This window comes from Balaenoptera musculus, chromosome 16 (assembly GCF_009873245.2).
Source record: "Balaenoptera musculus isolate JJ_BM4_2016_0621 chromosome 16, mBalMus1.pri.v3, whole genome shotgun sequence".
NCBI classification, from domain to species: domain Eukaryota; kingdom Metazoa; phylum Chordata; class Mammalia; order Artiodactyla; family Balaenopteridae; genus Balaenoptera; species Balaenoptera musculus.
This window is the reverse complement of record NC_045800.1, coordinates 26,582,059-26,849,057: the sequence shown is the minus strand read 5'-3', so window position 1 is coordinate 26,849,057 and position 266,999 is coordinate 26,582,059. Positions and strand designations below refer to the sequence as shown.

The window sequence follows — 266,999 nt, the reverse complement described above, 5'->3', positions numbered from 1 at the left end:
TGGAAAACAGTAGGGAGGTTCCTTAAAAAACTAAAAATAGAGTTACCATGTGATCCAGCAATCCCATTCCTGGGCATATATGCAGAGAAAATTCTAATTCAAAAACAGGACTTCCCTGGGGGCACAGTGGTTAAGACTCCGTGCTTCCATTGCAGGGGACATGGGTTCGATCCCTGGTCGGGGAACTAAGATCCCACATGCCATGTGCGTGTGGCAAAAAAAAAAAAAAGATACAATGTACCCCAATGTTCATAGCACTATTTACAATAGCCAAGACATGGAAGCAACCTAAGTGTCCATCAATAGATGAATGGATAAAGAAGATGTGGTGTATATATACAGTGGAATACTACTCAGCCATAAAAAAGAATGAAATAATGCTATTTTCAGCAACATGGGTGGACCTAGAGATGATCATACTAAGCGAAGTAAGTCAGAAAGAGAAAGACAAATACCATATGATATCACTTATATGTGGAATCTAAAACACAACACGAACATATCTATGAAACAGAAACAGACTCACAGACATAGAGAACAGACTTGTGGTTGCCAAGGGGGAGAGGGGGTAGGGGAGGGAAGGATTGGGAGCTTGGGATTAGCAGATGCAAACTAGTATATTACAGGATGGATAAACAACAAGTTTGTACTGTATAGCACAGGGAACTATATTCAATAGCCTGTGATAAACCAGAATGAAAAAGAATATATATATGTATAACTGAGTCACTTTGCTGAACAGCATAAATTAAACACAGCATTGTAAATCACCTATTCTTCAATTTTAAAAAATGTTGGAACTGTAAAAGTACTGGCTAAGATGTCAAGATGCTTAAGAAGATCAAATTGGTGATTAGGTCTCTATTGCCAAGAGATTGACACTTTCCTAGCACTTGATGATTTGCTTCACTCAAGGATAAGAAATTGATGACCTTTTTTTTTTTTGTATTTAAAAACTATAGTCAAATGCTGTACCAGAACATAAAAAAACAATCTTCCAATTATTCATTTGTTTCTCATCTCCCAAACAAATATTCAACCTTAGAATTTAGGATATGCTCATCAACATACTAAGGAACTCAAAGTAGTCTTTCCTTTTTTTTTTTTTTATAAATTTATTTATTTATTTATTTATCTTTGGCTGTGTTGGGTCTTCGTTGCTGTGTGCTGGCTTTCTCTAGTTGCGGCGAGCAGAGGCTACTCTTCATTGCGGTGCGCGGACTTCTCACAGTGGCTTCTCTTGTTGCGGAGCACGGGATCTAGGCGCGCAGGCTTCAGTAGTTGTGGCACATGGGCTCAGTAGTTGTGGCTCGCGGACTCTAGAGCATAGGTTCAGTAGTTGTGGCGCATGGGCTTAGTTGCTCCATAGCATGTGGTATCTTCCCGGACCAGGGCTCGAACCCATGTCTCCTGTATTGGCAGGCGGATTCTTAACCACTGAGCCACCAGGGAAGTCCCAAAGTAGTCTTTCATCATTGATAAATTAGTCTATAATTTCTGAGTCTAATTTAACCAGAGAGAATCATCTGACAGCCACTCAACACTTGCTGTCTTTCCAGATGCCTTATTCTTGTGAGTTAGAATTTTTGTGATTAGGAAGAAATAAAGTGTTTTTAAAAAAACCTAACTTAAACTGGAGCTCAAATTCTGTTTTCAAGCTAGATCTCAACTTGACGAACGAGTACAAAGCACATAACTTCCTCACTAACATGATGCAATTAATAATATTCTTAAATTTTAAACTGTCTTGGGAGTTCCCTGGTGGCCTATTGGTTAGAATTCTGGGTTTTCACTGCCATGGCCCAGGTTCAATCCCTGGTCCGGGAAATGAGATCCTACAAGCCGTGCAAAGCGTCTTATTTTTACTACTATAAACTGTGACATATATTTTAAGTGAAATTAAAATGTATTAGTTAATATTTAAGAAATGCAAAAAGGTATAAAGAATAATTTATTGAAAAATTGCATACCCATCTCTCAGCCTAAGAAGCAGAATGTTGCCAGCACAGTTAAATTCCCTTTCTGTATGTATGTTAAGGCTGAATGTTAAGCCAGTATTAACAGTAATAAGTACCGATTGTTAAAATATTGAAATATCTTAATACTGGTTGGGAAATAGTTGCTGGCCTGTACCCTCTGAATATCTCCTCTCATTTCCAAATCCTTGACCTCTTCCTAAGACACACGCACCACCTCCCTTGAACTGTTCCATAATCCTACAAATAAAGGGTTAATGCCTGGCACAGAGGGGCCCTTAATATATATATATATATATATATATATATATATATCCCTAAGGAATATATAGTCTTGTTTTTAAACTTTATGTAAATTGTACCACACTGTATCTGTTCTCCTGTGACTTGCTTATTTCTCTGATATGTTGTAGTCCACTGTATACCTCCATTTTTTTACTAATTCACTTATTAACAGGCATTCAAGTTGTGATGCTGCTGTGAACACTCTTGTATCTATTGGTGTACCTGTGCAAGAGTTCCCTGAATTTAAACCTAGAAGGGAAAGTGCTCATCATAGGGTAAGTGCATCTTCAATCTTCCATATAATGCCAATTTTCCAAAGGTATTTACTAATTTACATTCCCACCAGCAGCTCAAGAGAGTTCCCTTTGTTCCATAGTCTCCCCAACACTAGGTAAGTCACGTCAAATCAAAATTTTCTCCAGTCTTCTGGGTGTGGAATGAATGATATCTTATTGTGGTTTTAATTTGAATTTCCCTGACTACTAATGAGGTTGAACACCTTTTCATATATTTAGTGACTGTTTGGAGTTCCTTTTCTGAAGGTGTCTACTTAAGTCTTTCATCCGTTTTTCTACTGGGTTTTCTGTTTTTCTCTTATTGATTTGTGGGAATTTTTTATATATTTTGGATACAGTTCCTTTGTTGGTTTTATGCTGTATAGATATTTTCTCCAGTTCTGTGTCTTGCCTTACTTTCTTTATTGTGTCTTTTTTTTTTTTTTGATGAAAGAGAGCTTACTTTTTATTTAGTCAGATATGCCAGATATCTTGCATTTGTCTCTCCATATACACTATCCACCTTTCTCCACTGGCTCTTTGCCTAGGGAGGTTGACCTCTAGGAATTGCATCATTGGACTCTCTGCTCTTTGGCTCCTGACTGGGTTTTGGCCAATGGGGTGCCCCTGCAGGAAATCATAAGAAGGTGGAGAATTAGAGTAGGTATTTATTTTTCCCAGCCCCAAACTGCCGTGTTCTCAAATCAAAAGTCACTGCTCCCCTCAAGACAGTCTCCTCGGGACTTCCCTGGCAATCCAGTGGTTAAGACTCCATGCTCCCACTGCAGGGGGCACGGGTTCTATTCCTGGTTGGGGTAAGTTCCCACATGCCACGCAGCACGGCAAAAAAAAAAAAAAAAAAAAGACACAGTCTCCTCTATAAACTTTCCCTTGGGGATTCTGAACCTGCTTCTTACTCTCATTGCTTTTGTCCAAGTGATGGTAACATCCTTATAGATTGTTTCAGACCATTTTATTTTATTTTATTTTTTAATAAATTTATTTATTTATTTATTTATTTATTTGTGGCTGTGTTGGGTCTTCGTTGCTGTGCGAGGGCCCCCTCAAGTTGCAGCGAGCGGGGGCCACTATTCGTTGTGGTACGCGGGCCTCTCATTGTGGTGGCTTCTCCCGTTGAGGAGCACCTGCTCCAGGTGCACAGGCCTCAGCAGCTGTGGTGCACCGGTTTAGTTGCTCCATGGCATGTGGGATCCTCCTGGACCAGGGCTCGAACCCGTGTCCCCTGCACTGGCAGGCAGACTCTCAACCACTGTGCCACCAGGGAAATCCCTCTCAGACCATTTTAATTTGAGTGTGTCACCTGTTTCCTATTGGATTTCTGACTCATATAACATATTTATTAATATTTCCTTTCAAAATTAGTACTTCTGTGTGTTAAGAAAATTTTCCTTGTCCTGAGATAATAAAGATATTCTATATTATATTCTAAAGGCTTTATTATTTGTTTTCCTTGTTTAGGTCTATAGTTGACCTGATATTGATTTTTCAATCCTTCTTTATTTATAGAGATTGTTTCATGGCCCAGCAAATGGTCTCTCTTGGTGACTCTTCCACATGCTTTTGAAAAGAATATGTATTTTGCTGTTGCTGGTGGAATGTTCTATAAATGTCAGCTAGGGCAAATTGATTGATAGTGTTGTTCAAATCTTCTACATTTTTGTTGATTTTTCTATTTGTTCAATTACTGAGAGAGGAAAATGGAAACAACTATGATGGTGGGCTTGTCTATTTTTCCTTTATGTTCTGTTAGCTTTTTCTTCATGTATTTTGAAGCTATGTTATTGGGTACCTACACATTTAAGATGGTTATTTCTTTTTTTTACTTTCACATCTTTATTGGAGTGTAATTGCTTTACAATGTTGTGTTAGTTTCTGCTGTACAACAAAGTGAATCAGCTATATGTATACATATATCTCCATATTCCCTCCCTCTTGCATCTCCCTCCCACCCTCCCTATCCCACCCCTCTAGGTCATAACAAAGCATCGAGTTGATCTCACTCTGTATTACAGACTCTAGGTCCATCCACCTCACTACAAATAACTCAGTGTACTATAGAGCTTTTTAAAGGGTCCTGTGATGTTGGTAGGCACTGAAACATGAGATATGCAGAGGCCTAGGAATCATGTAAGGTGAGAACTGGAACCTGGCCCATATTTAGAATTCAAATGTGAGCTGCCAGATAGCCTGAGGGTTTCTGAAAAAGTCAGAATCACTGGAAACCTTGAAAGATACATTGTCTGCTGGAATCTGCTGGAGTGGGCTGGACAGTAGAGCGGAACTGGATTTAGTTCGGGATAGTGGTCCTAGTCTGTATACAGGATGTCCACAAAGTCTGGAAACATAGATGATAGTATTTATTATTTTCCAGTGGAAGAATTCCTGATGGTATAATGTCTCTTTGCTGGTGTTTCTAGACTTCATGGACTTGTGGTGGTCAGGAAACCTGACCACTTTCTGACAGCCTCTCAGAGAGCCTGTGTGTTCTGGTGAAGGGGGGATCTGTAGTGTCAAGGAACATCCTGAGTCTTTTTTTTTTTTAATAAATTTATTTATTTATGTACTTTTGGCTGCGTTGGGTCTTCGTTGCTGTGCACGGGCTTTCCCTAGTTGCGGCGAGCGGGGGCTACTCTTTGTTGCAGTGTGCGGACTTCTTATTGCGGTGGCTTCTCTTGTTGCAGAGCACGGGCTTTAGGCCCACGGGCTTCAGTAGTTGTGGCACGTGGACTCTAGAGCGCAGGCTCAGTAGTTGTGGCGCATGCGCTTCGTTGTTCCATGGCATGTGGGATCTTGCCGGACCAGGGCTCGAACCCGTGTCCCCTGCATTGGCAGGCAGATTCTCAACCACTGTGCCACCAGGGAAGTCCCTGAGTCTTTTTTTTAAATTAATTTTTTATTGAAGTGTAGTTGACATCCTGAGTCTTTAGGATCTCAAATCTTTGCTTTGGGAATCCCCTCTGGTTGTAATAGAGAAATTATGCCTTTGTCCAGAGGGTTTTGAGAATTAAAGATTGGCAGTTCAGAGGCAGCCATGACACTGAAGAAAAGAAGAGGTGGACACCAAGGGGGGAAAGTGGCGGGGGGCGGGGTGGTGGTGGTGTGATGAATTGGGAGATTGGGATTGACATGTATACACTGATGTGTATGAAATAGATAACTAATAAGAACCTGCTGTATAAAAAATAAATAAAATTCAAAAAAAAAAAAAAAAGAAGAGGCCAGCAGCAGCCTGAGCCCCACTAAGATTAATTGGCAGTGATGTGGGCATTGGCCTGTGGGCAGCAGGGTGACAGCAGCCAGCAGAGCAATAGCCAGCAGACCAGCAATACCAGCTGAAACAAAAGCTGATAGCTTGCAGAGCTGTGGCAGCTGTTCTGAGTCTATGAATAATAAATATCTCCACTACCATCTCAGAGCTTAGAAATTTGGGCGTGACTATAAATGTGACCCATTACAGGATGATGGGTGAAGCCTATGAATATATCAGTCTCTGATGAGGGAAATCTGCCAGTCCCCTAATCAAAAGAACTCTAAGTCACATATTCAACATGTTAAACATTCAGACTGTAACACTAGGACTCCCTTTCTTTTCAAATAAATATTCAATTAAAAAACTCCTTTCAGATGCATACTTTACCTCATTTACTGTGACTCCACTTTGTTTTCAGAATGTATATATTTTTTTTTTTTTAAATTTTTTTTTTTTTTAATTTTTATTTATTTATTTTTATTTTTGGCTGTGTTGGGTCTTCGTTTCTGTGCGAGGGCTTTCTCTAGTTGCGGCGAGCGGGGGCCACTCTTCATCGCGGTGCGCGGGCCTCTCACTATCGCGGCCTCTCTTGTTGGGAGCACAGGCTCCAGACGCGCAGGCTCAGTAGTTGTGGCTCACGGGCCTAGTTGCTCCACGGCATGTGGGATCTTCCCAGACCAGGGCTCGAACCCGTGTCCCCTGCATTAGCAGGCAGATTCTCAACCACTGCGCCACCAGGGAAGCCCAGAATGTATATTTAGAGCATTTTTCAAATGTAAGGCGAGAACTGGAACCTGGCTTATATTTAGAGCATTTTATTTTAATTACTCTTAATATCCCTTGCCACTTTCAAAAAATATACCTCTATTTCTTTTCTTCTTTTCAATACTTTCTTTTTTTTTTTTTGCTTTACCACACAGCTTGCGGGCCACAGCAACTATACTCCAATAAAAATTAAAAAAAAAAAAATTAGAATCTAAGCACTCCAATAAAAAACAATGTCAGTCTGTATATAAAAAACAAAAAACAGGGACTTCCCTGGCAATCCAGTGGTTTGGACTCGGAGCTTCCACTGCAGGGGGTGTGGGTTCAATCCCTAGTTGGGGAACTAAGATCCCACATGCTGAGTGGCGTGGCCAAAAAAAGAAAAAAAAGAAACACTTACATGCTGCTTATAAGAGACACAAGTTGGTTTAACATTCAAAATCCATTTGATACAATCACCAATTAACAAAATAAAGGAGAAAACCATGATTTAGACCTTTGTTTTTTTAATCAATAGACTTTAGGGAAATTTTAGGTTCACAGTAAAACTGAGCAGAAAGTACAGAGAGTACCTATACACCCCCTGATCCCACGTACACACAGCCTCCCCAACTCTTTGCTCACATCAGAGTGGTATATGTGTTACAATCAATGGATCTACATTAACACATGATTATCACTCAGAGTCCATAGTTTACATTAGGGTTCATGCTTGATGTATATTCTGTGGGTTTTGACCATTGTATAATGACATATATCCACCGTTGTTGTATCATACAGTAGTTTAACTGCCCTAAAAATCCCCTGTGCTCTGTCTATTCTTCCCTCTTTCCTACCAACCCCTGGCAACACTGATCTTTGTACTGTCTCTGTAGTCTTACCTTTTCCAGAATGTCAAATAGTTTGAATCATACAGTATGTAGCCTTTTGAGTAGGCTTCTTTTCACTTAGTAAAATACATTCAAGTTTCTTCCATGTCTTGTCATGGCTTGATAGCCCATTTCTTTTATCGCTGAATGATATGCCATTGTATGGATGTACCACTGTTTATTTATCTATTCACTTATTGAAGGACATCTTGGTTGTTTCCAAGTTTTGGTAATTATGACTACAGCTCTATAAACATATATGTGCAGTCACTTCTTGGCCTTTTGGCTAAGTTCAAGTGTGTAAACATTTGTGTGCAGGTTTTTGTGTGGACATAAATTATCAACTCATTTGGGTAAATACCAAGGAGCATGAGTGCTGAATTGTATGGTTAAGAGGTTTTGTTTTGTAATAAACTGCCAAACTGTCTTCCAAAGTGGCTGTACACTTTGCATTCCTGCTGGCTGTGAATGAGAGCTCCTGTTGCTTCACATTCCTGTCAACATTTGGTGTTGTCAGTATTTTGGATTTTAGCCATTCTAATAGGTGCCTTTCTTTTTCTTTTTTTAAAAATTTATTTATTTTATTTATTTATTTTTGGCTGCACTGGGTCTTAGTTGCTATGTGTGGGCTTTCTCTAGTTGCGGCGAGCAGGGGCAACTGTTCATTGTGGTATGTGGGCTTCTCATTGCGGTGGCTTCTCTTGTTGCAGAGCACTGGCTCTAGGTGTGTGGGCTTCAGTAGTTGTGGCACGCAGGCTCAGTAGTTGTGGCTCACGGGGTCTAGAGTACAGGCACAGGGGCTTAGTTGCTCTGTGGCATGTGGATCTTCCCAGACCAGGGCTTGAACCTGTGTCCCCTGCATTGGAAGGTGGATTCTTAACCACTGCGCCACCAGGGAAGCCCCCTCTTCTTTTTTTAATGTAAACATTCAATACTATAAATTTCCCTCTAGGAATACCTTAGCTGCATCCCACATATTTTAATATGTTATATTATCATTGTCACTTGGGTGCAAAATTTTTTTTTTTTTTTTAGAACATCAAAAGACGAGAGGTCTTTTCTTTTTTTTTTTTTAATCAATCATCAATTTTATACACATCACTGTATACATGTCAATCCCAATCGCCCAATTCAGCACACCCCATCCACGCCCCACCACAGTTTTCCCCCCTTGGTGTCCATACGTTTGTTCTCTACATCTGTGTCTCAACTTCTGCCCTGCAACCCGGTTCATCTGTACCATTTTTCTAGGTTCCACATACATGCGTTAATATACGATATTTGTTTTTCTCTTTCTGACTTACTTCACTCTGTATGACAGTCTCTAGATCCATCCACGTCTCAACAAATGACTCAATTTCGTTCCTTTTTATGGCTGAGTAATATTCCATTGTATATATGTACCACAACTTTTTTATCCATTCATCTGTCGATGGGCATTTAGGTTGCTTCCATGACCTGGCTATTGTAAATAGTGCTGCAATGAACATTGGGGTGCATGTGTCTTTTTGAATTACGGTTTTCTCTGGGTATATGCCCAGCAGTGGGATTGCTGGGTCATATGGTAATTCTATTTTTAGTTATTTAAGGAACCTCCATATTGTTCTCCATAGTGGCTGTATCAATTTACATTCCCACCAACAGTGCAAGAGGGTTCCCTTTTCTCCACACCCTCTCCAGCATTTGTTGTTTGTAGATTTTCTGATGATGCCCATTCTAACTGGTGTGAGGTGATACCTCATTGTAGTTTTGATTTGCATTTCTCTAATAGTTAGTGATGTTGAGCATCTTTTCATGTGCTTCGTGGCCGTCTGTATGTCTTCTTTGGAGAAATGTCTATTTAGGTCTTCTGCCCATTTTTGCATTGGGTTGTTTGTTTCTTTAATATTGAGCTGAATGAGCTGTTTATATATTTTGGAGATTAATCCTTTGTTCGTTGACTCGTTTGCAAATATTTTCTCCCATTCTGAGGGTTGTCTTTTCGTCTTGTTTATGGTTTCCTTTGCTGTGCAAAAGCTTTTAAGTTTCATTAGGTCCCATTTGTTTATTTTTGTTTTTATTTCCATTACTCTAGGAGGTGGCTCAAAAAAGATCTTGCTGTGATTTATGTCAAAGAGTGTTCTTCCTATGTTTTCCTCTAAGAGTTTTATAGTGTCCAGTCTTACATTTAGGTTTCTAATCCATTTTGAGTTTACTTTTGTGTATGGTGTTAGGGAGTATTCTAATTTCACTCTTTTACATGTAGCTGTCCAGTTTTCCCAGCACCACTTATTGAAGAGACTGTCTTTTCTCCATTGTATATCTTTGCCTCCTTTGTCATAGATTAGTTGACCATAGGTGCGTGGGTTTATCTCTGGGCTTTCTATCCTGTTCCATTGATCTGTATTTCTGTTTTTGTGCCAGTACCATATTGTCTTGATTACTGTAGCTTTGTAGTATAGTCTGAAGTCAGGGAGTCTGATTCCTCCAGCTCCGTTTTTTCCCTCAAGACTGCTTTGGCTATTCGGGGTCTTTTGTGTCTCCATACAAATTTTAAGATGATTTGTTCTAGTTCCATAAAAAATGCCATTGGTAATTTGATAGGGATTGCATTGAATGTGTAGATTGCTTTGGGTAGTATAGTCATTTTCACAATATTGATTCTTCCAATCCAAGAACATGGTATATCTCTCCATCTGTTGGTATCATCTTTAATTTCTTTCATCAGTGTCTTATAGTTTTCTGCATACAGGTCTTTTGTCTCCCAAGGTAGGTTTATTCCTAGGTATTTTATTCTTTTTGTTGCAATGGTAAATGGGAGTGTTTCCATGATTTTTCTTTCAGATCTTTCATCATTAGTGTATAGGAATGCAAGAGATTTCTGTGCATTAATTTTGTATCCTGCAACTTTACCAAATTCATTAATTAGCTCTAGTAGTTTTCTGGTGGCAGTTTTAGGTTTCTCTATGTATAGTATCATGTCATCTGCAAACAGTGACAGTTTTACTTCTTCTTTTCCAATTTGTATTCCTTTTATTTCTTTTTCTTCTCTGATTGCCGTGGCTAGGACTTCCAAAACTATGTTGAATAATAGTGGTGAGAGTGGACATCGTTGTCTCATTCCTGATCTTAGAGGAAATGCTTTCAGTTTTTCACTGTTGAGGATGTTGTTTGCTGTGGGTTTGTCGTATATGGCCTTTATTATGTTGAGGTAGGTTCCCTCTATGCCCACTTTCTGGAGAGTTTTTATCATAAGTGGGTGTTGAATTTTGTCAAAAGCTTTTTCTGCATCTATTGAGATGATCATATGGTTTTTATTCTTCGATTTGTTAATATGGTGTATCACATTGATTGATTTGTGTATATTGAAGAATCCTTGCATCCCTGGGATAAATCCCACTTGATCGTGGTGTATGATCCTTTTAATGTGTTGTTGGATTCTGTTTGCTAGTATTTTGTTGAGGATTTTTGCATCTATATTCATCAGTGATATTGGTCTGTAATTTTCTTTTTTTGTAGTATCTTTGTCTGGTTTTGATATCAGGGTGATGGTGGCCTCATAGAATGAGTTTGGGAGTGTTCCTTTCTCTGCAATTTTTTGGAAGAGTTTGAGAAGGATGGGTGTTAGCTCTTCTCTAAATGTTTGATAGAAGTCACCTGTGAAGCCATCTGGTCCTGAACTTCTGTTTGTTGGAAGATTTTTAATCACAGTTTCAATTTCATTACTTGTGATTGCTCTGTTCATATTTTCTGTTTCTTCCTGGTTCAGTCTTGGAAGGTTATACCTTTCTAAGAATTTGTCAATTTCTTCCAGGTTGTCCATTTTATTGGCACAGAGTTGCTTGTAGTAGTCTCTTAGGATGCTTTGTATTTCTGCGGTGCCTGTTGTAACTTCTCCTTTTTCATTTCTAATTTTATTGATTTGAGTCCTCTCCCTCTTTTTCTTGATGAGTTTGGCTAATGGTTTATCAATTTTGTTTATCTTCTCAAAGAACCAGCTTTTAGTTTTATTGATCTTTGCTATTGTTTTCTTTGTTTCTATTTCATTTATTTCCGCTCTGATCTTTATGATTCCTTTCCTTCTGCTAACTTTGGGTTTTGTTTGTTCTTCTTTCTCTAGTTTCTTTAGGTGTAAGGTTAGATTGTTTACTTGAGATTTTTCTTGTTTCTTTACGTAGGCTTGTATAGCTATAAACTTCCCTCTTAGAACTGCTTTTGATGCATCCCATAGGTTTTGGGTCGTCGTGTTTTCATTGTCATTTGTCTCTAGGTATTTTTTGATTTCCTCTTTGATTTCTTCAGTGATCTCTTGGTTATTTAGTAACGTATTGTTTAGCCTCCATGTGTTTGTGTTTTTTACGTTTTTTTCACTGTAATTCATTTCTAATCTCATAGCGTTGTGGTCAGAAAAGATGCTTGATATGATTTCAATTTTCTTAAATTTACTGAGGCTTGATTTGTGACCCAAGATGTGATCTATCCTGGAGAATGTTCCGTGCACACTTGAGAAGAAAGTGTAATCTGCTGTTTTTGGATGGAATGTCCTATAAATATCAATTAAATCTGTCTGGTCTATTGTGTCATTTAAAGCTTCTGTTTCCTTATTTATTTTCATTTTGGATGATCTGTCCATTGGTGTAAGTGAGGTGTTAAAGTCCCCCACTATTATTGTGTTACTTTCGATTTCCTCTTTTATAGCTGTTAGCAGTTGCCTTATGTATTGAGGTACTCCTATGTTGGGTGCATATATATTTATAATTGTTATATCTTCTTCTTGGATTGATCCCTTGATCACTATGTAGTGTCCTTCCTTGTCTCTTGTAACATTCTTTATTTTAAAGTCTATTTTATCTGGTTTGAGTATAGCTACTCCAGCTTTCTTTTGATTTCCATTTGCATGGAATATCTTTTTCCGTCCCCTCACTTTCAGTCTGTGTGTGTCGGTAGGTCTAAAGTGGGTCTCTTGTAGACGGCATATATATGGGTCTTGTTTTTGTATCCATTCAGCAAGCCTGTGTCTTTTGGTTGGAGCATTTAATCCATTCACGTTTAAGGTAATTATTGATATGTATGTTCCTATGACCATTTTCTTAATTGTTTTGGGTTTGTTTTTGTAGGTCCTTTTCTTCTCTTGTATCTCCCACTTAGAGAAGTTCCTTTAGCATTTGTTGTAGAGCTGGTTTGGTGGTGCTGAATTCTCTTAGCTTTTGCTTGTCTGTAAAGCTTTTGATTTCTCCATCAAATCTGAATGAGATCCTTGCCGAGTAGAGTAATCTTGGTTGTAGGTTCTTACCTTTCATTGCTTTAAATATATCATGCCACTCCCTTCTGGCTTGTAGAGTTTCTGCTGACAAATCAGCTGTTAACTTTATGTGAGTTCCCTTGTATGTTATTGGTCGTTTTTCCCTTCTTGCTTTCATAATTTTTCCTTGTCTTTAATTTTTGTCAGTTTGATTACTACGTGTCTCGGCGTGTTTCTCCTTGGGTTTATCCTGTATGGGACTCTCTGCGCTTCCTGGACTTGGGTGGCTATTTCCTTTCCCATGTTAGGGACATTTTTGACTATAATCTCTTCAAATATTTTCTCGGGTCCTTTCTCTCTCTCTTCTCCTTCTGGGACCTCTATAATGCAAATGTTGTTGTGTTTAATGTTGTCCCAAAGGTCTGTTAGGCTGTCTTCATTTCTTTTCATTCTTTTTTCTTTATTCTCTTCCACAGCAGTGAATTCCACCATTCTGTCTTCCAGGTCACTTATCCGTTCTTCTGCCTCAGTTATTCTGGTATTGATTCCTTCTAGTGTAGTTTTCATTTCAGTTATTGTATTGGTCATCTATGTTTGTTTGTTCTTTAATTCTTCTAGGTCTTTGTTAATCATTTCTTGCATCTTCTCCATTTTTGCCTCCATTCTTATTACGAGGTCCTGGATCATCTTCACTCTCATTATTCTGAATTCTTTTTCTGGAAGGTTGCCTATCTCCACTTCATTTAGTTGTTTTCCTGGGGTTTTTTCTTGTTCCTTCATCTGGTATATAGCCCTCTGCCTTTTCATCTTGTCTATCTTTCTGTGAATGTGGTTTTTGTTCCACAGGTTTTTGTTCCACAGGCTTTGTTTGTAGTTTTTCTTGCTTCTGCTGTCTGCCCTCTGGTGGTTGAGGCTATCTAAGAGGCTTCATGGGAGGCTCTGGTTGTGGGTAGAGCTGACTGTTGCTGTGGAGGTCAGAGCTCAGTAAAACTTTAATCCACTTGACTGTTCATGGGTGGGGCTGGGTTCCCTCCCTGTTGGTTGTTTTGCCTGAGGCAACCCAACACTGGAGCCTACCCAGGCTCTTTGGTGGGGCTAATGACAGACTCTGGGAGGGCTCACGCCAAGGAGAACTTCCCAGAACTTCTGCTGCCAGTGTCCTTGTCCCCACGGTGAAACAGAGCCACCCCCTGCCTCTGCAGGAGACCTTCCAACACTAGCAGGTACGTCTGGTTCAGTCTCCCCCAGGGTCACTGCTCCTTCCCCTGGGTCCCGATGCACACACTATTTTGTGTGCACCCTCCAAGAGTGGAGTCTCTGTTTCCCCCAGTCCTGTCGAAGTCCTGCAATCAATTCCCACTAGGCTTCAAAGTCTGATTCTGTATGAATTCCTCCTCCCGTTGCCAGACCCCCAGGTTGGGAAGCCTGACGTGGGGCTCAGAAGCTTCACTCCAGTGGGTGGACTTCTGTGGTATAAGTGTTCGCCAGTCTGTGAGTCACCCACCCACCAGTTATGGGATTTGATTTTACTCTGATTGCGCCCCTTCTGCCGTCTCATTGTGGCTTCTCCTTTGTCTTTGGATGTGGGGTATCTTTTTTGGTGAGTTCCAGTGTCTTCCTGTTGATGCTTGTCCAGCAGCTAGTTGTGATTCTGGTGTTCTCACAAGAGGGCGTGAGAGCACGTCCTTCTACTCCGCCATCTTGGTTCCTCTCTCCTGCTTCTCCTTCATTTTGATTAATCACTCGAGACTTCATTTTTAACAAGCTGGAGATACAGTATAAATGATCCATGGACCCCACTTTGAAAAGCCCTGCTTCGCCTTCACTCCATGGCCAATTTCATTCAAAACCGGGAGTTCAGTGATACCCTCTACCTTGAACCTCTACTGACAGCCTGATTTCTGGACAACTCGTTATTGGATCCTCTGACCTGGAAGTTCCACTGGCACCTTGCATTCATAGGACCCAAAATGAACTCATCTCCCTTCTCACCTCACTATTCAAATGTATTCGTCTCCCATTATTTCCCATCTTTGTGAGTGAATGCATTATCTACCCTTCCCTCATGGTCCAGGACTCTATGCTTCCACTGCAGGGGCCACAGGTTTGATCCCTGGTTAGGGAATTAAGATCTTGGAAGCTGTGTGGCATGGCCAAAAAAAGCAAAAACAAAAACCAAAAAAAAAAACTTCATTAAAATAAAGGAGATTGGTTGAAGATGGCGGAGTAGAAAGACATGTGCTCACTCCCTCTTGCGAGAGCACCGGAATCACAACTAACTGTTGAATAATCATTGACAGGAAGACACTGGAACTCACCAAAAAAGATACCCCACATCCAAAGACAAAGGAGAAGCTGCAATGAGACGGTAGGAGGGGCGCAATCACAATAAAATCAAATCCCATAACTGCTGGGTGGGTGACTCACAAACTGGAGAACAATTATACCACAGAAGTCCGCCCACTGGAGTGAAGGTTCTGAGCCCCACGTCAGGCTTCCCAACCTGGGGGTCCAGCAATGGGAGGAGGAATTTCTAGAGAATCCGTCTTTGAAGGCTAGTGGGATTTGATTGCATGACTTTGACAGGACTGGGGGAAACAGAGACTCCACTCTTGGAGGGCACACACAAAGTAGTGTGCGCATCAGGACTCGGGAAGGAGCAGTGACCCCATAGGAGACTGAACTAGACCTACCTGCTAGTGTTGGAGGGTCTCCTGCAGAGGCGGGGGATGACTGTGGCTCACCGTGGGGACAAGGACATTGGCAGCAGAAGTTCTGGGAAGTTCTCCTTGGTGTGAGCTCTCCCAGAGTCTGCCATTAGCCCAACCAAAGAGCCTGGGTAGGCTCCAGTGCTGGGTCGCCTCAGGCCAAACAACCAACAGGGAGGGAACCCAGCCCCACCCATCAGCAGACGAGTGGATTAAAGTTTTACTGAGCTCTGCCCACCAGAGCAACACCCAGCTCTACCCACCACCAGTCCCTCCCATCAGGAAACTTGCACAAGCCTCTTAGATAGCCTCATCCACCAGAGGGCAGACAGCAGAAGCAAGAAGAACAGTGCTGCAGCCTGTGGAATGAAAACCACATTCACAGAAAGACAGACAAAATGAAAAGGCAGAGGACTATGTACCAGATGAAGGAACAAGAAAAAACCCCAGAAAAACAACTAAATGAAGTGGAGATAGGCAACCTTCCAGAAAAAGAATTCAGAATAATGAGAGTGAAGATGATCCAGGACCTCAGAAAAAGAATGGAGGCAAAGATTGAGAAGATGCAAGAAATGTTTAACAAAGACCTAGAAGAATTAAAGAACAAGCACCTAGAAGAATTAAAAAACAAACAGGGGTGAACAATACAATAGCTGAAATGAAAAATACACTAGAAGGAGTCAATAGCAGAATAACTGAGGCAGAAGAATGAATAAGTGACCTGGAAGACAAAATGGTGGAATTCACTGCTGCGGAAGAGAATAAAGAAAAAAGAATGAAAGGAAATGAAGACAGCCTAACAGACTTTTGGGACAACATTAAACACAACAACATTTGCATTATAGAGGTCCCAGAAGGAGAAGAGAGAGAGAAAGGACCCGAGAAAATATTTGAAGAGATTATAGTCGAAAATGTCCCTAACATGGGAAAGGAAATAGCCACCCAAGTCCAGGAAGCGCAGAGAGTCCCATACAGGATAAACCCAAGGAGAAACACGCCGAGACACATAGTAATCAAACTGACAAAAATTAAAGACAAGGAAAAATTATGAAAGCAAGAAGGGAAAAACGACCAATAACATACAAGGGAACTCACATAAAGTTAACAGCTGATTTGTCAGCAGAAACTCTACAAGCCAGAAGGGAGTGGCACGATATATTTAAAGCAATGAAAGGTAAGAACCTACAACCAAGATTACTCTACTCAGCAAGGATCTCATTTAGATTTGATGGAGAAATCAAAAGCTTTACAGACAAGCAAAAGCTAAGAGAATTCAGCACCACCAAACCAGCTCTACAATAAATGCTAAAGGAACTTCTCTAAGTGGGAAACACAAGAGAAGAAAAGGACCTACAAAAACAAACCCAAAACAATTAAGAAAATGGTCATAGGAACATACATATCGATAATTACCTTAAACATGAATGGATTAACTGCTCCAACCAAAAGACACAGGCTCGCTGAATGGATACAAAAACAAGACCCATATATGTGCTGTCTACAAGAGACCCACTTTAGACCTACGGACACATACAGACTGAAAGTGAGGGGATGGAAAAAGATATTCCATGCAAATGGAAATCAAAAGAAAGCTGGAGTAGCTATACTCATATCAGATAAAATAGACTTTAAAATAAAGAATGTTACAAGAGACAAGGAAGGACACTACATAATGATCAAGGGATCAATCCAAGAAGAAGATATAACAATTATAAATATATATGCACCCAACATAGGAGCACCTCAATACATAAGGTAACTGCTAACAGCTATAAAAGAGGAAATCGACAGTAACACAATAATAGTGGGGAACTTTAACACCTCACTTACACCAATGGACAGATCATCCAGAGGGAAAATTAATAAGGAAACACAAGCTTTAAATCACACAATAGTCCAGATAGATTTAATAGATACTTATAGGACATTCCATCCAAAAACTGCAGATTACACTTTCTTCTCAAGTGCACACAGAACATTCTCCAGGATAGATCACATCTTGGGTCACAAATCAAGCCTCAGTAAATTTAAGAAAATTGAAATCATATCAAGCATCTTTTCCGACCACAATGCTATGAGATTAGAAATCAATTACAGTGAAAAAAACGTAAAAAACACAAACACATGGAGGCTAAACAATACGTTACTAAATAACCAAGAGATCACTGAAGAAATCAAAGAGGAAATCAAAAAATACCTAGAGACAAATGACAATGAAAACACGACGACCCAAAACCTATGGGATGCATCAAAAGCAGTTCTAAGAGGGAAGTTTATAGCTATACAAGCCTACCTCAAGAAACAAGAAAAATCTCAAATAAACAATCTAACCTTACATCTAAGGGAACTAGAGAAAGAAGAACAAAAAAACCCAAAGTTAGCAGAAGGAAAGAAATCATAAAGATCAGAGCGGAAATAAATGAAATAGAAACAAAGAAAACAATAGCAAAGATCAATAAAACTAAAAGCTGGTTCTTTGAGAAGTTAAACAAAATTGATAAACCATTAGCCAGACTCATTAAGAAAAAGAGGGAGAGGACTCAAATCAATAAAATTAGAAATGAAAAAGTTGAAGTTACAACAGACACCGAAGAAATACAAAGCATCCTAAGCGACTACAACAAGCAACTCTGTGCCAATAAAATGGACAACCTGGAAGAAATTGACAAATTCTTAGAAAGGTATAACCTTCCAAGACTGAACCAGGAAGAAACAGAAAATATGAACAGAGCAATCACAAGTAATGAAATTGAAACTGTGATTAAAAATCTTCCAACAAACAGAAGTCCAGGACCAGATGGCTTCACAGGTGAATTCTATCAAACATTTAGAGAAGAGCTAACACCCATCCTTCTCAAACTCTTCCAAAAAATTGCAGAGAAAGGAACACTCCCAAACTCATTCTATGAGGCCACCATCACCCTGATATCAAAACCAGACAAAGATACTACAAAAAAAGAAAATTACAGACCAATATCACTGATGAATATAGATGCAAAAATCCTCAACAAAATACTAGCAAACAGAATCCAACAACACATTAAAAGGATCATACACCATGATCAAGAGGGACTTATCCCAGGGATGCAAGGATTCTTCAATATACGCAAATCAATCAATGTGATACACCATATTAACAAATCGAAGAATAAAAACCATATGATCATCTCAATAGATGCAGAAAAAGCTTTTGACAAAATTCAACACCCACTTATGATAAAAACTCTCCAGAAAGTGGGCATAGAGGGAACCTACCTCAACATAATAAAGGCCATATACGACAAACCCACAGCAAACATCATTCTCAACGGTGAAAAACTGAAAGCATTTCCTCTAAGATCAGGAACGAGACAACGATGTCCACTCTCACCGCTGTAATTCAACATAGTTTTGGAAGTCCTAGCCACGGCAATCAGAGAAGAAAAAGAAATAAAAGGAATACAAATTGGAAAAGAAGAAGTAAAACTGTCACTGTTTGCAGATGACATGATACTATACAAAGAGAATCCTAAAGATGCCACCAGAAAACTACTAGAGCTAATCAATGAATTTGGTAAAGTTGCAGGATACAAAATTAATGCACAGAAATCTCTTGCATTCCTATACACTAATGATGAAAAATCTGAAAGAGAAATTAAGGAAACACTCTCATTTAACATTGCAACAAAAAGAATAAAATACCTAGGAATAAACCCACCTAGGGAGACAAAAGACCTGTGTGCAGAAAACTATAAGACACTGATGAAAGAAATTAAAGATGATACAAACAGATGGAGAGATATACCATGTTCTTGGATTGGAAGAATCAATATTGTGAAAATGACTATACTACCCAAAGCAATCTACAGATTCAATGCATTCCCTATCAAATTACCAATGGCATTTTTTACGGAACTAGAACAAAAAATCTTAAAATTTATATGGAGACACAAAAGACCCCGAATAGCCAAAGCAGTCTTGAGGGAAAAAAACGGAGCTGGAGGAATCAGACTCCCTGACTTCAGACTATACTACAAAGCTATAGTAATCAAGACAATATGGTACTGGCACAAAAACAGAAACATAGATCAATGGAACAGGATAGAAAGCCCAGAGGTAAACCCACGCACCTATGGTCAACTAATCTGTAAGAAAGGAGTCAAGGATATACAGTGGAGAAAAGACAGGCTCTTCAATAAGTGGTGCTGGGAAAACTGGACAGCTACATGTAAAAGAATGAAATTAGAATACTCCCTAACACCATACACAAAAATAAACTTAAAATGGATTACAGACCTAAATGTAAGACCGGACACTATAAAACTCTTAGAGGAAAACATAGGAAGAACACTCTTTGACATAAATCACAGCAAGATCTTTTTTGATCCACCTCCTAGAGTAATGGAAATAAAAACAAAAATAAACAAATGGGACTTAATGAAACTTCAAAGCTTTTGCATAGCAAAGGAAACCATAAACAAGACGAAAAGACAACCCTCAGAATGGGAGAAAATATTTGCAAACAAATCAACGGACAAAGGATTAATCTCCAAAATATATAAACAGCTCATGCAGCTCAATAGTAAAAAAACAAACAACCCAATCCAAAAATGGGCAGAAGACCTAAATAGACATTTCTCCAAAGAAGACATACAGACAGCCACGAAGCACATGAAAAGATGCTCAACATCACTAATTATTAGAGAAATGCAAATCAAAACTGCAATGAGGTATCACCTCACACCAGTTAGAATGGGCATCATCAGAAAATCTACAAACAACAAATGCTGGAGAGGGTGTGGAGAAAAGGGAACCCTCTTGCACTGTTGGTGGGAATGTAAATTGATACAGCCACTATGGAGAACAATATGGAGGTTCCTTAAATAACTAAAAATAGAATTACCATATGACCCAGCAATCCCACTGCTGGGCATATACCCTGAGAAAACCATAATTCAAAAAGAGTCATGTACCCCAATGTTCATTGCAGCTCTATTTACAATAGCCAGGATATGGAAGCAACCTAAGTGTCCATTGACAGATGAATGGATAAAGATGTGGCACATATATACAATGGAATATTACTCAACCATAAAAAGAAACGAAATTGAGCTATTTGTACTGAGGTGGATGGACCTAGAGTCTGTCATACAGAGTGAAGTAAGTCAGAAAAAGAAAAACAAATACCGTATGCTAACACATATATATGGCATCTAAAAAAAAAAAAAAGTTTCTGAAGAACCTAGGGGCAGGACAGGAATAAAGACGCAGATGTAGAGAATGGACTTGAGGACACGGGGAGGGAGAAGGGTAAGCTGGGACGAAGTGAGAGAGTTGCATGGACATATGTACACTACCAAATGTAAAATAGATAGCTAGTGGGAAGCAGCCACATAGCACAGGGAGATCAGCTCAGTGCTTTGTGACCACTTAGAGGGGTGGGATAGAGAGGGAGGGAGGGAGATGCAAGAGGGAGGAGATATGGGGATATATGTATATGTATAGCTGATTCACTTTGTTATAAAGCAGAAACTAACACACCATTGTAAAGCAATTATACTCCAATAAAGATGTTAAAAAAAAAAAGACACATGCACCCCAAAGTTCATTGCAGCACTATTTACAATGTCCAGGTCACAGAAGCAACCTAAATGCCCATTGACAGATGAATGGATAAAGAAGATGTGGTACATATATAAAATGCAGTATTACTCAGCCATAAAAAGGAATGAAATTGGGTCATTCGTAGCGACGTGGATGGATCTAGAGAGTGTCATACAGAGTGAAGTAAGTCAGAAAGAGAAAAACAAATATCATATATTAATGTATATATGTGGAACCTAGAAAAATGGTACAGATGAACCGGTTTGCAGGGCAGAAATAGAGACACAGATGTAGAGAACAAACGTATGGACACCAAGGGGGGAAAGTGGCTGGGGGTGGGGGTGGGGGGGGTGGTGAGATGAATTGGGAGATTGGGATTGACATATATACGCTAGTATGTATAAAATAGATAAGTAATAAGAACCTGCTCTATAAACAAATAAATAAATTTTAAATGATAAAAAAATTAAAAATAAAAATAGAGGAGAGAGAGGAGTCCAAGATGACCCCTAGATTTAAGCCTAGGTGTGCAACCTGTGCAGCCACACAGGGCCCTGCACTTAGAAGCGCCCTGCATTTGGTTGAGGTTCTGCTGCCGCCATCTTGACATTCTTAATAATTTTTGAACAAGGGGCTTGACATTTTTATTTTGCACCGAGCCCTGTAAATTATGTAGCCAATCCTGCCTAGGAACCTAGAGCCCGGTGGTGATTTTAATGGAAATAAGTCAGCAAAATGAACAGGCAGGTCTGGGAAAAAGATGAGCTGGGTTTCTACACCTGAGTGTGAGCTGTCTGTAACTCAAGTCACCAAGTGGAGAAGTCCAATGGGCAGCTGCAAATGTGAGCAAGAATAGAGAAGACAGGTCAATATAGAAGGTAAGTAACGTGGGGTCATCCAAATAGAAGTAACAGGTAAAGCCCTAAGAGGGAATTAGATAGCCAGGAAGGAGAGTATAGAGTGAGAGAGAAAGAGATGGGACAGGACTTTAAGAAACAACAGCATTGGGACTTCCCTGGTGGTCTAGTGGTTAAGACTCCGTGCTCCCAATGCAGGGGGCATGGGTTTGATCCCTGGTCAGGGACCTAGATCTTGCATACCGCCACTAAAAGATCCCGCATGCCACAACTAAAAGATCCCGCATACCGCAACGAAGAACCTGCATGCTGCAACTAAGACCCAGCACAGCCAAATAAATAAATAAATATTTTTAAAAAAAGAAAGAAAGAAACAACATCATTAAAGAGGTGGGAAGTATGAGAAGAAGCAGCAGTAAAGGCACAGCAGAAATCTAGAAGCCAAACCAAGTCAGTAAAAATACTGGGGAAAGGAGATGAATCTGATAGGGACATGCAGGACCTTAGGGTAGGGAAGGTAGAAGCAGAGAAGCCAATTAGTGACAGAACACATGGCAAGGACTGAAATCCAAGGAATTTCAATACATTCATTTTAGTTTTGAACATTTACTGATTATAAAAATAATATAAAAGTCACCCATTATTTCACTATTCAGACAAACTCTATTAGCATTTTGGTATGTTTCCTTCCAATACTGGTTCTCAACATAGTTTTCTTCAATATTTTTTCTCTACAAAAAGTTTGCAAATATTCTTTCCATCTACATTTCTTCTACAAATTTGAGACCATATTACACGTACATTCTATATAATACATTTTTTTTACTTAACATTATATCTGATCACTTCCTATATTAAAAGCATAATTCCCTGGGTGCATAGCATTAAAAAATGTTATGAGATCAATTTTTAAATATCATGAAAAAAAACCTTAAATGCTTCTAATTCTTTCCTATAATCTCACCCATCCCATCAAATGATTTCATATTTTAGTGTTTCTTTTTGACTTCAATCTTTAAGGACATCATCATTTTTATTTATTTATTTTTTAATTTTTTAATTTATTATTTTATTTATTATTTTTATTTTTGGCTGTGTTGGGTCTTCGTTTCTGTGTGAGGGCTTTCTCCAGTTGCGGCGAGTGGGGGCCACTCTTCATCGCGGTGCGCGGGCCTCTCACTATCGCGGCCTCTCTTGTTGCGGAGCAGAGGCTCCAGACGCTCAGGCTCAGTAGTTGTGGCTCACGGGCCCAGTTGCTCCGCGGCATGTGGGATCTTCCCAGACCAGGGCTGGAACCCGTGTCCCTTGCATTGGCAGGCAGATTCTCAACCACTGCGCCACCAGGGAAGCCCACATCATCATTTTTAGATAACTGAAGTAATAGGATAGATAGTTCTTTTTTAAAATTTTTTTTTCTTATTTAGTAGATACCAGTTTATTTGACATAGTGCATGATCCAAAGCATCTGATACTCCACAGCCAATAAGATTTCCTGCTTCCCTATTACAAAACATTGGGTACCTTGAAAACAGTTAATTCAAGGTTCTTGTTACTTTTCTCCTACATCTGGAATTAAACAGGTTTCTCCGTGTAGCACACGTTTCACATTCACCAAAGGCTTTGGGGATGGGGGAAATGGGGCTTGTAACTGCCCCCCTGAACCACAGGCATTTAATGTTAAAGGATAAAGCACAGTAGAGTCACCCCGCAGACATTCCTGTGTGTTCAGATTGCTGAACTTGAGCATACCATCACTGACCCAAGTGGGAATCATCATAACAATGTAAAAGACACTGATTTCCTTGACAAAAAGAAATGCAGTATGAATATAAAGACTCATCACCACCACCACCCCCATCCTTTTCTGAAAATAATACATAAGAGAACAGTTATTGTACATGGTTAGTATCACCCAAGGTTCACACATGGAAAAAAATAGGTAAAAAATAATCAGTCATAAATTCTCACTATGAAATCACAACAGAATCTGATATATTCAGAGAATCTGTGAGTGGGAGAGAGCCTCAGAAATCATGTTGTGTATCCCCTCACTGGACAGATGAGGTCACTGAGGCCCAGGACGGCCAAGTGTGGGACTCTGGGGTCTAACCGCAGGGGGAGAAGGCAGGCCTCCTGAAGCCTAGCTCAGGGTGCCCTCCACTTCCTTCCTCTTTTAAAGCCTCTCAAAGGTAAAACATGAAATACACCACACGATAAGTCACACATGCTGACGCAAGTCAGCGATTTGGTCTGGCAATGGCGTTCCTTTGGCCATTGGGCAGGCATGTAACCCACCTTGGGCGGGAATTCTTCACGCGAGATTGTTCAGCGTTCTGATGGAAGCCGTGTGCAGGTTACACACGACTTCTCGGATTCGGGAAGGCTCTTCTTGGCTCTTAGCCGGTGGTGGGCAGGCGGTCGGCTGCACAGCGGAATCTCGGATTCCGAGCGGAGCTGTCGGGTGTGTTCTGGCTTCGAGCAGCACAGCGACACCTATAGGCAGTAGGATTTATGGCGCACGTAGGATCCACCTTTCTTCAACCGGTCTTTCCCAGAAGGGGAAAAAGCCTTTTGGGTTAATCGTTTCTTCAACAGAATGGTGAACGGTCCACCAGTCTGAAGTCCACTCTCAGGCGTCCCTACTATATTGCATAAGCCATAACCATTGGGAGGAAAGGCGTCAACAGGCGCGGTTCCTCGGAAAGCCGTCCGCTCCGGTGTTGGTCACAGGAAACTCACCCTGCCAAAAACTGGTATAATGTTGGCTTTTCGGCTGCAGTTTGTTGCCTCAGGGGAAAAGTCTATTTTTCAGGCCTCGTCGACAGCTGTATTCTCACTCAGCTTCCATGGGCAACCGCTTCCCCATCCACGTGCAGTAGGAGACGTGATGATCTGGCCCGTGTAGAGCAGTAGAGTCGGGCCCTTCTGGGTGTCTCCAGTTAGTGCCTTTAACAGGTAACCACTAGGGAGCAGCTGCAGCTGCCTGCTGGATATCAGACTTCACTTGCTCACTCAACATTTCTTCAAAGACAAAGGAGTCACCAAACTTCTCAGCCTCTGTCAGATAGCCAGTTGAGTTCACAAATTCTCAAATTCAGCATTACTGACTTCATAGGCATCCATGTAAAAGACATCAATAGCAACTCTCCTAGCAAGTGCTTCCCCATCCTACTTTATCTGAGGATCATTGGTGCCCACTGTAAATACTCCGGCAGGGATGGGGATCACCTTGGTGGGTAGGAACGGCGGCTCTCCGGGGACCGAGCCCCGGGGCATTCGCCTCCCGGTGCGCGGCCGCTGAGCTGCCATGGGCCCCGGGCCGCTGGGGAGTGCCAGAACCCCAGGAGCCTGCGAGGAAAGCCGCGCCTGCAGCCTCTCCCCGGCCTCTTCGCCCTCCTCCCCCACGCGCCGCCCGGCCCAAGAGCAGCGGCAGGAGGACGAGCTAGATACAGTTTTAAATATTGTTTTTCTTTCACGTTATTTTCCAAACATGGTTTCACGTTTCTCCATGTTCTGGTAGCTGCAAGCTGTTTTGTAATCTTAGTATGTAATGTAGTATTTAATAATTTAAGCATTCATTAGTGGATTGTTTGCAGCTCTTTTAAGTCCCAATGACGTAAGTATTTTAGTACACATAGATATTTTTTTCTTTTGTTCTATTTCACCAGGTTTTAAATTCCTAGGTGAGAGACTGGGTCAAAGCAAACTAGTTGGCTCTTGCTAAGTGTTACCTAAGTGTGCCTCTAGAAGGATTATGGCAGTTTACCTCACCACTAGCCAGGTGTGAATGTATCTGTTACCCAAAGCTTGGACCAGCGCTGGGTATTTAATTTTTACTCGGTTTAATGGCTGTTAATTGGAACTATACTATGCTTACAGTCTTTAATTTGCATTTCCCTAATTACTAAGGAGGTTGAGTCTTTTTTTAAATACACGTGTTTATTGTTTGTTTTTCCTCTTAGGTGCCTACTCAATTCAAAGCAACAGACATATTTTGAGTTGCCCACTCTGTGCCAAGAGCTGTGTGCATTCCTCAGAGGGGGAGTGACCTAACAAAAACGACCCTTTGAGATAGGGTGTGGGAGCCAGGATAGTATAGGAAATATATGGTTAACTGTACTCCCTCGGTAGAAGCACAATCCTGGCAGGCTGTTTGGGCAAAGTCCTGTGGGTGGAAGACAAAGAAGAGAAGGGTTGACCCTGTCTGAAAAAGATTAGGCTTTTGCAGGGTAAGTGACTTCAGAGCTAGGGTGGAACAATAAGATTTGTCCAGGTGAGAAAATGATGTGTGGGGAGAGGGAACAATATGGAGAGAGGTAAAGGAGCTGAAAAGTCTGAAAATATGGTGCTGTGTTATGGGGTTGCAACTCTTCCATTATAGCTAAAATGTGGAACGCTTGGGCTGAAGGATGGTGGGACATTGGCTAGAAAGGAAGAGTCAGGGCTAACCTCAGGAATCTGACTTTGTCCTGAAGATTTTTTTGTTCTTAAAGAAGAATGACATGATCTAATGTATGTTTTAGAAAGACCTTTCTGGTAGCTAATGAGAGGTAGCCATATTCCTTGCATTTATGGAGCTCAAGGACTAGTAGGGGAAACAAGTATTAATCAAGAAATCATAATTATAAACTCTCATTGAACGAAAGAAATGCCATGCTATGAGAGCAATTTATATATAACAGGGGTAGCAGACCAAGTCCAAATGTCAGGGAAGGTTTCCCCTAGGAAATAATTTCTGGAGGTTTTTCTTCTTCTTCCCTTCTTACACACACCCCTCCCTCAAGCCTCACCATTCAACTTCACAGGGAAAGGCAATGTAAAATATCTTTATTTGAGAGAAACCCAGGACTGTGTATACATACTCATGCATTTGTAAACCTCCCCAAATGATTCACCCTGACATTTCCATGTGTCTAGTCCATAATGTCCTTTCATTGATATTATCTGACTTGTATACTGACCCCAACCTTGTGAGGTAGGCAGGCAAGTATGACTGTCTACATTTTATTGAAGAATCTGAGTCTCAGAGAGGTTAGGTAATTTGCCTAAAATCGCATGACTAATGGTAGAGCTGACATTTGAATCCCGGTCTTGTAACACCTAGGTGGAATTATTTTTTTTTAAGCTGTTTTGTTTTGTTTTTCTTTTTTCAATTAGTAAAGATCCCAACAGGTGGCCACACCTATGTTTTTAATTTTTTTAATTTAATTTTTTTGGCTGTACTGTGCAGCATGCAGGATCTTAGTTCCCCAGCCAGGGATCAAACCTGTGCCCCTTGCATTACGAGCATGGAGTCTTAACCACTGGATTGCCAGGGAAGTCCCTAGGTGGTATTATTCTTGCAATGTTCATTCTTTCATTTGTTCATTGATCCATCAAACATGTGCTGATCATCTTCTGAGTGTCAGGCTATGTGTGAAGCAATCGAGAGCCAGTAAGTTTTCAAGCAGGAAAGCAGCTTGATCCAATTTACGTTTGAGAACCCTCTTTTGGCTGAGAGGACAGAAAGTGGTGGTTTTCAAAGTATGGTCCGAGACCACGTACTGGGTCAGAGGCTCTGGGGTTGGGGCTCAGGAATGCTATGATCAGCCAGGTTTGGGTATTCTTTTTCGATTCTAATGCAATAGAAAGCGCTATATTAGAGAAGGCGGTGGTACAACCAGTTATCGTGACTAAGGTAGTGGCTGTAGTAACCAGGTGAGAAATGATGAGGAACAGAGACAAAGGGATGCACTTGAGAGTCATTTGGATAGCATGGGCAGGACTTCTCGCTCCATCCTCAGCTCAGACAGTAGCTGAGAAGTGGAGCTGAAATTCCTACCTGGGTCCTCTGGCTACAGAGCCTGTGGGCTTTACTGCACATAGCCATTTATAGATGCTTCATGGTTTTAAATATTTTATATTTAATTATCTTAGCATTTGTTTTGCAAATCTCCATCTTATCTCAAACTGCCTTCAAGCCTTGTATTTCCCCCTCACTTTCATAAAGACTAGGAGAGAAATAAGTAAGGCCTTAAAAGTTTTAAAATATTTATTTGCTTGGGGCTGAGTATACAGGCAAGGAAAAAGTAGATTTGATTAGATAAGCACAGACTAGGGGAGAACCGCAGGACACTGGGAGATGCACTGCATCTCCTCTTCTATAAATCCCAGGAGGTCTCCAGGAAACCTGAAGACAATAATCCTAGAAGCCCAGAGGGTGACCCCATTCCCTCCCCAGGTTATTACTGGGTGTCAGGCTGGAGCAGTTCAGGAATTCAGGAAACTGTAAAGAAACCACAACAGCCTCAACAAACATCAACTACCTCCACAATAAAACTCATTATAATTCATCTCCCTCCCACCCACGACTACAGACCTGAGGGAGGCAGGTGGGACTACGGGAGGGGCTCTTTGCTGCTCCTTCCCCAGCCTGACCCAGCCTCATCCCAGGCCTGGTTTTCCCAGCGTCTTGGGGAGGTGGGAAACTGACACCCCTATGTCTGGCACCAGAGACTGAGGACACGTCCATTCTCTGCTCACTGCCAGGTAGGTCAGGATTAAAGCAAACTGAGGCCAAAGTTATAGTCGGCAGTGCCAGGTGAAGCCTGGCCTGTCTTGGTAACTAGCAAGGCCACAATGGCTAAGCCAAGCAGGTGGGAGTGGAAGTGTCGGCGGGGGTGGGGGGTGGGGGGTGGGGGGGGGAGAAAAAGATGGGAAGGTGGGCGTGGCGAAGGCCAACTGTAGTGCGAGGCTTCTGGGGGAGCCTCATCCATTGAATGACCAATCAGAGAGCGGGCTGCAGCCCAGGGGTGGGACAGGGGCGTATCTTAGTCGAGATTGGATAGTGGCCGGGCACAGGGAGGGGGCCGCGAGCCTCCGAGGCCTGCCGCTTGGCAATTCCGCGTTATATATCGCAGTGGCGGCGGTCGTGGAAGCCGGCTGGACTGCAGCGCACGTGCCTGGATATGACGCTCTTCGGCTTGCCGCGTAGTTCCTTGGGTTCTGGGTCTGGTCAGTCCTGCCCCAAGGTTCGCTCCATCCTCGGTCCCCTAACTCTCGTCCAGCTCCCTAAGCTCCCGACCTCAGCATCTGCAGAACGAAATGGTCACAGCCATGAATGTCTCAGATGAAGTAGAGCAGATGTTCCAGCCCTACAACTTCGAGCTGTTCCAGGACATAAGGCCCGTTTTGGAGGAGTACTGGTGAGACCTGGAGAAGGGGAAGAACCGTGTCAGGGGCCCAACTCTGATGACTGCTATTTGGGGGGATTGGCGGAGGAGGGGGAGGGCGATACACAGAATACCCACAGTGATTTTGCTAAAGAGCAAAGGTATCGGGCTCCCCAGTACTGGCTTCATGTACCCGTTGTCCAAGGTGCAGGTAGTGTGGCACCTCAAAGAGGTTAGGTCTGGAAGAAAGGAAGGCAGAAATAAGAGGATGGGGTGAGGAATGTGGGAGGAGACAGAAACCAAGAGGAAAGAGTGTAGTGAGAACTGGTCTCTGAAGAATGGAGTTGATCTGAACTCCTACTCCCACCCACCTTATAAATGACTCTCCATCCTTTGTGGCCGCATGTATGTGTGCGTATGCGTGCATAGTGCTGGTACCCGGGGACAGCCTGCCCTTTACAGTTATCATCTTGTTCCTCAAATGCTCCATCATCCCTGCTGTGGAGAAGGAGACAAAATCTAGATACTCTTCCAAAATTTCCTCGGGCTTTGCCCTAGAGCTCCTTAGAGGTGTTTGTGGGTTGACTTTGTGCTCCAGCCAATTTGCCATGACCAACCAGGCAGAAGCTGTTGCCACATTCTTCTTACACCACAGTCCTGGGTTGCTTCTAGGCATGGGTCAGCAGCTGTCACCCACTCCCAACCCCATTGAGAGAGCAGTAATCACAGAAACCTTGGACATAGCCCCTGCCCTGTGCTAGGTACTTTATATATATTAACACTGTCAGGAGAGGAGTGGTATTCCCCTCTTACAAAATAAGGGGAATACTAATGCTCAGAAAACTAAGTAGTTTTTCCAATGTCACACAGCTAGTAAGTGGCAGAAGTAGGACTCCAACCCAGAGCACTCACCTGGAGATATGAGTGGGCATTCCTCTAACCAGCACCTACCCATAAGCCCGTCCCCTCTCCCTTCTGCCTGCCAGGGCAACCTCATTCACCATAGCTCTGATCTACCTGCTGCTCATCTTTGTGGGACAGAACTACTTGAAGGCACGGAAGGGCTTCAACCTGCAGGGACCTCTCATCCTTTGGTCCTTCTGCCTTGCAATCTTCAGGTAAGACACCCCCCCCCCATCTTATAGACCCTAGACCCACATTCTATCCCTAAAAACTTTCTAGAAGCCTCAATTGTATCAACTCCCCAAGTTGCCCCCTAACTCTCTCCCTATCCCATTCTCTCAGCTCTAACTTCTCTCCTCAGGTTCCACCCTCCTCCCATATTCCCCTGTTTTCCTTCTCCAGTCCCCAAACTGGCCGTCTCTGCTCTCTCTCATGAGTCCTCTTGTGCTCCTGGAGTCTTGGTACTTCCAACAGTTTCCCCAGCCTCTAATACTCTCTGCATCTAATACCCTCTCCCAAGACCTTCCAATAACTTCCCCAGCCCCTTCTTCCCATATTCTGCCCCCCCAAACTCCTTTGATCACCCCCCATCCTGCCACCCATCTCCTCCCATCCCATGAGCCCTATTCCCTAACTCAACTTTCAGTCCCAACCTCCAGCACTCCCTGGTCCTTCCCTAGCCTTCATGTCTTCTAGATTACTGGTTGGCTCTACCAGGTTGGCCACAGGATCTCAGAAGCTGTGACCCATCCCCTATGGAGGGTGGGGAGGTGGTGGAAGTTGACCAGGTGAAGCATGGATTGATGCCTGGGAATGACCCTTATACCCTTTTCCTCTGTCCCATTTCAGTATCCTTGGGGCAGTGAGGACATGGGACTATATGGGGACTGTGCTAGTTAGGGGGAGCCTAAAGAAAACTGTATGCTTCTTCATCTTCACTGATAATCCCATAATCAAATTCTGATCCTGCTTCTTTGTCCTCAGCAAGATCATTGAACTTGGCGAGTGGCAAGGCTTTGTCTCTCTGGTGTCCAGTCAGCTGCACCCCTCCTCAGGGCACCCCCCTTACCCATCACATGGAAAGTCCCTTCCCCACCCCTGGGTCCTAACAACACTTCTCACCCAAGCCCCTCCTTAGATTCTCTGCCACAAAGACCCCTCTCCCTGCCCTGACAATTACCCATATGCCCCCACGTCCAGTGCGGAGGGTGGTCCCAACACTGGGTGGTATGCCAGCTATGACTCCCCATCTCCCAGGAGACATGGCCTTCATCATCCTGTGTAAGCGGCCGCTCATCTTTGTGCACTGGTACCACCACAGCACAGTGCTAGTGTACACGAGCTTTGGATACAAGAACAAGGTGGCTGCAGGTGGCTGGTTCATGACCATGAACTACGGTGTACATGCCATCATGTACACCTACTATACTCTGAAGGCTGCCAAAGTAAAGCCCCCCAGGTGGTTTCCCATGCTCATCACCAGCCTGCAGATCCTGCAGATGTTTATGGGAGCCACTGTCGGTATCCTGACTTACATCTGGAGACAGGAACAGGGATGCCATACCACAAAGGAACACCTCTTCTGGTCCTTCATCTTGTATACAACCTATTTCCTCCTCTTTGTCCAGTTCTTCCACCAAAACTATGTAATTACCAAGGTCAAGGCCAAGACCAAGAGCCAGTGAAGGGTTGGAGAAAAGAAGGATCCCCGAGCTCTCTCCTCCCCAGGGCATTTAGGGGCTGAGCTTAGGTTTGGGAGAATAATTAGGATGCCTTTTCTGCATGGTTTCCCTACGGGATGTGTACCCCAAGGTGGCAGGAGGTTATGACAGTCAAGAAGTGTCACCCCTGGGGTGGGGGTGTGATCCAGTACTTTGATGTTTCTGTTTTTAATGTGAAGGCCAAACAGTCCCTGGGATGGAATGGGACTGAGGAGGCTCCCCAGGGCTGAGTGATCTATATTTCCAGAAATCTTTCTTCTTCTTGCTCTATTTTTTAAATTAAAGATTTCAACAAGGTTTTGGGGGTTTGGGGATTTGGAGGAAGAAGGGGACTGCTGTGATGGAGGAGGGCTGCTGGCAGTGGGTGAGAAGCTTAAGAGGGTGTGTGGAAGGATGAGAGTCACACACAGACACTCAATAAGAATACTAGGCCTGGTAGGCACTTAATAAATGTCTGTTACAGACCAGAAGTTTATTGCTGTTAGAGGCCCAAGCCCCTCATAGGAACAGTGAGAAACAGGTGCAGAAAGGTGGAGTAACTTTTTCTAAAGTCATAGGCTTCCTAAGCTGCAGAATTGACACCTTCAAGTAAGCATTCGAGATCAGACCTTCCAGTTATCCTCCATGAGACCACGAGGTGGCGCTGCAGTACCAGCTTTGTCCAAGCCATACACGCACGCACGCATGCGTGCGCCGCTCAGCTCCAGGAATCCCCAGGCTTCCCCATCTTGGTGATGGGGGCCTGGGGAGGATTGAAGCCCTAGAAGCCTGGACCCCTATCTCTTTCCTGTACACCCAGCTCTCCTTTAGACATGGGGAAGGATGAGGGGAGAAGGCTCAACCGCAACTCTGAATCATCAGGCCTTTGACAGTCCGCGCACGTTTATTTCTTTTATCTTTGAAAACCGGGGAAGGGGAGTCTGGAGAAGGCGGGGTGGACCAAGGGTGAGTTGGCCCCCCGGGGAACTGGTCCCTGTTCCTGGCCTCAGTTCCAGGGGCGCGGACTAAGGGCCCAGTCCACCCCTCAGGCCTGGGAGGGGGAAGGCTCTCTCCTGAGCCGGCCACCTCCCCAACCCCGACTGCCCCAGCACCCCTCTCAGACCCCGGGGCGGGGGCAAGCCAGGCAAGACGACCCCAGTCCGTAGAGGCTGTAAATTATCGCCCCCGCCCTCAGGGATGATCGGCGGGCGGGGCCATTCACACAGGCCGTTCCACTGCGTACTGGCACGGACTGAGGTTGGCGGCCGGGGGCGGCCCGGGCACGGCGGGGTAGCTGAAAGTGGCGTGCTGTTTGGCCTTGAGCCTCAGGCTGGCCAGACTCGAGTTACACGGGTCCCGATATACGTAGGGGGAGGAGGCGGCTGCTGCTGCGGCTGCTGCGGCCGAGGCGTAAGGGCAGGATACTGCCCCGGAGGACACTGCGGCCGGAGCCAGCCCGGGGGGCCCCCCACCTAGGCCCTGCAGGGCCCCGGGCCCTGGCACAGTGCCCGGGGCAGTCGCGGCCGAGGGGACCATGGAGGCGGCGATGGAGCTGGGTGGCGAGAAGACTGGCTGCGAAGCCAGAGGCCCCACGTTGACCGAGTTGAAGGCGAACGGGAAGGTCTTGGCGGCGAGCGGCGGGCCCAGCGCCTTGGGTGGCCAATTGCCGTACGAGTAGCCGGGGTACACCTCCTCGTAGGGCGGCACCAGCCCCCCGAGCGGCGCCGCGAAGCCGCCCTTGCACAGCTCCGCCTGCTGGCTGCGCTCGCGCTTTCGCCACTTGGCGCGCCGGTTCTTGAACCACACCTGTGGGCGTGGGAGAAAGGCTGTCAGGGCCCGGCCCCCGCAGGCGGCTGGTGGGTGGGTCGCCCAGACAGGGGACCAAGCGGGGTCCAGGGCCGGGCGGAGCATAAGCGAGAGGAGGTGGTGGAGCATAACCACCGCAGAAACGGGAATGGGGTGATGGAGCAGCCGGTCGGGGTGAGGGAAGAGCTCACGGAGTCAGCGGGCTGAGAAAGAAGCAGTCTGCCGCAGAACTGAGTCGGGGGCGACAGGGCTGCGGGGGTGGGCAGCAGGATCGGGTCTAGGAGAGGTGAAGAGGAGAACCAGAGACAGTGCCAGGGGAGAAGGAGCGCGCCGTCTGGAGTGAAAGGGTGCAGGAAGAGCAGAGATTGGAGGCTGGTGGAAAGAAGGCCGTGCGGGCAGGGGCCGGGGCCGGGGGACGTCGGTTGTTGGGTCCGAGGATGGGGCAGGCAGGGCAGAACTGCAGGATGCTGGTTCCGAAGCTACTTGCTGAGCGGCCCGCGAGAGGGAGGCCCGGGATGGAGTGAGGGTGGCGGCTCTGGGGGTGGGGGGCGGCGTACCCGCACGCGGGCCTCGGTGAGGTTGGTCCACACGGCGATCTCTTCCCGCGTGCTCATGTCGGGGTAGCGGTTCCTCTGGAAGGTCGCCTCCAGCTCCTGCAGCTGCTGGCTGGTGAAGTGCGTGCGCTGCCGCCTCTGCTTCTTCTTCAGCGAGCTGTCTTCGGGGGAGCCGCCGGGCAGCGAAACCGAGGCCTTCTCCGAGTCTGGGGGCCGGGGTGGGGTCGTCACAGCGCGTCCTTGCCTGTGCGGATTCCCGGGCTCGGGGACTTCCTCGGCGGGGCCCCTCACTCCCACCTGGGCTTACACTCCCGGGTCCCACCCTCGTTAGGGATGGAGCTGTTATTTCCCCCACCCCCAGAAGGGGGCGCGCTCACCGCTGTGCTCTTGGCCCTTGCAGCCGTGTTCCGGGATTGGGGGGTGGGGGGTGCCCGCATCTGACAGCGAGAGGGCGGGGCTCCGGGCCTCTGCCTCGCTGAGCAGGCCGAACTCCATGTGGGGAGCACTCTGGAGGGAAGCGAAGACACAGACCTGGTTAATGGGAAGAAAATCTCCGGGTTATCCGGTTCCCAGTAGTGTTTCCCCACTAGTTCTCTGCCACCGACATAGAGCTACCCCTGTGTAGGGTGCCCTAGGATAGAATGGGGAAACAGTAGCCTAAGGGGGGGGGGAGGTGTATACTCAAGAGATTTTATACAGTTATACACACTAGACTTTGATTTCTTCAGTGTTGGGCACCTAGAACCCTGCCTGGTGCACTGTTGGTGTTCAACAGATATTTATTGAATTAATGAAAACCACACTGTTGCACACCGCATACCATACACCACATACTCAAAAATTAAATTCCCTCTCACACGAGTGCCCAATATCCCCTTAAACTCAAACATGCCTCTCAGCCAGTCACACTTGAGACGCAGTCTGAACCTGTGTTATTCACTCTCCAGTGGGACAGATTTGATTTTGAACCAGGCCTAATATGTCTCCCATAAGGAGAATGACTGCTATCATTTATGAGTACTTACTATGTGTCTTCACCTCATTATCTCTCCCCTCACAAGAATGCATCAATATTAGGTATGATCACCCTTTTTCAGGTGAGGACACTGAGACTTAAAGAGCTTGTAAGCAGTGGAGCTGGGATCTGAACCAGGTCTGGGAGATTCCTCAACTATGCTTTTCTTTGTTTGCTTTTTCAGACTGTGTTCTTTGGGGCCCTCCTCACAAACCCCCTCAGGGACTGGAACTTAGGGCTAACCTCAGGGATAGAAATCTAGCCTGATCTTACTCGGGTCTACTTCAACTAGGGCAGCCCTGCTTTTGTCTGTTTTGTTTATGCTTTCTGGAGAGATTTCATTTGAAGAAAGTCTTCCAGGATCAAAAACAAGTTTGAAAATCACTCTCTGCTTCTATACCTGCCCAGACACACACTGCATCCTACGAGTCACCACTGTCACGCGCGGCTTCTTGCTGGCCCACCCCAGGCTGTGGATGTGGGCTTCTTAAAACCCCCTTCCTACCCTTACTCCCTATGCCAAACCTTACCTGACATTGCCCAGGAGCCTGCCTGGGTCCCCCTCCAAGTCTCCCCTGCAGAGTCCCGTTTCCTTCTGGCTCTCCCAGGCCCCCTCTGGTGGGGGGAAGGGAAAGGGGCACTAGTGGGGCTCAAGACTCCAGATGCCTCTTGGTCAGAGGAGAACCAAAGGAGGCTGGGGACAGAGAAACAGGGATGAAAAGCTGGGTAGGAGGGGTCCATCTGCCTCCCCATTAACAGGGACTTAATTTAGGCTGTGCAAGGTGGCATTAATGTGGAGGATTAGCCTAGATTGAGACGTGTGTCACTTGGCTGCTCTGAATTTATTAGGAGCCTTTCTCAGGGAGGCGCAGATGGGCAGCAGCCTGTATTTGCACATGGTAATGCCCCCTTCAAGCAGCTCAGAGGTGACAGCTGTCCCCCCACCTCTCCACCTCTCAAGCTAGATTGGGGATGGGACAGAGGTCAAGGCAGGAGGTTGAGAAACAGTCCCTGTTCTTTCCACAGGCAGAGAGGACTAGACCTTGGACCCTCTCCTAGGGTTGGAGAAGCAGGGCTGAATGGAACCCCGGGAAGGAAGGCGAGAAGTCAGGCCAGGGGTGGGGCTGCTCTGCTTCCCTCCCCTTCCAGATCTGAAGACAGGAGTCAGAGGCTTAGGGCTTGCCCAATGATGCTCCAATAGAAGAGAGAGGCCATTGGGAGGGACCTGGAGCAGCCTTGACTAGTAGCTCTTCCCAAGTAGCTGGGGAGGCTTAGAACTGAGAGCTGGAAAAAGGGGTGCTCTGAAGTCTCCTCTTCATACCTAAGATGCCCTCAAAATTGCAAACCATGCCCCTGACCTCTCCAGAGGCCCACAGGAGCAAGGCAGAACTGGGAAAAGAGGGACAGTTGGGTTTCCCTGTAGGGAACGCTGAATCCCACCATTGCCGTTCATCCTTCCAGTCTGCTTTGCCTCCAGACTTCCCATTTTCCAAACTCCCGTTCCCCCAGCATTCCATACCTGTGTCTTGGTTTCACCCTTTATTTCAGCAGAGGGAGGCAGGGTGAGGAGAGATAAGGGCCAGAATAAAAGACGAGGCTGAGAAAGCGGAGTTCAGGCTGTGTGTTCCCAGAGACAGACAGACACACATGCAGACACACACGGGCCCCCACTCAGACAAAATAAGCACTAGGACTTGGAGCTAGAGGCATACAAACACACACTCTCCCACACATGCGCTCCCACATTCAGGCAGACAGACACACCGTCACACAGTCTCCTCTCTCTGTGACAGGGACAGCTGCCTCGGCTGTTTTGGAGCTAGCCATTATCCTCCCCCTTCCCCTTCCTGGCCCCTTTGAACCTCAGCTCTCAGTCCCAGGAACTAAGGACTCTGTGGGGGAGGAGGAAGCCAAAGGAGCCACGGGAGGGAGTGGTCTACACTCAGTGGCTGCTGGAGAGAGCCTGTTTGGCTGAGTGGGGAGAAGGTATGAGAATGCTGGAAAAAGAGGATGGGGTAGTGGTGGGGGGCAGAAACTGACGAGGCTCCTTCTGGGAAAGTAATCTGGTATACCCCAAAGAGACTAGGTTTGGAGTCAAAAGATCTGGGTTCACGTCCTGGCTCCCCAACTTACTAGCTGTGTTTCCTTGGCAAATTACCTATCTAGGCATATTTTTTCATCTGTAAAAGTGAGATTATATCCCTATCTACCTTCAGTACTGTTACAAGGTTAAAATAAAACATAACATTTAAAATGGGTAGGGGATTCCCTGGTGGCGCAGTGGTTAAGAATCCACCTGCCAATGCAGGGGACACGGGTTCGAGCCCTGGTCCGGGAAGATCCCACGTGCCGGGGAGCAACTAAGCCCGTGTGCCACAACTACTGAGGCCACGTGCCACAACTACTGAAGCCTGTGCGCCTCGAGCCCGTGCTCCGCAACAAGACAAGCCACTGCAATGAGAAGCCCGCGCGCCGCAACGAAGAACCAACGCAGCCATAAATAAAGTTATTTTTAAAAATGGGTAGGGGTCAAACTCTATACAAGTTGTTATTGTTGTTGTTGTTTTCCCCCTCATTCATTGAAATGATGTTTGTTTGGCACCTTCTGTGAGCTGGGCGTTGAGTAAGGCACTCAGGATAGAGTGGTAAATAAGATCTCATTCTTGTCTCTGCCATTGCTTGAGTGGTTCACCTCCCTAGATCTTGTGTCTCCCAGTGAAAAGTTGCTCTGAATAAAGGGAAGCATGCTGCATTTTAGAGAGGGATGCAAGTGTGTGTTGTGAGCACTCTGTCCTAAACATAAAGGAGGGTCCAGTCAATAAGGAAACAGCCAAATGGGCAGAGTAGCCCAAGCTGGGAGCCACTTTGGGCACCAGGGACTGGTGGTAGAGGAAAGAATGAAGGCTTCAGGCTCTTGGCTGGGTTAGTCATAGCAGAAAGAGGGGATGTGGCTGAGAAGGGCCCTGTCTGTGGAGCTGAAAAAGCAGGAACACTAATACCAGGCAGGCAACAGAGAGAGCGGGTGGGGGCAGAGGCCTCTAGCAGACTCGTGTCCGGTGGGCTAGTCAGGCAGAGGCTGGGGGCGCCAAGCTGTTGTCTGAGCTGGAGACAGGCTGGCTGAGGATTAAGCTCCCCCAAACTGCTGGAGGTCGGGAAGTTGGGGAGTTGGGACTGCGGCCAGGGACTTCGCCTCACTCAGTGGACAGGGACAGGCAGTAGGTCTGGAAGCCACAGGTTTGGTTGATGCTGGTAGGAAATACCAGGAGGGGCCAAAGAGAGTTGAGATAACAGTGGTGCTGAGTCCAGCTCTTGGGGAGGACTTGGGGGACCCCACCCTAGCCTTTCCGACACACCCTGCAGGGGGTGCATGGCCCAGGCCCCACTGGTGTCAGGGTGGCAATCCCAGCCCTAGGGAGAATAGAGGGCCTGCAGGTGACCTCTGACTCTGAAGTACAGCATGGAATTACAGGAGGCTGTCATGGACTGCAGCAAGAACAAAATATCCAAGATAATTAAGGTGGAGAGCAGAGACTGTCACAGACCAGAGAGGCCATAGTGGGGAGGCCATGGTTTCCAAGGGACACAACTCATGGCAAGAAGGCAACAGCCATGTGCACCCACTTTTGTCCTGAAGCCAAAGGGGTAGACCAGGGTCACAGCCAAAGAGCCCCCAAGTAGTTGCAATAATAATACCCAAGGCAGGAGGCACACCCTGGAACTGAAATGGGAGAAAACCTTTTCTTGCATGGGCTGAATGAAAAAGAAGATAAGAGGGGATGGAGTTGTGATGCTGTGGCTCAGCTCAGCAAGCAGCAAGTTGGCGAACAGGTGTAAACCAGTGCCCTAAACTAGGACGGAACCATCCTATAAACCTAAAACTAAAGTGAGGCCCTTAAGTGCACACAGCCTCATGTTTATTAGGGATGCCGAGCACCCACACTGTCTGGTCTGCTGAGCTGCAGTGAGCAAATGAGGGCAAATAAAGACAGCTGCAGACAAGGCTCACAGCCCCAAGAGGAAACCCTAAGACTCAGGTAGAGGCAACAATGATTTGATGCACTTGATTTATCAAGGGGTAAATCAGGGATCAGAGAAATGGGCCTCCACACCCTTTCCCCCCTTCCCTTCTTCTTTCCTTCAACAAGCATTAGATGCTAAGACAGATACCCAAGAATGGTAAGGCACAGACCCTAACTTCTAGGAGCCTACAGTCTAGGGAGGCAAACAGAGCACAGGATGGAATGGTGGTCTGCATGGGCCTGATTCTCAGATTGTGGAAGATCAGAAAGACGGTAGCCCATGTAAGGTGGTATCAAGTTTTGGGGCTCAGAGAATGTAGCACCTGGCTGATCTGGAAATTAGGGAGGCAGAGGCTTCTAAATAACAGAGCAGTAGGTTCAGAGGGTAGCAGGGAGTCTAGCTTGGCCAGGGTCTCAGTGTGGGCAATGGGAGATCATCAGAGAAAAATGGTCAGGCTGAGAGGGTGTCCAATGAGGGGCAAGAGGTGGGGGTCCAGGCTTGATAACAGTGTAGGCTAGAGCATCTCCAGCTTTTCCACCAAAACACCCCTGAGACTAAGTAAGAGAGAAGATAGTACAGGACACTAGGGGCACAACCTGAAACAGCGGCCGCCAGTATGAAATTTCTTTGAGATCTTCAGCCTTATATTAAAAATTGAAGCAAATTTTGCATTCCATTCCATACTTATGTTTGTTTTAATATAAAAAATAATGGTTTCTCTCCAAATCTCCAAGAGACATCTTCAAGTGACATCACCACACCAGGAAGATGGGCTTGGTTTAGCCTGCAGTGTCATGCCACTCCCACTCCTATACTGCCCTCTCCCACCTCACCCCCTCTGAGAAGCATTGCTCCCAGCAGTGGGAGTCACTGGAGGCTTGCAAGCGAGGGAGTGACATAAAAGCAGTGTCTTTGGGATCTTTATTTGGCAGTGGTGAGCAGAATGGATTGGGTAGGGGAGAGATAAGAAAGGGGAAACTATGAGAGGTGAAAAGAAGGCCCCAGGGAAGGAAGAGGAGTGGAGAGAGTTCTGAAAGCAGCTTTCTCACCCCACTGCCTTTTCTTTTATTTCCCTATCACTCTTATCATGGGTCCCTGCCAGTGACCAGGGACTAGACACTCTAGATAGACACTCTAGATAGTCCCAAAGCTCAGGACCTAGTGGACCCTTCAGGTTAGCTGCCATCTCCCTCCCTCACACTCTAGGAAGCATCATTTAGGGTGAATGGAGAAGAAAAGATTTGGGTGGTGTCTTTCTCTTGTGCTCATCCCCAACTCAGCTCCAGCTTGCCTCCTCGGCCCTCCCTTCCTGGACCTGGGTTCTGGGTCCATATTCACATCCTTGAGCAGGAGGCAGGCAGGGATCAGATCAGGATATTTGGTCTGGTAGAGGAGCTAAGCATTTGGGGAGCTCCCTAGAACTCTTCTTGGGGAGGGATAGTGGCTGGCATCTGAAGCCTAGGATAGGGTGTCTCATCTGTCATTGAGAATCTTCCCATGACTGGATCACAGATGCTAGCAGGCTGATCTAAGGCTTGAGATGCCACCCTTCCAAACAAAGATTCTGTGCTTACAGGAGACCTACAGTTTGGGCATAATCATAGCAATAATGTTTCTTATTTCTGTAGTGCTTCTCCATTTGCAAAGGGCTTTCAAATATATCATTTAACTCTTAAAACCACTTTGAATGGCAGGAATGACCATCCCTATTTCACCTCTAAGAAGACAAATTTGTCCACGGTTACACAGATTGAAGAGATTCTAATCCAGTTCTCCTAAGACCAGGGACTGAGCTCTTTCCACTCCTCGCCCCCTCCACTCCAGCAACCATTTGTAGCTCTGACATGCATTGATCCTTCCAAGCCCTTAAGGATTCCTTTTCTACTTCCTGCCTCTACCACCTCTCTGGAAAAGAGCTCTGGAAGTTTGCTGCCCACTGTGTGCCAAGGAACATTTTCCTATTCATCCTGTGCTTGCATCATTCCAGTTCTAAGAGGCCCCCTCATCTCTGGTTTCAGGATTTGGGGAGCAAACAAATCTGCTTATCTAGGCCTTTCCTTATTTTGTGAATTTCCATCCTATCTCACTTTCCAGAGGCCTAAACCTTCAAGTTTGCTCTCTCCAGCAGCCCCTGGCTCCCCCTTCTGCCACCATTCTCTGACCCTTTGCTGGGTCCATGACATTCTCCCTAAGAGCCAGTGACCAGGCATGCACTCAGCTATATGGCTTTATGCAGGGGCAGGAGGTCTGCCTTTTGTTTCTAGTCATCTTTATTATAATGCCATTGCTTTTTGGCCTTTTTGGCAAAAGTAGAACTTAGGGCTACAGTCTTCAGGTAATGCCTTCCCTATTCCTTTCCTGACTCGGCCTTTCATTTCACCCATAATTTCAGTGGTTTTCAAAGGCAATGGGAGCACAAGCCCCTTGAAAAGGGTATCAGAATGTGATGGGGGTAACTGGGATATGACTCTATATTTATCAAAAAGGGGAGAGGGACAAAAGAGTTTGGAAAACAATGTCCTAGCTGGTGATAAGTGAATTTAAAATTAAGGGGTGGAGGTGGGAGTGTGGGGAGGACGTATTATATGTCGTTCATGGTCGGAGGGTGAGAAAGGTTGAAACCCACTTGTTTAGATTACTCATTGCTAGACATATTACCCTGCACTTGTCCCCATGAAACTCAGTCACCAAATGGGCTGTTTTGCTTACTTACATAGACTGGGAGAGTTCTCTCTACTCTGTTCCCTTCAGCTTAACTGGGCTCTGGTTAAAGAGTTGGAGTCAGGATGGGCAGTCATTGTACGGGTCCAAAGAAATCAGGGCCCTCTCCCAGCTGTAGGAAAAGCAAACAGGGTAGTTGGGTAGGGCTGAGACATCCTTCCCAACCAGAGATGGAGAGCAATAAAGTCCCATGTTGGATCCCAGCGTCTGGATTCTGTGTCTCCTTCCTACCTCCTCTCAGCCACCAGAGTGGTGTGGGGATTGGTGGGACTGAGGAAGCAAAAAGGGAAACAAGACCACAGGGTTTGCTTTGCTAAAGGGCTGCAGTTTTCTCTTTGGGCCTGGGCTTCTGCCCACTGTGGGGAAGGAGACTTTAGCCTGCTGAAACCCAGGCAGAGTCTGGGGGGTGCCTGGTCAGCTGTATTGGAATTAGGGGTTGACTCTGAGTTTGTGAGGGAACTAAAGCTGTCAGGGGCTTGTGCTAGGCTCTTCTTTGCCCTCCCATTGCCCTTTGTGGTTCATTCCTTCCTTTCCTGGTCTTGGTTCCCACGAGCAGTCCCACCATTGGCTCTCTCTCCACAAATTTGGATTCTGGAAGTCCGGGGTGATGCTCAGATCGCATCTAGTCTGGGTTAGAGAGGGAATGTCTCCCGGGCCACTCCAACCCAAGGCCAGGCTTCAGCCTTTACTCTCACTCCCTGCTCCCTGTCCCGCAGCCCCTAGGAGCAGAGACAAGTTTGAAAAGTGTGAGCTGCGATTCCAGGCAACCCACCACAGCAAACACCACCGTACACGCAGCAGCTGGGCAGGCGCTGCGGGGTAAATGGACATGCCACTCGGCCAGGGACATTCTGTCCACCACTGCCCGACACAGCGCCTGCTCCGGAGAGACCAACCTCGCTGCGCCGGACATTCTGTCAGCCCTGAGCCCCGCGCGCCGCGAACATTCCGTCCAATTCCGTGGCTGCCCCAGGTCGGGACCCATCAGGGCCCTGACACCCCAAGCAGGCACACCAGACCCGCCGCCTGGTCACTCGGACTACCCAGCCTCGGCCTTGCAGCCCACACAGCGGCCATCTGACCCGGTCGCTGTCGGGTTCTCACAACACCGTTCCTATCCCAACTGCAAAGCAGCTGGGAAGAGAGAAGCTTGTGCGACTAACGCACCCCTGCTCCCGGTCCCTGGAGTCTGAGACCCAGCCGAGGGGTGTTGGGCATTGCCAACTGCCGCCTTGCTGGGCGCCCGCCGCCAGCTGCCCCCGCTGGCCAGGGCCTCGCCAACCCCTTTGGCTCCTTGGCTGTCGGCCCCGCGCCCCCGGATTCCAGGGCGCTTTCTGGTAATGGTTTCCCGACTCGACTCCCTGCTTCGCGAAGCCCCTGTCCTGACCTCATGTCTCCGACTTCTCTTCGGATCCCTCGAGTCTTCGCCTTCTCTGTCCCCCGAGTCCTGGCGCTAAGTTTCCCTTTTTCTAAGTCCTGGCCCCAGGTCTGCAGTTCGCCCTCCCTGTCTCGACCCGTTCCCCAGGAACCGTTCTCCAGTTCAGCAGCCCTAGGTCCCGTTTTAGGGATCCCGAAGTCCGGCCATGGCCCCTCGGCCCCGTGAGCCCCTGTCCCCCGCATGGTCAAGCACTCACAGTGAGTCCCGCAGCAGGCAGACTCCCGGCAGCGGCGGCGGCGGCCGCAGTCTGGAGGGCAAGCAGGGGCCAGAGGCCGGGCACCCGGCCGGGGTGGGGGCCGCCCCCCTGCGCCCGGGCCGCCGCTCCGCTCCGGCGCTCCCGGACTCGCTGGGAGAGAGTAAGCCTCGCCGCGGACTGCCACCCCCCGCTGGCGCCCATTCACTTTATGGCAGCCCAGGGCGCCCCCAGCCCGCCGCTGCGAGCCTCGCGCGTCGGGCCCCGCCCCCTTCCAGCTGCGCTACCGGGGCTCCACCCTTTCCAGCTGTGAATTTTCTGGCCCCGCCTTCAGGGGGGTGGTCCGGCCGGCGCACCGCCAGGAACCCCGCCCCCTAGCCAATCGGAGGTGCTCCTCAGCAACTGGGCCACGCCCCTCCCCACGTGGCTGAAACGGCGCTGCCGAAGAATATTTTGGCAGAACCGAGCGGGCGAGCGTAGAGTGGACCGGGTATCCCCGCGGAGCCGGGGCCGGTCGGCAGTGAGGTGGGACCAGGCCGCCACCCCGAGCGAATTGGAACGGTGCTGGGGGAATAGGACCAGGTGGGAGGGCGCACGGGCCGGGAGAGGCCGTGGGGTTTCAGCGCTCAGACTTCGTTGCCGCTCAAGTTTCGGCGCTTTTCTACACTTGTCGCTGTCTGTCTCTCTGCCCTTTTGTCTCTACTCCAATCCTCCCACGTCTCGCCTTTCTTTCCTCTTTTATTTTCTCCGCCACCACTCTGCTTCTGCTGTTTGTCTCACTCCTCCCTCCCCTGCCACTTCGAAAGACTAATTTCTCTTTCTGATCCTCTTTTTCCTTTTTTCCTTGCATTTTTCTCTCTTCCTCTTCTCGGCTACGCCCCCACCCCCCCATCCCCACCCCCACCCCAGCCCTTTTTTCCTCTCCTCCAAGGAAGGTGGCTTCGTGGAGAAAGCAGTTTGGAGTGAGACAAACTAAAACAGCATTCTAACCCTGCCACCAGCTGCAACATCACTGAGTGACCTTGGACAAGTAACTATCACTCCCCCCGCAAAATTAAAAGAGGTTCTAGCTGGTTCTCAGGGCTTGGGCTGGGCACTCCTCAGAGGCCTGGGCAAGTTCCCTGTCAGTCTGCACTCTTGTCTCACACAGGCTATGTTCTCCCAGCCTTACCAGGGCTACCTGCTCCTTGGTGATACCAAGTTCAGTTCTGTGGGCAAGGTGTGGCCTTGGTGTTTGCAGGTTAGGGAGTTGCAAGGGATAGAACAGATGTCCCAAGCAACATGTGGAGTCAGGCTGGGTTTCTAGGGTGTCCCTGAGGGCCCTAAGCCCTATTATATAATATACTCCTAAGGTGAATCTGACCAGTCATGTCTCTGCTTAAAACCCTTCAGTGGCTCCTGTTTGCCCTCAGGATAAAGGCTAAGCTCCCTTTCGTGGCACAGCAGACTTTCAGGACCTGACCCTGTCTTAATCTCCAGTCTCCTAGTGGTTTTCTGCACACCTCTGACAGTAACATATTTCTAACCAGTCTTCATTTTGTCAACTCCTACTCATCCCCCTAAGCTCCACTCAGGCCTCATTCTCTCTGGGAAGCCTTTCCTGAATTCCCACGTTAGCCAGATGTGTAGTCTCTTGCTCCCACAGCCCTGCTGTGTGTACCTCTATTACCCCACCCATGATATGGAAGAGATCAGCTTACGTGTTGTCCCCTATGATGCTAAGATTTAGGAGGGCAAGGACCATGTCTTCCTCATCTTTCTATTCCTAGGCATGATGTAGACACTCAGTACTAAAATCTGAGAGGGAGATGTTTTGTCTGGTAAGATGATGGAGGTTAGAAGGGGCTGGGACATTGTCATCTCTCTCCTCCTTATCTCTAACACACAATTCCATTCATACTTTTAGGTTGATTGATTTCTGGAGGTATGTAGGAGTGGAGATAGGGTAGTAGGGAGTTTTGGCCCACTTAGATTTTTCAGTTGGTTATGCAGGACCTCTCAATCTGAGATAAGCCCAGGAGACCAAATCCCAGTTTTCAAATGAAGGTGGAAAATGGCTCAGAGGTGGGCTGGAAAGATGTGCTATGGTGGTTGTATCCTCTGCCCCTGACTCTCGTTGGGTGAAAGAGGCAAGATCCTCAGCTGGACCCAGAGATCAGGAGCCCAACATGCAGGTACAGGAAGCTGTTAAGGAGTTCTTCAATTCTGATGTCAGGCCTGATGGTTTCTTGGTATTAGAGGATTCTAACACAAGGATGGTCTTTGGATGTCTGGTTTTGAGACCACAGTCCTATGGGGTTAGGAATGGAGCTTCCCTGGACTTGAGTCATCCATAAATGGGAGAAAATGGGGAGAGAGTTGGTATCTTTTTTCATTGTCTCCTAGCAGTCTCTTCAGGTCTGCAGGGACACTGGGATTTATTCCAGCAAATGGGCTGGGAATTCCACCATTCAATCTGCAAGGGGAAAACTTAGCCTTCTGTCCTCTTTCTACACACTCTCACTTCTAGGTAATTCTAAATATCCTAGCAACCTCTATCATCTCTTGCCAGGGGAGAGGCAGCTGGGGGCAGGAGAGTGAAGACTGTGGTGGGCATCTTGCCCTCAGGCCTCTCAGCATTTCTAAGGCTTCAGGAAAGGCTTCAGTTTCCTGTCACTGGTGATGTGGACTAACCTGTGTGATTAGCTTTTTTCTAGATAGGTAAAGAGTGTCCAAAGCTTAGGATGAGGGTCAGAGCTGGGAGTCACAGTCTGATAAACTAAAGCATAAGAGGTATCGATGGACAGTGAAAAAGAGAGCTGGACTTGGGGTGGGGACACCTAGGTTTGTTTCTCTGCTCTGTCATTAACTAGCTATACAAACGTGGGGGCCATCTTTCCATTCTGGGATTCAATTTCCTGCTCTGTAAAATGAAAGGACCTGGATTAGATATCCAAGCTTTCTGTCAACTCCCATTGTCTCTATTTCAGGATGATAGGAATGGGGCACAAGACACAGAAACAAAGTTGGGATGGGACAGACTCATTTATGAGAAGCCAAACAGGGCAAGCAGACGCGACGGTGGGGGAAGGGAGGTTGGAATAGATTGCTCCCTCCATCCTGGAAGGAGCTCAGAACTGCCTAGAAAGGAAATGATCCCTCAAGGGTCACGGTATTGGCCCAGGTGACTTTAATAGGGAGTGGCGGCGGGCTTGCGCGTAGGGGTAGTAGGGTCGTCCACTCAGGCTCTCAAAAAGGACTCCGCCCCCTTTCCAGCAAGTCGTAGCTTTCTTCCCCATAATGCCCAGCAGCCACCGCCAAGCCGTGCACTGCAACCGAACTCTACCTAACTCCACCTCTCCAACTGCCCAGCGCACTTTCTCCTTTTTTATTGGTTTCTCGGTACTGTCACTCAGAGAGTCCTCATATCCGTTGGTTATCCCCTGCCTACCCTTTTCTTTCTCTTGTAATCTCGCCTCTTTAGGCACTACCCGCCTCCCGAAGCCAATTTCCTTCCTTCGATTGGGTTGCTGGAATGCCACTTTTCACGATGCAAACCTATGATTGGCTGTGCGCGGCAGGGCTCGCGCAGTGACCAGGCAGCGGGCTAGACTGAGGCTAGTTACCACGTCAGTGAGCTGACAGGGAAGGTAGCCGGCTCCACCGCCCGTTCCGGCCGAGTCTTCCTGACCGACTCTGCGGGCTTTGACTTCGGCCTCAACTCCCAGAAACGGGCTTCTTCCCTGCTCCCATCTGCCACCAGAGCCGGGAGAGCCACTCGGAGACGCCTTCGGGGCCCGGGCTGGACATGAACAGCGGCTGCCGGTCCTGGGACTAGGCCCCGCCATTTTGGATCCGCTGACAGGTCAGCGAAGTCTCTTCTTAGAGTTCCAGTGTCGTGAAGGCCGCCCTGACATCGCGAGAGGGAATAAGAGGAGGAGGGCCCTTAAACTGAATGAGCCGGGGTGGGTTAAGGACGCAGGGGCAGGAACGAGACGAGGGAGAGATTGCTGTGGGAGGGAACTGGGAGAGGTGCAGGGGGCAAAGGTCAGGCTCCTGCCGCCGGAGGGACGACTTCAACTCTGGCTTTTCAACCCTTGCGGGTACCGGAATCCTCCCTGTGTTCCCAGGCTTAACCTAGCTGTCAGTTCCTCTCTTCTGGAGCTTTTTGCATTCTAAAGACTCCAGTCCTCAGAAGCTGAAAGCAAATCTGAAGAGTATTGCATCTACTTTTCAGGGTTGATTTTTAGACCTTAGATATGAGAGTTTCTCCAGATTTTGTGCAGCGCCCACTTCTGTGTGACTGCCTCATTAATTCACCTGAACTGCTTCATTAATGATGATGAACTAATGCAACCTAGACCAGGTAGTGAGAAAGGGTGTGGAAGGACTGAGGCTGGCCCCAGTCCTCCAGGGACCTGGGCTAAGAGAAGGCTTTCCTTTTATGGGGCTGCTCACCTGCCAGTCTGGGACTGTATGTAAACACTGGACTTATCTTCTGAGCCTGTTTTTTCTTTTACACAATCTTTTATACTGTGTAATATTCTCTTCTGGTGTATGTTTTTGGTTGGCATTTCCTCCCCAGGTCTTCACTTGGCCTAAGGAGATGAAGTTCAGTCACAAGGAAGCCACTCTATTATGACATATTTGGACGAGAGCAGAGAGGGATTTGAATATCTGTGAAGTTGGTACTTTGGCCTATTATTTTTAGTGGGTAAGAAGAGTCATGAGAGGTGTTCAGTCAAATAAAAAGCGGTAGGGTCAGGGCTGCAGAGTGAATGATGGAACATAACCCCAAAGAGTATAGTTTATGGCACTGTGATGATCTTTGATAAACTGCTGTATTGTAAAGCTATAAAAGTCCCTCAAGGGTAAAGAATGCCTTTAAAAATGAGGAAGAGTGTAGGTACAGTGTCTTTTAATACACGACATAGAAATTTGTATGCCTTTAAATTAGGTACACAAGGCAGTCCTCTGAGCCCTGTGGAGGACGCAAATGGAAAGGTCCATTTGGGGATTGCTCTGCTCAGTTTATGCGTTTCTTAAAAGCAGTAGCAATGTGTATGTGCACCAGTCTAGCTAGAGCATGTCAACCTAAATGCCTTTCAGCATGTAGTAGACACTCAATAAGTGTTATCTGTGCCTATTTATTTTATTTTTGGCTGCGCTGGGTCTTTGTTGCTGCACGTGGGCTTTTCTCTAGTTGTGGCGAGCGGGGGCTACTCTTCGTTGCAGTGCGCGGGCTTCTCATTGCGGTGGCTTCTCTTGCTGTGGAGCACAGGCTCTAAGCTCACAGGCTTCAGTAGTTGCGGCACGTGGGCTCAGTAGTTGTGGCTCGCAGGCTCTGGAGCGCAGCCTCAGTAGTTGTGACACACGGGCTTAGTTGCTCTGCAGCATGTGGGATCTTCCTGGACCAGAGCTTGAACCCGTGTCCCCTGCATTGGCAGGCAGACTCTTAACCACTGCACCACCAGGGAAGCCCCCCCTAAGATTAGTTTTAGTATGTGATTCTGACTTGTGGCCTGATTCTAGCCCTGGCAGTCAGGACTTTTGCATGGTGAGGTAGTAATAAGGAGGATCAAAACCTCATTGTGTTAGAAGGGAAAACTATCTAGGTTCTAGAGTGATAAACTCTGCTCTCCTGAAATTGTGTGTGTGTGTGTGTGTGTGTGTGTGTGTGCGCGTGCGCGCACGTTGGTAGGGGAGATAGCATTGTTTATTTTTTTAATTAGGGTATAGTTGCTCTACAATGTTGTGTTTCTGCTGTACAAGGAAGTGAATCAGCTATATGTATACATTATGTATACATATATCCCCTCCCTCTTGGGCCTCCCTCCCACTCCCCCCATCCCACCCATCTAGGTCAAGACAGAGCACCCAGCTGAGCTCCCTGTGCTGTACAGCAGGTTCCCACTAGCTATCTCTTTTACACATGGTAGTGCATATATGTCAATCCCAATCTCCCAATTCACCCCACCCCCCCTTCCCCCACCCCGTGTCCACACATTCGTTCTCTACATCTGTGTCTCTATTCCTGCCTTGCAAATAGGTTCATCTGTACCATTTTTCTAGATTCCACATATATACATTAATATACGATATTTGTTTTTCTCTTTCTGACTTACTTTACACTGTATGATAGTCTCTAGGTCCATCCACGTCTCTGCAAATGACCCAATTTCGTTCCTTTTTATGGCTGAGTAATATTCCATTGTATATACATACCACATCTTCTTTATCCATTCATATGTTTATGGACATTTAGGTTGCTGTATTGATACTTATTGATTTAAAATAAGTGGGGTGGCACTTCCCTGGTGGTGCAGTGGTTGAGAATCCGCCTGCCAGTGCAGGGGACACAGGTTTGATCCCTAGTCCAGGAAGATCCCACATGCTGTGGAGCGGCTAAGCCCGTGGGCCACAATTGCTGAGCCTGCGCTGTAGAGCACGCAAGCCACAGTTGCTGAGCCCACGCGCTGCAACTACTGAAGCCTGCACAGTCTAGGGCCTGCGTGCCGCAACTACTCAGCCTGAGTGCTGCAACTAATGAAGCCCGCGTGCCTAGAGCCTGTGCTCCGTAACAAGAGAGGCCACACAACGAGAGGCCTGCGCACTGCAACGAAGAGTAGCCTCTGCTCGCCGCAACTAGAGAGAGCCCGTGTGCAGCATCGAAGACCCAACACAGCCATAAATAAATAAGTAAGTAAGTAAGTAAATAAATAAAATAAGTGAGGTGGAAATGGTATAGGAAACTGTTTGCATTTCAACTTGCTGATCTATATTGTAGAATTTCCAAAAAAGTAATTTAAAATGGCTAATGAAATGACATAGTCACCTCAGGAAGTATCCAGGTTTGATGGGTCTGCCTTTCTCATCTGGGTTGGTATGCCCTGTTGAGCCCTGTTGAGTTGATAATGCTTTGCATAATAGGCAGTCTAGTCTTTGGGTAGATAGTGCGACCAGTTCAGCATCTTTTCAGTTGGGCCTGGCGGTTAAGTCAGGCAACAAGATTTTACCTTTTCTTACTTTAAAAAGTCATTTTCTGGATAGGAATAGTTCTTTACTCCCAGCCCCCATCCCAGATCAGAAAATTTGTTTTTCCTTCAAGACTTGTATTTGAGCTTCTTTTTTTTTTTTTTTTCCAGCTTCTTTTTAAAGGTGGCAGTAGACAGTATGTTCTAACCTTGACATTGATGCTCATTGGCACAGTTGGAACTCAGGTTGTAGGCACATCTCCTCATGAGTAGCTGGGCACCAATCCCAGTTGAACTCGAAGTTCTCAGAGTTACACTACTAGTTCACTTCCCCGTGTTCCAGAAGGCAGAATGACTGCTACTTTTAGATAATAACTTCATTGATAGGGTACTTAGACTGGCTAGTGTGAGCAGCTGGAGAGGAAAAAGGCACAGCTCCTGCTTTCGAGGAGACCCATTGTATTTATACAGTACTCACTGGAAGGATCAGCCTAGTCTTTTTACACCACTTCTATTGATTGATCACAGTCTGTCCCAGTGGTTCAAGGTGACTAATTAGAGTGATTCTGCTGTTGGGGTAATTGTGGAGTTGAGTTGAAGGGAGAAAGGGAGGTTCATTTTATCTCTGGCTGGAAGAGCTTTGTAAATGTAATTGGCAGGTGTTTAGCTTTTATTGTTCCTCTTTTTCTGTATTTCAGTATGTTCCACAGCAGTTGTTTAATTAAATGAAAATGTAATAGGGCACTGTGGTGATTTGGAGCCCCAATTGCAGTGGATATGATCATGGAAGTAATGATTTGTTGCCATCATGTAAATAAAGCAGGGATTACAAGCTCAAATGCCTGAGTATCAGGCAGGTAATGTAAATGAAGGAAGTGAGCCAGGAAGGAATGTATTAGTAGTGACTGTAGTGTACTGGAATGTGGGCACAGTATGACCATTCTTCCTGTTATTCAAGAGAAACTGGGAATTCAGATCATTGTGTTTTAAACTGTTGGCAACTAGTTAAATTATTTAAAAAACCTTTTACAGGAGGAAAAATGTATGTCTGTGGACTAGATTCTGCCTGATGACAGTGGAGGATGACCCCTGATATACAAAATGGGCAGGCCTTATGAGACTTAATCACTGCAATTCTCTACGTATAATCATACAGACTCACTTTTTTTTTTTCTTTTTATTTATTTATTTATTTATTTTTGGCTGCGTTGGGTCTTTGTTGCTGCATGCAGGCTTTCTCTAGTTGCGGCGAGCGGGGGGGCTACTCTTTGTTGCAGCGTGCGGGCTTCTCATTGCAGTGGCTTCTCGTTGTGGAGCATGGGCTCTAGGCGCACGGGCTTCAGTAGTTGTGGCATGCAGACTCAGTAGTTGTGGCTTGCGGACTCTAGAGCGCAGGCTCAGTAGTTGTGGTGCACGGGCTTAGTTGCTCCATGGCATGTGGGATCTTCCTGGACCAGGGCTAGAACTTGTGTCCCCTGCAATGGCAGGCGGATTCTTAACCACTGCACCACCAGGGAAGCCCGCAGGCGGATTCTTAACCACTGCGCCACCAGGGAAGTCCTCCAGACTCACTTTTTTTTTTAAAGAACGATATGGGGGGCTTCCCTGGTGGCTCAGTGGTTGAGAATCTGTCTGCTAATGCAGGGGACACGGGTTCGAGCCCTGGTCTGGGAAGATCCCACATGCCGCAGAGCAACGAGGCCCGTGAGCCACAACTACTGAGCCTGTGCGTCTGGAGCCTGTGCTCCGCAACAAGAGAGGCCGTGATAGTGAGAGGCCTGCACATCGCGATGAAGAGTGGCCCCCGTTTGCCACAACTAGAGAAAGCCCTCGCACAGAAACGAAGACCCAACACAGCCAAAAATAAATAAATTAATTAATTAATTAAAAAAAAAAAAGAACGATATAGGGGGTTCTTTTTTAAAAAAAAATATTTATTTATTTATTTGGCTGTGTTGGGTCTTAGTTGCAGCACGCAGGATCTTTCGTTGTGGCATGCGGGCTCTTTGTTGTGTGCAGGCTTCTCTCTAGTTTTGGCGTGTAGGCTGCAGAGTGTGCAGGCTCAGTAGTTGCAGTGCACGGGCTCTCTAATTGTGGCTCACGGGCTCTCCAGTTGTGGCACGCAGGCTCTAGAGCACACGGGTTTAGTTGCCCCGCGGCATGTGGGATCTTAGTTTCCCGACCAGGAATCGAACCCATGTTCCCTGCATTGGAAGGCGGATTCTTAACCACTGGACCATGAGGGAAGTCCCCAGGCTCACTTATTTTTTTTAAATAGATTTATTTATTTATTTATTTATGGCTGCGTTGGGTCTTCGTTGCTGCCTGTGGGCTTTCTCTAGTTGCAGTGAGCGGGGGCTGCTCTTCTTTGCAGTGCGCGGGCTTCTCATTGCGGTGGCCTCTTGTTGCGGAGCGTGGGCTCTAGGCGTGCGGGCTTCAATAGTTGCAGTGCGTGGGCTCAGTAGTTGTGGCTCGTGGGCTCTAGAGCATAGGCTAAGTAGTTGTGGCACGCGGGCTTAGTTGCTCCGCGGCATGTGGGATCTTCCGGACCAGGGCTCGAACCCGTGTCCCCTGCATTGGCAGGTGGATTCTTAACCACTGCGCCACCAGGGAAGCCCACCAGGCTCACTTTTTAATCTTTGTCCTACTCTGCCAACTTTCACCATTAGTTGTCATGTTGGGTGCCCTGAGTGGTAAAAGATGAGTGGGGGAAAGAAATCTTGTTTCATTTTTCATCTCCAAGCTGGCAGAAAGGGCATCTTTGGACAACTTTGAGCTTATCTCAGTAGCTCACCTTGCATATAATTCTTGGGATAACCTCAGAATCTCCATAGAGGGAGGAGGGGGAATGGCAGAGCTGAGGTACACTGGTCACCTGATTATCCGGTTGGGAGGATTTTCCATTTGTATCCTGTCAGGGCACTAGCTTTTTTCTTGGTTTGATTTTCTCTTACCTCCACCCTTTGAGTAAATTTCTTGAGTCCAGCAAGTTGTTTACTAGTTCAGTAATTTTGGGTCACTCTCAACAAAACACAGAACTATGGTGCGTTCCTTGGCTAGCTCTGGAAACCTTAAAAACTCTGCGTCTTTGGTGCTTCTCTGGGATGTTTGAGAGATCGAGTGAAAATAAACCTCAGAAGGGCCAGTTGATGGTTGTTCAGCTCCCTGGTACCTTCTGCCCTCTCAGAAAGCCCATCAGGGTTTTCGTGGTTTACATAGCTCTGTATTAGACATCAAAGCGCCATGAAAAAGAAGAAAAACCTGAGTCTTTGCCTTTGGAGAATCTAATTTCTAACTGAATAAGAACAACTTTTAAGCAATGAAGAAAAAAAAGTAACTTAATGGTCTACTAATAATCTATTTAGAACCAAAGAAAATAAGACACATATATACATATGTGAAGAATGGACAATTACATAAAGAATTGTACATTTCACAGAAGAAATGTGAACATGCAAATAGCATATGAGGAGACTTCAGGAAGATACATGTGAAAATAGAAGCATTATGATTTGACTGGTGGATAAATGTGGGTTCTTTTTGTCCATAGAGTGGCTAATATGGAAGATTTGTAACTTCTAGTACAGAAACAAACATGGGATACAGAAAGAAGGTTTGCCTGCCTGGCTTAGAGTCCTTGTCTTCTATGAAGTAATTGTTCTCACAAGAGGTGGATGTGAGCTGCACCAATACTGAAGAGTCAATCTTAATATTCTTTCAGTTATTCATTTGTTCATTCAGTATTTATCATTTTTCTTACTATATGTTAGGCATTGGGGATAAAAAGGTGATAAATTATGGTCTCTTTCTGAGATGCTCATAGACTCATGGGAGAGACAGACTAAATAAATAATTATAAATGAGTATAAGATATGTTTAAATAGAGGTATGTACTGTGCCATAGGGTGACGAAAAAGGAGTACTAATACTCTCCGGGAGAGTGGGTTAGCTAGGGAAGATTTAACAGAGCAGGCATTATCATAATAACAGCCAACCTTTTTTTGGGTTTTAATATTCCTAATAGCATGCCAGGCCTTACAACAAATGGGTGAGGAGGTACTATCTCCATTATGCAATGCAGAACTGTAAACTGGGAATCAGAGAGGCTAAGAAACTTGGCTAAGATCATATAGGTAATAACAGTCAGGAATACCACTGTGGTATTCTGATTCTCTCATTGACTTTTGGATGGAATGAGTAAGGGTTAGGGTTTATACAGCATATAAGGGACATCAGTGTCCCCAACTCAGCTTAAAAACAGAACATTACCAAAACTGGGGCAGCGGGTATGCCCTTCCCTATTAGTCACGTCTCCCCTCCCCTTAGCCAATTGTTGTAAATGTTTTGTGCATTTCCCTGGGGTATAATCTTAGCAGTGGAATTGCTGAGGTATAGAATATGAAGTTCTTCAACTTTGCAAGATAATGCCAAATTGTTATCCACATGAGTTGTATCAATTTACAGACTCAACAGCCACTTGGTCTGTATTTTTACCAACTTCTGGTATTGTCAAATTAAAATTTTGTGCTATTTTGGAGGTGTAAAATGGTTTCTCATTATCTTATTTTGTAATTTTATTGACTATTAAGCTAATAATGTTTTCATATATATATTTACTGTTTGTATTTTCCTTATTCTGTGAAATGCCTGTTCATGTCTGTTGCCAGTTTTGGGGAGGATTTATATGTCTATCCTTATAGTTTTGTAGCAGTTATATTATGGATATTGCTCTTTTTAAAAAAATTTTTTTTGGATTATAGTTGCTTTACAATATTGTGTTAGTTTCTACTGTGCAGCAAAGTGAATTAACTATACGTATACATATATCCCCTCTTTTTTGGATTTCCTTCCCATTTAGGTCACCACAGAGCATTGAGTAGAGTTCTCTGTGCTATACAGTAGGTTCTCAGAAGTTATCTATTTGATACATAGTATCAACAGTGTATATATGTCAATCCCAATCTCCCAGCTCATCCCCCCACCCCCCCCAGCCCCTTTCCCCCTTGGTATCCATACGTTTTTTTCTCTATGTCTGTGTCTCTATTTATGCTTTGTAAATAAGATCGTCTATACCATTTTTTTTCAGATTCCACATGTATGTGTTAATATACGATACTTCTTTTTCTCTTTCTGACTTCGCTCTGTATGACAGTCTCTAGGTCCATCCATGTCTCTACAAATGACCCAATTTCGTTCCTTTTTATGGCTGAGTAATATTCCGTTGTATATATGTACCACATTTTCTTTATCCATTCTTCTTTGCTTCTTTATTATATATGTTACATATATTTTCTCCCAGTTTGTGATTTATCTTTTCCTCTTTTTTATGGTGTCTTTTGAATAAATGTCTTTAATTTTAACATGGTTTAATTTACCAGTTTTTTTTATGGGTTCTGCTTTTTGTTTCCTATTTAGGTACATCTCCCCTATGCTGAGATTATAAAAATATTCTCATATATTTTTTTGGCCACGCCATGTGGCTTGCGGGATCTCAGTTCCCCAACCAGGGATTAAACCCGAGCCACGGCAGTGAAAGTGCTAAATCCTAACCACTAGACCACCAGGGAACTCCCTCTTATATTCTAAAAGTTTTCAGGTTTTGCTTTTTTACATTTAAGTCTTTAACTCATTCTAAAGAGAATTTTTGGTATTCCATGAAGGATCCAATTTATTGTTTGTTTCGCCTGCTTTTGTTTAGATCTAGAGGGAGTTGCCAGTTGCGGTATGCCGCAAAGCACCATTGTAATCCTATAGGCCCAGCTTTAAACAGATCGTGCTTTCAATGAATATATGTTGCTCACAGTCTCTGAGCAGATAAGCCACTAGCTTATTTGGCTGGGGGATATTCGTTGGTGTGTATTTGGTCATTCCTTCTCATATTATTTCTGATAAAAGGTAAACCTTAAGTTCTTTGCTACCATATTCGTGAGGTCTCTGCCGGCCTTTGTGACCTTATGACAAGGGGTTCTAGGCCTTTGGCTACCAGACAGCAAGTGGTTCATCGGAGCGTCCCATTTGAACATCAAGGACAAATTCCCTTGGGAGATTCTTGGGTGAGGAGACATGCTCAGAGGCTTGGAGGGAGATTAGGCAACTCTGCATAGTCCTTGAAAATAATTCCTCTTTATTCCCGAGATGTTTCTTTTTTACTAAGAAACTTAAGACAATGATTTTTTGCTTAGATCTTTGCTATCTTAGAAAATTGTTAGCTTTTGATGCCTAATGAATTTTGATTGAGTGTTAGGTTGATTATTTCAGTTGGTATCCCAGTTCAAAATTTATTTCCTCCAGAAAGCCTTCCAAATAGCATGTAGATCCTATTAGATCTCAGTTAAGTCCTGTTGACACTTCTGTTTGCTATTTGTAGTGTGGTGGTGTTGTTATTTACTTGTTGCTTGTTGTTCTCAGTATAGGTGTTTTCTCTCATTCTCTTAGTTCTTTAAAAGAGAAATTAAACAGACTTCCCTGGTGGTCCAGTGGTTAAGACTCTGCACTTCCACTGCAGGGTGCGCGGGTTCAATTCCTGGTTGGGAAACTAAGATCCCACATGCCGCGCAGCGTGGCCAAAAAAAAGAAAAAGAGAAATTAAATATTCTTATTTTATAGTGGCCCCCTCCAGGCCCCCCAAAATATTTTTTACAATGATAGGTAGTCTGTATATGTACTATATATATTGAAAGCCGTCCATGATATGCTTCCCCTGCAACTTGCTTTTCTAGCTTTACATGCTATTATTCTCCTAGGAATAATGTTCCAACAAGTCTGGAATAATCATGACCCCCTAAATACATAGTGCATTTTCCTACCAATAAGCTTTTACTCTTGCCATTCTCTCCTTTTGTTTGTTTGTTTGTTTTTTTAAATTAATTTATTAATTTATTTATTTTTGGCTGTGTTGGGTCTTCGTTTCTGTGTGAGGGCCTTCTCTAGTCGCAGCGAGTGGGGGCCACTCTTCATTGCGGTGCGTGGGCCTCTCACTGTCGCGGCCTCTTGTTGCAGAGCACAGGCTCCAGATGCGCAGGCTCAGTAGTTGTGGCTCACGGGCCCAGTTGCTCCGCGGCATGTGAGATCTTCCCAGACCAGGGCTCGAACCTGTGTTCCCTGCATTGGCAGGCAGATTCTCAACCACTGCGCCACCAGGGAAGCCCTCTCCTTGTGTTTTTGACTGTTTGAACCCTGTCTTTCACTTGCCTTTCCAGGGCCCTCTGCCAGAAATAATTTTCTTTGCTTCACTACTGTGACACTGTGTATCACTTATGTATTAGAGATATGTATGGGTTTGTGTGTAGATGTATGTGTTTAATCTACTAGATTATAAATTTCTTGTGGGTGGGTAGGGACAATTCTGTATGACTCTGTCTAGCATTTTGCGTAGCATGTGCTAAGTAATATCTGGTTGACTGAAATAAATGTTTGTTAGTTAACTTTGATTGCTGCTCTTAATCATTTATACATGGAATAATACAACTAATTTTCTGTAGCGCCTACTCATTAAAAAAAATCCGTTAATTAAAATTTAAAAATATGTGATATATGTATGTGACACAAAATTCAAAAAGTACAAAAGAATAGGCAGAGAAAAGTAAGTCTTCCTCTCACCACTGTTCCCCAGTTCCTTTCTCTGGAGGCAACCTCTGTTAGGAGTTTCTTTTTTTTTTTTTTTTTTAATTAATTAATTAATTAATTAATTTTTGGCTGTGTTGGGTCTTCGTTGCTGCACGGGCTTTCTCTAGTTGCAGCGAGTGGGGGCTACTCTTCGTTGTGGTGTGCGGGCTTCTCATTGCAGTGGCTTCTCTTGCTACGGAACACAGGCTCTAGGCGTGCGGGCTTCAGTAGTTGTGGCACGTGGCTCAGTAGTTGCGGCGCACGGGCTTAGTTGCTCCGTGGCATGTGGGATCTTCCCAGACCAGGGCTCGAACCCGCCCTGCAATGTGTCCCCTGCAATGGTAGGCGGACTCCCAACCTCTGCGCCACCAGGGAAGTCCCTTAACATCTTTATTGGAGTATAATTGCTTTACAATGGTGTGTTAGTTTCTGCTTTATAACAAAGTGAATCAGCTATACATATATATATATCCCCATATTTCCTCCCTCTTGCGTCTCCCTCCCACCCTCCCTATCCCACCCCTCTAGGTGGTTACAAAGCACCGAACTGATCTCCCTGTGCTATGTGGCTGCTTCCCACTAGCTACCTATTTTACATTTGGTAGTATATATAAGTCCATGCCACTCTCTCACTTTGTCCCAGCTTACCCTTCTCCCTCCCCATGTTGTTAGGAGTTTCTTAAAAAAACCTTCCAGGAACTTCCCTGGTGGTGCAGTGATTAAGAATCTGCCTTCCAATGCAGGGGACATGGGTTTGATCCCCGGTTGGGGAACTAGGATCCCACACGCCGCCGGGCAGCTAAGCCTGCGTGCCTTAACTACTGAGCCTGCACGCCTCAACTAGAGAGCCTGCGTGCCGCAAACTACAGAGCCCACGTGCTCTAGAGCCTGCGTGCCACAACTAGAGAGAAGCCTGCACGCCATAACAAAAGATCATGCATGCTGCAACGAAGATCCTGTGTGCTGCAACTAAGACCCGACGCAGCCAAAATAAATATATAAAAATAAATAAATAAAATAAAATGTAACATGTATTTAAAAAAAAAAATCCAGAGATCTAGAGCATATTCATCTTGCCTAAATAATTTAAGGAAGGAGAGATGCTAGAGATTTTATCTTTTCTGATACTTTATTTTTGAATTTGTTTATCTTTCTTCTACTTCTTGGTTCTCCTCCTCTTCATCGTGGTATGTTCTCATCATTGAATCTTATCTGTTCATTGAAGAGAACATTGTTGTGTGTCTAGAGCGTTTAGTCTTCTGAGAGTAACCTAGTTGTTTCTTTAAATTGTCTTTAAAATAAGTGTTGTCTTTTGTTGGGTTCCCTTGTGGATTGGGAGAGGTGTTATGGGCCTGGACAAAATTTGTACCGGTTCTTTTTTCCTTTATCATAGTGGTTTTCATTCTTCTCACTTTCTTGTGTAAAAAATATGCAAATAGAGCTACTTGCAGGGTGCTTTTTTTTTTTTTTTTTGTGTGTGTGTTATTTTTTTTTTTTTAATTAATTATTTATTTATTTATTTTTGGCTGTGTTGGGTCTTCGTTTCTGTGCGAGGGCTTTGTCCAGTTGCGGCAAGCGGGGGCCACTCTTCATCGCGGTGCGCGGGCCTCTCACTATCGCGGCCTCTCTTGTTGCGGAGCACAGGCTCCAGACGCGCAGGCTCAGTAGCTGTGGCTCACGGGCCCAGCTGCTCTGCGGCATGTGGGATCTTCCCAGACCAGGGCTCGAACCCGTGTCCCCTGCATTGGCAGGCAGACTCTCAACCACTGCGCCACCAGGGAAGCCCTGCAGGGTGCTTTTTTTCCCTCCATATCTCTGGCTCAGTTTTCTTTTAGATCCTGCCGAACTCTATAAATGCCTCAAGGGCAGAGATTGTATCTCATTTCTTTCATAATTATTAATTTTTAATTATATTGATGGTACAGTAATATGTTCTCCTTGTAAAAAATTAAAACATGGATAAGGCTAAGTATCCTCTGATTACACCCTGATTTCATAGTACCTTCTCTAGAGATAACTATGGTTGTTGAGTTTGGGGTACATCTGCCCAGACCTTTTATTCTGTGTTTATGTATCTCTCTATATGCCTGTACAAAATACATTAAGTATACTTAACAGCATAGATGACTCACAAACATAATGTTTCAAGGGAAAAGGGCAAATTGCAGAAGAATACATACAAAATGATATTAATTATACAAAATATAAAAATATGCAGAATGATACATATTGTCTAGAGATACATATCAATGAAGTAAAAGTGTAAAGCAACATAAAAGTTTAGTAAACATCAGATTAAGAGTCGTGGGACCAGGGCTTCTCTGGTGGCGCAGTGGTTAAGAATCCGCCTGCCAATGCAGGGGACACAGGTTCAAGCCCTGGTCCAGGAAGATCCCACATGCTGCAGAGCAACTAAGCCCGTGCACCACAACTATTGAGCCTGTGCTCTAGAGCCTGCGAGCCACAACTACTGAGCCCGAGTGCCACAACTACTGAAGCCCTTGTGCCTAGAGTCCATGCTCTGCAACAAGAGAAGCCACCCAATGAGAAGCCCGCACACCACAACGAAGAGTAGCCCCCACTCACCGCAACTAGAGAAAAGCCCGTGTGCAGCGACAAAGACCCAACGCAGCCAAAAATAATAAATAAATAAATAAGTAAATAATTTATGAAAAAAAAGAATAGTGGGCCCTATAGATGAAAGAGAGAAGGATGTAATTAGGGAGGACACACAGAGACTTCAGTTGTACTGTTCTTAATCTGGATACTGGTTGTTATATTCTCTTTATATCTTACTGTATGTTAAATACTGTATATTTTTGAAAACAAAAATCTAGTATTTTATGTAAGGTGGGTTGGTTGGTTGGTTTTTACATAGTTGGCAACATACAGTCATGCATTACAATTTTTTTTTTCATTCCACAGTATGCCTAAAGCTCTTTCCATGTCTTATTTGCTTTGTATCCTTAGCACTCTGAAAGATGCCTTATGCATAGTAGGTGCTTATTAAGTAAATATTTTTGGAATTCCTTTCCTTACTCTGTTAGCCTTACTGTTTTAATTTTCCTTGAGCCTGATCTAAATGTTTGTCTAACTGTACGTCTCCCCTACCCTGCTTTCTATTCCTTTCGTTTTTTAAAATTTTGTCTTTTCTGAGGAGGATTTCTAAACAATGGGAAGTGATTAGGTTGATTTTACATGCTCCTAGGGTTTTCTCTATGCCAAGAAGAGTCTACCTTTCAGTCTGCTTATTAGAGATTTCCTGCTATAAGCAAGTGAACTTGACTTTTCAGAACTTTTCAAAGGTTGCATCACTGCCACTGTCCAATTTTCTGGAGCTGACTTGGCAGAATGGATGCAGTCTATAAATTGACATTGTAACTGTGGTTCCAAACCAGGGCTATTTTTCTAACAGCCTTCATTCTTTTCTTTTAACTTAAACCTTCATTATTTATTGAGTTGATAAAAAAGGAAGAACAAAAGGAAGATCTGAAATACTTCTTTAACAAACTAGCAACACGGATGTATCTGCATATCTATATGATTCGTAGGAGAGATTTGGGGGACAATTGACTTTGAAGAATTTGACATGCTTGTTAGAGATTGTTGAGGTGCCTTTGAAAAGTTTCTGGTGTGATGCTTTTTGAGTTGTATCTTGAACTTGCGGAGACCTCTAGAAGAGCCAGGTAGTTGGATTCATAACATAAGAAGGGCTTCATCCCATCTTAGGATTACAGGTGGGAAATCTTGGTACGGAAAAGTTAAATCATAGTTCTAACCTTATCAGGTACTGATTTAAGCATGGCTATGGTCTTGGGTAACCAAATATTAACTAACTTTTCTCTTCACTGTTTCAGTAGGTTTGCCAGGATGGTGGATAAAAATATTTACATCATTCAAGGGGAAATTAGCATTGTGGTTGGGGCCATCAAACGAAATGCGCGATGGAGCACCCATACTCCACTGGTAAGTGGGCAGTGGGCAGAGAACCTGGTCACTGAGTTGCTGTAGGGGATCTGGTGCGTGGTTAAAACAGTAATCAATTTCCTGGTAATGATGATAATAGTAGGAATTCAGCGTTTTTCAGAGGACCCTTTTGTTTTATTTCAACTAGAGTCAAATTTATAAGCTGCGTTTTTTTCTCTGGAAGCCAAAAGATGATACCATTTTTCTTCTAGCTGTTTTCATAAACAACTTAAGCTAACACTTGGGATCTCTTTAATATGCCTAAAAATGTCAGAAAGATTCCTTATCTTCTAATTCCCAAGAACTATAATTAGCTATCAAATTCATTTCAGTTAGTTTAGTTATTGATACATGGAGTATGGCTTGGTAATGGTACTCCTTGGGAATTCAGCAAGTTTTCTTATATAGAGCAGACCGTATCTTGCCAATCAGATGAGTAAGATTACCTGTTGTAAAGCTGACTTTCTTTATTGCATTTGTATGTTCAAGGATATTTTTTGTACAGTCGTGTAAGACAGTTTTTGGTACAATTGTAAAATCAAGTTTAGACATTTCCAACTTGGTGAAAATGTATATGTGTGTTTAGAAATTTCTTATGTTCATTTATAAAAGTGGATTGTATTAGAAGTACGAGTGGAGTCAGGAATGTCTTAGAAATGAATATGTGAGATTATGATGACTATGAAGAAAGAGAAAAGATAGAATAATACATACATCTTACTCTGTATGTCTCAGTCTGTTTGGGTTGCTCTAACCAAATACCAAAGACTGGGTAGCTTATAAAGAACAGATTTTTTTTTTTTTTCTTTAAACAACAGATATTTATTTCTGGGGGCTGGAAGTTCAAGATCAGGATGTCAGCATGCTCGGGTGAGGGACTTCTTCTGGGTCTCAGACTTCTCATCGTATCCTCACATGGTAGAAGGGCAAGGGAGCACTCTTGGGCCTCTTGTATAAAGGGCATTAATTCCATTCATGAGGAATCTGCCCTCATGACCTAATCACCCACCTTAGGATTTCAACATAGAAGTTCTTTTTTTTTTTTGTGGCCGCGCCACGTGGCATGTGGGATCTTAGTTCCCCAACCAGGGATCAAACCCGCGCCCCCTGAAGTGGAAGCACAGAGTCTTAACCACTGGGAAGTCGCCAGGGAAGTCCCAACTTAGAAGTTTCGAGGGGACACAAACATTCAGACCAGAGCACATATAAAGGACCTAGCAATCTATGGTAGCTTGAGTGCTATGGTCATGGTGTAGATTAAGCTTAGTATTTCAGGATGTACTGTTTTAGGTAAGCCCAGAGTACTTCTATGAGATAAGAGATTAGGGAACTGGAAAAATGAAGTATAGCTAACTTTCTTCTCTTCAGAAGGAAAACTGAATTTTCTGGTTGGCTTCAGAGAAAGAGCCCTTGATCTGTCCTTTATTTCCTCTTTCCTCTTGGCCTGATAATGAATTTTTTTTTTTTTTTAATTTATGTGTTACAGGATGAAGAACGGGATCCTCTGCTGCATAGTTTCAGTCATCTAAAGGAGGTTTTAAACAATGTAACAGGTAAGTGTGTTTGATTTATTGCAGAGGTGGACAGACTTTTTCTGCAAAAGACTATATAATAAATATTTTAGGCTTTGCAGGCTGTAGCAACTGTGCAACTACTCAATTCTGCCATTGTAGCTCAAATGCAGACTCAGATAATACTTAAATGAATGAATGATAAATAAAATTTTCTTTTAAAAAACAGGCTGCAAGCCAGGTTTGGCCCACGGGTGTAGTTTGCTCTGGTTTACTTTATTGCTGATCCTTCCTAGAGTTCCCAGTAGAGTGTCCCATTTTAGTGGGGAATCAGCGTTCATACAATTATAAACTTCCTTCATTGCTTGAGTTATAAATAAGTTATTTTTGGCTATTTTTTGGTTTTGTTTTGTTTTGCTTTAACTACTTTCTTTCTCTGACTTACGTATTCCATAAGATAGGAAGTTGGTGGCACAAATGAAGTTTTTAATACTTGCAGCAAAACCCTTTTCTTACAGAAAATCATTGTTGGTTTTAGGGCCTTAGCTGTCTGTAATGCAAATCTTTTAGTCTTCTGTTGTTGCCAGAATCTTTTGTGTCACACACTCTGCCCCTGTTTTCCTAATCATAATTATGTTACATAATATTCATGTGTTTAGAATTTTCAAAGCCACTTTCACATTTATTACTGTATTGAACTTTTTTCACTTTTTTATTTATTTATTTTTTGGATGGGGAACTTCATTTTTTCTTCTAGTTTCATTGAGATGTAATTGACATACAGCACTGTGTAAGTTTAAGGTGTACATATGCTTTGACTTACATACATTATGAAATGATTACCACAGTAAGTTTAGTGAACATCTATCATCTCATATAGTTTCAAAATTAAAGAAATAGAAAAAAAATTTTTTTTTCCTTGTGATGTAAAACTCTTAGGATTTACTCTCTTAACTTTCGTATATAACATACAGCTGTGTTAATTATATTTATAATGTTGTACATTACATTCCTAGTACTTATTTATCTTATAACTGGAAGTTTGTACTTTTTGGCTGCTTTCATCCAATTCCACCTTGCCCCACCCCCTGCCTCTGGTAATCACAAACCTGATCTCTTTTTCTGTGAGTTGTTTGTTTTTGAAATAGAATTGACCTACAATACTATATTAGTTCCTGTTCTACAACATTGTGATTTGATATTTCTGTACATTTCAAAATGATCACCATGGTAAGTCTAGTTACCTTATTGAACTTTTACACAACCCTGTTGGGGAGGCATGTTAGATATTGTCCCCTTTTTATGAATGAAGTTGAAGCCCAGAGATATTTTAAGTGATTTAGCTGAGGTCACACTGATCCTAAGAAGCGGAGTCAAAACTCCATCAGAGTTTCCATCAGAATTCAGGCCCCTGATGCCTGGTTTATTGCCCTGTTCTGCATTGCTTCTGTTCTTACAATTAGAGGAGAAGGTACACAGGAAGTGCCTTATATTATGTAGAAAAACATGTCAAGGGAGGAGGCAAGTCTCAACACTTCAGGTTTTTCAAGGGGGTATATATAGACCTAAAGGGAAAGCCTCCGAGGCGTGTTCCTCTGTTGACTATAAAGGGCTTTTGCAGTGTATAACCCTGGAATGGTTTTAGCTAGTAACATATCTAAGACCACAAATGAAATAGTTTTTAAGGCTTTTGCAAATTAAATAAATAATAAACAAACAAATAAATTTTTCCTTTCGTGAGAAATGTATCAATAGGAGAATATCTGGAGAAAAATTCCTTTTTACTTTCCTAAACGTGGGCAGAAGTTATCTAAGGATTCCCTACATGTTTCTTTAAAGGAGCAAATTCTCCTCAGTTAAAAAGTGTTGGCAGTATTAGCCAAGAACGATCAAGTAGTATAGAGGTGGTTGTTGTTAGCTAGATAGCAGGGCTAATGCAACTAGGTGGCATGTTCCCATTTTATGTCCTGTACTGTAAGTGATTTGGCTGCTTTAGAAAGTTGGTGGCTTGCACAGATTTTTTTTTTTAATCGAAGTATGGTTGATTTACAATGTTGTGTTAATTTCTGCTGTACAGCAAAGTGACTCAGTTATACATGTATACATTCTTTTTTATATTCTTTTCCATTATGGTTTATCCCAGGATACTGAATATAGTTCCCTGTACTATACAGTAGGACCTTGTTCATCCATTCTGTATGTAATAGTTTGCATCTATTAACTCCAAACTCCCACTCCATCTCTCCCCTCCCCCCACACCCGGAAACCACAAGTCTGTTCTGTGAGTCTGTTTCTGCTTCTTAGGTAGGTTAATTTGTGTCATATTAGACTCCATATACAAGTGATATCATATGGTATTTGTCTTTCTCTTTCTGACTTAACTTCACTTAGTATGATAATCTCTAGTTGCATCCATGCTGCTGCCAGATCTTTTCAACTTTTCCGATAAAGCGTACACATCCCAATTAAAAAGAAAACGTAGTGAGTAGATATTTACAACTCTTTTTGGTGGGTCAGAGTTCAGAGTATTGTCTTTCTAAGAGAGTTAAGGGGATTAAACAAGTTAATACATTTGGAAACTTTTGGCAAGCATTTTTTTTTTTTTTTTAAAGAGTGGGAATTTACATTTTCTTTTTTTTTTTAATTTTATTTATTTATTTATTTATTTATTTATTTATGGCTGTGTTGGGTCTTCATTTCTGTGCGAGGGCTTTCTCCAGTTGCGGCAAGCGGGGGCCACTCTTCATCGCGGTGCGCGGGCCTCTCACTATCGCGGCCTCTCTTGTTGCGGAGCACAGGCTCCAGACGCGCAGGCTCAGTAATTGTGGCTCACAGGCCTAGTTGCTCCGCGGCATGTGGGATCTTCCCAGACCAGGGCTCGAACCTGTGTCCCCTGCATTGGCAGGCAGATTCTCAACCACTGCGCCACCAGGGAAGCCCATTGGCAAGCATTTTATAGACAGCTAGGAATTGTTGTTATAAGTGGCTGGGGACACCCTAAAATGGCTGAGGTCAGACTGGAGTAGCCTTGTAGGCTTTTTGGGCATGCTGCAGACCTTGAGGAGCTGAGGTGGTGCTGCTATCCTGACAGAGCCACATTTCCTACTTGCCATCCAATCCATATCCCATACTTGTTTTCTCCATTCTGACATATCCCAAGACTTCAGTTCAGAGACTGTATCTGTGGTGAATAGTGCAGTCCAGGATTTGGAGTCTAGACCATCTAAGAGGTACCAAAGTTGAGTCTGCTGCCTAATTTTCTTACATCTTTGGGTTAGGAATCCAGATTATCTTCTGCTTGAAACTATTAAAACCAGAATACGCTGAGGAGCCAGTTCTGTCAGTGGTACTAGGAACATAGCTGGGTGTTGCCAAGCTTTCCCTCAGAGGAAGGAAGAAGGTTGTAGTATTTTCCAGGAGCCAACAGCTGTGGCAGATGTTGAAATGGTGCCTGCCAAGGTTGCCCTATTGTTCTTGGGTTTTAGCATATTACCTGCCTGAGAAAATAACAGAGTGGACCCAAAATAGAGCATTTCATGGTCTTCTGATTGGTTCTGACCCCCCACATAGTGCTGGCTTCCAGGAACAGGTTTATGGGTCAACTGACCCTGTGGTCCTGGACTCTGCAATCCATGACCAATTTCTTGTTTCTTTTACCAAAACAAACAGATTTTTCTGATTGGCAGTGTCAGGAGGACTGCTTTCTTGGAAGCCTGTTAACGGTTGAAGGCTGGGAAAGGGTTTTGAACTTGGAGAGAGAGACTGAAGGGACTGCCTGTGCTATGTGACTGGGAATGTTGTACCACTTAGTTTGGAGGAAGTATGGCAGGAATTCTAAGACTCTATTCAGTTTAACTCATGAAAATGACTTGGACTTGGTCTCTTTTTACAAAGGCTTTCTATTTACACTTTTCTAGGTTATTTGCTGGCTGGGTTGGTTAAGAATATTACTAATGGAAATAGGTGGTTCATTGGACATTGTCAGTCAACCTAAATGATTTTGTCTCTTTTCTTGTAAGCAGTCAGAGAATCTTTTACGGACATAAGCGCTACCTACTCCTCCAGGAACATTATCTGAGCATTGTGAAGGAAATAAGTCCACTGTCTCTAGTAAGTTTAGTAAGTCCATATCAGTTATTCTCACAGATAAGTCTCTGGACTACATTTGCAGTCAGTATTTGCCTAAAATGCATGACAACTGGATGCTCTGTAACATCTAGAGTAATAGAATATTCTAATACCAAATCTAAAGAGAGGGTTGCACTTGGAAGGTATGGAGTGCCTAATAAGAGCAAAGTTTGCATATTGGTACTTTGGATAATGCCATAGCTCACCACCAGTGAGACTTGACTGCTGCCTCTCATTTGGTCTTTCGATTCTCTTAGGAATCCTTAGGAGGTTATTCTGAAGGAGTTAAAGCAGATGTGTGGTTGCCAGGAGCTGGGAGTGGGCATGGGGAGTAACTGCTAATGGTTATAGGGTTTCCTTTTGGGGTGATGAAAATGTTCTGGAATTAGATAATGATGATGGTTGTACAGCTTTGTGAATATACTAAAAACCATTGAAGTGTATACTTTAGAAGGGTGAATTTTATGGCATATGAATTATATCTTAATTTTTAAAAATAGCAAATGTACACTGGAAAAGTAATGGGATTTGCCAGTTCTTTCTCAAGGCTCAGAGCCATGAAGGGAAGCCTCTGACTATAGTTGCTGCTGTGCTTTGAACCCATTGCCCAGCAAAGGCAGCATAAGGCTCTGTTCAGCCTCCTAGCCCAGTTTGTCCTTTTATGTCTCTCTCATTAACTCAAGAAGCACATGGCTTTTATATTTAAATTTATTCAAGCTGTAATCTTTGACATTTGAGTTAGCTTTTAGTACAGTTTTGCATTTATAGTAATATATATTATGTATTTTCTCTATCCCCAAAGAATCCATTTTAATCTTTTCCGGATGCAAATTTCAGGCTCTCTTGTCCCATCTCCCCTCTCTTGCTCTCTTTCCCCTCCCCCAACGGAGTGTGTTTGATCAGGTGTGGCAGGAATATCCACTGTCAAGCTGCGCCCTTTATATTAGTCAATATTATCCTTCTCCCCCCTTCCCTGTCTGTCTGCCCCTTTGGGCTTTCCCAGTTGATTTATAATTTTGGAATTCTCATCGGAGTCTGTAATACAGTTTGTTCATTATTTAACCAAAACCTGTTTAATGAGCAGAGAGAGGCAATGTAAATGTTAGGCATGTTGCAGTGATGTACCTTTGTGCTTCTCAAAGCGGGTGGGTAGTTAACTCTGTGCTGCCTGCAGGGCTGGGTTGTCCTGGCCGTAGGGGCAGAAGGACCAGTGCCTCTCCCTTGCATCTGCCCAAGCCCTACCATGGGCTTAGATTCCAAAGACACATTTCCTTTTATCCTTCTAGAGATCTTGTTGGGGCTCTTGCTTATTGGAGTTATCTCCAATCTCACAGTTAGACTGGGTGGTAAGATCTGTGGCATGGGATAGGGGGATGAAAGGGAAAGTGAAATATTAGGATACTTGATACTGCTCTTGGTTTTAGGTCTGTGGAGAGTAGACAGTTTATTTTTATTTTTTTAGCCGCGCAGCACGGGATGTGAGATCTTAGTTCCCCAACCAGGGATCACACCCGTGTCCCCTGCCATGGAAGCACGGAGTCTTAAACGTTGGACCGCCAGGGAAGTCCCCCCAGAGTAGACAGTTTAGAAGAATACTTCTAGCCAGCATTGTCTCTGGTCTTTGATCTCTTTGTTCCCAGATTAGGCATGTCCTTGCAAGCCTTAGTACCCTTCATTCAGTATAACTTCATGGACAAGGCTCTAGTCAGTTGTGATTTGTGGTGTTTGGCTGTGATCATTTGCCTCCAGATTGAGGCTGCCTTTGTCCTTGGTCTTTAAACTTAGATCATTACAAAGAGATTCTTTTCCAGAAAATTTTTGATTTAAAGCACAGAGAGAAGAACAGTCTAAAAGTATCACAACCAGAATCTTCTCTTAAGGAATCACCTGTTAATGACTTTAAAGCCTTCAGGGCCAGGACTTGAGGAAGACCTCTTAGTGGTGTGTGTCAGGGGTGGTGGTGGTGGGGAGGGTAGTGAGTTTGCCTTTGGAGATATAACCCCTGGCTGGCCTTTTAAATTCTGAGGACCTATGGGGTTTGGGGGTATTTAGCATAAGACTAATATGGTCTTGAAGCTCAGTATAAGCACCTGTATTAACTATGGAACTGTTGTAGCTGCTTGGACCTTTTCTTTCTGAGATTCACTAAGTTTTGGATTTCTTCTGGGTCTAGCTTGTTGAATTGCTTCTAACCAATATTTATTGAATATCTGCTATGTGCTAGACATTTTGCTTAGGCACTTAGGCACTGGATCTATAATGGTAAACAAACTTCCTGCCCTCGTAACCACTGGTTTTTAAGACTAGTGGCTCTAGCTGACCGTTCCAAGGCTAACCTTTGTAGCCTCTACTCTGTGCCATATGGTTCTCTATCAGGTATGGAATAGGTGAGAGTGAATGAGAAAAATCTATTGCCAAAAAAAAAAAAAAAAATCTATTGCCATCTTTTCTTACTCCCACTCTTTTCCTTGCTAACACATAAGCCAAAGAAATGAACAAAAATTTAGCTCATATATTTGCTTATTTGGCTTTCCTCATGTAAAGCTGTTCTGGCCAGAGTTTATGTATTCCCAAAGACATTGGTGGGTTTGCGTATTGTAACTCTGAGGGATAAGATATTTGAGGGATAGGATATTTCTTTACTGTGCTTACCTGGACAGCAAGATATGGTGTGCTTGAGTTTAAGAGGGAGAAGCAGGTGCCTGGAGAGAGTGGATGTATCAGGAGTTTATTTAAATATAGTTTATCCTGGACAAACACACCTGTAGGGTACTGTCTGTCTCAAGCTTTGTGAATTCAGAATCTGAGCTAGGAGGTTTGAATCCATGTAACCTCCAGAGGTTTACAGAGAACATTTAAACAGAGTCTGAAAGCCAACCTGGGAGGAACTATGACTTAACACCTGTCTGGCTTAGGCCTCATAGAAATAGCCTTCTAAGTTGAAGCAAAACTCTTCCAGAATGCCTCATACCTCAAGTTAATCTGTTTCAGTTGGAACATGGGAAAGTGTAGTGAAGAGATTTTTGTAGTCACTGTCAGGAAAAAGATTGAGTAAGGGTAATATTTGAAAAAAAAAAATTTGCTGTTAGAGCTACCATCTCCCTAGCGTAAGCAGTATATCATTATTAATCAGCATGAGAAGCCATGAGAAGAAGGTTGAATGAGTCACTAACTTTTTTTTTATTTTGGCCGTGTTGCGGCTTGTGGGATCTTAGTTCCCCAACCAGGGATTGAACCCGGGCCCCTGGCAGTGGAGTCCTAACCACTGGACCACCAGGAAATTCCCCGAGTCATTAGCTTTGACCCACTTGGAAATGAGCTGGTGAATTGTTCAAGGCCTAAGTGGAGGCTGAAAGAACCAAGTATGACAAACTTTGGCAGACAAATTTATGTAATGGGCTAAGTATTAGAAGAGGCAAGGTTGGGCCCACTTATATAAGTATCTCTTTCCTGTGCCTTTTTTTTTTTTTTTTTTTTTGGCCACGCCATGCAGCACGCGGGATCTTAGTTCCTGACCAGGGATCGAACTGTGCCCCCTGCAGTGTAAGTGTGGAGTCTTAACCACTGGACTGCCAGGGAAGTCCCTCCTGTGCCCTTTTTGTCTTTCTTGTTGTATAATAAAATACATGACTATATTAGTTTGGAGATTGTTGAGTAGCACATTAGGGTGTGACTTGAATTTGAATCAGGCTGACTTTGGCAATTTGGAATCTTGGTAGCTTGAGTAGCCTCAGTCTTGCGGGCATTTGAGCACAGTTAGGGAAAATAAAGGTACTGTGATTCTTTTTCCCCTAGAGAATATTCATATCAATAAGATGGCTTCCAGAGGCCTATATTTTGATGACTTAACTTTTTCATTTCTTTTTACTGGGCTTTCCCCAAATGATCTGAACCGTCTTCATTTGACACTTCTAAACCAAGAAGTTCTTCTAAACATTTATTTGTCCTCAGGATTATAAAATGAAGACTTTCTTGAGAAGAAGCAGTTCTGTGTAGTCTGGCTTCTTATTGGTCCAGCTCTCCCTTTTTCTCTCCCTAGTGCTCAAACACGCTTAGCCATTAGAACTAGTCTCCTGGCACATTTTCCACTACTTGTATCTGAAAGGAAGTTGTGAAAAAAAGGGCTTGTTTTGGCTGTGCTGCGCAGCTTGTGGGATCTTAGTTCCCCGATCAGGGATTGAACCTGCACCCTTGGCAGTGAAAGCGCGGAGTCCTAACCAGTGGACCGCCAGGGAAGTCCCAAAAAGGGCACTCTTAATAGCTCGGCTCTCAAAATCAGAAGCAAAGAACCTAATTTCTAGTAGAGTTTGGCGGACAGGGTAACAGTGAGGTGTGTGGTGGGTGTTGGTGTTACCGGTATTGCTCTCATTGACATTGTCCTCTTTAGCACAGCCACCTCTCGAGGCCTGAAATTTCTCTCTGGGTATGTGCTCAACTTGCCATGACAGCAGTCAGATGAGTTAAAAGAGGGAAAGCCAGCTGCTGCTTTGTTTTTAACAAGGAGGCAGGCAGCGTCCCTTTCTTCTTTTCCACCCACTCAAACTCAGGGCAAGTGCCAAGAGGGTTTCAGAAGAAGCCAGGTGTTTGAAATTCAGTGTGCAGTTTTGATTAGGAGAGATAGTATAGAGTTATTTGTCTCAGCTTTACCTTCTCTAACCACCTCTCTATGCTCATAGATGCTCAGTTGGTCACCCCAGTTTCTAAAATGATATTGGATATGTTTATGGAAAGGGTGAGTGCATTTGTCTTTGTTTCTTTACTTTGGTCTTTGGAAGTCTGAAGGACTTAGATGGACAAGCACTCCTGGCTGCCTGTTGGCTGGCTTCTCAGTGCATGCCTCTTCTGTAACACCAGCCTTCTGTTACCACTGTTACCACTGTAGTTTGAGATGTGAAGGGCTGCCACATGTGCACATATCACAACTGACCTTTCCTTGTTCCACGCTTGTTGAGCAATTACTTGCCCGTTTGTAGAACTCACATTATTGCTTTGGGTTTCTGGCCCAATGTGAAGTGGGGCCGTCCAGGAAGTGGGCTGATAGACTGTACATCAGAGGGCAATAAATTGGCATTTGATTTGGTGGAAAGGCAGGGCCAAATGTAGTGTGGGAGCAAGGGTTTTTCTGCAGTCAGCCATGTAGCTTGCTTCCAGGTGTCCTGGAAAGCAGCTTGGGAACTGGAGGCTAAGGGTAGTTGGGGACATTAATTGGTGAGGAAGAGGATCAAAAGGACTTTAATGTTATCTGTGATGGACCCTGAATTGGGAAAAATCATCTAAAAGTAGAGGGACAAAATGAAATTTTCCTGACACTAGTAGGAATTTTTCAACTGATTATTCTTCCTTTTCAAGTAAAGCGAGTTATTAATTGGCAGAAAAATATAAAACTTGGGAGACTCTTGACAAAGGGTTGTAGAATAAGAAAGCCTCATTCCATGTGAACTTTTTCATGAAGGTTCATTCTTCTCTTTGGGCCACAGGTTTAAGAAAACTGCCTCCATACTGGTAATAAAGTGAGAGCTAAGATAATACTATTTTTAAAATATTTATTTATTTATTTAGGCTGCTCCTGGTCTTAGTTGCAGCATGCAACTCTTAGTTGTGGCATGAGGACTTCTTAGTTGCGACATGCGAACTCTTAGTTGTGGCATGCATTCAGGATCTAGTTCCCCAACCAGGGATCGAATGCCAGCCCCCTGCACTGGGAGCACGGCGTCTTACCCCCTGGACCACCAGGGAAGTCCCAGAGAGCTAAGATAATATGATGACTACCCTACTGTGGGCTAGAGTGGTATCTTCAGACTACAGGTTGCATTCTATTAATGAATTGTGATATCATTTTAAAGGGTTGCACAGCATTTTTTCCTCAAATTTTAGTATGAAAAATTTTAAACATAGCAAAACTGAAATAATACAACAGTGACCGCCTACATCCCACACTTGAGTCAAAATTATTAATATTTAGCCATAATTTGCTTTATCAATATATATGTGTGTATATTTTTCATACACCATTTGAAAATAAGTTGCAGATGTGTTGATATTTCAGCATGCATCCTAAATAAGGACATTCTCCTACATAATCATAGTACCATTGTCACACCTAAGAAACTTAACAGTAATTTACCAATATTAGCTAATATCCAGTCCATGTATTAAAATTTCCTTTTTGTTCCCAAACTGCCTTTTATAGCTATAGCTGGTTTTACAAACCAAAATCCAAGCAGAATTCTCATTTCATTAGGTAGTTATATCTCTTTAGACTTCAAAAATCTAATACAGTTTTCTCCACCCTATTGTTTTTCTTCTTGGCATTGACTTTTTGAAGAGACCAGGCCATTTATCTTTAAAATGTTCTATATTCTGGGTTTGTCTGTGTCCTTGTGGTGTCATTTAACTTGTGACTCTATCTCATATATTTCCATTCTAGAAGTTAGGATTAAAAGCTTAATTTGATTCAGGTTAAACATTTTTGACAAGAGTACTTCATAGATGATACTGTGTACTTCATATTCTATCACCACAGGAGGCACATACTGTCAAGTTGTCCCACTGTTGGTGGTGTTAAATTTGATTACGTGCTTCTAGTGGTGACTGCCATATCTCCTCACTGTAAAATAAATTTATTTTTCTCTTTGCAGTTGGTAGATAATCTGTGAAGTAGTAATTTGGCACCTTTTGAATATCCTGTCTCTAATATCCTTTTACCTAATGATCACCCACTGGTGAATTTTTGCCAGAATCACTTATTTCACTGGGGGGAGGGGGTTTGCAGAATGATGATTTTCTAATTCTGTCATTCTTTCTACATTATTAGCTGGCAGTCTCTAGAATAGCTTTCCTTCACAAACTGGAGGATGAACCACAGTTTCTCCTGAAAAGGCAAGGAAAATGCTTAATTCTTTCCCTTAAATTGCCAATTTTCAGGTAAGGAGTTTGTGTAATAATGACCACTGACGGTGGCAAGTAAGTTTTCCCCCTTTTGGGGGGCTTGTTAATTTTTATTTATTCAGTGTTTACAGTTAATTTCATTTATGATTATTTTTGGTGCTCAAGTAATTCCAAATTTGATCAGTGAGAGCCCCTTCAAACTAGTTCCTTTGATATGACCCCTTTGAGCACTTCCTTGCTTTCTGGTACAAGCTGTGGGCATTAAAAGGATTAGAATAGAAAGTATCAGTGCATCACACATAATAAGGATAAATATTGTTTGGGGAAACTTTTGTTTTCCGTTAGAGACGTGTATGTTCTGGGTTACAGTGCAAACTGTATTTCTTTCTGTAGGTCATAGTAAAAAAAAAAACTTTGAAAGCCCTGGTAAAGAGAGCCCTATCTTATCTATCTGTTCATTCCTTTATTTACTTAAAGATCTCTTTTCTCCCCCCAGCTTTATTGAGATATAATTGACATATAACATTATGTAAGTTTAAGGTGTACAGTGTGATGATTTGAATCACATATATTTTGCAAAATGATTACCACAATAATGTTAGTTAACACATCCATCACCTCACATAATTACAGTTTCTGTGTGTGTGTGTGTGTGTGTGTGTAAGAACATTTAAGATCTATTCTCTTAGCAACTTTCAAGTATATAATACATTATTGTTAACTATAGTCACCATGCTGTATATTAGATCCTCAGAACTTTTATTCATCTTATAACTAGAAGTTTATACCCTTTGACCAACATTTCCCCATTCCCTACAACACCCAGCCCCTTGGCAACCACAATTCTACTTTCTGTTTATATGAATTTGTTTTTTTTAGATTTCACATGTAAATGAGATTATACATTATTTATCTTCCTCTGTCTGATGTATTCAATTAGCATAATGTCCTCAAGGTTCATCTGTGTTGTTACAAATGACAGGATTTCCTTTTTTTTGTTTATGGCTGAAGCAGTTCTATTTATATGGTCGTTTCTCTCTGGATGAATCAGCTTTTGCAAGGCAGAGGTTAATTTGAGACCATTTGAATCATAACAGTCCTGGAGAATGTTATGATTTCCCCCAAGGAAATAATGATTGTGGATGTAATCGTGACTAACTAGTCACTTTGCACCTTGTACCTTATCTGTTTTATGTGATGTTAAGCTGATTGTTCAGGAAAGGGGGATAGCACATCGTGTTAGACAGGGCCTGGCCTGGCCATCCTTTTAGTTCTTTTGGTGGGTCAAGGAGGGAGTAATTTGTGCTGGAAAGACTCCAGAACAGCATCTTTTCCAGGAACTTTGCTCTTGGCAGAAATTCATTTATCTACTAAGTCAACAAGTATTTCTCAAGCACATAATGTGTGCCAGACACTGAATTAGGTATTAAGAACCTAGTTTTCGAGGAGACCAACACAGTTCCTGTCCTCATAAAGTATATGGTCTAGTGGGCTGTTGATTTGAGAAGCTCTGGAATTTGAGTGGACAGCTGGGCACTGGTTTGAAGTCTTCCCAGCTTCCACATGTGACCTCAGTAAATTGTTGTATGCCCTGGTGTGCTGAAAGAGGTTCCAGGGTGGTCAGAAGAACAGCACTTGTGTTTGTCTGCATTATCTATCCCACCCCCACTCTCTCCCCTAGCCTTGGCTACTTGGCAGTAACCATGTGCATGGCAGCTTCATTAGCTGCTTTAGGGCTTTGAATGTCTTAGGGCTCGATTAGTCCATTTATATTCATCTTTGATTAATCAGTCTGTGCATCTCAGAGCTGAACTGACTAAAATTGTACCACAGGATAAGATATCAATGGCTGGGGACTTCCCTGGTGGCACAGTGGTTAAGAATCTGCCTGCCAATGCAGGGGACATGGGTTCGAGCCCTGGTCTGGGAAGATCCCACATGCTGCGGAACAACTAAGCCCATGAGCCACAACTACTGAGCCTGAGTGCCCGCATGCCATAACTACTGAAGCCCGAGTGACTAGATAGAGCCCATGCTCCGCAACAAGAGAACCACCACAATGAGAAGCCCGCGCACTGCAACAAAGAGTAACCCCAGCTCACCACAACTAGAGAAAGCTCGCGTGTAGCAATGAACCCAACACAGCCAAAAATAAATAATAAATAAATAAATTGATTTTAAAAAAAAGATATCAATGGCTGATTGTCTTTTCTAATAAAAATCAGCTTCTAATAAAATTTAGCTCTCAGGCTTAGGGCTTTTAACACAATTGTTAGGATTCTACGGTCTAGGGGCACAAAACGAAGATATTAATAGCTATTTAGCTAAGGTGCCGAAAGAATGAGGGGAATTCCCTTGCGGTCCAGTGGTTAGGACTCTGTGCTTTCACTGCTGAGGGCCCAGGTCGGGGAACCAAGATCCCTCAAACTGCGTGGCGTGGCCAAAAAAATAAAATAAAAATTCATAACTTAATCGGGCCAACACTGTAAAAAAATAAAAGAATGAGGGGCTTCCCTGGTGGCGCAGTGGTGAAGAATCCGCCTGCCAATGCAAGGGCACACGGGTTTGAGCCCTGGTCCGGGAAGATCCCACATGCCACAGAGCAACTAAGCCCGTGCGCCACAACTACTGAGCCCACGAGCTTAGAGCTCATTCTCCGCAACAAGAGAAGCCACCGCAATGAGAAGCTCGCGTGCCGCAACGAAGAGCAGACCCCACTCACCGCAACTAGAGAAAGCCCGGGCGCAGCAACAAAGACCCAGCACGGCCAAAAATAATAAATAAAGAATGAGGAAAGTCCTTTTCTATAGCTCGAATTGGACAATCCCATTTCAAAAATAACATGAGCATTTTTTAGTAGCAACCCATTGTCTTTAGACCAGCGGCCTCATATGAGGAAAAAAGTATCAAAACCCATGTGACTTTGGATAGGATTTGGCTTCAAATTAATAGAACATACCATCATATATTTGTCTTGTGAATCCCAGAGCAAAGCACCCTTATTTAGAAGTAGCCCTCAAGAAACATGGGTCCTTAGAGAGAATGCCGTTTAGAAATGTCCTTTTTCCTTAGGAAAAAAAAATGTATTCCTAGGATTTTCAAGGGTGGAAAGAGATAGTAAGGCAGTGAAGCAATTAAACAGTGGTTAAGGGCTTCTCTGGTGGCACAGTGGTTAAGAATCCTCCTGCCAATTCAAGGGGACATGGGTTTGAGCCCTGGTCCAGGAAGATCCCACGTGCTGCGGAGCAACTAAGCACATGCGCCACAACTACTGAGCCCGCACACCTAGAGCCCGTGCTCCACAACAAGAGAAGCCACTGCAATGAGAAGCCTGCGCACCGCAACGAAGAGTAGCCCCCGCTCGCCACAGCTAGAGAAAGCCTGCGCACAGCAACGAAGACCCAATGCAGCCAAAAAAAAAACCCCAAAAAACAGTGGTTAAGATCTTTCTAAAAGAGAAAGTTGGAGGGACTTTGATGATGGCACAGTGGTTAAGAATCCGCCTGCCAGTGCAGGGGACACAGATTTGAGCCCTGGTCTGGGATGATCCCACATGCTGCGGAGCACCTAAGCCTGTGTGTCACAACTACTGAGTCTGCACTCTAGAGCCCATGAGCCACAACTACTGAGCCCTCATGCCGCACCTGCTGAGGCCTGCGCCCTCTAGAACCCGTGCTCTGCAGCAAGAGAAGCCACCGCAATGAGAAGCCCGTGCACCACAATGAAGAGTAGCCCCCGCTCGCTGCAGCTAGAGAAAGCCCATGTGCAGCAACAAAGATGCAACACAGCCAAAAAAGAAAAAAAGTTGGAGTGGATGTTGGAGTATAAATGTATTCCACAAAAAGACGTGTGACCTATCATTTGCTTGATAGCTTATTATGTTTTTTTAAAATTTATTTTATTTATTTATTTTTGGCTGCATTAGTTCTTCGTTGCTCTGCGCGGGCTTTCTCTAGCTGCGGTGAGTGGAGGCTACTCTTCGTTGCGGTGCACGGGCTTCTCATTGCGGTGTCTTCTCTTATTGTGGAGAACGGGCTCTAGGCTCATGGGCTGAGTAGTTGTGGCTCACAGGCTCTAGAGCACAGGGTCAGTAGTTGTGGTGCACGGGCTTAGTTGCTCCGCGGCATGTGGGATCTTCCCGGACCAGGGCTCGAACCCGTGTCCCCTGCATTGGCAGGCGGATTCTTAACCACTGCGCCACCAGGGAAACCCGCTTATTATGTTTAAAGTGCAGTTATTTCTCCTTTGCCTTTTTTCTGAGATGAGTGTACATCCAGGGTACATCGTTAATACCTACTATAGCCAAATACTTTTTGTGACCAGAGCCCAGTGACTCTGGCAGAGGATCCTGGTTCCCTCTGGCCCAGGAAGAGAAGTTTTCTTTTGGTTCAGCCCACCTGGAAAGAAGCGTTGTGGGGAAAGTAGTCAAGGGAAGTGGATTTCTGTTGCCAGAATCTAAATATGGCTCATTAATCCTCCCAAGTGAGCCCAAGATTAGCATCTTAATTAGTCTCATTTCAGAGGTTTTAAAGACTTATTCTGTTCTCTAGGTTCTTTATAAAGAAGGAAATGAGCAGTGGCTGCATTTGGTAGAACAATTCCGTATTTAGAGAATGGGAGCTGTTGCCAGGATCCTAAGTGGTCCTAGGTAGGCTACAGCCTCGAGAGTCAGCAAAACTGGGTTGTGTACATGCAGTAACAGAAGGCAGAGAGCGGGAAATATTTGTGTTGGTAATAGTTTTCCTCTAAAAGCTCCAAAGGGAAGGAAAAAGTTGGCTTGCTCCCCTACCATAGATGGTTTTATTGTTATCTAGAATGTGAGTCCAACCCCATTTCCTCCTTACCGAATTGGTGTCAGGACATTTAATCAGGTCAACTGATGGTGAATTCTTTTGAATTTTTATTTTGAAATAATTTCAAACTTACAGAAATGTTGCAAGGATAATACAGAGGTCTCCTATATACCCTTCTGCTACTTGTTTTATTATTCTCTTTCTGTACACACACACATACATATGTATATAAACTTTATTCTAAACCATTTGAGAGTAGATTATATATATCACGACCTTTTATCCCTTAATACTTCAATGTATATTTCCTAAGAACAAGGATATTCTCTTACATAATCTTTAGTACAGTTACCAAATTCAAGAAATTTAGCATTGATACAGTACTATTCATATTCCAATTCTGTCATTTGTCCCAATAATAAACTTTTTAGTTTTTTCCCCTTCAGTCAAGGATCACATATTGCATTTAGTTGTCATGTTTCTTTAGTCTCCTTTAATCTGAAACAGTTCTTCAGCCTTTCTTGGTCTTTTATGACATTGAAATTTTTTATGAATACCAGCCAGTTTTTTTTCTTTCTTTCTTTTCCTTTCTTTCTTTCTCTCTTTCTTTCTCTCTCTCTCCCTCCCTCCCTCCCTCGCTTTTTCTCTTTCTCTCTTTCTCTTTCTTTCTTTCTTTCTTTCTTTCTTTCTTTCTTTCTTTCTTTCTTTCTTTCTTTCTTTCTTCTTTCTTTCTTTCTTTCTTTCTTTTCTTTCTTTCTAGAATGCTCCTCATTTGGGTTAGTCTGGTGTTTTCATCATGATGATTCAGGTTATATGTATCTGGCATGAATCTATACATCACTACTGATAATAGTGTCCTTCTCAGGATATCATATGTGGAGGTGCCCCTCATTGGTGATATTAATTTTGATCACTTCATCAAGGTGTTACTTTGTTTCTCCACTGGATAGATACTATTATCCCCTTGGAACTCATAAGGAGTCTGTGTGGGGAGACACATTAAGACCTTGTTTTGCTCCTCATTAAACTTTTCCCCCCATGATTTATCATACATTGATGATTCTTGCCTGAACCATTTTCAGATTGCAGTGACAGAAAATTTTGAGTGGTTGCTTAAAATACCTGTTCTTAAAGGACTTGTTCTTAGGTATGGAAAGAAAATGTGAATTTTCTTCTTAGCTTGCTTGTGTTTGTTTCTTTCTAAGAAATACAGTCACATGTCCTGAAGGTCTGTATTTCTTTATGGCTTAGGTGATGCTGTTTTTTAAAAATATCCAGTAACGGGCTTCCCTGGTGGCGCAGTGGTTGAGAATCTGCCTGCTAATGCAGGGGACACGGGTTCGAGCCCTGGTCTGGGAGGATCCCACATGCCGCGGAGCAACTGGGCCCGTGAGCCACAACTACTGAGCCTGCGCGTCTGGAGCCTGTGCTCCGCAACAAGAGAGGCCGCAACAGTCAGAGGCCCGCGCACCGCGATGAAGAGTGGCCCCCACTCGCCGCAACTGGAGAAAGCCCTCGCACAGAAACGAAGACCCAACACAGCCAAAAATAAATAATAAATTAATTAATTAATTAAAAAAAAAATATATCCAGTAACTTGAGGAATTCCCTGGCAGTCCAGTGGTTAGGACTCTGCGCTCTCATGGCCAAGGGCCCGGGTTAGATTCCTGGTCAGGGAGCTAAAATCCCATAAGCTGTGTGGCACAGCCAAAAAAAAAAAAAAAAAAAAAAAATCCAGTAACTTAAAAGAGTTTTGAAAATTGGGAAAAGATTTATCTCAATGAGGCTTGACTGAGGGTTTGGTGATTTCCTAGAATATGGCAACATAACCCAGTGGAATTTGTTCTCCACTCAACCAACAGCATAAATGTTTCTCCTCTAAGCCAGACTGGAAACAGCCATGTGAAGCTGATTCCCTTCTCTTTTTTTCTTTCCCCCTTCTTTTAATAAGTGGGATAGCAATATGAATGCATCATATTTCAACTTTTCTCAAATCTGTTTTAAAAGCCTGGTTGGGCTCATTAAGAACTTCTACTTAAGCTTTTTAAAATGAATAAAGTTTTGAAATGCCCATCAGGAGCTTTAAGAGAGAAAAATGGTTTGAGAAAAGTACTCCCCATTCTTATTTACTATCTATCACCCTTTTCTCTCCTTCCCTCTTTTTTCTCTACATTTTTCCTGTTGCTTCTACTTTCCTTTTATTCCTTTGAAGGATCTGATCAATATGCGTGAATGAGCTTCCCTAAGAAAAGAAAAGTCAGAGAGAGAAAGAGGTATTGCTCTTGAGTCTCAGGTCCTTTGCTGTTACTACGGTGAAGAGTAGGCTGATGATACATTACTACTGAAAGCCTTACTAGCTATCAGTTATGTTTGTGGAGGAAACCTTTCCCATGATAAATTTAAAAAGAGAGAGAAAAGTAGGGAAAGAAAATAAATGGAACTAGAGAGGCAGAAAGTAAGGAAGAATGAACAGAAAGGAGGAGAAGAAAAGGACTTGGAGGGAAGGACCAAGAATACAGAGCTGCTAAATAGGAAAATGGGAATTAGCTCTAACATTTACCTTTACCCAGTCTACTGTTTGGGCTTTCCCCTTTCAGTAGAGTGGGTTGCAAGGTAGGATGAGGTTGGGTTGAATGAAATGGTCCCATCTTTGACTCCTTGGATCCATCCACTCAGAACTGAAGGGCTTACCCTGTAATAGGGTGACTTGATAGCCTGATCCTAGTAGGTTGGGGTGGAAGAGTCTATTAAGTGATGCCTTTTGGAGAGCTAGCATTAACAGTTATTTTTAACCTTCCGTTTCAATCCCTTCATTCTTTAGGCTCCTCCACTGGCTACTGTGAGAGCAGTCAAAATTAGCAACTATACAAAATGAAGTACGTCTTGTCTCCCCAGTCACTTCCAAAATAAACAGGGAGTAATACTGTCCGTATTTTGTCTCACTTTACTCTGAAGGCTACCAATAGAGGAAGCATGGATTAGTGTGTAGTGATTTCTAGGCTCTGCCCTCTGGACAGATTCCCCTCTGAGTGTTGTGGCTGAGTGACAGGACCATGTGGCAGGAGTGCAGCTGGAAGTATATCATCGGCAGATTTGGGTTGGGTAAATATAGCAGGAGCAGGATGTCAGTGTGGGAGATGGATTGTTCTGGGAAAGGAAGTGTTGTCTTTCGTCTGAGAAACAATTTCCTGCACTTCTGGGACTCTTGCTTTCTTCTTTTTTTTTTTTTTTTCAGGGCAGAACAGGAGTTGGCAGGAGTTGGGTACACTTGCTGTATTCTATCTCTGGGTGTCTGTCTGTTCCTATATTTGAAGTTGGGAATAGAAATCAGATCTGTTTGAGCAGTTAGGAAATGGACCCAATAAATAGCCATACCCTTGCCTTACAGTTCACTTTTTGTAGTCTTAAATTAAAGCACATACCTGGATAGAGCCTCTTTTTAAAAAGTAACTGTTTTTTTTAGTAAAACAGACAAGTTGAAAGACAAATATAATTAATACAATGAAAATCAACTCTATCGAAAGTCAGACATGAGGCACCAGCTGGCAGGAAACAGCTGGGATGTTTCTGGGGGCTAGACTCTTCCACACCGGAACTTAACTCTTTAAGCTATCTCCGTTATCTGAGCTACTTAAGATGGCTGCCCACCCACCTACCAACAATCTCTATGAAAGACTAAATCTACTAAATTATGTGATATTTTACAATTGACTAGAACTTTACAGTTTGTAAAGTGCTTTTGCATATTTTTAAAACTTTTTTTTTTTGGCTGCATTGGGTCTTCATTGCTGCGTGTGGGCTTTCTCTAGTTGCAGCAAGCGGGAGCTACTGTTCGTCGCGGTGCACAGGCTTCCCATTGTGGTGGCTTCTCTTATTGCGGAGCATGGGCTCTAGGTGCGTGGGCTTCAGTAGTTGCAGCACGCAGGCTCAGTAGTTGTGGCATGTGGGCTCTAGGGCACAAGCGCTCAGTAGTTGTGGCTCACAGGCTCTAGAGCGCAGGCTCAGTACTTGTGACTCGCGGGCTCTAGAGCGCAGGCTCAGTAGTTGTGGCAAACGGGCTTAGTTGACCCGCGGCATGTGGGATCTTCCCAGACCAGGGATCGAACCTGTGTCCCCTGCATTGGCAGGCGGATTCTTAACCACTGCGCCACCAGGGAAGTACCTAAAACTTTTTTAAAAGCCTTTTTATTTTAGAATAGATTCAGATATATGGAAAAGTTGTAAAGAAGTTCCCATATACCCTACACCAAATTTCCCCTGTTATTAACCTCTCACATTAGTATGGTACATTTGTCACAATTAATGAACCAATACTAATATATTATATTAACTGAAGTCCGTACTTCATTCAAATTTTCTTGGTTTTAACCTAATGGTCTTTTTGTGTTCCAGGATCCCATCCAGGATGCCACATTACACTTAGTTGTCATGTCTCCTTAGGCTCCTCTTGACTGTGATAGTCTGCATATATTTTTTTTCATTTACATTTCATAACAACCCACAAAATAGACTGAGCCTTTATTAGTATCCTCCTTTTACAGGTAAAATTCAGGCTCCAGAAAGGTTAAGTAACATGTTCAAGGTTACACAATTAGTAGAAGCTTCCATTAAAATGTGATTATGATTTGGAAAAAGACAATGACCTAACTATTTATTTGCTTTTTATGTGGAAGAGGGCAGAACTATAGCTAACTTTCAGGTGGGCCATTTGTAAAAGAGGATCAAGAGACAGAGGTGAATAAGTATTACTTGTTTCTGGACCTTTCTGTCTTACCTGGATGCAAATTAACATTATTATTTTAATCACAACTCCATGGGAAATGCCCTTTTTCTTTGTGATTCTGCTATGTCTATCAAAGGAGCTGATTCCAGAGAATCCTGGACTGCCTGATGAGTCGACCTTGTTCTCTAGCAGCAGGCTTGCTGCTCGCTGGTCCCTGTTGTTAAGACATCCAAGTTCAAGAGGAAGGTTCACTGAAAGCATGGCATACACACTAACAGAACCAGGCGGTTTCTGGTATTGTGTGGAAGTAACTTTCTGGGAAGAAAGCACATGAATTTTTTAGTTCCAGGGTCTAATTGAGCAGGCTGAAGTTCTGGCTTGGGGTTAGGAGAGTCACAGAACCGTAGTGCTGAGAGGTGGTAGAAAAATTAAAAATTCACCAGGACATGGCAATTACTGGCTCTGAATGCTTTACTCAGCGGGATAAGGTTGGAGGGGCAGGGAGAGGCAGTAAAGTGTAATACATTACCAATGATACTAGATACTATTAAAAGATCATATGGTGATAGAAACTATGGGGGTACAAACCATTAGCTCTTAAGGGAGGAAATAGCACCCCTTGCCTAGGGAAGTAGTCATAGGATTGTACCTGTGTATTAAAGGGCAAATTTTTGTTTCTTTGTTTTACCACATTTTCTTCATTAAAAAAATTTTTTTTTACATCTTTATTGGATTATAATTGCGTTATAATGTTGTATTAGTTTCTGCTGTACAACAAAGTGAATCAGCTATATGCATACATCTGTCCCCTCCCTCTTGAGCCTCCCTCCCACCCTCCCCATCTCACCCCTCTAGGTTGTCACAAAGCACCGAGCTGATCTCCCTGTGCTATACAGCAGCTTCCCACTAGCTATCTATTTTACACATGGTAGTGTATATCTGTCAGTGCTACTGTCTCAATTCGTCCTAGCTTCCCCTTACCCGCCGTGTCCACAAGTCCGTTCTCTACATCTGCGTCTCTATTCCTGCCCTGCCACTAGGTTCCTCAGTACCATTTTTCTAGATTCCATATATATGCGTTAATATACGGTATTTGTTTTTCTCTTTCTGACTTACTTCACTCTGTATGACAGACTCTGGGTCCATCCACCTCACTACAAATGACTCAGTTTCATTTCTTTTTATGGCCGAGTAATATTACATTGTATATATGTACCACATCTTCTTTATCCATTCATCTGTCAGTGGACACTTAGGTTGCTTCTGTGTCCTGGCTATTGTAAATAGTGCTGCAATGAACATTGTGATACATGTATCTTTTTGAATTATGGTTTTCTCAGGGTATATGCCCAGTAGTGGGATTGCTGGGTCATATGGTAGTTCTATTTTTAGTTTTTTAAGGAACCTCCATACTGTTCTACATAGTGGCTGTACCAATTTACATTCCCACCAACAGTGCAGGAGGGTTCCCTTTTCTCCACACTCTCTCCAGCACTTATTGTTAGCTTTTTTGATGATGGCCATTCTGACTGGTGTGAGGTGATACCTCATTTTGTTTTTGATTTGCATTTCTCTAATGATAGTGGTGTTGAGCATCTTTTCATGTGTTTGTTGGCCACCTGTATGTCTTCTTTGGAGAAATGTCTCCTTAGGTCTTCTGCCCATTTTTGGATTGGGTTGTTTGTTTTTTGATATTGAGCTGCATGAGCTGCTTGTATATTTTGGAGATGAAGGTCAACTTTTAAAGTTCTCCAAATTAAGCTGACAGGGTAAGCAGTTTATTGATGCCATTAACAACCACTTTCATTTTTTTATTTTATTTTTTAAAATTTTATTTACTTACTTACTGGCTGCGCTGGGTCTTTGTTGCTACACATGGGCTTTCTCCAGTTGCGGCAAGCTGGGGCCACTCTGCGTTGCAGTGCGTGGGCTTCTCATTGCAGTGGCTTCTCTTGTTGCGGAGCACGGGTTCTAGGCGCGCGGGCTTTAGAGCACAGGCTCAGTAGTTGTGGCACACAGGCTTAGTTGCTCCACGGCATGTGGGATCTTCCCGGACCAGGGCTCCAACCTGTGTCCCCTGCATTGGCAGGCGGATTCTTAACCACTGCGCCACCAGGGAAGCCCAACAACCACTTTTATTAAAGCAGTTTTTGTTGTTGTTGTTGTTGTTTTGGGCCATGCCGCACAGCTTGTGGGATCTTAGTTCCCCAACCAGGGATTGAACCCGGGCCCTGGCAGTGAGAGCGCTGAGTCCTAACTGCTGTACCGCCAGGGAATTCCAAAAGCAGTTTGTTTGTTTTTTTTTTTAATTAATGAGAAATGGGATACTTCTCAGTTTATGCTTTTATGATGTATAGCTGTGAGCCTGGACGCTGGTTTAGCACCCCTTTGTAGTGACTATTGCTCTTTGGTTATTAGCTCCAATTTTTTTTCTCCAAAAGGAAGGTGTGGAAATAGCAATGAATAAAACAATGAGGAAGAACTTCAGGAAGTTTGTGTATATTGTGTGTCTTCATGGCATCATGGAGTAGGTTGGGGACAAAGTAGATGTTATAAACCACCAATTTTAGGAGTCTTTAAGGGCATGGGTGACTAAGGCCTTGTGCCAGGAGGGTGGGAGGTTATCGATGGGAGCAAAGATTACAACAGGTATTAAACATTACAGGATGGACCTCATACTCTGAAAATGCTTTTGCTTTACCAACTTGAATGAGAAAATGTGAAAGACAGAGTGACAATATGAAAAGTGACTGTTCAAACTAGAAAATCCTGTCTATTGATGAAATTTAAACTGTCATTAGGTAGGGGAAAAGTCTTGTTCAGAATGCAAGACAGGAAACAATGAAGTACCTGTGTCTCCAGAGAACTCAGCATTGAACTGTGATGGAGGAAGGGGAAATTCCTTACTGTGGTCTTGCATAGTGTGAAATCCTCATGAGGTCTCAGCAGATGTAGAGTCTCTAAGGATTTGTGGCTGGCTGAAGAAGCTTGGATTCAGTGAGCTTCCAGTGGGGAGTGCAAGACAGAGATGGCTCACCAACATTTCTGCTTCAGAACAATAAGTTTTGGTGAGTGGAAAGCTACCAGTTGTACTTTACTTTTGCAAGAATCCAAAATGGTCCCTTTGCACTGTGGCCTGAGCTGACTGCTTGTCTCTACAAAAGCTACAGAGCAGATACCACAGGCTCTAACTGGAACTTGCTATGGTTTCCCAGAAGGGAAGCTCATATCCTGTTAAAACACTGTAGAAAAATTAAGTAGAACTAGTGATAAGAGAATCGCTACTTTTGGGACTTCCCTGGTAGCACGGTGGTTAAGAATCTGCCTGCCAGTGCAGGGAACATGGGTTCAATCCCTAGTCCGGGAAGATCCCACATGCGGTGGAGCAGCTAAAGCTGAATAGTGCTGTGAATAGTGCTGTTAGGAATATGTGTGCACATGTATTTGAGTACCTGTTTTCATTCTTTTGAATTATATACCCAGGAGTGGAATTACTGGCTCATATGGTAACTCTATGTTTAACTTTTTGAGGAAATGTCAAACTGTTTTTCACAGCAGCTGAATCATTTTACAGTCCCAGCAGCACTGTATGAGGGTTCCAGTTTCTCCACATCCTCACCAGCACCAGGTAAAACTCCTTCCAGTCCTTATGGATCTCCTGGCATGCTTCCCTGAAGTTGCTGGAAGGCTCTTCTGGTCAAATGAAGTATTGAGGTTCTACCTTTTGTGCTAAAGAATTACTTTCTTCTAAAATCTGTAGGAGATAGTGATCACAGCTGATGTGGGTTGCCTAGACAGGGTTGAAATCTGACTTGCCAAAAAGAGAGTGTCAGTTACTCTTTGGGTCTTGACAGTAGATGGTAGTATTTTTGGTTTCATATGCCATCAGAATCCTGTACCAGGCAATGGGCTGGGTCTTGCTGACTATACAGGAGGCTCAGTTTGCTTGCAGATTGCCAGCTTACTTTCCTGCTTGCTGAATAACCTTCTGGAGACAGAGTTAGCTCTAATTCCGTCTAATGAGTGACTGGTTCTTTTTAAGGTGCTACATAAATTGATTTCAGTTGTTATTCCATTACTACTTATATGGACATTAACACTCTAATGTTCCCATTTGTTTTCTATCTGGCAAGATGGTTTCTTATCTTGATGTCTTCTGCATCAAATTATTGAGTTCCTAAATGCCTTTTTCTTACCTTTTTTAAGCCATCAATTTCTGCTTCTTATGTCTATATATTTTGTGATTTGTATAATAATAGTCACTATGGTTAATGTTTTAGTGTGTCTTATCTAAATTTTTCTGTTGTGGAAGTTACTTCTTTTGAAAGGAGAAAATTGATGCTGGGATCTAGGAAGCTTGACCTTCTAGTTCTCTTGCTTTTCTCTATAAGTCCAGCTTTCCTTTTTTTTTTTGTAGCACTGCTTTCTCCAGTTTATGTGTTGGGTGGTAGATTTTTCTAACTTTCAGAAAAATTATTTTTTCTAGTGTAATGTGTTTGCTGTGTTTTAAATCTCAATAAATCAGAATACATTTCAGTGTTTATTGCTTCCATTGGTTGCTTTTGTTTTTAAATGAGTTTGGACCAGTTTTCAAAGCAAACAGAAAATTGTAGTCTCTAACCTACCTCCCTCCCCTCCCCCACCTGCCACTCTGGTGTTAGGTTTACAAATGCATCCTAACCATTTGATCAAAGTCATGCTTTGAATAAGGCTTTATAGTCTGGTATGGTTGAATGACAGGTATGTCTGGATTTGGTCTTGAGAGATTTGGGGATGGTTTTTTTCCCTCCCTCTTCCAATAATGTACTGTGGTCTGTAATAGGTTGAGTTGTAACATTCATTAAACCACTCCTCACATTCCCTGTTTTCAAAGCTTATCAGGATGACTTTGATTTAGTTATTTGGAACCAAAAAGGCATTTGTGGAGCCTGATCTGGAGTTGTGGAGCAGTAATATATCAGAGATCAGACTTAGGTCCCAGTGGTATTATTCCTCGGGATTTACTTGCCTGGAAGTACACACAGGAGCCAAATGGTATGTATGGAAAGCTTTGCTGGAATGCAAATTGGACACATTTTGTTGGGACCTGTAGGGGATTTTCACTGCTTTATAATTTTTCAAAGGTTTGTTATACATCAGACAGTCACTGCCTCTTCTTTAAATCTTTAAATCCCCCCTCTTTTTCCTGTTGTAAAGGTCAGATTTTTTTTGACAACTGTGTGCAGGAACAAGATTTGCTAAATCCCTTCATTTTTATTCATACAAATATCGGCATTCAGTGAGCATGAGTTATCCCAGCATTTAGAGGTAAGGAAAACTCAGGGAGAATCTTATGAATCTCAACTTAGTACCAGGCATATATCTCTGGGGATAAGTTTGCTGCCTCAGTTTTAACCGTGACTCCTCTATATGGGATGACACCCTCACAGTGGCTTGTACATGAAACCTACCCTTCATTAACTCCATGTCTATGGCTGTAGGATAGATAATATGACTAGTGGGAAGAAACTGTGTTGGACTCTTCTGATGGGGCCTCTTTGTGACAATCCTTAGATTAGTGTTGAAAAAGAAGGACAATTCATTCTCTCCAATGGAGTCCCATTTTTAGCCTTATTTCGCTTTTAATGGTATCTTGGGCAGCACACCACTTTTAATTTGAAGATGATTCTTTTTCTCACTCAGTAGATGGAATCATGATATTATTACCATATGGTACAGTTCCCCATCAAACTTGTTTAGTTTGATGTTATGTTATCATGTTATCTATTGCTATGTAGCAAATTACCCTGAAACTTAGCAGCTTAAATTTTTTTTATTTCACAATAGTTTCTGAGGGTCAGGACTCTGGCAGCCGCTTAGCTAGTGGTTCTGGCTTAGGATCTCTCAAGATGATCAACCAGAGCTACAGTCATTTGAAGGTTTGGCTGGGCTGGAGGATCCATATCGAAGCTTACTCATGTGGTTATTGGTAAGGTGCCCCAGTTTCTTGCAGGCTGTTGTCCAGAGGCCTCAGTTTCTCACAATGTGGCCCTTTCTATAGGATGGCTAGCAACATGGCAGCTGGCTTACCCCTAAGCGAATGATCCGAGAGAGAGCAGAAGCCACACTAATGTTCTTACCTAGTCTCAGAACTTCTGTCATATAATATTGATCACCCAGACCAACCCTGATATGATCTGGGAGAGGATTGCACAAAAGTATGTAATCATTGTCATTGGGGGTCATCTTGGAGGCTAGCTACACAAGAATTTAATTGGAAAATTTCAGAAGTTTACTTGGACTTAAATACTAATTTTTTTCCCCCTGAAAAATTGTGTTCTTCCTACTCAGCCCTCTCTTTCTGTCTTTTCTCAAACTCTCCTGTCTCTAAATTATCCAGGGTGTATATGGCAAATATATATGTGAAATATATGTGCTTCAACATGTGAATCTTTCTCTCCCATTACCATCTCAGCCTTAAGCATTAATAAAAACTCTTTTTCTAAAGCAAACCAATAAGCATGATCCATCCCTCTCCTGCTGCTTCCTTCCTCTCTTTCCTCTGTCTTCTCTCTTTCTTTTAAGGGAAACATCTGTGGCAACTGGTCCAAGGAGCCCTCTCCTCATGAGAGCCCCTCAGTTGGATTCAGGTAATCCTTTGTGCTTCCTCAGCCCATTTACCGCTGATCCTATAAAATTTGTTGCAAATAGAGTGGAGTGACCAGAGTTATGGGACCACTGTGGATCTTCTAGACTGGGATACATAATGATGTGAGCTCTTCTTAGATTCTATCCAGAACTCTGAAATGGAGATAAAGGCCTTGCACATGGGAGATATTTAAAAACGAAATTACTTGTCTTTTACTTGATGGGTTCATCTGGTCCTTTGTATAGTAGTCAGAAAAGAGCCTGAAGAGTGATTTGCTATTCTTCACCTTTCTAGGACAAGCAGATCTATAGTCACAGTGATGAAGAATGCACAGGTTGATCTTGAAGCTAACCAGGGATACTGTCCTGCCTGTTTGGTGACCATGCAAGCCATGCTGTTACATTGACATTTTTCCCCAACCTTGGTAGAGTTTCTTCCACCAAACACTATACCTGATAACAGATAACCTCTGTTGTGAAATTAAACTTGTTCAGCTCTTGGTGGGGGGGGTTGTAAAATGGAGAATTAGCTTACTTTCTCAAAAATCCCAGAGCATCTTTGGCTTCCTAGGAACAGCCTGAAGCTGTGAATGAATCTGGCCTCATATTCCTGTTGCTGTTGACTGGCCTAGTAGAAAATTCATACCTGGGAAAATGTACTGGATGCTTTTTTTGACTTAGGGTATATAGAACCAGAGAGGATCCAAAATTGTGTTTAACTCTATGGAAGATCATAAACAAAAGTAACAAAGCAGGCAAACAAGAACAAAAAACCTTTTCACCTTAAAATCACTCTATACTTAACTCTCTGACCTTCTCTAATCCTTATCATTATATACACATAATTTAAATTGTTTAATCAATATGCCATATTATTTTTGTTCCTTTTATTCATTTAGCATAATTTAACACAGAAGTTTCCATGCATTCACCTATGTATCATTTTTAATGTTACTGTAAAAATACATTGAATTAGAAGGTCATAGGTTAACTATACTTTTCAAATTTTTAATTTGTTGTATGTAGTGCAACTTTAATCATCTTTGTACTGATAAAATTGTTTTCCTTTCTAATTATCTTCGTGAAATAATAGTCCCATTAGTAGAATGACTGAATTTTATGGCTATGCTATCCTATTTTGAGTTTTCTAACTTCTTTTTATTTTTGCTAATTTAGTTGACAGATGATACCTTTATAATTTGTTTTACATTTCTTTAATTACTAGCATTTTCTCAAGTGTTTTACTGTTAGAAGTTTTTCCTATGTGAATTATCTGTTCTTAAGTCTTGGCCACTTATTTGACAGAAATTGGTTAGTGTCCATTCGGATTTGTATCACCTCCTTTTATATCTGGATAATGCTTTGTTATCTTTTCATATTTATTTCCAGTGTCTTTTTTTCCCCAATTATTGTGGGCTATTTGAAACCTAGGTTGGTAGTGGTATTTTTGATCCTTACAGAGAGGTTCTTGGGCATCAACTAATTTATTTGCATTTGAAGTATAGAAATGAGAGGTCCTGTGAGAGCCTTTGACTCGGAGTGTGCATGGGAGCCTCCCTGTGTGGAGAGCAGGCAATCCAAGGAGTAAGAAGGGGAGGTGAGGACAAGGCTGACACCAGACCTATAAATAACCTAAGGTTTAGCTTTGTGCTTTGAAATAGGAATTAGGTCACTTTTATTGTCTTCCCCAAGTTATTTACTGTTTGGCCATGAAGAGGAGGCATTAGGATTTTTGAAGAAAATGTTACTGTTTTCATCTCTTAGAAAAATAGGAAGTGCTGATACTGTTCAGCTCTGCCTTGTTTTCTTGTTTCTCTTAGAGTGAGATGACTAAGTGAAAAGTGTGGGTTTGGGGATTTGTTTGACTAGACATCATATCCAGCTTCCTAAGAAAGTGGAATTCTAAACAGTGAAAGGCCCTGTATCTCTTTGCCATGGCACCATGCCGAGGACAGATTGACCATGTGAAAGGGGAGCTGGTAACCCAGCATGTGTCAGTCTCCACACCATTGAGCAAGGTCCTTTTTTACCTCTATTACAGACTGCCGTGCCCAATCATTCTCACTGGTCTCTACAGAGAGTTAAAGGCCCAGACTCTCAGAACCTTTTCTAAGGTCTAGTTCCTAGCATTCTCTCTGGGCCCTCATTTTTTTCTCTAAAATGAGAAAAGTGGACCGAACGATCTCTGATGTCTGTAAAGTACTCTGCTTCTTTAGGTCCATTGTCCTCTCATACAAGGTTGGAAATACTTTCAGAGGGATCCTATTCTATATGAATGTCATTACCTTTTATTTGAAATGAAAATTTTGATGTTGGAATATTACAGAGTGTAATTTTAAAAAGAAAGTACACATAATCTTTGCTTCCATGTATTTTGAGGTAGTCTCACTTTACAATTTCCCTTTGTCTTTCCATTGTCCAGTTGGGTTGCTTTGCAGGTGAACTGTGCTTCAGATTGTTATATAATTCCATAACAGCCATTTAGTTCCAAATGAATGATTCTAAGATTTTTGTTTTCAATAATTCTTGAAAACGAATATTGCATGAGTGTTCTAGTTTGATTTAAAACTTTACTCATATTAAATACCTTACATTTTATATATTAATATATATGAAGATAAATAAATATATCTCAATTAAGACTCACAACAATCCTGTGAGGTAGGCATGAGGATGTGGAATAGTAATCCCCAATACCAACTCTTCTCCATCATGTGCTACTCCCAGGAGGCAACTCCTTTCATCTCTTTTAGCAGATTCTTATGGAGTATATGTCAACATTTCTAAGTAACAAGCTTAGGGACTTCCCTGGTGGTACAGTGGTTAAGACTCTGCGCTCCCAGTGCAGGGGGCCTGGATTTGATCTCTGGTCAGGGAACTAGATCCCGCATGCTGCAACTAAGACCTGGCGCAGCCAAATAAATAAATATTACAAAAAAACAAGCTTATATTGCTACTTCTTGGTTTTTTTAGTTTTAAGCATGAAGTTCCACTCATTTGTTTTATGTCTCTGCTAATGTTTACAAGAATCAAGATATCTTAGAACGGGAAGAGACTTCAGATCTTCCAGAGACCCAAACTCAAAAAACTTCAAGGACCTAGCAGGTAACTTAAATGAGTATGAGAATAGGGAGCATTGTGGAGTGTAGCAAACTGAAAGGCTACCCCATCTAAAGAAGTTCAGTTCTGTTTTTACTGCACGTAACAAACAGTTCTGATATATGGGTCTTACTTGGGTCCTGATTCATACAAACAAACGTAACAGAAGTTTATGAGGATTATAGAAATTGAATAGTTGCAAATTGAACACTAACACTTTGATACTAAAGCAATATTGCTCTTTTAGATGTGATGATAATGATATTATGGTTATGATCAAGATGAATGAAACTATATGATGTACAGGATTTGCTTCAAGATAATAGGGGAGGGGGAAGGGATAATGAAAAAAGATTAGCCCTGAGGTGCTAACTATTGAGGCTGGATTTGGAGTACATGGGAGTTCGTTACACTAGTCTGTTTACTTTTACATAATTTTGAAATTTTTCATAATAAATGTTAAAGAAATTTTATGGTTCAGAACCTGGTCTCCTTAGCAGAGGAGTAATAGAATAAGGAGGAAAGGAATCCAGAATAGACTAGAACAAAGGCAGTTCTTTTAGCTATACTTCACCAGACCCTTAACAGTATATTCAGTCAAATAACTATTTGTTATTATAAGTGTTCATTTGTCTAGTCTATTCTTTTTTCTTTTTTTAAAAAATTTATTTATTTATTCATTTTTGGCTGCATTGGGTCGTCATTGCTGCATGCGGGCTTTCTCTAGTGGCGAGCGGGGTCTACTCTTCGTTGCAGTGCACAGGCTTCTCACTGCGGTGGGCTCTCTTGTTGCGGAGCACGGGCTCTAGGTGCACGGGCTTCAGTAGTTGTGGCACGCGGGCTCAGTAGTTGTGGCTCACGGGCTCTAGAGCACAGGCTCAGTAGTTGTAGCACACGGGCTTAGTTGCTCCACAGCATGTGGGATCTTCCCGGACCAGGGCTCGAACCCGTGTCCCCTGCATTGGCAGGTGGATTCTTAACCACTTCGCCACCAGGGAAGCCCCTTGTCTGTTCTTTTAAATATTTATTTGTATAATTAGTTAAATATTTATTTGTATTCTTAAGTAGTAGATGATAACATGTCATTCCAAAATGTGGTTTCAGTTATGCTTATTAAATTCAATCATTGATATAAAAAATAAAACTTGTAGCACACACCAAACAAAACATATTTATGGACCAGCCCCAATTTTTTACCTGGCCTTCAGTTTGTGATTCCTCATTTTGCTCCAGCCTTCTCATTTTACAGAAGAAGAAACTAAAGCACAGAGCGCTTGTGATTTGACCAAGGTCACACAGCTTATTAGTGGGGAAAGCTAGAACTTGGGTCTCCTGATTCTATAGTCATTGTTTCTTATGAGAAAATTGCCCCATTGACTTATGTAAGAAAAAAGGGTTATGGTTTTGCCTGGCAGTTTTCTTCTGTGTGTGTGTGTGTTTTGTTTTTTTTTTCACCTTAACTATTTGTTTTTAGAACACTGGCTAGAGATTTGACTTCTCTCTTTTTTGTAAGGTGTTAGGGATAAGAGAAGAGATTCAGCCTGAAAGTCTGGTGGAAATCCAGGCCTAGTGATGGTTCTGTTTCTTAGAATGATAAGAAATTGCAGAGCTTAGGCAAGTTATAAGCATAAAACTTTAGCTGAGGCAGGACTGGAAAAATGAACCCCTTGGTTCTGTTTGATCCTCAAGTGAGATTTTGTTCCCACTAAAAACTACTTCTGTGTGTACTTAAAACAAAATTTTTTTAAACTATTTTAACTATTTTCTCCAAGTCCAAAGCACTAAGCCAGCAGAATAGATGTACGGACTTACCAAGTGTGGGGAATGTGTTGCTAAGTGACTGTGACAGAGCCTTGGTAAGACGCTTTGCTATGGAGCTGTTACTAGGTTTTTGCTCCCAGGACAAATTGGGAAATAAGGATTTGGAGAGTTTTATTTTATATATGTTTTATTTTCATGCTTAATTTAAAAGCCTAATAAACCTGGGCTGACTTTCAAAGAGTTATTGCTGCACTGGCAAAGAATCACATAGTAAACATCAGTTGAGGGAAGATTTATAGAAAGTAGAATGACTCTTGTAGATCGATTCTAGTAGTCTTTCCACCATTATAGGTTATTCACCTCTTTTTTACCGTCCTTTCCTATGCCTCTTTATTTATATATTTTCCCACCAAGACCAAACAGAGGCAAGATGGAAGGAAATGATCTTACAGAATTCCTTTGGGCAGAGAATTTGACTCTTTCTGACTTTAGTTAAATAACCCTTTTGAAGCATACCCTGTTCTCCTAAAGAACCCCAAAATTTTATTAAATAGTCACTCACCAGGTGTCACAGAACTCATGCCCTTACGTATTTTTCTTCCTCTCAGGTGTCAAAAATTATTAGGACAAATACTCATCACTTTGAAATTGATGCAGATACCTGGAATGAGAGAGCTGGAACCGGTAGTTCTTAGAATACGTACTATATGTTGACTAGTAAAGACTTTGCCCTTACCAATGCCGAGGGAATTTTCTAGACGGGAAGACAGATAGATTCCACACCTGAGTCTTGATTCTGATTTTTTTTTAAATTAAATAGGAAGTTAAAGCTATTGGCTAAAATTAAATTGAGTTTATCTCTGTATTTTATTTATAGATCCAGCCACACAATTTAGCATCATATTATATAATAGCATCTATTCTATTTTTAGGAAAGTGTTTGTCTCTTTAGCTAGAATGTGTGTTCATTGTAGTCAGGGGCCATGCCTTCTACATCTTTCAGAGCTTAATAAATACTGACTTTTGTATTTAGTAGGTATTTGTTTGGCATAGCTTTATTGGCTCTGTTCAATACAGATGGCAGTAATATTAGTGTGTGTCATATATCATGTCATTTAGTCCTTCCAAGAACATTTCAACATAATATTATCCTCATTTTATAGAAGAGGAAACTGAAGTTCTAAAAAGTGAAGAACTTGTAGAAGTTCACATACTTAGTAAGTGGCAGAACTGGGATTTTAAACCTAGGCCTGTTTCCCTGATGATAGCTCTTGCTCTTTCCTCCATATCATGCTCCCTTAAGAGCTTCGGAATCATTGCTAGAAGTCTTGACAAACTGTTCTCAGCTTTCATTTTGGTAAATATGATTCACATTTATTCTGTTGTTCCAGAAGAGCCCTTCATGTTTAAATCAGGATCATGGCATGCTCTTCTGAGAGTCTAAGCTAATAGGGGGCAGTATAGCATAATGGTTAACGGTATGGGTTCTAGAACTACACAGACCTGGGTTTGAATATTGGCCTCACATAGGTGACCTTCAGCAGGTTACTTAACTTTCCTGAGCTGCCTTATCTATAAAAATGAGGCAGTATGGACTACTACTCAGCAATTAGAAGAATTAAACTTGATACATACAAGAACTTGGATGGGGCTTCCCTGGTGGCGCAGTGGTTGAGAATCTGCCTGCCAATGCAGGGGACACGGGTTCGAGCCCTGGTCTGGGAAGATCCCACATGCCGCGGAGCAACTAGGCCCGTGAGCCACAACTACTGAGCCTGTGTGTCTGGAGCCTGTGCTCCGCAACAAGAGAGGCCACAATAGTGAGAGGCCCGCGCACCGCGATGAAGAGTGGCCCCCACTTGCCGCAACTAGAGAAAGCCCTCGTGCAGAAACGAAGACCCAACACAGCCAGAAATAAATTAATTAATTAATAAAAATTTTAAAAAAAAGAACTTGGATGGATCTCAAAGCCGTTATTCTGAGTAAACGATTCCAGTTATATGATATTCTGGAAAAGGCAAAACTATGGAGACAGGGAACAGATTATGATTGTCAGGTTTAGAGGTGGGGAGATGGTGCAACTATAAAGAAAGGTGGTAGAGGGAATATTTGAGGTGGTGAAAGTGTTCTGTGTCCTCGTTGTGGTGGTGATTACATGACTGTTTATATGTTAAGGACACAGGACAGTACACCAAAAGATGTGTTTACTGTATGTTAATTTTAGACAATAAGTGTAAAAAATGGGGATAGTTATGAAACTCTTCTCATGAGGTCATTGTGAAAATTAAAAATAAGATAATGTAACTAAAGTGTTTATCACAGTACCTGGTATGTAGTATACAATGACTAAATGGTTGTTTTATCATTAAAATATGATATTAAATATAGTGACATTCATTGAAAGGAAGGTGGAATAAACTTTCACATCATCTACATGGGTACAGTCAGTAAATAAACAATGAGAAAAATGAGCAACGGTGAGTCAGATGGATTATGTATTTTCATGTGACTTTGCAAGGGACTTGAGATCTTCTGGAAGGTAGGGGAAGATTAGGCAGAGTATTTCTGGAGTATCTTGCATCTGGCTTCTTTGTTGGCTGCATGAACAGTTCCCTTGATATTATTCTTCAACAAAATGGCTTTGGTCTCCGAAGCCACAGCTCCTTTAACTGGCTTCAGATTAGATCTGAAATTTTGATTTGAGCAAACTGGTCAAAGAAGAAGCTGGAAGTGGCTCTCACACTTGGAAGATGGTAGCTGGTCTGTATAACAGCTGTGTCTTCCAGAGCCATTTCCTCTTGCCAGCCAGTCTCTGGATTAGACAGTGACAGCAGCAGGGCAAGCATTATTCAAGAGCTAAAAAAATGTTAAGGTCGAAGTGGTATTGTGGTTGTACTAAGCAGTGAAACAAAGGCTCTAAAGTGAAACCTTGACCTTTCCGTCATGTAGGTTGGTTGTCTTGTACAAGAGTTCAGAACCTGAATCAAAACAAGTTGAATTGATAGTGAAAAGGATTCCAGTCTTACAATACCTGCTGTACTAGTTACTTTCTAGTCTTACTAGCACTTACTGGTCTGTGAATTATATTCATTTTAGCTAATTACACTGTAATTCAGGAAGCAGGGAAAAAAAGGAATGTTTGGGGTTGTTGGTACAGGGCTTTGGTTTAGGAGTGGCTTGTTTTTTCCTAATTTCTTTACAACAGTGACAGTAAATTTCAAGCAAAGTTCAAAATTTAGCTTGCTTATTTCATAGCTTGTTTTACTGTATATATGTGGCTAAGTCATTGATTGCTATGAGAGACATTACTGTTTTCTATCTTGTGAGGAGACAATGTCAAGGTGACTAGCCTCTTGTTTTGCTTTGGTTTTGGTTTTAGTTCCCTGGTAGATATGCTGAGTAGGTGGTTGGGACAAAGGTTTAAAATATAAAAGGATCAGTGTTTTCAAAAATCATTGTACTTTTTTGCACAGCTCTGAATATACTAAAAAAAAAAAACTGAATTGTACGCTTTAAAGGGGTGATTTATATGGCATATGAATTGTATCTCAATAAAGCTTTTACCCCAAAAATGCCATACCAAAAAAAAATCATCATATGATATGTGACCTTTTAATGGAAGGAGTTGGACTAAGAACTTTTCAAAATGGAGCTATTGGCACTTAGGCAGGGTCCTGAGATCATCCCAACATGATAGATTATGGAGTATTAAATGACTTTTCTGAAGAGTTCTTAGAGTTCATCCACCAACCATTCAGGTAATCATGACATAGACATTGGTAATTTAGGAAAGGAAGAGGATAAGGAGGATCATTTAGTCTAAAATAGTGATTCTCAACCAGGCAGTTTTGCCTCCCAGGGGAAATTAGGCAATATCTTGAGGCATTTTTGGTTGTCAACACTGGGGAGGGAGGTATGCTACTTGTATCTGGTGGGTAGATGCTACTTAACATCCTACAATGCACAGAGTAGCCTTCCACAGCAAAGAATTATCTGGCTCAAACTATTATTAGTATTGAGGTTGAGAAATCCTGGTGTAAAAATTACACCTATGTTTTCTTCTAAGAGTTTTATAATTTTAGCTTTTACATGTAGGTCTTTGATCCATTTTGAGTTAATTTTTGTATATGGTATAAGGTAGGGGTCCAACTTCATTCTTTTGCATGTGGATATCTAGTTGTCCCAGCATCATTTGTTAAAAAGACTGTTCTTTACCCATTGAACGGTCTTGGCATCCTTGTCAAAATCAGTTGACCAGGGCTTCCCTGGTGGCACAGTGGTTAAGAATCCGCCTGCCAATGCAGGGAACACGGGTTTGAGCCCTGGTCCAGGAAGATCCCACATGCCGCGGAGCAACTAAGCCTGTGTGCCACAACTACTGAGCCTGCGCTCTAGAGCCTGTGAGCCACAACTACTGAAGCCTGCGTGCTTAGAGCCGGTGCTTCACAGTAAGAGAAGCCACCACAATGAGAAGCCCACGCACCACAACGAAGAGTAGCCCCCACTCGACGCAACTAGAGAAAGCCCACGTGCAGCAATGAAGACCCAATGCAGCCAAAAATAAATAAATAAAATTATTTTTTAAAAAAAATCAATTGACCATACAAATCTGTGGAGATAGTAAAAAGATCAGGAATTGCCAGGAGTTAGGGAGGAGAAAGGGATGAGTAAATACGTGGTGCACAAACAATTTTTAGGGCAGTGAAACTACTCTATGTTACCATAATGGTGGATACATGTCATTATACATTTGTCATAACTCAGAAGGTACAACACCAAGAGTGAACCCTAATGTAAAACATGGACTTTGGTTGATAATGATGTGTCATTGCAGTTTCATCAGTTGTAACAAATGCACCACTCTGGTGGGGGATGTTGATTGTGGGGGAGGCTCTGAATGAGCAGGGCAGGGGATATATGGGAACTCTCGACTTCCTTCTCAATTTTGCTGCAAACCTGAAACTGCTCTTAAAAATAAAGTCTCATTTTTTAAAACATCAATTGACCATAAATGACCCTGGTATAAAATGACTGATATCTGTACATATTTCTCCTAGAAAAGCCTTACATAGCTTCCCTGAGGTCTTAGATAATCTTGATGACTGTATTACTTCAGAATAACGCAGGGTGTTTCCATATGGACGTTGCTATACCTGAGTGAGAACGGACACCATTGTTGTGGTGTCGCTAAGCCTCCTCCTGTCATATATTCAGGCAGCTCACACCGTGCAGCCTCAGGGTTCCCCAGGCTAAGGTGTGGCATTAAAATTGTAGAGGACCCTAATGATCATTTAATCCAACTCTCTACCAAGTACTCGGAATTCTGTCAGTAATGTATTATTGTTGTTTATGATACATTTTAATAGCAGGGTGAGTACCCTTTCAGGACCTAGTTTTTTCAAAAATTGTCTTAGCTCTTCTTATCTGAATGCTTTATATACATTATTTCATTTAATTCTCAAACTGAGCCTATGAGGTAAGGTTTTCATTTATTTATTTATTTTTATTTATTTATTTTAAATTTTATTTATTTATTTATTTTTGGCTGTGTTGGTCTTCGTTGCTGCACACGGGCTTTCTCTAGTTGTGGCGAGCGGGGGCTACTCTTCTTTGTGGTGCGAGGGCTTCTCATTGCGGTGGCTTCTCTTGTCGCGGAGCACGAGCTCTAGGTGCGTAGGCTGAGTAGTTGTGGCTCACAGGCTCTAGAGCGCAGGCTCAGTAGTTGTGGCACACGGGCTTACTTGCTCCGTGGCATGTGGGATCTTCCCAGACCAGGGCTTGAACCTGTGTCCCCTGCATTGGCAGGCGGATTCTTTTTTTTTTTTTTTTTTTTTTTCTTTAGACATCTTTATTGAAGTATAATTGCCTTACAATAGTGTGTTAGCTTCTGCTTTATAACAAAGTGAATCAGTTATACATATACAATAAGTTCCCATTTCTCTTCCCTCTTGCATCTCCCTCCCTCCCACCCTCCCCATCCCACCCCTCTAGGTGGTCACAAAGCACCGAGCTGATCTCCCTGTGCTATACGGCTGCTTCCCACTAGCTATCTATTTTACATTTGGTAGTGTATATATGTCCATGACACTCTCTTACCCTGTCGCATCTCACCCCACCCCCTCCCCATATCCTCAAGTCCATTCTCTAATAGGTCTGTGTCTTTATTCCCGTCTTGCCACTAGGTTCTTCATGGCCTTTTTTTTTTTTTTTTTTTTTTTTTTCCTTAGATTCCGTATATATGTGTTAGCATACTGTATTTGTTTTTCTCTTTCTGACTTACTTCACTCTGTATGACAGACTCTAACTCCATCCACCTCATTACAAATACCTCCATTTCATTTCTTTTTATGGCTGAGTAATATTCCATTGTATATATGTGCCACATCTTCTTTATCCATTCATCTGTCGATGGACATTTAGGTTGCTTCCATGTCCTGGCTATTGTAAATAGAGCTGCAATGAACATTGTGGTACATGACACTTTTTGACCTATGGTTTTCTCAGGGTACATACCCAGTAGTGGGATTGCTGGGTCGTATGGTAGTTCTATTTGTAGTTTTTTAAGGAACCTCCATACTGTTCTCCATAGTGGCTGTATCAATTTACATTCCCACCAACAGTGCAAGAGTGTTCCCTTTCCTCCACACCCTCTCCAGCATTTATTGTTTCTAGATTTTTTGATGATGGCCATTCTGACCGGTGTGAGATGATATCTCATTGTAGTTTTGATTTGCATTTCTCTAATGATTAATGATGTTGAGCATTCTTTCATGTGTCTGTAGGCCATCTGTATATCTTCTTTGGAGAAATGTCTATTTAGGTCTTGGCAGGCGGATTCTTAACCACTGTGCCACCAGGGAAGTCCGAGGTAAGGTTTTTAAAATCTCCATTTTACAGATGTGGAAACTGAGGCTTAGAGAAGTTTGCCATGGTTGCACCAGAGCTGAAATTTGAATCTAGGTCTTTTTGATTCCAAAGCTACTGTCTTTAGAGAGCATATAATGAAGTTTCCATCTTCACATAAAATTGAGTTCTAATAGGAATAATAACTATAAAAATGTATTCAAACAGAAAAATGGTACATGAGATTTAAGTTTAAACCAATATATACTTAGGGGGAAATCTAAACTATATTTAAGATTCATTGACCTTTTGTAGTCTGTATTCTGACCCAGAAAGGGAATGTAGACTGCTTTCTGAATACATTGACTTCTTATTTGCTCCATAGCCAAAGTGGCCCTTGCAATGGTGGGCCTCATCCTGCAGGATTTTAAAAACAAAATTATAGCATGCCAACACCTTGAATACCATTTGTGGTTCTAGTTGTAGCATCTAAGAAATATATATATATATGAAAAAATATTCAGAGAAGGGTAAAATAAAATGAAGAAAGGACTTGCAGATCTTGGACTATTAGAATTCAGGAACATAATCTTCAAATTAGAATTAGGTACAAGAGAAAGTTCTACCTTGTGTGGTTGTTAGTAAATTTATAAAGTTTTATACAAGAAGTTGATTCAAGAAGGATTGAGATCAGACATTCTGATCTGGGGTCTAGGAATGGGATTCAGGAGGTTAACAGAACTCCTGAAATTATATGCAGACTTGTGTGTGTGTGCGTGCACACACACAGACACACACACACACTTTTCTGGGGAGAAGATTGATATCTCATCAGAATCTCAAAGTGAGCTATTACATTCTAAATCTCCATGAACTTGGGCAAGTAACTTTAACTTTCTGTGCTTCATTTTCTTTCACCTGTAAGATGTTGGAACTGTCCTGTGATCACTAGTTTCCTTCCAACTCTGGTGTTAAGACTTCCTTTTCTCTATGAGTTTGCATTCTTGGTTCCACATGCCTAAGGAAGTGTTAGCTTTTAAACGTGGTCACCTTGGTGAAATAATATTAAGAGGTACCACTCTACTTCTAATTCTAGCCAATATTTGTCTCCTAGCTGTAGAAGTCGAAGTCCTTTCAACTGTTTCTCTCCTAAAGAGTCATTTCACTATATTTTTATTGAATGTCTTCTGTATGCCGGACACTTTTGGGTGCTTTGTGGAATACAAAAATAACCACATTTTATGAGTTTCACGTACTGTTCTGGACAGGTTAAGAGCATTCCTGCCAGAAGGATGGAGGTAGGACAATCCAGGGTTTGGGGAAGAGCAAGGAATCCAGTGGGAGAGAAGGATGATAGGTAGGTTGGATTCATGTTATGGAGGGCCTTAACTGCCAACTGAGGAAAGCCACTAGGTATAGTGAAAAGAGACCTAACTGGAAATCTGAATACTTGAGATATTGACTGGGCTTTGTCATAATTGTGTGTGATCTAGGGTAAGTGACTTAGTCTCTCTTGACTTCACTTTCTTTACACATACACACACACAATGGGATAGGAAATGGGCTGGATGAGTGCTTGTTTCCTTATAGTTCTAAAATTCTATGATTATCCTTAATTCAGTTAGAAGTGGGAAATCACTGAAGGTTTCTGAGCACAGGAGTTTTTTCGTCAGCAGAATTACTGCTGTTTTGTTGCTTGAATACTCCTATTTATTAATGCTGCTTCTTCACCCTTATGTGATTGCTCTAGAGGGACTGTCACTTTAGATAATTCTTCATGTAATTAAGTTGACCATCATTATCATTATTAGGTTATATTATCAAGAACATGGGAACTGGGGCTTCCTGGTGGCGCAGTGGTTAAGAATCTGCCTGCCAGTGCAAGGGACACGGGTTCGAGCCCTGCCCCGGGAAGATCCCACATGCCGCGGAGCAGCTAAGCCCGTGCGCCACAACTACTGACCCTGTGCTCAAGAGCCCGCAAGCCACAACTACTGAGCCCACGTGCCACAACTACTGAAGCCTGCGTGCCTAGAGCCTGTGCTCCGCAACAAGAGAAGCCACCGCAATGAGAAGCCCGCGCACCGCAACTAGAGAAAGCTGGTGCACAGCAATGACAACCCAACACAGCCAAAAGTAAAAACAAACAAATAAATAAATTAAAAAAAAAAAAAAAGAACATGGGAACTACTAGGTGTCTGTTCTTGAATCAGATCTGAAGCTACTCTTGTTTCCTCATGTTGTCAGTTACTGACCTGAGAGTTGGATCATGTGTCCAGAGTGTGGGCAACAGGTAAGTGCTGACATTTTGATGGCCACATCATATGTCAGGGATCTGTGAGAGGGCCTGTAATGACCATGGCAAGCCAGCCAACAATCTCCTTGCCATGGACAAATGGGAGAAGTTACTAAGTTTAGCTGACATTAAGCTGTAAATTATTTGAAAGGTGGAAAAGGATTCTATTCAGAGGCGCTCTAGAATTTCCATTTACTAATCAGCTCTGTGTCTGTAGGGGCTTCCATCCCAGGAAAAGTATTGCTTTCTTGTTCCTCTTTCCCCACACTTTGTCCCTTTTATATTGGGAAGATAATTTGCAGCTCTTATTGGGACCTGACACTTTAGTGCTTCCTGCTATTCTTAGATTCCAAGGGCCTCAGGATGATAAAATCAGAGGTTGGAACTGCTGGTTAAAAATTGTAATATGAGCTTAGTTGGAGTTGAGTTTTATCCAGAGAACAATAGAGACATGTATGAAATACAGTAAACTGATTTTTGAGAGGAATATTTCTAGCGATGTTTACAAATCACCAAAGCTGGCAAATAAAAAAGTCTCTATAAGAACTTGTATAAATCAATAAGAAAAAGGCAGATTTTGCAACAGAAAAATGGGCTAAAGACTGGAACAGACACCTCACAAAAGAGGATATCTCAGTAGTCAGTAAACAAAAATAGGTGTTCATTAGTCATTAGAGAAATTCAAAGGCACTATGGAATACTACTACACATAGAGCAGAACGACTAAAATGAATTGGTATGCCAATACTCTGTGAGCCAGCAATTTCTTATCTAGAGATATACCCAATAGAAATTCATACATATGTTCACCAAAAGATGTGTCCAGGAATGTTTATAGCAGCACTATTCATAGAAGGCAAAAAAAGGGGGAAACTACCCAAATGTCTGTAATAAATAAAATGGATAAGTAAAATGTGGTATAGTCTCACAATGAAATATTATACGACAAGGAGAATTAGTGAACTACAACATATGGCAATATAGATTAATTTTTCCTTGAGCAAGAGAAGCCAAACACAAAGGAGTTCATACTACATGATACCACTTAAAAGCTTTGCATTGATTGTGCAGAGCAAATCAGTGGTATTAGAAGTCAAGATAATGGTTACCTTTGGAGTTGTAACTGGAAGAAGTCATGATAGTGACTTCTGCATCCTGGTAATGTTCATGTCTTGATCTGGGTGCTGGTTATTTGGGTGATTAAGTTTGTGAAAATTCATTGAGCTTAATGATGTTATGTGCTTTAATTTAGAAGTTTCCTAAAAGGGGAGGGAGGGCTTAAGTTTGTAGATGCTGAGCAGTCAGCCAGGCTCACTCACTACCTAAATAACTTACTGTTAAAAATTACTTAGAGCAGGATTCAAACTTTTGTCTCAGAAAAGTTACTAATTATGATTTGTCTTGGATCTTTAGAGTCATTTTAAAATAGTTGAGATAGTAAATGTTAAATTTATGGATGCAAGGGTATATACTGTTTTGGTCATCAATATTAATAAGATGGCCTTTGGGGAAATGAGTGTAATATAACTAAAATGAAATGGCAAGAAGACGTCTACTGTTTCCCCTTATAATACTGATTTTTCCCCCTGTCAGAGTCAGTCTCCAGACGTTGTAAGTGTGAAGCTTACTCTTTCTCTCTGGGCAGCTCAGTTTGTGAAATTTCTTACTTTTGCCTCAGTATCTTCATTTGTAAGTAAGATATTGCTTATCTACCTTCCATGGCTGATAAGCATATTTTGTCTACTATATCTGTTCAGATTAGGCTGCTATTTTGTTTTTTTGAGAATTTTTGGTCTTTCTAGTTATGATTTTTATGTGTTCTTGTTTGTGGATCTGGAACTTGATTCATTATTAGTTGTGGAATGGAAGGCAAGACATTTTTTGTTCTCCTGAATTTTCTCCCTATTCTAGATCTGCTGTCATCAGGCTTTAATCAGAAGCTAATTTAGTGATGCTGAGTTAGTCCTAGAAATTGCCTTCAATTCTAGTTTCAATTTATTCTGAGTTTCTGGGTTATCAAAAAATCTCATTTTATGATTCTTGGTTTACATTTGTATAACTTAAGAAAATATGACCACCTGTATTTTAAATGTATATAGGCTTCATCTGTTCTGTTGGGCTTAAAGATCTGTGTTGGATATTGTGGAATTGGAAATAGGCCATATGGATAGTTGTGGCATTTAGGTGGATTTATAGTTAGTTGGTAGAAGTGGTGAATTGGAAAAGTGGTAGGGTGCACTTGTTTCTCATTCAGGGGTAGTCTATTTTGATTGTTTGATGTCAGTAAAAAGTGTCAGTAGCTCAAAAACACAGAAGCATCTTGACAGAGTTGAAAAAGTTGTGCTTTGTGTTCTGTTGACCAAGAGGAGGTTATATTTTCAAACTAGCTTCCTGAGATGAAATTGAACTTGTATATCTGCCCTGCTTATTCTTCTTAGCCCTGATTTTGGCTTTTCAAATCTTTCCTATTAAATAAGATATGTTATATTAGCATTAAATATTTCAGAGTCTGCTATGCCTATATTGGTTGAGATTCTATTAATCTGTGTTAGATTTCTGGTCTCTGTTAGGTACCTCATTTCTATTACTGGCATCCCCTAGAATAGAGGCATGTGTACATGCTTGTATTCTGATGGTTATAAGCACTAAGGTTTTTTTTCTGGGACTGTTAGAAAATTTTGCAGCAGCATTAACCTAGGAGAGATTTTGGGATTTGCAGGTAACTATGAGGGGTTGGTCAGTTTGTGGCTTCTACACCAAGACTGGTCTTTATCAGCCCTAAGCCACAGGGGTTTGAGCGGGGTTGAGGAAGGGGTTGATTTTCTATTTATTAGAGGTGACATGAGCAGTGGGGCAGCGGCAAAGAGGCCATGTTGCTCTTGCTAAATATACATCCCTGACAGTTGGATAATAGGTTCCAGGAAGTTCAGTGGAAAATTAAAACAAAGCAACATTTATAGCTGATTGAACTTGAAAAGCCATTTTGGTGTTGAATGGCAAATATGTAGACTTCAGCATTCCTGGAGCCTGATGCATCCCACTGGATGGCCCTGCTCCTGTGTACATGATGGCCTGGGGACTCAGCATTGTGCAGGGTGCTCTCCTTTAGAGAGTGCTTTGAGGAAAGAAAGTTTCCTGGTGCTTATAGAAGTCCCCTTCCCACAGACTTATGTAACATAGGTTCCTTATGTCTGGGGAGCATCTTTCCTCTGATGATTTGAGGACTTACTTGTTAGAAGGACAGGAATGTCTGGCAAGAGACAGGAGCTCTTAAGTGCTATAAATACTCCTGGTCACTCTGTATTGGGGCTGAAGCTCTAAGCAGATTGCTGTGGTGTATACACGTGATCTTAGCATGGTACCACTTCTGATTAATGTCCTTAGTTGTCTTAAGGCCACTTACTTGAGCCTTAATTTGGGCTGACTCAGCTATGAAGAAAGGGTTTTGGACTCCATGTGTGGGGTGGTTAATTTTCTTAGAACCAGGAGAGGGGCTGCAGGGGATAGGAAGGTGAAGAAATGGTACAGGGAATATAGGTGGAGAGAGAGAATTGAGCCTTTTGCAACTATCAAGAAAAGTTGCTGCACGTACACCCATCTTTTTCTCCAGGATGATCTCATGCTGGTCTTCCTTTGTGTCTGTCTTGTGGAGAACAAAACTTGGATGTCTGATGAAAGCTGATGAACTTTGGTTTGGTAAGAGTGATGAGAAAGCCCCTGTCACTTTACTCCATCAGTCCATTGAGAACTTTATGCTAACCAGCCTGGCTGTCAGGAAAACATGAATTGTGGATATGGGCATAATTTTCTTTTGTTCTCACTCAAGTGAACTAGTTGCCTTTGCTGGCTGTAGAACCAGCCATTCCTGTGCCCTGTGCATTTCCCCAAAGTTGAACTACTCTGGTAGAACTGAGAATTTATAGGCTCCCTAGCTTATCAGGGCATTTTCCCAACAAATGAGAGTTTTCTTCCCTTCCATCTCTTAACTGGAAAACAGAGAGCTAGCCTTAACAATTCCCTCAGGTCCTACTTTACTGAATGAAGAGCTTGAGTGGGCCCCGTTTTAGACATATCTCCTATAAGAATGGTGGAATGTTTACAAACTTAGAAAATGTTAAATCTCTCACTGCCCCCACCCTGCTGTGGGGTTGAGGCATAATGCACTTAATGGATCTCTTCCCTTCCCAACTGCAACCATGTCAGCTCTATGCTTATGTTGCTTAGCAAAACATTTATAAACTTTGGATAACCTGGCACCAGGCCCTCGGTTCACTTTTATTTTAATGCTTTTGAAGTTTAGCTTTTAGTTCAGTAACCTTTGTTGGTGCCTAACTATTCTAGTTAGCAATCTCATCCATTACAGCGGAATCTTGGCAGCTGATCCATTGTTGTCTATGCAGTTTAAAGGGTCTTTAGTTGGAGTAAACCCATGCTTTTGGTGTTCCCAAACTGTGAAACTGTGATGCTGCAAGGTAGAAACAGCTGTTTCAGTTTGTCTTCTTCAGCAGAAACAACTCTGCTCATGAAATTTGCTTCCAGGTGTTTTCCTCAAGTGCCTGTAGAATCACTGAGGAGGAAACAGGTTTCCAGTGAATTGAATTTAATTGTGGCCTGTTGCTTTCTCTGTCTGCATCTTACATTGGCACCATTAGTTTGCTTTCTAAGCCACTTAAAGATGTGCCTTGTCCTGTAGAGATCCGAGGTTTGCCTGGGCTCATCTTCGTGGTCTCCTAGTGGTGAAATTAGGGCCAAGGCACAAGAAAGTGCTGGTTCCTATGGTATTTTGTGGATATAGTTCCTCCTAGTGAGTGCTTACTTTGGCAGGACCAAGAAAGTAGTTCTGAATGTGCACTCCAGAGTCCCATGCAAGGGTAGCAATACCGTGGGTGCTAATGAAGAGGAATTGTGCTGCTGGGCAAAGGAAAAATTTCATGACTTGAAAGCAGGCTCTTTGTATTGTGGAGGCCAGGTTATGTTCCCAACTTCAGGGAGGTGACACTACAACAAGAAGCTTCATGTTCTTCTGAGTACACACAAGTCCAAACTGCAGTTAGTACTCTTCTTTTCCTGAAATAAGGAAGTGATTTACGAGGTGTGGGCCCTTATGTGAAAGAAAACAAAACCGGCTGCTGTGTGGGCCTGTAAAATTCTTGTGCCATCTCGGTGGTGTAGGTTACAGGAGGAGAAGATGGAGTGGGCTGGCTGGCCCTCCCTTGCTGGGGCTCAGCTGCCCCAAATACTTGTGATATTGTGGGTTATTTATGAGCTCGTCTGGGCTGGGATTCACTACCCAACACCCTGGTAGGTGAAGATTTGCAGGCAGAATGTAGAAGCCCTCTTTAATCTTCCTGGTCTTGCTGAGGATTTCTTGCTGGCCGGAGCTCCTGTTGGTCAACGGACTGGCCTTCCCACTGAACTGCAGTGGCTCAGATTAATATTAATCCCTTTAATGCTGCAGTTCATGATATAGTCATTAGGTGACTTGGAACTAATCCTGTCCACCTAACTACTGTGATTTATTAAATACACATGGAGATCGAGTCTGAATACAGCCAGGCAGAATCAGCAGCGAATAAATACCTCTGTGTATCTGTATTAATGCTGGTTGATTGGGACACAATTGCAGGCTGGGCTGGGGAGAAACAGAAGCAAAAGGAGGCTGAGCTCTCTAATCAACAGCACTTGCCCACCCCTAACCTTCAATTTAAGTGACAGAAACTCTAAAGATATAGGCCCAAACTAAGGAGGAAGAAGTCCCTTAAACATATCAGTTATTTTATTGACTTTCCTCCTATACTTTTTCTTCCTTTAAGTTTTAAGAGTAATTATTCAGATAAAACTTTCTCTATGACTTAACTTGCTTAGATTCTTTGAGTTCTTAATTATGAGACACCCTAGGCAGGGCACTGGACGCACTGACGTATCTTCTCTCCTGGCTTCAGGGCTTACATTTTTCTTTTTGAAAGGGGCAAGGAGGTGGAGCAGCCACCCCTGCCAGATAACAGTTCTCTTCTTTTATATCCTTGCCCAAGTTAGCAGAAGCATAATTTCTTCTGTAAATAATTGAAGTTTATCATTTTCCTTTCTCAAACCTCCTTTTCTTCCCCCCTTTGCTCTTTTAGCAGAGATGGCATTAATATGAAAAACATCTACCTAGCTGGCTTCGTTTAATCAGGCAAGTCTGACATTTGTGAAACCTCTCATTAACATTTTCCCCAAAGAGCACAAAATGGCTTCTCTCCCACCTCCCCTCCCAGTACAGCCACCTCAAAGTTTAAGCTGCTTTCCACCTCCATTGGCAGGCTGTTCTCAGAGATGTTACTTCTCTAAACTCTCACTTTTGGCCAACGGCCACTGGTCACATATGGGGGGACCTTCTGTTCAGGTGCTGCCCTATTCCTTGTAAACATTACTTTTCACCAGTTTTTCCTGGAAATGACAAGAAATCTTTGATAGGAAAATTGGGATATGGAGTTCATCAGTACTTCCCCATGACCCTTTTCAACTAAATCAAAAACACTGGTTGAGCACTACGTTCATGAACCCTCTCTGCCTTCCAGGAGCTTACAGACTACCATTAGCTATTCCATAAGCTGGAATATGCTATACTAAAGCAACAGCACTCTAGAAGTACCAAGAAGGAAGAGATTAATTCTGATAGCAAGAAATTAAGGGTAGTTATTTTTGCTGAAATCAAGAAAGTAAGTAGTGAAAGAGCCAGGCCTAAACTCTTGGGAAGATCTTGGTTTTGTTACTGCCATCAAAGTGGAGACCTGTATACCCTGAACCAATGGATAAGAACTAACCCAGAATATGAATCTTGACACATCATGGTGGCAATAATGCTTCCTACTTTTATTGCAAGTTGGGCAGTGGTAATCCTCTTTATTGTTTGTACTCAATTTTCTTTGCCATTCCCTTTATCTACTTTATTTCAAAGTGACATACCAATTCATATCCAAATGAGGACAATAGTCTCTTGTCAGTTACCTCTATGTTTAGATCATACTCTTTTTTTTAAGTAAGTTTATTTATTTATTTTGGCTGCGTTGGGTTTTCATTGCTGGGTGCGGGCTTTCTCTAGTTGTGGCGAGCAGGGGCCACTTTTCATTGCGGTGCGCAGGCTTCTCACTGCGGTGGCTTCTCTTGTTGTGGAGCATGGGCTCTAGGCGCGCAGGCTTCAGTAGTTGTGGCACGCAGGCTCAGTAGTTGTAGCTTGCGGTCTCTAGAGCGCAGGGTCAGTAGTTTTGATGCATGGGCTTAGTTGCTCCGCAGCATGTGGCATCTTCCCGGACCAGGGCTCGAACGCATGTCCCCTGCATTGGCAGGCGGATTCTTAACCACTGCGCCACCAGGGAAGTCCCTAGATCACACTCTTGAGAGGCTCTACCTCTTTGTTGTTCGACTGAGTATAGTTTAGGTGAGGACACAGACTGCTTATATTTCTTGGTAATTTCAGTTGTCCTCTTCCCCTTCCCCTTTCTTCATACTCTGTCTCATCCAGTATTAGTGACTATTCAACAAGCATTAGGAACAGAACCACCATTTAGGTCCTATGTTAGCTACAGATTTAAAACTGTGCCTCAGTTAACAAGTAAAAACACTTGCCATGCCTGATAATTAGAAGTCATAGTCATTAATTTCAGAGCTGTATAGTCATTTTCAGTTTCTGTCCTTTTAGATAGATAGATAGACAGAAAAGCTAATAAGTTAAGACCTAGAAAATTTGAAGTTTGGCTATGATCATACAGCTAGTGTAGTCTATAGTCTGTAAGCAGGTACTATAGGTTATTAATCTTTGTATCTCCAAAGTCTAACATAGGGCCAGGCCTGTGGGAGATGCAAACTAGTATTTATTGAAGGAGAGGGTGAGGGACTTGGATCCAGAAAGACTAGTATTGTTTCAGTGATCTTATAAGTGCCAAGTTTTTATGATTATTTTTAATTTTCTAAAAACAGAATATTATAGTAAAAACTCATTCTTAGGATACATGAACAACAAAATATTCATATTAAGTTTTGGGTAAGTGTCAATTTCACTAAAACTTAGTGATAGTATTTCATTGGACTCCTGTGATTTAGGCTGCCTAGTTCTCCCTTTTTTTGAGCTAGCTTTAAAATTTTTTTAAAATACTATTCAATAATTATGTAGTAATATACTATTCTATGTAGAAAACATTGGAAAATACAGGGGAGTATGAGATGGAAATAAAAACCACCCATAGCCCAATCATGTAGAAATAACTTTTTTTTTTTTTTATGCACACGCACACACAGTAACACCCTTTAGCAAAATTCGAATCATATTCTATATATTTCTGCCTTTTCCTTTTTTCTGTTATCCTATATTATGGGCATTTTCCCACATTATTACACATTCTTCAAAAATAAGATCTAATGGTATTCACTGTATGAATGTTTCAGAATTTTTATTTAAAGTTCCCTGTCATTGGGGACTTCCCTGGTGGCGCAGTGGTTAAGAATCCGCCTGCCAATGCAGGGGACACGGGTTCGAACCCTGGTCCAGGAAGATCCCACATGCTGCAGAGCAACTAAGCCTGCGGGCCTAGAGCCCATGCTCCGCGATTAGAGAAGCCACCACAATGAGAAGCCTGTGCACCACAATGAAGAGTAGCCCCCGCTCGCCACAACTAGAGAAGGCCCGCACGCAGCAATGAAGACCCAACGCAGACAAAAATAAATAAATAAATAAATTTATTTTTTTAAAAAATGAAGTTCCCTGTCATTGGTTATTTAGACTATTTTCAGTTTTCAGTATTATAAGCAGTGTAGTATAAATTTCTTTGTACAAAATTCTTGGCCTATCACTCTTATTTCCTTATAATAGATTTCCTTTATTATTTTTATTTCTATTTAGGTAACACATAGTTTTAGAAAGTCAAATAGTGGGAGTTCCCGGGTGGCATAGTGGTTAGGATTCCAGGCTTTCACTGCCGTGGCCTAGGTTCAGTTCCTGGTCGGGGAACTGAGATGCCACAAGCCACCTGGCACAGCCAAAAAAGAAAAAAAAAAAGTCAGTGCTGCAAGGCATATAACTCCCCAACACCAACAACTTTTAAGGTCCCCTCCCTAAATTCTTTTAGCTGTTTGTTCAGGTATCTATTTTTATATTTCTAAATAATATGCTGATACGATCTTTTTTAAAAGAATAGATTTTTAACATTTGAACCAATATCTGTTGACTTCCTACTCCTAGATGTAGAGATAACACTTTTGCAGTACTACTTGATACCCAATTTCCTTTCCTCCATCCTCCCAATATAGTTCTGTCTCCAATTGGTTAAATCAGTATTCAGTCTTTACCTTATTAAGATATTAAGTATTATTCACTACCAAGTCAAGTATTACTCCCTTTTTGAAAAATATGCTTAGTTTTCTATGTTAGTATTACTATTTCTTCTCAAGCTCTACAATACAGTTTTTAAAACTCTTTGAATACTATTTTCCCACATGATCAAACACACAGCTCTTCTACTCCATTTTTATCTCTTCCTAGAGAATCTTTCTCAGTGCCTGCTAGCCTCTTCTTCCATTCTGCATTGGTTGCTCTCTAGGCATTAGGCACAACTGTCATCCTGGAACTTCTCTTCAGTTTTCTCTGGACTCCTTTTTCCTGGATTCCATGTCCATTTCTTTTTTGGTTTACTTTCTCGTTTTGGTTTAAAAATTCTCCAAAGTCTCCTAGAAAAAGACACCTGGGATATAAACTTTTTTTAGACTGTATATCTGAAACTATTTATATTCTATACTGACACTTGAGTTAAGGTCTGACAGGATATAGAATTCTAGTTTGGAAATTATTTTCTTTCAGAATATGGTGGCTTTGCTCCTTTTTTTCTATTTTTGGTTTTTTTTTTTTTTAATTGAAGTATAGTTGCTTTACAATGTTGTGTTAGTTTCTGCTGTACAACGAAGTGAGTCAGCTATATGTATACATATATCCCCTCCCTCTTGGACCTCCCTCCCACCCCCCCCCCCCATCCCACCCATCCAGGTCATCACAGAGCACCGAGCTGAGCTGCCTGTGCTATACGGCAGGTTCCAACTAGGTATCAGTTTTACACATAGTAGTGTGTATATGAAATCCTGATCTCCCAATTCGTCCCACACCCCCCTTCCCCCACCCCATGTCCACACGTCTCTTCTCTACGTCTGCGTCTCTATTCCTGCCCTGCAAATAGGTTCATCTGTAGCATTTTTCTAGATTCCACGTATATGCATTAATATACGATATTTTTTTCTTTCTCACTTACTTCACTCTGTATGACAGACTCTAGGTCCATCCACATCTCTACAAATGACCCAATTTCGTCCCTTTTTATGGCTGAGTAATATTCCATTGTATATATGTACCACATCTTTATCCATTCATCTGTCAATGGACATTTAGGTTGCTTCCATGTCCTGGCTATTGTAAATAGTGCTGCAGTGAACATTGGGGTACATGTGTCTTTTTGAATTATGGTTTTCGCAGGGTATATGCCCAGGAGTGGGATTGCTGGATCACATGGTAGTTCTATTTTTAGTTTTTTAAGGAATCTCCGTACTGTTCTCCATAGTGGCTGTATCAATTTACATTCCCACCAACAGTGCAAGAGGGTTCCCTTTTCTCCACACCCTCTCCAGTATTTGTTGTTTGTAGATTTTTTTTTTTAATATTTTATTATTTATTTATTTATTTATTTGGCTGTGTTGGGTCTTCGCTGCTGCGCGTGGGCTTTTCGCTAGTTGTGGCGAGCAGGGGCTACTCTTCATTGCGGTGCGCGGGCTTCTCATTGTGGTGGCTTCTCTTGTTGCAGAGCACGGGCTCTAGGCCCGCGGGCTTCAGTAGTTGTGGAGCGCAGGCTCAGTAGTTGTGGCTCACAGGCTTAGTTGCTCCGCGGCATGTGGGATCTTCCCAGACCAGGGCTCAAACCCGTGTCCCCTGCATTGGCAGGTGGATTCTTAACCACTGCGCCACCAGGGAAGTCCGTTTGTAGATTTTTTGATGGTAGCCATTCTGATCAGTGTGAGGTGATACCTCGTAGTTTTAATTTGCATTTCTCTAATAATTAGTGATGCTGAGAATCTTTTCATGTGCCTTTTCGTCATCTGTATGTCTTCTTTGGAGAAATGTGTGTTTAGATCTTCCACCCATTTTTTGATTGCATTGTTTGTTTTTTTTGATATTGAGCTGCCAGAGCTATTTGTATATTTTGGAGGTTAATTCTTTGTCAGTTGCTTCATTTGCAAATATTTTCTCCCATTCTGAGGGTTGTCTTTTCATCTTGTTCATGGTTTCCTTTGCTGTGCAAAAGCTTTTACGTTTAATTAGGTCCCATTTGTTTATTTTTGTTTTTATTTTCATTACTCTAGGGGGTGAGTCAAAAAAGATCTTGCTGTGATTGATGTCAGAGTGTTCTTCCTGTGTTTTCCTCTAAGGGTTTTGTAGTGTTCAGTCTTACATTTAGGTCTTTAATCCATTTTGAGTTTATTTTTGTGTATGGTGTTAGAGAGTGTTCTAATTTCATTCTTTTACATGTAGCTGTCCAGTTTTCCGAGCACCACTTATTGAAGAGACTGTCTTTTCTCCATTGTGTATTCTTGCCTCCTTTGTCACAGATTAGGTGACCATAGGTGCGTGGGTTTATCTCTGGGCTTTCTATCCTGTACCATTGATCTATATTTCTGTTTTTGTGCCAGTACCATACTGTCTTGATTACTGTAGCTTTGTACTATAGCCTGAAGTCAGGGAGCCTGATTCCTCCAGCTCTGTTTTTCTTTCTCAAGATTGATTGCCTATTCACGGTCTTTTGTGCTTCCAAACAAATTGTAAATTTTTTTGTTCTAATTCTGTGAAAAATGCCATTGGTAATTTGATAGGGATTACATTGACAGGGATTACATTGCTTTGGGTAGTAGAGTCATTTTCACAATATTGATTCTTCCAATCCAAGAACATGGTATATCTCTCCATCTGTTTGTGTCATCTTTTATTTCTTTCATCAGTGTCTTATAGTTTTTGGAGTACAGGTCTTTTACCTCCTTAGGTAGGTTTATTCCTAGGTATTTTATTCTTTTTGTTGCAATGGTGAATGGGATTGTTTCCTTAATTTCTCTTTCTGATCTTTCATTTTTAGAATATAGGAATGCAAGAGATTTCTGTGCATTAATTTTGTATCCTGCAACTTTACCAAATTCATTGATTAGCTCTAGTAGTTTTCTGGTGGAATCTTTAGGATTTTCTATGTATAGTATCATGTCATTTGCAAACAGTGACAGTTTTACTTCTTCTTTTCCAATTTGGATTCCTTTTATTTCTTTTTCTTCTCTGATTGCTGTGGCTAGGACTTCCAAAACTATGTTGAATAATAGTTCAACATAGAGAGAGAGACATCCTTGTCTTATTCCTGATCTTAGAGGAAATGCTTTCAGTTTTTCACCATTGAGAATGATGTTTGCTGTGGTTTGTCATATATGGCCTTTATTATGTTGAGGTGGGTTCCCTCTATGCCCATATTCTGGAGAGTTTTTATCATAAATGGGTGTTCAATTTTGTCAAAAGCTTTTTCTGCATCTATTGAGGTGATCATATGGTTTTAATTCTTTAATTTGTTAATATGGTGTATCACATTGATTGATATGCATATATTGAAGAATCCTTGCATCCCTGGGATAAATCCCACTTGATCATGGTCTATGATCCTTTTAATGTGTTCTTGGATTTGGTTTGCTAGTATTTTGTTGAGGATTTTTGCATCTGTGTTCATCAGTGATATTGGCCTGTAATTTTCTTTTTTCTCTTTTTTTTTTTTTTTTTGGGGTATCTTTGACTGCTTTTGGTATCAGGGTGATGGTGGCCTCATAGAATGTGTTTAGGAGTGTTGCTCCCTCTGCAGTTTTTTGAAAGAGTTTGACAAGGATAGGTGTTAGCTCTTCTCTAAATGTTTAAGGGAATTTGCCTGTGAAGCCTTCTGGTCCTGGACTTTTGTTTGTTGGAAGATTTTTAATTACAGTTTCAATTTCATTACTTGTGATTGGTCTGTTTATATCTTCTATTTCTTCCTGGTTCAGTTTTGGAAGGTTGTACCTTTCTAAGAATTTGTCCATTTCTTCCAGGTTGTCCATTTTATTGGCATATAGTTGCTTGTAGTAGTGTCTTACGGTCCTTTGTATTTCTGCGGTGTCAGTTGTAATTTCTCCTTTTTTCATTTCTAATTTTATTGATTTGAATCCTCTCCCTTTTTTTCTTGATGAGTCTGGCTAAAGTTTTATCAATTTTGTTTATCTTCTCAAAGAACCAACTTTTAGTTTATTGATCTTTGCTATTATTTTCTTTGTTTCTATTTCATTTATTTCTGCTCGATCTTTATGATTTCTTTCCTTCTTCTAATTTTGCGTTTGGCTTGTTCTTCTTTCTCTAGTTCCTTTAGGTATAAGGTTAGATTGTTTACTTGAGATTTTTCTTGTTTCTTGAGGGGAGATTGAATTGCTTTAAACTTCCCTCTTAGAACTGCTTTTGCTGCATCTCATAGGTTTGCAGCAAAACCACCATAGGGTGGTGTGTTTTCATTGTCATTTGTTTCTGTGTATTTTTGGATTTCCTCTTTGATTTCTTCAGTGATCTCTTGGTTATTTAGTAACTTATTGTTTAGCCTCCATGTGTTTGTGTTTTTTACATTTTTTTTCCTGTATTGGTTTCTAATCTCATAGCATTGTGGTCAGAAAAGATGCTTGACACGATTTCAGTTTTCTTATATTTACTGAGGCTTGATTTGTGACCCAAGATGTGATCTATCCTGGAGAATGTTCCGTGTGCACTTGAGAAGAAAGTGTGCTCTGCCACCTTCAGGTGGAATGTCCTATAAATATCAATTAACTCTATCTGGTCTACTGTGTCATTTAAAGCTTGTGTTTCCTTGTTTGTTTTCTGGCTGGATGATCTGTCCATTGGTGTAAGTGGGGTGTTAAAGTCCCCCACTATTATTATGTTACTGTTGATTTCCCCATTTACGGCTGTTAGCATTTGCTTTATGTATTGAGGTGCTCCTATGGTGGGTGCATAAATATTTATAATTGTTATAATTTCTTCTTGGATTGATCCCTTGATCATTATGTAGTGTCTTTCCTTGTCTCTTGTAACATTCTTTATTTTAAAGTCTATTTTATCTGATATGAGTATAGCTACTCCAGCTTTCTTTTGATTTCCATTTGCATGGAATATCTTTTTCTGTCCCCTCACTTTCAGTCTGTATGTGTCCCTAAGTCTGAAATGGGTCTCTTTTTTTTTTTTTTTAATTTATTTATTTCATTTATTTATTTTTGGTTGTGTTGGGTCTTTGTTGCTGTGTGCGGGCTTTCTCTCGTTGCAGTGAGGGGGGGCTACTCTTCGTTGCGGTTCACGGGCTTTTCATTGCGGTGGCTTCTCTTGTCGCGGAGCACGGGCTCTAGGTGCACGGGCTTCAGTAGTTGCAGCATGTGGGCTCAGTAGTTGTGGCTCGCGGGCTCTAGAGCACAGGCTCTGCAGTTGCGGCGCAAGGGCTTAGTTGCTCCGCGGCCTGTGGGATCTTCCTGGACCAGGGCTCGAACCCGTGTCCCCTGCACTGGCAGGCAGATTCTCAACCCACTGCGCCAAGGGAAGCTGAAGTGGGTCTCTTGTAGACAGCATATATACGGGTCTTGTTTTCATATCCATTCAGCCAGTATATGTCTTTTGGTTGGAGCATTTAATCCATTTACATTCAAGGTAATTATCAATATGTATGTTTCTATTACCATTCTCTTAATTGTTTTGGGTTTGTTTTTGTGGGTCTTTTTCTTCTCTTGTGTTTCCCACCTAGATAAGTTCCTTTAGCATTTGTTGTAAAGCTGGTTTGGTGGTGCTGAATTCTCTTCCCTTTTGCTTGTCTGTAAAGCTTTTGATTTCTCCATTGAATCTGAATGAGATCCTTGCTGAGTAGAGTAATCTTTGTTGTAGGTTTTTCCCTTTCATCACTTTAAATATATCCTGCCACTCCCTTCTGGCCTGCAGAGTTTCTGCTGAAAAATCAGCTGGTAACCTTATGGGGATCCTCTTGTATGTTATTTGTTGCTTTTTCCTTGCTGCTTTTAATATTTTTTCTTTGAATTTAATTTTTGTTAGTTTGATTAATATGTGTCTCTGTGTGTTTCTCCTTGGTTTTATTCTATATGGGACTCTCTGTGCTTCCTGGACCTGGGTGGCTATTTCCTTTTCCATGTCAGGGAAGTTTTTGACCATGATCTCTTCAAATATTTTCTCAGGCCCTTTCTCTTTCTCTTTTTCTGGGACTCCTATAATTCGGATGTTGGTGCGTTTAATGTGGTCCCAGAGGTCTCTGAGACTGTCGTCATTTCTTTTCATTCTTTTTTCTTTATTCTGCTCCTCAGCAGTTATTTCCACCATTGTATCTTACAGCTCACTTATTCGTTCTTCTGCCTCATTTATTCTGCTTTTGATTTCTTCTAGTGTATTTTTCATTTCAGTTATTGTGTTGTTCATCACTGTTTGTTCTTTGGTTCTTCTAGGTCCTTGTTAAACATTTCTTGTATTTTCTTGCTCCATGCCTCCATTCTGTTTCCAAGATTTTGGATCATCTTTGCTATCATTACTCTGAATTCTTTTTCAGGTAGATTGCCTATTTCCTCTTCATTTATTTGGTCTTGTAGATTTTTACCTTGTGTCTGTAAGGTATTTTTTTGTCATCTCATTGTTTTTGATGGATGGGGCTGTGTTCCTATCTTGCTGGTTGTTTGGCCTGAGGCATCCAGCACTAGAGTTTACAGGCAGTTGGATGGAGGTGGGTCTTGGTGCCAAGATGAGCATCTCTGGGAGAGCTCACACCGATTAATATTCCCTGGGGCCTAAGGTTCTCTGTTAGTCCAGCGGTTTGGACTCAACACTCCCACCACAGGAGCTCAGGCCTGATCCCTGGCCTGGGAACCAAGACCCCACAAGCCACACAGCATGGCAAAAAAAAAAGGCAACAAACAAAAAGGAGCAGAACAATAACAAAGAATAAAAAATAAAATAAGATTAGAAAAATGAAAAATATGTTAGAAAAACTAAAACTAAAAATGAAATAACAACAAAGCAAAACAGAGCCACAACAGCAAAAAAAAAAAAAAAAAAAAAAAGGCTGGAAAAGGACCTGGCCTGGGGTTTTGGGGGAAGCTTAGACTTACAGCCCAGAGGGGGCCCCAGAAGGCAGAGTTTCAGGCCTGGGGTCCGAGTGGGGAAGGAGAGATGCTGGCCTCATTCCCCTCCGATTCCCCGATCCCCTGAAGGTCTCTCCCCATCCCCGCTGATTCCCTCGCCATGAGTGGGCCCCTCTGAGCTTGGGAGCTCCTCCTCTCCCCCGTTTGCCCCTCAGGGGCACCAGTCCCATCCTGCCTCCATGTTTCCTCCCCCCCTCCTTCCCCCCCAGTGTCCTACCCGGTCGTGTGGGGAATCCTCCCGTCCTCTTAGGTGTCCGAGGTTCCCCCTCCAGCACCTAGTAGGTGCCCTGGTTGCAAGGAGACACGAACTCTGTGTCCTTCTACTCCACCATCTTGACTCCACCCCCGCTTTGCTTGTTTGTCTCCTCATTTCCAGTGTTGCTCTTGAGTAGTCTGATGCCATGTTGATTCTCAGTCCTTTGTGTTTGAAATGGAAGTTTTTTGCAATCTCTTTGTTCTAGTGTTCTAAAACACTTGATGTGGATGTCTTTCTGTTCATTGTGCTAGGTTCTTAGTGAGAGTCCTTTTGATCTAGGAAAATCGTATCATTTGGGAGATGATCTTATATTAGTTCTTCAGTGATTTCCTCTTCTTCCATTTTTTTCTGTTCTTCCCTCCTTTTTTCTCACCCTCCACCTGGTGCTTCCATTTCAGAGCTTGTTTCTCATTGGTGCTTCCCTCTAAAGGCACTTGGTATTCAGCCTTTTCAGCTCTACTTCCATTTCCTTTTCTTCTGCTAAGAATATGTTGATGAATCTTATAACTACTTTCCTTTCCCTTCATATAAGTTCACTTTATTCTACCTATTATATGTTTCAGTTTTTATATTTAACTCTTGAACAGTCTTTAGCACCTGGCTTCATAATACTTATGCGAGCCCTAATGTCTTTCTGTTCCACTACACAGGAAACCCCATGAGGGCGTTTCTATTATTTAGCCCAGTGACTGCCACACAGTTGGTGCTCATAAATATTTGTTCACTGAATTAATTATTGTCTTCCTTTAATCAGATAGAATTTATTTTGTCAAGTGGAGTGAAACAGGAATTTAACTTTTACTCTCTGATAATTAACCATGTGTTATAGGACCATTTATTGAATATTCTTTTATCATATATCATGTACTACATACTGTCCTACCTATTCTTTTTTTTTTTTTTTTTTTAATTAATTTATTTATTTTTGGGTGTGTTGGGTCTTCATTTCTGTGCGAGGGCTTTCTCCAGTTCCGGCAAGCGGGGGCCACTCTTCATCGCGGTGTGTGGGCCTCTCACTGTCGCGGCCTCTCCCATTGTGGAGCACAGGCTCCAGACGCACAGGCTCAGTAGTCGTGGCGCACAGGCCTAGCCGCTCTGCGGCATGTGGGATCTTCCCAGACCAGGGCTCGAACCCGTGTCCCCTGCATTGGCAGGCAGATTCTTAACCACTGCGCCACCAGGGAAGCCCATGTCCTACCTATTCTTTTGCTAGTATTATACTTGCTTATATGTTATAGCTTTATAATTCATTTTAAAATGATACTGCATATTTTCTGTCATTAGTTGTTTTTAAAAATATTCTGGCTATCCTTATCTGGTTATTCTTTCCCATGAAGTGCAGGGTCACTTACTCAAGTTCTTTAAAAAATTCCCATTGGGATTTTGATTTAAAACTGTAAATTAATATGGGGAGGGACTTCCCTGGTGGTGCAGTGGTTAAGAATCCACCTGCCAATGCAGGGGACACGGGTTCGAGCCCTGGTCCGGGAAGACCCCACATGCCACAGAGCAACTAAGCCCGTGCGCCATAACTACTGAGCCTGTGCTCTAGAGCCTGCGAGCCACAACTACTGAAGCCCACACACCTAGAGCCCAAGCTCTGCAACAAGAGAAGCTACCACAATGCAAAGCCCACCCACCGCAACGAAGAGTAGCCTCCACTTGCTGCAACTAGAGAAAGCCCACACAGCAACGAAGACCCAATGCAGCCCAAAATAAATAAATAAATTTTAAAATAATAATAATAATAATAATATGGAGAGACTTGACATTTTTATAATATATTTGGCCTCCCTATCCAGGAACATGTTTTATCTTCCAGATTTATTCAAGACTTCTTTTGTGACTCTAGTAAAATTTGTCGGTTCTTCTTTCCCCCATTTATGTAAATTTCTTAAGTTTATTCTTAGGTATTTTTTATTTTCAATTGCTAGTGGAATGAGATTTCCCCCCAGTATAAATTCCTTTTAACTAAAACTGGCTAGATTTTCCTTATTTCTGCAATAGTTTATGTTATATACCCAGGACAAAAGAACTACTAGCTTCATTTTTATCAAAAGCCAGCTGTTTCAGTTATCTGTTGCTATATTACAAACCACTCCAAAACTTCATGGCTTAAAGCAACAACCATTTTATTATATCTCATAATTCCATGGGTTGACTAGGGCTCAGCTGGGCAGTTCTTCTAATGGTCTCACTTGGGGTCTCTCCTGAGGTTGCAGTCAGCTGTGACTGTGGCTTGGATGTTTGGTGCCACGTGGCTTCTTTTGACATGATGCCTCAGTCTCCAGGGCTTTCCCTCATGACTTCTCTCTCTTTCAGAGTAGCTTAGACTTTGTACAATACATGGCAGTTCAGATCACCAAAATGGAAGAAATAGAAGCTTCAAAGCCTTTTTAGAGCCTGGGCACAGAAGTCCCAGATTGTCACTTCCCCTGCATTGTGTCTGTTAAAGCAGTCACAGACCAGATTCAAGGGGAACAGACACAAGCTCTACCTCTTGATTGGAGGAAGGGCATGTGAGGGGTGGCATTGTATGGGACTATCTTTGAAGATTATCATTATGGCATTTGTTCACTTGTCCTTACCTTTCTTTTCTTCCTTCTTTTATACCAAGTAGCTACCCTAGGCTCTTACATTCCCACAAGTATCTTATATCCAGTCAACTTCCAGTACCAAATAACTATACCCATTGTTATTTGGCACTGGAAGTAGGAATCTGGTTGAAGGGGGTAGCAGAGGGAAAAAAATTGTTTCCACCTTCCCATTTGCTCTCCTGGGTGAGGCATAACTCTCATGGACAGAAATTCAGTGTTCACTTGAGCATGAAATACCAGAAAAGGGGACAGGTGTAAATTGGCCTTGTTCTCCTGAATTCTGCCTGCTCTCCAGGAAGAACAGCCTCCCCTTTCCTCCCCAGCAGAAGTCCAACCCCTTTCTTCATTACGGCCTATCATAAGAGCTCCCTCCTATGCTAGTCCAAGTAGAAGTGAGAAAGTGTTTTTCCTTTTCTTTTTTTCACACAGTACTTCTTCCTACCCTGGGTTTACTAACCTGTGGCTTAAATATGCACCAAGCAAAGATGTATAGTCTTCCTCCCTTCCTCCCCCTCAGCTTAGTCTGAAGGAAGGCAGCAGGTGATAGAATGAATAAAGAATGGGGTCGGGGTGAGGGGGAAGGAATCTTTTCTCACACAGTATGGATGTTGCTCAACAGAACGGGTGTGAAATTTAGTCAGAGCCACAGCATGTGTTTCAATTTTCCAGGGAATTTCCTCTTCCTAACTGTAGGTTTAACCCTTTCTTCTGTATAGTGCCAAGGGCTATGTGAGATGTGTGAAATGTGATATTTACAAGAAGGAGAAAGTGATAGGGCCCCTTGGAGATGTAGGACCTCCAACTTACTTCCTGCCAAATGGTTGTGGAAAAAAGCATAACTTTTGGAGCTGAATAGACCTAGGTTCAAATCCCATCTCTACCATTGGGTTGTCTTGGCAGTTACTTGACCTATTTGAACCTCCATTTCTCATCTGTAAAATGGAGATTAAAAACTTGTCTTACAGGGTTCTTGCGAGGATTAAACAAGATGTATGCAAGGAGTCTAGTACAATGCATACCTTGCATATAATAGGCACTTGATATATGTTTGTTTTCTTCTGCAATCTTCCCACTGGATTTTGAGGATGCCTACTCTTCTTTTATCCTGTGACACCTTGGGTTTGCCGTGTAAGCAGCGCCTCACATCCTAAGCTGTAAGCTGTTCTCTTTGAGTCTAACTCTGTGTGTTAGAGGGGAGAAATCATTTCACATGAAATGCAGAATCCCTCTGGGGGCGTCCTCATTAAAATAAAGGATGAGTCTCTATAACAATGCTGAGAAGGATTACAAGGCTTGCCTTCCCCATCTGATCCTGGAGGTCATATGAACTTATAAGAGTATTGAAATCATACAGTGGCAGAGCTAAAGTGAAACAAAGAGGTCATCCAGGCCCATTTTACTGAGAAGGATCTGTGGCTTAGAGGTCATGTCTTGTGTAAGGCGTCATGCCAGAGTGGTGACATTTCTGGAACTAGAGCTCTGACTTGTCTATTACTATGGTTATAATGTAATGTTTTTTTAAGACTGTCTGAATGTTTTTTTTTGTTCGTTTTTTGTTTTTTGGGTTTTTTTGGCCACACCCCCGCGGCCTGCGGGATCTTAGTTCCCCAACCAGGGATTGAACCCATGCCCCCTGCAGTGGAAGCACGGAGTCTTAACCACTGGACCACCAAGGAAGTCCCTGAATTTTAAGTACTGAGGGCCTAACTTTTGTTGCATGTGAACTTTCTTCTAAATTGAACCCTGATTATACTTTTAGCAATGGGGAAGTAAACACTGTTGAAGACATTTCAGTGACACCCCTTTGGGGAACAACAGGGCCCCATTAAGGGTATATCAGTTACCACCTGAAAATCTCTTCTTTCCCCAAAGGTTGCCCAAGGGGCACTGAGGTGGCAGCTCAGCTGGCTGTTGAGCCTCTGCTCCCAGAATGGTGAATTGGGAAGCAAATTTGTTTCTTCTCTTCTATATCTTCATTCTCCTAAATAATGCCAAGTAGGAGAGGCTGACCCCAGGCCCCCTCAGTTCTCTTTTTTTTTTAATTGAGGTATAATTAACATACAGTGAAATACACAGACCTTAGGTGTTCAGTTGATAAATTTTGATGATTGTGTAAATTCAGTAACCACTTTAAAAAAAAAAGATATAGAACATTTTCATCACCCCAGAAAGTTTCCTCATGCCCCATTTAAGTTAACCCACACACACATACACAAAGCCACTTTCTGTGTTCTATTACCATGCATTAGTTTGGGTTTTGGATTTCCTATAAATGGAATCATATAGGATATTCTCTTTTGTTTCTAGCTTCTTTTCACTTAACATGTTTTTGGAATTCATCCATGTTGTTGCATGTATCACTGGTTTTTTTGGTTTTGATTCACTCTGTGTTACTGAGTAATATTGAATTGTATGGGTAAACCATAAGAGAATTTACTCATTTTCTTATTGAAGAACATTTGGAGTGTTTCCAGTTTTTGTCTGTTAATGAATAGGCTGCTATAAACATAATACACGTCTATTTGTGAACGTATATTTTAGTTTCTCTTGTATAAATACTTGAGTGAAATTGCTGGATCATAGCGTAGATGTGTGTTTAACTTTAAAAGAAACATTTCTTCAAAGTGGCTATAACCCCCCCACCAGTCTATCTTTTCCTCCTCTGGGGGGCTAGGCTCTTGAAATTGACGATTTGGCAGGAAAAGAGAACCCACATCATCAGGGTCCCTGCTGCCAGAGCACAGTGGCCTGAATCGGACACTTAAAAGGCTGAAACAGGTGTTTGAAACCCTACTCCAGCCTCCCTATTTGATGCCAGCCCCCTGAGAGGCTGGGGCTTGGCCAGCAGAATTCAGACCTAATTTAATGGATGCTGGATTAGAGATTTTTCAGGACATGGCTATGTAATAATGTATGTACTGTGACTTGATACATTTTGATACATTTGAAGCAGGTAAATGAACATCGTCATGTAGGAGAGGGGCCTTTGGTGGCCCAAATGCTTCTTTTTTTTTTTTTTTTTTAAATAAACAGCCAACTCTTTTTTTTTTTTTTAATCAGAACATTTTAAACCCCACATTTGTTTTATTTATTTTTATTTTTGGCTGTGTTGGGTCTTCGTTTCTGTGCGAGGGCTTTCTCTAGTTGTGGCAAGGGGGGGCCACTCTTCATCGCGGTGCGCAGGCCTCTCACTATTGCGGCCTCTCTTGTTGTGGGGCGCAGGCTCCAGACGCGCAGGCTCAGCAACTGTGGCTCACGGGCCTAGTTGCTCCGCGGCATGTGGGATCTTCCCAGACCAGGGCTCGAACCTGTGTCCCCTGCATTGGCAGGCAGATTCTCAACCACTGCGCCACCAGGGAAGCCCAATGCTTCTTGAGCATGGGGTAGTTAGTCTTTGTGGCAGATGAAAGTCCCTTCCCATCCTTGCTTTTTATCCGCATCTCTTCTTCTTGAAGCTGAATGCAGTAGAAATCAGCACTTCCCTTAGTAACATTAATATTGCCAAGGGCCTTTAGCCAGGTAGGATTTGGTATCCTGTGTGTCAAATATTATGGGAAATAAAGTATGCCCTGGTAAAATTCTTTCTCTATATTTTTAATGCCTCTATCTTACCTAGGTCTTAGGGAACTAATTCTCATGGGCCAAGGGTTAAAGCAAGGAACGGAAGGTTAGGGTGTGGGTTCCCAAAGCCAAATGACTTAATGTACCAAAGCAGTAGTTTCTCTACTGTGTTCAGTGGGCTTGAAATTGATGGAAGTGTGATCTGTCTCTGTAGGCTGCTTCAACTGAAGATTTCTTTCTTTCTTTTTTAATAAATCTATTTATTTATTTATGGCTGCGTTGGGTCTTCGTTGCTGTGCACGGGCTTTCTCTAGTTGTGGCAAGCAGGGGCTACTCTTAGTTGCGGTGCATGGGCTTCTCATTGCGGTGGCTTCTCTTGTTGCAGAGCACGGGCTCTAGGCACGCGGGCTTCAGTAGTTGTGGCACATGGGCTCAGTAGTTGTGGATCGCGGGATCTGGAGCGCAGGCTCAGTAGTTGTGGCACACGGGCTTAGTTGATCCACAGCATGTGGCATCTCCCTGGACCAGGGGTCGAACCCATGTCCCCTGCATTGGCAGGTGGATTCTTTCTTTTTTTTAAATTTATTTAATTAATTAATTTATTTATTTATTTTTGGCTGTGTTGGGTCTTCGTTGCTGCGCATGGGCTTTCTCAAGTTGAGGCGAGCGGGGGCTACTCTTCATTGTGGTGCGCGGGCTTCTCACTGCGGTGGCTTCTCTTGTTGCAGAGCACAGGCTCTAGGTGCATGGGCTTCAGTAGTTGTGGCACACGGGCTCAGTAGTTGTGGCTTGCGGGCTCTAGAGCACAGGCTCAGTAGTTGTGGCACACGGGCTTAGCTGCTCCGCGACATGTGGGATCTTCCCGGACCAGGGCTCAAACCCGTGTCCCCTGCACTGGCAAGCGGATTCTAAACCACTGCGCCACCAGGGAAGCCCCTGGCAGGTGGATTCTTAACCATTGCGCCACCAGGGAAGTCCTCAACTGAAGATTTCAAAAGAACAAGTTCCAATAACAGATTCTTTCTACTATTGGTTAGAAGGGCCCAGGGAGAAGAAATGGGCTCCCCATGCCAGTCTAGCCTTTCCACAACCCTTGAGGGGAAAGGGCGTTTTTGAATTCAGGTCCACATTCATAGGTGGACATTCCCTTAAACATAATCTCAGTATCTTCAGACCTCAGTCTTAGAAGGCAGGGCCTGATATTGGGCTGCATCATGTGAATGCCATTCTTGGTGTGAACTAGGCTGAGATTTGTATATTAAGATTCAATACTTAAATTTTTTCATTATCATATAGTAAAATTGACTGTTTTTAGTATACAGATCTGTGAATTTTAAAACACACATAGATCCCTGTAACCACTGTGGCAATTGGAATACAGAACAGTCTCACCACCCCAGAAAACTCCCTCTATTATCCCTTTGTGGTCACACCCTCCCCATACCCCTAACTCCTGTCAACCACTGATCTATTCTCTCACCATAGTTTTATCAAGAAGGTCATATAAATGGAATCGTACAGTATGTAACCTTTTGAGACTGATTTGTTTCACTCAGCATGATGCCTTTGAGATTCATCTAAACTGCTGCTTAGATCAATAGTTTGTTCCCTTTTTATTGCCAAGTAGTATTCCATTGCATGTCTGTACCACAGTTTGCTTATCCATCCACTAGCTGAAGGACGTTTGGCTTCTCCATTTTGGGGCCGTTATGAATAGAGCTGCTACAGACATTTGTGTACAGGTTTTTGTGTGAAGAACATTGGTTTTCATCTTTCTGGGATAAACACCCAGGAGTGGGATTTCTGGGTCAACGAGTAAGTGTATGTTTAGCTTTTTAAGAAACTGCCAAACTGTTTTCCAGAGTCCTGTACCACATTACATTCCCACCAGAAATGAGAATTCTAGTTTCTCCACATCCTCTCCAGTGCTTGGTATTTTCAGTACTTTTATTTAAGCCATCCTAGTAGGTAGGTAGTGGTACCTCAAGGTGGTTTAAATTTGCATTTCCCTAATGGCCAGTGACATCGAACACCATTTGGTGATGCATCTGTTCAAGTCTTTTGCCCATTTTTTAATGGAGTTGTTTGTTTTCCTACTGTTGAGTTTAGAAACTTAAGTCTATTCTGGACTCAAGTCCTTTCTTACAATCACAATTATAATTATACAATTATTTATAGCTTGTTTTTTCAGTAGCTTGTTTTTTCAATCTCGTAACAGTATCTCTCATAGAGCAGGCATTTTTATTTTTGATGAAGTCCAGTGTACCAGTTTTTTTCTTTTGTGCACTGTGCTTTTTGTGTCATACCTAAGTACTCTTTGCCTAATCCCAGGTCACAAAGATTTCTCCTATATTTTCTTCTAAAAGGTATGCAGATTTATGCTTTTCATTTACATCTATGATCTATTTTTAGTTAATTTTTATGTAACATGTGAGGTTTAGATGAAAGTAGGGGGTTTTTTTGGCATATGGATGTTCAGTTGTCCCAACAGCATTTGTTGAAATTAATGCCTTTTTCGATACCAAATTCTCCTTAGGACTGTATCTTCTTTAGGATTGAAGGAGTTACAGAGAATTCTCTTGAGTTCCTCCTCGCTTTCCAGCAATTACTTTGTTCCTATTCCTTGTTTCTTTCTGGGTCTTTCTGATTTGGGGTTTGTTTTTAATGCAATGTAATGGAACACTCATTATTTGTAAGTTGATTGAGCATAAAGTTTTTCATTATAAAGTGGCCATCCATCACAAGGAGGCATGTGGGCTGTAAAAAACATTAACTGTGCATTCTGGGCTGGAATGAAACTTTACCAGAATAATACAGCTTTTGTATTGTGTGCGGTTGGGATAAAATGAGAGACAGAGAGAGACAGATATTGTTGGGGAAACAGGTGTTGGCTGAACCCGGGTTCTGTCCCATGTTTTCTAAAGTTGTTTCCTAACCCTTTCAGGATTGCTCCTCTAGATTCAGCTGTTTTGAAGGTTCTCTGGGCACCTTTCAGAGCAAATAACCTATGACTTCTCAGAGTGCTTCTGCTCCTATAAACTTTATTTGTTCATTCTCCAGCTTACAGTCATGTGTTTAGAGGCAGCAGTGGCAAGTGGTTAGAGTACTTGTCCTGGCCCTTACTGGTTATATTTTCAATGCCTTTGTTTCCCCATCAGTAAGATGAGAAATGTCTCATCATAAAGTTCTTGAGCTTGTTAACACAAAGGGTGTCTGAGGCTGAATAAGATTCCTCAGACTTAATTGTCACTAAGAATTTGTGATATGCTGCTGTAAAAAAGCATTTCCAGCTTCTGGATAAATGTGAATAAATAGGATTCTGTACACTTAAGGAACAGGGAGAGTTGCTTACTAGTCCCGTAATTGATATTCTTTAGGGATTCTCTTACTCTTCTCCAAAAGCTTTGGCTATTAACCCTTCAGTCTTTTCCATCATCTGTAGACTTTGTTAATGTCAATTCAGAATTTAGTTCTTTTTTATTTCCTTTTACTTCCCTTCAGGGCCCCTAGAGGAGACCTGACAGGGTGGTAATTGGTGATAAACCTATAATTGTCTTCTTGCTGCCATTGAACAATGAAATATTTTACTAGACTATGAAGGGAATTTGGATTGAAAAAGTTGCTCCAAGTGTAATGACTGCATAAAGTTGGGGTGAATGTCCTGTTTTAAAGTATAGCAGAAGTTTTTAATTTCTCCTGGGCTTTCAAATTGCCTGCTTAAGTTTGGTCTTGGTCTTATACAATGAATGCAGAAAATGGCAAGGTAGAGTAAAGGACCACAGCAGCTCTGGTTTGCCTGTATGTTACAGCCTAATTGCTTTCCTTTCAATATGTGCCAGTTTCCTCTAGAAGGAAGAGAACTGGTGTTTAGAGTTGATATGCATCAAACTTGTGCTCTCAGTAAGACAGATGGATCAGTCTATCCTCGGGTCTCTGCGATATGTTTGAGGCTGGTCCCTATGGGCCTCATTTAGCCCTGCCAGCCTTGTTAAAGGGGCCTCATTCTTCCGTCTTGGATTAGGAAGGAACGTGGGCAAACCTGAAGCTTAATTTGTATGGCAGTACTAAAATCGGTAACTAACAGTGTTTAGTCATTGGCTAGGAAGAGGAAGGGTGCAGAAGAAACTTTAATTCTAGGATAGTTAAGTTTTAAATTTTTATTTGCCATCCATGTCATGCAGTTAATATATCTAATAGTAAACCCATAGCAATAGCATAGTATAATATTTAAGAACATAATCCAGAACAGACCCAGATTTAAATTCTACCTCTTCCACTTACTGCATGACCTTGGGCAAGTCACTTAACCTCATAGAGCCTTGGTGTTCTTTATCTATAAAATGGGAACAGTAATACTATTTCTCAGGGTTACTGGGAAGATAAAATAAATAACCTACATATGATAATTAGTTTAGTATGTAGCTGTTGCTGATGTCAGAGGCCAATTAAGGTTGTTGTCCTGAGCAATGGAATGAGATTCTTCTTGTAGGGTGGTAGATAGCAGCTCCTAGCAGCAAGCTAAACCGGCTGTTTAGCAGAAATGCCCAAGGTGGGAAGCTCATTTCTCTTCCAATCAGGATTATGTATCATATTGGAGAAAGTCATGCAGTAAACAAACTACTTTCCCACATGTATGCTGCCTTTAAGTCCCTGTCTTATCTTCTGAAAGTGTAGGCTAAATCTGATACCAGGCAGACTAGGGTGGTCCTACTCAACAAGGAGGAGATTATAAAAGTGAGGATTTCAGGAGCAGCCTGAAAGCAGCCTGCTTTGGGCTCTATATGATATCCGAGATTTCAATCTGAAAAAAATACATCTTTCTATCGTCTTTCTTAGGGGAGACGGACCTGCTATAGGGACAGAGGTAGCCCAGGTCCTGAAAAGGTGTTTGAGCCAGAGAACATACGTAAATGCCGAAAACCCTTTTCTTTCTGGTCATCTTGAACATTTGGGGGCCAGATATCTACGGAGGAGGAGAGGAGTTTTTATGTCATCTCTGGCTTAGGTTGGGACCTCATGAACATGACCTTCTACAAATTACTTATCTAAGACAGCTCGGGGAAGATATAAAATTATGATTTCTAATCCTTGGGATTTTCAGACTTTCAGTAAAACCCCAAGATGTGTAAGTTCAGGATTTGCTTATGTTTAATTAGAGTAAGAGCTAAGGTTTGGTTTTTTGATTCATAAAAACAGGTTGGGTTGGCCTTTGAGGGAGAAATCAGCCTGAAAAATGAATACTTCTCAAAGGGTTTTTAAAGGACCAAGTGTTAGAAAATAATTTGCCTTTCTTGGTGTAAGGTGGTTTGTATCATTATCTTCTACTGCAGGCCCTAGGTGGACCCATGAACTCACCTTGTACCTGGGTTGTGGTAGTGATTAAGTTATCACCATACTTTGTTTCTTAAAGGGTCATAATATCAAAGATAATCCCCCTCCTCATCCCCACTGCAGTCTAAAGGCACTTTGAGAAACTAAACATTTGTTTGAGAATGGGAAGCAGATCTGGGAAACTATTGGGTGATAGCTGAAAAAAGAGGATCCACTATCAGGAGCTTAGACAAACAAACTGGGCTTGCTTTTCCCCCAGGCTACCTTTGTAACAGACTGTCTGCATTCATGCTTATTTACTCCCAAACTGTACTTTGTGTTTAGAATAAATTTTGGGGATCTAAAGGGAGCCTTAAAGAATTTCATTAAACTGTGTACTACCACCACCATCTTCCCCAGGAAAACCCTGTGGATGAGGAAACTATGGCCCAAAGAAGGGAAGTGTTTGCCCAAGGTCGCATAATTAGTGACAGACCAAGACTGGGCATAGTGCATTTCTTTTTTTCATTTCTCCTGTTGTATAGGGCAGGGTTGCAAAGGCTTGTCTGGGTTTAACCCTTAAGCCTGGACTAGATAATTTTCTGAGAGCTGCCCTTTGGCAGCCTTCTCTCAAGCCAGTTCATGAAATCAAGCCTAAATCCCCACCTGACCATTCAAGGCTGGAAATAAAGGTGTGGCAGATGTTCCAGAGGCTTCTGGCTACACCAAAGTTTAGTTTGTCTCATCCTTTGGACTACTACTCCTGATGTCCTGTAGTGACCAAGAAGAGCACACCTCTTTCCTACAGAACAGTATTTCAAAAATTCCATTTGCAGCTCATTCTCAATCTTACTTTGACTTTTACAAGAAATATTCCTAGGTATAGCATAGTCAGAGAAGTAGACTGGACTTCCCTGGCGGTCCAGTGGTTAAGATTCCGAGCTCCCACTGCAGGGGATGCCGGTTCAATCCATGGTTGGGGAACTAAGATCCTGCATGCCCCATGGCTCGGCCAAAAAAAAAAAAAGGGAATATGAGGACCTAACACTTTCTCCTAAAATGGAATGTGGAGGCATAGACATAAAAGCCCAAAACCAAAGAGCTTTTTATGCTCAAATAATTCTGTACTGTGTCTCTGGATACAGAAATGTCAAGTGGGGTAAATGAACTAGACTTATATTTTTATCATGCTCTGATTTATTAGTCTGTTATACATGATTTACCTTGTGAATGATGATATTCTGTCTCCAGGAACATGAGCCAATATTTGCAGGATGAAGAGCTAGGATGGGAGCAGGCTGGTGACCCTCTAGAAAGCAAGAAGGGAGAAGTAGCCTCTGAGGGCAAAAGGGTCGAGACAAGCATTTCTGAAGCCAAATGGTGTTGAAATAATATACCACAGGACTTTTTCCTTGTCAGCGTAATCCAATTGAGAATGCCCAACCGCCCCTGATAAGAGTCACTCAGGAGTAAAGAGCTTGCTACCAGGGAAAGCAGCTTATGTGTGCATTTTGGCTCAGGAATGTGCCAGCCCAATGTTGGCCAAATGAGAAAAGGCTGCTGCAGGCTGGAGAACACAAGCCTCCTGGGAGGATGGTGACTGCTCCCCTGTATGCTGAGAAGAGATTGTTCCCTTTTGTCTAAGGGCAGTGCATGATGCCACATGTTGAGGCCTTTGACATAGATTGTCAGAGAAGGTGGCAGCTCTGATGTGAAAAAAGAAAACAGTGTCAGTATTCATCTCCTTTTGGACAGGTCACCTCATCATCTGAGAAGATAGGAGACTTGGGGGACATCTGCAGATTCTCAACCTGACTTCAGGCCAAAAGTCACTTTGAGACTTACCTGTTTTAATGTCACAGTGTAAGGAGTTGAGAGCCCTGTTCACTGATGTTGAGCAGAGTATGAGCAGAACACCACCAAGAAACCTCTGAAGAGCTTCACTTTGCTTTGTGTTGAAGTGACCTACAGCTTCTCCAGAAATAGTTTAATAAGTCTTGTTGTGATGATTCTTATTGGGCACTGACTAGCCAGAAGTTGGACCTGGACTTGATTTTAGCAGCTGGTGGCCTAGTCCTAGAAGGATCCCAAGTGTTCTTTCTCCAGTGGGAGTTGAATTTCCCCTCCTTCTTGTACCCATTCCTTTTTTTTACTTCCCATCTTAGAACATGAATCAGTCACCTTCAGAGCACCCCTCTACCTGATCTGCACTCTCTGTTTACTGAACTGTTTGTGCCTTGAGGTTGACAGCCTTCCAGGGCGGGAATTTTGGCTGCTTGGCAGGGGTGTCAGATGTCTCCTTGGTTGTGAAATTACTCAGCCTGCTCACTATGAGCAGCATCATGGCATCTTTTCCCTGAAGGACTCAGGCAGCTCTTCTTACTCTTCCAAAGAAGATCTAGACAATTGAATCTCTGTCCCCAGGCAGGCTAAGCCAGGAGGTAGAACACCAGAAATTTTTCTTTTCTGGATTCGTAGGAAGCAGTAGAGTTAAATCTGCAGTTGAACCTAGAGGGCAAAACTCCAGTTCTGCCTAGACCAAATTCTCTTGGGAAAGTTTATTTTATATACCGTCATCCTCTTTTATTGGAGGGGTAGGGGAGTGAGGGTGAAAGTGAAGGTTCCTGGTGGGCTCATTAAAAAGTCCAGCCCTTGGGCTTCCCTGGTTGCGCAGCGGTTAAGAATCTGCCTGCCAATGCAGGGGACATGGGTTCAAGCCCTGGTCCGGGAAGATCCCACATGCCATGGAACAGCTAAGCCCGTGCTCCACAACTACTGAGCCTGCGCTCTAGAGCCCGCGAGCCACAACTACTGAGCCCATGTGCCACAACTGCTGAAGCCCACGTGCCTAGAGCCCATGCTCCGCAACCAGAGAAGCCACCACAATGAGAAGCCCGTGCACTGCAACGAAGAGTAGCCCCCGCGCACTGCAACGAAGAGTAGCTCCTGCTTGCTGCAACTAGAGAAAAGCCCACCTGCAGCAATGAAGACCCAACGCAGCCAAAAATAAATAAATAAAATAAATGAATTAAAAAAAAAAAAAGTCCAGCCCTTCTAGTTTTCCATCACTAAGTTTCCATAAAGCATTGACTCACAGAATGGAAGTGCTGGAATGAATGTACTTTAACAGTCAGATTCTAACTATCTAATTTGACAGATGAGCTTGGGTATCATATGCCTGGTTATTAGTAGGAGTGAGACTAATGATTCCTTGTCCATTGACTGGATTGTATATTATGTGGGGGTCACATCCAGAGCATCCAGAGAGTTTTCCGTGGGACTTTGTCCAAGCCTCTGTATAGTATCACTCCTGCCCCCTCCAAGTCTCTCAGTGCCATGTTGAACTCTTTCCTCTTAAGAAGCAGAAGGTTAGGGGCTTCCCTGGTGGCACAGTGGTTAAGAATCCACCTGCCAATGCAGGGGACACGGGTTCGAGCCCTGGTCCGGGGAGATGCCACATGCTGCGGAGCAACTAAGCCCGTGTGCCACAACTACTGAGCCTGTGCTCCAGAGCCTGCGAGCCACAATTACTGAGCCCACGTGCCACAACTACTGAACCCTGCGTGCCTAGAACCAGTGCTCCGCAACAAGAGAAGCCACTGCAATAAGCCCACGCACCACAACGAAGAGTATCCCCAGCTCACCGCAACTAGAGAAAACCCACGTGCAGCAACGAAGACCCAATGCAGCCAAAAATAAATAAATAAATAAATTTATTTTGAAAAAGAAAAAGAAATCTTCAGTTGAAGCAGCCCTGCAGAGACAGATCACACATCAATTTCAAGCCCACTGAACACAGCAGAGAAACTACTGCTTTGGTACATTAAGTCATTTGGCTTTGAGAGCCCACACCCTATGTGTGTGTTAAAATTGATAGGACTCAAAAAGAGTCAGTTTTTAAAAAAAAAAAAAAAAAAAAAAAAAAAATTAAAAAAAGAGTCAGTTTTACCAAATTAAAAAATTTTAAAAACAAACAAAAAGAGGCAGAATGCACTTGGCCCTGGAAGTGTCAAACGGTGGGTGTAAAATTGACCTAGTCTTTGACTATGAAGCAAGTATAGGTATAGCACCTGGGTGAATGCTCAGAAAATCTGTTCCCTATCCCACCTCTCAAAGATTTGTCTTCCATCTAACACTTTCATATCTCAAATATACCAAACATGCCTTTTTTTTTTTTTTTAAATAAAGACACATCTTTTTATTCATTTATTTACTTAATGGCTGTGTTGGGTCTTCGTTTCTGTGCGAGGGCTTTCTCTAGTTGTGGCACGTGGGGGCCACTCTTCATCGCGGTGCGCGGGCCTCTCACTATCGCGGCCTCTCGTTGCGGAGCACAGGCTCCAGACGCGCAGGCTCAGTAATTGTGGCTCACGGGCCTAGTTGCTCCGCAGCATGTGGGATCTTCCCAGACCAGGGCTCGAACCCGTGTCCCCTGCATTGGCAGGCAGACTCTGAACCACTGCGCCACCAGGGAAGCCCCAAACATGACTATTTTTTAAATGGCAGACCAAATCGTATGTAATACAGTTGTGTTCCTAAAGCAGCAAGACTAGATGACTTTAGTTTTTTTCAATGTGCTTTTTAAAGGTATTTTATTTCAGCTTTCCCAAATATATCTATTCCTTACATCTCAACCCTTTACCATCTTAAACACACACAAAGGTTTTTCTCTAGGTTTTTTCTGCAGATTGTACATCTCTAGGTGGGGGTAGTGGGGGATGAGAAGCAGGTTTTATACAGCTGATGTGATCACTGTACAGACAAGCTTGGAAAATGCTACCCAATCTGCCAATTAATTAAAGCATTAATCTGAGGAGCAGTGGGGCCAGGGAATGTTTACCCAAAGAGGAGGGTGGTAGGAATTGAGTGGGAAGCTCCCTACATTTGCATGAAAATGAAGGTGCTTAGGAAACCCAGCTTCCTTTTGTCTCTAAAGGTGGGGCAGCCCTTATCCAGTCCCTGAATCTTTCTGGCCTATTTAGGAAGCCTTTTAGGGAGCTAGTGTCTGAGATATGAAAGCACGGCAGAAAAACAAAACTTAAACCCTGGGCATAGTAGGGTACAGAGCAAGTCCAGTATAAAGTAGCTTCTTAGACCTGGAATGAAACCTTCTACATTTGGAAGTATGTGCTGATAATTAAGTAGAATAGATGTAATGGTTTTACAAGTTTTAGAACCATATGTATAGACTGGGTTCAAATCCCAGCTCTGCTTCTTATTAGCTGTGTGATTTGGGGCCAATCATGTGTCTTATCTGAGCCTTATTTTTCTCATCTGTAAAATAAAGATTATGAATTGCCTTTTCATCTCAAGGCAGTTAGCCCTCTGCTTACTGTAGACAGAAAGGAGGCTAGAGAGTGGTTAGGACCTTTGCAAGATTATAAACTGCCTCCAGCACAGCCTTTTGTTCTTTTTGAGCTTATTTTTCAGCAAGGGACTATAAACCTCAAGTTTCCCCCTCAACTTCCTGGAATGTGCTGCATTCTTTCTCTCTAAGAGAAGTGACCTTGACTATAACAACAAAAGACCTAAGACAGCAGCTCATCCTGGGATCTCTTTCGCCACGTTGGCTGTACTCAAGATGAGGTTTACCTGTGCACCCCTAGGGAGGGTGGTGAAATGGACATGGATAATTGACCCAGCAATATTTGATGATATTAAAGAATTACTGTTAATTTTTAAATTGTGGTTTAAAAATATGTATACATACATAAGTATATTAAAAGCATAAAATTTACCATCTTAACCATTTTATTGTTAATTTTAAAGCATAGTAATGATACTGTGGTTTTTTAAGCTTTTTAATCTTTTACAGCTACAAACTAAAAATTTTGCAAATAAAATGACATAGTGTTTGGGGTTTGATTCAAGGTAATCCAGAGGGAGGAAGATTGTCCCAGCAACTAAGAACTCTAGCCTCATGGCACAGTTAAGAAGGGCCTTTTTCTAGGGTTTAGCTTTTTGTAAGATGGCATCTCTTTATTCTCATTTCTTTTCTTGCAGAACTCTCAGAAATTGAGCCCAATGTGTTCCTTCGTCCATTTCTGGAAGTAATTCGCTCTGAAGATACCACTGGCCCAATCACTGGACTAGCACTCACCTCTGTCAACAAGTTCCTGTCCTATGCGCTCATAGGTAAGAGCTCAGACTTTGTTGGATGACCACAGCTCTTCATTTCTTGCCTCTCCTGGAGTGGTCAGGCTTTAGGCAATGAGCTGGTGATACTGGAAAGTTTTTCCCAGCCATCCGTTTCCTTGTAGAAGAGAAATAGGATTGTTTATTGGTTACTCATCACACTAATTGACTCAGGTTGTGCAGAGTGGGGAATGAGAGGTTTCCTTGGGACTCTGATTTCTTTGTGCTCTGGAGGCAGTTAAGGGTATAGTGCCCTTGGAGGTTTGATTTATTTTGGTTTATTTTTTAAGTTATTTTTCAAATATAATGCATGCTTATTTTAAGAAGATAAACAATAAAGAGATGTCTAAAAGAAAAGTTAATGGTCTCTCTCAATGTTTCTCCTCCTTTAGGTAAATAATATTAACAGGCAGGTTTGAATCTTCCTATACCTTTTTCTACATGTGTATAAATATATATAAAATTCCACCTCTTTTAAAAAAGAAATAAAAATAGGATTATGTGCTACGTATTTTCTCATTTAATAGTATTAACTTAGGTGTACATGATATAATTATCCATCTGATTTATTCTTTTCCCTCCAGTTTTTTTGAGGTATATAACATTGTATCAGTTTAAGGTATACAGTGTAAAGATTTGATATATGCATATGTCGCAAGATGATAAACATAATAAGTTTAGTTAAATCCATTGCCTCACATAGAAACAAACTTTTGTGTGTGTGTGATGAGAACTTTTAAGATCTCGCTTAGCAACTTTCAAACATACAATACAGTATTGTTAACTGTAGTCATCATGCTGTACACTACATACCCAGAACTTATTAATCTTATAACTGGAAGTTTGTATGTTCTTTTTTTACTGTGATAAAATATACATAATATAAAATTTGCCATTTTAATAATTTTAAAGTATATAATTCAGTGACATTAATTACATTCACAGTGTTGTATTTACCACCATCTATTTCTCAAACTTTTTCATCACGCCAAAAAAGAAATTCTAATCATTAAGCAATAATACACCATTTCCCCTGCCCCTCAGTCCCTGGTAAGATTTTTTTTTTCTTTTTGGTAGCTGTATAATTTCCATAGTATAGATATAATACAGTTCACTCAATCATTCTCTTATTGAGTAATATTTAATATTTAGGTTGTGTCTTATTTTGAGCCATTATTTTTTTAATAAATTTATTTATGGCTGCATTGGGTCTTTGTTGCTGTGCGTGGGCTTTCTCTAGTTGCGGCGAGTGGCGGCTACTCTTTGTTGCAGTTCGCGGGCTTCTGATTGTGGTGCGCGGGCTCCTCATTGCGGTGCGTGGGCTTCTCATTGCGGTGGCTTCTCTTGTTGCGGAGCACAGGTACTAGGTGCGCGGGCTTCAGTAGCTGTGGCTCGAAGGCTGTAGAGCGCAGGCTCAGTAGTTGTGGCTCACGGGCTTAGTTGCTCCGCAGCATGTGGGATCTTCCCGGACCAGGGCTCAAACCCGTGTCTCTTGCATTGGCGGGCGGATTCTTATCCACTGTGCCACCAGGGAAGCCCCAAGCCATTATTAATAATGCTGAAATAAGCATCCTTGTTCATATGTCTTTATTATTAATTTTCCTTTTGTATGACAAATTCCTGAACTTGAAATTTCTGGTTTAAAGGCCATGTGCAAATTACATTTTTATATGTACTACCAGTTTGCTTTCCCAAAAGATGAAAATCATTTGCACGTCCAACAGTAAGGTTTGAGAGTTTCCATTTCCCCACTCTGTCACCAGCACTGAATATTATCGATATTCTTTATTTGTGCTAATTTGATGGGTGAAAACTGGTATTTTGTTGTTTTTATTTCCTTGAGGCTGAATATTTGAATTTATTCTCCTTTGCCTATTATTTTATTGAGTTGTTTTTGTTTTTCTTATCAATTTGTAGGAGTTCTTTGTATAGTGTATATTAACCCATTGTCTATCACAGTATTACAAATATTTTCTCCCAATCTAGTCCAGATATTTTATCCAGTCTATTGTTTATCTCTGAATTTGTTTATGGTGTCTTTTTTGGATTCCTTTATAGTTGGTTTTGTCACTTAGAATACCGAATTTTTTCCCCCTATTGTCTGCCCATGTGCAAGGGTGAGGAACATAGAACACAGGCAGCTGTCCTTGTTTCTAAGTAGGGAGACAGGAAAAGAGGAAGCTCAGGCTGTAGCTAGCAAGAAAGGAAAATGACCTTCAGTTCAAGGCAAGAAAACCCTTTATCTTTTCTAGAAAGTTGGATTTGCTTAGTTGAAGCATTCAGGATTGGGAGCAGGTATCCTGGGTGCCAGCTAGGTTCTCTAGGTGCATGAGCTTCTCCAGGCACCCTAGTCCTAGCTTCATACTTCTCCTAAGCAAAAATCAGGCCCAGCTACTTACAGCCTTGCCCTGAGCACCACCTGCAGGTCATCTCTCTTCACAGCCTCCAGCAGCTGCCCTCTATGCCGTTTCCCTCTGCTCGTTCGTCCGTGTTACTCTCTCCCCCTTCTGGGGTTGGCAGACAAGCTGGTCACTGGAGTTTCCTGTGGTGGGAAAAGAGAATGCTGGAGGTGGTGACTGCAGTGGGCATGAGAATAGGAACGGGAAGGAGTATATGAAAGCCAGAAGGCAAAGGAGATGAGATTGGCAGATTTCCCTGCAGTCTTCTCCAGGGTGGCCAGGAAAGGAGGAGATTCTAAAGAAGGGGTCCTGGGGAAGACAAGGTCTGTTAAGTGAGCCAACCTTCTGTTTAGGCTGCCCTTCTGGAAGGAACTGCCCTCCACCTCTCAGCCCTGTGACCCAAGGCGTCTAGGGTTATTTTAGATCCTACTCCAAAGACCAGCCTTTTGTTTGGCCCCACACAGCTGCCAGATCAGGATTTGTGCCTCTGATTGCCTGGCTTATGAGGCCCTGCCTGTGGTTCTAAGGACCTGTCACTTGTACCTACCTTTTTAGAAAATTAACTTTGCTACTTCATTCAAGCTCAGAGGATAAGAGCTACAAAAAGATCAGTAGCGCTTAAACCACTTTACCTAGGGAGACTACTGAAAGAGGGGAAGAAATAGACCCCCAGGAGTTGGGAGCAAGGCTGCCATTCACTAGGAACTCTGAAACACTACACAGCACTGAGAAGGTCCTGGATTTCCCGAACAAGGAAAGGTCCCTCTGTGGACCCTGGAGGCCTGAATAAAGGACCCTGTCCAGCAGGACTGTGAGAGAGGACTCAGGCAACAGCCTTGAGAGTATAGGATTTTCCGTGTTGATTGGGAGAAACATGGAGAGTTGGTGTGATAGAAGGAGCTGGGTCACCTCCTATACTGTAGATCATCATGAAATTGGCTTCCTTCTGCATGACCTCTAAAGTAGCCGCTCATGATACTGAGTAGTGGCATGCAGTAAATAGGGCAAAGAGAGTCTGACTAGGTGTCAGAGACTAACCAGGACGGAAGAGAAAAAAGAAAACAAATGAAAACCACTCACAATTGATGAAAGTTTTCTGGCTCATTGTGGCAAGAGAAATGTTCTGGTTTCTCAGCCATCCGCTGAGCTTCAAACTCAGGAACTCCATGAATTTCAGGTACCAAGAAAGAGAAAATGGTAAGAATTTCTTCTAATTCCCACACTTAAAACTAGGAGGTTCTCCTAGCTTACACCATGCCACCTCTGGAGCATTTTTCTCTGTCACTCACAAAGCTTTGTCACGTCCCTATCTTTTTTTCCTACTTTTGCTCCCCTTTCAAGAACAATCCAGGCAGTTCAGCAGGACCCTTGTAGGCCTTGATGGAGGTCACTTCTTTGGCTACTCCTTGTAGATATTTATTTATTTATTTATTTATTTATTTATTTATTTATTTATTATAAATTTATTTATTTTATTTTATTTGTTTATTTTTGGCTACATCAGGTCTTCGTTGCTGCACGTGGGCTTTCCCTAGTTGCGGCGAGCGGGGGCTACTCTTTGTTGCGGTGCGTGGGCTTCTTATTGTGGTGGCTTCTCTTGTTGCAGAACACGGGCTCCAGGCGCATGGGCTTCAGTAGTTGTGGCATGCAGGCTCAGTAGTTGTTGCACACGGGCTTAGTTGCTCCACGGCATGTGGGATCTTCCCAGACCAGGGATCAAACCTGTGTCCCCTGCATTGGCAGGCGGAGTCTTAAACACTGCGCCACCAGGGAAGTCCTCCTTCTGGATATTTAAGTCATGAATGGGAGCAGAGTTTCCTCCTTGGCAGCATTTGTGTTAGCTTCCAGCATGGTGCTGATTGTCAGAGCTAGCTTCTCCCCTCTTACAGCTGAAAGTCTCCCTCCCTCCTATTCCCCAGTTAGCCAGCCTCCAGTCCTGTTTAGTTTGTCCCTTATCTCTCCTTAATCTTTAGTTAAGCTAGTTACAGGATTCTTGTCCATGACATATTGTTTTAAATAGGAATGAAACCAAAGCAGGAAGAGTTCTCTGATTTGCTGTAATGGGCACCCAAATATGAGTATTGGCAGCAGTGACTGTCCATTTTTTCCCCCTACTCCCCTACCTCAGTTGCACCTGAACACAACATTCCAAAAGCAATCAGAGAGAGATGTGTTGAAAGAGAACATCTGAAAAGAGAAAGGCTGCAACCTTGGCATTCAGAGCTCTGGCCCGGGCTTCCCTGATGGCACAGTGGTTAAGAATCCGCCTGCCAATGCAGGGGACACGGGTTCGAGCCCTGGTCCGGGAAGATCCCACATGCCGCGGAGCAACTAAGCCCGTGCGCCACAACTACTGATCCTGTGCTCTAGAGCCCACGAGCCACAACTACTGAACCCGAGCACCAAAACTACTGAAGCCTGCACGCCTAGAGCGCATGCTCCGCAACAAAATAAGCCACCGCAATGAGAAGCCTGCACACCACAACAAAGAGTAGCCCCCGCTCGCGGCAACTAGAGAAAGCCCGCGCGCAGCAAGGAAGACCTGACGCAGCCAATACATACATACATACATATATACATAAATAAATAACATTTATTAAAAAAAAAAAAAAAGCTCTGGCCCTACTCGACCCTTGCTCTGGGCCAAAACCTCAAATTTCCAGGCCCTTCCTCTATGAAATGAGTAGCTTTACACCAGTGATTTCCAAAGTGTGGTCCCCTGACCAGCAGCATTAACTTTACCTGGAATCTTGTTAGAAATGCAAATTCTCAGGCCCCACGCTAGACCTACTAAATCAAAAATTCTGGGAGTGGGCCCAGCAATTTCTATTTTTTTTTTCTTTCTACAAATTTATTATTTATTTTACTTATTCACTCTTGGCTGCGTTGGGTCTTCATTGCTGCATGCAGTCTTTTTCTAGTTGCAGTGAGCGGGGGCCACTCTTCATTGCAGTGTGCATGTTTCTCATTGAGGTGCGCGTGCTTCTCATTGCAGTGGCTTCTCTTGTTGAGGAGCATGGGCTCTAGGCGAGTGGGCTTCAGTAGTTGTAGTACGTGGGCTCAGTAGTTGTGGCTCACAGGCTCTAGAGCACAGGCTCAGTAGTTGTGGCACACGGGCTTAGTTGCTCCACGGCATGTGGGATCTTCCCGGACCAGAGATTGAACCTTTGTCCCCTGCAATGGCAGGTGGACTGTTAACCACTGCGCCACCGGGGAAGTCCCAGCAATTTCTATTTTTAACAGGCCCTCCAAGTGATTCTGATATATGTTTAAGTTTGAGAACCACTTTTACACAGTGGAGTTTGTGCTGAGATGCTTATTAATGCCAGTTATGGGCAAAAATTCTCAGGTAGCTCAAGAAGCCATGGGTTAGGGAATTGGGAGAGGAGAAAACCAAAGTCTCTCAAAACAGTCTCTAGACAGGATGTCTTGACTTTTCTGTCTCTCCTCTACACATCTTTTCTTTTTTGTTGGAGCAGATCCCACCCATGAGGGCACGGCAGAGGGCATGGAGAACATGGCAGATGCTGTCACCCACGCCCGTTTTGTGGGCACAGATCCTGCCAGCGATGAGGTTGTCCTGATGAAAATCCTTCAGGTAAATGGAGGGGAAGAGCAATTAGGCTAATGGCCAGGAGCTGGTGCCTCTGGCTCTACCTACTGGAGCCTGATGGCAGCTTGAAGCTGTGTTTTGACTCCACTGGGGCTTAGAGAGCTACTTTGTTTCCAAACAAGCAGCTCCGGTACCCAAAGTAAAAGCTTTTTCTAAGGAAAATAATTAAAAGCTTTAAATGAATTGGTATCAAATACTGGAACCCTTAATAGGCTTGTACCTCTGGCAGACTGTATCTGTGCCATCCATCCGTTGGGCTTGTGGGCTAGGGTTGGAATGAGTGCTGAACTATGTTGGGGTCATGCAGAGTAAAGACACAGTTCCTAAGACAAGCTCCTGGGAGACCCCCCACCAAACTGAAGCAAGGTCAGCTCTTGCTAACCTCTTTCTCACCCCTGAGTGCTTCCGTAGGAGACTTAGAAAAACAGGAGGCAGCTTCTCTCCCCTCATGTACACCCTTCTTCACCCAGCCTGCCGTGTTTATCATGGTCTCTCCTTTTTCTTCCTGGTAGGTACTGCGGACTCTGTTGCTGACCCCAGTAGGTGCCCACCTAACCAATGAATCTGTGTGTGAGATTATGCAGTCTTGCTTCCGGATCTGCTTTGAAATGAGGCTCAGTGGTAGGTGCTTGAATACTGGGCCCTTCACCATTCCTGGGGCCAGTATCTGTGAGTATGAATACAGGATGCTGTCTGTCAGTCCCAGAGAGATGGAAAACTCATGACTTCTCCATCACCTACCTTGTGGAGCCATAGGGATCTAGGAGTCTCTGTACTTGACAATTTGTTGTGCAGCTAGAATAGAGACCTTAGCTTTTTGTGCCAGGGCAAGAATTGGGCTGGATCCCAGAATGACTCAGCCCAGAACCAAATCTCCCTCCCTTGAGGTTTCTGGGATTGACACCAGCCTGCAACCCCTGAGAACACATCATTGCTCCCCCTTTTTATCCTGACTCAGTAGTGCCATCTAGTGGGCCAGTGATGTTCTGGCCGCCAGGCTGAACTGGAGCTGGTTTTAATAAGTTTGGTATAATCCTTAGTAAACAAGGTTTGGAGGGGAGTCTGCTCTGAGAAGCCTCCTGATAATAGCACGGCAAGTAATGACACCTGTGTTATTTGTTTTTGCCTGTGCAGAGTTATTGAGAAAATCCGCAGAGCACACTCTCGTAGACATGGTGCAGCTGCTCTTCACAAGGTAAACCTGCTGCTGTTTGCTTCAGCCCGGCTGCCCAGGCCTCTTGAGCCTGCTTGCTTCCACACAGCCACTTCAGGGACCTGGCCAACCCCACAGCCACATCAGAGGCCACTGAGATTATGGATGGGCATGGTTCTCTAGGACCAGGGTTACCAAGCAAGGGAGAAAGAGGAGGGAGCTGGCTTGGCCTCAGGGGGAAGCAGAGGGTTATTTGATCTAGGCTGACAGAACTTCTGCTTCCCAAACTTGTGTCTGTTTCTGTGCAGGTAGCAGCTGGGAAAGGGAACCCAGAGAGGAAGCCAAACTCAAGGGAGCCTGGAACAGGTTGCTGAGCTCCCAGAGTTCAGCCCGATTTCTGTGAGGAAGGACCAAGTCTAGGGTGACCAACAATCCTGGTTTGCCCGACTGTCCCAATTTTAGCAGTGAAAGTCCCACATCCCCACAAACCAAAACAGTTGTTACCTCGTCAAGACCCTCAACTTAGGGCCTAGGAGACCTTTTCATACTATGCCTAACACCCTGTTTTTTGTACTTCCTTTCAATAGACTAACTTTGAGAAGAGCTGAGGCGAGGGCTTTACAGCTTCCCGTAGGGGATATTGATAATGGAAGAGGTTATGCATGTGTTGGGGCAAGGGTTATATGAGAAATCAGTATACTGTGAACCTAAGATTGCTTTTAAAGATAGTCTATTAGGGACTTCCCTGGCGGTCCAGTGGTTAACACTCTGTGCTGCCAATGCAGGGGGCACGGGTAATAATCCTTATTATCTACAGACTAGATCTGCCTCTGGACCCTGCTGCAAATTGTTTCTTACTTCTCAGGTTCAAATTTACTAATTTCAAAACTTCCACCTGCCTTTTACTTCTCACCCTATGCCCAGTCTCCTGGGGTTTTGATAGACTGCCCTCTCCCCATATCATGGCTTTCAGCAATACTTGCTTAGTGAATACAAGCAGAAAGGAGTCAGTTTAAAGATGAAAAGAGCCTCCACACTCCAAGGGTACTTAGTCACCTTTCCCTCATGACTACCTTCTTTTTTAGAAAGTATCTGTGTCACAGGTCCCTCAATTTCTGTGGCTCTTCAGTGAAGCTCCAAAAAGGGTGAAATTAGCCTGCTTATTTTCCTAGCTTTTCCTAAGAGATAGCATGCTCTGGCCCAGAGCATCTTTGGGCTGTGGCTGGCATGGAGGGGAAGATTTGTTATTATCCTTAATTACAGTCCATGGGATTTTCTATCTTACAGGTTACCTCAGTTTAAAGAAGAACCCAAGAACTATATGGGGACCAACATGAAGAAGGTATGACCTGCTATCCCTCATCCAAACCTCGATCTCCCAAATTCTGTACTATAGAGATTTTCCTGGATACCCTTGCTTAGCAAAAACATACTTTCGCCTAGACAGGTTTGCTTGGAATCTAGAAATAGCTATCGCTCCTTTACCAAGAAATTTATTCTTTCCCAGGTACCTCTCCTTCCCCAACCTTTCCTTTCCAGCCTATATTTGTTGACCCACCATGTAAGCTAGTGAGCCAGTCCTTCATGGAAACTGGGTGAGGCCCATCAGGCTGGGCTGAAAATGTATGTTGATAAAGGTGAAAGTCCTGCCATCCCCTCAGGGCCTAGTCTTATCAGCAGGTAGGAGGCCTAGAGAGGCTATACCTCAAATCCCATCCTAATACTGGATTAGACTGGGCTCATGCTTGGGCTAGCCTCTGTTGACAAGATAAATCAAGTCTGACTCCGGAGCAGAAGGTTCTCAAACTGCTAGGAGAAGAAGGGTGTTCAGAAGAATGGCCTCTTTCTATCTTGAACTGAAGCCCTGGACTTCACAGGCCTCTGATGAGGATTCTGCTTGCAGCCCTAAGAGGTTCTGCCCTTGGAGATGACCCTTGGCTGTTCGGTGCATGCACATAACCTTCCCCTTTCCCCTGCCATCCATCCCCATTCCTGCCCTGTGCCCTGTTGGTGTGCGTCTGAGTTTATTTCACTCTGCTTAAATCGTTCGTTTGCCTGTCTTTCACAGATTTCTCCATGTCTCCTCAACAAACTGGAGCTAAGTAGTGGGGAGCAGACCAAAGCCCTGAACCAGTTAGAGAGGGTACTACTCTTTAAGAACCTCAAGGTCTCTCTCCCTCTCCCTCTCCCTCTCCTTACCCCCTTTTTATTTATTTATTTAAATGTGTATTTTTTATATGTAACATCTGGGTCCCATATCCACTGTGTAGAGCACAATTTACCCCTCCCTAGTAACACAGCACGGCTTTGGAAGAGCTGCATGTGTTTGTAACTTTGCAGTGTTGGGAATTTTCGTGGGGCATCTGGCTGCCTGAAGGCAGAAGGAAGCCTTGAACTGATAATACGTTATGTAGTAAGCCTAGAAAGAGAGCCTGGGTCCTGCCGACGTCTTGTGGGGAGGCTTAATATCTACCATTTCTAGGGGAACTATGAGGAACTGTCAAACAAGACCCTTCCCTTTTCTGCCCTCTCCCTGTCTCAGAGCTGGCATTAGAAAGCTTAAGCACAGTCCTTGATTCTAGCTGGATGCCTGAACTTGGTTTTGAGGGAAAGGGTAGTCTGTCTAGTTGGGGTCATTTTTTTCCTGGTTACCATTAAAGGGGTCATTCTAAGGTTTAGGACTCTAGATGGATGAAAAGGAGCCAGGTCCCAGGTTAGCCCAGGGCACTGGCAGTACTTTGGGATCTGCAAAGGTGACCTCCGTCCTTTGGAAGTAAGGGAACTTAGAATGGAGGTGCAAGCTAAAGATTACCCTAATCCCCATATCCCTGCTTTAGGAAGAAGAGGGAGAGAAGGAGGTATGGGCTATCTAAGCTCTCATAACAGTGTGCATGCTAGAGGTGTGGCTGTGGACATCCAGGTCATTGAAGATAAAAAGAACTCTGTGTGTTTTGTGTGTGTGTGTGTGCACTAGACAGTCCATAGGCCTGTGTTTTCTTTGCATGCCTTGTCTCTAGTTTCACTTGTGTGCTTGCCTAGTCTCAAGTTGCAGCTCTCTTCAGTGGCTACCCACCATTTTGCCATGATTATTAATCTAGGACCTGCCCTTTCTTTATAAAGCTGATATTGTCCTTTGGAAATAAAAAGTTATACGGATAAGGTGATGTAGAGTTTCATGAACTGCTCACCCCTCCCCGCCCACCTTAGGATCTTAGAACAGGGAGCACAGCTATACTTTTAAAGGAGACACTTGTAAGAACTGGCAGCCTCTCAACTTCTATTCAATCCAGGAGGCAGAGAACATTCATTGAAATGATCAGGTTAGAGCTACCTCTGCAGAGGATAGAGAAGGAAACAGGAAGGACTGAACCTAGTGTGGGAAGGAATCTCAATGACGGGGCTTCTCCGTGGAATTAGGACTACCTGGAATTCCTGATATTGGGGAGCCACCTGGAGAGAAAAGATATTTCACACAAGTCAATCCAGATGTGAGTGCTTTTTGGAGCTCAGTGACAGTTTCCAGTTTAAACCAGGAGGTTCCTCTTTTCCCTCATTGATCTCTTGGACTTCTGGCCTATCTGCATGGTTAACTGACTCTTACCCCCAGAACTTTCTTTTGGGCTTCAGTGGTTTCTGGAGGGAGCATCCTGGTTCCTGCTTAATCACAGTGCTCAGAGCACTTGAAGCTCTATTCTAGGCATATGACTGCTGGCATTTTGGAGATGCAGGGACAAAAAGTGTAAATCCAATGCGAGGCTGTTGCTATGTTACTAAGAGCTGGAGGTGGGGCTCAGCTGTTGGGCGTGTCTCCTTTATGGGTGGAGATATGAGTATGGAAGGAAGAATTATGTGGTTTCTAAGCAAAGGATCAAAGGTTGTCCAGATTCTGGAGGGCTTGGGGGAGGAAGGGGGGCTTATCCTTCAAATAGCAGAAGGAATTGAATAGGCCAAGGATAATATGGGTATTTTCAGCTTTTAGAAAGAGGCAGGGAGAAAAATTGTTTCTACTCTCTTTTAGAGTCATTCTAATGGTTCCTAGAAGAGAACTGCTGTTGCCCATTCCAGGAATGGTCTATCAATCTAGGACTAGTTTGATATAACTGTAGAAGGACTGGATACAAACTGTAATTGAGAAGGCATCAGGATTAAGAAAATGAAATGGGCTTAAACAAAGTAGCTGTGAACTTAGGGTGGAGAAAATGCATGAAAACTTATACCCTAAAGTAGTCAATGGGTGATAAAGATTTTCCTTTGTGACTAAAAGGAAGCTATAGGAGAGAGAGAAATGCAGCAAGAGGAAGGGAAATGGAATAGAGCAAGAGTCCAAGAAATCAGTAGTCTTACCATCTGAAAGCATAAAGTTGCTTCTAGAAAGACCAACAGTGAGAAGGACAGGAGGTCTCATTTATATACCAAAGTTGGGAGCAGCAGAGAGCAGAGCAGCAGTGTGACATGATCTTTCATCCTTAACTCCACAAATCAACTGGGATGCCACTCCTTCCTTAATTCCAAGGAATGAACCTTTGACCAATTTGATGTAGACATTCCACAGTAAGGGATATGGTTAGGATCTAGGCCCAGTTCATGAAGTAATAGGAAAGCTAAGAGTTTGGCTGGGAAGGAGTAGACTCTCACAGTTGGATAAGAACTAGGAGTAGGAGGCTACTATGCAGGTAGTTGAGGAGGAAAGCCCAGGGATCCAGGGCCTGAAGATCTGCAGCTTTGGGCAAAGGACCCCCTGCCCTTACGCTTTCTGCAAGAGGGTCAGGCACCATCTACAGGACTGAGGATTGCCACCCAGTATTCAGGGAAGCAGAGTGATGTATGAGGGCTGGGCTTATCAATGACCAGCCTAAAACCAGAATGTCACCTTCCACTTGGAGGCTCTCAGGCTGACCTTTAAAGTGGCAAGAGTAGAAGGCAAGTTGGAGGAGTAGGAATGTGCTCTGATGGTCTAGATTCTTACTGTGGCACAGATGTGGGGTATAGACTCTTTTCTAGGGACCAGTAGGACTAAAAGAAGGGAGATTTCTAGGGATACAATCTTAATTTGAATACCATGCTAATGAGGTGTGATATTTCCAGCTGAAAATGAGAGCAGGAGGCATGAGTGATTCATCTAAGTGGAAGAAACAGAAGAGATCTCCCCGGCCCCCACGCCATATGACCAAAGTCACATCAGGTTCAGAGCTGCCCACCCCCAGTGGAACCACCTTATCCTCTAACCTCACTGGTGAGTACCCTGAGCTGCTGCTTCTGATTAGAATAGATAGAAGAAAAGTTCCTTCCTCTCTCAGGAATTTTGACACTGAAGACCAACTAATTGAGGGGCTGTGGTCTTTCTACTGAGAGCAAAAAGGGAAAACTCCAGGTCAGATCAAACTGTGACCATTTAGCAATTCTCAGTGACTTAAGGTTGTTCTCCTTCCAGTGGGACTCTGACTACTTTAGAGACCAAGCATATGCAGAAATTAATATGCAGTCTAGGAAAAACAAACAAACAAACGGTACCATGGAAGGTATGTGTTTCCCACAGAGTCTCTTTTCTTCAAGCCTCACTCACTTTGCTTGGCAGGTGGCATGCCCTTCATCGATGTACCCACTCCCATCTCCTCTGCAAGTTCAGAAGCTGCCTCAGCAGTGGTCAGCCCCTCTACAGACAGTGGCCTGGAGTTCTCCTCCCAGACCACCTCCAAAGAGGACCTCACTGACCTGGAGCAACCTGGCTCTCCAGGGTATAGCACAGTTGCAGAGCCTGGCAGCAGCGAGCTAGGGGTTCCTGAGCAACCTGACCCCCAGGTACGGCTTTGATTTCTAAAGACCCCTGTCTAGTCTTCTACTGTGGAATTGGCTTGATCCTTTGGCTCTTTATCCAGGCCTTGGCTCAAAAGAAGGTTGGGGCAGGGGGTTCTTCCCTGTTTCCTAAAATTAGCTGTGCTACCTAGAAAAACCACAGCCTGACTCACTGTGAGAGGTAGCTCACAGGATTTTCAAGCTGTGCATACATGCAGTACTTGGCAAAGGTGAGGATGCTGGCCATGGCTTTTTCTGGAAGTTAATGATCTAAATCCAAGCTCCTGAGGGCCTCTGTTGCCTCTGGGGTTCTAGTCACTGAAGGTCACTGATGCCTCAGGTGATGTTTTCTGAGTCCTTCATCATACTCCTTCCCTGAACCATCTTGCATTGATTCATAGCCCACTGAGCTGGCCCTACACCCGCAGTCCATTAGAGACACTTGGAGGACAGATACTTAAGAGAAATAAGTTCCCAATTGCTCTTGCCTCATCTCTTTTCCTGTATCCTCCCCACTACTGGTCATAGCAGGAAGGGGCCCATGTGGAAAAGGCCCAATCAACATCCGTGGAATCCATCCCTGAAGTATTAGAGGAGTGCACATCTCCTGCTGACCACTCTGACTCTGCTTCTGTCCATGACATGGATTACGTCAACCCCCGGGGTGTGCGCTTTACACAGTCCTCTCAGAAAGAAGGTGAGTACTCTCAGGCAGGCTCTTCCCCCATCCTACCCACTAAGCTGTCTGAGCCTAAACCATCTTAGACCCAAGGTGTCTGCTGGTCCAAGTCCTACGGCATTTTCTAGTCAGGAAATGGAATCAAACAAGAGGACTATTGGATGAAGCCCTTCCCTAACTTACACAGAGAGGGAGTTTGGTGGACAATAGGAAGTGAGAGGGAAGAATAGAAAGCTTGGGACTTTTAACAGAAAGGTGGGATCATCAATTCTGATTCCCTTCAATAAGTGAGACTAGTCTCCTTACTGCCCCAGAAAAAAAACATTTTTTTCCTGAAGAGAATCACTTATCTGAAATTGCCTGTATAATGCAGAGCAGGCTAGGCCAAGTGATCGAGCCAGTTGTTTCTTAGCAGTCCCACTTCCCTCCTGGCCTTTCCCAGGCACAGCTTTGGTCCCCTATGGTCTTCCTTGCATCCGTGAGCTCTTCCGATTCCTCATCTCCCTCACCAACCCACACGACCGCCACAACTCAGAGGTTATGATCCACATGGGACTGCATTTGCTGACAGTGGCTCTCGAGTCAGCCCCTGTAGCCCAGTGCCAAACCCTCTTGGGCCTCATCAAGGATGAGATGTGCCGCCACTTATTCCAGGTAAGACTGGATTTCTAGAGGGACTCCGAACACCTGGCTTTTTTTCAGGGTCTTTCAAGGGCCAGGGGAACACAGGGAGGTTTGGCTGATTCATGTGAAGAGTATAGGACCCAGGAAAGAACCTACCTCCCCTACTGACCAGTAGTCATAGTGAAGAGGACTCCAGTAGTTCCCCGGGGACTCTGGCAACCAAAGGGAAACATAGGAATGGCTAGATATAGAGTTCCCTCAGAGCACATGACCTTAGTGACAACTTCCCACAGTTTGCTGTCCTGCTTTCTCTTGGTTGAGCCATAGTCAGGTTCAGAACCTAATAGCCCATCCTACTGTGATCTCCAGCTACTCAGCGTAGAGCGACTGAACCTTTATGCTGCTTCCCTGCGGGTATGCTTCCTACTGTTTGAGAGCATGAGAGAGCACCTCAAGTTTCAATTAGAGGTGAGTTTCTTGAAGTTGGAAAAAAAATTAGAAGATATATGGCACCTTCATTCGGGTCAGCTTTGTCATGCTGCAGGAGTGGGATTTGGTGGCTTCTGAGGAGAGTGCTTTTAGCCTCCATAGTTTGGTTCATTGGCTCTCCTCTTTAGTGGAGAAATTAAAAGGTGCCCAGAGAAACCTGGCTGGCTATAAAATGGGAGAACCCGAATATGAGAACTGTCAGGTAATCTCACCATGAGTGGGTACAACTCTTCTGTCTGCAGTTCTTTTGCAACACAGGCAGGCAAGTCAAGCTAGCTTCACCACTAAATTGCAAAAGGGAACTCTGAATGGGACCAAATCAGGCTCACACAGAGAGCACAAAAAGGGCAGTGGGCAACTTGTTTTGGATCAGGTACGAGGTAGAGAGCCAGGCCTCCCCCATCATGAAGGACAAAGAGGGGGATGTATTTAGGGGATGGAATACCATTAAGTGTCTCTTAATGCATACCTTCTGGCTAGGCGTCTGCTTCCTGTTTAATGTTTTTCCTGTCCAATTTGTCTCTTCCTATCTTGAATCCTTTCCCCACCTAAATGGCAATTACTGGATTACTGTCAGATGTACATCAAAAAGCTCATGGAGATCATCACTGTGGAGAACCCCAAGATGCCTTATGAGATGAAGGAGATGGCTTTGGAGGCCACTGTGCAGCTCTGGCACATCCCCAGCTTTGTCACTGAGCTCTATATCAACTATGATTGTGACTACTACTGTTCCAACCTCTTTGAAGAGCTCACCAAGCTGCTGTCCAAGGTGCTGAGCATTATTACTGACCTCTAGAAAGACGACTTTATTAAGGAAATCTCTCTGGTGGTAGTGAGGATGCTACATATAGGGAATGAAATGCTTGAGAGCTGGGGAACAAGAAGAAGAAGTGTATCTTCTCAAGGCAATGTAGAAGTTATGGGTGGTTTTAGGATTTTTGGGAATGTATTCTAACCCCAAGTCTCCTGGATCTGTTTACTTCCCAGAATGCCTTCCCTGTGTCTGGTCAGCTCTATACAACACACCTGCTGTCTCTCGATGCCCTGTTGACAGTGATTGACAGCACTGAGGCCCACTGCCAAGCCAAAGTCCTCAACAACCTTACCCAGCAAGAAAAGAAAGAGGCAGCCAGACCTGGCTGTGAGGCAGTAGATGGCACTCGAGAAGCCAACAATAGTGAGAGGCATTTCTTTCTTTGAGGATCCCAGGGTTCTATGTTTATCCCTTCTCTACTCACTGAATCCTTTCTCCTACCCTTATGTCACTTCCTCCAAAGTACTCCTAATTCTGTGTTTCCGAGGTTTGGTGATGTGAATCATAGACCAGGCTGGCACATTAGCAGGACTCATGGACTTCTCACTTTCTCCTCTTCCACGCTTTAGCTATTTTTACAGAATTGTTATTTCTTTATGGGGAGAAAAGAGAATATAGATTAAAGGATATAGAACTTCGGTGCCTAAAAGCTCCAGGCCCTACCTTTTCCTACCCCCAGCGCCTGCCTCCACTCTAATTAATCTTCTCTAACTTTTCCTTGAGATTGAGGTTGCAGAAGATCAGGGAAAGTGATTGGGTAATCTTTTTATTAAATTGTAGAATCTAATGCTTGGCTGATGTGGGGTAGTGACTACTTATTTGGGCTTGGGTTTGTCCTGTCAGGGCTGATGACCTGTGTGGGAACATGCAGGTCTCCTTGGCCTGAAGCTTGATTCTCCTGCAGCTCTGCTTGGCTTCCTGCACCATCAGTCTTCATTTACCTTCTTTTCTCTTACCAGCTGAGAGAGCAGCCAGCGATGGGAAGGCTATAGGCATGGCCCCAGACATCGCAGGCCTGCGTGTGCCAGGTGGAGGGCGGCTGCCAGCAGACCATGGGAAACCAGGATGCAGTGATCTGGAGGAAGCTGGTGACTCTGGGGGTGGGTACTGGGTGTCCATCATCCTAAGCCCCCTCAACTGGAAGGCCTGGTGGAGAACAGAGGGGAGGGGAGCAGAAATACCCTAGGGTAGTACCTGAATGAACACTGGCTGCTCACCATGCCTTCAGACCCAGAGAGAGGAAAGAAAACATTCGGAGCCCTAGAAGATAGGACTTCTAAGGAAGTGGAAGACTGATGAGGACAGGAAATTTTCTGAGGCATCCTTTTTTTCACTAGAGAGTATATCAGCATCCTTCCAAAAGTCATTATCCTGGTAAAAGAGGTCTTACTGGTGTTTCCCTCTCTTCCTCCCATTCCTAGCTGACAAAAAGTTTACCCGGAAGCCACCTCGATTTTCCTGTCTCCTGCCAGATCCACGGGAGTTGATTGAAATTAAGAATAAAAAGAAGGTATATATAGATATCCCCAGAGCTCAGCCTCTACCCATTTCTGACTGGGTGTTCTCTGTAGGGTTTCTGTCTCAGAGAATGAGGGAGAGTCTAAGCTCACTGAACAGCTTCCCAAGGCTAGCTTTTGAGCTTCTTGGCGCTTCAGCAACCCCCCAATCTCCTTTGAAGCCCTTTCCTTACTCCTAAGCCATGTAATCGGCATCTCCTATCGTGTACTCCTGGGCAAATGCTGCCCTAGCTGAGAGTCAAGTGTTACTTGTGGTGACAAGAGCCCTGGGAGCTGGTATCCTGTGGGTCACCGAAGGTTATTGGTCATCTCGAGCTCTGGGGTGATGATTGACAATAAAAGGGAATTGACATTTATTCTGGTGCTTTTTAGTAAAGTTCAAATAACTGTACTTTTTGGTTTTCTAACACAAAGAAAACCTTCTATTTAACCCTTTCTTCCTCGTAAGGCCAGCCTAAATGACTTCGGTTTATGTGTGCCCTTGATTGCAGGGCTGTGACTAGACAGTCAAAAAGTTATCATCGCAGTTAGTTCACCTTGTCTTTCAAACCACAGGGCCTTAAGAGCTAGGAAGCCAAAGAAAGAAGGGGAATCCGAGCTAGTCTATAAACAGATACCAGGAACGGCTCTAATACTGGAGAGAAAAGAAAACCTTCTCTAGTCTCTTTCTTCTGTTTTTTTTCTCTGATTCTCAGGTTGGAGGAGAGTGCTATGCCTCTTTAGCACTCAGAAAAGGAGTAAAAAGGAGCTCCTCAGCTACTTCTAGTTAAACATGGAGATTGGGGAAAGCTAGGGGCCAATATGGTTCAGCCTTAGTTCTGGAGTGACTTAGAACCATGTCCTAGGAGCCCATTAGGTTACCAGCTGTGGACTGTGATGGAGACCTGCCCTTGTCTGGTTTAGGGGCAGAGCAGCTTTTGACACCTCCTGTATTTCTTCTCTAGCTGCTGATCACTGGCACAGAGCAGTTCAACCAGAAACCAAAGAAGGGGATCCAGTTTCTGCAAGAGAAAGGTCTCCTCACCATCCCAATGGACAACACAGAGGTAGCCCAGTGGCTGAGAGAGAACCCTCGGCTGGACAAGAAAATGATTGGAGAGTTTGTGAGTGACCGCAAAAACATTGACCTGTTGGAGAGCTTTGTGAGGTGAGGAAACTGCAAGAAATGTGGGACATAGTTGATGATCAGTCTGGGGGGACAGACAGTTCAAAACAGTACCAGTCAGTTCCTGATGGTGACCCAGGTCATACATTCTTCCTCTTCCCAAGATTTATATCTGTTGGATCTGAAAGAGTCTCCAGCAAGGAAGCTTTGGGCACCATTCCATTCTATATAGAGAATATTGCAAAAGGGTGGAGTAGGGTTCCTGAGCACAGGGTAGGTTTTGGGTTCCAGGGATGAGGTTTCTGTGTAGGAGCACATTGATGTGAAGAGTACTAAGCTTAGGGGTTGTCAAATTCTGGTTCTGTGTTAGAGATGACCAGGAGATACCTCCCCTTTGCCAGAGCTCTCAGCCTCTTCTGTTTCAATAGGAGAAGCTTAGTGGAACTGTAGCTAATAGAGCACCCAACATTTGCAGCTTATACATCTTAAGCCTTTCGTCCTTCTTTCTTTCCCTGTAGCACCTTCAGCTTTCAGGGTCTGCGGCTGGACGAAGCTCTCCGTCTCTACCTGGAAGCCTTCCGCTTGCCCGGGGAAGCACCGGTCATCCAGAGGTTGCTAGAGGCATTCACAGAACACTGGAGGGTGAGTTTGAGTGGCAGGGGCTGAGCCCAGCATCCCAAATTAATTTGACTAAGGGTTTCTGTGGCTTCAACTGAAGGACCCAGTTGCTGTCTCCTAAGAAGGCTGAGAGCAATGTCAGTGAGCTTTCCCATAGAGGGGCCAGCTTCCATCAAGGAGTAGGCAAGAGATGGGCCTCTTTCTGGCTGGTACCTTCCCTCTTTATCAGCATTGACCAGTGGGTTGGTAGTGAGGGTTTGATTGGCCAGAGAAGGGCATTGACATAGGTGGGGTCTTTGATTTTTCAGAATTGTAATGGCTCCCCATTTGCCAATAGCGATGCCTGCTTTGCCCTGGCCTATGCTGTCATCATGCTTAATACTGACCAGCACAACCACAACGTTCGCAAGCAGAATGCACCTATGACTCTGGAGGTAAGATTGGATCCCAGCCATGGCAGAGCAGTTCCAGCACAGCTTTGGAGGTAGCAGGAAGGACATGGGTTTTCCAGTGGGCACAATGGACAAGCTTCTGTCCAAGGGAGTCAGGGGGCGCTGACCAATCCAAAAGAGGAACTGGGGTAGGGAAGTGGATTCTTGTCACTTACTGTTTCCTAAAGTCCTATTTACCACAGACCCAGGAGTTCCCTGAGTGGGGCTTCAGCATTGACACGTGGGGGGTAAAGCTTATTGCCCTGTCTCTAGGAGTTTCGCAAAAATCTAAAAGGTGTGAATGGAGGCAAGGACTTTGAGCAAGACATTCTGGAGGACATGTACCATGCCATCAAGTGAGTACGCGTAGAGAATGGTGTAGCATCTCTGTTAAGGAGAAGCACGCTACTTCCTTCTCCAGATTTTGGAGTCACGTCAGACTGCAGTGACTCATATGCCCTGGATTTAGCATCGTAATTTATCTGGGTAGCCCCTTCTCCCCCAGCTGATTTATTCCTTAAAGAAGCCTGAACAGTACTAGAACTTTAGTACCCTGAGCCAGGATCCAAACTGCCCCTGCTAAGTGGAATGTCATCGCCCCATTTTCCGAACGCAGAGAAGCTAGGTTGTCCTGTCTAGCTTGCAAGATGCATTATGGGGCTAGTAGAGAACCCAAGATGGGTACTAGAGGGTGAGGTTTGGGACACTTAGGTTTTTACTGTAAATCAGAAAAGGTAGAATTGTTCATCCTCTCATACCCAGAAAGAATATGAGATCTTACTATAGAACTAAAGGCCCACTTAGAGAGGGGGCTTGGAGATTATGGAATGCTTCTTTTCTTTCTCCTTGGTGCCACTGGTGGGGAGGGAAGCAGACCACTGAGCTGCAGTTTTGATGACCTCTCATTGAAGGAAAGTGCCAGTAATGGGTAGAAAGCCCTAGTTTGTAACCAGTTTGTAACCAGTCAGGTTCAGAGCAGTGCACCTACTCCTTTTGTTACCTCCTGACAGGAATGAGGAAATTGTGATGCCTGAGGAGCAGACAGGCCTGGTTCGGGAGAATTATGTATGGAATGTGCTGCTTCATCGAGGTGCTACCCCAGAAGGCATATTCCTACGTGTGCCTGCTGGCAGCTACGATCTTGACCTCTTCACCATGACCTGGGGCCCCACTATTGCTGCTCTTTCTTATGTCTTTGACAAAAGCCTTGAGGAGACAATCATCCAAAAAGCCATCTCAGGCTTCAGGTAGCCAGAGTTTGACTTTGGTCTTGATCTCCTTCCACCTCTCTGAGTTAACTTGGTTGCCTCCATGCCTCTCTGACTCCTACTCTTATTTTCCTTAGAATGGGTTCCTCCTGAGTTTTTCAGGGAGGCTGAAGCTTGGGAAAGCTCAGTCTTAAACAGACTCAAGAGTCAAAGGTTTCTTCCTGGGACTGATTAGGGAAGAATCCCAAGCAAGCCTCCTTGGGGACTTGGAAGGGCTGCCTGGCCTTTCAGTGACTGTATCTGGTATGTGACGTTACAGGAAGTGCGCCATGATCTCCGCCCACTATGGCCTCAGTGATGTGTTTGACAATCTCATCATCTCTCTATGCAAATTCACAGCTCTCAGCAGTGAGGTGAGCAGGGACAGGAACTGTGTACTTGGAGTTCCAAAGAAAGACCTCTCTTTTAGCCATAGACCTACCCTTATCTGTGGAGCTGGTTTCCATCAGCATATTCTCTCACTACCCCTGGACTACAGTAGAGCTTAGCCATTTCTGTCTGACACACCCTAGGATGAGAATAGCATTACCTCATATAATGGGGATGAGAGAGGAGATGCAATAGTGGAGAAGGCCTTAGCCAGGGTAGCCCTTCCCACCAGTATTATGGGGGATTGAAGCAGAACTAGCAGAAGGACCCTTAGGAACCATAGGTAGAGGCCAAAGAGAATCTCCTTTCAAGACATTTGCCAGGCCCTAAGCCTCGTCTCATCTTCCTTTCCAGTCCATTGAGAACCTGCCCACTGTGTTTGGAAGCAACCCTAAAGCCCACATTGCAGCCAAGACAGTATTCCATTTGGCCCATCGTCATGGTGACATCCTGCGGGAGGGCTGGAAGAATATCATGGAGGCCATGCTGCAGCTCTTCCGAGCCCAACTGCTGCCCAAGGCTATGGTGGAGGTAATTCTTGGTAGGAGACTAATCAATAATAACAAGGCAAGAGCTCCAAGATTAAGTACTGTCTGCATATAGAACTGGTTGAGAGTAGCACTGGGCCTGATGCATGCTGAAACTTACCAGGAACGCCTCAAATGTAAGACCACAGATCTTTGGCCATGGGGATAGCTGTAAAGGAAGGCTGGTAGAAGTCATTGCCAGTCATCAATTGGAGGGGCCCAGTCAATAGTGTAGGGCAGAGGGCAACAGGAAGAAAGCCAGAAAACTTTGCATGGCAGAGCAGGAAATGCAGAGGGCATGTGGAAAGAAATTATTCTTGACCTGATTTTCCAGGTAGAAGATTTTGTGGATCCCAATGGCAAGATCTCTCTACAACGGGAAGAGACACCATCAAACCGGTGAGGGGAAATCAGAGGCTGGAGACCTTGCAGAGGGAGGATTAGAACTCTGGAGCTCACTAGAGCTTGTACTCTTTTTCTACAGAGGAGAGTCGACAGTGCTGAGCTTCGTGAGCTGGCTGACACTAAGTGGTACTGAGCAGTCTAGCGTGCGGGGCCCATCCACTGAGAACCAAGAGGCCAAGAGAATGGCCTTGGACTGTATCAAGGTAACTGCCCCTGCCTACCCCTGGTGAACAAGCCTAGACCCTTCTCTACTATATAGACACTGTCCTATGAACTGAAGAATAGGGTCATCTAGGGTTTGTGACCAGAGCTGACTCCTTCTGCCCTCTCTCCCTGGCTTCTTGGGAACATTCTCTTCCCTCTAGTCCTTATCAGTAACCCCTCTCTTGTGCCCCCTCTAGCAATGTGACCCAGAAAAGATGATCACAGAAAGCAAATTCCTCCAGCTGGAGTCACTGCAGGAGCTCATGAAGGTACAGAGTGAAGAGGGAAGAGGGGTGAAAGGGCTGGCTGGGTCTGGGAGGGGAGACAGGGATAGTGGTGTATGCCTCAGTTTCTGTCAGGGGTGGGCCAGTGGCTGGCTTCTCCTCCATGCCTATTTTCCTGCTATTATTCTCCTCCAGGCTCTGGTCTCAGTGACACCAGATGAAGAGACCTATGATGAAGAGGATGCTGCTTTCTGCCTGGAGATGCTGCTGAGGATTGTGCTGGAGAACAGGTAGAAGGCAGTCTTTAGGCAGGCCTCATACTGGGCTTGTGCCAAAGGGATGGAAGCCTGGAGTAATCTTGCAGAGTGGGCTCTAGGGACAAGAAGTACATGAAGCTATAGGCAGTAGAGGAGAAGCTTGCTCATTATAGCTGCCTGCTTAGGGTATAATACCACTGAGCCCTGAAGGACCTAGCCTCAATCAGAAAAAGAGGCTTATTGCCCAGTGGCCTTTACAGCTGAGACTATCCTCATCCCTTATGTTTCTCAGGGACCGTGTGGGCTGTGTGTGGCAGACTGTTCGAGACCATCTATACCACCTATGTGTCCAGGCACAGGACTTCTGCTTCCTTGTGGAGCGGGCAGTGGTGGGGCTGCTGCGCCTAGCCATTCGGCTACTCCGGAGAGAAGAGATCAGTGGCCAGGTAAGCTGAGTGCAGCTGGGAGGGCAGGAAGGTATACAAGGGACTAAGGCCACAGTATCAGTTATGGATATGGCCTGAGACAGAGACTTCATTTAGTGCCCCATAGCATGAGCCCAGTAACCTACCACAGGGCTAGGGGAGTCTAACAGGGACATTGGGAGTGAATCTGGAATGGCCTCAGGCATGAAGCTAGTACTCAGCACCTCTGCTCAGTAGGGCTGGACGGCTGCTGCCTTGTGGCAGTCCCAGCCCCATACCTGATTTCCCGGCTCTCATGCTTAGGACCCTCCTGAGATCTCTTCACCCAATTTATAAAAGACAAACAGCATAGAAATGAGTTCAGGAAGGTCACAGGATATAAGATCAATACACAAACATTAATCACATTTCTTTATACTAACAATGAACATATAGAAAATGAAACCATTTACAAGTGCTCCAAATGAAATCAAATACTTAGCTATACACCTAACAAAACATGTATAGGATCTGTATGCTGAAAATTACAAATGCTAATGAAAGATATCAAAGAAGACCCAAATAAATGAAGAGGCATACCATATGCGTGGATTGGAAAACTCAACGTAGTGAAGATGTCATTCCTCCCTTAATTGATCTGTAAGTTTAATGCAACTCCTATGAAAATCCCAGCAAGGTTTTTTTGTAGACATAGACAAGCTTATTCTAAGATGGAAAAGCACAGGCCCTAGAATAGCTGAACATTTTGAGAAAAAACATGGAAGGAATCACTCCATCTGATATTAAGGCTTACTATACAGCTATAGTAATCAACACTGTGGTATTTTTGGAGGGACAGACACATGCATCGATGTAACAGGAGAACCCAGAAATAGACCCACACAAAGATGCCTAACTAATTTTTTGACAAAGGTGCAAAAACAATTCAGTGGAGGAAGGATAATCTTTTTAATTGCTGGAGCAATTGAAATCCATGGTGGGGGGGCGGGGGACAAATGAACCTTGACCTAAGCCTCATACCTTATAGAAAAATTAACTCAAAATGAATCATAGAATTAAATGTAAAATGTAAACCTATGCAACCTTAGAAAGAAAAATAGGAGGATATCTTTGGGAGCCAGGCAAAACGTTCTTAGACTTGACACCAAAAATACAATCCATAAAAGGAAAAACTGGTAGATTTCATCAATATTAAAAATTCTACTCTATGAGAGCCCAGTGTGAAAAGGAGGTAAAGACAAGGAGTGTAAGGAGTGTATGTTTACAAATCAAATATCTGAAAAAAGACTAATACCTAAAATATAAAAGAACTCAAAACATAACAGTAAAAAAAAAACACAGGCCAATTAGAAAATGGGTGAAAGATACAAAGAAGATATACAGATGGCAGATAAGCACATGAAGAAGCTTAAGTGATGTTCATCATCATTATCCAACAGGGAAATGCAAATTAAAACCACAATGAGATACCACTACACACCTGTCAGAATGGCTGAAGTGAAAAACAGTGATAATACCAAATGCAGACAAGGATGTGGGTCACTCATAAATTGCTGGTAGGAATGTAAAATGATAGAGCAGTTTCTTATAAAACTAAACATGCAGTTACAACACAATCCAGCAGTTGCACTCTTGGGCACTTATCCCAGAGAAATGAAAGTTTACTTTTATAAAAACCTATACATGAATGTTCACAGGATCTTTATTTGTAGTAGCCAAAAACTAGAATCAGCCCAGATGGTTTTCAACGTAAAGTGTAGTACATACATACCATGGAATACTCCTCAGCAATTAAAAGCAACAAACTATTGATACATGCAGCAACTTGCATGACTGTCCAAGGAATTATGCTAAGTGAAAAAAGCCAATCCCAAACGGTTATATACTATATCATTCCATTTATATGACATTTTTGAATTGACGACGTTTTAGAAGTTGTGGACAAATGGCGGGGGGCTAGGGATGGGGGCAAGAAAGAGGCAGGTGTGGTTATAAAAGTGCAACACAAGGGATCCTGTTGTGTTGGAACTATTCAGCATCTTGGCTAGTGATGGATACACAGACCTACACAAGTGCTTAAATTGTATAGAACTTAATACACGTATGAGTACAAGTAAAACTGGGGAAATCTGAATAAGATTAGTGAATTGTATCAATGTCAGTATCCTGGTTATGATATTATGCTGTAGTTTTGCATAATGTTACTGGTCTTTTTTTCAGTTTTTTAAAAATTAAACTTTTTTTTTTTTTAATTATTTAATTAATTATTTATTTATTTTATTTTTGGCTGTGTTGGGTCTTCGTTTCTGTGCGAGGGTTTTCTCTAGTTTCGGCAAGTGGGGGCCACTCTTCATCGCGGTGTGCGGGCCTCTCACTATCGCGGCCTCTCTTGTTGCGGAGCACAGGCTCCAGACGCGCAGGCTCAGTAGTTGGGGCTCACGGGCCTAGTTGCTCCGCGGCATGTGGGATCTTCCCGGACCAGGGCTCGAACCCGTGTCCCCTGCATTGGCAGGCAGATTCTCAACCATTGCGCCACCAGGGAAGCCCTAAAAATTAAACTTTTAAAATAGAGATAATTATAGATTCATATGCAGTCTATTTTATAATAAAGTATTGGATATCTCAGGTAATTTATTGAATACTGTACTGAAAGTGGCAAACAGAATGGTTGTCTGGGTACGGAATGGTTCTAAGTGCATCAGTTGTTTACCCTCATAATGGCATGGCTGACTGGGAGCTGTGGCTCCCTGCCACTGCCCAGCATCACAAGAGAGTATTGTGCTGCATATCAGTAGCCCTGGAAAAAATCAAAACTCTAAGTATGGTTTCTACTGAATGTGTATCACTTTTATACCATTGTGAAGTCAAAAAAAATCTAAGTTGAATTATCGTAAGTTGGGGGCTGTCTGTACACTTTGCCCACTTTACCCCAATGGTAGCATTGTGCAAAACTATAGTGTAGTATCAGCCAAGATACTGACATTGATACAATTCACTAATCTTATTCAGATTTCCCCAGTTTTACTTGTATTCATACGTGTATTAAGTTCTACACAATTCAAGCACTTGCGTAGGTTTGTGTATCCACCGCTAGCCAAGATGCTGAATAGTTCCAACACCACAGGATCCCTCATGTTGCCCTTTTATAACCACACCTGCCTCTTTCTTGCCCCTGGCCATCTGTCCACAGAGTACCCTAAATTGGGTCTTAGCCAAAACTATCCTCACTAGCCTAGGGAGGCTGGTGGGGAAGGAGGCTAGACAAGACGCGTGTGCTCACTTTCCACTTCCTGCTCCCATCTCCTGCCCTAGGTACTGCTCTCCCTGCGCATTTTGCTACTAATGAAGCCCAGCGTGTTGTCCCGAGTCAGTCACCAGGTAGCCTATGGGCTCCATGAACTCCTTAAGACTAACGCAGCCAACATCCACTCAAGTGATGACTGGGCCACCCTCTTCACGCTGCTGGAGTGCATTGGCTCAGGCGTAAAGCCTCCAGCTGCCCTGCAGGCCACAGCCAGGGCCGATGCACCTGATGCTGGTAAGCCCTTTCCCAGAGAGACCCACACTGGCAGATAAACAGTTATGGCCCCAGTGGTTGAGACAGGAAAACAAAACGCAGGTTGTTGTGTTCAGCAGATTAAATACCCCTGGCTTCTGCCATCTGCTTCCAGAGCTTCCTGTGCCTAACGGGCCTCTCCCCATTACCCACAGATTAAACAGCATAAAGGCAAGTAGGCAATGGAGAAGGCTATGAAGCCAGGCTTCCTACTGTCCTGAGGACTGTTTTCTCAGAAACTCTGTCCTCACTGCCACCTCCCTCCCCAACAGCTGCTACTAGATGCCATCAGGAGCCCAAATTAGCCTGCTGCCCCATTTGGTCAAGAGAGAAGCTCTCCAGGCCATCCTTCAGCCCTCTGGTGACAAGGCTGAAACTAATCCAGACCAAGAGAAAAGAGAGGCCAGGCTTCAGCACCTTTCTTCTGAGAGCTGAAACTATCCCTCATCCCAGCTTCCCCATCCCCACCCTGACTCTGCCCCTCTCCCTGCTGGCTCAGGGGCCCAATCAGATAGTGAACTCCCATCCTACCATCAAAATGATGTGAGCCTGGACCGAGGGTACACTTCTGACTCGGAGGTCTACACTGACCATGGCAGGCCTGGCAAGATTCACCGATCAGCCACAGATGCTGATGTGGTCAACAGCGGTTGGTTAGTGGTGAGTGAGCATACGGGCAGCGGGTGAGTCTTCCCCTCTTGGCCTGTGGGAAAGATTCCTGGCCCTCTGAGAGGGCAGCTAGGGGAAGATCAGGGTCAAGCCTGGATTCTCAGCTCCTCTGTACTTTTACAGGTGGGGAAGGATGACATCGATAACTCCAAGCCAGGGCCTGGGCCCAGCTGGCCAGGTCCTTCACCCCTGGTCAATCAGTACAGCCTAACAGTGGGGCTGGACCTCGGGCCACATGACACCAAGTCCCTGCTCAAGTGTGTGGAGTCCCTGTCCTTCATCGTGCGTGATGCTGCCCACATCACACCTGACAACTTTGAGCTCTGTGTCAAGACTCTCCGCATCTTTGTGGAGGCCAGTCTGAATGGCGGTGGGTCACCTGATGAAGGGGCAGTTGGGGAGTAGCCATGTGAATTACGGGGGAAAGGGAGGAGCAGGCCATCTGTACCCATGGATATGGAAATGTGACCTGGGTCTGGCCCTGCTCAGGGTGCAAGTCCCAGGAGAAACGTGGCAAGAGTCACAAGTATGACAGCAAAGGGAACCGCTTCAAGAAGAAATCCAAGGAAGGCTCCATGCTTCGGCGGCCTCGAACCTCCAGCCAACATGCCACTCGGGGTGGGCATAGTGATGACGATGAGGACGAAGGTGTGCCTGCCAGCTACCATACGGTGTCTTTACAGGTCAGTCAGGACGTAAGTATGGCACCCTTTACTTCCTCTCCTCTCCCGGTACCTGACATTGGGAGTCTTGGTGGGGCCAGGGACAGCCAGGGCAGAAAGGAAGGGCCTGTGTTCCAGCCAGGGCCTCAGCCAGCGTCCCCACAGTGCCCCCCTGTCCAGGACCGCCTGTAAGTCTTTGCTTGCTTCATTTTAAAATTAGTTTTTTTTTTGTGTTTTTTTTTGTTTTTTTTTTTTTTTTTTTTTTTTTTTTTTTTTTTTTTTTTGGCTGTGTTGGGTCTTCGTTTCTGTGCGAGGGCTTTCTCTAGTTGTGGCGAGTGGGGGCCACTCTTCATCGCGGTGCGTGGGCCTCTCACTATCGCGGCCTCTCTTGTTGCGGAGCACAGGCTCCAGACGCGCAGGCTCAGTAGTTGTGGCTCACGGGCCTAGTTGCTCCGCGGCATGTGGGATCTTCCCAGACCAGGGCTCGAACCCGTGTCCCCTGCACTGGCAGGCAGATTCTCAACCACTGCGCCACCAGGGAAGCCCTAAAATTAGTTTGTTTTTGAAATAAGTAATTCAAATGCACATAGCACAGAGTTCAAAAGGTACAAAAGGGTAAGCAGGTAAAAGTCCCATTCATTTCCCGTCCCCAGCTGCTAAGTTCCCCTTACCAGAGGCAATCACTGCCATCAGTTTCTTGTTTATCCTTCCAGAGTTATTCTGTTGTCTATTCAGGACATATAAAATTTATTTTATGACCAGACTTTACATCACTAAATAAATGGAGAATTAATTGTTTTAAATAGAATAACCTTAGAAAAATTACGAAAACAAAAAATTATTAAATCTGGCCAGACACTGTTGCCTATCAAAGCCTCTGAGCCTGAGGTTTGCTGTTTTTAAAATGAGATTAACAAGGTGAGGCTTTATCTGTCATCAGAAAGTGTGAAAAAGTACCTTTCTCACTGTGTAATTGTGTTATTAAATACTTAGTCCACACACCTCCTCAAGTCCCCGCTACTAGGAGTAATACCCATCTTTGGGAAACACTGATCAGGACTAGGACAAACAGCTCATAAAGTTGAGGAGAAGGGAGTGGTGAGAGGGGTGGAGTATGGTGTGATCGGTACTAGGGACTCCCTTGAGGACTCAGTCAGGGACAGTGGGAGTGGGCTGATGAGGAGGGGATCTACCAGACCTAACCCCATTCATGTCCTGCCCCTCCTGTGACCCCAGTTGCTAGACCTGATGCACACCCTACACACAAGGGCAGCCTCTATCTACAGCTCATGGGCGGAGGAGCAGCGCCACCTGGACACAGGAGGCCGGAAGATCGAAGCGGATTCACGCACCCTCTGGGCCCACTGTTGGTGCCCTTTACTTCAGGGTAAACCTTAGGGGAGCAGGCAGGGCAGGGGCAGAGGTGGAGCTGGCGCTTGGAAAGTACCAGGATCAGGATGCCCAAAGGATCCTGAGCCTGTTCTCATTCTCAGGCATTGCCTGCCTGTGCTGTGATGCCCGGCGCCAGGTGCGGATGCAGGCACTGACCTATCTGCAGCGAGCACTACTGGTACATGATCTGCAAAAGTTAGATGCCCTGGAATGGGAGTCCTGTTTTAACAAGGTAGGACTTCCCTCTGGTCTTAAGGTAAAGTGCAAATCCTAAAGACAAGGAGAGCCAAGCAGCTTGAAGAGCCCCTGATGTCAATCCTCAGCCTGTATCAGACCTTCCCTCCTGCTCTGTACCCATCCACCGCAGCCCAGGGTCAGGTGGACAAGGCTTCCACCTGACCCTGCTAGGGAGATGTTGGCTTCTTACCCACCAGGTGCTGTTTCCTCTACTGACCAAGCTCTTGGAAAACATCAGCCCTGCAGATGTGGGCGGGATGGAGGAGACCCGGATGAGGGCTTCCACCCTGCTCTCTAAGGTACTGCTCACCACCCTACACCCACCCACTCTCCCCACGCCTGCCTCTTCGCAAGCAGGGAAGCCAAGGCTGCTGGGAGGACCTAGAGATGTAATGTAGGTGCTTAGGACCCCCAGCTATGGAGACTCAGCAGGACCCAGGGACCTGGGAGGATTTTGGAATTCAGAGGAGTCTCTGATCCAGGATTCCCACACAAGATAGGGCAGGCTTGCCTCCCACCCTTGGAGAGGGGTGCAGAAGGCTCCTACCCTACTCTTGGCTGAAAGGGGCTGGGGGGCCATAGGTCTTCCTGCAGCACCTGTCTCCACTGCTGTCGCTCTCTACCTTTGCGGCCCTCTGGCTGACCATCCTGGATTTCATGGACAAGTACATGCACGCAGGCTCCAGTGACTTACTGGTACGTTCTGCCTCAGCCCAACTCCAGCTGCCTACTTCCTCTCCCATCTTCTGGGAAGACTTGCTGTTTCCCCCTTGGTGGCTGCCTTCTCCTTACCATAACCCCCCATGCCCTCTTTCCCATTCTCATGGCCCCACTGCCACCTGCAGTCAGAGGCCATCCCTGAGTCTCTGAAGAACATGCTCCTGGTGATGGACACAGCAGAGATTTTCCACAGTGCGGATGCCCGAGGAGGCAGCCCCTCAGCCCTCTGGGAGATCACCTGGGAGCGCATTGACTGTTTCCTGCCCCACCTACGAGATGAGCTCTTCAAGCAGACTGTCATCCAGGGTAGGGGGCTCCGACCAACTTCATCAAAGAGAGTCTGGAGCTAACAATTAGTTCTCTGTGCCCGGGGTGGGTGGGAAGTCTAGTGGGTAGCCAGGACTCTAGTTGAAAGAAAGCACCGAGAGCTGCCATCTGGATTCTCTACCCTCCCCAGACCCTGTGCCCATGGAGCCTCATGCCCCAAAACCTCTGGCCTCAGCCCACCTGACTCCTGCTGCTGGTGACACCAGGACACCTGGCCATCCACCTCCCCCAGAGATGCCCTCTGAGCTGGGGACCTGTGGTGAGTCCCTCTGAGCGAGTTTGCTGGATGTCAAACAGGAAGTCAAGGAGGCCCGGAGTACTTTGAGATTGCTGCTGAGCATGGGCTGTGAGCCAGGGGAAGGAAAGAACCAGAAGATCCTGTTCACCTGCTCTTCTTATGGGAAATAGCAGGGCCAGGTCAGCTATGATGAGCTAGCTGCCTGGGATTTTCAGGCTTCAGAAAAGGAGGCTGGATCAGGGACTTGGAATGAATATGCAGAGGTTGCCCTTCAGGAATTCCAATAAAGACCAGACCAAAAATTAACCTACTGGAGGTACAGCAAAGGAGATAAAGGGTAGATATAAGGTAGCTGGACACTGGAATAAGTTTTGAGCAGAGACTCTCAACTATGTAGACTGGGAGGAGTCATTTTGCTTACAGGAATGGGAGGAGCAGAAGTTTGGTAAACTAGCTGCAGAATGTGAGGGAGTCTGACTGCAGCCACCTTGCTTTCCCTCTAGACTTTGAGAAGCCCGAGGGCCCCCGACCTGCCAACAGCAGCTCCTCTGGATCACCAGTGGCATCCAGCCCCAGCAGGCTGAGCCCTACCCCGGATGGGCCTCCACCCCTGGCTCAGCCCCCACTGATCCTGCAGCCCTTGGCCTCCCCACTGCAGGTGGGCGTGCCCCCCATGACTCTGCCTATCATACTCAACCCCGCTCTCATCGAGGCCACCTCACCTGTGCCCCTCCTGGCCACACCCCGCCCCACAGACCCCCTGCCCACCTCTGAGGTCAACTAAGGCAGGCCCCTCAGCGATCAGGACTAGTACTTCCTACCAGGCTGTCCCTGGCCCACCTCTCAGCTGTCCCAGGGGCCGCAAATTCTTCAGTCCCAACCCAAGCTGCTATCACTGCTACTTGGATGGGGACCCGAAAAAGAACTTTTATAGCCCCTCCTGGGACCCACAGTCAGTCTGTGGGACCTTCCTCCTCTGCTCTCCATTCCTGGGAGTCCAACCTGAGAGCACACTCAGGTATCACCTGCAGCCTGGCAGCTCGGGGAGGCATCACTGTACCAACCCTGCAGTGCCCACCCTTGTGCTCCTCCTGCCCGTGGTCAGGCATCGAGAGCCAAGCCAACCACTCTGCACTTTGTTTCCCTCTCCCAACCCCACTCCCATCAGCCCTGGGCCACCTCCTCTAGTTCTTCCTCTTTTATTAATTAGTTGGTCAGTTTGGAGAGTTGATTGGCGCCATGGAGGGTGGGCAGGTGGGGCTGGACAGAGGGACTGTCCACAGGAGCATGTACATATGGAAAAACAGGACAACAATGGATTTTTTATGATGTAATAAATGTCTTAGTACCAACATCATTGCCTTTTCTTCTGGTTTCCTTCTTGAGCTTGTGGGTACCATGTTTTGGGATACCCAGGCCATCACATGAACAGAAATGAGACCGAGCCTACCAACAGTCTGGCCCACGTGGCCCCTGGTCACCAGCCAGCCAGACGCCAGGACGCAGTCAGGATTCCTTCACTGCTGCTGCCCCACCACCACCATCACAGCAGTGCCCCCTTAGCACCAGGGATGCGCTAGGGGGTTGGCAGTTGTCCTCTTCCCTAACTACTCCATCGGAGATAACCGTGACGGCCTAGGCTGGGATCAAAGGGAAGGTGAACCAGAGCTGAGCTGTAGGTATTCAGAAGTCTTCCCTCAGATGTGCCTCATAGTCCCAGGAGCACAGAGGAGCCCATGGGGCTTAAGGGGTGGGAGGCTATCTTGCCCATAGCTGTGATCATGTGTTTCTGGACACACGGCATTCATTTTGGCCCGGAACTGAGGAGGGAAAATTTCTTCCCATCCCACAGCCTCCATCCACCCCAGTCACTGCAGCATGATTAGAGAACCCCTCCCCTTCTTTCCCTTTGCGTCAGGGTAAGACAAGTGGGAGTGTGGATGGTGCAGGCAGTGTGGCCCCTACAGGGGTGAGGTACTGTGGGTGTGATGCAGAATACTATTAAGCTTTCCCAAGTGAAGCATCTCCATCATCTTGGCATCCTCCTTCACCATGGTCTCTTCCCCCCGGGGGAAGGGAGGGCAGAGAGTGGTACCTGCTGTACTACCAGCTGGCCTCCCTCATGGAGAGTTAGGGGCACTCACCTCTTCATTGAGCCTAGATATCTATGTAATCGTTCAGCACCTTGGGCTTCCCTTTGTTCAGCACAACCACGTGGATGTTGCTGGGTCTGGATGTCTGTAAGTGCCTCCCTCGGGTGCTTTGGAAATGGAAACAGCCTGATGTGGACCAATACTGACATGAGTCCTGTAGCTCTTACACTAGTTTCTCCCTCTTCCCTTCCTTCTGCAAGTAGTCCAGACCATGCCTGCTTTCCACACTAACTAGAAGCCTTGCCCCTGGGAAAATTAGGAGTAAGACTGCACTCCTCCTTTGCACATTTCTGTATGAGTGCAGAAAAGCCCGGAACTACAGTCAGGTTAACACTAGGGCCATTGGCTTCAGCTATAACATCTCTGTTCTCCCTCCTGAGCCCCACAGCTCTGCCTTCAGAAGCTTCTGTTTCCCTATGGGGGAAACAACATTGACTACTGTGTAGAAATCTGAAGGCCATCCTATGAACAAAGGAATATGAAAAGTCTGTATCCCTCGGTCTGCAAATATTAGGAAAGAAGCTGGAGTAATTGCAAACTGAACACTTCCCCGCTGGCAAGCAAAGAAAAATGTCGGAAGTCTCATTCTGTTATAGAAAGATCAACTGACACACACGTGACTTGTGTAGTTGACAGTGTTGTCTCTGTCAGGCAAGGGAAACTACAAGAAGAACTAATATTCAGGCCTTAATTCTGACCAACAAAGAATGGCTGATGATGTGGAAGTGACAAAACTTGTGGGAAAGTAATAGAATAATCTGAAGGGAAATGCTGGTCTTAATGATGTCGCCTATAAGAACTCTAGGATAGCAGGTTTCAAAAAGTCCAGAGGAAAGCTAGAGACTTTTAAGACCCTAACATGGAGAAGTGACATTGTTGGAACACCAATATATGTCAATATTAAGTGCACTGCTTATCCAACCTTGTAGAGGTATTTACTCCTCCTACAGATGAGGCAACAGGTTCAGAGAGGCCAAATTCCTGGGAAGTTAGGGAGCTGGGATTCAAACCCAGGTCTGTCTCACTCTAAATCCCATGGTCTTTCCTATGACACTTCCTCAGCTCAAAAGTTGTAGTGGTGGGGTGCAGTGGTTAAGAATCCGCCTGCCCATGCAGGGGACACAGGTCTGAGCCCTGGTCCTGGAAGATCCCACATGCTGCAGAGCAACTAAGCCCGTGAGCCACAACTACTGAGCCCATGAGCCACAACTACAGAGCCTGCGTGCTACAACTATTGAGCCCATGCACCACAATTACTGAAGCTACTGTGCATCTAGAGCCCGTGCTCCTCAAGAAGAGAAGCCACCGCAATGATAAGCCAGTGCACCGCAACGAAGAGTAGCCCCTACTCGCCGCAACTAGAGAAAGCCCGCGCGCAGCAGCAAAGACCCAACGCTGCCAAAAAAAAAGAATGCCCCAGGGCTCAGTGCTTGTCAACTTCTTTTCTCCACATTCAATCGTGGGGTGATGTCCACTGTCGAAACTTTAAATACCATCCATTACTCTGACTTTATGTACAACTACCCCTCATCTCTTCTAGGTTCTTATACCAATGCCCACTCCCCACCACCCATATCCCACACCCAACCCCTCAGCAAGTCTTGTTGCTTCTGTCTTTCAAATCTATCTAGAATGTGACTACTTCTCCCACCCTCACCTACTACCACCCAAGTCTAAGCCACCATCTATTGGACTACTGGTCTCCCTCCTTCATTCTAGTCCCATACTCTCTACCCTTTACTCTCCACACAGCAGCCAAATGGATACTTTTAACACATGTCATATCATTTTCACTCCACTGCCCAAAACCCTCAAATGGATTTCCATCTCATTCAGCATAAAATCCAAAGTTCTTACTTTTTCTCACCTACCTATCTAACCTTCTTGCTGGTCCTCAAATATACCAAACGCATTTGTATCAGACCTTTACACTACTGGTGCGTCCGCCTGGAATGCTCTTCCCTCAGATATCCACATAACTCACCCCCTCACTTTTTTCAAGTCACTGTTCAAATGTTACCTCATCAGAGGAGACTTCCTGACTGCTACACAGAAAACACTTGTCACTCTCTATACTCTTACTACTTTATTTTTCTCTGTAGCACTTACCACCAACTGACATATGATACAACCATTTGATTTTTGTCTTCAAATAGGGACACTGATTTCTAGAATAGGCCCTCCCTATTTATTGGTGAATGAATGGAGTGAATTTATGGTGCCTCTCTTCTGGGCCAGCAGTAGTGCTAGGCCTGGGTACAGAAACAGAGATAATCATTAGGTTGGAAGTTAGTGAAACAAACAATGAAGAGGTTTCTTAAGTCCAGATAGATGAGGCTATAGCAACTAACAATAAACTTTGAGTCAGTTAAAATCTCCAGGCCAACACTGGGAATTGTTGGAGCTGACTGATGAGTACATGGGGATTCATTATACTATTTTCTCCACTATATATGTTTGAAACTTTCTATGATAAAGGTTTTTCTTTTTTTAAATCTCCAGATAAACTACAGCTTCCCTGGTGGCGCAGTGGTTAAGAATCCACCTGCCAGTTCAGGGGACATGGGTTCAAGCCCTGGTCCGGGAAGATCCCACATGCCACGGAACAACTAAGCCCATGCGCCACAACTACTGAGCCTGTGCTCTACAGCCTGCAAGCCACAACTACTGAAGCCTGTGCACCTAGAGCTCATGCTCCACAAGAGAAGCCACTGCAATGAGAAGCCTGCGCACTGCAACGAAGAGTAGCCCCTGCTCGCTGCAAATAGAGAAAGGCTGCGTGCAGCAACGAAGACCCAATGCAGCCAAAAATAAACAAACAAATAAATAAATAAATAGAAATTACAGCTCAGAATCTTATAATTAGAATAGCTCAACCCCTTGGGCTTCCCTGGTGGCGCAGTGGTTAAGAATCCGCCTGCCAATGCAGGGGACATGGGTTCGAGCCCTGGTCCGGAAAGATCCCACATGCCGCGGAGCAACTAAGCCCGTGTGCCACAACTACTGAGCCTGCGCTCTTGAGCCCGTGAGCCACAACTACTGAAGCCCATGTGCCACAACTACTGAAGCCTGCGTGCCTAGAACCTGTGTTCCGCAACAAGAGAAGCCACCGCAATGAGAAGCCCTCGCACCGCAGCGAAGAGTAGCCCCTGCTCGCTGCAACTAGAGAAAGCCCGCGCGCAGCAACGGAAGACCCAACGCAGCCAATAAATTAATTAATTAATTAATTAAATTAAAAAGAATAGCTCAACCCCTAGGGTTGCTTTTAGAGACATTTTGGAGACTAGAAGTGTTCATGACAATTTCAGCTGTTGATTTATGAGCACTTTGAAAGGACAGTTGTAATCAATGGTAACTAGCACAGGTTCACTAAGTTGTAGTACACCAATCTAACCTCATTCCATTTTAATTTAACGGTTATGGGTCTGATTTACCAGCGGAATGTAGTAGACAATATCCCTGGATTCTGACAAATTATTTGGAGGCCCACAGTGTGGTGGAAAGGCCTTCTTTGTTTTATACAAATTTAGGGGAAAGAGCTTTGTCCTAGAGTTAAGAGACTGGGTTTGATTCTCACTCTGTCCCTTTCTAGCTGTGTATTTGGTTGTGTTACTTCACCTCTCTGAGGCTTAATTTCTTTATCAGTAAAGGTAATATTTACTCCTATGTGCTGCTGGGAGGAAGAATAAGAATTTATACTAAAGTATCTTAACACAGTATCTGGCACATTCCATTTGCAGGCAACATGAAGAGGGGGAAGTGACAGAAAATAGCCCAAATCAAGGGCCATAATAGTCTCCCTTTATGTAGAGCTACTGCAGGCCTGTAATTCCATTATTAAGGTCAGGGGCAAGTTGCAGGAAAGATCTGAAACAACAGCCTGTGTTCTACCTCGGTGAGCCGAAGGGAGGACGCCTCCAAGAATGGAGATTACTCATGGCACCTCCTAAAAAGAAATTCTACCAACCAGAAATGTCCAGCCTCGGAGTTCAGTACTTTGTGAAACTCTGTACTGACCTTGCTGCCACTAGAAAGGTCGAAGCGGACATTGGAAACTGTATAAAAGGCAATTTCCTACATCGGAGGAAGTTTGAACTATTAATTTTGGATGCCTTTTCCATTCTAATATTCCAAATCTCCGTGATCGATGAGCAAGGCCTGAGTCTCCCAAATAAATAAACAATTCATTTCCCTTACACGGCGCAGACCTGAGTTCAGGTCTGAAAGTCTGGCCAGCTGTTAACCTGCCATTTATAGAACCAGTTTTAGGTACAGATTGTCTCTTCCAGGGAAGACTGATTAAGAGAGGATTACGGAGTCTCCTCGCGGCTCCAGAGGGGCCACCAGATGGCACTCTGGAACCGACTGCAAGATCAACTTCCTTCCTCTTCCCCTAAGTCTTCCCGGCAGCGGGGCCCCGCTCCGGGCGGGGGACCAGAGGGCTGAGGCAAACCAGCTTCCCCTTGGGGTTCCCCGGCTTCAGAAGTGGCCAAGCATTAGGCGCACCATAAAGCCGAGCAGCAGCGGGGGCTGCCAGCCGGCTAGGACAGGCCTGGGTGGGTGAGGAGACTGGAGCCGGGTCCTTCGACTGGGGAATGGCACTCGGTCAGCGGATCCCGCAGCGGACTGGTCCCCAGGCCAGAGCCAGCGCCTAACTGAGAATCATTCTCACTTCTGCTTCCCGCGCTGCGCGAATATTTCTCCTCTAAGGGGCTGCCTGAGTCACTCCTGATTGGTTGCGCGAGTCCGGGACTTAAACTTTCAGCCAATAAAAAAGGGCACGGCGAGTGACGCACGGAAACGTCACGGGAATTCCCCCCTCCCGGGGGCCGAAAAGGGGCTTTCCCGGCTGGAGTCCTGGTGGTTGGAGAGGTGTCGCGACCCGTCCGAGGTGGGTCGGGCAGAGAGATAATCCGGAACCGGAGACGCCGCCGCGGTGAGTGGCTGGGTTCAGACCCCTGGGTGGCGGGACGCTGGGAAGGGCAGGAGGAAGGCCCTTAGCTGACCGAGCCCCAGAGCTTAAGAGCGGCATCTGCACACTCCAGAGAGCACGCACACGAACAAGACACGCGGATACACATCAATATCCCTGTACAAAGACGTGGGCCGTACGTACATCTACACATATGCCGGCGGGTGCACAGGGTCGTCCATGCATTCAGACTCGCACACACATGCACACGCAAAACACACTCACCCGTGCACAGGTGCCTGGACCCATACCCTTCACGCAGAAACTCAAAGATATGTTCACCTGTGCCCTTACATACATGCTCAGACATGTGTCCACACTGATTAGTTTAAGGACGCTCACCTGTACACGCATGTTCACACCATGCACACACAAGCACATGGGCCGAAACACACTTGTACACCTGTGATGCAGACACATACATGCATTACACACGGCTATGGGACTGGGGGGGGCGTGGGCCCCCAAAGCAGGTGCGGTGTGGGAATCAACGGCTGTACAGATGTTTCGGGGAGAGGGAATAGAGGAACCCATCCCAAGGAGGAGACACCTTTCCTCCCGCCGCCCCGTGGCCCCAGAGACCGGTTCTCGGGGCAGAACCCCGGGGCCCCCGACTGGGAAGAGCCCCCGCCTACAGGCCTTCGGGTAGGAGGCCTTCTTACAGTAGGAATATCCCCCCAAAACCCCCCGGGGTGAATCAGCCGTGGCCTCTCTCGGAGTAGAAAATCCCGAGGTTGCTCCAGGACGGGGGAGGGGAAGGGGACGGGAGGAGGGCCTGGCCCCGGACTAGTAGCCTCCCCCGGCCTTGAAAGACCCTCCAGTCCCTGGCGCCTGCTCTGGAGGGAGAAGGTGGCCCCCCAACCCCGCGGGGCCTTCTCTGGGTCTGGCCGCTCCTCTGCTTGTAGAGATGCTGCGGGCGCCCGCAGGCCAGCGAGAAGACCTCGAGCCCCTCCCGCCTCGGGGGCGCGGCCAGTGGCGTCATTTCCAGGCCCGCCCCCTCCGGCCCCGCCTCCCCCTGGTATTTTCGGGACTTTCCTAAGCTGTTCTAACTTTCCTGCCCCTTCCCCGGCCCGGCCCAGCCCAGCTCCAGATTTCGCCCTCCACCGGAGCTTGCCCGCCACACCCGGACGGGTAGCTGGAGGAGATCGGACCCTCCCCCAAATTTGGGCCCCCCTCTTCCCCCACCTCCCGTCCTGATCTGTCTCTCCCTACCCCCGCCACTCCTCCCCACCTAAGGCGGGCGCCTGAAACTCTGGGGAACAGGACCCGCCGAAGCCACCGGACAGAGCCGGGCCTAGCCCAGAGACATGGACAGTTGCTACGACCCAGTGAGTCACGCCGCCTGGCCCCAAAGCCGGCCGTCTGCCCCCCCGTGCCTGTCTGCTTGTCTGCCGTCTTTCAGAGTGCCATCTACTCCCCGACGCCTGTAATGTCCTCAGATTATCTCACCCTGCCTGTCAGTCAGTCTGTCTACAAACTGCTTTACAGTAGGAGCTTTCATATGGGCCTGGGGAGGAGAGAGGGAGTCATTACTGAGGGCTTACAGAGCTGAGAGGTGGAGGGCTCGGGGGTGGCTCAGAATCAGCTGCCACCCCAGTCTGTCTCCAAACCAGGGTCTGGATGGCATCATTGAATATGACGATTTCAAATTCAACCCGTCCATGTGCAGCCCAAGGAGCCAGCCCCCAGAGACAGGTTAGTAAGTCCCCTGACCTCCCCTTGTCTTGGAGGGAGGGGAAGGGAGGAGCATGTGCCCTCTGCCTTGGGAATGGGCTCAGAGATCCTGGCTCAGCAAGGCCCCTCTGTCCCCAGCTGATGGCCCCTACCTGGTGATCGTGGAACAGCCTAAGCAGGTGAGCGAGTGGAAGGGATAGTGTGGGATGGCTTCAGCTTTGGAGGCGAGTGGGGTAGTTGCAGCTGGGTGGCCACAGGGAGGGTAACTGACACAGGCCCACTTCGGGTTGGGATGGTTAGCTGCTGATGATCACAGTGGTGTGGTTGTGATTCAGGATACACACATCCAGTCATTATGGTCACTGCTGGCTGGGGGGGATGGGGGGGTGGTGTCTCTCCTGGTCACAATGTCACTGTGCCCTGGCACCTTCAGCGAGGCTTCCGATTTCGATATGGCTGTGAAGGCCCTTCCCACGGAGGACTGCCAGGTGCCTCCAGCGAGAAGGGTCGGAAGACTTATCCCACTGTCAAGGTGAGCCAGAATAGTGCTGGAGGGTGGGCTAGTGGACAGTGTGTTCATGGGCATTACTGACAGCCCTCACCCCTCACAGATCTGTAACTACGAGGGACCGGCCAAGATCGAGGTGGACCTGGTAACACACAGTGACCCGCCTCGTGCTCACGCCCACAGTTTGGTGGGCAAGCAATGCTCGGAGCTGGGGGTCTGCGCAGTGTCTGTGGGGCCCAAGGACATGACTGCCCAGTAGGTGCCCCCTACCCCTGGTCCCCACTGGTGTGCCCCCTCATTGCTTGCCAGTTCTAGGCCCCAGCCCACCTCTGTGAGCTTAGCATCTGACCAAGGGGAGAGATCCTGGTTGGCCCTAGAACCCAAGGCCCCAAGTGAAAACTAGAAAAGCTTCCTAGAGGAAGTAGGGCTGAGCTGAGCCCTGGCAGTGGGGAGGGTGCCTCAGGAGGAAAGAACTGCCTGCAAGGCCTCTGACTCCTCCCCTCCCCTCCCCAGATTTAACAACCTTGGTGTCCTGCATGTGACCAAGAAGAACATGATGGAGATTATGATACAAAAACTTCAGAGACAGCGGCTTCGCTCCAGGCCCCAGGGCCTTACAGGTATGGAGGAGATGGAGGGAGTCATGGGAGGTGGTCATGGAAGGAGTAGAGAAGGAGGAGGAGTCCAGGGGTCACATGTGTGCCCGCTGCCCAGAGGCTGAGCGTCGGGAGCTGGAGCAGGAGGCCAAGGAACTAAAGAAGGTGATGGATCTGAGCATTGTGCGGCTGCGCTTTTCTGCCTTCCTTCGAGCCAGTGATGGCTCCTTCTCTCTGCCCCTGAAGCCAGTTATCTCTCAGCCCATCCATGACAGCAGTGAGTATCCTGATCACCTGGGGGCCTGGGTGCCAGAGGGAGCATGGAGGGCAACCCTGAACTGTGGAGTCAGATAGGCCTGGGTTTGAACTTGGCCCCACCATGTATGAGCTGAGTGATCTTGAGCAAGTCATGTTCCCTCTCTGAGTGTGGCTTCCATCTTGAGTAAATGAAGATACTAGCAGTTCCTGTACCTCTTGGGGTTGTTCAGATAATACAAAGCCCCTGGCTCCATAATTGGGACCATGGCTATTATATCCTCTCAAGTAATTGATATCCCATCTCCATAGAGTCTCCTGGAGCCTCAAACCTGAAGATTTCTCGAATGGACAAGACAGCTGGCTCTGTGCGGGGTGGAGATGAGGTTTATCTGCTTTGTGACAAGGTGCAGAAAGGTGAGGCTGGAGCCTAGGCTGGGAGCTAGGGATGTTGGGTATCAAGCTTGGGGACCGGGACAGCTTCAGGACAAATGGCCCTGGAGATTCTACTAGGAGCTGTGGCCAAACTTCAATTTCCCCTGTAGATGACATTGAGGTTCGGTTCTACGAGGATGATGAGAATGGATGGCAGGCCTTTGGGGACTTCTCTCCCACAGATGTTCACAAACAGGTACCCTAGGGCCAGGGCTGGGCCTGGGCCCAAACTAGGCCAAGCCCTTAATACACCTTATGTTCTCCTTCCCCCTAGTATGCCATTGTGTTCCGGACACCTCCCTATCACAAGATGAAGATTGAGCGTCCTGTAACCGTGTTCCTGCAACTGAAACGCAAGCGTGGGGGGGATGTCTCTGACTCCAAACAGTTCACCTATTATCCTCTGGTGGAAGGTGGAGCTGGGCTGAAGATCCCAGGGGGGCTGGAGGGTGGGGGCTTGGCTGGAGGGTCCCAAGAACTAGACCAGGGGACCCATGAGTCAAATCAGGAGTAGGGAAGGTCCCAGGAAGAGGTGACCCTAGGAGCCAGCCTGAGGGCTTTCAGGGGAAAGGCCATTACCAAACATGGGACAGGGCTCTTGAGGCAAGACGTGAGTTGGGGTTTTAACATCTCATTTGCCTCTCCCCCCCAGACAAGGAGGAGGTGCAGCGGAAGCGGAGGAAAGCCTTGCCCACCTTCTCCCAGCCCTTTGGGGGTGGCTCCCACATGGGTGGAGGCTCTGGGGGCTCGGCTGGGGGTTATGGAGGAGCTGGAGGAGGAGGTGAGTGCTGGTGGCAGGAAGGGGAATGGATGAGGGAGGGGTAAAGGGGAGAAAAGTTGTGGGGGAAGAAATCTGGAAGAGTCCTCCTGGTGCCCCCTCCCCACAGTCCTGCCTGTGTCCACAGGTGGCAGCCTCGGCTTTTTCTCCTCCTCCTTGGCCTACAGCCCCTACCAGTCCGGTGCGGCCCCAATGGGCTGCTACCCGGGAGGCGGGGGCGGGGCGCAGATGGCCTCCGAGGCGCCTAGCGTGGATGCTGGGGAGGAAGCAGCAGAGCCGAGCGCCCCCTCCGGGACCCTCCAGCGCGAACAGCAGGCCCCAGAGCTGCTGCATCGAGGTATGGCCTCGGGAATCCGGGCAGTCGGGATGCTGCGGGTGGGGACCTAGCCCACGCCCACACCCCCTGTCGCCCCCAGCCCGGGAATACAACGCGCGCCTGTTCGGCCTGGCACAGCGCAGCGCCCGAGCCTTGCTCGACTACGGCGTCACGGCAGACGCGCGCGCGCTGCTGGCGGGACAGCGCCACCTGCTGACCGCGCAGGACGAGAACGGAGACACGTAGGTGGGAGGGCGGGCGGCCGGGCGGGCGGGGTCCTGGGCTCGGCGCGGGTGGAAGGTCTTGGGGTGCGGGGCGGGAAAGGGACTTAAAAAGAGCCAGGGCTCTGGAGTTGTACAGACCCGGTTTCAAGCCTGGCCTCGCTATGCTCTAGTTCTGTCCAAGATACTTAATCTCTGCACACTTCAGCTTTAAAGGGGCACAGTAACAGTACGTACTTAGCGCAAAAGGTGCTCGGAAGTATTAAGTTCAGGTGCAGCGATGTCCTTGGAGATGTCTGGGCTAGACAGGGCCGAGGGAGAGAGACTGTGGAGGTGGCGGGGTTTTGAGAGTGAAGGATGCTGAGTTGCTGGGCTTGCTAGGCCAGAGTCTCACTCCCCAACCCCCAGGCCGCTGCATTTGGCCATCATCCACGGGCAGACCAGCGTCATTGAGCAAATAGCCCACGTCATCTACCACGCCCCGCACCTCGGCGTTGTTAATCTCACCAACCACCTGCACCAGGTGAGGGGCATCTATTGGTGAGGGGGTAGGGGTTGGAAGTCAGGTGGGTCTAGGCCAGGAGCAGGCCTGGCTCATTCTGCCTGCCTCCCCAGACGCCCCTGCATCTGGCAGTGATCACCGGGCAGACCAGCGTGGTGAGCTTCCTGCTGCAGGTGGGCGCAGATCCAGCACTGCTGGATCGGCATGGAGACTCAGCCGTGCACCTGGCACTCCGGGCACGTGCCAGTGCCCCCGACCTGCTGCGCACCCTGCTGCGGAGTGGGGTTCCCAGCATGCCCCAACTGTTGCACGTGCCAGACTTTGAAGGTGAGTTCATCACCTGGACCAGCGGGCAAGGGTGGGGACCAGGGAGGGTACCTGGTGAGTGCCTGTAGTGGACATGAGGCATCGAGGTCAGATGGTCAAGGGGTCACATTGGGGGCACAGCTGCAGGCTGAGCATCCTGTGTCACTAGGGCTGTACCCAGTACACTTGGCGGTCCGTGCCCGAAGCCCCGAGTGCCTGGATCTGCTGGTGGACAACGGGGCTGAAGTGGAGGCTGCAGAGCGGCAGGGGGGCCGAACAGCCCTGCATCTAGCCACAGAAATGGAGGAGCTGGGGTTGGTCACCCATCTGGTCACCAAGGTGGGACTGAGGATTGTGGAAGGCATGGAGCCAAGGGTGTGGAGGGACTAGGGACGGGGAGGGTGTGGCGGAGGGACAGCCAATCAGTCGGTGCTGTGATCAACCACTCCTTTGCACCCCACAGCTCCGGGCCAACGTGAATGCCCGTACCTTTGCGGGAAACACGCCCCTACACCTGGCAGCTGGACTGGGATCCCCGACCCTCACCCGCCTCCTTCTGAAGGCTGGTCAGTCTCACTCTCAGGGGCATATGAATAGGGCTGGGGGGTAAGGAAAGGGGTGCCTCCCAGTCCCCCCACTTTGCATCCTTAATGTGGGCTCCTGTCGTACCTCTCCACGACTATCCCCTTACTCAGGTGCCGACATCCATGCAGAGAACGAGGAGCCCCTGTGCCCACTGCCTTCGCCCCCCCACCTCTGGTAGTGACTCAGATTCTGAGGGCCCTGAGAGGGACACCCGAGGCAGCTTTCGGGGCCACACACCTCTTGACCTCACTCGCAGCAGCAAGGTGAGGCCAGCCTGGGACTAGAAGTACCAGGGGATGGGGCATCTGGGCTTATAGATGGGTCCTGAGTATTTGGTACCTGGGCTTAAGGACTGTGATGGGAGGTAGTCAAGGCTGAGGCTGTCTCCCCAGGTGAAGACCTTGCTGCTAAATGCTGCTCAGGACACCATGGCGCCCCCCCTGACCCCACCTAGCCCTGCAGGTGAGATCTCCCCACCCATTGCCAGACCCCAGACCCCTGCTCACAGAGGTCTCTTCTCCTTCAGGGCCACTCAAGGAGGTCTCCCTTTCTCCATCCCTGTTCTCCGTCCATTGCCCCCAGTGGCCCTTCCTGCCTTATCAGGTTACCATGTGAGAAAGGTGGCATTCAGCTGTGTTTTTGCCCATCTGCAGGGGGTAACTAACATATTATGTGTGTGTCCCCTTCAGGGCCAGAGATGCCACTTGAGGATACAGTCCTACAGAACCTGGAGCATCTGCTAGACGGGCCAGGAGCCCAGGGCAGCTGGGCAGAGCTGGCAGAACGGCTGGGTCTGCGCAGTCTGGTGGACACGTATCGAAAGACGGCCTCACCCAGTGGCAGTCTCCTACGCAGTTACAAGGTCAGTCAGTCCCCGTCCTGTGCTCCATGCCCCAGTCTCAGATCTCTGGTGCTTCTTTGGGGACACCACACCCTAACCATAACTCAAGTCTTATGCCGCTTCCTTCTTCTCAGCTGGCTGGTGGGGACCTGGCGGGCCTGCTGGATGCCCTGTCTGACATGGGCCTGGAGGAGGGAGTGAGGCTCCTGAGGGGTCCTGAGACCCGAGAAAAGCTGCCTAGCACAGGTAAAGGGGCCCTACCTGAAAGGTGGATCTGGGCTTGGAGAGTGGGAGGCCTGAAGCCTTGACTCTTCCCTATGCCCTTCCCCGTGTCCACTCCCCCAGCAGAGGTGAAGGAGGACAGTGCATACGGGAGCCAGTCGGTGGAACAGGAAGCAGAGAAGCTGGGCCCCCCTCCTGAGCCACCAGGAGGGCTCTGCCACGGACATCCCCAGCCTCAGGTGCACTGAACTGCTACCCACCCACCAGCCCCCTTCCTGGGCCCCTCTGTACAGTGTCCCCGCCTATTCCAGTTCTTATTTAACACCCCGTGCCCACCCTTCAGTTGGGGCAAATAAAAGATTCTCATGAGAAAGAGAGGAGGCGTGGCCTCCTCCCCAACTTACAGCAGCCCCTGATGTGTGTGACTCTTGTTCCTGGAACCAAATGCCTATCCTGGCCTCAAGCCAGGCACTGGAGAGAGGAGGAGACCCAGCCAGCAAGTCTAGAGCAGTTTTAATGGAGGTGGAGGCTATACAAAGGGCAGGGCCCACTGAAGGAGGGAAAGCAAGGCCATGCTGCCCCCCGGCCTGTGCATAGGGCCTCAGCATGGACACCCTTCCTCCACCTCTGGAAAGAGAGAGGGTGAGCCCTCACGGAAGAGGGAGGGAAAACCAGCTCAGCCCCAACTCCTGGCTTCTGTCTGAGCCAGGCCCCAGGATGGAGGGGGATTGCTGGTGTCAGGGGTGGGGTGGTCTCAGCAGAAACGTCAGGTCTCCCCCACAAAAAAAGCATCAAAATTCCAGGGGCCCTGGCCCCTCCCGTCCCAGTCCCCTGTACGAAAAAGTGCAAAACATTATCACAAAAAGGGGGTCTCAGAGGGGGCCCTTAGCCTAAGGCTCCTGAGGCCCGTGCCCTAGCCCTGCCCTGCCCCGGACACCGCGTCCGGCGCGGTCAGGCCCTGGACCAAGGGGCCCTCCCAGGTGGCCCGAGGCCGGCCCGGGCTCAGGCAGGGCCCTGTCATGCAGGCGCCTGGTGGGCACCACCCCCCCTACTCCCACCCGCAACTCAGGGCTTCCACCGCCCACTGCCTGCCCCTGCGCGAGACTCTGGGCCAGGACACTGAGCCCGGGGCTGGCTGGAGGTGTTGGGCTGCGAGGAGGGACTGGAGTGAGGAGGGGGGAGTCCGTCCTCCGTACTCCCGGCCTGGGCCAGTGCTGCCTCTACCGCATCCAGCTCTTCACTGCCCGCCTTCAGCTTGACCCGAAGCAGCGCTGCATATGTGCCGTAGCGAGATTTCTGAGGCAGAGGAGCAGGGATGAGCCTGCTGTCCGCCGTCTGCCCAGCCCACCCCCGTCTGCAGCAGGGAGGGAACGCCAAAGAAGGCTAGCAGATGCCACGTTCTTGCCTACCTCTGAAGCCCCAAAAGCCCCCAAGGACTGACTGTGACATGATCCCTGGGTAGTTTGGTGACCTTCTCTGGGCTCTCTCTAGACTGTCAACTGTAACAGCTCATGTTTCTTGAGCCTTTATCAGAGTTGGCAAAACTGAGCACTTAACAGACATCATCTCCTTTCATTTCCCTAGTGGGGATGGAATGCTGTCCCTGTCCCACAGAAGAGGAAACTGCGGCTCAGAGGGATTAAGCAGTCTGCCCAGGGTCACTCAGCTAGTCCCACTCTTAGAGTCCATGCCATGAATCACTAGCCTGAGCCTCCGTATGGGGACACAGAGGTCCCACTGGTGGAGCACGGAGCCACAGAGGTGCCCGGGCCGGGAGGCTCACCTCAAACTCCAGATAGGCCTCCTTCTGCCGCTGCTCCTCAGCCTCCTTGCCCCGGGCCTTCTTGCCCAGATGGGCAGCCCGGTGCTGCCGCAACTCACTTGCCATGGCCTTCAGCTTGGCCTCGTGGGTCCGCATCTGCTCCTCCTAGAGGCCGGGGGAGCATGGTCACTCTGGCAGAGACAGTGCCTTTGTGCAAGTTTTTAGAAAAGGTGCCCCATCCTTTGGATGAACAAAGCACCACGTCTGGGTTAACCAACTGTATTTCAGCCTCTGCACACCCTCCCATGGCCCATGTCCTGGTGCACTGGACATCTACATGTATCATACGCAGCAGCCTGGAGTGCAGTCGGCCTAGGCCTGCCTTACTCCGTCCCGCTGGCACCAGGTGGACAGAGCTGGGGGTACCTGGGGGAGGCGGGTGGCAGCACTGGGCAGCAGAGGGCGGCTGAACTTCTTCTGGGAACTGACAGCAGCTGGGAAGGGGGGTGCGGAGAACATAGCAGCCACCACATTGATGCGAGTGATCCAGGACTGCATCTGCTCCAGGCTCCTGGGGAGACAGCACAGCCATCTGGGACCTGGGCCCAGGGTTCCATCCAGGGATGCCAGTCCTGGCCTGAGAAGGAAGGAGGCAATCCAGGGACAAGGGACAGGAGCAAGCTGGGAGTGGAGTGAAGGGGTGTGGGATGGGCAGGAGGAGGGCACTCACGGGGCCTGGAAGAGGAAGACGCGCCAGTCAGCGGTGCGCAGGTAGAAGACGTGGGGCCTCTTGCTGTAGTCACTGGCACGCGTGGCCAGTGCGTGGTGGATGCTGATGGCATTCTTCAGCTCAGCCTCCGATGGGGCCTCCCCAGGCTGGTACTCCTCCTGTGGGGTGCCCATCTCGTCCTGGCTGCAGTCCCAGCCCAGCCCAACCCCCCACCACTCCCTCCCCTGAGCCAGCTCAGCCCCAACCCCTTGAGCTGGGCCCGCACCTTCTGCAGGTAGAGGATCATGCCCTTGAGGATCCCGTGGAAGTTCTTCCAGCCCCGCTTGCCCCGAGGTGCTGGGGGGAAGGAAGACAAGTCAGGGGGGCCTGAGACAGGCCCACTCCCATCCATCCCCCAGGCCTCCCCACCTGGCCACGTACTCTTCCTGCAGTCAGGGTCTGCGTGCACCTTTCGCACCAAGGCCCCGTGCTTGTAGACTGAGGCCCCAGGCTCGGGAGTCAGGTCCAGGAAAGGGCTGGAGCCGCTGCCACTGCCCCCGCTGACTCTCTTGATGACCTTGGGGTTGGGGTCGGCCAACTCAGACAGAGAGCGTCTCAGCTCCTCCTCGTCTCTGCAGGTGTGATCACCTCAGAGGGGGCTGGCCGTGGAGCCACGGCCCCCCTTTCAGTCCTGGCCTCTGCCACCCAGGAAAGCTCCTCCAGTGTCTGTGAAGAAGGGGCTGCGGGGACTGCCCCTCTCATAGGGCGTGGCTCCCCTCAGCCTGAGGCTCCTGGAGCCACATCTCCGGCCTCAGAGCGGGTTGCACCAGGGTGTAGCTGTACTTCCCCACTCAGATCAGGGGTCCTCGAGGCAGCATGTCTCTGCCCCCAGATTAGAGTTCCCAAGGGTATGGCCACATCTGTCCCCTCCTCCCCTCACGCGTACGCAGCCCCATCCTCTCCATTTCTGCACACACACACACACCCCTCACTCCGTTCTCCACCAGGGCAGACACGTCTGACTCAGCTTCTCAACCACACCCAGCACCAGGCTTTACTCATAGCTTGCTGGCTAAATGGTGGCAGAAGGAGCTTCCTAGTGGTCCCCTAGTACCTCCTGGTCAGCAGGCTCTGTCAGCTATCATCTAAAGAATCTGATTCTATCTTGTCACTCCCTCGTCAAAAACCTGCAGTAGCTCCCTACTGCCTCCCACCTGGAGCCTACACTACATCCCCACCAACACTGTCTCTCTCCTGCCACTCTCCGTTCCAGTTAGCCTGCCTCCTCTTGGTCTCCTCACCCCACACTCGTTTCAGCCACCACACATTTGCCTCCCAAATACCAACTTCCCTCTTTCTCTCCCCAAACAATGCTTCCTCTCCGTCAAGGCTTGCCCCGAGACCAATCCTCACAGAAGCTTTCCCTGATCCCCCCTGTACCCCAGTCCTGAGCTTTGCCTCCTCTGAGGTCTTCTCTCCTGCAGACTGGGAGCTCCCAGCTAAACTGAGCAGTGACTGGACTCTCAGCAGATACCAGCAAGTAGGAGTGATCTATTGACTGTTTAGATGAGGGCTCTACCTCAGACTGGGGGACTCAAGACTAAAACTAGACCTCCTCCCTCAGACTAGACTCTTCCAAGACTTAACTCTGAGTCTGTTTCCACTGGGGCTGCCAAGAGTAGAGAATTCTGTGACACTCTGGGCTCCTTAGGACCCAGGAGGAGGCTCTCCCTCTACTGGTCGGGGCCCTACCTCCAGAGACTTCTACTTTCCCACTTGGGTGCCAAGAGACCTCCCCCAATTTGTTTCAGCACCCTCATCCCAGGCCAGCTGACAATGGCCACCCACCCCAACCCAACTTGTCATAACAACCCAGCTAGAAACAAGACACAGAACCCCACATCCAGGCGGGCACCTCCAAAAAAGGAAGTGAGGCAGCCTCACTGCCTCTCGTGCTCTCACCCACCTCCCCGGCTCCACAGCCCCAGGATTCACTCGGCCCATCTCAGTGCTCTTGACCTCTCCAGGCAGCCCCTTCCCGACGTCCCATCCCACCCCCTCACACGCCCCAGGACTCACATGGCCCACTGCAACTTTTCATTCTTGATGGAGCTGTACAAGGCCTGGAGAGGGAGGAACAAACCAGGGGGGTGGGGGTCAATCCTGGGGGGAGGTGCACCAATGCCAGAGCTCAGAGCCCTCCCTCCAAGTTTGGGGGAGGAGACAGAACTGGGGGTGGGGATGGGCAGTAGGGTGTAATGACTGACAGGCTCTAGAACAGGGTACTAGGACCCAGGCCCAGGTTTGCCACTTGAGCTGCATGACTTTGGACAAGTCTCCATGGGAAGAACGAACGTAGCACCACATAGTCGTTTTATTTTTTTTTGGCCACACCCCGCGGCACGCAGGATCTCAGTTCCCTGACCAGGGATAGAACCCGCATCCCTGCATTGGGAGCTCTTAACCACTGGACCACCAGGGAAGTCCCAGTACCAGGTGTTTACCATAGGGCAAGCAATTAACACAGGACATCCTGGCATACGGTTGATGTACAATAAATAGCAACTGCTATTATCTTTGCTGTTGTTGTTATTGTTAAGAGTCATCCTATTCAGAACCTGGGTGGGGGAAGCACAGCCCTAGAAGGAATGGAAAAGAGCAGCCTAAGAAGCTCTCCTTTCCCCAACCATGTGTTTTGGCCTATTTCGACAGGATAAACCCACACTGGGCATATGGGGAAACTGAGGCCCAGGAACAGGACTCTCCCTGTCACCTCCCTCCTTGGCTAACAGAGAACACACTCCCATGGCTCCCAGCCCCAGTGCAAGTTAAGATCTTCCCTCAACCCAGAGAGCCCCACCAAGCCAAATGCCAGAGTGGTCCAGCCCCCTGCCCACGCACATACTTCATGTTCCTGGAGAGTGGACACTAGTCTAAAAGATAATAGTTTTATCTTCCAAACCCTGCACACTCCAAACTCCCTGTGAATTCCCGAACCAGTCACTTGCCTCTGTACAGTTGGCCTGGGGGACCTGCAGGGGCCTTGGGGTGGTCGGAGGAGAGGATGGGTTCCAGTAGTGGCACAGGGGACCCCTCTTCTTGGGAGTAGCCTGCAACATGGGTTCACACCAGTGCCTCCCACTGTGGGGGCGCTTCCACCAGCCTGTCCGTGAGTGGGTGTGTCCCCAGCACGTGTGGCTAAGCGTGTGGCGTGTGATGCCTGTGCGCCAGGAGTTGGATGCAGTGGTGACGTCGGCACCTTCTCCAAGATGGGACACAGCCCCCAGCTGCCCACACAACACAGTCTCTGACTCTTTCACTGTCCACTGCTATACCCAACCACAAGGCTAGCCAAGCACCCCACATGGGCACACCCTGGCCGGGGGCAGGTACACCACGACCTCCACCCCACAGCACATACTCAGCCCTCCCAGCACCACCCCGACCAAACTCAGCAAGGCGCAGACCCTAAGCCCTCACACTCCAACTCTCGGGCCAGGACGTGAAGTGGCCACCGAAAGCCAACCTGCGGTCCTTGTCTCCAGCCCTGCAGTTCATCCCCTGCCCCTCTCGGCACTTCCTTTGGCCCACAACGTCTTCCTTCGAAAATTCCTAAACCCCACAGGTGAGCTCCGTCTCATGCTCTCATCTAGAAGGCCCAAAGACCCTTTGGTCTGCGATCCCCAACTTGATCCGAGGGTCTCTGCCCTACCCCCAACCCATGCCCACCCCTGGCTACCCGTGGGCTCTGTCCGTGTCGGGCTCCCCACTCAGCTTGCGATGCCTTCGGCGCCTCCCTCAAGCCGCCCCCTCAGTCGCGTGCCGCCCTCAGCAACCCCCTCGGTCGCCCCCCAGCCTGGCGTGGGCCGCGGCCCCACCGCCCTCACCGCCTTTTTCTTCTTGCGGCTCTGCAGGCGGCTGACCACCAGGTCGGTGTAGAGCACGGGCTTGAGACTGCGCGAGCGCTGCGGCCAGCCGTAGCACAGGGTCTCCGCGCCGCGGTGGGTGCGCCCGTAGCGCACGGAGCACAGCGAGCGAGAGCGCAGCCGCCCGGCGCTGCTGTGGATGCTGTTGACACCGATCATGCTGGCCCGGCCGGCGCGCCGCGGCCCCCGGCCATGCCCCCGTCCGGCCTCGGCCGCGGACGGCCCGGACGGCCCGCGGACGGCTCCCCCGACAGCCGGCTCCCCCGACAGCCGGCGCGAGCGGCCCGGCCCGGCCCGGCCCTAGCCTGGCCCGGCTCGGCTCCCACCGACGCACGGAGCGCGCGGCGGCGGCGGCGCGGTCTGCTCTGCAGCTCGGCGAGAGCGGGAGGGGGGCGCCGACGGAGAGGGGAGGGCGAGGGCGAGGGGCGGGGACGGCGCAAAATGGAGGCGTCCGACCTAGAGGAGGGCCCGCCGCGCGCCGTCACGGGGGAGGCGCCTGGGAGGGCCGGTGTGGGGGTGGGGCGCGGTGGCCTGCTCTAGGGGTGCTGGGAGGTGAGGTGGGCTGTCCCTGTAGGGTCTGGAGCGCTCTCCTGGCTCGTCAGGGTGCGGTGGTGAGGAGAAAGGTCGGAACGCCTCCTGGCGGCCCTTTTTTACAGAGCCAGGAGGGGGCCACGAGGCTAGACAGCGGCGCGGGATGGAGACAGCCGTGGAATTACCCAACTCACCGACCCGCAGATACTTCAAATGCCCGAGTATATAATCACCTTCAAACACCCCACTTTACATACACCCCCAACTAACCAGATGCACCAATTCACATTCACCTCAACTCACAGACACTACAAATTCAGAGGTACACCTCAAATTTTAGTCATTAACTCACAGACATACACCCCCTACTCATGGACACCTGTCATAAACCAGATAGTCAATTCGTAGATATACACCCCAACACACACAAACACCCAACCTACACCCCAACTCAGACACACTCTAAATCATAAGCCCTAAAGCACAAACACACTCCAAGTCAGACAAACCCCTATGATTCACAGACCCTAAATCACATATACAAGTCAGCATACACCCCAACTCACTGACGCCCCCCAACTCACAGTGGACGGCCCCACTCAAGATACGTTCCCAAACTCAGAAGCTCAACACACCCCACGTTCACAAACACGCCCCAGGACACTCCTGTGCTGTCACACGTATGCGGTGGCCGGGAGACCCCTTTGACAACTCTGGGGGTTTCAAGGGAGTGCAGGCCTTCTCGGATAAAACACCACCCCATCTGGAAGAGGAGTGAAGCCACGGACCAGGCCACCCCCCTCCTCCTCCCATCCTACCCGCTCCAGTGTAGCTAACCCCTCAGGACCTGGCGCCTGGGCGCGGGGCCTACCCACTAAGGAGCCAGAAGCGCAGTGTGTAGTCCCAGCTTGGTGCTAACTGGCTTCAGGACCCCGGAAAGCCTTTGTCCCTCTCAGGGCCCCCATCTCCGGGTCCCTCCAGCGCAGCGGTACCAGAGAGGCCTTTGTGGCTGTACACCGTGGGGCGGGGGCTGGGCGCGGGGAGGGAAGTGGTGTACCTGTGCGCCCCCCCGCGCTTGCAGAGACCCCACCCCCACCCCTTTCCTCAGTGAACACTGAAGGAGGGGCGCTAATGAAGCCAAAATACGGGGTCCAGGGCCTGCTGGTCACGTGTTTTCGAGAACTGTTTCCCCCCCCTCCCCCGCTGCGCGCTGGGACTGCGAGTGCGCATGTGCCGGGAAAGCCAGTCTTGTGGGGGCTGGGGGAGGGGGCGGTCCCCAGGCTGAGTCACTAGAGCCCAGGCTTCCACAGCGGGAACTAGGTGGTGGCAGGCCCCCTCCCCTCCCCTCCCCACCCTCGGAGGCCTGCTGACAGGTCCCCTGTCCCTCCCCTCCAGCGACCTCTGCCCCGCCCCGCCCCACCCCCCACCTTGAGCAGCTCTCTGGGGAAGTCGCCGCCTTCGTTGAGGCCCTCCAGGTTACCAATGAAGTCTCCGCAGGTCATGCGCTTCCCGATGTTCTAATGGAGGGCACAGAGGCCTCTGAGCTTGGGGAGTCCTTCGCCTCCCAGGCCTTGAAGTCTCTGGACGGGGTGTTCCGGGCTCCCTCCCGCCAGCCCCCCTAACTCACGTGGCCATGGAGATCCGTATTGAGTAGCATGAGGGCGCAGGTCAGCGTGTGCGCACCGTCTAGGAGAGAATTGACATTCAGCCTTGGCCACCTCGCAGGGACTCTTCCACATCTATCTTCCTCAATCTTCCAGTTCATCCCCTGCCCCCTTTCAGGACCCCCTTTGGCTCACAACCACACTTTTGTTAAGTCCTGGACAAACCCCTCCGGAGCAAAGACCTCTCTCTTCCAGGAAAACCCTCAGATGGGACCTCTCCCTCTTCTTCGGTCGCCCTCCCTAGCTCCCTAAGGTTCTGAGGGCAGCCACTGCTTGCCCCCAACACCAACATGCCTCTGTGTCTGTGCAAGCCATTGGGCCCCACACAGTTATGCAGACCATATAGAATCCCTACTCAGGCCAAGCACTGTCTTGCACATGTATGCAAACAACGGCATGCAAACACACCTGCCATGTGCCTCTTCACAACACACACTAGACCCTACCTAGCCCTATACCTGCCCACATGCACAGTTCCACATCTGTGCAGCTGTGCCAGTTCTGTCTGCACACATGCATGCTTGCATGCCTGCAAGCTCGTGCATTCGGGTACTTCTGCACACACACTCATGCTGCTTTACACAGATGCAGTGCCCATCTGCCTCAGTGACCAGCCAGGAATGCCCTGACCCCGGCCTCCTCACCCTCTGAGGACAGGGCTCCAGGATTGCACTGGAAGTATCTCTGGGAGAAGTGGGCCAGCACGCGCTCCCGTTCCTGGGTCTCACCCATTAAGGCCAGCTCCTTCAGAAACACCCTGGGGAGGGGGGAAGAGGGGACATGTCACCTCTACCCAAGGTCCCTTTACCAGGCAGCCCTGGCTCTTGGCCACGTCCAGTCAGCTTGGGAAGGGTGACTTCATGGCAGTTTAGGGGAGGCACGGGGCTCAGAGGAGGCATAACTGAGGCCCTGCACACCAGGCCTGGAGAGTAGGGGCTGCCCTCAAAGGGCCGGACACCCACCTGAGAGCTTGGTCCAGAGTCATGCCCGTGAAGACAAAGAACTTCAGGTACTCGCCAGCCACAAGTTTGCTGAAGTCATTGCTGTGGGCAGGGCAGAGAGACAGGTGGGGTCTCAAGGGGAAGTGTCAAGGGGCCAGGTGGGGTTTACCTAGAGACCTGGGGGTATTAGATACAGGGGATGTGGAGGTGCTGCCCGCAGGATGCATCCCTTCTCCCCCCATTCTCAATCCCAGCCCAGTGCCTTTACTTCTTGCCCAGATGCCGGGCCACATCCGCCTTCCTGAAGCCATCTAGTCGGTACAGCCTCTTAGCTAGGCGCTGCGCAGCCTCCAGGTCTGCTTTCTGCCCATTGGACAAGGTGTCTGTGCTTCCCAGGGCCAGCCGCTCTGTGCTGTCCAGCTCTGAGTCCGAATCGGACACGAGCTGGCTCAGGGGTGGTTCACTGCCAGGGTAGAACACCAGCTCAGAGGTGGGGCAAGCCCTCGGGGGCCATCCAGATCCTTCCTCTGCCTCCAGACCCAGTAGACAGAGAAGGGAAGACTGGGACATGGGGAAGGCATTTTTCTTTTCTCCAGAGAAGGAGATTCCTTCCATCAGCCTACTCCATCATTACCACCTCTCTGTGGAAGTCCTGCCTCAAATCTAACCCACATCCATGTTGCTGCTGTGGGAGTTCTGTCTGCTTTCCCCAAAGCTCCCTAAGTTTGCTATTAGACATAGATTCCCCATTCCCACACTGGACCTACTCAGGACAGAGTCCTCTGTGTCTGAGACTATGGGCAAAGATAGGATAGATGGACTGCTAGGGAGGAACAGTGGAGGGTCAGACAAAGATGTGAGGGCAGCAGGGACACTTTCCTGCTCCTATGTCTTTCCTCTTCCCGCTTTTTAGGGAGAGGAGCCTCCTCCTTGGTCCTTCTCTTACACCCTCAAAGAAGCAGGCTCTGGGGTAGAGGGTATTGGGGGTCAGAGTGAATCCCTCATCCCCTGTCTCCCCCTGCCTTCCCTTCCCACCCTGGCTGCTCTACTCACAAAGCCACCTGTCACCCCTGAGACAGAGGCCGGAAACTCCTAGTTGCTAGGCAACCCTGTCTCCCTGGCCACCCCCTCCTGTTGCCATGGCTTCAGTGACTGCGAGGGTAGCTGGCAGAGGGGAGAGCAGAAAGGTTAGACTGGTGAAAGGACTTCCTGGAGAAGGGTGAGACTCTAGATTGGAGTGGGGAGGTGACATGGGAGGGAAGCAAAAGGAGAAGCTGGTGGCTGCATCTTTGGGAGAAACCTCCAGGCTGGCTGAGGGTAAGATCAGAAGAATTCTAAGCAGGTTAGAGGCTCTGTCTGGGGAGGGAAGGACCCTCCTAGAGAAAAAGGAGGGTGTCCTCTAGGGACCCTTCAATCCTAAACCATGGTTTCACAAGTCACTGGATCTGAGACCAAGGGGGCAGGCTGTGAGGGGCTCCCACTCACAGCCAACGGAAGTAGTCCTCCAAATGAGAAAACACATCTGTATCCCCTGACCACCCCTATCAGGGGTCAGGAATATAAACTACATCTTCACACTCAGGCTCAGTCCCTTGGAGCAACTGTTCCTGGGGCCCTGGGGCCTCAAGTCTGAGGACACAAAGGAATCACTCACCTGCCCAGGGGAGCTGCCCCCAGCCCATAGCTGTCTTCTGAGCGGCAGGGACTAGGGGGCTCCCTCCTTGGGGCCTGCTTGGCTCCAGCCTCTGCCTCCTCTTCCTCCCCTCTCTGTGTCCAAGGCCCATCAGCAGCAGAGCTGGTACCAGAATCCGGTTCAAGAGGGGCAAGTGGGGCAGGAGCAGGTGGGTCAGGCCTGGGGGCAGGGGGCTGGGGAGGCAGCTCAAAGGTGAAGAAGGGGCTCTGGGTTGGGCCAGGTGAGGCCAGGGCCTCCAGCGAGGCGAGGCTGGTGTAGGAGGTGCCCTTGGCCCGGTGTGACTCCAAGATGGCTTCAAACACACAACTGAAAGAGTCGGGCCCATCAGCCAAGGGGCTGGTCCCAGGTAGAAAGGGCAGAGGCGGCTTGAGAGGCCCGGAGTGAGGCACTCGGGTGCCTGGCCTGCAGGGGCAGGGAGGAGAATCTCTGATCAGGGGCCCACAGGACAGCTCTCAGGTGGCATTTCATTGAACTTTCATACCGACTCTGTGAAGGGGATTATCATCCCCTTTTCACAGGCTCCCAGCCCCCGAAAAGAGCAACCCGGGTAGGGGGTCCCCACCACAGGTTTGCCAAGCTATTCAGTGCCCCTGGAACACCCCAGCCCTACCCATACCCAACACCCAATGCCCTTCCTCTCTCACTCCCTGTTAATCTCCCTTTCTCCTCCTTCTCCCTGATCCTCTCCCCTCCTGCCATTCCATTTCTATTTCTGGCAACATCTTAGGAAAAGAAGATGAGGATCCAGGCTGCAATGGGGTGTGAGACAGAGAGGAAGGCCCCTACACTCCACGTTCTCCTGCCGGGATCCAGGATCTAGCCGGATGCTCCCGTGCCCCCAGGCTTGATTCTGACCTCGGCCTGTCACTCTGCCCCCTGGCCCTCATTAGAACCCCTTTCCTCCTCTATCCTGGCTGCCCCTAACCTCCTGGGCTCTTGCTGACGGTCCCCACACCCCCGGTTCCCTGCCAGGCCTCAGGCCTCTCTCCGGAATCCCGTGTGCTACACCGCCCTGTCAGCACACCGCTTTGTCCTGACATTCCCGGCCCCACCCTTGTCTCTATTCCCATCCCTTTGAGCCCAGCTCTGGCTCTGGGCCAGTGGGAAGGAGCAAGCCACTTTCCTCTCCCACTCCCCCACTCACCGGGCCCCTTCTGAGGCCTCAAACACCTCGTCGTCCACATCCTCTTCCCCACCTGCCTCATCCTCGTCCTCATTGCCACTGCCCAGGCTGGAACGAGGGCCAAGGCATGGGCCGGGACGTGGGGCAGGTGGGCGGGCAGTGCCAGGCGGGCCCTCAGAGCTGGGCTGACTCTCGATGGCCGAGTCAGCCTCTTCCCGCTCAGCCAGCACCTCATCGATGTCGGTCTCGCGGTAGCACCTCAGGGGCACTGTGTCCAGGTCCGTCTCGGAGTACTTGGCTGCTCGCCCCACAGCCACCCCAGAGCCCTGCCCTGAGCCCGCCCCAGGTGGAGATGGGGGGGCCTGCTCTGGGGGCTTAGCACCTGCAGTGTGCACAGGCATCCCGGTCAGGAGGTTATTCAGGTCAGCTCCCTGTCCTGATTCTGTTCTCAGAAGGAACTCTCCCCCACTGCCTCAAACTGGCAGGAAGTTCTTTCACTGTCTAGCCGCCATTCCTCCTGCTACAAACTCAGCTTGTTCCTGGTGCCAGTGGAGCTCATTTCAAATCAAGTTCTTATCAAACAGCTTTGAGGGGCCTGAGGGAGACCAGCCTCTTTTCTACTCCAAGGAATGACCCTTGACATCCTGCCATCCCCTCCCTCCACTACCCAGCTTCCTCCAAGCGTCCAACCTAGCTGCCATCCCCCAACCCCCTATCATAACACAGATGGAAAGACTGAGGCCTAGAGAGGCATTAGCTGACTCAGAAGCCTAGGAAAGAATAGGGGGAGGTTTAAAGGAAGGCTCCCTAGCACGCCATGGCTCCTGTGGAAAAGGCCCTGTCCTGTTCCCCTTGCCTCAGTCCCAGGCCTTACCTGAGCTGGGGGGGTCCAAAGAGCCATAGAAGAATTCCCATTTGGCTCGAGCGATTCTCTGGGCATGAGAGGAGACTTCTCTGGGTGAGGACCAGGTGTCCCCCTAAGCCAAGGAGGGAGACATAGACACAGGCACCCAGAGATAAAGCCAGACACACAAAGACACAAGAACATGGGACAGAAACACAGAAAGAAAAACATACAGGGACAGAGGTGCAGAGACATAAGGACAAACAAAGAGCAAGGGCAAGAAAGAGGCAGATTTAGCACAGATTGAAGGATTCAGAGTGAACAGCTGATAGGCCCAAGACCACCAAGGAGACAAGCCTTGGCCTTTGCTGGGTTTCTGGGGTTCCAGGGAGCCCAAGGGAGATCACATACCTGGTTAAGGAGTCCAGTGTCAGCAGGTCCTCGGAATAATGTGGCCAGGTGCTCAGAGGGTCCCCCCAGCCCATTGGGGAGAGAGGAGTAAAGACCGTCTGCTCCAACCTGAGGTTGAGCTGGTGGCCCGTGTAAAAGGCCCTGGCTGCCAGGCAGAGCTGAGCCTCCTCCAGCTGGGAGTGGGTCTGATGTGGATGCTTCTAGCCGCAACTTTCGGTTGGAGCCAGGCCCAAGGGCTGGGGTGGGACTGGGAGGAGAGACCCCACCCAGGTCCCAGCTCCGACTCAAGCCTCCGGGAGCAGGTAGCCCATTCAGTGGCCTCACGCTGGCCTTCTCCACAAAGCGGAATATGACCACAGAGCTCCGGGCCCCTGGTGGGGGCTGCCCAGTGGGTGAAGAGGGTGCCCAGGGTGAGGGAGCAACACGGGGTGAAGGGGGGCCACGCAGGGGTGTACAGGGTGCTGTCACACGTCCAAGTTCCCGGCCTCGGGGACCTGGACCTGCCACCCGCCGTAGTAGGGAGCCTGTGCTGCCATACATGCTGGCCGGGGGGCTCTGGGGCACCGGGCCTTCGGGGAGCCAGCGGCGTGGGCATCGTGGCGGGGAGATGGCACAGTCGCCTTCCGAGCAGAAGCGCATGGCACCCTGGGCCATGCTGGGGCCGGGGGTCAGGCTGGGGGGGCAGGGATGGCCAGGCCAGGTGGGGAGTGAGGGGGCAGCATGCTCTTCAGACAGGCCTGCAAGAGAGGAAGGGGAGGAGGGGGTGAACTGCCGGGGAGTCAGGTGGACAGGAGAGCAGACACAGGGAAGGGAAAGCTGGCTGGGGTCACTGAGCACCAGGGGTCTAGCCCACGCCGGGAATATGGCATCACTGATCCCACCCCTGGGGGTGGTGATCAGTCTTCCTGCTGGGGCTACTTCCATGGAGGCCTGAGGAGAAAAGAATTGTGCCCCCAATGGGCCCCTGGCTCCTCTCCTTTCTGCCTGGGGGCTCTAAGCATCACCCTGGGAGGAGAGTGGAAGGTATTTCAGAAGTTGAGTGGAGCCCAGAGTTCCTGTGGCATTTTGGAACTACTTCTGGTGGGGGAGGGGGAAGATTGCTACCCCACCCTCAGGACCAGAAGTATCAGCCAGCCATCATCATCGTCCAGCCATGGACCTTCCACAGTCTCTCTATAGAAGCCCCTCACTCAGGGGGAGAGAACTCAGGCCTCCTGGAAGGAGAGGGAGGAAGAATGGGGGTGGTATATAGGGACATGAGGGGCTGAGAGTCATAGGTGAAAGGGAAGAGAAAGGCCTGAACAGAGGCTCCTCCTCTACTACATACATGCTGAATGGGAAAGGGACATTCTTGTTCTCCATACAGGTACACATACTCATGCACACACACACGTAAGGACAAATAATATCGGTACACAGCTAACACATTCATAGACAACACCCTTCAGCACACTCAGACACAGGCACACACACACATTGCTCAAAGACACACCCTCATACACTCTCACAGTCATAACAAATATGTGTGTAATGGAAAGGCACATGCTTGTTTTACACACACACTGCAATCAAACAGGAACACACAAAGAGATACCCAAATATACACACAGGCCCTCATTCTCCAAGGCACATAGAGACACAGGCATATCAGACACTCACAGACACTTACTGGTCACAGTCACACACAGATACAGATGCATCCTCACACACATCCGTAAACAGGGGCATACACCCTCTCCTCCAACCCCCACCAGTCCCTGGTCTCTGGGGTAGGGGGCAGGGTGAAGGCTGAAGCAGACCCTCTCCCCATCTCTCCCTCCACCCCCCAGGCGTATGACAGATCTTGTCCAGCCCAGGAAGGACCATAAAGGGGTAAAAGGGCCCCTGGTGGCAATGCAGGGTAGGGGCAAGGGTCGAGCAGCAACCCTGCCAGGCAGGTTTCTGAAGCTCAATCGGGGCCCAGCGCACCCCCAGTGCAGCCCTGGACTCGAGCCGCCTCAGTACTCACCGCTGCTCGCCTGGAGCTGGGGCCGAGGAGAGGCAGGGGAGAGGCTGGGCCCAGCTCAGCTGTGAAGGCAGAGCGACTCCCGCTTGCTCCTGCTTGCTCCAGGCCCGCCCGCCTCTCAGTCCCTCCTTCCCCCCTACGCGCGGCTCAGAGCTAATCCCCCCCCACCCCGCCCTCTCTCGGGGCCCTGAGTCCCGGAGGCTGGCCCCCCTTCTCGACGCTAGGTCCCCGCTGGGCAATCCCGCCAACCTGAGACCCGCCCCTGAGGAGGGGGAGGACGTATGGAACCTCTGGTCTGTTCTTCAGACCCTCACATGACCCACCCCAATCGTGTCCTCGTCCCTCTCGTCCACCACCCCGAGCGGCACGCAGGACCCAGCTGCACACGCGTGTCCCGCTCCAGACCCCACGCGTGTCCCTAGGAGGTTGCCACATGACCTGTTACATGCCACATGCGCTCCCGCCCCCACGAGCACGCGGCCGCGCCAGCACACAGTACGGGTGTAGACTGGACCCGCCCCCTAAATCCAGGAGACCATCAATTTATGGGAGAAAGATCTAGCGAGCACTGCCTCAAACCCTCCGGATGTTCTGAGACTAGGACTCAGGAGACACAACCATGACCACTCGCCCAGGATGCAGCAGGAGGGATGTTACTCAGACTTCAAAAAGAACTTCCTTGCTGCCTGAGTTAGGCATCCTGCCCGTCTGGTAAGAGGTTAGACGGAATGACGCCTGGACTAGAGGAAGTGGGAGACAGGCAACCCTTGTGCCCTTGGCCAAGGTAGAAGCGGGCCCGGCTATTTTAAGAAAGCACCGCTAGAGTTACTATGGCAACTGCTCTCCTTGGGAACTCCAGGGCAGGCAAGTGGTGACCTCGGAAAGAAGAAGGGGTCTGTTCGAGTGGTCAGGGGGCGCAAGAACGTGCGAGGCGGGGGTGCGCGGGGCTCACCGCGGGGAGGGGCTGCGCGGGCTCGGCGTGGTGCTGAAGGGGACAGCGCCAGATTTGTCGCACTGCGCAGGCGCAGAAGCGGGAACAACGCTGGGGGGGGGGGGGGAGGCGCGCGGCCCGAGGTGGTGCGCGCCCACTTGACTCTATCTTAGCACAGATCTGTCCTCCCAGCTACCCTTCCCCAAGCAGGCGGAGGAAAAGGGAGCAAGTCCCTCACCCAAACTGACCCTCCTTGGTCTTTCCCCGCTGCTGTTTACTCCCTTCTCGCAGCATGGGCGTGGGGGTGGGGTGGGGGAGGGTGGAGGAGTGTGAAAGGGATTCGGGGAAAACCAGGATGCCTGAGTTCTTTATCCCGACTCGTTTGGTACCCCGGACAAGGTGCTGCCTCTCCAGGGCCTCGGTTTCATCTTCAAAGTGGAGTGACGGAACAGACATGCCCACCTTGCAGAGGTGCCGAAGCCCTGATAATGGATGGGAAGCATTTTTCGTTATGAAGAGGCAGGTGAAACGGTTGCACGACGGGAGAGTGTAACCCTGCTGGGGCGGGGGGTGGGGTGGGTGGGTGGGAGCTATCTGGGACAGCAGTAGCCCTCGGCCTCCTTCACATCCTCCCCGCCAGTGCATGATGGGGAACGCACTGCTCCAGAGTTTCCCTGGAGCGGATTCTGAACTAGGATCTGGGGATGCAGTGAGAGGGTAACCCAGAGTCTGAGCCCAGAGCTCTGGGGGGAGGGGGGAGTTACTGCCCCAGGGCGGGCCCAGCCCCAGACCCCACAACTAAACCCCCAGGCCAACCGAGAAGCAGTATTCCTAGCGGGCTGACCTGAACACTTATTCTTCTCAGGACTCTAGACCTCCTGGGTAAAGGAAAGGGACCCAGTTGGAGATACAGTCCTTCTTCTCGACCCTACATTTCTCCCCCCAAGGTGTAAACCCGTTACAAATCTTCCGGGAGTGGAAGGGGTTGGATAGCTCTGTACTTCACAATTAACCAGGGATGGGAGGTTTGGGCAAGTTTGCTTGATGAAGGAAGAAAAATTCTAGCTCTCCCCATTCAATTCATTCAGCAATTCTTGGGCATCTACTACGTGCCAGGCAATAAGAGCCTGGACAGTTTTCCCCCATTTTTCAAACTCGCTAAACGCGATCAGAGGGCAGAGAAAATAGGCCCAGAACCTTAACAGTCCTCGCTCCGCCCCTTATACGTTTGGCTTTGCCTGCTCCTCCCATCACTTCACTTTGAGGCGGCCACTGGCCCAAAACGAAAAAAGCCAGTCTCTGCTGCACCATCGCATTCTTCAGCCTCGGGTCTCAAGCCCTGTAGCGGAGAAAGCGAGGTCTAACTTTACACCACCAGCCTGTTCCGCCTTCAGTTTCGAGATCCATCCGGAACACTTTCAGACAGGATCCTCAGTGAGCCGGCACTCGATTGAATCGGTCTGTCTCTACAGCCAAAGTAGGCGGGTTCGCTGCGGCCGCTCGAGGCCAAAGCGAGACGACCTTACTGCGCACGCGCAGTAGACAGCCGATGGAGCCACCGATGGAGCAGTCCGGAGGGGAGCAAGAGCCCGGAGCCGTCAGGTACCGAGCACCGGAGGGGCCGAGAGAGGGAAAAAAGGCCTGGGGGAGGGGAGCTGAACCAGGGCCGGGTCTGGGGGTCGCTTTTAGGAGCCGGGGCTCAGGAGCATAACGGAGGCGGACTCGCAGGTAACAGCAACCCGGGGACGCCGCCGCCAACGCCCCTTTGCCCGCAGGCTCCTGGACCTGCCCTGGGAAGACGTGCTGCTCCCACACGTCCTGAGCCGTGTGCCGCTGCGCCAGCTGCTCCGGCTGCAGCGCGTCAGTAGGGCCTTCCGGGCTCTAGTGCAGCTGCACCTGGCTGGGCTGCGCCGCTTCGACGCCGCTCAGGTAAGCCTGGGGCCGGACCCCGCCCCCTTCTGGATACTGCCCCCGCCCCGGCTCCAGCCCCGCCCCCAACCCCCAGTCCCCAGACCTGAACCTCCAGCCCCCAGCCCCGCTGTCTACCCTTCGAGATCCCCCTTGGGCCTCTAGGAATGACCTGGAAGCGATCCACCCAGTGAGACGTACTCTCAAAGGGCGAGTACCGGGAATCAGCTCAGAGGGCGCATAGGGTCTCTCCTGGGAGGGCAGGTGGCAAGCCCCGAGGGCGACCTGCTGCCAGGAAAGAACTCCTCAGGGACGGATAGGCAGCGTCCGCCCCCGGAACCAGCTGAGAGTCGAGGTGCTTCCCCGCCCGTAGGTGGGTCCGCAGATCCCGCAGGCCGCATTGGCCTGGCTGCTGCGGGACGCCGAGGGGCTGCAGGAGCTAGCGCTGGCGCCGTGTCACGAATGGCTGTCGGACGAGGATCTGGTGCCGGTGCTGGCGCGGAATCCCCAGCTGCGGAGTGTGGCGCTGGCCGGCTGCGGGCAACTGAGCCGCCGCGCGCTGGGGGCGCTGGCCGAGGGCTGCCCCCGCCTGCAGCGCCTTTCGCTCGCGCACTGTGACTGGGTAGATGGGCTGGCGCTGCGCGGCCTCGCTGACCGCTGTCCGGCCCTTGAAGAGCTGGACCTCACCGCCTGCCGACAGCTCAAGGATGAAGCCATCGTGTATCTGGCGCAGAGGCGCGGCGCAGGCCTTCGCAGCCTCTCGCTGGCTGTCAACGCCAATGTGGGGGACGTCGCCGTCCAGGAGTTGGCTCGCAACTGCCCGGAACTCCAGCACCTCGACCTAACCGGCTGCCTCCGGGTCGGAAGCGACGGTGTCAGGTGCCTGGGCCTGGGGTCGGTGGGATGGGAGGATGGCAAGCACTTAGCCTCTGGGGGTCGGGGCGGGCTGTAGTTGTCGAAAGGCAGAACTGGGGTTTCTGGATCTTCCTGCTACCACGGCACCCCCATTCTGAACAGGAAGGGCCTCTAGGAATGCCTAGGCCAGAGAGCCCACAGTTTAAAAACTTTTTTGAACCAGTATTTACACATTGGGAGATTTCACATAGAAAGTACAAAAGTCAGATTTCTGGCTGTTCTTCATCAAGGGGAAAACCTTGCAATCCTGGGCACAGCTGAGAAGCAGGTTCCCTGTTTCAGAGACAGGAAGTCTCCGGTTCACTGGAGGCATTAAGTGTATGACCCAAATCGGGTCTCCTCCTTCCTGTACGGAGGGAAGAAGTATGCCCCGAACTGGAGGGAGACATGGGCTTTGCTGGCTCCCCCACCGTGGGTGTAGCGGCTTCACGCCCCTCGCCTCACCCGGCTCCTCCCCCAGGACGCTGGCCGAGTACTGCCCCGCGCTGCGCTCGCTGCGGGTGCGGCACTGCCACCATGTGGCCGAGCCCAGCCTAAGCCGTTTGCGGAAGCGCGGCGTGGACATCGATGTGGAGCCTCCGCTGCATCAGGCCCTGGTGCTGCTACAGGACATGGCAGGCTTTGCACCCTTTGTCAACCTGCAGGTCTGACCCGCCTGCCGATGGGCACAGCTGGACTGTGAAGCGGGGCTTCACTGTGAACCGTAGGGAAACTGAACTGTGGAGGCCTCGGGTGAGAGGCCAGTGCCCTGCCCTACCTTGGAGCTTCAAATAAAGAGCTTTTTACTCCTTCTTGCCTGGCGCTGCCGCCCTGTTGGAGATAGGGGATGTGAGGCTGGGAGAGACAGACACAGTACTCCAGCACCCCAGCTGTGAAATGACCAGAATGCACTCACACCTTCCTGGGGCTACCTTTACTGTGCCCATGGCAGCTCCAAGAGGAGGTTAACACTGTGGAGCAAGGAAGTAGGGAAAGACGGGGGACAGGAGTTAGGGCGGGCCCTGTGTGGAGGTGTAGGGCGCCTGCATCCCTCTGGGATCTGAGCCTAGACGGCTCCGGCAGAGTCTGGCGAGTGCCTCAGTGGAAGCGGTACTTTCTGGCTGGCTTGAGGTTGATGTATGTGGCCTTCATCTCCTCAGCCTCAGGGTTCCGCACATCTTTGAATCGCTCCCCTTTGGTGCTCACTACCTGGTTGTCGATGTATCGGATCAGCTTCTTGGGAGCCTGTCAGGCAATCAGGTAGTGAGTAGCAGAAGCCAGGAGACAGTTGCACCCACTCCATGACCCTAGGAGCCGCGACCGTCTCACCTCCTTAGGAGTCATAGGCCGGTGAATCTTCTGATCCTCTGCGCTATCCACCATCATGTACCTGCCAAAAACTGGCTGGGTGAAGCTCCTGCCAGCCTAGGAAAACCCTCTTAAGGGCCAGGCCCGGCCCGGCCCGGCCCAGCCCAGCCCAGCCCAGCCCAGCCCAGACTCACTTCTGCAGGATGAAAGACTTCAGCTCATCCTTTTGGGGGCCTCTGAGGCGCCTGGGCAGGTCCTGCAGAGAGAGGAAGCCTGTCTAGGGCCTAGGGTACCAGCAGGAAGAGCAAATGGGGATAGGCTAGGGGCGGGGGCTTAACACTAAGGTGGAACATAGCTGAGGTTACATGGGGTTGGGGGGGTGTCTAGCAGAGGATACCTGGTTGGGGCCATCCCAGGCTGGAGGCCCCTCCTCCTTCCCCTCTACCAGCATCTGCACAGCTTCTTCCAAGTCCCCTCGAGCTTTGGCCAACACCCACTGGGCCTGCTCCACCGAACAGGTAGGGAACACCTCCAGAAGTACATCCACCCCTGGCAGCAGTTCCTCCTCAGCGCCGGATGCCTGTGGGCATAAATGTTGACAAGAGGCAATACTTCCTCCTTTCCAGGGCCCTAGCTCCCTCATCGGTACCCTCCTCTACCAGTACCTCATCTTGGGTGTCCCCAGCAGCAGTCGGAGAAGACATCGTCTCTTTTCTGAGCCGCTGCAGAGGCTCTGGGGAGACAGATACCTGACCTTGGACCTCAGAGCTCTGTGGTTGCAGGTTCTCTTAAAGAGGCAGAAAGAGCAACAGGTTTGCCAGGGCTTTGGAGGATGGGGGTTTGAGTCACCCAAGTGCCCGATTCCCAGACTCACCTTTGTTCCTGGCACCACTCAACTGCCCTGAGAGCTTCTGCATCATTTCCCCTATTGTACCTCTGAAAAGGCAAGGAGGGCGGTAAAAGGACAACTCTGGCCACCCTCCACAATCAGCCAGCCCTCCTCCTCCTCTTGGTCCCAGCCAGGCCCCACCTGGGGATGTGGGCGAAGCCAGGCACATAGGCCTCCATCATCTCAGTGAAGGCCTCCATATCGAAATTCTCCTCCGATGGGCCTGAGGGGCCCAGGTCCTCAAGGACCCCGAGCACATAGGAGAAGATGACCTCATCCAAGCCGCTGCAGGAAGGGGACAGGACAAGCCCTGTTACCTCCAGCATTGCCACCTAGCCTGGGACTCCAGCCCTCGGCTTCATGGGGTCCAGGAGCCAGACCTCAAGCCTTAAGCCCAGAAGAGTATCCCACCCCCCCACCCCCTCAGAGCTTTGGTTTCTCATCTGTTCAACAAGGGTGACAGGAACAGGATGAGAGGTAAGGCCATACCAGCAAATCATAATCAGCCCTCCTCCACCTGAGGAATAGGGCTGAGTACTTCCCACCCCAGTCTTTCCACTGGCCAGGGCCCAGAGTACTGCCCAGCAGCTCCAACTCTGGCCCCAGCATGACCCTTCTAGGAGAGCAGCTTCTACCTGAGGTCAGCCTCTGGGAGGTGCGTCTGAACAAAGGCAAGGAGGGCTGCACTGACAATCCTCTCCAGCTCCATGCTCTCTCCTCTTCTGAAGGGACACAAGACAGAGGCTTGTCAGGCCCTCTTCTGCCTACCCCTGCCCACCAGGTCCAGGGGCGGCCAGCTCCTCCTTCCTGCCCTGCTGTGGAAACCATTTGTTGATGTTGCCCATAGCTTCCAGTTCTTCAGCCCTCCCCCGCTCCCTCAAGCAGAGCCACAGCCCCCTGCCTGCCTGTCTCTCCACCTCCTCCAGCCTGAGACAGGGCAGGACACTGTCTCAGGAGAAAGTTTCCAGAGTGGACGTTTCCCTCCCACCTCCCCCTGACCTCTCCCCATCTCCCCACCCCATTCCCCAACAGTAGGCCTAGACCCTCTGGGAAGAAGCCAAGGTCTTGAGGTCACATGCCTCCGGCTGAGGAATCCCATCACTGAGAGGGCCACTTGGCCCCCAAGTCCAACCACAAGGGACCCATTGTCCAGCCCCCCAAGGAGCAGGCCTCAGGACTGAGCACAGCCATTCCCCCACCCAGAATGGGCCACCCACCCTCTGCACAAAGGGGCTTTTCTGGCTCTGGGGCCCAGATAGAAGGGGAAGCCTTTCATGAATTCTCTCTTCCTGCCAGGTCCTTGCCCTTCCAGCAGCTTGGGCCTATCTACGGAGGACTTTCCATCCTCCTTCCCAAGGCCTACGGAGCCCTACAAGATCTGGCCTTTGCTTACCTCTCCAACCTCACCACTCCCTCCTCGCTGACTCCACTCCTGCCCCAGCAGCCTCCTTGCTATTCCTCAGACTTGCCCAGTTTCTTTCTACCTGTCTCCTCCAGATATCCACATGGCTCATCCCCTCACCTCTGCCAGGGCTCTGCTCAAATGTTGCCTCCACAGAGAGACCTTCCCTGACTAACGGACCAAAATTAGGCATTCCCCATACTCCCCAATCCCTTACTCTGCTCTATTTTCTATATAGCATGTACTACAGCTCCATGTTATCTTTATGTTTATTTGCCTGTTGTCCTCCCCCACAGAATGTAAGCTTCAAGAAGAGGGAGTTTGGGGGGGGGGTACTTTGTCTTATCCATTGGTATAGCCCTAGTACCTAGAAGAATGCCTGCACTTAGTAGGTGCTCGATAAATACTTATTGACTTATTTCATTCCTACTTACATGCCTTTGACTCCCTAAAGTCTGTATTTGGTAGCCAGGAACATTTAGGTGATAAAGAACTGCTCCAGACCCACAAGTCCAAATGTCAGCTCATTATCCCACTCAGAAGACTCAGGGGCACCTCAAACTGAACCTACCCCCAACTCACCATATCCTCCCGATCTGTGTACTCCCCCTCCAAACAGGCACCTCCTGTTTCACCGGCTAACATGACTCACTCAGCTGCCAAACCTGAAACTTGGGGGTTACCCTTGATTTCACCCTCTCTCAACCCCTGCTGCAATCAATCAATCACCAGGTCCTGTTGAATCTATTCCCTTATTATTCTCCATTCTATCCACTTCTTCCCAACTACAGTCTGGCTTCTGCTCTACTAAATTTTCTCAGGCTAAGGGCATGAGTTACTTTTTCAGGTTTTGGTCTCATTAGGTTGAACCATATGAACTTGCCAATATTAACCTGTTTTTGATCTCAAAAAGAAAAGAAAAAGGGAATTTCTTATAGTTTCACCTAATATTTGCCCTTTCAAGCAGCACCAATGTTGGTCTAGGAGGCATCACATCCTCCTATTTCTCTTCTACCTCTCTGGCCATTTCTTCCCAGGCTCCCTTCTCTGTCCCCCTCTCCTCTGCTTCCCCCTAAATGTGGCAGCAAAGTTCAGGCTCAAAGCTGCTTCTCCTTTCTCGTCAGTCTGCACCCTCTCTCTCTGGAAGATCTCATCTGGGCCCACATCTTCTTGTACCAACTCCATGTCACCAATTCCCAATGTCCAATCCTCTAGTTCAGTCTCCTCCTCTGAGCTACACACTTGTACGTCTACCTCTCTGATACCTCCATGGGGATGACTTAACATGTCCCAAACTGACATTCTCCCAAGTCTTTTATTCCTCCAAGGCTGTCCTCAGTATACGCATGTCCACGTACCCAGCTGTTCCTGCCACAAGTCTGGGAATTATCATTGACACCATCCTACCCCTTGCCTTCTCACATCCAATCAGTCACCATGCCCTGACCATTATCCCTCAACATATCTACTTCTCTCCATCTCTACTCCCACTTGGCTCCAACTCTTGCCTTAACTGCAAGAGTTTCCTAAACGTTCTCCCCACTACCATCTTTCCCCCAACAACCTATTCTCCACAAAGATCATGGCTGTACAATATTTACCAAAAAATCACACTTTTCCTGCTTAAAATCTATCAGTGATTTCCTGCTTCCCTTCAGATAGTCCAGATTCTTTTTGTGGCCCTCAATTCAGGGCCTTACTCCTGCTTACATCTCTCCAGCCTCACCATGCACCACGCCGCCCCGGGATCACTCCCCTCCACCCCGGCTTGCTTTCAGCTTGCCAGCACTCCAGCTTTTTCACGGCAAGGGTCTTTGCACAAACTGTTTCTTCTGCCTGGGCAACGTGCCACCTCCACCCCTTCACTTGCTAACTCCTCTCACCTTTCAGGTTTCAGCTTACAATTTCCTTCAAGGGATGCTCCCCTGACCCTCTAGAACTGGTTTGGTCTCCTCTATCTTACACCCTCATTGCAGACTACACTTTTCCTTACTTAGCAGCACCTTTTACAGCTATAATTAAAACATTACTGGGGCAATGTTTAATGTTTCTTCCACATGTTTCATGAGGGCAGAGACTACACACCTGGCTTATTCATCAATGTACACTCTGTCTCCTGTGAAGTAGACACTCAATAAACAGTTACTCCCCACTTTAGAAATGAAGAGATTGAAGCTCAGTGGGTTTAATGACTTGCCTAAAGTCACCTGGTTTGACTGTGGTAGTCAGGAGATAAATCCAGGACACCTAGTTGAGTGAGTGTTTATTCTAGGGGCTACTCCAGGGGATGGGGAGATGTCAAGACCTCCAATTGGGTTGAGATAGGGTTACCATCTATTATCGCAGTTCCCTTGTCCCCTGACTGGTAACACAGAGTTGCTGTGACAGCACAGGGGTCACTTAGGACAGCAGAACTGAGAAGCCCTATCCTACCAGGGGAGGCCAGCCTCTTGCTCCAGACCCTAGCATAGGCCCTGGGGAGGAAGAGAACTGCTCAGACAGGGCATACCAGATCCCATCATGCAGCTCCCCCAAGAAGTCAGCCCCCTATGGAGACCTACATCCACCCTGGGTTATACCAATCCTGGCTGCTAGCAGTTGCCTGCCAACCTCTGCTGGGACAAAGGTCCATGGATGCTGCATGAAAGCTTCTAGGGACGAAGCTCTCAGGGATGTGTCTGATGCCCCTAGGTTTCTAACCAAGGTCCAAGAGCTGGGGAGTTATTATTAGGAAACACCCCACTGTGCCCAAATAAAAAGTCTTCCTGCCCTGAACTTTTGCTCTAGCTTGTCTCCTAGTGGAACATCCCCCTTCCTCCTGTTCTTGGGCTGCCCAAGCTTCACCCAGCCTTCAAAGCTTGCCACTTCTTTTTCACCCATCTCCATCCCCCTAGGCTTCCTCAGTATCTCTTTCCTGCCCAGAGGCTTCTCCTAATATTTCTCCTCCATAGTCCCTAAGCTGGGGAAGCTGCAGCCTGAGCAGCCAGCCTTCTCCAGAGTAAGAACATGATTTCCCTGAGACTTTTCAAATTCTGGATATAGCCCACAGAACCCCATTACTTCCTGGGGGCTCCAAATCAGGGTTCACTGGTTAGTTGCACCCATGAAATGTGATTGTCATCCTGTCATGAGTCCTGTTTAAACACCTCTGATGAAGGTAAAAATATTTAGCATTTACTGACTGCTTACAATCTATCAGGGATTGTGCTATGCACTTTACATGTATTAACTTACCTAATCCTCACAATTACCTTAACATATAGATACTAATATATCATATTGATATTATCCCATTTACCCAAAAGGAAATGGAGGCACTGAGAGGTTAAGTAACTTGCCCAGGGTCACACAGTAAGTTAATGGCAGATTTACACCCAGGCAGTCTGGCTCATTGCTAATCACTACACTATACCACCTTTCATGATGCAAATGGTCAGTCCCCAGCCTGTAATCTGATCCTCTCCTGCTTGGCTGGCCCTCTTGCCTACCTCAGAATCTTTGCTCACACCATTCTCCCCATTCAGAATGTCTTTCCCTTTGCCTCTCACTCTGCAGGCCTCACTTCCTCCCTGGAGCCAACCCTGACTGCCCCATCCTCACTGCCCCCAGCTGGCCTGAGAGCATCCCCAGGACCAAGCACAGGCCTGGACTTTCCAGATGTTCCATAAAACCTCCCTGGACAAGTTTAAGTGAGACTGGGGGAAGGAGTACCATGTTGTTCCCTTGGGGTGGGGAGATGCCCAAGGTGGAGGGAGAGCAGAAGGCCATGTGGGAGGAGGAATCCTGGGAAGCAGAGTGGAAGAAGTCTGGGGCACTCAAGAGGGTCTAGAAACGAGGTCTTCACTGCTTCTCCCAGCCCCTACGAAGCCCAGCTCCTGGGGCCCTAGTCCCATAACGCAGGTTCCAGAACACATCATTGTCCCCTGACCCCCAAGTCAGGTCTTAGAGGAGCCAAGGACACCGATGGGTACACAAGGGTTTCCGGCATCCAAAGTCAGGCAGGAGCACAAATGGGGGGAGGCGGGAACACAGGAAGTGGGACCATGATGATGGCCGACCCCTGAAGCAGGAGCTCCCTAAACGAGCTAGCGGGGTACCCATAAGCATCCAGAATAGTGGGCCCGAGGGCACAGGGATGCGGTTGCGGCCCTGAGGGACACATGACGAGGGAGGCCTGAGCAAGCTAGGATGTGCCTTGATACAGGCCAAGGCGAGAATCAGAGATGGGGGGGTCCGGCGGGCCCCGGGGGTACCGTGGGGAGACACACAGGACGGGTACCCTGGGTCAACGCTCTCCGCGACTCTCCTAGCCCTGGGCCGGGGCCTAGAAGGGAAATCACCTGCTCCGTCGGGCGCCGCCGGCGACTTGTCCCGCGCGGTGCAGCTCTCATCCCCCAGCCCCACCAACGAGATCAAAGGCGGGGCCCAGAGCGGTTTCTTTCCAGAAGCGCTGTGGTAGCCATTTTTAAGAAGGGCATGCCCACAACTGGGCGGGGCTTCTGCTACCATTCTCATTTGTCTCAGAGCTTTGGGCGAGCTCCCGCGGCGGCCATTTTTGTTGAGGGCAGGGAGGAGTTAGGCTTGGAGGTCCAGCCAGTGGGTGGAGTCTCAGTGACTGACTGTATCCCCTCCTACTGCCTTGTCGTCTGCCCAGACAGGAGAACATTTTGACCCCACCCAGTGTCTTCCCATCCGTCTTACTTCCTCGCCCCCAAATCTCCGCCCTCAAATCCTGTAGCTTCCCCACCCCCACCCCGCCCTTGTCTCGCCCTCGTTGGTTCTTGTGGCCCTACTCCTAGACCCAGTGTTCTTCCCCAAATCCCGTGTCTCTCCCCCTTCGTGTCCAGTCCATATTCAAGCCCTGTCACCCAACAACTCTTAGGTGCTGACTTACCCGCCATGTCTATCTCTCCTTTGTATTCTCTTAACAGCGATGTTTCCCCAAGATTAGTATGGGTTACAGGGCCTGGGTCTTGGGACTTGAAGCCTGGTTTGGATGGTGGAGGGGGTGGCAGCAGGTGCTCTGAGCGAGGATCCACCTGAGCGCAGATCCAGGACGGCCTGCAGGCCATGCCCACCCCCAGTAACTTCATGCCCGAGTTGGCAGGGCTTCTCATTTAGGACAGGACGGCTGAAATCCAGTACCCTGTAAGGCCTCAGCTTCCTCTTTCTCTTCCTGCTATGGAGCTTCCCGGTGCTACCCTGTGGGGAAGCCCATAGCCTTCCCTTCCCAAGAACCCTTTAATGGGTCATGAGGGAAGGAGTTCCATTCAAGGGTGAACTCTCCCATCCCCGATCAGCAGGGATGAGCCTCTTTTCAGGGCTAGTCCCCTTGTGGGGCGCTGGGGACCCAGAGATTGTCCCTATCCGCAGGAGCTCACAGTCCAAGGTAGAAAGTCCCATCCTCTCTTCCCTAAGGACTGAGGCAGTGCCAAAATATGGAGAAAAAGGGGATCACTGCTCCCTCTTCCAGTCCTGTCCCTCACAGCAGCCTCCCACCTCCCCACCAGGATCCTCTGGCCTCAAAGAGAGCAAGATGTTGGCTGCTGGAGAGAGGGGGCAGGAAAGGGGAGGGAAGAAGGAGGGAGCACCTTTGGCGACACGTCTCCCATAAAAGCACTGCTGCTGCCAGCCTGGTGCTGCTGGGGTTAATGAGGGGTGGGGTGACAGCCACTCTGAACTCTGGCCAAGCAGGCCACTGGGAAAGGGGTGATGGATAGCTGCCAGCCCTCTAAAGACTTGGCCATCGCTCCCCTTCCCCAGTCCCCTATCCTCCCTCCCCCTCCATTGCACAATACTGATGACTCTTCTCTCCCTACCACCCCCATTACAGGAATTTTCAGGTTTCCTCAGAAGAGCTGTCCCTAGTCCTGGCTCAAGACCCTTGTGGCCATCCCTGAGGCATACCATTCCCCCTCCCCCACAGCCTGTTTCTTGAATAGCAGTTGGATGTAGCTACATATTATCATGGGAAAGAACTTCCTGAGCTTTCGGGGAAGGATGATGGGAAAGACCATTTAGAGGGAGCCCCTCAATTCCCAGTTCAGACCCTGGAGAGTCTCAACTCTGTGCAGCAAGGGTTAGGTTTTGGAGTCAGAGGACAGAGGGTGGGCTGAGGAGAGGGACCACCACAGGCACAAGGACACACACAAACTGTAAGGCAGGGGATCCAGGGAACACTTGTCCTTCTCGACATTCCATAGCAGGCTGGACCTTAAGCCCCTGATTTGCTGTCCCCTCAGGTCTCAATCTCTCTCCACAGGATGGGAACAAACTCCACTTACGCTTTGGATGGTGCTTGACGCTACATGAGGTGAAAGGAGGGATAGCGATACCTCCTCTCTCCCCATTCCGTCAAACGAATTCTGCAACTGATGCTGGGTCTCCTGAGCTGGTGGGAGGAGCTAGAAGCCTGCGCCGAAGCTTCCCCTAGCACATCAATTCCCCATCATCCAACCTCAGAATGAGGAAATTGGGCTTGAATTAGGCATAAAGAGCAGATTTCCCAGACATTAAGAGCAGAGAAAGAACCCAGCTGGCTGGTCTCAAGGGGTGGGAGGGACTCAGAGACTGAGGTGAGGAAGGGAATGCTTTGAAAGATGGCGGGGGAAGAAGGGGGTCCCCACTCTTGCTTGAGGTCAGCAAGGGCTCTCTGGGCAGGGTGCCTGGCCCTCCCACACCTTCCTCCTTTCTCAGAAGAGCCGGGATGGGGCGGGGGCGGGAGTTGGCTGGGGCGGGCCCTATTTAAGGAGCAGTCTCTGGGAGCATCACTGTAGATCCAGCTCCAGGAGGGAGAGAAGAGGCTTCATGGGTAAGTGCAGAACCCTTTCTCTCAACTCAAGCAGGGTGGGGGTAGGGTGACTCCTGAGGCTGCCAGCTTGCCTTTCCATCTCCAGGGATAGGCTGCAGGTCTGCCCCGTGAATGGGAATAGCACCCCAGCCCTCAGTTTAACTCCGTAGAAAGTCAACGTGTGTTTCAGGGAAGTCTTTCTCTTCTGCTCCCTTATCTATCCCAGGTACTTCAGATCTTCACTTCAGGTGGGGAGATTTTCAGGGAGCTGGGACTCCTGGACCTCTCTCTATCTTGGGGATCCACATTTTGTGGGTCCTCTTTGGCTCAGGAAGCCACTCATTATCTAGAGGAATACCCTTCTCAGCGTACATGTTCTGGCTGTTCCCCTAGCCCCTTGCCCATCCAGTTCCACATCTGGCCCCACCAGGAGCATATCTCTGCAGGAGATGACGGGTCTGACTCTGCAGTACCCACTGAATCCCTACCACAGCCCTGAGTCCCCTCCCCTCATATCCTACATCAGTATCCTGTTAGAATTTAGAGAACCCTTACCTCTTTCCCTAGCAATGGGCCCCTATTTTCAGCTCCAAGCTCAGACCCTCGATGGAATAGGAGGAATCTTGAGATCCCAGGTTCCTCTTCTGACACATCCTGGGAATGGGGGAAAATTCACAGAAGGGATCACAGGAGGGCAGCATCAAGGCTAAGAGAACTTTGGCCATCTGGCTCTGAGAACTGAATTCCATAGGCTGTGAGCTCTAGCAAATGCCCTGGGGACTCAGTTCTGGTGCCCGGCTGTGCTGTACTGTCAATACTGAGGTCATGGGGGACCTGCTGTCTCAGGCTCACAGCGTCCCAGCCAGGTGCTGCCACCTGCCAGAACTTTTAATAACTTCGAGTTACTCTTCTTGTCAAAGACTTCAATGGCTCCCCAAAACTCCTCACCTTGCCATTAAAGTCTTTCAAAGTATGGCCTCCACTTAGCTTTCAAGCCTGATCTTCCATTGCTCCCTGGTTATAACCTGTCTTCCAATGAAACCCTGCTACTTCCTGCTCCTGCTGCCATGCTTTTATTCATGCTGATCCCTCCTCAGTTCTTCCTGGGACACCTCCATTCCATCGCTATCTGCCGGAATCCTATACATCCTTCAAAGCCTCTCTCAGATGCCTCTTACAAGAATCTTCTCCAACCCCTCAATGATGCATATGATCTCCTACAAATCCTCCACACTCCGCTTCCAGTGGGGCTTGATTCATGAGCCCCATAGTGTCTAGTCCTGTGTCCTACACAGAGTGGCTGTTCAATAAATGTTCCTTGTATCTTGCTGAGTGTGTCTCATGTATGAAGAGGTAGTTTGGCCTAGATGTTAAGGCTACAGTCAGATTTCCCAGGTGTATTCTCTGTGTGTACCCTTGGGTAAGTTGTTAACTTCTATCAGCCTCAGTTTTCTCATCTATAAATGGGAATAATAATTATATCTACATCAACGTTTTTGTGAAGATTAAATGATAGTTTTTGTACAGGGCTCTAGCACGATGCCTGCACACATTAAGTTCTCAGTTAAGTGTGTGAGATTGCTATGATTCTTTTTTTTTTTTTTTTTGTATTTTGGCTGTGCCATGTCACATGGCATGCGGGATGGTTCCCTGGCCAGGGATCGAACCTGGGCCTCCACTGTGAAAGCACCAAATCCTAACCACTGGGCCACCAGGGAACTCCCTGTTATGATTCTTATTATCCTCCCTTCAGTAGGATGTGAGCTACCCAGTTGGGAGGTAGGCTAGGGTTTCAAATTGGTCAGTCAGGGTTTATTGAGCAAAGGGCTCTAGACCAGATGCCAGGGTTGGGTAAAGCTGGGGCGAGGCCAGGAGGAGAAGGCCATCAAGATGAGTTTGGTAGCCCAAGCCCTGCTGGGATCTAGAAGCTCTGGATTCCCAACTACTGTGTGACATTGGGTGAGTCACTCCTCTCTGGCCTTGGTTTCCCAGCGTAAGGTCAACTGAGGAGGTTGGGCCAGGTGAACAGTAAAGTCCCTGGCAGCCCAGATGTTTTATGAGTTCTAAGCTTCTAAGGGTTAAGTTCAAAGAAAAGATCAAACAAAGAAGCATCTAGGCTCCCTGCAGGGCTTCCTTACATTCTTAGGGCTGAAGCAAGCACTGGGGTTTGGAAGGATTGGCATGTTGGACTGAGCTGAGTGGCAGTACTTCCTTCAAAAAGCCTGTAATTGGGGGCCTCCTCCCTCACTGGAGCTGGGGGATAGGGGTATATTGTGTGCAGTCTCTGGGCATTTCCAGGGCATATGTGGAAGACTTGGGGGAAGAATGTGAGCAATGCGGATTCTCAGAGATGGGGGAAGTGTTTTTTTTGTTTTTTTGTTTTTAAATTCCTGTGAATGGAATTTTTGGGGATGTGTACTTAGTTCTTTTTTTAAAATTAATTAATTAATTTTGGCTGTGTTGGGTCTTCATTGCTGCGTGCAATCTTTCTCTAGTTGCAGCGAGCGGGGGCTACTCTTCGCGTTGCGGTGCGCGGGCTTCTCACTGCAGTCGCTTCTCTTGTTGCAGAGCACGGGCTCTAGGCACGTGGGCTCAGTAGTTGTGGCACGTGGGCCCTAGAGCACGCGGGCTTCAGTAGTTGTGGCTCGCAGGCTCAGTAGTTGTGGCTCGCGGGCTCTAGAGCGCAGGCTCAGTAGTTGTGGTGCATGGACTTAGTTGCTCCGCAGCATGTGGGATCTTCCCGGACTAGGGCTCAAACCCATGTCCCCTACATTGGCAGGCGGATTCTTAACCACTGCGCCACCAGGGAAGTCCCGAGATGGGGTAAGTTGAGAGACTTCAAGGGTCTGGACCTGAGACGATAGAGAAGGAAGGGGATTCAGAACACACCTAACTTGGTATGAGACTCATGATTTACTTGAAACCTGCCTTGTTTCAAAAAAGGATTTGAGGAGGCTTACCAGCATGCAGACAATTCTCTAAGATTAAAACATAAAATCTGTGACAGAGTACATTTTAAATGTGTATCCTTTTTGATCCAGAGATTCAATTTCCTTATTATTGCTATTTTTATTTTTAGTTAGAAATTATTTCAAACTTAAAGTAGCCAGAATCGTACAAAGAACTCTGGCTTAGCCTTCTACCAGATTGACCAACTGTTAACGTTTTGCCATGTTGCTTTCTCTAATCTATAGTCCTCATTCAAATCTCGTTACTTGTCCCAACACTGTCCTTCACAACAATTTTCATTCTGGTCCAGGATCCAAAACAGGATCATGCGTTGCATTTAGTTTTCATGCCTCTGTCTCCTTTGACCTGAAACCTTTGTCTTTTATGACACTGACATTTTTGAACAATTTTCTCTCAATTTAGGTTTATCTGAGGTTTCCTCATGATTATGCCTTACTGCTGAACTGATGTTGTATTTTTCAGTTTAACATATCAGAGAGCACATGATGTCAATTTGTCTCTGTTAAAGAAAAAATTTTAGGGACTTCCCTGGTGGCGCAGTGGTTAAGAATCCACCTGCCAATGCAGGGGACACGGGTTCAATCCCTGGTCCGGGAAGATCCCACATGCCGCAGAGCAACTAAGCCTGTGCGTCACAACTACTGAGCCTGCGCTCTAGAGCCCACGAGCCACAACTACTGAGCCTGCACACCACAACTACTGAGCCTGCGAGCCACAACTACTGAAGCCTGCGTGCTCTAGGGCCCACGTGCCGCAACTACTGAGCCCACGTGCCTAGAGCCCGTGCTCTGCAACAAGAGAAGCCACCGCAATGAGAAGCCTGCACGCTGCAACTAGAGAAAGCCCGTGTGCAGCACCGAAGACCCAAGGCAGCCAAAAATAAATAAATAAAATAAATAAATTAAAAAAAATTTTTTTAAAGACACTCATTAAAGATGGTAAGAAAGACTTTAAGAGGGACTACTGCAATGGGGTTAAAGTGTTATCCACCAGTTTTCCCTATTATACTATCACGTTACTATTTTTTTTCAGGTTACTATTTTAAAATTTGTAATTAATAAATATCTTATTGGAACACATTTGAAACTATATAAATATCCAGTTTCTCATCAAACTTTCACCCATCAGTTTTAGTATTCAGAAATGATTCTCACCTGAATCAATCATTACTCTGATGATTGGGAATGGTGATCTTCTAATTTCATTATTCCTTCTACTATAAGGAAGAGCTTTCCTTTCATATGTATTTTTTAGTTAGTATTAGTATGGACTTAGGGATCCTTATTTTATTCAGCAGGTTATAATCTGTTACTGTGATTATTTGTTTCGATGCTTAAATTGTCCTTGATTTGGTCAGTGGAAGTCCCTTCAAGTTGGCTCCTTTGTTCTTTTGACATTTTTGATCAGTCCTTTATTTTCTGGCACAAGTTGTTCCAGTCTCATCTTGTACCTTCCCTGCCACAGCCTTGGAATCAGCCATTTTCCCAAGGGGACTGGTTCCTTTTAGTGGAGAATGTAATTTAGAACCAAAGATCTAGGCACTGGCTGTGCTTGTGCTGCTAGGGTGGCATTGTTCAATGATTCAATTTCTAATTCTAAGACTTCAGATTCCACAATTTAACACTTGTGTATGTGAATAAAGATGCATATTCAAGGACACTTATTCTCATTACCCCCACAACTTCCAAATAAGACCCAGCCATCAGCTTATTTTTTGCCTGTATTACTTCAAAAGCCTCCTAACTGCTCTCCCGATTTTCAAAATGGCCCCTCTATAGTCTCTTTTCCACACAGTATCCAGAATAACTTTAAAAAAAAAAAATCTCATCACATTTCCCCCTGCTCATAACCCTCCATCCCCTAAGAATGAAATCCAAAGTTTTCTACATGGCTTCAAGGTACCACAGGATCCAGCCTCATCTGTAACCTCATTAATTATCACTTTCCCGCTCGCTCACAGGACAAGGACACCCCAGCCAAAGGGTGTTTGTACTTGCTTTTCTCCCCCAGCTATTCAAATGGCTCGTAAAGGTCTTTATTAGGTCTCCACTCAAGAGTCACCTCTTCAGAGAAGCCTTCCCTAACTATCCTGTTGAAAACAGCACCCCATTACTTATCACTGTGTGACATTACATCGTATATTCCCATTTGCTTGTTGTCAGTCTCTGTTTCTCAACATTACACCTCTGAAGTAGGCTCCATGAGGGCAGGGAGTTGTTTGGTTTTTCTCCCGTAGCACCAGTGCCTAGAACACTGCCCAGCAAACTGTGGGCTCTCAAATGCCTGTCAAGTGAATAAGGATAACTTTCATTCCTTGGGACTTTTGCACCCACCATACTTCCTGCCTGGCTTCCCCTCACCCTTCTCTTTGCATGGCTAGCTTCTTCATATTCTTTAGATCTCAGCTTAAATGTCTTCCATAAGGACAGAAACTGCCACGGCTGTCTCATTCACTATGGTATCCTCAGGGCCTACCACAGTTCCTGGCAAATAAAAGGCACTCAAGAAATTTGTTGGATGGACTTTTAATAGCTAAAAACTGGAAAGAATCCAAATGCTATAGAATATTGGATGACTGTTAAAGGATGAGGTAACTCCATGTGCATTGGCATAAAATGATGTCCAAGATATGCTTAATGTATAATGCAACAAGCAAAACTGTGCAATTCATTTTATGTAATTAATACTAGGTGAACAGAAAAAAACAGTAAAAAATACTAGATTGGACCTCAGTGATCATTTGGGGGTGAGGGATATTAGAACAGATTTTAACTTCCTATTTTATAAATTTCTGTATTGCAAACTACTTTTTAAAAACAAACACTACCCTTTGAGCACTTAGTACATGACAGGCACTGTGGTAAACATTTTTTTGTGCAGGATTTCACAGTACCTTCTCAATAATCTTATGAGATAGGTCCTAATACCATCATCCCCATTTGCAATGAGGAAATTGGTTCAGGGACATTAAGCAATTCATCTAAGGTCACACAGCAGACCCATCACACTACAACACCTCCCTGTGTCTTATAATTTAAAAAAAAAAAAGGAAAGGAAAATAAGATGAAACTAGGGGTAACAGTTCAGGATCAAGGTTTTACACAAAAGATTCTAAGCAAATTTGGCTCCCTAGAAACCAGGGCAAATAGAAAAATATGATCAATTATGAGATCCTTGGTGATTCAAAGATAAAAGCAAACGACTTATCAGCAGAAACAGCTTTACCAAATGCTGAGGTTTAATAGAACTTCTCCATGAAACTCATAAATACAGCAGTGTTCAATCAAGTGATCTACAGCTTCAATAACATACCTGTATACCCAGGTAGCTGTTGGCCAACCACAAATGGAAGTTCAGTGAAAGCAATTCCAATAGGAGCCAAATATATACAGCCTGGGCATCAGATCTGGTGGTCTGGCCAGACTCTTAGTTAAAATTGGATGTGTGGCCTAACCCTCCAGCGAACTCCTATAATATTGCAAATTCACCCTATTAAACGCTGTTAGCAAGAATCAGGAGACAAGAAGTGACATTCATCTTAAATTTCAAAGTTGGTAAATTTTCCAGGTAGGCTGGGTTGGTTTTCTTCTTCTTTTACAGATGAAGAAACTAAGGCTCAGAGTCTAGAAAATGTCAGAGCCATTATGGATCTGATTATGGATCCCCTCCTCAGCCTTCCTCAGCCATGCTTGTCATCCACGCCTCAACAAAATAGCTTATGCCCTCAGAATCTCTCTGGGGGTGGTGGGCCTCAGGACCTAGAAGAGTGTCCTCTTGCACTGGAAGGGAGCTGGTTAAGGGAGAGTGAGGCCCAGCCAGTGAGGAAGCACACTTTTTCCAGAGGTCCACTCTAATACTCACCTCCAACACCTTGTACCCCAAGATGGAAAGTAAGGCTCACATTACACAGATGAAGAAAAACCCCCATCCCCAAGCATAAAAATGATCTTGAAGCCTACACTTGACTTCACTCATTTATTTACTTTTCTTACAAGCTGGGGATAGGTGGGCCCTCAACTTGGGGAGTTTGGAGCGCTTTGCTGGAGGGAGGACAGGAAAAAGCGAAAGTGGGGGCTTATTGCAGGGCAGGCTTCAAAGGGGAAGAAGATGGGGAGGAAGGAGAGAGGAAACAAAGGGTTCAGGCCCTCCTTCCACCACACACTCAGGCTTCCCAAGCCCAAGTAGAAGGAAGGAGTAATAGGACACCCACCCAGAGATGTCCTTGATCCATTCTCGCCCTTGCCCCGCCATCCAGCAATAACCTGAGAGAAATCAAGGAAGTGCAGGAAGTGGGCGGTGGTTTAAAAAAAAAAAGAGGTGACAGGTGCACCCAGCCCCAGCGCACAGCTGTGGCGGCAGGAGGAGAGCCGCGCGCGTGCTCACCCTGGCCGGCCGCCGGGCCTCGCGGCGCCCTCAGCTCAAGTCTTTCCTCTTCTTCCGGCGGCCGCGCTCCGCCGCTTCCCCCGCGGGGCTGCTGTCACCGCTGCAGCTGCTGGCTGGCCGGCGCAGCACTCGCCTCTCCATACGGTACTCGGTCTCGCGCACGCGCGGCGCGCCCTGCAGCAGGAACTCGCCGCCGCGATAGGTGACGCGCACGTCTGTGCGTGGGTACGTGCCGTACGCTCGCCGCAGCTCCCGGCGCACGAAGTCCGGCAGCTCGAGGCGCGGCCCGAGCGCACGCTCCACGCGGCCCCATCGCAGCTCAGCTTGCAGGCTGCCGCCTTCCGGCCACTGCATCCCGTTCTCGACCGCCGCCGGCCCCGCAGCTGCGGGCTCCTGCAGTGACGGCCCTGGGTAGCTGGGCGCTGGGAACGGCGGTTGCAGGGCCGCGGCGTAGGCCTGCGGGAAGGCCCACAAGGGCGGCGTGACCACTAGCGTCGCGCCCGTGGCGTGGAAGCAGTGGTATTCCCGCGGAGCCGTCCCCTCGCCCGCGCTCAGGCTCGGGGGCCGGCTGCAGAAGTTGTGGGCCTGAATGGGGGGCAGCAGCGGAGGGGCGGGCAGGTAGGTGTAGGTGAGGTGCTGCAGCAGAGGCCAGACGTCCTGCCCAGGCGCCAGGCAGCAGTATGTGTACATGGTGTGAAGCTCAGGCGGCCGGCATTGTTACTGGGATCTCGTCCTGGTCCAGACCTGGGGTAAGGATGTGGGGTGTGGGTACACTTTGTTCTCATCTCCACCACCGACCCTGGGGCCTGGTTACCTGGGGCTCTGGTTCACAGCAGGGGGCCCTGCACGTGTGCCCGACTTCGGGGAACTCTTCCTAAGGAGTTCAGCTCCCACTTCACCTCTTGTCCTAGGGCTGGACCCAAACCCCAGGCTCCCAGCAGGCAAGAAGCACCCAAGCCTTTTTCAAGCCCCCAGTCTTGAAATGCTCTTCCCAGGTAGCTCCCCACTCACTTGTCTCCTTTAGCCTGGGGGAGCTGGTCCCAGCATTTGGGGGAACCAGAGAGATCCAAGAGCGGGGCTCCTCTCCACCACTTTTTAGTTGAGCTGCTCTCCTCCATGCCCTGCCGCAGCCACACCTCCCGGTTTCCAGGCAAAGGGAAACACCTTGAGCTGGCCAGGAGCCAGCCAGCTTGTGTCTACACTGGGTGACCCTGCTGGTCATACCGGCTGCGACTTAGACGCTGAGGTCTGTGCTTAGGGATGCCCGCAACATCACTGAGGACATCCAGTGGCCTTTCCAGTCAAGTTAGCTCCCTGTTCTCCACGTCCCCTTTTTCCAGCCAGGTGGGTTGAGTTATCCTAACATTTGAGTGAAGCTCCTGCACATCAGGCAGTGAATCAAGTTGCTTATGAGCATCTAACTTCAAGTTTACATCAACCGTAGGAATGAGGTACTAATATTTTTCTGACTTTACATAGCAAGAAGCTGCTTGCTTCAGATTTGGTACACAATAAATGTATTCTATGACTGGGGCTTACGTAGGTTAAGTGTCTTGTCCAGACTCACACAGCTAGTTATGGTAAGGGCAGAATTCAACCCCGTGTGTCTCAAGACTTGTGCTCTCAACAATAGCTTAATCACCAATCCATGCTGGGGCTTTTTTCGGACTATCTGACAATCCTCCCCTCTAGAATGTTCCATAAGAGCTTATAACTTTTTTAAAAAAGAACTTCTAATTCTTATTAGCCACGTGAAGAACATGGTGGTATCATTCTCATTTAATAGATAAGGAACAAGAGATTCAGAGAAGTTAGGCCACTTTCCCAGGTTCACATAGTCTATAACTGGCACAGTGGGATTTGAACCCAGTGCAAATGATTCCAAAGCCCAGAAGCTACTTGGGTGAAGCCAGAAAGGTTGCTTCGTTCAGATGGGTTGAGCACTGTCTGAGCTCCAGTCCCCTCTGGCTGCAGGTCATGCCCTTCCACCTCTCTTCCCCAGTGGGCTGGGTAGTAGTTGCTGCATGATTAAAATGGATACCCTCTTCTAGTTTCTGGGCCGCCAGGCCATCATACTTTCCTTCCCCTTCTTCTGTTGACTTAAGCAGCATCATGACTAACCCCCATAGGTTCTCCTAGATTCTCAGCATCTCTCAAAGCCCAGCTACCCTCTGAGGAGGTTTCCCACACTCAGCCTGGTGATGTCACATTTCTTTATACCTGACTGAGCCACTCTGTCAAGTCTAATTCAGGCCAGTGGCCTAGTGAGAACAGCAGCTAGGACTAGGTTAGGGTATGTATCTAACACGCCCTACCCAACAGCTCCAAGAAGGGAGCCTCTCCCTTAAGAACTGGTCCCAGGACATAGTGGCCTTTGTTGGGGGAGGCCTCCCACCCCCAAGATGTCCATGGCTTAATCCCTGGAGACTTGTTAGTATGTTATATTACATGGCAAGGGGGAATTAAGGTTGCAGATGGTATTAAGGTTGTTAATTAGCAGTCCTTAAAATAGGGAGATTATCCTGGATTATCTGGGTGGGCCTAGTGTAATCACAGGAGTCAAATGTGGAAGAGAGAGGCTGAAGAGTCAGAGTATGTGATACTAAGAGTCAACCAGCTCTTGCTGTTTTGAAGATGAAAGGGGTCATGAGCCAAGGAATGCAGGCAGCCTCAAAGCTGGAAAAGGCAAGGAAATGGATTCCTCCCTAGACCCTCCAGAAAGGAATGCAGTTCTGCCAACACCTTGACTTTAGTTTATGAGACAGAATTCCAACCTCCAAAACTGTAATAGATTTGTATTAAGCCGCTAAGTTTGTGGTTATTTGCTAGAGCGTTAGTAGGAAATTAGTATACCTCCCCACTCCTATTTATAACTTTGCCCCCTCTCCAAATCACAGCACTTGAGGAGTGTCCAAAACTACCTATTATAGACTGACCTCACCCCAGCCTGGAGCTCAATGATGGACCCTGTGTGACTGGCCAGTTTCTCCCCCATGGGGATCTGGTCATACCTGGGTGGGAGATGAGGAGAGTGTGAGACCAAGCTCAAGTTGGAGCCTGGGACAGTGAGAAGCCTGCGTTTTAATATTGGTTCTGACATGCTTGCTGAAGGAGGCTGGGGAGGCAGTCTTCAGGAAAAATGAGAAAAATAAGGACCAAGCTGTGAGTTTCTCAGCATTCGTTCACCCTGATTCCAGTAACAGCCCCCAGATTTTTTGGGTCCCACACCTTGTCTAGTCTCAGGAAAGTGGTTCTGGGGGAGTTGGCTGTAGCCCATCCTTAAATTGCCTGGGTGATTTAGGGCTAAACCAATCATCACTGTCGCCCCTCAGGCCATAGTGATTGGTTTAGGGTAGCCATGTGACTCAATTTGGGCCAATGGGAGCCAAGCCCAGGGCTTTGTTCTCTAATTGCATGGAGTGAAGTGCTCTCTCCCCTGGACAGAGATCTGAAAGAATGCAGTTCTGAGTCCAGAGGTGAAGATCTCTCTGAGCATAGAGCTGCAGAAGAAGTGGAGCCAAGGGTCAGAGAGAGAAACTGGGTCCTGATGACATCGTTTGAATCCTGGACTTTGAAGTTACATGAGCCAATCAATCCCCTTTTTTCCCCTTCTGGTTTTATTGAAATATAGTTGACATACAGCACTTATAAGTTTAAGGTGCACAGCATGATCATTTGACTTCCATATATTGTGAAATGGTGACCACAATAGGTTTGGTTAACATCCATCATCTCATATAGATACAAAAAAAAAAAAGAAAAAAAATTTTTTCCTTGTGATGAGAACTCTTAGGGTGTATTCTCTTAACAACTTTCAGCTATACCATACAGCAGTGTTAACTTTGCTCATCATGTTATACATTACATCCCTAGTATTTATTTATCTTATAACTGGAAGTTTGTATCTTTTGATCACCTTTATCCAATTTCCCTTTCCCCATAAATTCCTTTCCTACTTAATCTAGTTTGAGGGAATCTTTTTTTACACACATAACTGGTTGTGTTTACTTCGTATAATTTTTTTTAACATCTTTATTGGAGTATAATTGCTTTACAATGGTGTGTTAGTTTCTGCTTTATAACAAAGTGAATCAGTTATACATATGTCCCCATATCTCTTCCCTCTTGCATTACTTCATATAGATTTAACCACAAAAGACATAATGAAATGGGCATTTAAAAAATTATTTCAAAGCACCATCATGTTAGTCTTTAGAAAATTGAATGTTTAGGTTATTATACTATGGAGTGAAGTCTTCTGTTGCTTGCATCAACAATACACCCTGACTGTTTTTCCCCCAGAATTTTATTATGAAAAATTTCAAAATTCAGCAACCTGAGTAGTTTCTGATCAGTGACCCCCACGATCAGAGGCTCTTTTGTGGGCAAAGTAGAGGATGGAGAGAGTCTGGAAGCCAGTCTTGGAGGAGGTTCACACCCTAGTTTAGGAAAACTGACAACCAAAACAAGATCAGGGAATGGAAAAGAGACATGGGAGTAGATTCATCTGGACTTGATTCCATATAACTGCCTGGATGGAGAGGGGAGGGTAAAGGTGGATGCACATGTTTTTAGCTTGGTCAGCTCGGTGGGTAGTCAAGACGATCCTGGAAATAAGAAACACTTGGGGTGATCGGAAGTTGAGGGAGTGCTGGGTTCAGGTGGGACGTTTGGGAAGCTATCCAGCAGCAGTTTTATATTCAGGCTGGAGATGGGAGGTGGAGTAGTCATGAAGGAAAGGTAGTAGGTGAAGTTACCAGAACAGCTGCTACCCTGGCCCATATTACACTGTGTCATCATGGCTGCCAATTTGTTGCGTTCCAACTATGCCTTTTGAGGGCAATTGAGGTATAGTTCATGTACAATGTTATATAAATTTCAGATGTATAACATAGTGATTCACAATTTTTAAAGGTTATATTCCATTTATAGTTATTATGAAATATTGACTATATTCCCTGTTATACTATATATCCTTATAGCTTATTTATTTTATACATAGTAGTTTGTACCCCTTAATACCGTACCCCTATCTTGCCTCTCCCTTGTTCCCTCTCCCAACTGGTAACCAATAATTTGTTCTCTATATCTGAGTCTGTTTCTTTTTTTTTTTAAACTACTTTTTAAAAAAAATTAATTAATTAATTTATTTATTTTTGGCTGTGTTGGGTCTTCGTTGCTGAGCGCAGGCTTTCTCTAGTTGCTGAGAGCGGGGGCTACTCTTCGTTGTGGTGCACGGGCTTCTAATTGCGGTGGCTACTCATTGCAGAGCACGGGCTCTAGGTGCGCAGGTTTCAGTAGTTGTGGCACATGGGCTCAGGAGTTGTGGCTCGTGGGCTCTAGAGCTCAGGCTCAGTAGTTGTTGTGCATGGGCTTAGTTGCTCCGCGGCATTTGGGATATTCCCAGGCCAGGGCTCAAACCCGTGTCCCCTGCATTGGCAGGCAGATTCTTAACCACTGCACCACCAAGGAAGTCCTGTTTCTTTTTTCTCATATGCACTAGTTTGTTTTATTTTTTAGATTCCACATAGAAATGAAATCATGCAGTATTTGTCTTTCTCTGACTTATTTCACTTAGCATAATACCTTCCAAGTCCATCCATGTTACTGCAAATGGCAAAATTTCATTCTTTTTTATGGCTGAGTAGTATTCCATTGTGTATGTGTGCATATATATGTATATATATAAATATGTATATACACATATATATATATACTCACATGTTCTTTTTTTTAATATTTATTTATTTGGCTGTGCTGGGTCTTAGTTGTGGCACGCGGGATCTTCATTGTGGTGTGTGGGATCTTTTAGTTGAGGCATGTGGGATCTTTTAGTTGCAGTGTGCAGGATCTAGTTCCCTGACCAGGGATCGAACCTGTGCCCCCTGCACTGGGAGCACGGAGTCTTAGAGGCTGGACTGCCAGGGAAATCCCTAGGCTCACTTGTTCTTTATCCATTCATCTTTTGATGGACACAGGTTGCTTCCATATCTTGGCAATTGTAAATAATGCTGCTATGAACAATGGGGTGCATGCATCTTTTCAAATAGTGTTTTCATTTTTTTTCAGATAAATACCCAGGAGTGGAATTGCTGGGTCATATGCTAGTTCTATTTTTAATTTATTTATTTATTTATTTATTTATTTTTGGCTGTGTTGGGTCTTCATTGCGGTGTGCGGGCTTCTCACTATGGTGGCTTCTCTTGTTGCGGAGCACGGGCTCTAGGCACACGGGCTTCAGTAGTTGCAGCACGCAGGCTCAGTGGTTGTGGCATGCGGCCTCTAGGGTGCGTGGGCTTCAGTAGTTGTGGCATGTGGGCTCAGTGGTTCTGGCTCGTGGGCTGTAGAGCGCAGGCTCAGTAGTTGTGGTGCATGGGCTTAGTTGCTCTGCAGCATGTGGGATCTTCCCGGATCAGGGATCGAACCCATGTCGCCTTGGCAAGCGGATTCTTAACCACTGCACCACCAGGGATGTCCAGTAGTTCTATTTATAGTTTTTTTGAGAAACCTCCATACTGTTTTCCATAGTGGCTGCACCAATTTATATTCCCACCAACAGGCAATCTTGTTTTTGAAGTCCCTTTTACCCCATATAGTGTATGGCCTGACAAGTTTAAGTGAATGTGTGAAGAGTTTTGAAAATGGAAATCTGGGGGACCCTCTCTGCAACTAAGAAAGCCCTGGGAAAAACTGCCCCGGTGAAGGGGCCCGAGGAGGAGTTGTTAGGTAGGAGGAGAACATGGTGGAACATAGATCACAGAGGTCAGAAGCCATGGGAGGAGAGAATTTCAGGGAGAGTTTTTGTATGTCTCTCTCCCACAATCCAGAGACTCTGATATGACTCAAGAAGGCAGGCGATATGATCTTCAATTGCACCCCATGTCCCCTCCCAGTTATCTCTGTGCTTGACAACTGGGAAGGGAAATCAGAGATAATCACAAGGCCCAGCCCTGGTGCTGACAAAAAAGGCTAACTGGTTACATTCTCTATAAAATCAGAGGGCTGAGGGAACTCAGGGTGGGGTATTCAGTGCAACACAGGAGCCAAAGTCTTTCCTATAAGGTCACATCCAGTTCCAGCCCCTTGGCAGCTCTCCCCATTCTCCTGTTCCCCCACAGGATACCCAGGGAGGGCTAAGTAAAGGCTCAGTGTTGCTTTGAAATAAAGGCACATGCTGGCCAGAGATGGAACGGCAGAGGGACTCCTTTAGTCAATTTATGGAGGCCCTAGTGTACCAGACTCTATGCTGAATGCTGGGTTTCCTGCCCTTCCTGCCCTCCATTCTCACAGCCAGTAAAGCATAGATGGGGGTAAGGGGTAAGGATGGGGGAGAAATGGTAATCTTCCTTCTGGTCATGAGGGCTTTCTGGAGCATGAGGGGTTTCATCAATTGCTTGAAGTCTAGAAGAGAGGTGATGTGTGTGTGGCCAAGGGGAGACCTAGGAGGTAAGAAGAGGGTCCGAAAAGGCAGGACTGGGGAGGAGGAAAGTGAGACAGACTGGTGGGAGATGGATGCTGGGGGCAAGGTTCATGGGGCCTCTGGGGCTCCCCAGGAACTGGTTGAACAGACTCTAGCTCCTGGACACCCGGGCTCTTGTGTTGGACTGTTTGCTCTGGGTGGGCCCTTGCCAGGTTGTCAGGAAGGAGGAAGAGGATGATATTCCTGTTGACAACAAAACTCTTACACCCCTGTTTCTCATTTAATGCCCACAAAATCCCTCTAAGGAGTAAAACAGAGGCTCACAAAAAGAGCGTCCCCGAAAAAGAAGTGGTGGAGCTAGGGAACTGAGTCCCAGGTCCCCCAGAAGCCAAAAGCCACACTCATGGCCCCATATCCCAGGGAAGGGAAACAGCAGTCTGGAGTCTGTGCTGTCTGATTGCCTAGAAATCTAAGTAGGCTTACAGGCCTGTTGGGAGAAGACATGGGACATCCTCACCAGACTAGACTGAGCAAAACAAAACTTGACTTTCAGGGTCTGGGCAGGGGTAGGAAGAGGAAAGACTCCTGTTCTGAGAGTCAGAAGGTCTGGGTTCCAACTTGTCTGGCCTCTTACTTGCTGTGTGAAAGTCACTGAATCTCTCCCAACCTGTTTCCTCATCTGTAAAATGGGGATAATAGCACCTACCTCCCAGGGATGACTATGTGAGGGCTCAACAAGATAATGCATGTAGAGTGCTTAACACAGCACAGGGCACATTGTAAGAGCTCCGTAGCCTTATATTTTACTATTACTATTAATAATATGAGGAGGGCTTCCCTGGTGGCGCAGTGGTTGAGAGTCTGCCTGCCAATGCAGGGGACACGGGTTCGAGCCCTGGTCTGGGAGGATCCCACATGCCGCGGAGCGGCTGGGCCCGTGAGCCACAGCTACTGAGCCTGCGCATCTGGAGCCTGTGCTCCGCTACAAGAGAGGCCGCGATAGTGAGAGGCCCGCGCACCGCAATGAAGAGTGGCCCCCGCTTGCCGCGACTGGAGGGGGCCCTCGCACAGAAACGAAGACCCAACAGCCATAAATAAATAAATAAATAAATAAAGGAGTTCCTTTAAAAAAAAAAAAAAACCTTTAAAAAAAAATAATATGAGGAGGTTGGGACTTCCCTGGTGGTGCAGTGGATAAGACTCTGAGGTCCCAATGCAGGGGGCCCGGGTTTGATCCCTGGTCAGGGAACTAGATCCCACATGCAAGCGGCAACTAAGAGCTCGCATGCCACAACTAAGGAGCCCACGTGCCACAACTAACACCTGGTACAACCAAAAAAAAAGAAAAGAAACAAGAAAATAATAATAATAAGAAGAAGAGGTTGGGCTGCTTGGTTGCTCTCTCAGGGCCTGGTGCCTGTGGCCTGAACCCTGGTGCCCACAGCTCAAGCTGGGCCTGTCTACTCTTGAGGAGCTCACAATCCAGCATCAGGGAGTCCCAGGTCATGCCACTGTCATCTTCTTATCTGTCTCAGCTGTGCATCCAGTCACACCACAAGGCTTGAAGGAAGGTGCTGAGCTCTCTTCATTTTCCGAATTAATAGTAAGGGGTGGGGGACTTCCCCGGAGGTCTAGTGGTTAAGACTCCTGGCTTCCACTGCAGTGGGTGCAGATTCGATCCCTGGTGGGTTAATTAAGATCCCACCGACCGCACGACAGGCAAAAAAAAAGGATGGGGGAGAGGATGGGAAGCTCTCAGAAAACCCTTGTTGATTTGAACTGAAATGACATTAAGCCTTCGTGGAAGTGAGAGGGATAGGGTGAACCGGCCAGGAATACAGACAATCTGCCCGTTTTTTGCTGGCGTCCACGTCCTCTTTTTGGTCCCTAAGGGCAAGCGCCCGTAACAAATATGGCGGCGGCATCCTCGGGCGCGAGCACCTGCCGAAGCAGCGGCCCCGGAGCCAAGCGGAGCCAATCGCTGGGCAGGAGCGGAAGAAGAGGCTGGAGAAGCTGCTGGAGGCCTGCGCGCAGGCGCACTGGCTGGCACCTGGCTCCGGGCAGCCGCGGGATTAGGCTTCGCCTGCCACAATTTCGGTGAGGGGCTGGCCCGCGGACGGGGCTCGGGGGCAGGAGCGGGCCGGACTGGGGGCCAGTCAGTCACAAAGGACACACCCGAAGGGTACAGGAATGCTGTCTGCTCTGGGAGTCCTGGGGGCTGTCTGCGGGAGTCCCTGAAGTGCTCTGGTTGTGGGTTGAGAGAGTGCCTCGGGGCAGGGTGGGAGAAGCTTGGGCTCAAGGGGTGAGAATGGAATTCTTGCAGAGGGACTCCCTGAGGTCGCATGATGCATCAGGCCGGGATCCATCTCATTAACATAATGGCTTTTAATCCTGGTGGCGTTGTAGAACCAATTGGGGAGCTTTAAAAGAACACCGAAGCTGGGCCCCGTCCTTAGAAATTACGATTTAATTGGTCAGGGGTGAGGCTTGGGCTTTGGTGTTATTGAGCAGCTCCTCAGGTGATTTTAATGTGCAGACAGGCTGGAGAACCACCACATGGTTCAGCGCCAGCTATTGAATAAGGAACTCCTGGGTTGTTCCCAGACTCCTCTGTGGCTTGCGAGGGGTGCGTGGTCCTGGGGTGAAGTTGCTGATCCTCCAGTGCTGCTGTAGTAACCTGCGGAGCAGGGAGGGAAAGGGAGAACTTCACCAGTAGGGTGAAGTTCATTTCCAGCCTGAGGAGGAGGATGGGCCCATTAGTCACTGCATGGAAAGTGGGCACCTCTCCAGGGTGGGCGTCCCCAACAGCCCTGCCAGGGCTGGTCCTGCTGTAGGGAGACAAAGGGGGTGTGAAACAGGAAACACAGAAGACAATTCAGAGGTCACCTGCTTGTTGAAAAAAGGACACACCTAATATTTGCATAGGGTATAATACCTTTCAAATTCTTTTGATACCCCTGGGACAGGCACGGAATGGAATTTTCTCCCGCTTTGCAGATGTACGAATAAACTCAGAGAGCTAGTTCGTGATAAGGTTCAAACTTGACCCAGGGCTCCCAACTCCAAATTATGCTTATTAGTAGATTTTTTTCCCTCCATACTAATAGCTTCTCATACAGTCTCTAGTCCTTCTGAAGGGAATCAGAAGCTAACACCCACCCTCTTTCTGAAGCCCCTCACCCCAGGGGCCCAGTCTGTCATTCTTGGTTTCCCCTACCAAATTCATCAGCCCCCTACTCATCACAGGCTGGTTCAGAAATCAGGGAGCTGCTACTGTTTCTATCATTTTCTGGTTCTTTATTTCCCAGAAGCCTGATGGGGTGAGGAGGGGAGAGTTTTTACATGATGCCGGGGGCTCCTTCTAAACATCTGATTCTGTCACCTGGCCACTCCCAGTGCCGCCCATCCTGTTGTCCTCAGTATAGGATCTTGTGTGTAGTTTCCAAAGCCCTTCCTGATCTGGTGTCGCTCTGCTCTGAGCTCTCTTCCCACATTGTATCAATTTTCCTTAGCACACGGGTGAAAGCTTAATAAATGTTACATTTTGTTATTATCACTGTTCCTCTTTGTTGCCTCACCTGTTGCCTTGCTGTGCATGTTTCACATCAAGATTGCCCAGGTTGCCTCTTTCTGACTCCCACAGCCAAGCAGAATGCAGACTGAGGGGCACAGCGGGATCTGGGGAGGACACTTGTATGGCTGCTGCTCTCCTGTTGGGCTGGGGGTGTCTGTATTGACCTTTTAGGGGCAAACTGACCCAGCAGGTATTAATTGAGCACCTACTGTGTGGTGAAGGAGCCTGGTGGAAGCTGGGAGTCCAAATCAGGGGCAGGTCTGACCTGGCCCTGCCTTTAAGGAGCTTGGGGGCTGGAGGAGGGTTAGGGAGACATTTGGATCCTGATACAGAGCAAGGGACCTGAAAAGGGGCGAGAACACCTGACTTGGTGTCCTTGGGAAGGTATGTGCCCCTGAACTGGGCCTTGCTTGTATCAGCAGGATTTGATACAATTGTGGTGGCGGTGTGGGCCTAGTGATGTGAGAAATGCTGAGTTGTTTTTTTTTTAGTCAAAAGCACCTGTTTTGAATTCTGGCTCTAGCACTTAATAGCTCTGTGATTTGGGGCCAGCTATTTAACCTTCAGAGCCTTGGTTTCTTCACTTACAAGATGAGGATGGAAATAGTAACAAGAGTTGTGAGGATTCATGATGATAGGTGTAAAAACCAGGCATATCCTATGTCTGAGAAGTGGTATGTAGTTACATCTAGGGTGTTTTAGGTGGAAGGAACAACATGAACAAAGGTTGGAGGTGGCATTTAAAAAAGAATCTGATGGATGGCAGGATATACCAAGCAGTGAGAAGCATCAATGTTGAGTGCTGAAAAGACAACTTCAGTCATGGATTTGGCAGAAGGGGACACTGACTGCAACTCTTTAAAGATCATAAAGCTAAACTTAAGAGACATGAAAAAGAAGAAGAATAGCTACATTTAAAAATTTTATTTATTTATTTATTTTTGGCTGTGTTGGGTCTTCGTTGCTGCACACGGGCTTTCTCTAGTTGCAGTGAGCCGGGGCTACTCTTCGTTGTGGTGCGTGGGCTTCTCATTGCGGTGGCTTCTCTTCTTGTGGAGCACGGGCTCCAGGCGCCTGGGCTTCAGTAGTTGTGGCTCATGGGCTCTAGAGCGCAGGCTCAGTAGTTGTGGCGCACAGGCTTAGTTGCTCTGCGGCATGTGGGATCTTCCCTGACCAGGGCTCGAACCCGTATCTCCTGCATTGGCAGGCGGATTCTTAACCACTGCGCCACCAGGGAAGCCCATGAATAGCTACATTTTACTCAGGGTCTTCTAAGTGTCAGGCACTAGGCTTGGTGCTTTATATATCTTTTACATTTCAGCCCTACAGCAGTCTAAGAGGTTGGCATTGTCATCCCCACTTTATAGATGAGGAGACTGAGGCCCAGGGAGAGGGAGTGGCTGGCTCAAGGCCACACAACTGGGACCATACCAGCGGGGGGCATGGGGGATGGGCTCTGGGGCCACCAGCAGGCTCTCCTGCTAGGTGCCAAGGTGAGGGTGGAGTTGATTGCAGGTTACAGGATATCTCAGCCAGGTTATGCAACTAGGCTGGTGTGGGCCCCAAGCCGTTCCTCCCCTGAGAGGCAGGGCTGTTGTTCTCTGTGGGGGTGGAGTGGGGTGGGGAGGGCTATTAGAGGAAGCAGTTCCTGATGGAGGAGTGGAATCTGGAGTGACCCTGCATACTCCCCCAGCGTTCTTTCCGGGCAGAGGCTTACCTGGACAGGTTGCTTTGCCTCTAGATCTGGTCCATGGTAGTGGTCTGTCTCTGGTACTCCTGAACATCATCTGGGCCTGTGCTCCTTGCAGGCCGTCCTCTTCCCCCTTGTGCCTTGATTTTTCTCTCCAACTCCCCTTACCACAGGAAGGGGCCTGATTACCAGCATATTCCCCTGCTCCTACCCTGATCTGTTATAAGTGAGCCCAAGGAAATGCCAGTTTCTGAGCACTTTTCTGTCGGTGCTCTGGGCTTCCTAGACATAGTTTAATCCTCCCTGCATTCCTATAAAGATAGGCACTGTTGCTCGCGTTTTACAGGGGAGGAAACCAAGGTTCAGACAAGCTCAGACCTTGTCTGCAGTTACAGTTAGTAGAAAGTTCAGTTGAGATTTAAACCCAGGCTGTTCTGATGGCAAAAGTCATACTTTTGCCATCTCACCGCACTTTGAGGTTTTCTTCTACTGTTTCCCCAGCGTGGGTGCAGCTAACCGGCTGCTGGAGGCTGGGGACCTTGCCTGTAGGGTCCACCTTCTCCAGTAACCAGGGCAGGTCACTGGACATCTGGGTAGGGGTGCCAGGAGGTTTCACTCCCTTCGGACAAAGGCTTTCGAGGTGAGGGAGGGGAGTTCTGAAAGGCCCTGGGGAATCAGAGGAGGTGACCTGAGTTAAGGATAGCAGCAGAGGTGTACATGGTGCTTTACAGCCCCAAAGCACCTTTAGATTAACCCCCACCCCATCCTTGTGTGGTGGGTATGGAAGGTCTGGGAGGCTCGAGAGTAGTAATCTCTGAAGTTTGGGTGCTTGCTGCACTTTCTGTGCTCATTGCGTTAGAGTATTTTCTCATGGACTGCTAACCCTAGCCTTAGGAAGGTTGGCCCCATCGTGCAGATCAGGAAACAGGCATGGAGAGGTTTAGCAAATTGCTTCAGGTCACACGGGTAGGAAATGGAGTTGGGACTTCGGAGACCTCCAGTTGTGTCTTCTTTCCACTATGTTACTTGGAAAGTGCCAAGGAAATTTTCAGGGTGATCTCAATTGCGGTGACAGTTTCACAGGCATACCTATGCCAAAACTGATCAGACTGTGCACTTTGAATATGTGCAGATTATTATTATTTTGGGGGGGGTCTTTTTTTTTCTTTTTTTCTTTTGGCCACGCTGTGCAGCTTGCAGGATCTCAGTTCCCCAACCAGGGATTGAACCCAGGCCATGGCAGTGAGAGCCCAGAATCCTAACCACTAGGCCACCAGGGGACTCCCCGATATGCAGATTATTATATGTCAGTTGTACCTCAATAAAGCTGTGAAAAAAAAAAGTATTTCCCACCAAATGTTTCTTCAGGGGCTCAAAGGCCCCAGGGAGAGGCCACCTGGATATCCTCCAGCTTTGGGACAAGGTGGGATCATTATGGCCTGGGAGAGATTCTCACAGACTTAGCGTCTGCTTTCAGGTAGTTTTGGCCACTGCTTCTCTCATTGCTCCACCACTAGGCGTGGGCTGGCACAAGGTTGGCACAGGGGATGGGGGGCTGCATACCGATCTCTTGAGTGAATTGCCACTCAGCTTCCATTGAGCCTGAGAGAGACCCCCATGAGATACCGTCCTTATTCTCCCCGCAGAGCCTCTTTCTTACCAGTCACTCCTATAGCAAGAGTGGCTGAGTCCAGAGAGGGAGAGAGAGGGCAAAGACACAGGCCCTGCGCTGGAGAACCCCACAGTCAGGCTGGAGTGCAGGCAGGTGGGAGAGTGCTGTGCAGGGGCAGGAGGCACCAGTGAGGGCCGAGGAGTTGCAGAAGGTCTCCTCGACATGGTGCTGGCTCCTGAGGGATGGGTGAGATGGAGATGAAGACATGGGGAGGGTGCTTCTGGTAGGAGGCACCATCAAGAACAAAGGCCTGGGGGCTTCCCTGGTGGCGCAGTGGTTAAGAATCCGCCTGCCAATGCAAGGGAGATGGGTTTGAGCCCTGGTCCGGGAAGATCCCACATGCCGCGGAGCAACTAAGCCCGTGCGCCACAACTACTGAGCCTGCACTCTAGAGCCCGCGAGCCACAACTACTGAGCCCACGTGCCACAACTACTGAGCCCACGTGCCACAACTACTGAAGCCTGCGCACCTAGAGCCCATGCTCCGCAACAAGAGAAGCCACCCCAATGAGAAGCCCACACACCACAATGAAGAGTGGCCCCTGCTTGCCGCAACCAGAGAAAGCCTGTGTGCAGCAACGAAGACCCAACGCAGCCAAAAATGGATAAATAAATAAATAAATTTATAAAAAAAAAAAAAAAAAGAACAAAGGCCTGGCCAGAGGAGACGGTGGCTTGAACATCCACGGGAGTCTGGGCTGGACTGGCGGGGAGAGGCCAGACTACAGAGGCCCTTGAAGGCTGGGCAGGGAAGGGGAGCCATGGTGGCTGATGGGGCAAGAACAGGGCCTGGGGGGTCACCACATTTGGACTGGGGCTGAAGTCGGTTCTCCAGGGCCTGACTCTGATGGGGAAACAGAAGTTTCTGTTCTGCATGTGTGCGTGCAAGCATGCGGACATGTAAATGAAGCCCATGGGTAGGCTTGGGTCACGAGGACTCAAAGAGAAAGCCTCTGAGGAGGTGTATAAGTTTTAGGGCTGCCGTAACAAATTGCCACAAACTGAGTGGCTTAAAGCAACCTCACAGTTCCTGTAGGGTAGAAGTCCAACAACAAGGCATCAGCAGGGTCTTGTGCCCTCTGGAGGGAGGCTCTAGGGAAGAATCCTTCCTTGCCTCTTCCTAGCTTCTGGTGGTTGCCTGCAATCCTTAGTGTTCTTTGGCTTGTAGGTGCATCACTCAAATTTCTGCCTTCATTCTTCACGTGGCTGTCTTCCCTTTGTGTGTGTCTGTCTCTGTGTCCAAATTTCCCTCTCCTTATAAGGATACCAGTCATTGGATTAGGGCCCACCCTAACTCAGTATGACCTCATCTTAACTTCGTTACATCTGCAAAGATCCTATTTCCAAATAAGGTTGCACTCACAGACACTGGGGGTTAGGACTTGAACTTATCTCTTTTGGGCACATTCAACTCAGAACAGGGAGTTTGAGAGAAGGAAGCCCCCATAGCTTCCCTCTGGGGGTCAGACAAGCACACATGAGATTATTTTTCTGAAAAGAGAACAACAGCTTTGAATCTAAAAAAAGAGACAGATAGACTTAATGCCTGGCTGCTTAAAGTGTGGTCATGGACCAGCAGCATTGGTGCCACCTGGGAGCCCGTTAGTAATGCAGAATCTCAGATTCCTCCCCACACCTATGGAGGCAAAATCTGCATTTTAACAAAGTCCCCTGGTGACTGGGAAGCACATTACAGTATGAGAAGCGCTGCTTTAATAAAAATCTGACTTTTATTTGCTTTTCCATCCATGGTCAGTCTAGCCTGCTGGTCTCTGCGCACGAGTCGGCCTGGTTGGGAGCAGGCACTCGTGCTGTCCTTTGTTCTCTCTTTTCATGTAACATGTTCTTGAGTTTCTCTCCCCTGTGTTGAGGTTGCCCACATACTTGGCCTTTGTGGAGAGCATCGGGCTTGTTGAGCCAGTCCCTTTGTTGTGTTCCTGGGCTGTGTCCAGCTTTTGGCTGTTTATAAATGTTGCTGCCATGAACAGCTCTGTACATGTTCCCTTGGGGTTAGTTCCTTGAGGTGGAATTTCCTGAATCAAAGTGCATGAGCAGTTGTGGACTCTTATCATATCTTATCACTTGTATATCCCTATGGAACCTGCCATCACAGCAGGTTTCTCCATTCTACCCAGCAGCCCATAGGAACCCAATTTGGGAGGTCAAGTGGCAGAAAAGGCTTTGGAGCCAGACAGGTCAGGGTTCAAATCTGCTACTTTTTGCTGTGCGACACTGGGCAAATTACTTAACATCTCTGAGCTTGGGGTTGCTCTCCTATAATATTGTAATAGTGCTGTAAACTTTGTAGGGATTTTATAAAGATGATAATGAGACCACTAACATCCATTTATTGAGCACTTTCTGTGAGTTACCTCATTTAATCCTTACATTCCTCTGAGTAGCCATGATCGTCCACTTTTCCTTTTTACAGAAGAGAAAACTGAGGCTGGGGTTAAGTAGCTTGCCCGAGGTGCCACTGTAGGCACAGTGTGTGCCCAAGCCCAGGGTTGTCATGTCTGGACCGTTAAGGCTGAGCAAAGTATGGATGAAAGAAGATACTGAGCACAGCGCCCTAGCACGCAACCTGGCTCAGCACTTGCTGGCTGTCTGCCTCCTCTTCCCACGCCTTTATCAGTTTCCTTGGGTTACTCTCCAGTAGTGGTATCTAGTCCAGCATTGTTTTAGCTGGACATCGTTGACGATTCCCCAGTTTTGTTTTACGTACAGACTTTCTCCCAGTGAGATGACTCAGAGGTCTGGGGTTAGATCAGCTGGCTCTGATCCCTGCAGCTAACTGGCTTCTTCTTCCCCAGGGACAAGGATGGCCAGACTGCCCGTGGCCATGAGCGCTCCTCAGTACTCCTGGGGCTGAGGCTGGGCTGGCCGCCATGGGGCTGGGTGGGCCCTGGGCCTGGCTGCTGGGCCTGCCCACGGCCATGGTCTATGGCTCCCTGGCCCTCTTCATCTCTGTCCTGCACAACGTGTTCCTGCTTTACTACGTGGACACCTTTGTCTCAGTGTACAAGATCAACAAAGCTGCCTTCTGGGTCGGAGAGGTAGGCCAGAACTGGGGCAGCCAGCCAGGGTGGGAGCCAGGCAGATGGCAGGGCTGGATCCTGCCCAGCCAGGAGCTTGGGGCAAGCCGGGTTGCCCACCGAGATTCAGCAAGAAAAGCTGGAGCTGGAGGCCTTGATGACTCCTCAGTGAGGATTACGCCAGCTCTCCTGGCCTCTGTCTTGTGAGCCAGGCACTGTTCTATGTATGCACATTTATAGTATATTCACATATATTTATCAGCCGGGCCCTGGATGGGTGGGAGTTTGATGGGACAGTCGCTGTGGGTTATAACAGAGGGACTGACCTGAGCAAAGGTTTGCAGGAAGGAAAGCTGGGGTCATCTTTGAGAGGTGGCGAGCAGGCTGGGATGGAGAAAGCCCTGGAGAGGAGGCTGCCTGGAGCCCACCTGCCCATTTCCCCTCTGCCCACAGACGGTGTTTCTCCTCTGGAACAGCCTCAATGACCCCCTCTTCGGCTGGCTGAGTGACCGTCAGTTCCTCAGCTCCCAACCCCGGTTTGTTTCCCGAGGATGGCTCAGAACTGGTTCTGTCCCACCTACCCCTCCCCAGAGCTGGAGGACCCCTGCCTGTGTTTGGGGTGGGGAAAGAAAGGGAGACCATTTTCAACTGTTGTCCAGGCTTCCTCCTTTCCCAAGGTCAGGCAGGCTCTGTCCAGGTTGAAGAAGTGGCCTTGACTGGCTGCTGCCTTGCTCACCTCGGGGAGAAATTTACCCCCGCTTGGCTTATCAGGCCCTCAGGACGGGGCTCGGTGCAGCAAACACTCTCTGCTGCTTCTGGCAGATTTCTTTAGCCCATCCCTGCTTGGGCCCATCACTGCCCCCAAGCTTGAGAAATGGGTATCCCACCACCCTTTGGCCATCAACCCTGGCAGACTGGTAAGAGAGCAGAGGGGAGAGTACACCCACTGGTGAGTTGTGCTTCCTAAATCAGGGGTTGAACTCAGGGCTCAGTGGGACCACCCTGGTGTGAGTCCCATGCTCTGGGCCTCTGTTGTTCCCTCCTCTGGGCCCCGGGCAGGGGGAACTGGGGCCTGCCAAGGCTGCAGGGGCATCTCCCAACAGCACCCCTCTCCCTGGCAGGTCAGGCGCCAGGCTCTCCTCGAGGGCCGTGGTGCTGGCACGGGTGCGGGCACTGGGCTGGCATGGGCCGCTGCTGGCACTGTCGTTCCTGGCGTTCTGGGTGCCCTGGGCCCCGGCTGGCCTGCAGTTCTTGCTGTGCCTGTGCCTCTACGATGGCTTCCTGACGCTCGTGGACCTGCACCATCATGCCTTGCTGGCCGACCTGGCCCTCTCAGCCCACGACCGCACCCACCTCAACTTCTACTGCTCCCTCTTCAGTGCGGCTGGCTCCCTGTCTGTCTTTGCCTCCTACGCCTTCTGGAACAAAGAAGACTTCTCTTCCTTCCGCGCCTTCTGCCTGGCACTGGCCGCTGGCTCTGGGCTGGGCTTTGTGGGGGCCACACGGCTGCTGAGGTGGCGGGTGGAGGCGGCCCGCAGGGAGCCGGGGTGCCCAGCCCTGGCTGTGGATGGCGGGTGAGTGGCCAGCTCCGGCTCTCCAGGGTCCCGCCAGCACTCTGCTGGGTGTGACTGCCATGCTGGGTCCCCTGGCTGGTGGATGGCTGCCGGGTGGGGGATGGCTCTGGCCCAGCCTAGGCCGTTCTTGACTCCCCTCTGCCCCGTAGCCTGTGTGAAGAAGAGCTGCTTCTGGGCGGCGAGGAGGCGGGCAGCATCACCTTGGGCCAGTACCTCCGGCAGCTGGCCCGCCACCGGAACTTCCTGTGGTTCGTGGGCATGGACCTGGTGCAGGTATGGGAGCAGTGCCTCCACCCAGGATGGCTGCGAATGCCTCGCTCAAGGGAAGAGGCCCCTCAGAAGCTGGGAAATCAGTTCTGGCCTCGCCTGAGAATGGCTGGGCCATTCAATGGCAGGAGCACAAGATGGGTTGTTAGATACCTGGATTCTAGCAGCATCTGAGCTCCTAGCTCTCTGTGTCATCTTAGGCTTGTCTCAGTCTCTCGGGGCAGCCATGTCCTCACCTGCAAAGCAAGGATATGAAAAAGAGGTGCCCCTCTGGGGACTGTTAAAACACCACGTGCCATACCTAAAACATATGTAGTATATAAGCCAACCAAATTTAGAAATAGATTGTTTTTGTGTCATTAAGCTTGTTTTAGCACTGATAGGTTTTACAAGAGAAAAAGCTTTTAATTGTTCTAATGACAATTTTATCATTCCTTCTAACTTTTAGCAGAATTAGATAAGCACAGGAATTTGGTTTTCGGGTTTGTTCTGGCATGTTCCATGTCGAGGGACAGGGGGATAGAGGCCGCTCTTGCTCCTGCCGCTCCACCTATTGGCTTTTGCCCTGTTCCTGGCCTCCTCACTGCCCCTGTTGGTTGCAGGTCTTTCACTGCCACTTCAACAGCAACTTCTTCCCCCTCTTCCTGGAGCATCTGTTGTCAGACCACATCTCCCTCTCCACAGGCTCCTTCCTGTTGGGTGAGTGGGTGCCTCGGGCAGGCCGGAAGGACAAAGGCTTGCACCCCAGAACCCCTAGCCCGGCTGTAGGCACAGCCGCCTCCCCAGCTGGGGCCCAGGTGGCAGAAGGCAGAATCCGTGCTGGGGTTGCACCTCCAGCCCCCTGCTCTGTTTTCCAGAGGAAGGGAGGGAGCCTCTGTGGGTTTGAGGGGGTAGGGCTGCCCTCATGGTGGTCCTCTGGGTGGCGGTGACACCCAGAGGTGAAGTGGCACAGTGGCTGGTTCACAGGGAGGACTACTGTCCTGACAGGCCTGGGTGTGTGTCTTGACTGTGCTTATTCACTGTGTGGCCTTGGATGTGTTTTATTTCATCTCTTTGGGCCTCCATTTCTCTGTAAAGTAGGAATAATAATAGTCCTTACCTTAAAGGGTCGTGAGGACTAAATAAAAGGGTGTGAAGCTCTTAGCACGGAGCCTGAACCTTGTTAGTGTTGGATCAGTGCAAACTCTGATTCTGATGTTAACCGTGGGCAGTTGTGGAGGTTGTGGCAGTGCCCCCTGACGAGGCCGCACCCCCTTCCCCAGGCATCTCCTATGTCGCTCCCCATCTCAACAATCTCTACTTCCTGCCCCTGTGCCGGCGCTGGGGCGTCTACGCTGTGGTGCGCGGGCTCTTCCTGCTCAAGCTGGGCCTGAGCCTGCTCATGCTGTTGGCTGGCCCCGACCGCCCCGGCCTGCTCTGCCTCTTCATTGCCAGGTATGCCCTGCCCTCCCTCATCCCCACACCTCTGTCCCACCCCTTCATTTTTGTCTGCTCTCTCTCCGCCGGCAGCAACCGTGTCTTCACTGAGGGCACCTGTAAGCTGTTGACCTTGGTGGTCACTGACCTGGTGGACGAGGACCTGGTGCTGAACCACCGCAAGCAGGCGGCCTCAGCGCTTCTCTTTGGCATGGTGGCCTTGGTGACCAAGCCAGGCCAGACCTTCGCCCCGCTGCTGGGCACCTGGCTGCTGTGCTTCTACACAGGTGAGGGCCCAGGGGCTGGCACGGGCCTCTGGAGGCTCCAGGGAGCACAGCTTACCTGGTGTACCAGCTGATCAGCCTGGGAACTGGGTCCATTGAGGGAGAGAATGGCACCCAGCCAACAGAGGCTGGGTCTGGGCCGCCCCCGGCTGCCACCCCTCCTCTGCCTCTCTGCATGTGGGTAGAGGAACTGGGTTACATTCTTTCATTCATTCATTCAACAAATATGTATGGAATACCTTCTCTGCCAGGTGCTGCTCTAGGTGCCTCTAGGGAGGGAGATAGCAAAATAAGACAGATAAGGTCTTTGCCATCTCGGAGCTTATATTCTAGTCAGGGGGTGGGGGTAGGGTCGGTAATAAACAGCCAAACAAGAAAAGAGCAGGTAGTGGTAAGTGCGTTGGTAAAACTAGACAGTGTGACTGAGAAGCTGCCTAGTGTGGTCCGGGAAGGTCTCTCTGAGGAGGTGACACCCAGGATAAGAACTGAATGGCGAGGATTTGGTCTAGAAAGATCTCAGCAAATCCCAGACAGAGAGAACTGGAAGTGGGCCCAAGTTATCAAGAGTGGTTTGGCAGACTTCCCTGGTGGCGCAGTGGTTAAGAATCCATCTGCCAATGCAGGGGACACAGGTTCGAGCCCTGGTCCAGGAAGATCCCACATGCCGCGGAGCAACTAAGCCCATGCGCCACAACTACTGAGCCTGCGCTCTAGAGCCGCGAGCCACAACTACTGAGCCCATCTGCCACAACTACTGAGCCTGCACTCTAGAGCCGCGAGTCACAACTACTGAGCCCGTGTGCCACAACTACTAAAGCCGGCGCGCCTAGAGCCCGTGCTCCGCAAAAAGAGAAGTCACCGCAGTGAGAAGCCCACGCACCGCAACGAAGAGTAGCCCCGGCTCGCCGCAACTAGAGAAAGCCCACACGCAGCAACGAAGACCCAATGCAGCCAAAAATAAATAAATTTATTAAAAAAAAAGAAAAAGAAAAAGAGTGGCTTGGAGATGAGGCTGGAAAAGTGAAGAGGGCTCTGTAGATCTGGGCAGGGTTTGGATTTTATTCTCAGTGCAGCTATTGGGTGGCTTTTAAGTAGGGGAATGGCCTTGTCTGATTTACACGCTTTAAAGTTCACTCTGACTGCTGCACGGAGGATGGGCTGTAGGGAGGCTGTGGCACGGGCGATGGAGGCTTGGAGCAGGTGGGGCCGGGGGCTGAAAAGAAGCGTTTGTTTTGGGCTGTGTTTTGGAGTTGGGGGAAGTGAAGGATTAGCTGTTGGGGAGTGGTGAAGTTAACTGAGGAATCTAGGAAGACTTCGAGATTATTGGGGGGATGGCGGTGCCATTCCCCAAGAAGAGAAGAACAGGGGAGAAGCAAGTCTGGGGGAGGAATCAAGAGTTGCCGTTTGGACATGTGCCCGTGGCGTGTGAGATGCAGCACCGTGGACTGTGGAGGAGACCAGGGCTGACCTGTTCTTTCTGCGGACTCTCTCGTCCTAGGTCATGATCTCTTCCAGCAGCCGGCACTGACGCCTGTGGGGAGTGCCCAGCCCTGGCCAGAGCCCCCGGCTCCACCCCCACCACAGGCCCCGACGCTCCGCCAGGGCTGCTTCTACCTGCTGGTGCTGGTGCCCATCACCTGTGCTCTGCTACAGCTGTTCACCTGGTCCCAGTTCACGCTGTATGGGAGACGCCTGCACGCGGTCAAAGCCCAGCGTCAGAACCTGTCACGGGCCCAAACCCTGGACGTTAAGACGGTGTGAGGGGAGCGGCAAGGCCACCCTGCTGAGGACACTACCTGCAGCCCTGGGCGGCCAGCCCAGTGTCCTGCTCTATCGCCTTCCTGGGGTGCAGCCTGGAGGACAGATGGCGGAGTGGGAGCTCCTGGGGCTGCGCGGGGAGCGTCACTGAGGTCTAAGTTCCTGCTTGGCTGTTGGGCCCAGCTTGGGCAAGGGTTGGGGCGTTTGTGCTCAGGGACATGCTTCCTCCTATGCGGCAGGAGGAAGAAGAGGACCACGAAGGGAGGGGGCCCGCCCTGTGGTCACGTGGGGTTGCTGTGGGCACAGAGGCCTATCCCCCTACCTGGCTGGGGCTGGTGCCCTATGTGGGCCCGGAAACCACTTTGGCCCAGTCAGAGGAAGCTGACTGAGTCCCACCTGCCCCTTGCGGTGGCTTCTCTCAGAACTCTCTGCCTCAGCTGTGCCTGGAGTAGCACGCCCTAGCTGCTGCAGGGCGCCCGCGCCCCCAGCTGGCCTCTCAGCGAGGTTCATTTCATCACAGACTGATCGAAGTCGGTCATTTCTATTCCCACTCCCGAGGTCTGTGCTGTGTGTGGGAGTGGTGGGTTGGGGAACAGGATTCCTTACTTAATAAGAGCAGCCTGAGAGCATTTTCAGAGATGGGTGGGGGGGCCACCCACATCAGAGTCACTGAGGTAGCAGGGAGAGCCTGCAGGCCCGTGGCTGCATGGGCCCTTGGGAGCAAAACAGCTTTCAGGCCTGCGGTCGTAGCCCCAGTGCGTTTCCCATGTACCACTGCTGGACATGGTGGGCAAGGAGGAGTGGCCACTTCTAGGCTAGGGGTCCTTTACCTTGGAGTCGCTGGGGAGCTTGCAAAGATGCTGGTGTCTGAGTTGTTCCCCAAGATTCTGATTTCATGGGTCTGGGTACCGCCTGGCACTGGCGTTTTGGAAAGCTCTGTGGTGATTTTACCGTGCAGCTGGGACTGAGAACCTCTGCTTGAGGTCAGCGTCTCAGCCTCGGCACTACAGACATTTGGGGCTGGGTTGTTCTTTGTTGTGGATGTTTAGCAGCATCCCTGGCCTCTGCCTACTAGATGTCAGCAGCATCTCCCTCCAGTTGTGACGACCAAACATGTCCAGGCATTGCCAGGTGTGTCCTAAGGGGCGAAACTGACTTTGATTGGGAACCACTGTTCTAGGCCAATGGTTATTTGAGGGTGTGCACAGCGGTTAAGAATGTAGGCCCTAGGGCTATATTGCCTGGGTTCAAATTCTAGCTAACAAAGGGCAGAGCTCTGGTAAATTATATAACCTCTCTGTGGCTCTATTTCATTATCTGTAAAGGGAATAACAAACATACTTACACTTTGTACGGTTGGTTGTTGGGAGAATCAAATGGATTAACATTTGTAAAGTGCCTGGAAAACCGCTCCCCCCCCCACCCCCTCCCCGCAAAGTATACAGGTTTAAAATGGAGAACTGATTAATCAGAATATCTGCACGTGGGCCCCAGGAACTGTATTTTAATAGGCTTCTGACTTCAGAGATGTGAAGAGCTGGCCCCCTCATTTGGGGTGGAGTCTCATCCATGGGCTTGGGCATGTGCACAGGCCTGGGACCCTCATTCCTGACCTGGTCTTCGTTGTGAACACCATCTTCTCTGCATCCACCTGACAGGCTGGGGCTTGGGCTAAGGTCAGGCCAAGTCTGGCTGGTGCAACAGTGCCCTCTAGAGGACAGACTAGGCCCAGTCGCAGCCTCAGATTCCAGGCCCACAGCTCCTCCCTCCTCCCACCCTGCACTGGCTACAGACAGAGGCCCAGCTGATGTGTCTATTGGAACGAGTTTATTTAAGTACACTGGGCCCCACCAGGCAACGTGGTTTGTGCGAGGCTGTGCGAGGGACAGGCTTGGGCTAAGGGGGGGGAGGTGAGCTGGTTAAGCACACTGCAGTCTGTGGGTCGCCACATCGCTTTCACACACACCTGCTGCTGCGGCCCACACCTGGCAGGGCCTTTGGTCGTTGGACGGCATGGGGGAGAATACTGCCTGGAATCTGGGATCAGGGCAGGTCTTGGTGTCACAGGTGAGGGTGCCAGTGAATATCTGCTAGCCCCAGCTTTGCACCGTCTGGCCTGAAGAGACTTGGGACCACTGCCAGGCCAGCCCAGTCCAGGTTAGGCACGTGGCCCCACTGGACCAGAGGAGGTGAGCCTGAGCCCATCAGCTCCTGGCACTCTTGTCTGGCCCCTCCCTAACCAAACAAGTACAAAGACAAGAATGGCACAAATCAGCCCAGAGGGGGCCATCTCGCCTCTACAACCTAGTCCCCCCTGGGTCAGCTAGCGTGGGAAAAGGCAACTTAATTGCAGCTCTTTCTCCAGTCCTAAGGAGGCTGGATCCCCAACACCCCTCCTTTGCTAGCAGCCTCCTGTTTCAGAAAATCCAACCAGCAACCAGCCTGTTGATTCCAGGCCGGTGAGCAAGTGGAAGAGGGAGAAAGAAAGAGGCTGGAGTGACTTTGAGTGTAGCCTCTGATCCCAAACGGTCCTGAGGCCTATGGATACTGTCAGTTCACCGTTAGCAGGGAGTGGCGGGGCCCTGGACGCTACGCTAAGCTTAGGTGCTGTAAACGTTAGTGTGAACAGGGTGACTGGCGGGCAGGAGGCAGTGAGCTCCCTCGCTCCAGTTCCTGTACTGAACAAACACTTCAATAAATAAAACTGAAGATGGCTTTGCCCATGGATGGATGGAAAGCAAGGGCCTGGGACCAACAGGCTCCTGAAACTCTCCCAAGATCCCCGGGTGGGGGTTGGGGGTTAGAGCGTTAACTCTGCCACCAATCAGAAGTAGCACTACTCCTGCCCTCCTCAAATGCCCAGTGTGGTCCTGGTCTCCAGGTGAAGCTGAGGGCATCCTGCCCCCTCCTGATACCGAAGTCTCAGTAACCACTCCTGGAGTGCTCTTCCAGCTTTCTAAACCCAAACTGCAACAAAACCAGACAGAACTCAACCCTGGCCCTCAGTCCGTGATCAAGAGGCATTGAGAGCAGAATGATGAGCAAGGGGAGGCAGCAGCTGCCTTGGGCCGCAGGGCACCCTGGGTGGGGTAGGGGTGGGGCTGGCCCAGCCTAGGATGGGCAGCAGCAAGGTCTCCCGGGGGTTGGGTTTACCTCCCTCTCTGTCTCCCTATGGTAGTAAACATAGTCCCACACAGCCAGCCAAAGACCCCGCTGACGGATCAGGGCCCTCTGCCAGCACTCTTCCCTGTCAGGGGCCAGTTAGTGGTCAACCCCAGGTCTCAGGCCGTCACCATCGTGGGTAGTTCATCGTCCTTTCTGGGCCCCAGGATCCCTGGGATCCCCGGGCCACACGGCACTCGCATATGCGCACACACTCGTACCCACACACCCACACACACACTCATACACACAGGCAATTCCTCGCAAACACTCCGACTCAAGAAAGCGAGTTTTAAAGTGGAGTTAACTTCAGAGAGAGGTGAAGATGATGTCCCAATATTAGAAGGTTTTCCTGTGGATGGATCGGGCACCGTCTTCCTCGTATTCCTTCTTAGAGACCCACATCTTTTTAAAGGTGTCCAGGGAGGCGAGGATGGAGCCCCTGGAGTGGAGGGAATCCAAAGGAACAATATCAGAGAAGGGGAGCGGGTATTCACGGAGCCAGCCAGTCCCCCTGGGGCCAAACCAGACCAGGCTTTTCTTAAAAGGGAGGGGGTGGTGAGGGGTAATCAATGCCTTTGCTTCCTGTTCCGCTCTTATGCCCAGAAGAGCTACTCACCCAATCCATGTGGAATACAGTCTCTCTTGCGGTGCAGATATCTGCAGGGGTGGGTGGAAAGAGGAATCTGAGACGTCCATCCTCCCCTCTCCCTTTCCCTGCCAGTACTCACCTTCATGGCCAATGCTCACCGCCAGTGAGAGCCGGTGGACACATGGATACATTTCAGTGGATATATTTCATACAACAGGCTTTAAGTTATGTCCCTGCTGGACCCTGTGGCCTCTCTGGGGGGTACTGTGGCCAGCGTGCTCATCTGAAGAAACAGGTTCCCGGCATCCCTAAGTATCTATGGCTCCCAGGGAAGCTGGGGCTATCTGCGGGCAAGATTTGGCTCTGTCGGGGGCTGGTGGGAAGCAGACTGTACGGCAGGAACCACACTCCTCCATTCAGGATCCCTCCTTCCTCAGGCAGGCCAGCTCTCCTCAGCAGTCACTAAGATGTTAGACTGTGCCACAGGGGAGCAGCCAAAGTCAGTCTCCTGTCAGTGTTACAGTTTCCCTGAAAGCCCACATGTGGGGCCCTCAGCCTAGCACCCTGCCACATCTGGGTATCAGAACTGCCCCCTTTTGTGAAGAGGGAGAGTGAAGATGGGTCCTCCCCTCTGGCGGGCTTCAGGGGCAGAGTAGAAGCTGGGAGCCATCTGGCGGTGCCCGAAAAACTTGGGCAGAGCAGGAGGGGAGGCCACGCCACATGGCCCTCCAGATCCTTGGAGGCTCAGTTCCACCTAGCCCCTGGCCCCGCCCCCAGCATGCTCCTACCCTGATCTTCACATCTTTCGGAGCCAGTTTCTTCACTTCACTCAATAGCCTGTCACCAAAACCTGAATGGGCAGGAAAGGAGAATCTCACGTCAATTCTCTGGGCGTCTGGGCCCAGCAGTATGTGGAAGCTTCCTGGGGAAGGGTGCTGAGAGCAAAGACCAACCTTTGAACAGGGTGGAGCCTCCCGAAAGGACGATGTTAGAGAAAAGTGTGCGCCGCAGGTCCATGTCAGACTTCTGGATGGCGAACACCAGCACTTCATGGATGCCCTCGCTCTCCTCGCCGATCAGGTCTGGCCTGAACAGCAGCTCAGGTGCCCGGAATCGGGAAGGACCAATCTGTGGGGGGGCCGCAAGCTTCTCAGGCTGGGGTGGGGGCTGAGGTCCCTCTGGGGGTGGGAATGGAAGAGGGCCCTCTGCCCACGGCTTAGTAACCAGGTGGCTAGGAAGGCCACGCTCAGGCAAGACCTTGTAGGTCAAGGGCCCCAAGGAACAAAGAGAGGGCCCCTGGGAACAAAAAGGAACAAACAGGGCTCCTGGGAAACTACAGAGAGGAAGCTCCTGTGTGTAATCCTAGCTCTGGCACTTGCCAGCCAGAGACTTGATAGATTCATTCATTTGTGGAAATTTCTTCCTACCAATGGAGGTCCAGGGAGATGGAACTCACCCTACACTGTGCCTAAGTGGTTAAGGACAGCACTATACCTCACCCTTCCTAATCCCATTCCGACCTAGGAAAATGCCTCTGGTGCCTCCTCCCCTCCACACAGGACAAGCAAAGTCCCTGGCACCTCGCTCTGCAGGAGATGCTGCAGCTCAAGAGCTATGCTGTTCCAGGCAGACGGTGTGAAGGACCGGACTCCAGCCTGCCCGTGGGAAGTTTGGTTTGGGCCCAGAGCTTTTGGGGCCTGGGGGGCCTGAGGGGAGAGGTCCGGCCGCCTACCTCAATGGTGCTGCCGTCGGGCAGGTAGTACTGTGCCTTCTCCGTCTCTAGTGTCTCATCCTTCTGCGGGTTTATGGATAGGTAGCAGGCTCTCTGCAGAACCAAGCACAAGTCAGGCAGGCAGGAAACCTGGCGCCTACCCAGTCAAAGTCCCCGGGAGTGATGAGCTGCTGCAGAAATCTGCCCATTGCAGTGACTGCCCTAAAGGTCGTTAGAGCTGCATACCCTAAGTGCCACCCAGTGAGGGCTGACAGAAATCTCCCTGCCCCTTCTTAGCATATGCGTTTTCACCTGCTCCACCTTCCTGGTGGGCAAGTGTGGCAACTCAGCTTTCTGGATTTGGGTCTGAGACCACACCCTAGTTTTAGTCCAGACTCAGGTGTTTTTCTCCTACTACTCATACGGTTCTGGGTACCGCCTACCCAGCTCCGAGGTTACCTAGAGCTATAGGTGGCAGGAGGGTTCATTTTACCTAAAAAGAAAAAAGTATTCTGACTTCTTCAAGGATGTAAAAGAACGTACGTAATTTGTACGTAATGTATAAAAAACATTAAATAAACGAGCATGGGTGTGCTCATCACCCAGCTTAGGAAACAGAGGCAGCTCCCTTTCTACCACAAGACGGCAGCACTTTGGAAGGTGAATCCGTCGGGGTCAGGGGACCCAGCTGGAGATCACACAGCTGCCAGGAGGCCTGGCTGCGGAGGGCAGGGCCTGATCCCCAGGACAGGAGCTTCGCCGCTCTTCGCTTCAGGTCGCGGAGGTCCTGGCTGCTGTTCCCACTCCCTCTCCCAGCCCTGGGCCCATGGGGCCAACACTTACTTCTTTTATGGCCTTGACAATCTCAAACTCGGAGGATGAGTGGAAATCATAGCCTTCCTTGCGCAGGTAGAGGCGAAGGAAGCGAGAGACGTCCCGGCCAGCGATGTCGATGCGCATGATTGAGTGGGGCATGGCAAAGCCCTCGTAAATGGGCACGGCGTGGGTGACGCCATCCCCAGAATCTAGCACCACACCCGTGGTCCTGCCGGTGGCATAACTGAAGCAAAGGGGGCAAACCATCACCAACCCCTGCCTCCTCACTCTGGGAAGAAACTCACTTCTTGCTAGAGTTCAATGTCAGCTAAACTAAAGCTGGGGCCTGCCTTCTCCAGAAGCCTTCGACTGGACTAAGTACGAAGGCAGCCTGAGCACTGAAGCAAGCAAGCCTGTAGTGTCTGAAGGAAAGGAGCTGAGCCTCTCCAAGCTCCTTCCCCAACCCCCAGCAGAGCAGGTCTTCTAACCGCAGGAGATGGCCTGGCCTTCAACTGCTTCAGGGACCCAGCCTGAGGGACAGTTTTTACGCTCTAGACAAGAGGAAAAAACTCAAATGCCTACAGGGGTCAGGCAGGAAAAGTGAATGAGTAAAAGAAAATAATATCTTCACTTTCATAAAAAACTAGCTTTTTCCCACATGGCCCTCTAGGTCTGTCCTTAGTTTTTTCTCTTTTGGTAAGGACAAGGGTACAGACATATATTTCTGTGATATGAGGGGAAAAACCCACAATGTTTCATAAATAGCAACTGACATTCTGCCTTCGTGTTGGGAGGACAACAGGCAATGGAGAGGACTGTGGTGAAGTCAAGTTTGCAAACCCTATCTAAAGTGCAGCTGCTATTTTATTTCAGCTCCAGCTGATTTTTGTTCTAGAGGAATGCAGGCCCAGCATTACCAGATCTTCCCATTTTTTCAGAGAAGCCAGAAATTTGGATTTTGATAGGAAATGTCCTAATTTTTAAATGCTGGCTCACAGTTTTTTAATGGGGCCAAACACATGCCGTCTGTAGGTCACCAGTGTACGATCTCGGCAATATACCTAACCCTGGTGTGAGGCAGGTTGGGAGCATGACAGAATGATGGGGGTGTGAGAACAGGGAACACAGAGGTGTTTTCATCACGACCCTATCACCAGCCTTGCATAGCACCCGGCACAAGTAGGCCCTGAAATAATACCCGAAGTCATTACAGGGGCCTGCAGGGAGAGCTGTTGCAGCACATGGCCTTTCCAGCAGGCTGAGTGGAGAGCCTCTGGCACCAAACCAGCACGGAGTTACGAGACTGGGAGACAGCCTCAATGCTCCCTTTCCCACCATCCAACCTTCCCTGGCAGAGATGCTCAGGTGACTCTGAACCAACCCAAAGGAGAGGCAGCCTCGATTCTGCCAAAGGACTGCTTTCCCCACAAGGGGCCAGGCTAGCCAGCTAGCTGCTACTCACAGGCTGAGCACAGCTTGCATGGAGATGAAAAGGGCTGGCACATTGAAGGTCTCGAAGAAAACTTCAGCAGCTCGTTCCCGGTTTTTCCGCGGGTTTAAAGGCGCCTCCGTCAGGAGCACAGGATGCTGGTGAAAGATGCCCAGACGGCAATCAGGGCGAGGTCAGATTCCCACCCCTCATTAGTACTGTGTGGCTGGTTGGAGAGCTCAGGCGACCTTTGTCAGCCTCTCTCCAAAAAAGGACAAACTGGGCTTGTCACCTATCCCCACCCAAGTCAGTTTCTCAACTTTCTAAATTCACACCCCCTTTAAAGTCTCATTCTGTCCTCATCCCCTACTCCCCTCCTTGTCTTCCAAGATTCTTATATAGGTCCTTGGTACCTACTGTATAGCTCCAATTGTCAAGATTTTGCTAAACTCTAAATTTGGAATTATTACGATAAAAATAATAGTTAAAAAATTTTTTTCAAAATAGAAAGTTGAATTTCAATATTGACTGTACTTTTAAAAAATGGAACATATCCCTCCCCCGGAAATTCTGATAAGCCTAGTATGCACCTTCCTTTTGTGTTTCTGAGTTGAGACTTCCTTTCTTAGAAGGTAAAGAGTATAGGCTCTGAAGTCTGAAAGACGTGGGTTTGAATCCCAGCTCTACTACTCTGTTCACTGGGTGATCTTAAAAACACCACCTGGCTTCTCTGACCTTCTGTTCCCTTGTTTATAAAATGGAGATAATACTACCTGTATCTCATAGGAATGCTGTGAAGATTAAATGCGAACATGTCTGGAAAGCACATGGCCTGGTGCCTAGAACATAAGACTCAAAACGCTCGTGGCAGTTGTCATCGTCATCCGCCTTATCTCTGAGGTAGGGGCTCTGCCTGCTCTGCACACCCCGCAGGGGCACCTGAACATAGGACCCTCACCTCCTCTGAGAAAGTCTGCAGCTGGTCCTTAGAATAGACGTATTGCCAGATGCGCTCCATGTCGTTCCAGTCCTTGATGATGCCGTGCTCCATGGGATAGCGGATGGAGAGCAGTCCTCGGTGCTCCTGGGGGCAGAGAGCAGCACTTACAGCAGCAGCCAGCCTCTCAGCAGGGCTGCCAGGTGGGCCCTGCTCTTCCAGGGCCTGCAGTCCTCAACCACAGCTAAGGGCGGGCCACCCAGCCTCCAAGTCTCTAAACTGTATCCTGCGAACTGTACTCGGTGCCCAATCAGCTGGCAAAGCAGAGGGCTTCTGCATTTCCGTGGGCCGCTGGGTGGCACCCTCCTCATTGCCTGGTTCCAGGACACAATCTCCTGGCATTTGCAACCAAGGTTGGCAACAATGATTCTGTTGTTCTGCTTCTAGAAGCTGCCTGAGGGCTCTGCCAAACTGTGCTAATTAACTTATCCCCAGGGTATCCCAGCTAGAATCTCCCCCTAATCACTTCTGCCAAAAAAATAACGAAGCCAGTCAACTTAATCATTGGCAATGTAGTGACAGAGTACAGAAGGAAGGCGAAAGCCCTCTTTTCTAGACTGGTCTCTATATCCCAAAGTGGGGTTCCAGATATATTTTCTCCAAAACCAGAGGCTGTTCCTGGGAGAAAGAAACCAACTAGGTTTACTCTCTCTAGAATGAGAGAGTGAAAGGGGAGAGTTCAAGAGGAAATTGCTCCTTTTACTCATGGCCATGTCCCACTGTGGGACACTGCCCGAGTGGGGAATAATGAAGGTCCCCTGCTGGCTTGAGGTTTCTTCAATAGGACGGGGGATTACCTCCGCTTTGGGGCCAATGAAGATGTCGCCTTCGAGGGCACCTGCCATGACACGAACGTGCTTGGGTCTGCCCACACTACAAAAGAGAGCGGGGAGGTCCATCACTTTTCATTTCATGACACAACACATGACAGAACACGGGAAGGATGTACTGATGCACGTACTTGGATGGGAAGAAATATACTCAATTCTACTGTGATTATTGTTGAGGAATGAGATTATAGTTGATTTTGATTTTCTTCTTTCTACTTTTCTGCACTTCCCACAATTTCTATAATAAACATGTATTATTTTATTTTTTTGTATTTATTATTTTAAGTCATTTGTATTTCATATATTTATTATATTTATATTATTTTATAAGTTATTAAAACAAATTCTGGAGGATTCAATACCTCTAGTTCTTCTTTTTCCACAGTATATATGCAGATCAAGAGAGACAGGGAAACAAGAATTCATTTAGATCGATTAACTCAAAAAGTTTTTGTGTCCTTAGCCTCCTGCCCAGGCCTCCTATTAAGGAAAACTGTGATGTTGTAACTGACAGATGGCCTTTCTTCCTTTTTCTGCTGCTTTGAGCCCCTTTCCCAGGCACCCGTGCCCTTTTCCTGCCTGCAATCTCTCTGCCTTAGGAAGAAAGTGCTGAGAAAAAAACTCATTCTTGGGCTTTCCCGGGGGTGAAATGGTTCAGAACCTGCCTGCCAATACAGGGGACACGGGTTCAAGCCCTGGTCCGGGAAGATCCCACATGCTGCGGAGCAACTAAGCCCCAACTAAGCCCCAACTAAGCCCGTGTACCACAACTACTGAGCCTGCGCTCTAGAGCCCGCGTGCCACAACTACTGAAGCCCGCGCGCTTAGAGCCTGTGCTCCACAACAAGAGAAGCCACTGCAATGAGAAGCCCTCGCGCCGCAACTAGACAAAGCCCGCGTGCAGCAACGAAGACCCAATGCAGCCAAAAATAAAAATAAATAAATTTATTTAAAAAACCCCAAAAACTCATTCTCACTAGGACGGTAGGTATGGTTTAATGTTAAACCCCATCCTGGGTGATAGGAGAATTTTAAGAAGAGGGTTCCATGAAGAGACTGTCATCCAAAGCAATGAGTCACCAATGATAACATTTTTGGCATCAGATAAAATCAAATAAAAAAAAATTCACCTCTCGGATTGTACCCTGCAGGCAACTGTCTGCTTACTCCAAAAGCCAGCTCCTGTCCCTTGCTTGTTGTTTTGAGTACCAAGGCTGACTCAAATGAGAGATCCTTTCTCCCTAAAAGATGGAGGGCTGACACCATAATAAAGCTGACAAGCCTCCCAAGCTTCTGACTAAGCTACAGAATGACTTACTAGTTTGGAAAGCAGTATTTGGGGATCTGATCACCAGCAAAACCAGCTTTAATCACACCGGATCCCTGAGGAGAGAGAGAAAGAGAAGTCACAATATCACAAAAACAAGAGGAGATATATATCATACAGTATGTATAATATGGTTCCATCTTTACTTTAAAAAGAGAGAGACCTTATACTTATGTATACTATAACCACTTGTATGAGAATCTGAACAGTGAACGCACACCAAAGGGAGGGCAGTGGGGCTGGGGATGGTGAGGGGCATTTCTATTGCATACTCTGAATATTATTTGATTTTTATGTATTCTTTGACTTTTCTACATTGAACATGTTTTACTTTCGGAATTAAAAAGGGAAATTAATATTAATAAAGGGGAGAAATAAAAGAGCTCTTGAGGAGAGAAGAGGAAAGTGACTAGAAGCACCAAAGCAGCCAAGTTTAGGAACATAAACAAGGTGGGAAGAGCGCACGATTCTGTTATACCACCACGGAACTCTTCTAACCTACTTTCCCAGCTCAGACCCAAACTATCCCTGCCCTCCCAGGCCTCTATGACAGACACCACCATGAGCGCTGCCATACTTGAAGTTAACTCCAATATGACACATGTTGTCTGGTTCTGACTACAGGGGCAGACCACTATGCTTTGTGGGGGGTTTGTGGTTGTTGTTTTGTTTTTTCACTATGCTTTGCTTTACCTGTTGGTCTCTTGAGGTAAAGAGCAAGAAAGCCCTAAAGCACTGTCTGAGAAGAATCTGATGTCTACCACCATCATCTCTGGCACCACCCGGGCCCAGCCAAAGTAAACATTGACTCTGGACATCAACTCCACGCAGGACAGATGTCGAGGCCTGATACTGCTTGAGATTCACCCTGTTTTCTTCCTTCTTAATTCTTCTACCACCACACCTGATACCCTCGTCCTTCCACCCCCCAACACAGTTTGCAGCTGCAAGTGTAATTAGGGCAAGCCTTTTCCTGCTGCATGTTGACCACTTCTCCTGGGGCGAGTGTAATATTGATATTTCCAGGACCTACACAGCAAGCAGTAAATACATCAGGAGAGCTAACTAGCCAAGGTTACCTTGGTACCAAAGGCTTCCTGGCAACAGCCCTGGATCCCTCTCTGTCTCTTATTTCTTTTCTTTTTTTTTATATTTTTATTTTTTTAACATCTTTATTGGAGTATAATTGCTTTACAATGGTGTGTTAGTTTCTGCTTTATAACAAAGTGAATCAGTTATACATATACATATGTTCCCATCTCTCCTCCCTCTTGTGTCTCCCTCCCTCCCACCCTCCCTATCCCACCCCTCTAGGTGGTCACAAAGCACTGAGCTGATCTCCCTGTGCTATGCGGCTGCTTCCCACTAGCTATCTATTTTACATTTGTTAGTGTATATATGTCCATGCCACTCTCTCACTTTGTCACAGCTTACCCTTCCCCCTCCCCATATCCTCAAGTCCATTCTCTAGTAGGTCTGTGTCTTTATTCCCGTCTTGCCCCTAGGTTCTTCATGACCTTTTTTTTTTTTTTTTCCTTAGATTCCATATATATGTGTTAGCATACGGTATTTGTTTTTCTTTTTCTGACTTACTTCACTCTGTATGACAGACTCTAGGTCCATCCAACTCACTACAAATAACTCAATTTCGTTTCTTTTTATGGCTGAGTAATATTCCATTGTATATATGTGTCACATCTTCTTTATCCATTCATCTGTTGATGGACACTTAGGTTGCTTCCATGTCCTGGCTATTGTAAATAGAGCTGCAATGAACATTTTGGTACATGACTCTTTCTGAATTATGGTTTTCTCAGGGTATATGCCCAGTAGTGGGATTGCTGGGTCATATGGTAGTTCTATTTTTAGTTTCTTAAGGAACCTCCATACTGTTCTCCATAGTGGCTGTATCAATTTACATTCCCACCAACAGTGCAAGAGTGTTCCCTTTTCTCCACACCCTCTCCAGTCTGCTCTTCTATAGGAGAAGGGCAGGGGGTGGGGTGGGGTGAGATGGGTCATCCTGGTGCCTGATCGTAGCAAGACAGAGGGAGGAGGTAAGAAGTGGTTGAAGGACAGGGAAAGCAGTATGGGAGGAGAGCAGGGCAAGCCAGTTCTCTAAGACAGCAGGAACCTCTGCCAACAGAAAAAACAGGAGACAGTGTGCAAACTCATTGGCCTGGGCAGAACAGCAAGGAGCCTGGAAAAGGTGCAGCTGTAAACTGAGCTCAAAGACCGGGCAGGAGGAAAAGACTATCTTACTGCAAACCCAAGGGCTCTGGGACAGCAGCACAGCTAGTGAGAAGAACACTGTACAAGAGAACTCTGGGAACTTGTGAGCTCAAGCTTCCAATAATTGCCTACTGCCTTCATCTGGGTGTGGTGATGCCAGCAGACTAACTGGATCTCCTGGTAGAGGTTGAAAACAAGAAAAGTAATCTAGAGTCTGTGCTTCAGTCTTAGTTCCCTGACCAGGGATTGAACCTGTGCCTCCCACAGTAGAAGCGCAGTGTTAACAACTGGATCGCCAGGAAAGTTCCTAGATATTTTTAAGAGATGACTTTCCTGGATATTTGAGTTTGAGTTTACTAGCAAAAGGACTGGAGGTTGAGTGACAAGGCAGATTAAGATGTTAGGTTCTTTTCTTTCTCTCCATCCTTCCCAGCAAGAGTATAACAGGCCCAGTTCAAATACCACCACCTTGCTCCTGAAGGAACCTCCATACTGTTATGGAGGTTATTATCCTGAAGAATAATCCCCAGTTGGAATTAATTATCCTCTTCCTATTATCTCCCCAAATCACCATTACCTGTTTTACTAGGTAGCATAAATTTCATTCTGCTTTTTTTTAAAAAAAATATATGTACTTTTGATGTGGACCATTTTTTTAAGTCTTTATTGAATTTGTTACAATATTGCTTCTGTTTTATGTTTTTTTTGGCCGTGAGGCACGTGGGCTCTTAGCTCCCCGACCAGGGATCGAACCCGTACCCCCTGCATTGGAAGGCGAAGTTTTAACCACTGGGCCGCCAGGGAAGTCCCCTCATTCTGCTTTCTATTCGGATTTATGGTTTCCACTTTTGTCTCTTTTCAGCGCAAATTCCTTGAAGTCAGAGACTGTATATCAGCAGTATCTCACATGTGCAAGGTACGTGAATAGATGCTGGCTGACTAAAATGAAAACCAAGCTCAAATGATTGAGCTGATGAAGCCTGAAGTACGGAACCTGAATGAGCAGCTGGAATGCCAGAAGCCCCAGGCAGAGGTGGTACAGGGAAGGCAAAGGCAGCGTTGGGAATGAAGCTGGGTCTGGTGGAACCAGACCCAGCTTGTCCCTGCAGTTCCACGAGCTGCCTGGCAGGCCAGCTGAAGAATGGGTGAAGAATGGGTGGGGATGGAGGAGCCGGCTGAGTTGCCTCTACTCTGCGCAGGCCATACCATAAGAGCATATAAAAGGGGCATGTCGATTTCTTCAGGGTCATGTCAATTTCTTTAACAGTATTTGTAACTAGGAACTGTATACCTGGCAAATGAGCTGCCACTCTGTTATTCACTCTGGCAAACAAATGCCAAGTAAACAAATGCCTTTTAGAAGCTACTTGAAAAAGTAGTCTCATTAAACATTTGATTTTGGGGACTCAGAGTCTGCTGCCAGCCACCACTGACAATTCTCCTTCTGATGCAGGCAAACGAATAGCAAATCCTTCAGCAAGGCTCTCCCAGTACCTGCTGGCTATAGGCCTTGTGGCTTGGGCAACCTTATCCTAAGCACTGATTATTCTTGACATGCTGGGAAGGAGGCTAGCTGTCTGACATTTTACAAGTGGGAAGAGGATGCTGAGAGGTGGAGCCTCAGATTCTAGGATACTGGTGGCCCATTTTGGCCCAAAGACATATTTTGTTTGGCCCACAAAGTAGTTTTTTTTTAAAAATTAATTAATTTATTTATTTTTGGCTGCGTTGGGTCTTTGTTGGTGCATGTGGGTTTTCTCTAGTTGCGGCTATTCTTTGTTATGGTGCGTGGGCTTCTCATTGAGGTGACTTCTCTTGTTGAGGAGCATGGGCTCTAGGCGCATGGGCTTCAGTAGTTGTGGCTCTTGGGCTCTAGAGCGCAGGCTCAGTAGTTGTGGCACACGGGCTTAGTTGCTCCGCGGCATGTGGGATCTTCCCGGACCAGGGCTCGAACCTGTGTCCCCTGCATTGGCAGGCGGATTCTTTTTTTTTTTTTAATTTTTATTTATTTATTTATTTATTTATGGCTGTGTTGGGTCTTCGTTTCTGTGCGAGGGCTTTCTCTAGCTGCGGCAAGTGGGGGCCACTCTTCATCGCGGTGCGCGGGCCTCTCACTATCGCGGCCTCTCTTGTTGTGGAGTACAGGTTCCATACGTGCAGGCTCAGTAATTGTGGCACACGGGCCCAGTTGCTCCGCGGCATGTGGGATCTTCCCAGACCAGGGCTCGAACCCGTGTCCCCTGCATTGGCAGGTGGATTCTTAACCACTGCGCCACCAGGGAAGTCCCCCACAAGGTAGTTTTTTAAAAACAACTTTATTGAGATAAAATTCACATGCCGTACAATTTACCCATTTAAGGTATGTAATTCAGTGGTTCTTAGTATAGTCACAGAGTGTACAATCATTCACCACAATCTAATTTTAAAACTTTTTCATCATCCCCCAAAGAAACGCTGTATCCATTAGCAGCCACTCTCCATCCTTACCACCACCAACCCCCAGCCCTAGGCAGCTACTAATCTACTTTCTGTCTCCATAGACCACAAACTACTTTTACATTAACTTCTAACAGTTAAAAAGTTAGAGATTGCACATGAAATTTAATACTTCTGATTTCTCTTGAAAAATCAGAAAACATGGCAACACTGGGCCTGCATTCCTACATGGGGACAACTGGCTGGAAATGAGAAGCAGCTGGCCCTTTGGTCAGGTGTGCCCAGTGCACCTTCCAGATTCCTCACACTGTCGTTAAGGCTACCTTCTCCCCCCGGCTACCCCGACCTTTTTAATGTATCTGCTTGGCCTCCGCAGGCATTGAGTTCGAGACCCCTATTCTAGATATGCTTTCTAGCTTGATGTGAAGCACATCCATGGCTCTCAAAATACACATAATTGAATAGTGAGATTATCTCTGCAAGCCACCTCCTCTTCACTCTCTCCGTCAGACTACGGATGGATTCTTGCTGCAGTTATATAACCAACAGCCTGAAAGTCACACCACAAGTGACGGTGTTACATAAATATATTGACTTCATTTCCTCAGCTAATTCTAGTGTCCCTTAAACTTAAGTTAATCAGCAGATCTTAAGAGCTGATGACAATCAACAGATGAATGGATAAAGAAGATGTGGCACATATATACAATGGAATATTACTCAGCCATAAAAAGAAACGAAATTGAGTTATTTGTAGTGAGGTTGATGGACCTAGAGTCTGTCATACAGAGTGAAGTAAGTCAGAAAAAGAAAAACAAATACCGTATGCTAACACATATATATGGAATCTAAAAAAAAATGGTTCTGAAGAACCTAGGGGCAGGACAGGAATAAAGACGCAGATGTAGAGAATGGACTTGAGGACACGGGGAGGGGGAAGGGTAAGCTGGGACAAAGTGAGAGAGTGGCATGGACTTATATATACTACCAAATGTAAAATAGATAGCTAGTGGGAAGCAGCTGCATAGCACAGGGAGATCAGCTCAGTGCTTTGTGACCACCTAGAGGGGTGGGATAGGGAGGTTAGGAGGGAGATGCAAGAGGGAGGAGATATGGGGATATATGTATATGTATTGCTGACTCACTTTGTTATAAAGCAGAAACTAACACACCATTGTAAAGCAATTATACTCCGATAAAGATGTTAAAAAAATAAAAAGAGCTGATGACAAATTGTTAAAAAAAAATGAGACAATTAGTGAAATTTGAACATTGACTAGATATTTGATGATATTAAGGAATTATTATTAATTTTATTAGGTTTGATAATAGTATATTGGTTACGTTTTTAAAAGAGTGTGGGGACTTCCCTGGTGGCACAGTGGATAAGACTCCGCACTCCCAATGCAGGGGGCCAGGCTTCGATCCCTTGTCAGGGAACTAGATCCCAAATGCATGCCACAACTAAGGAACCCGCCTGCCACAACTAAGAACCGGTGCAACCAAATAAGTAAAAAATAAAAAAATAAATAAATGATAAAATAAAAGAGTGTGGAAGAGGGAAGTGGGTGGGAATGTAGACTGGCCAAGAGTTGATAACCATTTCAGCTAGGTGATGGATACGTGGATGTTTGTTATACTATTCCCCCTCCTTTTGTTTATATTTGAAATTTTCTATAATAAGGAGAGCTGGCAAATAAGATGATAACACTTAAGTAAAAATTCAAAACATAAATACTATACACACACACATTATAAAATACATGTGTCCATAAAATCATGGATGGAAAGGAGCACATCAATTTTACGATGATGGTTTGCTTCTGGGGTTATGTCTGGACCAGAAAGAAAGGATGGGATTGTAGATGGGTACAAAGAGGCTTCAATTATATCTCTAACGTTTTATTTCTTAAAAAAATATGAAGCAAATATGGCAAATGACATTTATTAAATCTGGGTGGAAGAAACATGCTACATGGGTGCTTGTTATATACTTCTCTGAACTTTTCTGTGTGTTTAAATTTTCCCACTTTTCAAAAAGGGGGCTGAAGCAGCATAACATTCCCCCCAAACAGTTAAATTCTTAGCTTGAAAAACTTGTAAAGATCTGGTATTGTTCCTGCATTTAGGCCCACACAGTATGGTCACGAAGACAATCTTAAAATTGACCAGAATGTTGATCCATTTTAGGAAAGAACTTAACCTTCGAGATCTTCACAAAGATTTGAGCTTCAGAATAAACGCAGTATTCTAATCAAAGTGTTGTGGTCCTCAGAATGTGGCCTGGGAGCTGCCCTCCTCTTTCTTGTATTACTATCTATGATATGCCTTTGGGAAGAATGACTTACGTTTGTTTGTTTATTTATTTATTTATGGCTGCATTGGGTCTTCGTTGCTGTGTGCAGGCTTTCTCTAGTTGTGGCGAGCGGGGGCTACTCTTCGTTGCGGTGTGCGGGCTTCTCATTGTCATGGCTTCTCTTGTTACAGAGCACGGGCTCTAGGCACGCGGGCTTCAGTAGTTGTGGCACGCAGGCTCAGTAGCTGTGGCTCGTGGGCTCTAGAGCACAGGCTCAGTAGTTGTCGCGCACAGGCTTAGTTGCTCCGCAGCAAGTGGGATTCTCCCAGACCAGGGCTCGAACCCATGTCCCCTGCATTGGCAGGCGGATTCTTAACCACCGCGCCACCAGGGAAGTCCCATGACTTATGTTTTTTAAAATACCAATCACTTTATTGTTGTCATTGTCATTAAAGCGTGCACACACACACACACACACCCCTCCATTTTCCTCAATAAATTCTGATGAATTGGTTTGGTGCCAGAATTGGATGAAAGGGGTGGTCAACAATTGTCTTAAGACTGGGAAAGGCTGTGAACTGATAATGGGGCTGTTCTCTCTTTTCCCTGCTTTCTTTGCTCTCCTTTCTTTTAATTACACTCTCTTTATTTATTTATTTATTTTTAAAATAAATTTATTTTATTTTTGGCTGCATTGGGTCTTTGTTGCTGCATGCGGGCTTTCTCTAGTTGCAGCAAGCAGGGGCTACTCTTCGTTGCAGTGCGCGGGCTTCTCATTGAGGTGGCTTCTCTTGCTGTGGAGCACGGGCTCTAGGCGCGCGGGCTTCAGTAGTTGTGGCATGCAGGCTCAGTAGCTGTGGCTCGTGGGCTCTAGAGCACAGGCTCAGTAGTTGTGGCACACGGGCTTAGTTGCTCCGCGGCATGTGGGATCTTCGCAGACCAGGGCTCGAACCCGTGTCCCCTGCGTTGGCAGGCAGATTCTTAACCACTGCAGCACCAGGGAAGCCCTAATTACACTCTCTTTAGCCCAGAAATAAAATTGTGGCAGCATGGTAAGCTATGGAGCTGTTGAATCTGCTAGAGACACATTCTCAAAATATAAAGTTGGCTCAAATATTTCAAATGATTTTTCCTATCCATCTTTCACTTTGAAACAAAACAAACAAAACTCTCTAAATATCAAACAGCAAGAACTACCTGAGGCCCCATATCTAAAACTGTGGCAGATGCTCAGTAAATCCTAGTGGGAAAATTACTTAAGTTTCTCCTATTTTACCTTTTGGTGGGATTGTTGGCATAATAAAGGAAATGTTTTCCCAGAAAAAAGCAAGTCTATTCCTTAAGTCTTAAAACTGAAAATGCACCACTGCTTTGATGCATTTCAAATACACTACCAAGAAAGAGAAAGAAGGAACTAAGAAGCATTTGCTTAAGTGACATTAAAGAAAATGGATGGAGATAGAACTGCTGCCTGACAAATCCAGAAGCAAAGGATCTGGTGGGATGGACAGACTACTCCTTCTGCACTGCTGATGAAAACAGGAGATTGCTAATTTCTTTTTTTTTTTCCTTTTTAAAACTAAGAAAAAGGCAGATGAAGCACACACAAACTGGCTGAAGATAGAAATAGTGTTCTCTGAAAATCAACATCAAGAACAAGGAGTCCTACTCAACCCTGTGCAGTAACTAACTAGGCTCCCCCCACCCCCCCACAATCCTTTATTTAGGGACATCTTTGTTACCGTGGTAGAGATATTCAGTCATTTATCCCCCCACCCATCAGTAAAATTAAAAACCTGATGTGCACATAGTGGTGTCAGGCCCTAGATACTGTATGTGGGAGGGAGGTGAGGAAAGAGAGAGTAATGAAAAACGAAGGAATACCATTTTTTTCCCACCAGGGTTTAATAGTCTAATGAAACAGACAAAAAAAAAAAAAAAAAAAAATTGCTCCCCAACATGAGATGTCTCACTGAGCTCAACCTCCTTCCTGAAGAGAAGGAAAGCTAACCAAAGAAGCACCGTTCCTTGGAAAAAGTGAGGAATTTAGAACCCAATCTCAATCTGAGCCTTGGCTCCTTAATTCATAAACCAGGTGGTTTGAATACTGTTAGTTAACCTCTCCAAGCCTCACTTTTCTGCATATTTCAAGTCCTATCTACAAATCAGTGTTGAAGCTTAAATGAGATGATGCAAATGAAAGGACCTTGCAAGTGCGCAAGGTCCCAAGGGCTGAATCAACGGAGCGAATCTGACAGTCAGTTTAAGACAGAATTGGCAGTTTTTCCTCAATGGAGGGACTTAGAGACTTAGAAGGGGATTAGAAAGGTAGCAACCAATCTCCGTGAGACCAAACCTTTGAGTGGAAGACAGAAATCCATTTTTTTTTTTTTAACAACTGCCTCTTTCCGTCAAAAATAAGAGCTGTATTTAGATTCTTTCCATTTGTCACTACTGATGCATTTGCGTGGGGTACTATCAAGAGGAATAATGAAGCACCGGATTTAGGGCACCTACACTGTGCGACCTTGGGCTCACTTTTACCTCTTCGCGCTTCAGTTTTCACACTTGTAAAACGAGGTTCAAAATTCCTGCCTCAACTATTCACCCGGTTTTTGTGAGGATCCAGTTCGAATGTATGTGAAACCCCCGTGTAAGCGCTAGAGCGCCTGGCAAATATTATGTTTAGTAATTTTTTCCCCCAGAAGCTAGGCGTTCCGAAGAGGAAGGTACCTCCCTACTTGCTTTGTCACTCTCCTTTCTTCTCGACTTTTATTAACTCTGTAATTTATAATCACAGAAAAAAGTGAAATCCTAAGTGCATTTCTGGCACCAGACTCTCGGGCCCCACCCAGGTACACCGCCAAGCCTTCCGGCCGGCTCGGAATCTAAGGAACCTTAGCCTTTCTCCACCAGCAGGCGGACCCTAGCCAGTCAGGCCGCACCACTGGGAGTCCCAGAAACCAATCCCAACAGCCCTCGTGCACCGCCCCGCCCCTTAGAGTGGCGAAACACTATGGCGGCTCGGAAGAACGACAGGGGTGCGAACCAATCACTGCAGAGGGCTGCCCTCATCCTGCAAGGCCCAGAGGCGGGGTCATCGGTCAAGATGGAGAACCAGAGGAGCCAATAGAGTTATCGGAAACTGGGGAGGGGCGGGCGCCGGGCGCTCACAGAGAGGTTAAGGCCCCTCGAGCCAAGGGCCCAAGGACCCTGCCTGGACTACAACCCTTCCCTTTATCCATCCCAAGGTTCTCCATCCTATGGTTGCTGGCCGGCTGGCCGCCCTGTCTGCGGACTACGGGTCGGGGGAGGACGGAGGCGGTGGCGGCTGAACCCGCCTGACAGGCCGGGCCAGTGACAAAGAGCCGGCGGCCCAGACTGAAACACGGGAAGCGATCCCTTCGGGGAGGAGAGCATAAGCCCCGCTAGGGGGATGCAACTCACGTTGTCGATCACGACAGGCTGGTTGGCGATCACATCGTAGGACTCCATGGCAGAGGAATCTCTCCTTCCGAGGAAGGAACTGCCAGCCTGGTCCGCCGCTAACGCCACTGACACACATGCGCAGTCTAGCCGCCGGTACAGGGCCGCCAGGGAGCGGCCCGACCTCGCTTCCGAAGAACTACAACACCCAGCATGCCTTGCACCTGAGGTAGAAATCCAGGCGGCTTCGGAGCCCCGCCTATTTTAAGGGACGGGGCATCGCGTTTCCGACGCACAGTACCCTGGGCTTTGTAGTCTGCGTAGATAAGTAGGCGGGGACGCCGATTGATGGTTGCATTGCATGCCTGGATGTGTAGTCCCTTTGAAGAGATTCGCAGTGCATGCTGAAATATGTAGTCCTGAGTACTTGCCTGTAGCTCGGTTTGTATTGATCAGTAACTCGTGGATGTTTGGATTTTACAGATGAGTCCTTCCACTCCCTACCGTGGACAATTTGAGGTTGCCATGTTCTTATATGGGTCTATAAGACATTAATAAACATCTATTACAAAGTAAACAGTTTCTAAACATCTATTACCATCACACTCTAATAAAAGGAAATTTTAATACACACGGGGAGGAACCTATTCCCAGAACAAAGGAAAATAATTTATATTGTATAAAATTTGCTTTTTTTGAAAAAAAAGTACATTTTGGTTGATTTTCTCATTTTTTCCTGGATAGGTGTAAACTTGGCAACATGCTAACATTGGTCTGAAGACTGGCATTTGGAACTACTGGTATAGATGATCTTTTGGTCATTAAAACATCGTTCATCTAATAGCTTCAGTAACAGTATATCTTTAATTTTCATGGGGAGTTAGAATTGACATTGATGGATGAGAAAACGGAAGTGAAGAGAGATTATGTGTCACTGTTTTCTAATGAGCCCAGTGCATTTTTCTCTAAATTATTTCCTCCATCCCTTCAAGTTTCAGGGAACCTTTAGTTAATAGCAGCAGTAGTCAGGAGTCTCTTCTATCCCTTTCTCTTGGAATTTCTTCAAGATCATTGAGTGGAAGACACTACTGTATGAAAAGTTATTGTAGGCAGGAAAATAATTCCCAACCCGGTGCCTTAGGAATTAAAAAATTTCCCAGTTACAGAGAGTCAAAGGTAATGGAGAGGGGCAGGTTCATAGTAGATAATGAATATTGGTGTTCCTCAAGGCAACCTGCATACCTCTGCTTAAAACAGAACAAAAAAGAGATTGTCATCTTAACCATGTCATTTGAACCATGTATTAAATAATCACCAAGTCCATACAGAGTGAAGTAAGTCAGAAAGAGAAAAACAAATATCATATAATATCGCTTATAGTGGAATCTAGAAAAATGGTACAGATGAACTTACAGGCAAAGGAGAAATAGAGTCACAGATGTAGAGAACAAACTTATGGTTACCAAGGGGGGGAAGAGGAGGATGGGACGAATTGGGAGATTGGGATCGACATATATACACTACTATGTATAAAATAGATAACTAATGAGAACCAATTGTTTATCACAGGGAACCCTGCTCAATGATCTGTGGTGACCTAAATGGGAAGGAAATCTAAAAAAGAGTGGATATACGTATACTTATAACTGATTCACTTTGCTGTACAGCAGAAACGAACACAACATTGTAAAGCAATTATACTCCAATAAAAATAAATAAATAAATAAATAAATAATCACCATGTCTATTTAGCTGATCCTAGTTTAAGTCTTGCTACTTTCTGACAGAACTCCAAAATAGGTATTTCAACATATGACCCCCGAATTTGGCGGTGTTAGTGTCAGTCAATACGGTCAATGGATATTCAAAGACGGTAGGAAACATTTAGATTTATAATCTATTAAAACTAACGCTACATGGACGCATGAATCAATCCACTGTCAGACATATTTTTTTAAGGTTTTTAAAAATATTTATTTATTTTAGGCTGTGCTGGGTCTTTGTTGCGCTTGTGGCGAGTGGGGGTTTCCCTTGCGCAGCTGGGGCTCTAGGCGAACAGGCTTCAGTAGTTGTGACGCACGGGCTTAATTGCTCCACGGCATGTGGGATCTTCTCGGACCAGGGCTCAAACCTGTGTCCCCTGCCTTAGTAAGTGGGTTCTTAACCACTGCGCCACCTGGGAAGTCCCTGTCAGATATATGTTTAAATCCTTCTTAGCAGCGTGTCACCATAACAGTGACAAGCCCTTTGTCGGTGCACTTCCCAGTGCTTTCATGGGACCCTAGCACCT

At 46.8% G+C, this 266,999-nt stretch overlaps 10 protein-coding genes and 1 pseudogene across 47 annotated transcripts; 5 read left to right on the top strand and 6 right to left on the bottom strand.

The window, feature by feature from the left end:
• Positions 1–24,206: 24,206 nt before the first annotated feature.
• LOC118882918 lies at positions 24,207–27,673 on the bottom strand (annotated as a pseudogene).
• Positions 27,674–28,695: 1,022 nt separating this feature from the next.
• Positions 28,696–31,861, top strand: ELOVL3 (ELOVL fatty acid elongase 3). Its single transcript, XM_036827716.1, has 4 exons — positions 28,696–28,994; positions 29,948–30,079; positions 30,849–30,865; positions 31,122–31,861. The coding sequence occupies exons 1-4, from the start codon at positions 28,894–28,896 to the stop codon at positions 31,547–31,549; spliced, it is 678 nt and encodes a 225-aa protein (XP_036683611.1). The 5' UTR covers positions 28,696–28,893; the 3' UTR covers positions 31,550–31,861.
• A 588-nt stretch (positions 31,862–32,449) lies between these two features.
• Positions 32,450–43,548, bottom strand: PITX3 (paired like homeodomain 3). Of its 5 annotated transcripts, XM_036827713.1 has the most exons (6): positions 43,315–43,403; positions 41,673–41,792; positions 35,470–35,633; positions 34,302–34,431; positions 33,928–34,130; positions 32,450–33,370 (listed from the first exon to the last, which is right to left on the bottom strand). In XM_036827713.1, exons 4-6 carry the CDS (start codon positions 34,417–34,419, stop codon positions 32,783–32,785), a joined length of 909 nt encoding a protein of 302 aa, XP_036683608.1. In that variant the 5' UTR covers positions 34,420–34,431; positions 35,470–35,633; positions 41,673–41,792; positions 43,315–43,403; the 3' UTR covers positions 32,450–32,782. The 5 variants fall into 5 exon arrangements, with proteins under 5 accessions (XP_036683608.1, XP_036683609.1, XP_036683610.1 ...); XM_036827714.1 differs by lacking the exon at positions 35,470–35,633 and having other exon boundaries at positions 43,315–43,495; XM_036827715.1 differs by lacking the exon at positions 41,673–41,792 and having other exon boundaries at positions 43,315–43,398.
• Positions 43,549–46,897: 3,349 nt separating this feature from the next.
• GBF1 (golgi brefeldin A resistant guanine nucleotide exchange factor 1) lies at positions 46,898–170,671 on the top strand. Of its 12 annotated transcripts, none has more exons than XM_036828145.1 (41): positions 46,904–47,155; positions 61,730–61,835; positions 63,322–63,388; positions 138,468–138,599; positions 144,478–144,596; positions 145,124–145,232; positions 145,746–145,806; positions 147,052–147,106; positions 147,833–147,931; positions 150,850–150,997; positions 151,340–151,563; positions 152,086–152,254; positions 152,679–152,890; positions 153,230–153,328; positions 153,927–154,121; positions 154,340–154,529; positions 155,126–155,266; positions 155,588–155,676; positions 156,628–156,830; positions 157,307–157,430; positions 157,715–157,840; positions 158,111–158,193; positions 158,848–159,084; positions 159,365–159,458; positions 159,829–160,005; positions 160,336–160,400; positions 160,486–160,609; positions 160,808–160,879; positions 161,030–161,124; positions 161,384–161,537; positions 164,829–165,054; positions 165,572–165,732; positions 165,865–166,111; positions 166,231–166,436; positions 167,640–167,790; positions 167,897–168,027; positions 168,230–168,331; positions 168,615–168,728; positions 168,878–169,058; positions 169,210–169,338; positions 169,821–170,671. In XM_036828145.1, the coding sequence occupies exons 2-41, from the start codon at positions 61,740–61,742 to the stop codon at positions 170,099–170,101; spliced, it is 5,688 nt and encodes a 1,895-aa protein (XP_036684040.1). In that variant the 5' UTR covers positions 46,904–47,155; positions 61,730–61,739; the 3' UTR covers positions 170,102–170,671. The 12 variants fall into 12 exon arrangements, with proteins under 12 accessions (XP_036684048.1, XP_036684040.1, XP_036684041.1 ...); XM_036828146.1 differs by having other exon boundaries at positions 61,727–61,835; positions 152,089–152,254; XM_036828148.1 differs by having other exon boundaries at positions 61,727–61,835; positions 155,126–155,254.
• Positions 170,672–177,221: 6,550 nt separating this feature from the next.
• On the top strand, positions 177,222–184,089 carry NFKB2 (nuclear factor kappa B subunit 2). Its single transcript, XM_036829565.1, is given in 23 exon segments — positions 177,222–177,770; positions 178,056–178,137; positions 178,255–178,295; positions 178,550–178,648; positions 178,728–178,879; positions 179,138–179,244; positions 179,339–179,497; positions 179,788–179,892; positions 180,021–180,106; positions 180,185–180,323; positions 180,563–180,691; positions 180,816–181,025; positions 181,105–181,246; positions 181,634–181,748; positions 181,841–182,054; positions 182,203–182,372; positions 182,497–182,599; positions 182,729–182,778; positions 182,780–182,881; positions 183,011–183,080; positions 183,308–183,480; positions 183,594–183,705; positions 183,805–184,089. Coding segments are annotated over 23 exon segments (2,706 nt in total). The 5' UTR covers positions 177,222–177,749; the 3' UTR covers positions 183,930–184,089.
• An 88-nt stretch (positions 184,090–184,177) lies between these two features.
• PSD (pleckstrin and Sec7 domain containing) lies at positions 184,178–201,512 on the bottom strand. Of its 8 annotated transcripts, XM_036829354.1 has the most exons (19): positions 200,243–200,306; positions 199,614–199,708; positions 199,294–199,352; positions 197,286–198,022; positions 196,905–197,007; positions 196,052–196,412; positions 194,869–195,309; positions 193,483–193,677; positions 193,236–193,316; positions 192,918–193,030; positions 192,237–192,295; positions 192,037–192,126; positions 188,232–188,275; positions 186,594–186,784; positions 186,439–186,509; positions 186,174–186,331; positions 185,870–186,014; positions 185,465–185,608; positions 184,178–184,977 (listed from the first exon to the last, which is right to left on the bottom strand). In XM_036829354.1, exons 4-19 carry the CDS (start codon positions 197,937–197,939, stop codon positions 184,747–184,749), a joined length of 3,081 nt encoding a protein of 1,026 aa, XP_036685249.1. In that variant the 5' UTR covers positions 197,940–198,022; positions 199,294–199,352; positions 199,614–199,708; positions 200,243–200,306; the 3' UTR covers positions 184,178–184,746. The 8 variants fall into 8 exon arrangements, with proteins under 8 accessions (XP_036685249.1, XP_036685254.1, XP_036685251.1 ...); XM_036829359.1 differs by lacking the exon at positions 199,294–199,352; XM_036829356.1 differs by lacking the exon at positions 199,614–199,708 and having other exon boundaries at positions 200,243–200,276.
• A 120-nt stretch (positions 201,513–201,632) lies between these two features.
• Positions 201,633–203,834, top strand: FBXL15 (F-box and leucine rich repeat protein 15). The gene is made up of 4 exons (XM_036829373.1): positions 201,633–201,823; positions 201,997–202,150; positions 202,503–203,008; positions 203,505–203,834. The coding sequence occupies exons 1-4, from the start codon at positions 201,771–201,773 to the stop codon at positions 203,692–203,694; spliced, it is 903 nt and encodes a 300-aa protein (XP_036685268.1). The 5' UTR covers positions 201,633–201,770; the 3' UTR covers positions 203,695–203,834.
• Positions 203,835–203,942: 108 nt separating this feature from the next.
• Positions 203,943–214,019, bottom strand: CUEDC2 (CUE domain containing 2). Of its 8 annotated transcripts, none has more exons than XM_036829370.1 (9): positions 213,968–214,019; positions 205,856–205,942; positions 205,362–205,505; positions 205,206–205,267; positions 204,997–205,118; positions 204,729–204,911; positions 204,526–204,587; positions 204,353–204,440; positions 203,943–204,268 (listed from the first exon to the last, which is right to left on the bottom strand). In XM_036829370.1, exons 2-9 carry the CDS (start codon positions 205,927–205,929, stop codon positions 204,122–204,124), a joined length of 882 nt encoding a protein of 293 aa, XP_036685265.1. In that variant the 5' UTR covers positions 205,930–205,942; positions 213,968–214,019; the 3' UTR covers positions 203,943–204,121. The 8 variants fall into 8 exon arrangements, 7 of the variants coding, with proteins under 7 accessions (XP_036685265.1, XP_036685264.1, XP_036685266.1 ...); XM_036829369.1 differs by lacking the exon at positions 213,968–214,019 and adding an exon at positions 210,963–211,106; XM_036829371.1 differs by lacking the exon at positions 213,968–214,019 and adding an exon at positions 210,963–211,106 and having other exon boundaries at positions 204,353–204,413.
• C16H10orf95 (chromosome 16 C10orf95 homolog) lies at positions 213,968–221,468 on the bottom strand. Of its 4 annotated transcripts, XR_005016894.1 has the most exons (3): positions 220,766–221,468; positions 220,593–220,644; positions 216,148–216,264 (listed from the first exon to the last, which is right to left on the bottom strand). XR_005016894.1 is itself a non-coding variant. In XM_036829374.1 (2 exons), the coding sequence occupies exon 1, from the start codon at positions 221,453–221,455 to the stop codon at positions 220,796–220,798; it is 660 nt and encodes a 219-aa protein (XP_036685269.1). In that variant the 5' UTR covers positions 221,456–221,468; the 3' UTR covers positions 213,968–214,066; positions 220,766–220,795. The 4 variants fall into 4 exon arrangements, 3 of the variants coding, with proteins under 3 accessions (XP_036685269.1, XP_036685270.1, XP_036685271.1); XM_036829374.1 differs by lacking the exons at positions 216,148–216,264; positions 220,593–220,644 and adding an exon at positions 213,968–214,066; XM_036829375.1 differs by lacking the exon at positions 220,593–220,644 and having other exon boundaries at positions 216,161–216,264.
• Positions 221,383–246,902, top strand: MFSD13A (major facilitator superfamily domain containing 13A). 3 transcript variants are annotated; one of them, XM_036829362.1, is made up of 9 exons: positions 221,383–221,514; positions 237,935–238,177; positions 238,610–238,692; positions 239,278–239,730; positions 239,880–240,003; positions 240,600–240,696; positions 241,260–241,431; positions 241,507–241,700; positions 243,196–246,902. In XM_036829362.1, exons 2-9 carry the CDS (start codon positions 238,010–238,012, stop codon positions 243,456–243,458), a joined length of 1,554 nt encoding a protein of 517 aa, XP_036685257.1. In that variant the 5' UTR covers positions 221,383–221,514; positions 237,935–238,009; the 3' UTR covers positions 243,459–246,902. The 3 variants fall into 3 exon arrangements, with proteins under 3 accessions (XP_036685257.1, XP_036685256.1, XP_036685258.1); XM_036829361.1 differs by lacking the exon at positions 221,383–221,514 and adding an exon at positions 229,920–230,282; XM_036829363.1 differs by lacking the exons at positions 221,383–221,514; positions 243,196–246,902 and adding exons at positions 229,922–230,282; positions 242,321–242,383.
• ACTR1A (actin related protein 1A) lies at positions 245,266–264,911 on the bottom strand. Of its 4 annotated transcripts, none has more exons than XM_036829365.1 (11): positions 264,731–264,911; positions 254,311–254,375; positions 252,960–253,035; positions 252,124–252,249; positions 251,199–251,323; positions 249,764–249,980; positions 248,942–249,034; positions 248,163–248,337; positions 247,998–248,059; positions 247,237–247,277; positions 245,266–247,059 (listed from the first exon to the last, which is right to left on the bottom strand). In XM_036829365.1, exons 1-11 carry the CDS (start codon positions 264,776–264,778, stop codon positions 246,957–246,959), a joined length of 1,131 nt encoding a protein of 376 aa, XP_036685260.1. In that variant the 5' UTR covers positions 264,779–264,911; the 3' UTR covers positions 245,266–246,956. The 4 variants fall into 4 exon arrangements, 1 of the variants encoding a protein (XP_036685260.1); XR_005016891.1 differs by adding an exon at positions 253,124–253,230 and having other exon boundaries at positions 246,895–247,059; positions 247,237–248,059; positions 264,731–264,789; XR_005016890.1 differs by having other exon boundaries at positions 247,237–248,059; positions 264,731–264,861.
• Between the last annotated feature and the right edge of the window lie 2,088 nt (positions 264,912–266,999).

Bases quoted from the DNA above. Each gene is read 5' to 3' on its own strand.
- ELOVL3 (XM_036827716.1), top strand. From the start codon at position 28,894: ATGGTCACAGCCATGAATGTCTCAGATGAAGTAGAGCAGATGTTCCAG. The intron at 28,995-29,947 runs GTGAGACCTGGA...TCTGCCTGCCAG, and splicing joins CCCGTTTTGGAGGAGTACTG to GGCAACCTCATTCACCATAG.
- PITX3 (XM_036827711.1), bottom strand. From the start codon at position 43,515: ATGGGCGCCAGCGGGGGGTGGCAGTCCGCGGCGAGGCTTACTCTCTCC. The intron at 34,456-43,314 runs GTGAGTGCTTGA...CCCATTAACCAG, and splicing joins TGCCTGCTGCGGGACTCACT to GTCTGTGTCTTCGCTTCCCT. The intron at 33,371-33,927 runs GTACGCCGCCCC...CCACGCCCACAG, and splicing joins TCACCGAGGCCCGCGTGCGG to GTGTGGTTCAAGAACCGGCG.
- GBF1 (XM_036828145.1), top strand. From the start codon at position 61,740: ATGGTGGATAAAAATATTTACATCATTCAAGGGGAAATTAGCATTGTG. The intron at 159,085-159,364 runs GTAGCCAGAGTT...GTGACGTTACAG, and splicing joins AAAGCCATCTCAGGCTTCAG to GAAGTGCGCCATGATCTCCG. The intron at 160,401-160,485 runs GTGAGGGGAAAT...CTTTTTCTACAG, and splicing joins GAAGAGACACCATCAAACCG to AGGAGAGTCGACAGTGCTGA.
- PSD (XM_036829352.1), bottom strand. From the start codon at position 199,725: ATGTGGCAACCTCCTAGGGACACGCGTGGGGTCTGGAGCGGGACACGC. The intron at 186,510-186,593 runs GTACGTGGCCAG...CCTTCCCCCCAG, and splicing joins AGACCCTGACTGCAGGAAGA to CACCTCGGGGCAAGCGGGGC. The intron at 185,609-185,869 runs GTACCCCCAGCT...CCCGGCCTCTAG, and splicing joins CTGCCACCCGCCTCCCCCAG to GAGGAGCAGATGCGGACCCA.
- FBXL15 (XM_036829373.1), top strand. From the start codon at position 201,771: ATGGAGCCACCGATGGAGCAGTCCGGAGGGGAGCAAGAGCCCGGAGCC. The intron at 201,824-201,996 runs GTACCGAGCACC...CTTTGCCCGCAG, and splicing joins CAAGAGCCCGGAGCCGTCAG to GCTCCTGGACCTGCCCTGGG. The intron at 202,151-202,502 runs GTAAGCCTGGGG...CCCCGCCCGTAG, and splicing joins GCCGCTTCGACGCCGCTCAG to GTGGGTCCGCAGATCCCGCA.
- CUEDC2 (XM_036829370.1), bottom strand. From the start codon at position 205,929: ATGGAGCTGGAGAGGATTGTCAGTGCAGCCCTCCTTGCCTTTGTTCAG. The intron at 205,268-205,361 runs GTGGGGCCTGGC...TTGCCTTTTCAG, and splicing joins GGCTTCGCCCACATCCCCAG to AGGTACAATAGGGGAAATGA. The intron at 204,588-204,728 runs GTATCCTCTGCT...CTCTCTCTGCAG, and splicing joins CCTGGGATGGCCCCAACCAG to GACCTGCCCAGGCGCCTCAG.
- C16H10orf95 (XM_036829374.1), bottom strand. From the start codon at position 221,455: ATGTACACATACTGCTGCCTGGCGCCTGGGCAGGACGTCTGGCCTCTG.
- MFSD13A (XM_036829362.1), top strand. From the start codon at position 238,010: ATGGGGCTGGGTGGGCCCTGGGCCTGGCTGCTGGGCCTGCCCACGGCC. The intron at 239,731-239,879 runs GTGAGTGGCCAG...TCTGCCCCGTAG, and splicing joins GCCCTGGCTGTGGATGGCGG to CCTGTGTGAAGAAGAGCTGC. The intron at 240,004-240,599 runs GTATGGGAGCAG...TGTTGGTTGCAG, and splicing joins TGGGCATGGACCTGGTGCAG to GTCTTTCACTGCCACTTCAA.
- ACTR1A (XM_036829365.1), bottom strand. From the start codon at position 264,778: ATGGAGTCCTACGATGTGATCGCCAACCAGCCTGTCGTGATCGACAAC. The intron at 251,324-252,123 runs GTGAGGGTCCTA...ATCTTTCACCAG, and splicing joins TGCAGACTTTCTCAGAGGAG to CATCCTGTGCTCCTGACGGA. The intron at 249,035-249,763 runs GTAAGTGTTGGC...TTGGTTCTGCAG, and splicing joins TTGTCAAGGCCATAAAAGAA to AGAGCCTGCTACCTATCCAT.